Source organism: Nyctibius grandis, chromosome 1 (assembly GCF_013368605.1).
Source record: "Nyctibius grandis isolate bNycGra1 chromosome 1, bNycGra1.pri, whole genome shotgun sequence".
NCBI lineage: Eukaryota > Metazoa > Chordata > Aves > Nyctibiiformes > Nyctibiidae > Nyctibius > Nyctibius grandis.
In genome coordinates, this window is record NC_090658.1 from 103,517,474 (window position 1) to 103,760,453 (window position 242,980).

Consider the following 242,980-nt stretch of genomic DNA (forward strand, 5'->3'; position numbering starts at 1 on the left):
AATTCATGGTCTTTTTGAAAAATACTAATAAAATAAACAAGTGGTACATAAATTCCAATTAAAAAAGCTGAGCAAAAAGATTATAGATTGAATTTAAGTTTCTGATTATGATTTAAACATAAGGCATCCTGAGAAATCTCTCTGTTGTCAATAACAGACAAAATTCTCAAGCTACCCCTTTGTATTTTGTCCAGACCAGATAAGATTCAGTGCTGGACTGATGTCATTTTTTTTTTGATGTAAAATTTCCGTGCTGTTCATATACCATGGTGCCAGACACAGCCAGATTAGTAATAGAAGTAGTGTGTCACTGGAAAGCAGATTCCTGACTCTGGAGTCAGAAAAATAATTTGCTCGTAGCTATGAAGGGGCACATTTCTTCCTATCAGGAAATTTTAGCACAGCCGGATGGATTCACAAAACCTGCTGATCACATGCGGTTCACAGCCCATCTGACACACTCATCTGCCAGCTTGTCTCTCCCACACCGTCCTAGATCACAAAAATCAAAACATAATGGATTTAGTAAACCCATCCTACTTATGCAGCACAACAGAGGAAGATCCTATAGAGGATGGCTAGGCAAGCTATAGGGGACAGGCCATGGTCCCCCCTTCTGGTTGGTTACCCCACCGGAAGGCAGATGCTGGGACCAGGAGCCCAGACCCTGTCAGCAGCCCAGGAGCCACAACACATGGCAGGTCAAGGCAAGGGAATCATTGAAGGCCTGGCCAAAGCTCAAGAAATCAGAGTTTGTCTACAGTAAGCCAAGGTACCTTGCAAAGGGCGAACAGGCAGGAGCAAGTGTTTATAGGTAGGTCAGGAATCACAGCCAAAATAAAGTGAGTTTTGAAGCTGGAAGAGCAGCAAGGCTTAGGGAACTGGCCTGGAGATGAGATCAACAGCAGGACTCAAGTCAGCCCACATGATCCGAGGGTGTCTCCTTCACATAAAAACACCTACCTGCCATCTGCATGCTGACTACAGCAGCATGCAAAAACCGATAGCCAAGAGTCACACCTGGAGGACATCTCTCCCTGAGGCAGGCTGTGACTCCTGACGGGCCGGAAACCAGCTTCTGAAACCATCCACACTTGATGGTTTCCATCTCACGACATCCCAGTACCCAGCATCACACAGAGAGGAAAACACTTATTTGATGAGGTTTTAGGCCCAAATACAAAAATGATCCACTGGAGCAGTGTGATGCATGCATACCTCAAACACTTCAAAAGTAAAAAATATAAATAAGAGAAGAATAGTCATTTCACTTGTTAGAGGATTTACAATTCTATTTGGCCTTAAAGAAGGATTAATTCCTTCATTCCTTTACCTTTTTAATGTCAAAACTGACATGGTGAAAATGTTATTGAATCCTGACAAAAATATTAGAAAAAGAATGAAAAATTAGTAGAATTTTGATAGCAGTTGTGTTTGCTCCCCAACATCACAAGAGACTCAGGAAAGTACCTACAGTGTTAGAAAGATATTTTATGTGAAAAGAATATCATTTTTTTTAGATCTAAGACTTGCAACATCACATAGAAGGAAATAATTTGTGTATGGCAAGGAAGCCTGTGTGGATGACAGAAAAATGTCTTCACACGTATTCCCAGCTAAATTCCAGTCAGAGCACATAAACTTGTAAACCGTGAACAGGGTACAAACAACCAGCCTAGGACTAAAGCGAGGAAAACACTTAAACTAAACTCAGTGCTACAGCTAGGACTTGAGTCCTGTACTCAGATTTGGCGCTTTTTTTTGTTGTTGTTGTGGTGGTGGGTGCACAGTTTGACTGCTCCTCTGTGAAATGGACACCTCGAAGGAGAGCTGTGTAACCCTTTACACTATATTTATGCTACTAAACTGAATCGTCCCAGAAAATATAGCCGAGTACTCAGTTATCTGTGCTGGGAATTGTTGAAACTGGCACAAACCTGGCGTCTGCTCCCACATGATTTCTGGGCTTAATCAGGAATTAGCATGGGCCAAAAATGATGCTCGCTGGGCACGCCAGGTAGCAAAGGAAAGATTTTAATAGTGAATTATTATAAGGTTATTTCAAGTCAGCCAGTCTCAGTGCCAGACAACAGTCTTGAACACATCTAATTTACCAGTATGGACACAGCCTAAGTGTCTGTAAGCTGTTCTGATGTAGAAGTGCAGGAAGCTGTGCTTCCAAATGCACTGGCATTAATAAGTCTGTAATCAAGCAGCCTCCAGTGACTCCAGCATGAGTAGTTTACGGCATTGCCCAGGTGCCTGTCCTCACAGATGAACGTGCCAAAGCAAACCATGACAGGGGTAATAGCCTTTTCAGGACAAAATCATCCAGATCCATTTCAGCTGCCTTCACTCATAAATTAAACTAATCCAGCTAGGTTTAAACTCATCTGGATTAGGAATAACTGAGCCACCATAAGCATTACATTCACTGCAACAGAAAATAAACCCCAGAGGACAGATTCAAAAGGCAGCACAGGGACAGAAGTTTCTGGCTTTGCTAACTACATGAGAGGACACCTACCTGCACTTGAACATGGATCTATCCAATGGCCAGAACAGAGCAGCAATACACCTGTTCATAATTTTAAATAAAAGCCTTTCTTCAGTATAAATAAATAAACCAAAGTAGAGAGTGGAAAAAATGCATGTTCCTGTATTTTTGTGCTGTAGTTGCAGAGTGAGTAAGGTAAGTAGAAGAGAAAGAAGAGCAGAAATTATCAGATAACCTTGGGTAAAGTAAATGACCCACACCTTCCCTTCCAGCTTGATCATATCTAGCAGGAGATTTGAAAAACAACATTTTAATATTTTAGCTAATTAATTATTCAGTCCTTCCCGTGATTCTAGGTATAAGCCAGCAGTAACTGAAAATAACAGAAATCCAAGATACATTAATTATTTTTAAGATATGTATCCAGCCCATCCAGAACAATGAATATAGGAAGCTTTGCAGGTTTTCTTACACTGATTCTATTTCAACACTTCTTGGCACACCCCTGAAAAATAAAATCTCCTGTCATCACAAAATGAGTGTGCAGATCTACTGACCTCATTTAGACTCCTTTTACAAATGCCAGGAGAAAATTAGATGCATCATCTGATTTCTCCAGCATCATTTTAAGTCAGATATTTTCAACCTGTAAAGCTCTAAAAACTTTTCAGTTCAATGTGGAGACCCTTGGCGAGCAAATTTAAGCCTATTCCAACTTGGTTTTCATGACCGTCTTTTTCAGACCCTTTTAGACATAGGCAATTGACCATCAAATTTTAAGTTGCAAATCAGTGCTCAAACAGAAACAAAAATATGTCACCTTTCCATTTTACCGTAAAAGAAAATTGTTCAGGAAGATTACAACTGCCAAAATAGCAGTGACTTTTGTCTCCATGTGATCCATTCTGTTCATTTCTTCACAATGCTTCTGAATGACCAAAAGTTTGAGATGTTTATGTGACATACTATAGATTTATGTCAATGAGGAGCCACGCACAGAAGCAAACTTGAAGGCCACTCCTGTTCACCTTAGGATGGTAGCACCTTAGGGTTTACTCAGCAGAGCTGGGAAGGAAGCATTAGTATTGCCCTTAAGCGTTGTGCTGTTTCAACTTTATGAATCAGAAACTGGATGATATTTCTACAATACAATATGTGTAAGGCATCATTGTTTCATACAACACCCAATCCTACAACCAGTTTCTACGTTGAAAAGTGACTTCCTCTTCTGTTCATCTCTTCTCCGAAGAAATGATCATTCTTTCAGTGGTCTTTAATTCTCCTGGATGTTTTTCATGGCACCAGAAAAATTACTATGCCTCTTTCTGTTCATATATGTGTCCTATCCACTCCTACACAAAACCAAAGGAGGTTTATTTCACAGAACCACAGAAAAGCGATTCTTAAAAGCTGTCTGATCTCCTTTTTTCTCCAAGCCATGGTATTTCATCCAGTTCAGACCATTTCACCCTTCTCAGTCATTCCTGACATGTATCCTCCCAACCGTCCTCTATACAGTGAAATACTACTCCCCTACAAGCGTAGTATATTCTTATGATCCCTTGGACAAGCAGTTCTATGCATGGTCTTCCCCATCATTAACCCAGCCACACTCTGTGTCACTCCTTGGCAGACAGTCGTAACTGACACTGCACCTTCTTCCTACCTGTCATGTTCTTCAAGTTGTTTTCTGTCCCTTGTGTCTTTGTACTGAAGAGTATTGCCGTCATCTTCCACAGCCAGATGTACTCGGTTCACCTCCTACAGGATCCACCCACACTCGTTATGACTTCCTCCAGAGTTCTCTATAAATACAATCCAAAATAAAAAAAAAAAAAACACTGCACATCTACTGCAATATATAATTTGCAAGACAAGGCACGGTAAGAGCATTGTTTTAAATATAGAGCCTGATTTTCTCCTCATCTACAGAATACATTAATCCTGCAGAACAGCAGGCAACACTGTAGGAAATAATGTCGCAATATTGTAGCAGCCACATAGGAAATCACAACGCGGGACCTTACAGGAGGAGGAGGTGATTTTATTTTTAAGTAAAACCAGTTTCATTCATTCATATTCACTGTCTCATATCCACACATTCACAACACCAACATATGTGAGGCCAAGTCATCTGTCCAGCATCCAGGCAAGAGGCCATGTATATGCAGGCGCTGTGTTGAGGAGTCCTTGCAATAACATGGGAGACAAGGGACACTAGCTGTCAAGTCCTTCTCACATCTAGGTTCCTCTTTGTGCTGGTGACTGTGTGCCAGCTTTAGAGATACCTTTTTGTACCTCTAGGAACAGTCAGTTTCTTCATTCCCTTCTCCACCTCCACCAGGATTTGCTCATTGCCCTTTGTCTTCCAGCCCTGCTGGGAACCTGCAGGTAGATGTCTTGCAGGCCATCAATACACACTATTCTCACAGCCCTTCTCCTGACTTTCCCTCAGTGTTCCCACACCCAGACATTCCCAGGCTTAACATTTTTCTCTATAGAACTCTCAATAACACCATCTACACAAGAAAGTTTCCAGGGCTCTGGGTTGCACTACACATTTGGAAGAAGGCTGAGAGTTCAATGAAGGTTATTTCTTCAAAAGAGGGTGCCTAAAATGACTGTTGGGCATGTAAGGTGGTTTGAACACGTACCCAAAGACTGCATTATTTGGGACTCTGTCCTGTGACTTGGATATGCTTATTGCACCAGTGCAAACAGCCCAGAATGAGTAGTAGGAAATGGCAGGAATGCAGATCAAGTTTTTTTCACCTGCTGCTTTCAAGGTTCATTTATATCTCTCAGAGCCTGTGTAAAATCACATCAAGGGCAATGCATTACTTTTAAATGAATCAATTGTTAGGAAGTTTCCAGCTATCGTCATAATTACTTTAGTACTGAATAAGACAAAAACATTCCTACAAAAACACTCTCACGCAATAATTTCCACAGAAGATCACACATGTTTGCAAATAAAAAACTGTTGATAGGAAACAGTTATACTTACAGGTTTCTCTCTGTGCTTACAACATTCGACCTAACACATAGAAATTGTGAACAGAATAGGAAATAGTATTCTGCATTAACCATACAAAACCTAGAAAGAAATGTTAACAGACAACAAATGACTCACTTTATATATTTCTTGCTTGCTCCAGATCCCTTGCATTTCCCCACTCTCAAAACTCAGTGTCTCTGAGTATCAAGCCACATGACACTGCCTAAACACTACCATGGGATGCCTTCCACTCAGTACCTTCTGCTTCTTAACATATAACTTTCTTTTCCAAATATTAACAATAGCCCTTCCATAAAATTGAAGTTTACTTTACTGGGCATTACTTCTCCCATATCTCAGCTCAGATCCTGCTTCTTACAAGAAAAGGCCACAGACAATAACTTTCCCCTTCAGCAACCCACCAAACTCATGTTATGTCTCCAACACTCCAAAAAAAAAGACTTTTCTGCCACAGAGTAGCAGAGCTCAGGCTTCTTCTAACTCCAAGCTACCATGGCTGCATATGGTATCAACACAGAAACAATATTATTAAAAAAAAAATAAATAAATAAAAAAAATTTTTAAAAAATGAGACTATAAGTACTTGTCTGCGTGTCTTTTCAGGTGAATATGATATTAAAACAATACATGGGTGATGTTCACTCACCTTTTCTTTTCTACTCTTTTCTACTCTATTCTATTCTATTCTGTTCTGTTCCTTTTATTTTAGCTTGTCTGTGCAATTTTAAGATCTATTCTTCATTCCACCTACAAAAATTATTCCTTTTCTCCTTTATTTTGTTATTTCCATGTGTCCGGTATTCAAGACTGATTGACTGCAGCTTGTTCACCACCATGAGAACAATTATATTGACAGAAAAGTACATCTGACAAAAAAAAAATATTAATGCTTCTGAAAGTACAGCACTGAGTGCATCAGTACATACCTCAGATTTCTGTGGGTCTGGTGCTGCTAATAATAATAACAATGGAGAGATGTGTGATGCTCCCATCAAAGGGCTTCTCTGGGCTCTAAGACAAACTCACTTGTTCATCTGCTTTTCTAGCATCCTTGCTTTGTCACTCTGAAACAGTAGCCCAGCAGTGAGCTGCCATGGCAATACACATTTTTTTCTGGAAGTAAGTGAAAGATTATGCTCCAGCCCTGAAGGAAACAAAAGGGACTAATCTAAACATGTCAGCATCTCAGTGTATGGCCCGAGGGCAGCCTGCATTCAACCCTCAACATGAATTTCGTGTTGAGACTTGGCAGTGAGAGTGGTTCATAGCACCATGTTGTAGAAAGTCGTGGTGACTTTCAGGCTAGAAGGTGGCCTTTGTCCAAATTCTGATTTCAGATTTTACAAAAAAAAAAGGAATTGTGAAGAAACTTTATTTTTTAAAATGCATAAAAACCACACAGTGGGATCCCTAGAAATTCCTACCAAACAATAAATACCACTATCTGAAGTAGGCATTGTGCTAAAATAGTGTTTCATGTATAAACTGAATTGGCCCACAACAAATTAGCACCATTTCATAAAAATGTCTCATATGCAATATAGAGATATTATTATATAATGGAAAATAATTGACAGAATTTTGAAGTCATCAGGACTTTTTTACAATAAAGTTCTAAGGACTGCATGACTTTTAACGTAACAGCATAATAATTACATTACTTCATAGAATCATAGAATCATAGAATCATAGAATGGTTTGGGTTGAAAGGGACCTTAAAGACCATATAGTTCCAACCCCCTTGCCACAGGCAGGGACACCTTTCCACTAGACCAGGTTGCTCAAAGCCTCATCCAACCTGGCCTGGAACAGTGCCAGGGAGGGGGCATCCACAACTTCTCTGGGCAACCTGTTCCAGTGTCTCACCACCCTCACAGTCAAGAATTTCTTCCTAATACCTCATTTAAATCTACCCTCTTTCAGTTTAAAACTGTTAATCCTTGTCCTATCACTACTTGCCCTTGTAAAAAGCCCCTCTCCTGCTTTCCTGTAGGCCCCCTTTCAGGTACTGAAAGGCTGCTATGAGGTTTCCCTGGAGCCTTCTCTTCTCCAGGCTGAACAGCCTCAACTCTCTCAGCCTGTCTTCATAGGAGAGGTTCTCCAGCCCTCTGATCATCTTAATGGCCCTCCTCTGGACTCACTCCAACAGGTCTATGTCCTTCTTATGTTGGGGCCCCAGAGCTGAATGCAGTACTCCAGGTGGGGTCTCATGAGAGCAGAGTAGAGGGGCAGAATCACCTCCCTGAACCTGCTGGCCATGCTTCTTTTGATGCAGCCCAGGATACAGTTGGCCTTCTGGGCTGCAAGCGCACTTCCAAATACTGCATTTCATAGCTGCATATACATACGTGCACTTATATACATACACATTTGCACTTATGTATGATGTGCTGCAGATTTATACAATAGAAGACATTTTACTCAGAGTTGTGTCAGTTAATCTCATATATTTGATGGCAGCAGATCTGCCGAAGAAGTCATGTCCCCAGATTACAAGCTGAGAACCTGCCCATTGGAAGTGGCTGTGATTAACAACTTGCACTGTGTCAGAGCAGTGGCAGCCAACAATATGTTGCAGCCCAGCTATGCAAAATCAGAAGCTTGTGCACATTGAGGGAGACTAGAAGAAACAGTCCTTCAATCCCCTTTTGAATAAATAACTTATATTATTGCACAGCTAATCATACGCTGCCCTCCAAAAGGAAACATCTGCAATGTTCGTTTTACAAATACTGTGCACATGAAGTTTTCATCTGGTTGATTGGTTTGTGCTTTTTTCACATGTTTCATAACAGTGCAGTAATGGAAATGAAGCCTTTTTTTTTGTTTCTGCATAAAACAGGACTGCAGAACAAGATTACATCTGCCAGAAATGATGTATCTTTGCTTCCATGCAATGCACTGACTGCTTGACAAACAAAAACCATCCTGATAGTGTCACAAGTCCATACAGGTGTGATGGAGTGCTGTTTTCCAAGCAGAGCTCTGATTTATCTCACTGCTATGAAAAAAGCCACCTAGAGCAATGCAATTTCAGGGTGACCACTCATCTGCAGGCACGGAGGAACACAGACCATTCCAGCTGGGAACAATGTAAATGAAATTTCTACATGTGGCAATGCCACTCCTCTGGCTACTGTAGGGCTTGATCCCAGCCTCCCTGCTCACATCCCACTGACTGAAATGGGGATGAGGAAGATCCTGAAGAGAAGATGATTTCACTCTTTATGGACATAGGTGAACCCTTCATCTTTTATATTCTGGATACAAAATTATCATGCAGTCTGAGTAGTTGTGTTTTTCATGTGTACAAACAATAATAAATATTTGTATGGACCTGAAGATGAGCACTTTTAAAGAAAGGTGTTCTGTCAGAGCATCCTTACTATGGACAGGATCCTACTTAAGACGATGAACATTTTAATAACGTCATTCTTAGGGAGAAAATCACTATAGAGCTGACATTACTATGTGGGCCAGCCAGAAACAGGGTTTCAGGGATGAAAAATTCTCTCTTGTATTATTCACTGAGGCAATAAATGTGACAGCAGCGAAAGTCACCTTTTTTGCTGTACACTGCTGGACGAGCTTTGTCAGAACACATGATCAGAAAGATATAACAATTTAGCATCACAAAGATCAGATTAAAAAATATTGCAGTGGATCTGCTCGCATTAGGCTGCTTGCAGTGAAATGGCAGTAACTATAAGAAGGAAATTTCAGAAGCACTGAAGACACTTCAAACTTGACATAGAAATGACTGCAGGATTTTTCCTTCTTCCCTTGAACTCAGTGGACATTAAGGGTGCTCAGTACCTTGTAGGAGCAAATCCTTTCCTTCTTCTGCTTGCCATGCATCTCTGCCTTTCAGATATTCTCTGCTGCCTCTATGGCTTCTCACTGCTACCCCCTTGTTCCTGAAATGTGCTCTGTTTAGATACGTGTTCCAGTGCATGTCATAGGCAGCTCTGCTCACACTCTAGCTATTGGTTTTCTTGTCAAAACATGTACATCTCTCATTTTCTGTTGTTTTTGTCTAAGCACAGCAGTGCTCCTGTGTTCAAGTGCCTAAATATACCCTTTTCTGCAACCATCCCCAGTGCTAGAGCAAACATGTAGCTGTCCTGGTGGAGACAGAGCTAGGGAGCACGGTGCTCCAAACACTTGCTGCTAACTGGACAATTTGCTGCTCTTTTTCAGCCCACCAAAGACCAAGAAGTCCTTGCTTATTGCAGGGGGATTGGACTAGATGACCTTTAAAGGTCCCTTCCAACCCAAACTATTCTGTTATTCTATGATTCAAAGTCAGCACGTGTCCAGGAGGAGGCATTTGTAGGATGATTGCCCAACTCTGTGTCAGTCCTCTTCAATAGAGTTACATGATATGATTAACTATCTCATGTTGTATGATGGGCAGGTCTACTTTTACCCTAGCTTTTGGTTTGTGTATCAAGACACATAGACTTCTCCTTTTTGTGTCTAAATAAAGAATATGGAAAGCAATCCAGAAGTCCATGGCTTAACCTAGCACATTTTATCAACTCATATAGCATTATCAGAGAAACATCATTAAGATATTAAAACCTCTGTGCAATGACATAAAGTTCACAGTGTCAAGAACTCTGCAAGAACATACCGTTTGCTCCAGAGATGCCACTTTGCATTAGGAGACCAAAGTCTCTTAAAACAATTGGCAGCAGGATTATTTTTGGTCTTGAGTAAGGCCACTTGCGTGTCCTCTAAACTAGTAGGGCAAAAATGATCCCGTGTCTCCCTGTGGCACTGGAAATGATGCGGTCTGCTGGAGCGAGTGCAGGGTTGGCAGCAGGGAAGTCCTGAGCTGTAACTAATCTGACACAAGCAACTGATTCATCATGTGGCCTTAGGCAAATCCCTTCACTTCTCTTCTTTCGTTTCCCCATCTGTGAAGTGAGAACAGCAATATGCACTTTGCAGGGATGCCGTGACCGCGGGCTGCAGCGATGTCAGTGCCTCCCAGCCACGCTTTCTAAGGAAACTTTAGCCTGCTCACGCAGAAAGCAAATCCAGTTCATTCCGTTTGTGGAGGCTCAGTGGAGCAAAAACAGAACTGCATAAAGGAAATTACCAAATTAGAAAGTAGAAAGCAGAGCCTGGAAAACAGACGCTGAAAAGTCATTGCATTCAAAGAGGCACTGGCTCCTTTGGGATTTACTGAGCCTCCTCTGGCGGATCATAAATTCTGCTTTTTCTACCCCTGTTTAAAAATTTTGGCAAAGTCCATGAGGTGAATCATTTACCTGAGGTGGAACTTAAAAGCCATTTGATGTGACTGTGATTCTGACAAAAATCAAAAGGGAACTTTTTATGCGGACATTTGAGCCAACATTATCAAATCCATAAACAGTATCAATTTTCTGTGCATGTCATGTTTCTCATCCAACTGGTTCTTACTATCAGCAAGCAACCTTCATTTTTTACAGAGTATGGCAAAATGCAATAGGTATTATCAAGAAAAAAAAAAAACAATTGAGGCAGTCTATCAAAACTTGTCATGTTTTAACTGAGTCTCAACCACAGCAAACAACAAAATGTGCCAGCACCAGCAACTGAAGGAAGATACATTCACAAGATAAAGTTCAGCCTTCTCCATGCTAAAGCACCCACTTGAGCAGATGAAGGGTGTATATGATCATTGCTTGGAGCATGTGGCTGGTGAGGAGGTATTCCTTCAGCTGCAATATTGGGCAGTAATTGGACATGTCTGTCCCATTCTCTGTCCCTACGCGACAGGACACCTGTGCTATGTCTTCTGACTCTACCTTTCTCTGCCAAGTCAATCCTCTCATTCGTTTCCTTAAACACCACCTGTCCATGTTGAGAAATCGTTCTGAAACAGCAACATCAGTGTGTTACACTCTGCTCTGATTAGGGAGCCAGCTGCAAGCATCACAGATCTACGAGCAAGGTGTGCAGCCTGAGCATTGCCACCTATTTTGGCCATTCCCTTGTCTTTAGTGTCCTGATCTTATAAAATTAAAAACTAACAGGCCACTTATTTTTCTGCTGGTTATTGGAGGGGATGCTGAAGTGCATTGTGGTGAATTATTCCAAACAGCTAGTCCACAGTTTATACAGGCACAGGAATTAACCAGGGCAGGAAGATAGATTTTCAGACAAATGTTTTACACATAACCGTGCACTTAATTGAGTGTAATTGTACTGAAACTTCTCTTTGATACAATCTGTTTTCCTCCTTTTTGGGCACTTCTTTAGAGGCTACCTGGATCCCTGTCAATGGCTTAGGAATGATCTTCTGCACTTACCTGACAGATACTGTCATTACTCTCCTGATTCCTATAGAATTATGATAATTACACCTATTAATCTGCCAGTACCTCTACAGCCCATGTTCCTGTCCTCAGTATAATTCATTCCATCTATTTACAGAGTCATAATCTTTTTTTTTTTCCCATAGTTGAGTCACCAGTCCCAACACAGTGACACTCTGGATTTCTTTGAACTCTCTTGCTGACATCTATTCTGTACCCGTTGTATGAATTTCGAGAGGAGGTCTGTTGTGACTTTCTCTGGACATCTACGGAAACCCCTCTGATTCTTCTTTCAACCAACACTGATACATTGGGAGAGCAAGGTCAAGGGCAAGTGTCCCGAATCACACAACTCTCTGACTGGGCATTGCAGCTACCTAACAACATTAGGAGACAATTACCATGCAAAGTAGGGAAATACAATGTGACAGCATGAAGGTTTAACCAGAGACAGAACTATCATCTGCATTACGACATATTGTCCTGCATCACACACTGAGATGTTTGTGTACACGAACCCCTGTCTAGGTTAAATAGTCCTTCTGCTGTAGTTTTGTGCAGAGCAGGAACTCCATGTTATATTGTGACAGGACTAAGACAGTGTGAGGGGAGGAGGCAGCTATTTTCATTCTATTTTATTAGATGCATTAAGTGTAGTTTTTCCCATTCTGTGTCAATAATTTATAGTAATTGTATGCAGTGCCTTCAAGATCCATTTGCAGGATGTTTGGCCCCAGATTGCTACCTTTCAGCTGTACAGCAAATCCTCCTTCGAGTCCTCAATCCTGACTTTCTGTCACAGTTTAAAGCTGGGCTGGCTATTAAACCTGTGGCAGATGCTCTCTGTTAACCCTCCACCCTGCCCCAAAGGGAAAGGGAAAAGGGAGAGAGACTTATGGGTTGGAAAGTTAAAACAGTTTTAATAAACTATAATAATGAAAAAGAGTATAATAATAATAATGGAATAATCAAATATATACAAATATATACAAAACCAAGATCGAGCTCCCCTGAAGTCAGCCACGTCACCCCCGGCACTGCAGGGCAGGCTCCGGGAAGGCCCAAGCTGGGCCCAGCGACGTTCGAGAGCTGGATTCAGGGATGCATGGATCGGGATCGGGGGCAGCGGGAAAATGGACAGAGTACTCTTTGGACACCGGCCACAGCAGAAATAGAGTGAGACCTTCGTGATCCCCCCGCTTTATGCTGAGAGTGACGTGTATGGGATGGAATACCTTCGTTGGTCAATTTTGGGTCACCTGCCCTGTCCGCTCCTCCCTGCAGGTGCAACCCCCCTTCGGCTCTTCACTCGTAAGCAGTGAGGAATTTAGCAGTGACCTTGGTTTCTCTAAGACTAAGTACTGCAAGAGCCTTTCTGCATAACATCCCTACCGGTGCCTCAGTGATAACTATAAACTTTGAGTGTTATCAGTCCTAGAAGCAGACACTGTCTGCAAAACATGCAGTTAGTTTCAGAAAGTGCAGTTACTTAGAAGAGACTTAGCTGAAAGTAAAAATCACTGAAAGGAAAATCGGCCTGGTTTAGGCCAAACCAGGACACTTTCCAATCCCTGCACGGAGGGCTAGGGAGGAACCAGCAGGTCACCAGGACATCAGCCTCAAGGAGGGCCCAGCAGGATTTGGGAGTATCACAGAGGAGGATAAGGGAATCATTGGAGGCCTTTGTGTGCAGCCATTGCAAGCCCAGCAGGCTCAAACCACATGAAGAGCTTCTTCATCTGCAACTAGGGTCTCAGGCAAGCCACTGCGGCACACGAGGCTCTTCTGAAAGGTTAAGCAGAAAGGTTAAGACTTTCATGTCCATGAAAGTGCATGGACCTTGGGAATAATTTCCATCTCTCTCTGCACTTCTGTTCAGCCCCGATACATAATACACCGCTAAAGCCATTGCCAGGCTGGCTCACAGCTCTCTGCCTGTTTTTCCAGTTTCAAAGCATCAACTATCTTGGAAAAATGTGCAGAAGAAGCATTTGACACATATTCAAAAATAAAGAGCCTGAGGAATAAAGGGGTGGGTGTGCAGAGACTACTCACTACAGTCCCTCCTACAAAAATCCTAGGAAACAAAGAAGATTAAGTTGCTGAGCAATTATTTCAAAACTGAGATGCAAAAGGAGATGAGGAAACTGGTGCGTTCATTAAAACTATGCAGGTAGCAGAAGGCTATTGTCAGCACCTTAATCACAATCTCTAGTACAGCAACAAGTAGTGGCTTCATTTTGTCACAAGGACACAGTCAACACCAAGGTGCTGTCGTACCGGCATGAATACTGCAGGATGGATGCTGTGGTTCAGGAGACCATGGTTCCTTCCTAGCTCCCAGAGGAAAGGGATTCACTGCTGGAGTGTATTTCTGCTAAATTGTCACACACACATTGACTGGTGGAAGAGCATTGTGATTTTTACCCATTCCTCTTCCTTTGCCCATTTGCTCCCAAATGATGGGAACAAGCAAAATGTTTTCCCATTTATCCCTGCCTGGCCAGACCCAGTTTCCTAAATAACGCAATATGAGGCCTGCAAGGCATGTAGCCCATACACAAAAAGCCCAGATCTCTGCAATGCCTGAATTGTCTGGTGCTGTTCTGAAAGAAGAGCCTTGCAACTCAGGTATGATGTTGATGAAATATTACCATCGTTCCTCCTGAAAGTGAATCTATTTATCATGATGATGATGGCTTTTATTCCAGAAATTCCAGGTACAAAGTGAAAAATATAATGGTATTAAATATTTTGCAGTAATAAATTAATATAATTACAGATTTAATACTATCTAATAAAATGTTCTTTCTCAGGAGAAAACAGGTATTTTTCTACTCTTTTGATATTCCTGGCAGTTGATAGAAATGCAAAGTTAAACAACAGAACCTTCTTTAATTTCACAGTCTGTGATTCTTTTATAAAACTTTTAAAGATCAATTATGTCCCATCAATGCAGAAGTCAGGCTGAACTAAGTGATTTATGCATAAATAGACTTACACAGTCTGCTACTGTAGAATGAGGAACTCATCTATTAAATGTACATTCAAAGAACTGTTATTTTTGGCTCTGTATTATAATATACCATTACATTAACCTTTCTAATTCTTCATATTTTCTGTTGTGGAGGCATCTTGTTGTACACATAGCTCTGTGTGACTTTCATAAAACTTGTGCAGTTGAATAAAATAGAAATTGAAATCAGAGAACAATTGTTTACTGATGGGCCTGTGCAATATCCCAAACAAAAAATGAAAACAGTGAGTTAATGCTTTTCAAAGCCACCCTCACAGTCAGTTTGTTTAAGACAAAAAAAAAAGGATGGATTTGCTTTCCTTTCCCCTGAAAAACAGAGAAAGTGTTCGCATTTCAGTCGAAGCTGGAAGCACGGTTGGGTGTGACTTTTGAAGAAATGACATTGCAATAGTTTGTTGGGCCTTTCAAATTAAATTGAAGGCTTGCCTAAAAACTGAAGGCACTCTTCCTCATCTGGAGCAGAGGTGAGTACCCACTATCCTGCTAGAGGCACTCAGAGAAGTTTCTGAAAACCCATTCTCCCACTCAGAGAAGCTGGAAATACCAAGCAGCCAACATCTGGTGGCAGAGCTTGTGGGCTCTGGAGAGAGCTGGAGAGAATTGTGTCTGCCTTATTTTTAGGTCTACAGTCCATAGTAATCAGTAATTTTATCACCAGGTACCTCTCAATGCTGTTGGAGGAGGGGGAGAGTGGGGAGGAGCAGGGAGCCCTTCTGCATCTGGCATTTCCCTCCTGCTGCAGGGCAGCTGCCAAGCTCTCATGCTGCAAAGGTGAGGTCAGGAGAAGAGCTAAGGGGCAGGATACATCCTCACGTGTGGCATGGCAGAGCCCTGTCCCAGTACAACAAAGGCTGTTTGTTGTCTATTCAAAGAAGCCACAAACTGTCAGAGCAAGATGCTGGTGTACTTTGTGAGTTTGAAAAAAGGTCTACAAAGCCAGCATCTAACGAGAGATCTTCAGAAGTATTTTTGGGCTAGCTTATAAAGTATACCTGCATACTAGTGAAAATGCAGACTTATGAATAGTTTTATTTCACATTTTTAACTGAAGAATTAGAATTATATTCATGGTGGTTCTTTAATCAGGTAAGTGTGTTGATTTTGCTGTTGAAGAGTCCTGCAAGTCCAAACTCAAAACAGCGCTCAATCTAAATGCTAACATAACAAAGAAAATCTATTGCAGTGAAGAAACAGGCAATACCTATTCAGCTGATATCTAACAGAGCAAAGCTTCAACATTTGGAAATCCTTTTTATATTCTGAAGTCTATGATCCAGTGGAGTAAACGAGTTGAGGTGCATCTTTAAAATCTCCCTTTAAAGTAAACGATCAAAGCACATTGCAGCAATATAAATCTTATTGCACACCTAAACTTATTACTTAAAAGAAGCAGTTACAACAAACTCATACCCAACAAAACCTCCCTAAAAAAAACAAGAAAGTGTAGGTGTTTTTCTGACAGCATTAGGATGAGCATGGGGGAGAGCATGAGAGAACCTGGAAAATATGTTTCTCTTTGGGCCTCATTTATTGTTATTTGTCTACTGGCAGTGCGGTTGAGTCCCTCAGCACTGCAGGAAAGAGACCCTCCAGGCTGCTTCGCGCTGTGCCGGTGGATGGTGGATGGATCCCACTGTTCTCAGTCCAGCTCAGCCACCCGTCCTTTCATAATGCTACTGTGGGTGGGGAGACCAGAATGTGACTATCTCAGTGCATTGCAAGAAGTTATGATCAAAACCAAAAGAAACCCCAACCACAAAGACTTAGAGCCCTCTGTCCGTCAGTCACCAGCTCTTAGGAGAAGAATAAAGAATTGGAACCTCTTTCGTATAAGATCAGTATTTTTTTGAAAACTCTCATCATAAGAACACAGTCTTTTATCAGAGGCGTTTCCTCTGCTATGTCTTCACATGCTCTGAGCACTAGGTACTTACAGAATTTCATGTTTTATTGATCAGCCCATACTTAAGTTTAGCTAATGGATGGTACCAGTTATTCAACCAGTTGGTAGAGGAGAGATTTTAAATCATGCTGAAACATAAATATGACTCACAAGACCATACTCTTTCTAGACTTTATGCAAGTGCTAGAGCATTGTAACCTACAGTTCAAACATAGAAAATCTTTTGAAAAACAAAGCAGAATGGCTCTGACTCCATATTGCTCTGCATCCTGTAATCTTTTACATATGTACAAAATGTAATGCAGACAAATGAAAGCACTGTTTTTCATCCACTTTCCAGCCACACCATGTGAGGTACCTATCCAGGCAGATCACTTAGGAGCACATATAACTTTCAGCATGCAAGCAATGTAATGCTACTTCAACACCAACAGGGTAACAACAGCTCCTTTGTTGGATTGGGGCCTAAATAACCACTTGCCATACAAGACAAAGACAGTATTTTCTATTAGATGACAATTTTAACCTCTTCTTTAAGTAAACAGAGCGCAAACTGAAGGTTCAGTCTAGCTGGCAGGAAAGCTCATTTCATTAGTAACGGGAATTTAACCTGTAGGAAACGGGGGGAGGCAAATTAATATCGAACATGCCTATCTGAACACATGGTCACAGCACTTGGAGAGGCATCTCACTTAGAGGTCCCTGGTGACAATGAGCAAGGTTTTATTAATTTCCTTTGAAGACCAGCTATGCTGAGCTTCTTCCTGAGCTGTTCCTCCCACAATTTTGTGCTGCTGCAGTTTTGCTTGCCTTCGCAAAGAAGAAGAGCACCAGCATCTCCTGTGGCTTAGGAAGAACTGTAAAAACCCTGATTTGAAAGGACCTCTGGGCCTGCCGCCTGGCTGCTTCAGGCAGCAAAGGATTTGCATGCTGTTGAATTATGGTCTTCTGTGGCTGAAGGGAGCAGCAAGAGAATGCCACGCTCACTGGCTGATAGTGCAGCTGCTGAAGCATCTTTTTACAGTTTTTAAACATCAGCTCTCTCTCCTGTAGTAGCTGTGTTGCACAAACAGCACATGCAGTGCCCTAGCTTTCAAAGTAGCATCCAACTGCTGAAAACAGCTTAGCCTGATGTCTGGCGGTGTTATTCTAAAAGTATATATAAATGTATATATACTCCTGCATTACAGAATTATGTTATACACACATACAAAAATGTGATCATGCCTTATGTAAGGTAAGCACGTTTACAGGAGGTATCACAACACATATACCTCTCAAGTCATATGGAATCATCCATATCAACATTATATACTATAGAACAGAAATAGTTTTTGTATTCTTTAGATACAAAATATTTACAGTTTTTTATTTTAAAATTATATGTGTCCAGTCTTTAGGAAATGATGCAGGCATGCACACAAATATGACTCCATTTGTATATATCTAAAAGATCACATGTGTATATATACTGTACATGCAAAATCACATGCAGTATATATATGTACATTCTCTGTAAGATGAATGTGTTATTATGTGAGAAGAGAACATAACAGCTTGTTTCCAGGGAAATTACAGCCAAAGTCCTTAAGCACATCTCTCCTCTGCCCACATGAAGAATGTTTGAGGCAGCAAGGGAAAAAAAAATAAGACTATAGTATGATCTCACACTCACGTGCAAGACTATGAAGAAGGCAAGGATATACTTTTTCCTCCAGCTGCCAGTGACTGCTGAGCTCAGATACCGTGAGCCAGCAGACATACCCTCTCATAGAGACAAGACACCACCAAGCTGCTGGTGACTCCCATCTTGCTCCTCAGCAGTCTTCCACCACATTGAAGAACTTGCAGCATTTTGAAGGTAGCAATGAAAATGTTTCAAAAGCAGCAGTAAAGTGGCGGTGAATCTACTTGCTCACCTTTGACAACCTAACACACCACATAGTCATACATACATGCAGGTTATCTACCCTTACATTTATGAATATGTACATACCCAACATAAAGTGGTTCTACAGGAGTTTAGGACAAATGGTTAAAAGCATGCAAAAACATATACACTTCTACACATGCACAGATTACCTAGGACTCTGCTACTCGTGAGCAGAACAAGTGCAAATGAATGGAGAAAACTGCACAAATCTGTCTCTTTTACCTATTTTATTTATTTATAACATTTATGGAGGGGTTTGCAAAGCTAATTCTCAATCGTTACTTGCCATATTACTAGTATGTTTAACATCTTCTGTGTCAAGTAAATGTGTAGCCATTTTCTCTTCTGTAGAGATGGTGCTGATTACATAAAGGAGCAGGTGTATTTCTTGGGTAATGCAGCTGAAACAAAAATATTTTGTCCCAGGGGAAAACAGCCATGATGTATGAAATGTGCTGAGGATACAGGATGCAGTGCTTACTAGGAAAGTCTCAGCAAATTCCCTTGCAAGGTGTGCAACCTCTGTACATCAGGAGCATCACCACCAGGTACCTGAACATGCTGTAATGAAATTATTGCACTGACAATTGCAGACTCTGTTCTTTCAACAGGGAGGCCAACAGCAATTTTCCTTCTCAGCAAGAGAGACTAAGTTCTTTTTCTCTCTCTCCGTCTCACACAAATACACACACACTTTGCATACAACAGTCCTTTATATGCTCTTCTTTCCTTTGGGGACCATAGATGTCCTGACTCTGCAAGCACATGCAGCTGGCCAGGACCCCGTTGTGCAGCTTTGTTACTGTAATGATTATGAACTGTGCCAAAACCTATCGCTTTCTGCTCCTGTGCCAGTACCATCATTTGCTCTAGGTGCTCTTCTCCATGTTTAACCTCGGATTACAGCCCATACCCATCACTGTCTGCCCTGACGTTGTTCTCCTTCTCCATGATCGGTGTTCAGCTCCCCGATCGTACTCACAGCCACCTCCTGCACCTTTCTCCATTTCGGCTTAGCTTAGCTTAGCTTTCCTTTTATCCAGCCAAAATATACCACCTCCAAGCTATATCACACATAGGCAGTCTGTCTTTGGATGAAGTTACCTCGGAGTATTTACTACATAATTTGGTAGCTCACTCCTTAATGGGCTCTAGTCTGGCTGCAGGCAGATCTAGTCAAGGTATGTTAATTAGCAAGCAGTCAGGCCTATGAAATATTGGCCTGGGAATTACCCACTGAAAATTTTCGTCTTACTGAATCGTTTTTGATCCCATCTAAATTGTTTCCCATCAGCCTAGCAAGGTTGTTTCAGAGGTAGTGACAGGTACAGTACAAAGAGGGGGAGCCTCACTAATGAAAAAATCTCCCTTAGAGTAGTATGCAAATGAGATCTGTTTCATCCTTTATAGTCAGCAACTCATAATGCTGTACGGCTTCCCTATTCGTTATAGCAAAGGCTTGTGCTGAATATACACACTGCCCTCTATCTTTGTTGCTTTGTTCCTCAGTAAAATTCATGCTCGGGAAGAACTGAGTAGCCACAGAATCACAGAATCACAGAATGGTTGGGCTTGGAAGGGACCTCTGGAGATCATCTGGTCCAAAGCAGGTTCCCCTAGAGCACGTTGCACAGAATTGTGTCCAGGTGGGTTTTGAATATCTCCAGAGAAGGAGACTCCACAACCTCCCTGGGCAGCCTGTTCCAGTGCTCAGTCACCCTTCAAGTAAAGAACTTTTTCTTCATTTTCAGATGGAACTTCCCATGTTTCAGTTTGTGCCCATTGCCCCTTGTCCTGTCACTGGGCACCACTGAGAAGAGTCTGGCCCCATCCCATTGGCATCCACGCCTAAGGTATTTGTAAGCATTCATAAGAACCCCCCTCAATCTTCTCCAGGCTAAACAGACCCAGATCTCTCAGCCTTTCCTCATAAGGATGCTCCAGCCCCCTAATCATCTTTATAGCCCTCCACTGGACTCTCTCCAGTAGTTCCTTGTCTTTCTTGAACTGGGGAACCCAGAACTGGACACAGTACTCCAGGTGTGACCTCACTAGGGCAGTGTAGAGGGGGAGGATAACCTCCCTTGACCTGCTGGCCACACTCTTCCTAATGCACCCCAGGATACCATTGGCCTTCCTGGCCACAAGGGCATCCTGTTGACTCATGGTGAGCTTGTTGTCCACCAGGACTCCAAGGTCCTTCTCTGCAGAGCTGCTTTCCAGCAGGTCAATCCCCAACCTGTACTGGTGCATGGGGTTATTCCTCCCAAGGTGCAACACTCTACACTTGCCTTTGTTGAACATCATTCAGTTCCTCTCTGCCCAGCCCTCTAGCCTGTCCATGTCACGCTGAATGGCAGCACAGCCTTCTGGTGTATCGGCCACTCCTCCCAGTTTTGTGTCATCAGCAAACTTGCTGAGTGTACATTCTGCCCCTTCATCAAGGTCACCAAGGAATAAGTTAAACAGAACTGGACCCAGTACTGACCCCTGGGGAACACCACTAGCTACAGACCTCCAACTAGACTCAGCACTGCTGATCACAACCCTCTGAGCTCTGCCATTCAGCCAATTCTCAATCCACTTCACTGTCCACTCATCTAACCCAAACTTGTTGAGCTTATCTATGAAGATGTTATGGGAGACAGTGTCAAAAGCCTTGCTGACGTCAAGGTAGACAACATCCACTGCTCTCCCTTCATCTACCCAGCCAGTCATGCTGTCATAGAAGGCTAACAGATTAGTGAAGCATGATTTCACCTTGGTAAATCCATGTTGACTACTCCTGATAATCTTCTTTTCCTCCACATGCTTAGAGATGGCATCCAGCATGAGCTGTTCCATCACCTTTCCAGGGAGGGAGGTGAGGCTGACTGGCCTATAGTTGCCTGGGTCCTCCTTCTTGCCCTTTTTGAAGACTGGAGCAATATTGGCTTTCCTCCAGTTCTCAGGCACCTCTCTTGTTCTCCATGACCTTTAAAAATGATGGAGAGTGGCTTGGCAATAACAACTGCCATCTCCCTCAGCACTCGTGGGTGCATCCCATCGGGGCCCATAGATTTGTGGGTGTTCAGTTTGCCTAAATGATCTCTAACTTGTTCCTCCTTGACCAAGGAAAAGTCTTCCTTTATCCAGACTTTCTCTCTTACCTCCAGGGTCTGCGATTCCTGAGGGCCGTAAAGGCTGAGGCAAAGAAGGCATTCAGTAACTCCACCTTCTCTGTATCCTCCATCACCAGGGCACCCTCCTCATTCAACAGTGGACCCACATTTTCCCTAGTCTTCCTTTTGCTGCTGATATATGTGAAGAAGCCCTTATTCTTGTCCTTGATGTCCCTTTTGAGATTTAAATCCAAGTGGGCCTTAGCCTTCCTCATCACATCCTTGCATACTCTGACAACCTTCCTATTTTCCTCCCAAGTGGCCTGTCCCTTTTTCCCCATTCCTTAAACTTCCTTCTTCCATTTGAGTTTTGTCAGAAGCTCCTTGCTCATCCATGAAGGTCTCCTGGCCCCTTTGCTTGATTTCTTACTCGTAGGCATGCACCAATCTTGAGCTTGAAGGAAGTGATGTTTGAGTCAATATAGTTCACTGTGCGACGCAGCACAGAGGAACAAAGCTCTTGCAGAGCATATAGAGTCACACTGCAGCCTTCTCACTTCACGGAAAAGTTTTCAATTAGCAATAATCGTGCCTTGGATTAACCTCATTTGCTACGATACTGCCACTGTGCAAAGCTTCCGAAAGCCCAAGCCGTTTCCAAACATTGTGCCTTTCCTTGTACACTCTGCTGACAATCTGGAAATTCATAGCAGGGGTTTAGTTCAGAATTGCACAGAAAGGGCAATGGAATATTGCCCTGCTGGGAGAGTTCAGTGTTAGGTGCTGCTCCGGCTTAACAAATTGCAAGAGACCACAGGCTCTTGCCTAATGGAGAACTTCCTCAGTGGATTTTTGATAGATCTTTGATCTGAGGCTTCACAATGTGATACACAGATTGACTGAAAAACACAATGATGTTACTGAAGTTTGAGTGGTGTTTGAGTGGTGCAGAATTGTACTAGCTCCCTTTGTCTCCTGTGTCATTTAATTTTATCTTCTTGAGCCTCTTCCTGACATTTCTGATCATACAGCAGATTTTTGTAAAGGCCGGGGGGGCGGAGGGGGATACAGGACACAGGATTGTTCTCAGCCTTTTGCAAATGCAGTGGCCTACCCTGGTATTTCACTTTTGCAGTGGTGCTTTCCTGGAGTTTTCCTCTATTCTTCCATCACATCTGTACAAGTACATTCAGAGATGAGAATTCAGAAAAAAATAAATATATGAGCACAGACCTTGCAGGAGGTGAGTTTGTCATTATTCTCTTTAATGGCATAGATTTCCTTTTCATTTTCACTGCTGAAGAGAAAAGAAGAACTGTAAATAAGAGAATAATGCTACTGTCACACTGACATACTGTAATGAACAGCACAATACGCCTTGAATGAAAAACACAGGAAAGCAGTTCTGCAAAACTACCATTTCCAGGGTCATAGGTGATGTATTTATGGAGTTTTATCTTTTCCTGGCTTATTGTGTAATGGAATCGTTGAAATGCAGAACCAGAAGGTGCTCAAGGGGTCACATAGGACAGCCCTCAGTGAGACATTTAACTTCCTCCTCCAAGGATGGGGGAGTTTGGCATCACGCTGCACCTCCTCGGGTGTTTGGGGACTGAGACTGCGGATGCAGAAAGCCCAGTTTGTCAGAGCACAGGATGAGCTGCACCTACCCAGTGTGTTCCTTCTGCCCCTACAGCAGCACTAGACCTGTGTGGTAAGGGCAAGCTGAGGAAGACCTTGGCACAGAGCAGACCACTGCTGCACCAGAATAAGTCACCCCAGCACACCCATGAACCTTCTTGGGCAAACCAGAGGCAGACATCAGGCTGAATACCTCTTGTCTACCCTCCCCCTCTTTGTACCAAGACATGGTCCCTGTCTCCAGACCCCACATATACAGCTTGCTTGCTTAACGCAAGACACTCTGTATTGCGCATGTTGCATTCACCCTAGAGACAAAGATTTTCCTAATATCTAAACTAAATCTTCTTTTGATGCAAATTAGACTAATTTATTTTGGTCTCTCAGCAGAAAGTAAACCACAGTATAAACTACTAGATCCAGAGAGACCCTCTTTCATACTGCTCCAAGCTAAAGCCTGACCCTAAGCAATCTGAGACTTATACTTTTTAAACAGGACTGTCATAAACATAATCCAGCAAGAAGGTAAGAATAGAAAGCTTTGCTATTTCTTAACGAGAAAGACACTTGGAAATACCTCTTTTTAGGGTGATGCTGATGTACAAGTGAGTAACATGTAGCAATCCTACATGGTAGGGTCAGAGACAGCCTGAGCAGATGACTTGGAAAACTTGGTCTGGTGATAATCTGTGACAAGAGAAAGTAAGTCTGAACAGAAATATTTCCTGACATGAGTATTTGGAGATATTTGAGTTCAACAGTGACTCAGACCCAAAAGGGATGAAGCTATTAGCACTTATTCAACCAAATTTCATCAAAAACTACCTTTATGAAAAAAGTTTTAATGCTACTTGAGAAAGGGGGCTGGGGGGGGGGGGGGGGGGGGAGGCAGGGGAGTAACCATCAAGATAAGCTAATTAATAGGGTGAAAAACAAAAACAACGAAGGCATTTATTTTGTCATGGCAGCAGAAGCCCAGAGGATTTTGGGAATTCTTCTGGACTTCAGCAGAATACTAGTCACAGTGATTTTGCCCCTCTCCTATCTAGCAATCATATGCTCACATTTTACTTGAGCCTGGTCAAAGTTCTTTAATCCTTCTTATAGAGCAGACTTTACTGAAACAGATTATTGTACAGCAAGGTCTTTGCTATTTCCCTTACTGTATTTATCTCTCCAGAGACTTGTGCAGGAAACCAATCAGAGCATCAGCTTCTTTCCATCCGTGTAGAAACATGAAAAGTTATGAGTTTCACTGCTCAAGACTGCCTTATAGCCCAGTATTTTAAATGAGGCCCTTTGAAAGAGAACTAAACCTCAGTTAATTCCATAAACTTCCTTGAAGAGTATGCATTCTTCTGCAAGTTAAACTTTGTTACAAGACCGAATTTATAGTTAACTATAGTATAAATTTGCAACAGAGGGAAAAAGTAAATGCCATGATGTCATGCTGAAACAGACTTTTATATGAAAGAAAAAAATACATACATGAAATTCTGAAGTACTTGGAGGCAGTGAATCTGAGCATTACTGTCCAGAGAGGGAATTTATGTCATACCGAGATTTATCTGTCCTTATGGGGTCAAAGCTTTTATACTAGTGGCTTAACAGTACGGGTTTAGTTTTCGTGCTCATAAGAGTTTTATGATGCTGCCTTCCTGAACATTTCTTTGCCTATCAAGTATTCACAGACAGAGTAGGAATAGAGATCAATGTATTTTTAACTTGCTTACATGGTACATTTGTTACAGATTATGCCATTTTGAAGACAGACAACAAGCCTCAGAGCATGACTGTGAAGCAGACCTTCGGCCAGACGATGAGTTCTGCCTATAGGAAAAGATGCACAAGAAAACGTACTTAAATGAAGAATCGTTGTATATCAGACATTAAACAACAGACAGAAGGAAATCCATGAGGAGAAACAGCAATGATTTAACTGCACACCAAGAAATGCAAGCTGGGTCTACTCAAAGATCATCTGAGGAGAACCCAAAGAGCTGATACACTAGGCAATCAATATCAGTTTTCCTCAGCTTGTACTTGCCAGTGTGAGTGTAGGTTGCTGGCCGTATTTCTGTAGAATAAGCTCTACAAGTAGTTGGGGTTTTTTTTGTACATATATATTAGTTATCGAAGAAAGACAATGACAGAAAAAAAGAGACCAGCAGCTGAGCAGCAGGAAAGATATTCAAGGTAGTAGGGCAGGCAGGAGCTTGCGGGAGCCAGAAGGGTGCTCTGGGCCATGCTGAGTGTGCAGAACACAAATGAGAAGAGCTTCAAAAGCCTGATCATCACCCAGAAGTCTGAGGTGAGGCAGATATTTTCTGAAGCTACAGCAGCAAACTAAGAGTCTGTGACAGACTAGCTGGGCCTGGAACAGCAGCCTGGCCAGGGCCAAGGAGCTGTGAGATTGTGGCAGGTGCACCCTCCCTGACAACACTAGAAGCTTCTAGACAGTTGAACCACACATGCCCACATGGTCGAGTGCCGACCAGCACGTACACACCTCGGTCGAGGAATAAGGAAGTTAAGGCCCTCAGCCAATGAGGACTAACATGACCACACATCAGATTCAACTAGGGTATAAATGGAGCCCTGCCAGAGGGCAGAATTGAGTCGGTTCTCCTCGGAGCAGCGGGACTGCAGTTGGGGACTCTCCCCTTGGGTCAGGATGCCACCCAAGGAAACTCCTCGAGGTTGAAAGCCCTCATCTTATAGGTGAGTGAGTGTGCATTTTGGCCGTTATTTCTAAAGCTTAAGAATTCTTAAGTCAGTTGTGCAATATTAATTCCTCGTACATCCTGAACCTGTGGTTTACTAATGTTGTCAGTGTTGAATGAGCCTGATAAACCTCATTTCTAGTTGGTTGTCTGTGAAACAGTTTTGATAAGAATAAAGTTTATTTTGAGTTTATCACTTGCCTAATTTGATTTTGTAAGCCTCCTTGACAGAGATGGTCATGGAGAGAATGGGTTTTAACTCTTCTCAATCTTGTAACAGGGATGTGTTTGGACTATTGAAGGTGGGTAAAAGATCATGCTGGTCTTGATTACATCAACTTGAAACACTATCTGCTTCACTGGGTGAAATGGGCTCACGGAGCTTCCAGGTCGCATGGGAACACAGCAACACAGGGAGGTACAAAGGAAATATCGCCACCTTTCCCAGGCAATGCAATTCAAACTGATGTACATCACTCTGAACCCCTCTCCCAAACCATTTGCATTTACAAAATGAGCAACCCACACTTGTAGTTTGTATCTTTATTGCCTGATCTGAACACTGGTTCCTTAATCTCTAATGCTTTTCTTAGGGAGTTTCTAGATATCAATACTGCCATCCTGCAGCTGAGGAAACCGGTACCTGGAAGGCTGTGCAATGTGTTTTAGAAGCAGAAGGCAGACCAAAGTCCAGCTCTCCCTCACAGCAGAGTCAACAGAGCAGCACAATATTTGCAGGTAGCTTTGGTGACAGGAAATTTAACTGACATAAAAATGTAACCGAATGCTGTTAGCTTGTGCGTGCCTGCCAAAACCAAACTTCAGTGTGCTCAGAGGTGTCACACAGCTCATGAACAAGAGGAGTACATCAGCACCACCTCCTGGCAGCTGCCTCACTCCGGACATTTATGAAATAAAGAACAGCAGGAGAAAAAAAATCTGATCTCCCATGGAGAAAAACAGAAAAATCACGCGGTCTATGCACTAACGATAACATTTCCAATTCCTAGAATAGTCTTTTAATACCAGGATATGTCCCTGCTGTTTGGGAGTGATGGTCTAGAAGGCAGGCAATGCCTTGAACGCAGGGCAACATGGTAGCGGGCAGGATGAGACATACACACCAAGACACACATCCTTGACACATAAGGACTAAAGTGAAGTAAGCCTAAAAGCTCTTCCCACATTACGTGTTGTCATCTGAAAATCAAAGCACTCTGAAACTTTAGTGCAATGGCCTGAGAGAAGTTTTGAAACATATATAAGCAGTCTCTGCAGGAAGAAAGTCTGACTACATCCATGTTTTGCCTGGTCCTCAGATCAGTGTAGCCAAGACTGTGGTCTCCTTACAAAAGCCAGAAAAGCAAGGCCAACATTTGTCTGGAACAGAGAGAGGAAAAGCAATTCAAAGATAAGTGCTAGCAGTTTCCTTCAGAAGGTGTTGGAATCTGTACTTGAACATGATGGCCTTGCAAAGGGAAGCATGCTGATTATCAGAACTATGAAAAGGACCAAGACACCTTCCTAAGTCTTTCTTTGCACAATTGACAGTTCAAAATAATGATGTAGGAGGGGAATCACTGAGCATAAAATGCTCCCTGACTCTCAAAACTTACATGGAGAAAAAAGGAAAGAAACTAGTGCAATATCAAAATAAATTATATTATACTTATGCCAGTTTTTCAAGCTGCGAGATTACTCAAACGACTGCTGGTATCCCAGAGGAGGACCAACTGGCAAACTGAACTGCTTGTACCCAGGAGGAGGACCAACTGGCAAGCTGAAACCTGTTTACGTCTGTGGGAAAGATTAAGGTCCTAAAACAGAGGTAAAATAAATATTTTCATTTTAAACTAAACCTAAAAAAATAAATTAAAAAAAAAAAAAGGAATGTGAGAGAAATCCTGACTTCAATGTCTCAGAAAGAAGCTGCAAATGTCAGCGTTTCATGAAAGCTGAATAGTGAACTCTCAGGCTCTGCACAGAGGGCTTCTAATTTGAAGGTTAGAAAATTAATTTTCTCACTCCCAAACTTCAGTGAAAAGGTTCTCAAGAGCCCTCTTCTTTTTGTTGCTTATACAGCTCCCTTCACTTTCTTGTGACCAAATACAACTTCTAATATACTTCACTGGAAGAGGTATTTGCAGGTATTAGTAAGGGCTAAAACTGGTTTTTCCTGATACAGATGCAAGGCCTTTATTTTTATAATGGCTTAATTTATTAGTCATTTTTAAGGGTTATTTTTAAGGATAATTTCTGCTCATTTACTAAAAAAATAGTGTCACGAGTGAATTTGGCTTCTGTGGGAGTACAGAATGACACTCCAAGGACAGACTCAATCCCTCTGCTCTTCAACCTTTTGAAGAGTCACCTGGGCAAATCTCACTGTGGTGCTTCAATAGGAAAGCACGTTAAGTTCCATTAAACCTCGGGAGAAAAACATTTTTCACTGGTTTAAAGATAAATCTCACAAATCCTACTCGAAAAGTTAAGCTAATCAGGGAATAAATTAATATCCAAATCTGCTTGGAATCAGGAGGAGGGAATATTAGTAAGTGAGATGTGTCACAAGTTCATGTCTCACCTACCGCTTCCCAAGCATACTAAATACAGGGTATACCATCTTTACCCAAAAATGAACCGAACAAGTCTGTTTTAGTGGTCAGGAAGAACCACAGGGGGAGGCCACACAGTATATGTACACGAAAACAAGCCAGAGAAGTAGGTCAACCTCTGCTTAAGTACAATATTTTTTTTTCCTTTCCATTAAAGTTTAGTATCTCAAAGCAATATCAAGTCAATTTTCTGACTAGACTTCCAACTCCTATCTCAAGCCCCAGATTTCCTGAATTTTTTATTCTGAACCTTAAAATTAAGGAGGGGGGGATGAATCATTCCCAGAGCTGTCCGTGGTTCCCTCCAACAGAATAAGGACATGGACCTGTTGGAGTGAGTCCAGAGGAGGGCCACGAAGATGATCAGAGGCCTGGAGCATCTCTCCTATGAAGACAGGCTGAGAGAGTTGGAGCTGTTCAGCCTGGAGAAGAGAAGGCTCCAGGGAGACCTCATAGAAGCCTTTCAGTACCTGAAGGAGGCCTACAGGAAAGCAGGAGAGGGGCTTTTTACAAGGGCAAGTAGTGATAGGACAAGGATTAACAGTTTTAAACTGAAAGAGGGTAGATTTAGATTAGATATTAGGAAGAAATTCTTTATTGTGAGGGTAGTGAGACACTGGAACAGGTTGCCCAGAGAAGTTGTAGATGTCCTCCCCCGGCAGTGTTCAAGGCCAGGTTGGATGGAGCTTTGAGCAACCTGGTCTAGTGGAAGGTGTCCCTGCCTGTGGCAGGGGGCGGAGGTTGGAACTAGATGATCTTTAAGGTCCCTTCCAACCCAAACCATTCTATGATTCTATCTCAAGTGTATACGCATTGTTGGTAGCAATGAAGACCATAAGATAGAAAACACTTGTCTTTACCATTTGTACGCAATTTTCTCTCCAATTGCTCAGTGTTTTCAAAAACTGGGAATGCAGTTTTGCTTCAGTCTGTGCAGCGAGCTCTGTGCAAAACCAAAGGTTTTATGAGACAGAGGTGAGGCAACCTTCTTCACTAATACTCTCAAAGTGAACAATCATCTGAAGACACCAAGCACGCCATTGTAGCAGATGCATCTTTTCTATGTGTGTATTTAAACGCATAATAATGTATAGCATATGTTTGAAGAGTGGGACAGTAAGCATTCATGTTCCTACGACAGGGGACAGTTATTCAAGTCTTTTATAAAAAGCAGGAAGCAAGTATTGGCATTATTTATCAGTCCTATAAAGAAGAATAATTGTCACTGTTAAAAGGCCTAAGTAGCTGGAAATGAATTTAGGAGAAACACTAATGAACAAAAGCTCCCGAACACTGTGCTTACACCACATTGGTAAATTATAAATAAACAATTTCTTAATGGCAAACAGATAGATGTAAACATAATAGCTATTTTCTCTTAAAAGGAGCCTAAAGATCTACTGAGAAGTTTGGCTTACTAAAACATACTTATGTTTTGCAACCAAATGAAATAATTCAAGTTAGGAACTTTTAATTAAAAGTGTTTTATAAATTACATTCATTATGTGTATTTGCAGTGATATATTTCTTTGCTCTCTGAAGCAATCTGTTTTCCGTTGTTTCTTTTTTTCCACTTAATAAATTATCCTCTTTTACACAAAATGTTAATGCTAAACTCCTTATTAATAGGATAAATATGGACCTGAGTAGCAACAAATTATGTAGTGTCACTATTAAATGATCTGCCCTTTCCCAGCTTAAGTTCACTGTTCAACACCAAGCCCGACAATGGTTTGGCAGCTTCTTTTTGCAGCACAGCACAAGAAATATTTAAAGCAAAGCTTTCAGGAATTACTCCTTTAGGGTGGTCTAGGACAATCTGAAGTTTCCTGTGACTTATTTCGAAACAGGACCATGAGCACTGCCCCTCGCTGCACTGACCTTCCTCCCACAGTGCTGCAGTAGATTAGGATGCTCAGGAAAGCCAGTGGCAGGGCAGACCAAATCTCTTAGCTGATTTGAACAGTTTGACATTTAAACATATTTAAGGCATGAGCCCCCAAATATATTACGTTTTCTCACAGATTTTGGCTGCTATGCCAGACGCCCCATCCTTACAGAGACCACACAGACAGAGACAGCTCAATGGAAATGGGCAAAGGCTGCTTCCACAGAAGCATTAACAAGCTGCAAAACACATACAAAAAAAAACACCAAGAAAAAATCTTACTGACTTTTTTTTGTTTTTTTTTTCTGTTGAGTACATCGTGGCTCTAGTAATAATTCTAGCCCAGCTGCTAAGTTTCAAATCAGTGTGCTACAAGTGAGATACCTGAGTCTCTGTGTGGGCACCTAAACACAGCTGATTTGGTTTGGTCCTGTGCACAGTGGCTCAGAAAGTCAAGGGAAATAAACTGCTTGCTGGAGGAATGCACTCATCTGTAGTTAGAAACTCTCCTGGATAGTCTATGTGAACTACTGTAGTCCTAAAGGAACTTTTTACCTGAAACTACAATATTAAACAAAAATAAGTTTGATTTTTTCAGCCATCATCTCATGGGCTCTGCCTCATCTTTTATTATGCCACTGATAATTTGACCACACTCTGACACAGGACAGAAACCACCCTTAAGCAACAGCCCAGCACAGCCTTCTCAAGACTAACTCGGGCTTTCATATGTCCTCGGTCCATTGACAGGACTGATCTCAAGCCAGCTGGTGGCAATGTCCATGCATTTCCCCAGTACCATTATCAACCCTTGCACACCTTGTTCCTATTTCTGGGAGCATGACAGGGAAGAGCCTGCAAATAACCACAAGTTAAGCATGCCAAGCAGCCACTTGTTGAAGATTGGGAACAACTTCCACGAGGTTTCCCTCTCCCTGAAGAGCCGCTGGTTTTCCCAAAATGACTGCAGGCAGCCTGCCTGCAGCTATCACATTTTTACACAGCTGATGAGAGCGATCCCTTCCAAACTTGCACCTTCTCCTGCCACTGTTCCTTCCAGCTGTCAGCTGCACATTGCAAAACACAAGAACAAAACCTCAGGACACGGCCTTCAATAGTCTCAGACACTCCCAGCTCTGGGAGCCAGGCAGCAAAGAGAAGACTGCTACCTGATGCAAAAAAACAGGGGACAAGGAGGAAACAATGGAAGGACTAGGCTAGGACAAGAAACAGCTAAAGACCTGGTAAGAAGCCAGGAGAAGCCAATAAGACTGAGATTAGCTGAGAAAGAGGAATGACTTCAGAGGACTGAGGAAGAGACCATAACAGATGTAGTTACAGATCTAGAAGGATCTCTAACCACCAAAGGAACTTCCTCTTTAAAATGCAGAGCATAACTCCAACTTCCTAAACCTCACCACTCCCCTGATATCAGCCATGGGCTGTAAAGTACCTTGGAAAGGGCACTTTTCATTCTCCTTTTCTTCTGGTAAGCACAGGTGATGACAATCTGCTATCAGTTATTCTACTGCTGAAGTGACAAAGATCTGTGCGATAGAAGGCTCCAGTTCTGTCGATCAAAAATTTCTCAAGTGAAATTTCTGGGTTTTTTCAGTTTGACTTCTAAAAACCCAAGAATACCTAGACATTTCTTCTGAAGAATCAGTAAGGCTGCACATTCAAGGATTTAAATGTCAAAAAATGGTAGAATTAAGGTTTTACAGACAGCATCACTTTGTGCAAATTCACTATGATACGGTTAATAACTACAGGGTCATATGACATCATGTTCTTCATAGGCTCTACTACACCATTTAGTGAATAAAATAAATAGTGCTCTCAACTAAATGAACACATTTTGTTTCAATTGTTCCGTGTGACGGCCCAGGCCTTGCATGCTGCAATACTGTTTAACAACAAACACCAAGGGGCTGGGACTCATCTAGGCTTTGATGCACTTGGTGTAGGCATCCATTCTGGAGCTGGCCATCTACCTTCTCTTTAAGGCAATGAAGAGGAAAAAGGCAGTTTTTGAGACCCAATTGAAATGGATACATCCAACTTGGATGTATCCCATCAGGTGCTAAAAAATGATATCTTTACAACCAGTGGCCATCTGAGAAAAGTCAGTAGAAAACCAACATCCAGGAGTTTTGTGACAGTGGACAGGAAAGACTCCCTCCAGGGCAGTATTATTCCCTCACCTAAGAATTTGTCCTTTTCCTTATTTACAGTTCTCTCAGCTTCAGTTTTGACATTTCCTATTTTTAGGTGATTTTTGCAGCTCAGTGACCCTTAGGATGTAGGCTGTGCGTGTGCATAACAAAGTTGTAAGAGTGGAAGATGAAGGCTACTTCACTGTTATTACATGCAAAGGCACTCCTGATTGCTTTAGGACTGCTGCAGCTGACCTCCGGAGGGTCATCAAACAGCCAAAGCTTATTTGCTCTGCATGGACAGCGGAGGTTTTATAGCAATTTCAAATTACTGTCTTCATCCTAACAGAGAAAAAGCAGGCTGGAGAGCTGATCAAATTGTAGCCTGAGAAAACAGGGAGACAGACAAGGCTGTCAAGACAGGGGTCAAGATCTGCAGAAAACCACCTGCTTAATTTCCTTAAGGAAGAGGGAAGTCCACCTCTTGGCAAGACTGTCTTTTTCTGTCCCTGGCCTGTCCCACACCAAAAAAGCAGTCTTTTCCCCCTTTACAGACAGGAGGAGAATACGTAATATATATTTCATTTCCATTAGCACCCTGAAATTCCCTCCTGAAACACCCTGCTCTCTGCCACCCTGCAGGCAGGAGCCCTGGCAAAGGCTGGTCTTTGTGAAGTCTCAGTGTGAACAAATTGTGAAGTGCAGGAAGCATCCAGAAAATGAGAGCTGCCTGGCTTGATAAAGTCTTTTAGCAAAACTCCAGCATCTTCAGACTGAAGATGAGTTCAGATACACACCTCAGCAGAGCCAGCTACATGTGCCTGAAAACAAGGTATGCAAGTGGGCATACCTAGATACGGAAAATGAACTGCCTTAAGAGGAAAATTAATGTAACCACAAAGCTAAGGGGTAGATGTGGTGCTTAGGGACATGGTTTAGTGGTGGACTTGGCAGTGTTAGGTTAACGGTTGGACTTGGTGATCTTAAAGGTCCTTTCCAACCAAAATGATTCTATGATCACCATGTGTTTGTTCATATTTCCAGATGACATTTTTGACAGGAAGCTTAGCCTGGAATGGAAGATATATAAATACATGTTTCATTTGGCAGCGTGACCTAGATAAACAGCATATCACTTTTGTGGATACAGGATTTACAAATGTCTCTGGAGACTAGAAACTCTTGACAGTTCTCAACACTGTAATTTATCTTACTTGCTGGCCTTTTGCATTCATATCACTTCGGTCTCTTGTATGTTAAATAATTCAACCATCTTCTTTTCTGATTGCAAAGAGTTAGGCTTAACTCACATTTTTTTCAGCAGCATGAGCCTGCAGAGTAAAGAAATGGTAACAGCAGGCTCCTGTGTGGTAAGTCACTTTTGTGACAGCGTTTTGCCCTTGCTGTGAGTGTGTGCTACACTAGTGTTTATTTATATTTTATCAAATAAGTCTAAGTGTGAATACCAAAAATAAAAGCACAAATGTTTCTTTTTATGGGGAAAAATAGTGGTTGTCAAATACATGTACTTATTTTTGACGACATGAGTGACTTAACAGCATGTCTGACCTTTACTAAAGAAGGGTATCTGTGCTATTCAAATACTTTTTTCTTTTCTTTTCCTCTAATAAATTAGAGGATGAAAGGGCAGGTATCTCTTCTTGTACAAGAGCTTGATGCAACACAAAAAGAATTCAATCACTAAACATGGACTCATTGATTGTTTTCCCAGGAGAATCTGTACTTGCAGTATGTTTTACATTTGGTGTACATTAGCTCCTGTCAAACAAAATATTCCTCTTAAACACATGGAAGAGTTGTTTTAATTCCCTCCTAAGTAGATTGACTTGAAAGTGCTTGGTGGAGGAGCGCTGGTGACAACTCATCAGCACTAACCACATTTTCAAGATTTCTCTGATTAGCCCTTCAGATCCTTATGAGCTACTCTGGAGTAAATCTGCAGAAAATACAACTGGAAGAGATCCTGAGACTTCCCTCAGCTTGTGCTAAATGTGAGGTCCTCCTGCTCTCACCCCTGCAGGGCAGGAATTGCTGTACACCCACCGGGCAGACTCTCCCTGAAGGCATCGTTCCGACTCACCGAGGAGAGCAGTGGGGCCACCACACTGGACACGATGGTGGCAGACATGGGGCCTGTGCCCCCTTCCTACTCCTCTTGTCCATCCCAGTCACCGGTGGCCACGTGCCACCACTGCCTGCCTGCTACCCATGTTTCTCAATGGCCTTCTCACCTCTCTACACCCTAAGGGAATTTCATGCTCCAAACCAGTACCAGTGGCTGTGTACGCTGGAGTTAAGACCAAACAAGCAATGATCACGTGTGGCCTAATAAATACTTAAGAGTCCATTAGAAGATAATGAAAATTCCTAATGCTGCCCCTACATTTCTAGACAGACTTGATTGCCAACCTATGTAAGGTAACATTTGCATTTTTCAAAAGATGGCTGTTCTAAACATACAGCATACAAAAACATGGCAGAAAGTGTAATTTTTAACTTTTTTACAGGTCAGGGTTTTTTTGCTAGCATGTGTATGTTTGAGATCTAGAGTACAATATATGTTACAGTGTTAAAAGGGCATGTTCATCTTGTGGTTTGGTGAAAGTTCTGCTTGGAGACATACTCAAGGTTTTCTGCCTTTAGCAGCTTTATGCTCTTGTTATCAGCATGTTCATCTTCTCTTGGGGTTTTAGCATTCTGAATGTTCATGGTACGGTGTCTTCAAATCAAAATAATGAGACACAAGCAGGCACTATCTTACATATGTCATTGTCGGTAATTGACAGGGACTGCTTACTTGCAGACCCTCATGGCTATAACCCAGGCAAAGAGCTTAAACTCTATATTGAACCATAACTCTAAATTTAGAACCATTATGGTCCTTTATTAATAATAGCAATACTCAGCACTTGCGTATAGCTGTGCCTTTTATAGGAGAACCTTGAATGTGCAGTGAAAGCACTAAATAAGACACAAAACACCCTTGGGTAGTTCAGAATTATTATTATCCTTTCTTTTTATAAAGGAGCTTCAAGAGGTCTTTTTATTATTTTTTTTTCAATAGCAACCATTACTGCTTCATCTAAATGTTTTCAAGGAAAATCAGGTCTGCCTAGGTAAGTTGTTAGTAGGTTTTGTGGACCACTCTGTTTTTCTCATAAATTTTAAGGCCATGAGGAATGGCTATGATCACCTAGTCTGACCTCATGGATAATACAAGACTCTTCTTTCTGCCTGGAAAATGGATTTTTTTCCGTTCTGTAGAGCAGTATTATATCCGTAACTTTACTACATACATTATACACTCTATAAACATATGCCATACACATAGTCTAAGTAAATCAGTCCTGTTAGAATCAAATCAGAGATTTTGTGACCTGTCAGTGTCTCTTATAAATTCATTTCACAGTTGATCTTCCTCAGCTGAGTACATGTTATTGACAGCACCCACACAGCAGCAAAGTAGTTTAGTGAGAGTGGACTCTATTCATGCACCACCATGGCTAAATACTGCAGAGTTTTGTTGAAATTAGAGTAGCATGAAGCTTGGTGTCTTATTGCCCAGAGTGAATTACGCCCTTACTATGAGCAGAATATTTAGTGTTCAACAATAAAAGATGATAAATGTCTTCAAGGAATATTCTGTAACAATTACCCTGTGCCACTTGCTCCCTATTAGCATAGCAATGAACTACTTTCTTTTGAGATAATGTGAAGGAAAATCTACCACAGAGATATTCTTTCTCTTTTTGTATTTAACTCATTTCAAACATACAAGATGTGAGAACAAAACAGAGTGGGCAAGACAAAGCCATTATGACAATGCATGAGTACATGCATAAATTCACCAGAAAACAATAGGATGGAAAAAAAAACACAGAGATAAACAGCAGAGCTACAAGTACTCTAGAAGTGTGTATATGTACCATAGCAAACTGAAACAGTTTGTCACGGTTTAAAGCTGGGCCAGCTATTAAACCTGTGGCAGATGCTCTCTGTTATCCCCCCCCTCCCCCCAAAGGGAAAGGGAAAAGGGAGAGAGACTTCCGGGTTGGGAAGTTAAAACAGTTTTAATAAACTATAATAATGGAAAAGAGTATAACAACAATAATAGAAATAATCAAATATATACAAATATATATACAAAACCAAGATTGAGCTCCCCTGAAGTCAGCCGTGTCACCACTGGCACTGCAGGGCAGGCTCCGGGAAGGCCCAGGCTGGGCCTAGCGACGGTCGAGAGCTGGATTCAGGGATGCACGGATCGGGATCGGGGGCAGCAGGAAAACAGACGGAGTCCTCCTTGGACACCGGCCATAGCAGAAAGAGAGCGAGACCCTCGTGATCCCCCCGCTTTATACCGAGAATGACGTGTATGGGATGGAATACCCTCGTTGGTCAATTTTGGGTCACCTGCCCTGTCTGCTCCTCCCTGCAGCTGCGACCCCCCTTCGGCTCTTCACTCGTAAGCAGTGAGGAATTCAGCAGTGACCTTGGTTTCTCTGAGAATAAGTACAGCAAGAGCCTTACTGCACAACATCCCTACCGGTGCCTCAGTGATAACTACAAACTTCGAGCGTTATCAGTCCTGGAAGCAGACACTGTCTGCAAACCATGCAGTTAGTTTCAGAAAGTGCAGTTACTTAGAGGAGACTTAGCTGAAAGTAAAAATCACTGAAAGGAAAATCGGCCTGGTTTAGGCCAAACCAGGACACAGTTCTGTTTACTGGTTTGCTTAATGCTATAGAGGAATAATTCTGTTCATACTCTTCGAGGGAGATATGCCATATGTATATCACCAAGCACTGTATTTTCACTGTTCAGAACTGTTTTCTAATAGACATATCAACAGGATTTTTTCTTATTCAAAAACCTTTTCCTGGGAGCCTTTTTGTCCATTGTTGAACTTTTGACTGAAGACATATCAGTGGGAAGATCCACTGTGGACACCAGACTGGGCTTCTAAATGTCTCTCTTTTTAATTGGAACCTGGTGGTTTTTAAAAGCAGCAGTGTAAGCATGATATTCCAGGTCTTGGGAGAATGTACCATCAAACCACTAGCAAATAAAACACAGGAAATGAAAGGAGAAGATATGAAGAAAAGATGGGGGAAAAATGGTTCCTACTCAGAGCACCTCGTCAACAAATAGAAATGCTTGAGCAAGGTTATTGTGCTCAGTAGATATATAACTGGATCATGAGTTGGCAACATCTTTTAAATTTTTGCTAGAAATGGAGCAGTAGTTGTTGTTTATGTGTCCTATCAAGGTCTCACATACAGAGAAAAAAAAATGCATGTCTTGACTATCAATCTGCCTTCCAATAAACGCTGGAACAAGAAAAGAAACACACAGAGGGCATGTGTTAAATCAATACTTTCGATGTCCAGCAGAAGGGAAAGATGTTAAAAATTTTGTTGCTGAACCAGCTGTAATTACGATAACAAAGGAAGGGAGAGGACAGGGAAAAGAGGTACTAAATGAAAAGGACTTAGAAGCTAGTGTTTTAAGAAAAATAATTTAAAAACAAAAAAGGAACTCTGTTAGGCTCATGATGCATCTATATTGCACCGGCAGCCTGAGTACTCGGCATACAGGTCCATGCAAGGAGGCTTGCTCTCACAGAAACATAGTTGTTCCCACAGTAAAATCATCCAGCTGTTACTGAATTCTTCCTGCCCAGTATGTGAAAACGTTCGTTTTGCTGAGATAGTCTAGCACCCCTTCTCAGTCGGCGATGCTAATTGCAGAACTTCTCTGTCCCTCAGGAAGGGGGTAAAAACTGTATTAGAAGACTGCAAGCATTTATGGGATCTCTGAAAGTAGTTAGTACTCGGCCTGGTTTTAATCACACCATCTGCCACCTGAGGAATCATGGGTTAAATATATGTGCTTGACAACTGTGGACAGAAGGGCTCAGGCAACAGGACTTGCAGAATGAAAGGCTAAGACTACAAATTATTCCACTCTGTGAAATCAAAGTCTTGACAGTTGTTTGTCAGAATTGCTGAGTGCCTTTTCTGACAGCTCCTTTTAGAAGAGACTGTCTCTTGAGGGTAATGGAGGTTGCACTAACTTTTGAAGAAGGCAGAAGTCGAGTACATGAATACAAGGGGCTTCTACAGAGGCAGCACTGCAATAAAATTGCCATAAGTGAGCAAAGGAAAGGGGAAAAATCAATTGTACAAAGTATCATGGACTGTGATGCTCCAGTCTCTGTTTAGAAGCATGGGTTTTTTTTCTTTTGATGCATTTTCAGTTAAAATGTCACTGCTTTTTTCTGGTAGAGAAAACACTGTTTTTCATGCTCTTTAGAACATATCTGCCCAAAAAGCAAATAATCTGTAATACAAAACACATGTCTTATTACCTCTGACACACATGCACACACTTACTCTTATACCTAAAGACTTTGTCATTGATTTGTTACTGAGAGCTCCCATGAGGTCAATGAAAGCCTAGAAAATGTGACCATGTGTTTCAGTCTTGCCCTTGGTTGGGTAGTTACTGACACCTTCCTTATCCAAGATTAAACCTTCTTTATCACATTTTATGTTTCAAAGACATAAGTTATTTTAAAGTAATTGACTGAGATACTGATCTGTGCAATTGATAGGTGTGATTTGCATGCACATCTGCTTTGATACTAACTGTTGGCAAGGAAATGCAGTATCTAAACTTCAGCTGCTTTGATCAACCCCATGTTATATTTAATATGCTCACAGTGAGAAATACATGAATAATAAACTAATTTAACCAGAAGGGAGGAAGGGGGGAGGGAAGGAAGGAGGGAAGGAAGGAAAAGATGTTATTATCATCTTTTGGATGATAATAGCAGTGCAACTGCAGCAGTGTTTCCAGATGTATAAGGATGTTTTTAAGACATAATTTTTGGTTTTAGTTAGTTGCTGTTGAAATAGAAGTTAAACCAAAGGAGAAAAAGAAGCCCTCACATATCTATTATTTCACATATGTACACCTTCAACTTAGCCAAAATATATTGCCTGAACTGCATGGCATTAATCCTTTAAGTGTTGCTTGTGTAAGACTCACTCAAGGTGAATTAAATTCAACATTCAGAAAAGTTTCAGGCCGGTCCTACTTTTATCAGTGCAATTCAAACTGGAATGCACCCGGGCCATTCTTAGGACTTTTCTATTGTAAATGAAGCTAAAATCAGCTTTTTGCATAGTCAAACATAACATAATGGTTTATAATAATGGGGAAAAGTCTCTAAATTTCTAGCCAACATCAAGAAACATTAGAATATTTCTTCTACTCCCCCCAATAAAATCCCATATTCTTTTGCAGTAAGTTTTCAGACAGTTTGATCTTTGTGTATTCCAAACCAAATGCTTTCTAGTGATTCTATTTTTAATATCATTTGAGAAAGGACTATAACAGGCACCTAGGTGCCAACAGATTTAAATCCTGTTTTAGCAGGTGCTGCAAAAAATCTCGATCTCTGCCATAAGAATCATAAACTTAAAGAGATAACAGGCAGCCAAGGAAAGCAAGCATGATACAAACAAAAAAGAGAGAGGGCATAGTGAAAGGTTAGAAGTGATTATTTCTTATAACTGCTGGTTGAAATGTAAGGTGTTTACTTTGGCAAACTAAAGCTAAGAAGGGTATGAATATCAGAGGAAAATAGTAAAAAGGCTGTGGGGAGGTATTAAGAAGATTTAGGAAGGAATTGAAAGGTCCAGAAAGGAAATTAAAGGCTCTGAAGATGCCTCTGAAGAAAGAAGAAGGCCTGGGGGACAAGAAAATCTGAGACCTGTTGTTAAAAGCAGCCATAGCCCACGCTTAAGCAGAAGCTGAGAGGGCAGAAGATGGTCTGTGAATGCTGTTGTCAGGTTAATTGCACGTAAACATCTGTGTTACACTGCCCACTCCCTGCTTCTTGAGTCCTTCCACTGGCTTAAAGCATAGATCATAAACCCTTCAGAAAAAAAGAACATCTTTTACATGAAGATTTGGTAATTCCATAGTTAGCAGAATCAGAATAATTTCTGATTCAGATCTCCTGCAACACAAGTACCGTTATTAATCGCAGGAATTGTACAGCCCTCTGCAGTTGTCTTTTACACTGCGTGGTTAATGCAGTGATTTTCCTCCTAGGAAATTCATATTTTTACGTCCACAAAAAGTAACTAAACCCAGCAATCTCTATAAACAGACTGATAAATAGACTATGCAGGAATCCATAGCTCTCTATAATTGGAGACAAACCATTTGTCTAATTGAACATACACTGAAGATAGTTTTCTCGGCAGAGGAGTGTTTTGACTAGCACTTAAGATGTATCAAGGGCTTAAGAAAGGGGAAAGAGAAGAAATGGTTGTGCAGCCTGCTATATTTGGCTGACTTTCTGTTGTTTTAAGAAATGCAGCCCTTGCAAAGCTATTGAGCAGAGCAGGTCAGGGTGTTACCGGCTCATCCTTCCTGACACATTGTGCATTCATACTGTCCATGTTTATTTTACAGACTCAGCCAGAGACACTATACAAGGTAGGAGTGCTAGCTACTTATTTATTGGAAACATGCTTTTAATTGCTGACGTGCTTTCAGTACTGATTATTCTTGTTTCTACCTGTTTCATAAACCCCTTCTACCCAGTAACACATTTCTATGGGTTTTTTTGCCCCTGTATGTTTTGGGTAGTTCTTCAAGGATTTTTTTTTTAACGTTGCTATTTTTGGTCATTCAGAGGAGGCTTTCTCACAATGTTTTGGTATGTTTTCATACAATTTGGGGCGGGAAAGAACAAGATGTGGTCATTTTAAAAAGGTCTCGTTTTCAAATAGGTAATATCAGATGTGAAAACACAACAGAGTTCAGCTGTAAGAATTTTTATATATATTGGTGAATAACAGAAGATACAGAAACACTCAAAATACAGATTTTTAATAATGACGTTCTAGAAAATAGGCGTCCAACCTGAAAGAAACCTTGAGAGACAATATAATCCTTTTCTTACCTTTAAGCAGGATCAAACATACCTACACTATTCCTGGCAGTCAATGGTGAAGAAAACAGACTTTCATAAAATAGATTACTACAATTCAGGAAGCTGTGTGGAGAATTAGAACCAATTTAAATGTTTAAAACAGCTTTTTCTGAATGGCAAGAGTCAGTTTAAGAAAAAGTTCTGTTGTTAGGACATAGTATTCACTAGACATCAGGATGACATGCTTTTACTTTAAATAATAAGTGCTAATTGTGAATTTACTTAACAGATAACAGGCAAAAATATTGCCAATTTATCTTTGCCATATAAAAGTTTTTGTGTTCCCATGGTGACAGAAGTGAGGCTCACTAAAGTCAGTGCAAAACCTCAGTCACCACAATGGTCTCTAGATCCACCTTTAACATGTATGATAAGATAATGTGAAGTGAAAAACTTGAAGATAAACATAATCAAAGCATGACTGAAGAGCTCTGTAGTCATACAGACTTGTTAACCAACTAGAGGTACATGGCATCGATGCTCAGATATAGAGAAATAAATAAAGCCTATCCCATAAGTCAAGTCTGAGGAAGGAATAAACAGGTGGCAATGTAGAAAGATCTATGGAGCTGTTTGTTCTGTTGGTGTTGAGCCAAGTTATGACTATTGGAGCAACATATCTTTCAAGTGACTTTTATACTGCTGGATAATGGACTGATTAAATAGTCTTATAAAACTTTAAAGAATGTAGACATACTATTGCAGATTAACAAAAAAGGTTTGACAAAGCTTCAGAAAAGGGGAAAAAGATCTGAAAAGATACAGAGAACTCTGAGAAGTTACACTTCTCAAGTCATTGGCACCCTCACGGCAAGAGACTTAGTGTCTACACACTGATTGCTTAAAAAGTTGAAAACCCAGAAAGACAAGCTGAAATTCGTCAGGAACCTTCATAAAAGAATGGAGATTTCCAGGCTGCACTATAGGATGTGAGTACGCATTTTTCCAAAATGAAATTACAATATCTTTTCTACTTGAACTTTGAAAAGGTGATATTTAGAGCATATCTCATCTTCTGGGGACCATCACAGTTCCAGACAGCAATGGATTTAGGATTTCATAGCGTCACATCTGTTTTTAGATAAAGCCAGTTAGTCAGCTACCCATCCCAGCTGAATCTTTAACTGCAATAACTTAATGCAAACCAAAAAGTAAACAGTAACAACAAGACAACACTACCCTGAGAGAACAGAAAACGCAGAGCTCCATCCAACAGCAGTTCAGCATTCCCCCATTAAAGTAACTGTAAAATTTATTATTCTTCTCTTAAAAGAAGACATATTGTGAAGTGCCAAACCGAACTAGACAACTGAGCCACGTACAGATTTCCCTTCTGCAAAAAGTTTCATACACCGCTATCTTGTACCTAAGGGAGCACTAGATTATTCTAAACTTAAAGAGAACACAATGCTAGAAGAAGCTGGTGACTAACGAGTAGGTATTTCTTGGCATTATTGTGATTCACAAATTTTGTCCTTAGGTATATAGAAAAAGCTGAATCAACATTAAATATACCCATAGGGGACTGGGTTTTTACACAAAACCAGCACGGACCTGGAAGAGGGGAGAGATTTCTCTACTTAAGACATAAAGGTAGTTGCAAGGGAAAACACCTAAAGAATAATAACAGCTTAAAGGTTTCACTTTTTTTTTTAAATTCACACAGATTTTCAGCTTCTTGAAGAAAAAATAATTTTAAAGCCATTTCTGTGGAACCAGGTGATTGCAGTGTAAAGCTTAAGCCCAGCAGCTTCAACAATTTCCTACCATGTGGCAGGATGAACGCCAAGCTCCTTTTACTAGCATGGAGTTTGAAATTGCATTTAACAATCAGCAGCTTATAAACATATATAAAACAACTACATTTCAACCCAGGCATTGCTTTGAGCTTGGCTATACATACTAACAGAGAGATGATCTTTAGGGAATTTGCTGCACTTGGAAGTCACAGAGGGATTCATTTGGCCCAACATGTTTAATTAGTGCTCGTACAAAAAAAATGAAAGGTACGCTACAGAATTTGGAAAGATGAGATATTCTGATAGTATGGTGGTACTTACACAACCAGATGTTTATGATCAAATTAGAAAAAGGTTATACATCCTGTGGGTATGACTCAAGAGGATCTTGAGATACTCCCAGAGCGAAAAAAACCTGCAGGTTACCTCTTCCCAGCTGACATTTGGCAGCAGACCACATGCACTTCCAGTCATTTGCATTGCAAAGTGAACAACAGGCATATAAATCACCTAAAATCTCAGACGTTCACCTGACAATGCTACAAAGAGTAGATGATTAACAGCACTTAGCTATGACTAAACAAGAAGTGACATCAGGTTTACTCCATGTTTTACAGTTGATATTTCATTTTTGTTTTCATCTCTGCTTTGCTTTTGCATTATACTTTGCTAATTGCTTCAGGAAATGGTAAGAGTTTACAGGCTGCCTGGAAATTGGGATGCTTTAGGAGAATGTACTGAAGCGCATTGATCTGAATGATATTGAATCTATTCTTTCCCGATGGTGCATAGCAAGTGACCTTATCTGATTGCACAAGTCTACTGCTCTTCCATTAATAGTTTACAACACATGGTTCCAGTTTTCAACCATATTAAATATATTATAAATCTTTAACTTGAGAAGCAGCCAGACAACATGCAAGAGTCTGTAATGTTTTGAAACTCCTCTGTTGTTTGAAATTGTTGTTAGCTCCTGAGGATGGGTTTCTCTCTGGGAGGGCAAGGGTTCTCTGTTGGAATATACTATTAGAAAAAGCAGTGACGGATAGACTTCTTAAAAAAAAACACACCCAATAACACCTTTCTGCAAGTCACCATGAATATACGAACACATGCACCCACCAGTAGCCTTTATTGAACACAAATTATCCCCCTAAATATGGCGCAGGCACAGGACACTCTCAGCACCAAGCTTTATCTTTTAGCATTTAGTGAGTGATATCATATCATGATCAGCTGCTTCAGAGAGTATATACAACATTTTAACTAAAAATTACATTACTTCTTTTTTCTTTGTTCCTTAGCCGATGGTCTCAAACCCTTACACAACTTTGTGCTGGACAGAATGCCTATGTATGCTTTGCAATAAGATGTGGAACAGAGACCCAAACTCAGAACAGTCCTCTAGCACTGCAGTTTTGTCTGAGAAATATACGTTTAACGATTTGGTGGGATTTCATCTGTCATATCCATCATTACTGCGTCACTATAACTAACAAGCATTTTCAGAAGATACAATAAACTATGCAGCAAAAGATCTGTTAATTATTTGATGTAAGCGCTGTCCACAGCGTGAGGGGTTTTTTTGCCCTTGCCGTTTCAATCACTGGAAATAGATATGGAAAATTTGTAATTTTAGTTGCTCATTTTGTTTTTGAAGCAGCAAAGTGTCAGCCATCATTAACTACGTGCAATGTACATGAATACAAATGAGACAGGAAAAGTCAAGAAAACCTTCTCTACAGCAGAGTTAACATACAGTGCAGTAGTACAATATCTATATGGACAAGAATAACCAGAATAGTGTCTACCACTTCTTTTCAATGACATAATGTCCAAGTTGTTTAAACATTAAAAAAAAAATCTTTTTCTAATGAAGTTGTAGTGACAACCTCACCTTGTAGCCAGTTTGTAGTTAGCCCAGATGAATATAGATTTGTCTATTTCAGTTCTCCATAGATGAAAATTGATGAGAGGATAGTCATTATTAAAGGAGACATTATGCTGAAGAAAGATGGATTTAGGATTATAATTTTCAGAGAGACTTTATGTTTACCTCACGAAACTTGTGCCTGGAAATGTCCATAAAGCTGTGATTTTTGCTCACGGGTTTGCCAGGTTTAACTTGGGGTGGGCAGGAAGAAGAAAATAAATCCATGGGTTGATTTTTTAGTGCTACAGTTTGAAAACATATTTTGTGGATGTTATGCTTTTTATTTGGCTTTGCACATTTTTTCTGGACCTCCTAGGAATTTTTCTATGGCCTTATTGAACTGAGCCCACACCAGGCAGGACCATAAAGCAGTGTCTGAAGGAATCAGCTATGAAGAATAAGCTAGAGAAGTATATGAAGTACTGATCAACCCAAGAATGAAAAAATAACATTATGTGCAAATTAGAAACGTTCCTGGAAGCATGTTTGCTCTGCAACACTAAAAGCTTAATTTACTTGATGACTTTGATTAAGAACAAGCAGAACTGTTCTCATTTTTAAATACAAAAGATACAACTGCATTGCATTATCTTCCCGTTAGTAACGCTTGCTGAATAATTATATTTTATTATATCTCATTCTTTTAATGTCCTTTTTTTGAGAAATAAAGAGCATGCGTGATTGTAGGCAAGCAGCCACGTCTGCTCTGGTGTATTCCATAAAGAAGCATAATTTATGATCATCATTTATTATTTACCAGATTAGTTACTGGACAGTAAGAGCAGAGCTCCTCATTGTCCTTCCTCAGTGGCAGAGGATGAAGAAAAGAGAAGTGGCAAGTGTTACAACAGCATCACTGAGTGATGCCCTGTCTGCATTGCACGAGACAAACTCCAGTTCCGCCCTGCAGAGCCCACAGTCCAACACCAGAACTCATCTAAAATATTTTTTGTATTTTGCCTGTAATCACACTATTTTTGAGAAATAGGGAGCAGGGAAAGGAGCAAGGAAGAGGTTTCTGTGTGGCATGAGATAAAGATGACTTGGGGTCCACTATACCAGGTCCAGTCAGAAGAGGACACCTCCAACATCGACAGAAATCATTTACAGCTCTCCTTTCCTTCTTCCCTTCCCTCATAAATAAGATAACAGGCACATCATTGCTGGACACTCCCAACCTTCTTGAAAACTGCTGTCATTTCATAGCTAAAGACAGGAATTACATGATGAAATGGGTCATTAAATAAAGCAGCTGCTTTTATTGTAGCACATTAACTTCTGTGTTATTCTGGAAAAAAATGCTTACGCTCGGGCTGAGTGCATGCTCCATTCCTCCAAAGCCAGCCACTGAGCTTAACCCATTTTTCAAGCATTAAGTGAGTCAGATCCACACTATCAGAGGTCACTGACTGCCTCATACATTCATTTGCTATGAAATTATTTTTTTAAGCATCGGAGGCACTTCTTTACAGTAACCCACGCATAGTACATGGCTCCATTTCTTGTAATGTCATATAGCGCTTATGGCATCTGTCAACATCTGTAGCTGCTCCCCGGGTAATCTGGGAGGTGACCCTCAAGGAATAATAGTCCTGCTGAGGGAGCAGGTTCTTAGGTTTGGTGCCTTTGTGTTTTAGGTTTAAGGCAAACATACTCCAGCTGTATCTGTCAGCTGAGTTGATTTTTCCAACACACACATAAACACCTTGTGGGATTCGCAGAGCAGGTGGTGCACATGGGGGTTTGGGAAATGAGACTGGGGCTTTTATTTGCCAGGAGACACAGAAAAGAACTTAAGGAAGGACAACCGATCAGAAGAAAGAAGGTATAAAAGGAAGCAAAGGGAAGGGGCAAAGGGAACACCCTGCAAGTCCACCCCATAGCATGCTCAGGGGTAAAACTAAATCCTTTTAGCTTCTAATCAGACAGATGCTTGGAGATTACCTTTTAGTTTTTGCTTCCAGAAACTGTGTTGATGCTCAGATGAGTATTCACCCATCCAACATGCACTTTTTACATTTCAACTGCTTGTACCAAAAGTAATTTTGATGTCAGATGAGAGTTGCTTAGCATTACTTTATTGGAAGGCGTGGGTTTTTTCCACAATTGCAATTACGTTTTTCCTACCAAAGGAAAAAAAAATGTACCAAAGATAGAAAAAGAGTAACTCCACAGAGGGCTGTGCAGTGGGATTCTTCAGACTACTGTTCTTATTAAAAAGGTTTTTATACTGGCATATCCTCCCCCTTCTTTTTAAGGTTTTTTTTAGTCCACCTGTAGATAATGGTGTCGCAATGGGACTGGCATCCATTGCACCTACTGACTGCAGTAGCAAGTCCCAGATGCACCACAGTTACAAGAAGGATACATTTAAAGATAAAGGTGCAGTGTTTTCATACACCAGAGCTTTGCCCTACAGCCTAGGGTGCTCTCATCAGCTGTTGTCAGGGCCACCTACATGTTTCCTCCTCCCTTGGCACGGACACTACAAACACGAGTTGGAAAAGCCACTGCCAGGTCAGAACATAACTTCCCACAGATACTTCTTGTGCAAGAGAGGTCTGGGTACTGAGACAATGCTTCCCGTGTGAAAGGAAAGAAGATGAAAGGAGAAAAGGATGTGCAGAAACCAGCAGTCTGGCTTCTTTTAAGCATCAGTAAGCCAGGAACAGATTTCCTTCCCATGACAGTAATTTGTTTTTTCACTCTGTCTGTCAGACCCATTTTCTCGCTGCAGCATCACCTCTCACAGCTGCCCAGGCAGCAGGCAGGACGGGATGCCTTGTGCTGCCCATGCTACAAACACGTCTCAGTATTTTCTGCCAACTGCTACAATATCTTCTCTTGCACTAACCTCAGAATCAAATATGCTGTTCAAGGCTGTCCAAGACATCAAAAGCGTATTACATGGGGAGCTTTCTTGTTGCCTCTCAGCCATGCAGGCAAACTGGTCCTATAGGATAGAGGACTGACCAGGGACAGGCCAGGAGGATGGAAAGGGACTGGCGAGCGGATGAAGGGCTGACAGGGCAGCAGCTCTGCTGAGAACTTCCTATGCCCTCAGTGGAGGGATGGAGGACAAGGGAGTCGCAGGGAGAGGTAGGACCACCCAGGGCTGCCCCTCCCACCCACAGCCCAGAAGTCACTGCAGCAGCTCTCCAGGGCTCTGCAAGGGACAGGCCTCAGCAGCAAGGTCATGGGCATATCCCTAATTTCCTAGGCACCTTCTTCCTCTGTCTATGCATGAAACTACACTTCTTGACCTGTTTTGGACCCCTTTTTTGGCTTCAGTGAGTTAATAAGTTCTTCACACAAGGCAGGGTAGGGACGGGAGGGGAGGAGGGACTGCAGTGCTCCTCTGTACACAGGCTGAGCAGCCTTGGCTTACGCAAGTCTGTTCCTCGTGCATCATTTCTCAGCTGAGCTGGCAGTAGTTAAAATCTGTGGGTTGATACTTTTTAAACCCTTCTAACAGAGGGTCAGAGTTCCTGTGCTCATACCCTTCCACAGCAAAATAAATTATTCGTTAACCCTCAAAAAAGTTAAACACCTATTTCTCCCCAATGCCAAAAACTCTAGTGACTAACCAGAACCCGAAGCTTACTCCAACAAGATTTACTAACTGCTACTTTGGACTATCGAAATGTAAATTAAAATCTTTCAGGGCTGCATTCTAGCAATTTAATTTTAGGCTGTGGAGAGCTGTGGAGGAATGCCAGGATACAATCTCCCTCCCCCTGTTGAAAAGCCAGATTAAAATATTGAAGCTGGTTTACAGTCTTCTGTGCTGTCTTTCACCTCGTGCTACCTGTGTCAAACAAATGATGGGGGCAGTCACCAATAAGTCTCAGAAACGTCAGTGAACTTTATATGCAGACTTCATACTTTGTACTGTGTACCAAAAACACTGAAGAGCTGAAGAGAGTCAATGCTTTACACCTGTGAAGCACCAACCATCATACTATCTATCTGCACTGGAGCAAAATGGGTGAAGCTTCCTGCAGAAAGACTATGTGTGTGGGAAGAAAATGTATTTCATCTAAAGCTGCTGAAATTGCCAGACTCAGAGTCTGTGGACTGTGTGGTGGGAATTCAGGTGCTGAGGTAAGTGTTCCTCTGCTAAACACTATGATATGAGATGAGAGAAGTAACACTAAAACTATAGCCAAGTTCTTTCCCATTGTAAATCAGAAAAGAAAAGAGAAAAGTCAGTCTTTTTCCCTCATTGCAATAGAAATGAAGCAAGAGAAGAAGCCTGGAGGGAGCAAATGCTTTTCAGAAGCCATTAGAGTTAAATATAGAAAAATTTCAAAGACCAAATATTCCTCCCCTCTTCTGCCTAACCCACTCTGTTGTCAGTGTGCAGGATCACTTCTATGGAGTCAGAGCAAGTGTGTGGGACAAAAATGTGACCCCATCAGTCTATGGCAGCCCTGCACATCAGGCTGTCCAGGCCCCTTTTCCCAAAATCCCTACCGAGCAAACACTCCCCAAATGCAGCGTTACAAGCGAGAGGCTGCGCCCAGCACACCCAACTCCAGTATCCCACTAGCCTGGAAACATGGGAGACACCATCATTCACTGTTAGCACAGTCTGTGGCAAAACTAACACCTAAGGCTACAAATTAGCCTACATGCTGGTCCACTCTAGAAAAAAACAAGGCAGTCAGCACCTACATGTCTTACTCATTTTTGGGGACCTCACCATCGCCAGTGTGACAGAGACACCAGAGCTCTCTATGACTCCATGCAAGTCGGATTTGCCAGCCACAACCACAAGAAGACTGCACTACGTGAATGCCTTGTACAGTGCCCTGTGCAAATTCCCTCCAGACCAGATTAGCGAATGCCGTAAACAGGCCATAGGTGAGGGGAGAAAGCAAGCTCATATATCCTGACTGTTATTAAAGATATGTATGCTGCCTACATTAGTAAAACTAGAAAAAGGTACTGTATTATGTCCCAAAAAGAAAAAGCTGTTCAACAAAATATTCACTTAACACTACTTACTGTACCAGAGCAATAATCCTTCCTTAAAAATTAGGCCCAGAGACACAGAATTGCTCGGGGGCCTCAGTCTTGTCACTCCTCAAATCCGCTCCATCCCTCCATGACCATGAACTTGCTCTGTTCCCCTCCTCTCTTCGTTGCAAGTCTCTCCTCATTGCTTTTTGGGTCCCAAAGGGAATCACTCAGAGAGAAAGCGCCAAAATCAGCAGCACAACCTATTGCTTTACAAGGACATAGCCATGCAAGGCGAGATTCATTCCTTAACTGTGGCAATAATATGGCAGCCCTTCCACGCTGGTGGCTTTGTTGTTACTGAGGACAGCGGGGCTGAGCCCGTGCCCTGCAGCGTGCTGGCCAACTGGCTTCTCCTGGGACAGCTGGGAGGAATTCTGGGGGGTTTTGAAAACAAGATCATTAGAGGTACGTTTTACCACCGCCACCTTCAACAGCAAAAATAAGTCTGTAATCACAATGAGTCTGTCTGATTATGGGTGTAAATTAAATATGCTGAAAGTAGAGGAAGCAACAAATACTCTGATTTATTGTAACAGGCACTGGTCCCCATTTATAAAAACTTGAATTTGTGCTGTACCGTGGCTCGACAAAAAGCCTCAGTAAGTCATTTGCTATCCAATAGTTACATTGAGTTATCACATGAGCAGCCATTACTCAAGGTGACAGTCTCAACACAACAAGCCCCTGTTGAGAGCACTTGAGTTTATGTCAGCGCGAAACAGATGAACCTAATGGATATCCGCCTGGATAAGCCCAGCATCTGCACATAGCCACAAGCCTGACTGTACACAGTGGGACAAATCGACCGATCAGTGCATCTCTCCAACATTACGCTCTGCACAACAAGATTTACATTTTTCTGCTTTTCTTTAGATCAGCCTGGGATTTTGTCAATTTTTTTTTTTGAGGGGGTGGGAAGTAAAAATAAACCCTAATTAACAGCCACCAGTCACATCTGGCAACAGTTTAGCATTGGGGGGGCCAATAACCTTTCAAAAGCTTCGTTTTGATTTTCTCCATCAGACCCGATCTGCCTGGCACACTGGGGCATGAGATACTCAAAGGCCTGGCTATGCAGCCTGTTTTGAGGAAAAAAAGGGGCTTTGCCCAGTTCCGATGCAGGTTAGACCAATCTTAGAGGCTATTCTAACCCAAAATTTGTAATCTTCTTTAGCTAATTCCGTAAGCTTACCTGTTTTATCAAAGACCTTGAAAGGCAAGTTTTCTAAAGCTGCTCGCTGAGAAAGGACGGCCCTAGGACGGCTGGTGAAAGAGTCTGGGGCACAAGTTGTTTTCTCCTCCCTCCTTCCATTTTCAGGTGATGACGTGGGATGGAATGGTAGGATTCTCTCTATTAATGCCTGGCTAAGAGACTGGTGCTACAGGCAGGGCTTTGGGTTCTTTGATAATGGCTGGTTTTACAAGACACCAGGCGTGACAGTAATACATGGGAAAGGTTTATGTCGTAGGGGCAAAAGGGTTCTGGGACAGGAATTAGCAGGGCTCATTCGGAGAGCTTTAAACCAGATTCGAAGGGGGATGGGGTAGTAGCTGGGCTTGCACCACTGGGGCAACGTTCTAGTGTTGAGGTAGACCAGGAGGCCTCCCATCCCCCTGGGGTGAAATCGGTGTGCTCAGCTCGCTCCCTGAAATGCCTGTACACCAATGCACACAGCATGGGGAATAAACAGGAGGAGTTGGAAATCCGTGTTCGGTCGGGGGGCTATGATTTAGTGGCAATCACAGACACTTGGTGGGACGCCTCGCATGACTGGAATGTGGTCATGGATGGCTATGTCTTGTTCAGGAAAGACAGGCCACTAAGGAGAGGTGGTGGAGTTGCTCTTTATGTGAGTGGGCAGCTAGAATGTATTGAGTTCTGTCCAGGGGCGGATCAGGAGCGAGTTGAGAGTTTGTGGGTGCGAATTAAGGGGCAGGCTGGCAGGGGTGATACTGTTGTGGGTGTCTATTACAGGCCACCGGATCAGGATGAGGAGGGTGATGAGGCCTTCTACAGGCAGCTGAGAGCAGTCTCGCAATTACAGGGTCTGGTTGTTGTGGGGGATTTCAACTACCCTGATATTTGCTGGGAGGCCTTCTCAGCCAGCCATCCTCAGTCCAGGAGGTTCCTCCAGTGCATTGATGATAACTTTCTGATGCAAATGGTGGATGAGCCAACTAGGAGAGGAGCGCTGCTGGATCTTATCCTCACTAACAAGGAGGGTCTGGTTGAAGAGGTGAAGGTTGAGGGCAGCCTTGGTTGTAGCGACCATGAGATGGTAGAGTTCAGGAACTCATGTGGCAGGAACAGAATAGCTAGCAGAATCACAACCCTGGACTTCAGGGGGGCCGACTTTGGCCTTTTCAAGCAATTGCTAGGGGAAATCCCATGGGACAGGGTACTAGAACGTAAGGGGGCCCAAGATAGTTGGTTAGCATTCAAGGAATGCTTTTTCCGAGCTCAAGATCAGAGCATCCCAGCAGGTAGGAAGTCAAGGAAGGGTACCAGGAGACCTGCATGGTTAAACAGGGAACTGCTGGGCAAACTCAAGTGGAAGAAGAGGGTGTACAGATCATGGAAGGGGGGGCTGGCCACTTGGGAGGAATATAAGTCTGTTGTCAGAGGATGTAGGGAGGCAATTAGGAAAGCTAAGGCCTCCTTGGAATTAAACCTTGCAAGAGAGGTCAAGGACAACAGAAAGGGCTTCTTCAAATACATTGCAGGTAAAGCCAACACTAGAGGCAATGTAGGCCCACTGATGAATGAGGTGGGGGCCCAGGAGACAGAGGATAAAAAGAAGGCGGAGTTACTGAATGCCTTCTTTGCCTCTGTCTATACTGCTGGAGGCTGTCCTGAGGAGCCCCGGACCTCTGTGGCCACAGAAGAAGTCAGGATAGAGGAGGAATCTGTCTTGGTAGATGAGGGCTGGGTCAGGGACCAATTAAACAACCTGGACATCCATAAATCCATGGGCCCTGATGGGATGCACCCGCGGGTGCTGAGGGAGCTGGCGGAAGTCATTGCTAGGCCACTCTCCATCATCTTTGCTAAGTCGTGGGCAACGGGAGAGGTGCCTGAGGACTGGAGGAAAGCGAATGTCACTCCAGTCTTCAAAAAGGGCAAGAAGGAGGACCCGGGGAACTATAGACCAGTCAGCCTCACCTCCATCCCCGGAAAGGTGATGGAACAACTTGTTCTTGATGCTGTCTCTAGGCACATCAAGGATAGGGGGATCATTAGGGGCACTCAACATGGATTCACCAAGGGGAAGTCATGCTCAACCAACTTGATAGCCTTTTATGAGGACATAACCCGGTGGATAGATGATGGTAAAGCTGTGGATGTGGTCTATCTCGATTTCAGTAAAGCGTTTGACACGGTCTCCCACAGCATCCTTGCAGCTAAACTGAGGAAGTGTGGTCTGGATGATCAGGTAGTGAGGTGGATTGTGAACTGGCTGAAGGAAAGAAGCCAGAGAGTGGTGGTGTCCTGGTTTGGCCTAAACCAGGCCGATTTTCCTTTCAGTGATTTTTACTTTCAGCTAAGTCTCCTCTAAGTAACTGCACTTTCTGAAACTAACTGCATGTTTTTGCAGACAGTGTCTGCTTCCAGGACTGATAACGCTCGAAGTTTGTAGTTATCACTGAGGCACCGGTAGGGATGTTGTGCAGAAAGGCTCTGGCTGTACTTATTCTTGAGAGAAACCAAGGTCACTGCTGAATTCCTCATTGCTTACGAGTGAAGAGCCGAAGGGGGGTCGCAGCTGCAGTGGGGAGCAGACAGGGCAGGTGACCCAAAATTGACCAACGGGGGTATTCCATCCCATACACGTCATTCTCGGTATAAAGTGGGGGAATCACGAGGGTCTCGCTCTCTTTCTGCTATGGCCGGTGTCCAGGGAGGACTCCGTCTGTTTTCCTGCTGCCCCCGATCCCGATCCGTGCGTTCCTGAATCCAGCTCTCGACCATCGCTAGGCCCAGGCTGGGCCTTCCCGGAGCTTGCCCTGCAGTGCCGGTGGTGACGTGGCTGACTTCAGGGGAGCTCAATCTTGGTTTTGTATATATATTTGTATATATTTGATTATTTTTATTATTATTATTATACTTTTTTTTTTTTTTCATTATTATAGTTTATTAAAACTGTTTTAATTTTCCAACCCAGAAGTCTCTCTCCCTTTTCCCTTTCCCTTTCCCTCTGGGGTGAGGGGGGGGATAACAGAGGGCATCTGCCGCAGGTTTAATCGCCAGCCCAGCTTTAAACCGTGACAGGTGGTCAATGGGACGGAGTCCAGTTGGAGGCCTGTGTCTAGCGGAGTCCCTCAAGGGTCGGTACTGGGACCAGTACTATTCAATATATTCATTAATGACTTGGATGAGGGATTAGAGTGCGCTGTCAGCAAGTTCGCTGATGACACACAACTGGGAGGAGTGGCTGACACACCGGAAGGCTGCGCAGCCATTCAGAGAGACCTGGACAGGCTGGAGAGTTGGGCGGGGAGAAATTTAATGAAATATAATAAGGGCAAGTGTAGAGTCCTGCATCTGGGCAAGAGTAACCCCATGTATGAGTACAAGTTGGGGGCAGACCTGTTGGAGAGCAGCGTAGGGGAAAGGGACCTGGGGGTCCTGGTGGACAACAGGATGACCATGAGCCAGCAGTGTGCCCTTGTGGCCAAGAAGGCCAATGGCATCCTGGGGTGTATTAGAAGGGGTGTGGTCAGCAGGTCGAGAGAGGTTCTCCTCCCCCTCTACTCTGCCCTGGTGAGGCCGCATCTGGAGTATTGTGTCCAGTTCTGGGCCCCTCAGTTCAAGAAGGACAGGGAACTGCTAGAGAGAGTCCAGCGCAGAGCCACGAAGATGATTAAGGGAGTGGAACATCTCCCTTATGAGGAGAGGCTGAGGGAGCTGGGTCTCTTTAGCTTGGAGAAGAGGAGACTGAGGGGTGACCTCATTAATGTTTATAAATATGTAAAGGGCAAGTGTCAAGAGGATGGAGCCAGGCTCTTCTCAGTGACATCCCTTGACAGGACAAGGGGCAATGGGTGCAAGCTGGAACACAGGAGGTTCCACATAAATATGAGGAAAAACTTCTTTACAGTGAGGGTGACCGAACACTGGAACAGGCTGCCCAGAGAGCTTGTGGAGTCTCCTTCTCTGGAGACCTTCAAAACCCGCCTGGACGCGTTCCTGTGTGATATGGTCTAGGCAATCCTGCTCCGGCAGGGGGATTGGACTAGATGATCTTTCGAGGTCCCTTCCAATCCCTAACATTCTGTGATTCTGTGATTCTGTGATTCTGTGAAAGGTCAGGATTTCCTCTGTGCTTCTCTCTTGGTTAGGAGATATTTCTTTACTGCAAGCAGACATCGCTATTTCTGAGCTGATCCCAAATTACTGTCGTTAAAATCGCTGGCTGAGCCTCATGGTGCAAAGAGAAGATTCATTCCCTAACCAAGAATAGTAGAGAACAAATAAAATGCACACCAGTTATTTTTCTACTACCAAAGTTACTTCATTGTCATTTTCTAATACACAGTTCTCTAAACTACGTACAGAAATTTCCTCTGTCTTCTAAAAAAAGTAATGAAAGTCAATGTCTGAAAGCAGAGTATTTATCTTCTGACATTTTTTAGCGCAGTTTTAGGCTTTTATATCTTCACTGCATATTAGAAGGAGGGAAAAAACCCAATAAGTAGCTAGTGAGATTGATTTCTGCAGCTGTTATTTAATCTCTGGGGGATTTTTCAGCACTTAATACAACATAGCCAGTATGGAACAGTCACATTTTGTGTTCATTCATCTGATTAAGGAGAGAAAGTCCCTTCCTAGTGCCAGGCATTCAGTGGGGGATTAGCCAAATTACCACGGTCTGAGTCACCAGGCCCAGAACCGCCCTCCATCCATCTCTGCACAGCCCCTCAAGCAGGGAGACACGTGGCATGGCCCTGCACCACGGCACAGCCCTGCACCACGGCACCGCCAGCCTCCACGGTGCCACCACTCCCAGATCAGGGTCTGGCCAGGGCCAGCCCCGGCCACTGCCAGCTCCCAGGACCCCATGGCAAGCTCTGCTCCTCAGAGCCAGGAGGCAGCAAGAGGCTGAGAAAGGCCTCCTCGCCACAGGCACCAGGGAAACGTCGCCACAGACAAGCCAGAGGAAAATTACATCTATCTGGAGCCATTTATTTGGAGCTTTGTTTAAAAGGAACATGAGGCAGGTGGAGAAAGAATAAATCCACAGTAGGAATGGAACTGGGATAATAAAGATGACAATGCTGAACTCTGTTCTTCAGGGACATTAGTATTCTTATCTAACAATATGTCCCTTTAGTGATAATACACTGGAAACAATTCAAAATCATATTAATATGAATAAGGGGTAGCTGTTACCAGAGCTCAGTTTAAATGACAAGGCTCTCTATTAACATGAATTCATTAGTATCCTCTTCCCTGGATGTGTATATATAATTTGCAACTAAATTATTGGGGGGGTTATGCTATACATGACCTGGACCTGAAGCTGCAGTACTTTTACCCCCAGAGAACCAGGGGTGGGAGGGGTGAGGAGCAGACTCTCTTCTGAGCCATTGACAAACACCACGGTACAGCAGCTTCAGTACTTGATTAGGCAAAACCTCCTTTAAGAGGCAACAGTCATTTGCAGAGAGAGTAAAGAGCAAGAGATCAGAGCTCCACTGTGCGGCACAGCCATGAGAAATTACGCCATGTCTCTCTGTCCAAAGATGGAGAACGTCGGTTATGGAAACCACAGCAAAATCAGTCCGGTTGTCCTCCATCCATCACAACGTCTGCAGCTTCCTTCTCAACACAGGCAAGGTGATGATAAATACAGCATGAGCATATTACACTGTGTCTTTTTCCTGAGCTGCAAATAAAGCTGCCTGCAGGATCTGCCTCCCAAGGAGCAAATGCCAAGGAGAAATCCAGGGAAAACAAAGGGAGCTGGTTAATGGAGTGATGCCCACGTCCCTCAACAGACAGGATGCTACAGAATGGAGCATGCAGACCCAATCTGGCACTGTTTACAAACACGATGCAACTGGCATCGTTTCAATATCACCGTAACAGGTGAGCACACATACAGGCTGGGGAGGAAATAGCATTTTTATTGACTGACAGATTGCAGCACTACGTTACTTTGAACATCCCATTAAAACTGGAATGAGCCCTGCCTAAAATATGGCACTGTGTAAAGGTTAGTGGTACAGTGGTCATTTTATCAAGGTTAAGGCTACCCTGTAAAGCTTGCTGGAACAGCTATGTTGGTTATGAATGTTAAATAAATAAATAAACGCAAATCTATCTCAAAGACAGCTTAACTCTGCCAGGGGAACCCCTGGAGTTGGTACAGATAGGCTTTTATCAGCTTAGATGAGCTGTTTCAGGAAATAGCGTAACAAAAGCAGCATCTATATCTGCTTCTTTACTGCAGGGCTCAGCAGACACACAATGACAGCACAGCTGCTGCAGCAGCACTGCTTCCAGAATAAATCACCCCTGACACAAGCTGTATCCATGTGTGTATGTACGTATAGATAATGTGTACATGTCTGTATGTACATATCCTGACTCTCAAGTTCCGGCTCCAGCCGTGGACATGGTCTTCAACCGCTTCTGGGGCACGCGCAGTCCCCAGCAGCTCCTCACAGTGGTGACAGTCACTCCACTGCCCACTGCCACCTCCCTTCACTCTGCACTTCTGGCCTGCCTAAAACCAGATCGATAAAGTACAAAACAGACAAAAAGTTATTATGCACGTAAAAATATGACACTTCAGCACTTAAGATTTTATGGGGATCTGAATTACATCTCTGCTAATTACACGTCTAGTTTTCCTCACTCTGACAACTTCATGACTGGTGTTTGTTTGCCCCTGATGTCTGCATTGAGCTTCCATCTCTTCAGCAACCAGTGTTCAAGTACTCATCGAATATCATTACTCATCAAATACAATATAGAGTAACTCTTCTGTGTTGGGCTGAAGAATGCCCCATTAAAGACTGTATCACTTAAAGACCTTCGAGGGATATTGTAGAATAGCCAAATAGGTCTGGATGGGATGACAATCCTGTCTTGCAAAAATTTTTTCTAATGTTTTTGTTGGCTTTTTTTTCCCCTTGCATCCTGATGAAAATATATTTAATAAAAAATAACTAGAGGTCATATATTTCTCGAAACTGACTGCTATGTCAATCAGAATATGTATCCCAAATGAGAAAGATGCTAATTAAATCCCCCCTCTGCCTCTTTCAGACCAGGAACTTCCCTTCAAAAACCTATTCCCTTTGAGAAACACATCTCATAAATAAGTAAAAAAAAAAAATCAGCAGCCTCTTTAACTTACCTTCAACATAAAAATTCTGCTCTGGGCTATTAGACAAGGAGGGAAATGATGGCAACTCACATTTAGGTTAGAAACACGTTATCTTTAAAATAATCTTTCACTGAAAGCAGAGACAGCCCTGAGTGCATGCAGAGCCAACCACTTCATCACCTGCGTGCACTCATGCCTGTGCAGAGGAGGATGTCCTAAAACCTGCCCATTCCTGTCCCCCAAGCAGCAGCACAAGAATGAAGCTCTTAGGCTTTCTCAAGCCTCGACCTCCCCTCCCATGCCACTTGCACCTTCCCTGAAGTCAGGATCTGCCCATTCCTCTCCAGAACAATGCTCAGGTCAGCTTCTGGTGTGGAGTAGCTCTGAGCCAGCGCTGGGGTTACGTTGGCTCAGTCATCCTAACTGGCCAGGCGGATATCGAATCTCCCAAGGAGCTTCACTGAAACAGTAATTAATGAGAAACTTTAAACGTTTCTCCTACTTTTTATGTTAGTAGCGTGTATGTGAGCCCCGCGTACACTGAAGAGTGATGAGGAAACATCTGCAGAGTATTTGCACGTATGTCACTCCGCCTTTTTAGACACCACAAGCTACCAGCTCTAGCAACAGCTTTACAATCACCCCCAGGTTCATATATCTGAGGGCCTATATAACTCTCAGTATCCCTTAAATTTTGTCTTACATGTGGACAGACCCAGCACAGCGGTTCTTTAACTGACTATGTGTTACACAGAGACATATCCACTCCTTGGATGGAGCACAGTTGGGAAGCAAATATATTAGCACTAATAGTGACACTGCTCATGAAGACGGACAGAGAACACCAATGTTTAGATGACTAACAAAAACATATTCACTACACATGGACATCCTTGCTCGGTTATAGCCAGTCGTTTCCCAAGCACTCCTGAGCTTGAGGCTTTGATAGAATATGGACGAGTGGAGAGAGATTGGCAAGTAACCCACTGTCTGGGAAGCTGCTCTCTGTTAAGCAGAAGGTACTAGTATTTCTTACAGGAGAGAGAAATGCTTTCTTGGTTCCTCCTTTGACACAGCTAGGTCTGGTGGGAGAAACCAGCAGAAGAAGGACCCAGGTGTTACACTGTGCTGCACAGCTCACATTCCATTTGTGGTCATTGTTGCTGGTGGTTTTCAGAGGCCTGCTCGTTCTTGCAGAAATAGGCTGCTCCCATTAAAAAGAAACCATCCAATGCATAGAACAGATGGAAAGCATGAAATCATGCATGGAAAAGTGGGGGAGGATTACCAAAAGGCTTTGGTGGAGGCTTTTCAGTTATTAATTTCTTCCAAAATCTGAAGAAAAGTTAGCCTATAATATTTCTGCAGTCGCTACAGCCAGCTCACGTTCTTAAAATTCCTGGAAATTATAATTTTCAAAATGGTGTTTAAAGGCCTCACTGGATTCCAGGCTTTGTTTAATCATGAGACAGAATAATTGGTGGATCACAACAGATAAGGCTAGAAGGAGCCAAAACCCACTGAAGTTGGAAGATATCTCGAAAAGCTCCAGTAGGATTTGGTCCAGCTTGTGCCTTGTACTCTAGCCACCCTAAAGGTTGCTACAATTTCTCTTTTTTCACAGTGAGAGACACATGCATTGATAAATGCTGCCTCATTTGAAAGCTGGGTGCTTAGTCCCTGGCTCTAACAACGCTCTGCAGATTGATGACTGATTAACTGACAGGCCTTTTTGGGATACCTAGTGATGAATATCAACAACAAAGTGAAATGTCAGCAAGTGAGTGAAATATATTGCAAGGCTTACATGGATTATGAGAAGCTGTATTATCAAACAAGAGGATGAAGTCAAGGGATAAGCAAGGGTGGAATCAGAGCATGCAGCAGGATAGTGATAACTAAGTCCAGGGAGATAATTTTATAAACATAGATTTAAGGGCTTTACTCCAATTCTCATCTTTTCCGGTATAACCAGTAGGTTTATTCGGAGATCACGTTAGTAATCAACTCAAGTAGAAGTGGCAACGTGAGTAGAAAAGGGGCTGCACAGAGGAATAGTTATGTTGAAGAAAAGCAAAATTACAATTTCCCTGCTGCCTGCTAATGACTTAATGACCTCAAATGGGATCCACAGGGGGCTGGTGAAGGAAGCTGTCTTTTGAAATTCAAGTAGGAGTTTCATATCTGCTATGCTAATTTCCAGACACTAATGTGACCAATTTTATATATAAACAACAATTTCTTCTGTCATTTTGGGCTCAGGCTACGATCCTTTTCAGTAAAAAAAATATCAGCAAGTAAGTAATAGTGTCCCTTAGGCTAAAATTGTGACCCTGGTGTCATCCAGAAAACAAGCCCTGTTAATTGCCCAGCTGCAATGACATGAAAACAAACACATGTGTTTGTGAGCAATCGCTTGTTCTTATGTACCTGTTACTGGGTACATCATACACACCAGCTTACATATATAATGAGGCTAGACAGAAAAGAAAAACTCTGCTTAACAAAATGGTTGATATTTCACCACTGAGTTTTGCCTGTTGTAAGGATGCACTGGAACAACTGTGCATGGCTTTGGGAAGGGACAGGAGAAAAACACGGTGGTGAGATAATTGCTGCAGATATCCAGTGCTAAATCACCATCCCTTGAGATGCCTGATTTCCCAGAAGTTCCCCAGCCACAATACTGTGCGATCAATATTCCATCCTCCACATATAAATGAAATGACTGGCTTCCAGCTTTCAGCCTGTAGACCCCTAAGGAGGCCACAGAGTGATTTTAAGTTGTCCAAGAAAGGGAATTACAAAAGCAAGCTCCTATACTCTACATATGATTGAGTGGGGAGTTTTTTGGTGTCCACAGATTACTAGAAATTGAAATTCTCTAAATGAAGTTTTAAACAGGCTAATGGGAGTGGTAACCACCAAAATCCTGAGGCTTGACCTGCGATCTCATAAAACCAGTGCAAGTGCCACTGCCATCAAGGGCTCCCTTAACCTTTTTGCTGCACACACCAAGCCAGAACCTGAGGAGCCTTTGTAACAGACGTCTCCTTGAAATGTTCGCCAAAAACTTTCATTTCAACAGATGAGAATTTCCCTTCATCAAAAACTTTCCAATCACCCGTAACAAACACAGGCATGCACAGTTTGCACAAAGCACTTCAATCCTTGGGTTTTGTAAGCTTAGAATCAACAATTCAACTGCAAAATTGAAAAAAAGCCTCAGTGTAGTGAGAGATTACAACTGAACATAATGATCATAAATTATTATGAGAATAAATATATATTCTTTTAAAATATATATTCTTTTTAAAGTCTAATTTCACATTTAAGCAATTGTTTCATTATAACAGTGCTTAAATACCTATAATTACATGTTGGTTTCTATTGTTCAGACCATTTTATATGCACAAGTAAGGAAAACACTCAGATACAAATCTCTGCAGTGATTATTTTAAATAGTGCAATTATTTTCTCATTGTAGTCACCGGGGTACAATTCCTGTTAAACTATTCAGCATTCCTTGAGAAAGTTAAGTAAAAATCAATCTGATTTACTTTAAGGTAAGGGCTTCCCAGCTCTGCTCTCTCCCCCTTCTCTGCTCAAATAAATATAAATGTGTATTAGCTAGGGGGATAATCAAACTAGGTTCGATGGGGGAGGGGGATAAGACCAGGGCAGCCACAAATGAACCTAGAGGGGACAGGCCTGCGTCGGGGGCAAGGCCGCTAGCCCAGCTGAAGTGTGTTTACACCAATGCACGCAGTATGGGCAACAAACAGGAAGAGCTAGAAGCCACTGTACAGCAGGAAGGTTATGATGTGGTTGCCATCACAGCAACGTGGTGGGATGATTCTCGTGACTGGAGTGCAGCTATGGATGGCTATAAGCTCTTTAAGAGGGACAGGCGAAGCAGGAGAGGCGGTGGGGTAGCACTGTATGTTAGGGAGTGCTTGGACTGTGTTGAAATTGAGAAAGATGATGAGGATGACAAGGTTGAATGTTTATGGGTGAAGATCAGGGGGAAGGTCGGCAGGGCGGACTTTACGGTGGGAGTCTGTTATAGACCACCCAACCAGGATGAGCAGGCAGACGAGGCGTTTTACAAGCGGCTGTCAGAAGCCGCCCAGTCACCGGCCGTTGTACTTGTGGGCGACTTCAACTTGCCAGATGTCTGCTGGAAATACAACATGGCAGAGAGGAAGCAATCTAGGGGGTTCCTCGAATGTGTGGAGGACAACTTCCTCATGCAAGTGGTAAATGAGCCCACTAGAGGAGGGGCCCTGCTTGACCTGTTGTTTGTGAACAGAGAAGGACTAGTGGGAGATGTGAGGGTTGGTGGCCGTCTTGGGAGTAGCGACCATGAAATGTTAGAGTTTTCGATAGTGGGGGAAGTAAGGAAGGGCAAGAGTAGAACTTCTGCCTTAGATTTCCGGCGGGCTGACTTTAGCCTGTTTAAGAGGCTGGTGGACCGAGTCCCTTGGGAGTCGGTCCTGAAGGGCAAAGGAGTCCAGGAAGGCTGGACATGCTTCAAAAGGGAATTGCTAAATATTCAGGAGCAGGCTGTCCCGGTGTGTAGGAAGAGAAGCCGTCGGGGAAAAAGACTGGCCTGGTTAAACAGAGAACTTAGGCTAGGACTTAAGGAAAAAAAGAGAACCTACTTGCTCTGGAAGAAGGGTCGGGTAACTTGGGAGGTCTATAGGGACGTGGCCAGGTTGTGTAGGGAGAAGATTAGAAGGGCCAAAGCTCAATTAGAGCTTGATTTGGCTGCTACAGTCAAAGATAACAAAAAAAGCTTTTACAAATACACCAACAGCAAAAGGAGGGTCAAGGAGAGCCTCCACCACTTGCTGAATGAGGAGGGTAGTGTAGTGTCAGGGGATGAGGAAAAGGCAGAGGTGCTCAATGCCTTCTTTGCCTCGGTCTTTAATGTCAAGACCGGTTGTCCTCAGGAGACTCGGCCCCCAGAGCCTGAAGTTAGGGATGGGGGGCTGTGTGAACCTCCCGTAATCCAGGAGGAGACGGTTAGTGACCTGCTGTGCCAGTTGGACACACACAAGGCTATGGGCCCGGATGGGATTCACCCCACAGTAATGAAGGAACTGGCAAACGAACTTGCCAAGCCACTCTCTATTATCTACCGGCAGTCCTGGTTAACTGGAGAAGTTCCAGATGACTGGAAATTAGCGAATGTAACGCCCATCTACAAGAAGGGCTGGAAGGACGATCCAGGGAACTATAGGCCTGTCAGCCTGACCTCGGTGCCAGGCAAGGTGATAGAACAGATCATCCTGAGTGCCATTACACGGCACATGCAGGACAATCGGGGCATCGGGGCCAGCCACCATGGATTCATGAAAGGCAGGTCCTGCTTGACCAACCTGGTCTCCTTCTATGACCAAGTGACCCGCTTAGTAGATGAGGGCAGGGCTGTGGATGTAGTCTATCTAGACTTCAGTAAGGCATTCGACACTGTCTCCCACAGCATCCTGCTAGACAAACTGGCTGCCCGGGGCTTGGATGGGTGGACTATTAAATGGGTTAAAAACTGGCTGGATGGCCGAGCTAAACATGAGCCCGCAGTGTGGCCAAGAAGGCCAATGGCATCCTGGCCTCTATTAGGAATAGTGTAGCCAGCCGGTCTAGGGAAGTGATCGTCCCTCTGTACTCGGCACTGGTGAGGCCGCACCTTGAGTACTGTGTCCAGTTCTGGGCCCTGCACTTCAAGAAAGATGTTGAGGTGTTGGAGCGAGTCCAGAGGAGGGCGACCAAGCTGGTGAAGGGTCTGGAGGGTCTGACCTATGAGGAACAGCTGAGGGAGCTGGGGTTGTTTAGCCTGGAGAAGAGGAGGCTCAGGGGTGACCTTATTGCAATCTACAACTACCTGAAGGGAGGTTGTAGTGAAGTGGGAGTTGGCCTCTTCTCCCGGGCAACTAGCGATAGGACAAGAGGACACAGCCTCAAGCTTCTCCAGGGGAGGTTCAGGTTGGCCATTAGGAAGAATTTCTTTTCAGAAAGGGTTATTAGACATTGGAATGGGCTGCCCAGGGAGGTGGTGGAGTCACCATCTCCGGATGTGTTTAAGAAAAGACTGGACATGGCACTTAGTGCCATGGTCTAGTTGACAGGGTGGTGTCAGGGCAATGGTTGGACTCGATGATCGCAGAGGTCTCTTCCAATCTGGTTGATTCTGTGATTCTGTGGTTCTGTAATGAAATTATATTAAATTTGTAATTCAGCCAAGTGTCTGCAAATTCGACTAATTATTTATATTTTGAGTCTTGTTGATGCTGCTGGTATTGAAAAGCTCAACAGCCCATCTCTTTAATGTAAGCAATATCTGAGGCCTTTACACCTCCATTTCATTAAAGTTGAAACATTTTGTGGCCTAGTTAAGTGGTTTACATAGTTTTCTAATTATTTGCTGGAAATTGTGAAAAAAGTTTGGTCTCCTGTAATGCATTTTTTAAAGTAGCACATTTTCCATAGGTGCCGACAGCCTAGTAGACATGCTGTATAAAAAGATTTGAATGTTTGGACCTTATAAAATCATAACTGACTGTGTTTATTTCACAGAATCACAGAATGTTAGGGATTGGGAAGGGACCTCGAAAGATCATCTAGTCCAATCCCCCTGCCGGGGCAGGATTGCCTAGACCATATCACACAGGAACGCGTCCAGGCGGGTTTTGAATGTCTCCAGAGAAGGAGACTCCACAACCTCTCTGGGCAGCCTGTTCCAGTGTTCAGTCACCCTTACAGTAAAGAAGTTTTTCCTCAAATTTAAGTGGAACCTCCTGTGCTCCAGCTTGCACCCATTGCCCCTTGTCCTGTCAAGGGATGTCACTGAGAAGAGCCTGGCTCCATCCTCTTGACACTTGCCCTTTACATATTTATAAACATTAATGAGGTCACCCCTCAGTCTCCTCTTCTCCAAGCTAAAGAGACCCAGCTCCCTCAGCCTCTCCTCATAAGGGAGATGTTCCACTCCCTTAATCATCTTCGTGGCTCTGCGCTGGACTCTCTCTAGCAGTTCCCTGTCCTTCTTGAACTGAGGGGCCCAGAACTGGACACAATACTCCAGATGCGGCCTCACCAGGGCAGAGTAGAGGGGGAGGAGAACCTCTCTCGACCTGCTGACCACACCCCTTCTAATACACCCCAGGATGCCATTGGCCTTCTTGGCCACAAGGGCACACTGCTGGCTCATGGTCATCCTGTTGTCCACTAGGACCCCCAGCTCCCTTTCCCCTACGCTGCTCTCCAACAGCTCTGTCCCCAACTTGTACTGGTACATGGGGTTGTTCTTGCCCAGATGCAGGACTCTACACTTGCCCTTGTTATATTTCATTAAATTTCTCCCCGCCCAACTCTCCAGCCTGTCCAGGTCTCTCTGAATGGCTGCGCAGCCTTCCGGTGTGTCAGCCACTCCTCCCAGTTTTGTGTCATCAGCGAACTTGCTGACAGCGCACTCTAATCCCTCATCCAAGTCATTAATGAATATATTGAATAGAACTGGTCCCAGTACCGACCCTTGCGGAACTCCGCTAGACACAGACCTCCAACTGGACTCTGTCCCGCTGACCACTACTCTCTGGCTTCTTTCCTTCAGCCAGTTTACAATCCACCTCACTACCCGATCATCCAGACCACACTTCCCCAGTTTAGCTGCAAGGATGCTGTGGGAGACCGTGTCAAATGCTTTACTGAAATCGAGATAGACCACATCCACAGCTTTACCATCATCTATCCACCGGGTAACATCCTCATTTCCCATAGGACTTCCCAGAAGAGCTCTCGGTGGAGGTCAGAGAGCAGCGGGTCCCCCCAGACGCTGCACAGCTGGTCCTGTTATAGGAAGCTCTGTGAAAAAAAAAAAACAAAAAACATCATTCTCCCTATTCCAGCAGCAAGAAAGCAATTAGCCTGATGTTAGTAAACCCTGACAGGGATGAGGAAAGCCTGCCCAAAAACAGTAGGGCAATGAACTTCAACCCGTAATATGACAAACACTGGTGCAAATACCTCAAAATCGATTTGAATCCACAAGGATGAGTTCACCACGAAGACCTACCCTCCCACGGTTGCAACATTTATCAGAGGAGTGCAGGTAATGACCTCACTTCTGCTTGGCAGATTACATTCTGCCTCCATGAACTCACCTTTAAAATTTCAAATGGATTGCACATTATTCATTTCCTGTTTCAAAATGTCCATTATTAGCAAAAATGACATTTCGACAGAGAGAGAAATGATTTCAATGTAATCTGCAAATCAATTTGTAATGATTTCAGCAAAGCAATTGGAGGAATTTCTGGACTACAAAGGCTGTGTAGTGTGAGATTTTGTCTTGACTGATAGACCTGTCAGGATTTCCATCCAAAAATACAGCTACCTTTCCCTCCTCTCCATCCCTCCTTTTCATGAGTTATATCTGAAAAGTTTGTTCTTTCCTGTATTTATTATTGGTGCCTTGGCACTTTACCCCATTTTAATCCATTTTAAACCTCCTGTTGTCCCACTGAGCAGAAAAGGTGCCAAGCAGAACTGGAGGCTGAGGGAACTGGGGTGGTTTAGTCTGGAGAAAAGGAGGCTGGGGGGAGACCTTGTCGCTCTCTACAACTACCTGAAAGGAGGTTGTAGTGAGGTGGGTGTCAGTCCCTTCTCCCAGGTAACAAGTGATAGGACAAGAGGAAACGGCCTCAAGCTGTGCCAGGGGAGGTTTAGATTGGATATCAGGAAAAATTTCTTCACTGAAAGTGTTATCAAGCATTGGAACAGGCTGCCCAGGGAAGTGGTGGAGTCACTATCCCTGGAGGTATTTAAAAGATGTGTAGATGTGGTGCTCAGGGACATGGTTTAGTGGTGGACTTGGCAGTGCTAGGTTAATGGTTGGACTCGATGATTCTAAAGGTCCTTTCCAAACAAAACGATTCTATGGAGAAAAAGGACAAACTGATGCCATATCTACAGTGCTCAGGAGCCACCGATGAGAAATGCAAACCCAATTAAACCTTTAAAATGTACGGAGTGCTCGTTGACCAAAGCTGAGTTAGGGTACATCATGCAGTATACAGGATGACAACCAGTCTCAATGTTTCCTAACAAAATAGGCAAAACGAAAGATCACAAATTACAAGCTCTGCCAAAAGGCCCCAGGACATAATTTTCGGAAGCTACATGGTTTGGGGGTGGGTTTTTTAGCTTTTTTTTCCCCTTCTTTCCCTCTAAGTGCACTGAATTCATAGCTGTGTTCCAGTTTCTTTTGAACTATTCATCAGAGACATCATAAATAACCTTGATGCCATCTCATTAAGAATCAGAATTTTTCCAGCCATTAAAAAACTGAATTCCTTTCACATTTGCAGGTTGTGCTGTCTCACTGGCAACTCCCTCTGAAAAGTTCCCTGACATCTCAAGCTTAGTGTAAATAAAATCAAAACCTTAATTCATGCTCTCTCTTCTCCCCCAGTTCTTTGTGAGAAATGTCACATCCACAATGCTGTATGTTTAGCCTCATATCTCAAGGGTCATCTCCAGTTCCCTCTTCCCTCTCTTACAGCCCGTGTCAGTCAAATCTGTTAAGATCTATTATTTTTCTTTTCCTCTTTGGATGCAGTCAGGTTCTGGTTTGATTATTGCACTTTTCCTTCTGGGGCCCTTCTTCACTATAATTTTTTCTAGCCTGTACAAAACCAGTCTTCCTTTCTGCCTTGTAAATCCCGTCAAACCCAGCTGGTAGGTTAGTTTAGTTAAACTGAACTTAGTTTAAAAGTAATTAAATCTTGCACATGTATAAAGAAATGTCTTATGAGAAGCTGGCATCCACACACCAAGCCTAGCTCTTGCTTTGACCTTGCATCCATCTCACTAGGGTAGGAAAGAAATTCATGAAGTACTTAACCAACTTCCAGAGCTTTTGTGTTGGAAACAAATAAACAGAACAGCTGAGCTGGTCAAAAGCATCCAGCTGGGATCCTCTTCCCTCAGCTTCAGACACAGTCATGTCACTGGGAGGGAATGCAAACACAGATTAAACAGAACATTCAAAATAATTAGATACCCACAACACTGCAAATGACTTAAATAGGGGCTTTCACACTCTGAAGGGGTGGGATGGAGCTGTTCATGACAGATTTTTCGTGGCTGCGTCTGAACTGACTATTAAACCGAACAACAGAGCAGAAGAGTGAACTCAAGGCAAGAGCAGCCTGCACCATCCATTCAGTCAGAAGGAAGTTTTCATTTCCTACTCTACGTACACCATGTTGCAGCCCTTACACACAGACAGTACGTGGCCCTCAGGAGTGAAGCAGAGGATACGTTGTCATCGGGGAGTGGGAACAGTTCCAGGTGAGCTGCCAGAAGCACAGGAGATTTGAAGGTAACATCAAATGGCAGATGGAAATCTAGCATCCCCAAATCAACGTGAAATCCAAAACATTACGAATTAGCAAGTAGGAGTGCCCCAAATATCCAGAACTTTTAGCATCACGATGTTAGAGGAGGCCACCTGGAATATTTGTTTCTGTTATAATCCAAAGTTATTGCTCAAGTAAAATATACCTTTACACATTAAGTGCCTGGAAAGAGAACTTCTGTCACTGCTCATTGTCATTGCAGGCAAGCTTGGAGAATCCAGCTGAGATGATCCTCTCAATATGCTACACAAATTGGGAGCTAGAATCCATGTGGTATAGACTGATACAAATGGGCCAGAACTGGATTTAAGGAGGGATGGTTCCCTCTGCCTTGCAGGTGAGGCAGGTAGGCAATTTGCCAAGGATCACCAGGGAAATCTGTGGCCACATCTCAAATTGAACACAAACTCTCCCACAGAATCACAGAATCAACCAGGTTGGAAGAGACCTCTGGGATCATCAAGTCCAACCGTTGCCCTGACACCACCATGTCAACTAGACCATGGCACTAAGTGCCAGGCTCTGCAGCATGGTCTTCGAGTCACAAGAAAGGTGACCTTCAGTGGGTCAGCGCTAACAGCAGCCACGGGGTTGTGCCTAAATCAGCATGAATACGGTATGTTTATTAAGAAGGGAAAATGAATGCATTTCGTCCTCTCTTGTCCCAACATTTCCAGCGTACCCCCACACAAGGGCTTCTCTGCCCACTGCTGGCATGCTCCATTATTCATTCCCATTCCCTCCCCTCCCATGAAGGCATTTCCCTCTCCCTTTGAACAGCCCTGCAAGCAACTCTCCTTTATCTGTAATGATCTCAAGCTCTTCCTAAAATTTGTCACTTCAGATGAAAACCAGGCATATGTCAAAGCATTGTGAAATTAGTGGCTTTCCATACACGACCAAAACCACAAGATTTTCAGCCTCACCCCGGGCTCTGGCAATCAGAGGCTTTATTTTTTTTTTGCTCTTGTTATGCAGAAAATATCATGTAATTCAAGTTTGGGAGGAAATAAGATTGAAACATGACTGCATGTGTCAGAAGCTGTCCCCTGCCCACCACCAGCACGACGTGGGCAGTTGTGCAGCCCTGTCTCCACGGTCAAGCTCATCAAGAGGAGAGCTGTGCATTTTCTCAAAGCATCACGGAGAGGTGAAGAGATTAATGGAGCAGGAAAAGCCAGTGTCAACAGTAAAATCTGTTACAGCAGCTGCACTACTTCAGAGCTTTAGGCAGCAAATTGTGTATTTGCACCCTTCCCCACAACTTCCCAGGGAGAGCGTGTTATTTTAGAGGTATGACCAGAGAAGTCTAGATATAGGCTCAGCCCCACCAAGACTTCACTGCAAAAGGATAGAGGGGGTTGCAATTAGGTTGAAATTCTGGAAATATTTGGCCTTAGGCTCACATCTGGCATTAAACTCTGGCAGTTTCTGGTAAGCAGCCAAGACAATGTTTTTCTCATCCTATCTTAATGGTCTTCCCATCATCTCCCAGTTCACCAAGGTGTCCTGGTTTGGCCTAAACCAGGCCAATTTTCCTTTCAGTGATTTTTGCTTGTTCATTATATGGTGGGGCTTCTTCAGCACGTGTCACCTCCTTTTCCTAGGTGGCATGGTTTTATTTTCGTTTGTCCTGAATGTGTTTTTGGTGTGGTATGTGATTAGATGTCAGTGCAACAACAGGCTTTTGAACAGATTAAACAAGAAATTGTGCATGCAGTAGCCCTTGGGCCAGTCCGTACGGGACAAGATGTTAAAAATGTGCTCTACACCGCAGCTGGGGACAATGGTCCTACCTGGAGCCTCTGGCAGAAAGTGCCAGGGGAGACTCGAGGTCGACCCCTAGGATTTTGGAGTCGAGGATACAAGGGCTCTGAGGCCAATTACACCCCAACTGAAAAAGAGATACTGGCAGCATATGAAGGAGTTAGAGCTGCCTCAGAGGTAATTGGTACTGAAGCACAACTTCTCCTGGCACCCCGATTACCAGTACTAGGCTGGATGTTCAAGGGTAAGGTTCCTACTACTCATCATGCAACTGATGCTACATGGAGTAAATGGATTGCATTAATTACACAGAGGGCTCGAATAGGAAACCCTAATCGCCCAGGAATCTTAGAAGTGATTATGGACTGGCCAGAAGGCAAAGACTTCGGAATGCCACCAGAAAAGGAGGTGACACGTGCTGAAGAAGCCCCACCATATAATGAACTACCAGAGGATGAGAAGCAGTATGTCCTGTTCACCGATGGATCCTGCCGTCTTGTAGGAAAGCATCGGAAGTGGAAAGCTGCTGTATGGAGTCCCATACGACGAATCACAGAAGCCACAGAAGGACAAGGTGAATCAAGTCAATTCGCAGAGGTAAAAGCCATCCAGCTGGCTTTAGACATTCTGAACGAGAAAAGTGGCCAAGGCTGTATCTTTATACTGACTCATGGATGGTGGCAAATGCCTTGTGGGGGTGGTTAAAACAGTGGAAGCAAAGCAACTGGCAGCGTAAAGGTAAACCTATTTGGGCTGTTGAACTGTGGCAAGATATTGCTGCTCGGCTAGAGAAACTAGTCGTGAAGGTACGTCATGTAGATGCTCACGTACCTAAAAGTCGGGCAACTGAGGAACATCAAAACAACCAACAAGCAGATCAGGCTGCTAAAGTGTTCCAAATAAATTTGGACTGGGAACATAAAGGTGAACTATTTTTAGCTCGGTGGGCTCATGACACTTCAGGTCATCAAGGGAGAGACGCAACATACAGATGGGCTCGTGACCGAGGGGTGGACTTAACTATGGACTCTATTGCACAGGTTATCCATGATTGTGAAACATGCGCCGCAATTAAGCAAGCCAAACGGTTAAAACCTTTGTGGTATGGGGGACGGTGGTTGAAATATAAATATGGGGAGGCCTGGCAAATTGACTACATCACACTCCCTCAAACCCGCCAGGGTAAACGTTATGTGCTTACCATGGTGGAGGCGACCACCGGATGGCTGGAAACATACTCTGTGCCCCATGCCACTGCCCGGAACACTATTCTGGGCCTTGAAAAGCAAATTTTGTGGCGACATGGCACACCAGAGAGAATTGAGTCGGACAATGGTACTCATTTCAAAAACAGTCTCATAGATAACTGGGCCAAAGAGCATGGCATCGAATGGGTATATCACATCCCCTATCATGCACCAGCATCTGGGAAAGTTGAACGATATAATGGGCTGTTAAAAACTACCCTGAAAGCAATGGGGGGTGGAACCTTTAAAAACTGGGATAAGCATTTGGCACAAGCTACCTGGCTAGTCAACACCAGAGGATCTATCAACCGAGCTGGCCCTGCTCAGTCAGACCTTTTACATATAGTAGAAGGGGATAAAGTCCCTGTGGTGCATGAAAGGAATCTGTTGGGAAAAACTGTCTGGGTTCTTCCTGCTACGGGCAAAGGTAAACCCATTCATGGGATTGCTTTTGCTCAAGGACCTGGATGTACTTGGTGGGTGATGCTGCAGGATGGTGGAGTCCGATGTGTCCCTGAAGGTGATCTGATCTTGGGTGAGAATACTTAATTCTGAACTGCATGATGTTAATTGCTGCATAATACTAACAGTGTTCATAAGTGTCTTTCAGGTTGAAGCAGTGGTGATGAGACCGGAGCTAGCTGCAAGTGGCGTCCAGTAACCTCCTCGAGACTGACATCTTTAACCTGCAACCCGTGGGCACGAACTGTGACAAAGCTCATACCATCTTTCCTACCCTGGGAGACTCCTAGCCAGATGGAAACCCACAATCCTGAACTAAATGAACTTGATGAACTTTTTTCTTCTGTATAGAGATGAATCATAAACTAATGTTATCTGTATATATTTTAAAATGAAAAGTTAGTGGTGATCTGAGTATGACGTGAATGGTATGGAATAAGGGGTGGAATGTCCTGGTTTGGCCTAAACCAGGCCAATTTTCCTTTCAGTGATTTTTGCTTTCAGCTAAGTCTCCTCTAAGTAACTGCATGTTTGCAGACAGTGTCTGCCTCCAAGACTGATAACGCCCGAAGTTTGTAGTTATCGCTGAGGCACCGGTAGGGATGTTGTGCAGTAAGGCTCTTGCTGTACTTATTCTTAGAGAAACCAAGGTCACTGATGAATTCCTCACTGCTTACAAGTGAAGAGCCGAAGGGGGGTTGCAGCTGCAGTGGGGAGCAGACAGGGCAGGTGACCCAAAATTGACCAACGAGGGTATTCCATTCCACACACGTCATTCTCGGTATAAAGCGGGGGGATCACGAGGGTCGCGCTTTTTTCTGCTATGGCCGGTGTCCAAGGAGGACTCCGTCTGTTTTCCTGCTGCCCCCGATCCCGATCCGTGCGTCCCTGAATACAGCTCTCGACCGTTGCTAGGCCCAGCCTGGGCCTTCCCGGAGCCTGCCCTGCAGTGCCGGTGGTGACGTGGCTGACTTCAGGGGAGCTCAATCTTGGTTTTGTATATATATTTGTATATATTTGATTATTTCTATTATTATTATTATATTTTTTTTTCATTATTATAGTTTATTAAAACTGTTTTAACTTTCCAACCCGGAAGCCTCTCTCCCTTTTCCCTTTCCCTTTCCCTTTGGGGGGAGGGGGGGGGATAACAGAGGGCATCTGCCACAGGTTTAATAACTGGCCCAGCTTTAAACCGTGACACAAGGCAAAACCCTATTCCACCTACTTCTGATGGGACATGAACCTTCTTTTCTTGGCAGGAATACCCACCTAGCCCCCTTCATCATGCAAGCTGAATACTGTGCCTGCTTACACAGCCTGAAGATGTGACTCCGCAAATTTTCATTACTCTCTTTGCAAACCATTCTGTATCTTTTTGTGACAGAGGTAGATAAAACTGTTTTCCCCCTCCAGGACCTAAAGTATTTTCATTTTTAAAATATTGAGTAAAACAAATAAAAAACCATGCTTAGTGACTGCTTTTACCTATACTTATGCTTAAGATATGCCATTTCGTGGTGCATTAATGAGAAATATGTATGTCAGCACACAGAAGTAGTAAGTTTTGCCTGCAGACCGTTGTGACAAAGCATTTATTTCTGACTGTATTCAGCCACCATCTGTGGCTCACCGTGCAACCTGACGGCTGCCACTGGTAGTGTGACTTCCTGAGCAATCCTCATTAGCACAGCTTCTTACCCTATCATTTAGGAAATAGAAATGACTATGGAATAGGTCACAGATGTGCACCTCTTCCTACAACTAAAATTCAAGATATGAGGCAAGAGACAGGACATCTGGCAGTGAACGGTATCTTTTGTATGTTGATCAGCAGTGGAAAGCAAATAAAACATGTTCTGGAAAATACAAAATTAACTTCTTCCTAATTAGGAGAGATTATAAGAATATATGCCTACTCTGAAAAGGAAAAGCAAGTGACTGCACACAAGAGCAGCCCCAGCCAAAGGCAAGGCAGCTCCCCAGCCCAGATGCTGTTCAGCAGGCAGAGGAAGCACTCCCTCTCCCACAAAGGCTGTGGGCTCCTGGATAAGGGAAACACCTTCCCCCCAGTAGGGTCTTCAGGCATTATTTAAGGGAGTAAGGTAAAAAAAAAAATATTTTCCCTTTTTGACTTTCTTGCTTGGTATCTTTTTAGGCTCTTTGATGCTCTGTCCTTGGAACTGAAAGCTCAAAAAGCAACTACAGGAAACTGAATTTTTATTCTCCTGCAGTGTTTTGTAAGGAACAAAAGCATTTGCTTACTGAACTACCTGTGGAGAAACACAAAGCAACACTTCAATCACCCATTCCAAATCAGAAACACAAGGTAAAAGCCAAACAACTGGGAGCATGCTCAAGGATCATAAATGTTGTTATGCAGCTCCATTTGTGTAACAAGCTTCTGTTCCTGAAAGTACTATTAAAAAATAAAAAATTTTAAAAATGCTCTCCTTTAAGGCAAATTACAGAATGGCAGAAAGAAATTAATGAAGTGACCAGAGTACTGTTTGGAGCATGTTTTCACCGCTCATGAAATATATCGAACGTATTCAACTGACAGCTCTGTGAAATAAAAGTTTCTATGGCTAGGAAGAGCTGAACAAGAGACAGAATACGCTTCTTGCTTAGTTCCAGGCGTGTCTCTAACCCTAACGTATTAGGGGAACATATCTAGAGGGGAGAAGATAGTTCAGTCATCATGACAGAAATTAATCAAGTATCCAAGTATCCATTTTGGATATCCAAGTATCCAAAAATTGTTTGTCATAAATGATTAGGTTGCATATAAACCACTAACAGGAACAGGAGTTTTCTTATTCCTTAGTTAATCAAATCTGCCAAGCAAAAGATATTTTTGTTGCTTTGTTTCGCTGTGTAACTTGCATATTACAAATTGCAAGTAGTTGCTTATGATTATAACATAATAATTAAAATATTAAATAGACCAGGTTTATGGCATCGATCCAAAATCCTTTGCTGCAGCACATAAGCTAGTGTATGAAATTTGCTGAAGCGGGAGTTCCGCTCTGGCTGTAAAATCACAAGACTAGAATGCAAAACACAGCGTTCAAATACAAAGGCATTTATGAACCTTAAATACTTGTTGTTTAGAGACTACGGGATCTGTGATGCTCAGAACAAGAGAAAGTGTTTACAAATACATACAATCCTATTCTTTTGTCGATCAGCAATTATAAAAATAGTTTATATTTGGGGCATTTCATCTCATCTTCAAGATCTCATAGAGGACTATGGTGGTAAAATGGTCTTGCTTTGGCTTTCGCAACACTGAAATCAATCAAGTATCTGTATGCAGTCCAAAGGAACGATAAATCGTGTTTGTCACCCCTACAACCAGTTTTCTGAAAACAAAAGATGTAACAATTTACAGAACCTCAGATGCCCTATATTTATCCTTTCTCTGAGAGCTAGAAGTGAAGACAGAATCCACCTCTCCCTCTTTTTTTTTTTTTTTAATAAGCATCTTTTTTAACAGACACCCTTTCTTTTAGTGGTAGATTACTTACTACAGCTGAAGCTTTTGCGTGAGGCAGAAGATGTTTGAAGTGTTTGAAACAGAGCACTCTGAGCCTTGGAGTGGCCTAGATTATACTTCATACAAATGAAATTATATTAATCTCAACTTTCATCATGAAGTATGACAAAGTTTACACTGCCTTGGATTTGTTATTAAAGATTATGAAAAATCCTTCCTATTACATCTGTTTAATATACTACCTCCTTCTACATATATATTCTAGTTACAAGACATGTTTGTTTTCTTTACTTGTAAATATTAGAACAATATGAGAGATTAAATTAGAAAAAATTTGTGCTGTTGCAAACTCTTAGTTACAGAATTACTTGCTTGCACTGCATTGCCTAGATAATTCACTGATCTGTATACCCTAATAAATATTCACACAGGTCAGTCTCAAGCACAGATCCTTACCAGGCAGATGTGTTTGAGGCATCTCAGTTTCCAGAGCCATGAAAACACAAGAGAGTCATTTTCTCTGCATCGTGTCCAGCCACCTTTCGTTATCCCCAGCCGAAATTAACGGGTACTCAACTACAGCCCAGGTAGCTGGCAGCAGCCTCCGTGCAGGTTCGACGTGAGATGTGAACTTGTGCATCTGGGTGTGTAGTGAGACTCATTAGCTGCACTGCAACAGTGCAAGTCTCTGGAGCACCATGACTGAAAACACAACTTGAAGACCAGGGTAGAGATGAACCACACACTAAAAAAGACATAGGATGGAGGAATATCAGAGGCATAGAAGAACATCCATGTGCAGAAATATTAAACACAGGAGGACTCTTCAGTTTAGAAAAGCAATAACCAAAGAAGGGTACAGCTGGGACCTGTTACATTGAGAAGGTGAAAAGAACAGTTAGTTGCTGTTTCTCATCATACGACAATTATATGATCAGGCACCAAGCTTAAAATAACAAAGACGAAGCATGTTTTTCACATAATACATAATCACATCATAGGAACTATTGTTACACAAGCATGCGAGTAAAAAATACAAAGTACTTCAAAAACTGTTTTAAAAATTCATGGACTGCCCAGAGAAGGATCACTGCCTACTTTGTCCTCTACCCTTTCCTGAGCATCTGGCCAGTTACAGCTGCCAGGGATGAAATACAGACTAAGAAGCTATAGGACTCACTCGCTTAGCTTCGTTAGGTAGAAAGCACTCATCTCAATTCAAAATGTTCAGAGAGTTCAAAGCAGCAGCAATAACAATGAAAATTTAAGATTTGCTCATCAGAATAAACAATATACTGAATAGGCAATAAGTATATATCAAGCTTGTTATTGCCATTCCATGCTATGAGAATTAGAGCTGGGATTGAGAGATTGCAAGCAGCTCCACTATTCCTCACCTGAATTACAGAGCTTCTTTCAAACACAAGGTCTTTCAAAACAGAAAGAATTATTACTAATTTGTGTGCATAATATTTACTTATTTTTATTTGGATTGAAACAAGCAAAGAAATCCAGGCTCTAGATGCCCTTGCAATCACTCATAAATGCAATTTAGTACACCAAAACCCAATACATTAAAGTAATCTTTATAAATAATTATGAACTGACACCTGAGAGCTAACATAGCTGAAATAACAAATCAGAAATGTCATCTCACAATGTGCGTTAGCCCAGTGTCACTCAAAGCCAATATATTTTTACTCTTAGCAGATTAGAATAGCCAGCTACTGTGGATTTTTTTCCTTGAACAAGGTAGAGCTGAAAACTCTGCAAAGAGAAACCTGACTCTAAAGCATTTCTTTTGGAGCAATCCATAAACCATCTGCATATGCCACTAATGTTGGACATGGGAGCACGGCTGCTCTGTGTCAAAACGCTCCCATGACAGAAGTGTTTCTTTGGAAAACAAACCATAAAGGTTAATAAAAAGGTCTTTTATAAGCTGACAAAAAGATTACAAAGCTGAATGAAGGAGACTTGGATAAAAACAAAACAAAGACCTGGGCTGTTCTTTCTCCAGAAGTCCGAGGCAAGGGAACAGGTAGAGCTTTCTAGACTCTGAGAAGAGCAGCATGATGAACGGAGGTCTTGTCAGACACCAAAGCATCCTTCTCATGTAGGTATATGTGAAACAGAAGTGCAGTACATGGAGTAATATGTGTGGAAATGATCCTTGGGGGGAAAAAGAAAAAAAGAATTCTCACCTCGTCCTACCTTTTGTTCCACTAGCAGTCAATATTTGCTGCTGGCTGAACATCCTTCTTAGGTAACCATCTTAAACTCCTCCTATCTTCTTTCTTCAAGCAGGTATCACTGAAACTGCACTGTTTTTGCAGATGCAGAAATGTTCATACAGCTTTCCCAGGAAGTGGTTTTTGAACTGCTGTCACTCACAGACCTCTGCATTCAACATAATGAGTGACCAGATCAGCAACAGGGAAAACAGTTACTCTCCTTTAGCCACTGCTTGGACATTGCCAGTTGAAATCAAGTCTATGAAATCATACTGCACACAACAGACTCAAGCTCTTGGATTGCGTTGGTGAAACCTTAAAATGAATGTCCTTAAGGTTGTTACCACCAGCTAGAAAGGTGCAAACGGTTTGCAATTCAGCCCACACACCTGCCTAAAACTCAGAAGCATGCAGCTGGTTTCAAGGAGCAGCTAGGATTCTTGTGTCTTTTGTTATCGCTGCAATGTCACATCAATAATGCAAAATTAAGAGCCAGAAAGTGAGGGCCCCTATTCAACAAAAGCTTCTACAGCGTCAAAGATCCTGAAAAGTTTGGGAACTGCAAGAGAACTCAGACAGTAAGGGAGGCACAGACTTCAGCTCAGGGTTATTTAGCATGTAATTTGATTTCATGTGTTTTTCTGCTTTGTATTCATTGATTTCAAATCCTTCCTCAGTACCCATTTCTGCCACAATAGCTATGGTAAATTGCCAGCTCATATCGGATAGGCAAGTGGCCAGCTGAGACTATGGACATAATTAACGTGTCTATTTTAACAACCCACCTCAAACCTCCAATTTATACAAAAATGCATCTATGTAAAAGCATTTTCTGGTTACAGACCTTTCCATTTTTTTTCATCATCTGCCCCTCATATTTGTTACATTCACTCATCACAACATCTAATTTAAATTGTAAGCTGTTGAGAACAAAAAATACTCTGTCTTGCTATATTCTTGTGCAATGAGACCATGAACGACGAGACCCTGCCAAAATAGCTCCTCTGGAAATTAATACACATAATAATATTATTATAACCTTCCAACCATTTCCTTATATTTAAAAGTATATTTTTCCTGTATTTTTTAAAAGCAGAGCAATGGAAGCTGCTGCCTGATTTGCATTCAAATGTGAATAAGATGCCAATGGCTGCACCACTTTGCACCATGTGCTCCTTACAGCATGCATCTTCCACAGAAAAAAGTGTGTTATAGCAGCAGCAGATTAAATGAATCCAGATAGTTTTCGTCCTTCAGCGAAAGACACCTTGGTTTTGTAACGCTCCAGTCTGTCAATGCTCTAAAGTCACAGGATCGCAAACCGCAGTACACGGCATCTCAGTATAGCGATGGAACTCAGAAATGGAAATTGTGTTGCTCTTTGGGAAAAAATGACTTTTCATACAACATCTATTGACCAAAATGCTGCAACTCTGGTGAGCATTTATCATTTAAGCAACCTTTGGCTTCCCATAGACTGATGAAGGAAGCAGACAGGTCTTCACACGTTCCTGGTGCTTGTTTTCCCTCTTCCCGATTCCCTGAAGACAGGACACAAAATGAGACAATGACAACATGAAGTTAGCCTGAATATTTCCATTCAGCCAAACCTCTTTTGAAGAGCAAACCTGACATCAAAAACCCAGCTAGAGAGGTTTTCCACCAAAACCCTGCTCAGAGAGAGCACACACAGATGGAATGGCCTGCTGTCTGCCAAAGAAAAAAAAGCTCTTGGGGTTGAATCACCCATCCATTAGTAGCTGTGAATAGTAATAGCAGCCTGTGTAATCATGAGCTCTAGGCCCTGAAATGATCACTTCATACTATTTTGCTTATGGGCATGTGACGGACAGATATTGTATGCCTTAAACAACTTGTTTGACAACTCTGTCTGGAGGAGGGTATGTGTACTACAGAGGCCTGCAAGTCTGGCAAGAGATAAGGGTCTTGGGAACAGAACAATACCCCTGCTGTGCCTTAATTGTTGTGATTTACAACTCTGGCTGGAGGAAGAGTTAAGTCCTGCGGAGGCAGGATGGTATCTTTTCCTTGGGGCCAGCCTACATGTGCAACAACTTTGCAAGGCCTCAACCACACTTGTGCAGAAGCGGGGTCATACAGCGGACACCACAACTAGGGGGATCACAACCACCAGACACCCCTTGGGGGACCACCGACTCATTCTGAGAACAATCTAAGACTACAAAGCGCAGGCGTCCCAATTAGCATGAGAAGCGAGCAGAGGAGGGGGAGACAAGAGGGATGTTACCACCCTCTCCTATCTCGCATGCAAATGACCTAAAGTATTTAGACCTTCTCACTTGGGATGCTGGTGCGCGCTCCCGCCCGCCACCTGAGGACCGATCCTGCAAGCGATTTACCGGAGGAGCAACTCTGCAAGCAACCTACCAACTCTACAGACAACTTACATCGCTGGATCCAAGGGTGGTGATCTCTCTTTTCCTCTCTCTCATAGTCTCTATCCTCTTTCTCTTTTCCTTTTCCCTTTTCTCTCAATGCCTTTAGAAACCCAAGACACTTACAACCATGCAACTTTCCCTGTATTAATAAATTGTTCTTAATTTCATACCAGAAATCCGTGTTCGGTCGGGGGGCTATGATCTAGTGGCAATTACAGAGACTTGGTGGGACACCTCGCATGACTGGAATGTGGTCATGGATGGCTATGTCTTGTTCAGGAAAGACAGGCCACTAAGGAGAGGTGGTGGAGTTGCTCTTTATGTGAGTGAGCAGCTAGAATGTATTGAGTTCTGTCCAGGGGCGGATCAGGAGCGAGTTGAGAGTTTGTGGGTGCGAATTAAGGGGCAGGCTGGCAGGGGTGATACTGTTGTGGGTGTCTATTACAGGCCACCGGATCAGGATGAGGAGGGTGATGAGGCCTTCTACAGGCAGCTGAGAGCAGTCTCGCAATTACAGGGTCTGGTTGTCATGGGGGATTTCAACTACCCTGATATTTGCTGGGAGGCCTGCTCAGCCAGCCATCCTCAGTCCAGGAGGTTCCTCCAGTGCATTGATGATAACTTTCTGATGCAAATGGTGGATGAGCCAACTAGGAGAGGAGCGCTGCTGGATCTTATCCTCACTAACAAGGAGTGTCTGGTTGAAGCGGTGAAGGTTGAGGGCAGCCTTGGTTGTAGTGACCATGAGATGGTAGAGTTCAGGATCTCATGTGGCAGGAACAGAATAGCTAGCAGAATCACAACCCTGGACTTCAGGAGGGCCAACTTTGGCCTTTTCAAGCAATTGCTAGGGGAAATCCCATGGGACAGGGTACTAGAAGGTAAGGGGGCTCAAGATAATTGGTTAGCATTCAAGGACTGCTTCTTCCGAGCTCAAGATCAGAGCATCCCAGCAGGTAGGAAGTCAAGGAAGGGTACCAGGAGACCTGCATGGTTAAACAGGGAACTGCTGGGCAAACTCAAGTGGAAGAAGAGGGTGTACAGATCATGGAAGGAGGGGCTGGCCACTTGGGAGGAATATAAGTCTGTTGTCAGAGGATGTAGGGAGGCAACTAGGAAAGCTAAGGCCTCCTTGCAATTAAACCTTGCAAGAGAGGTCAAGGACAACAGAAAGGGCTTCTTCAAATACATTGCAGATAAAACCAACACTAGAGGCAATGTAGGCCCACTGATGAATGAGGTGGGGGCCCTGGAGACAGAGGATAAAAAGAAGGCGGAGTTACTGAATGCCTTCTTTGCCTCTGTCTATACTGCTGGAGGCTGTCCTGAGGAGCCCCGGACCTCTGTGGCCACAGAAGAAGTCAGGATAGAGGAGGAATCTGTCTTGGTAGATGAGGGCTGGGTCAGGGACCAATTAAACAACCTGGACATCCATAAATCCATGGGCCCTGATGGGATGCACCCGCGGGTGCTGAGGGAGCTGGCGGAAGTCATTGCTAGGCCACTCTCCATCATCTTTGCTAAGTCGTGGGCAACGGGAGAGGTGCCTGAGGACTGGAGGAAAGCGAATGTCACTCCAGTCTTCAAAAAGGGCAAGAAGGAGGACCCGGGGAACTATAGACCGGTCAGCCTCACCTCCATCCCTGGAAAGGTGATGGAACAACTTGTCCTTGGTGCTGTCTCTAGGCACATCAAGGATAGGAGGATCATTAGGGGCACTCAGCATGGCTTCACCAAGGGGAAGTCATGCTTAACCAACTTGATAGCCTTTTATGAGGATGTTACCCGGTGGATAGATGATGGTAAAGCTGTGGATGTGGTCTATCTCGATTTCAGTAAAGCGTTTGACACGGTCTCCCACAGCATCCTCGCAGCTAAACTGAGGAAGTGTGGTCTGGATGATCGGGTAGTGAGGTGGATTGTGAACTGGCTGAAGGAAACAAGCCAGAGAGTGGTGGTCAATGGGACAGAGTCCAGTTGGAGGTCTGTGTCTAGCGGAGTCCCTCAAGGGTCGGTACTGGGACCAGTACTATTCAATATATTCATTAATGACTTGGATGAGGGATTAGAGTGCACTGTCAGCAAGTTCGCTGATGACACAAAACTGGGAGGAGTGGCTGACACACCGGAAGGCTGCGCAGCCATTCAGAGAGACCTGGACAGGCTGGAGAGTTGGGCGGGGAGAAATTTAATGAAATATAACAAGGGCAAGTGTAGAGTCCTGCATCTGGGCAAGAACAACCCCAGGTACCAGTACAAGTTGGGGGCAGACCTGTTGGAGACCAGCGTAGGGGAAAGGGACCTGGGGGTCCTAGTGGACAGCAGGATGACCATGAGCCAGCAGTGTGCCCTTGTGGCCAAGAAGGCCAATGGCATCCTGGGGTGTATTAGAAGGAATGTGGTTAGCAGGTCAAGAGAGGTTCTCCTCCCCCTCTACTCTGCCCTGGTGAGGCCGCATCTGGAATATTGTGTCCAGTTCTGGGCCCCTCAGTTCAAGAAGGACAGGGAACTGCTAGAGAGAGTCCAGCGCAGAGCCACGAAGATGATTAAGGGGGTGGAACATCTCCCTTATGAGGAGAGGCTGAGGGAGCTGGGTCTCTTTAGCTTAGAGAAGAGGAGACTGAGGGGTGACCTCATTAATGTTTATAAATATGTAAAGGGCAAGTGTCAAGAGGATGGAGCCAGGCTCTTCTCAGTGACATCCCTTGACAGGACAAGGGGCAATGGGTGCAAGCTGGAACACAGGAGGTTCCACATAAATATGAGGAAAAACTTCTTTACGGTGAGGGTGACTGAACACTGGAACAGGCTGCCCAGAGAGGTTGTGGAGTCTCCTTCTCTGGAGACAAATTAAAATTCTTCAAAAGTACCAAGGAATAGCATGGGGTGGTGACGTTTGCTTGGTTTTAATTAAAATACTTAGACATCTGGATTGAAGGGAATGCCAACAACCTTCAACTTACTGGTAGAGAGAGAGGAAATAAGACACTTCTAGTGTATTCCTACCACTTCATTTTAGTTCTCACAATTAAAAATATTAGTCCCAATCAACTTGATTATCTCCTTGTGTAGCTATATACTGAGCATTCAGTGGCGTGCAAGATCTCTGAGTTATCTAGGCAGCCAGTCAAGGTATCTGCATGGTCCACCTGCCTGGCAGGCCTGAGTTCATAATCCACAGCTGAAAAATGTCAGGAAGACCCAACACTTTAGTCTGCTGTTACGAATTACAGCTCTGTTAAGACATCAGCTGATACCAATTGCAGTATAAATCTTGCTCAGTAAAGTAGAAAGGGCCTATTCACTTCTTTAAAATGTCAGTTTAAAAATGTTTGTTAGAAGTGGTCTTTACTAAAGCTTGGAATGGACTCATTTAGACATTTCTTCCAGGTTTATGAATAAGAGCAGGTCTTAGTAATTAAATATTCTCTACAGTTATGATGATGAAAAAGGTGGCAACTGAATGAATAACACTATATATAGGAGCACTACTTTCTTTTCTGTTTTAAGATGTTGTTCTTGCAGGCTACAGAAACACTCCTCAGGTAATTTTTGTTACAGAAAATGATTTTTGCAGCTGTTACCAATGAGGAAGAATAGTGACTCGGACAGGTTTAGGTCTACTAACAGGAAAGGAAAAAAAATTAACTTCTTGGGAACAAACTTCATCACTAGCAATAAGGTCCAACTTGTTCAAAGATAAGATAGACTACTAACTGGCCTTTTGAGAAACAGGATCTGAACTGAAAGTTTTCGTGGTTGGGTTTAGTGCAAAAAGTTGAGCAGCATTCCTTGAGAACTGGGCTTCGTGTTACTGACGTTCACTTTATAAGTGCTGCCATTAAGCATGGCAGAGACTTTCTGTTTGCATAACACCTCCCACGATACAACTCTGATCCTGAACAGAACGCAATGTTCTTCTGAAAAATAAATATTAAGGTTATGCCATATCTGCTTCTGCCATACTAATGTCCTTTTCCTTATCCCATGTACATGAACCACCTTAATTAAGGTTTATGATTAGGTGACAAAACATCTTCATCTTGGCTGAGAACTTGCATTTCATTGTGGTTATCATTTTTGTTTTGAGGGATACTGAGAGTTCATATATCTTACTGCTTTTTGCAGAGCCTAATCACCAAGTCCTGCTCTCCCTCGACAGATCTATGTCTGTATCACCTTCCTGTCTCCAACTATTGATCTACTTTTCACCTACCCCAACCTACTTCTAAAGCCTTACAGTGCTTCCTCTGTTAACAAGTTACTCTTTAGGTATCTATTCCTATATATTTCCCAGCTACAATTCACTCTTGACATTATTCCAACGATGTTTATACCTGTTTCTGGTATGCATTTGGGAAAACAAGGAAAGCATCTGTAATTGTAATGGGATAGGCTTGCCCAAAAGCTCTGGAATACATCTGCCCTGCCCTAATGGTTTAGGTACATGTAGGGAAGAAACAAAAAGCACAAATGAACTCTTAAGTTTTACATCTTTGAAACAAATCTGAGCCAGGAAACCAGATGATAGAAACCCAGGTAAAATAAATGTACTTGACAGACCAAAAAGTAAACCCAAAAAATTATTGCCCTAGGGCCAAGGTTTTACGCATTTTCCTTCCTTAGTTACAGTGAAAAAAAAATTTCAGGGAAGTAACCCTGGGGTTCTGGAATCCTTTTATTGTATTTAGCACATTAGTAGATTCATGGGAAAATAGGTCTTTCAAATAGTAAAATCTTTGACATATTAAACTTTGTAAATACTTCTATAGTAGAAACTGCAAGAAAATTCACATTTCACAACCATGCGAAAATAACAGCACCATAGAGTAAGCACCTGTATCACAAAGAAGTTGCCCTATCTCACCCTCTAAACGTATTCTTGCTACCGTGCATCTACCAAGGGAATTTCTTGGTCATCCCCACTTACTTTGCTTTGGCTCGCAGGAAAACTGGATTCCTTTTGGAAGAAATACACCCAAAATGTGCACTCTGCAATGCTCCTCTATCTGCTAACAACCGCTCCAGCCATACTGTAAGAATCAAACTAGTCCAAAATAAAACGCCCAAAACATGCACAGAAGGAACGCCATGTGCTCAGCATCAGTTGTGTTGCTCCAGTTGTGTTCATTCCTATCATGCCATGGTACTGGCTACTCTTGTCGTAGCCCTTGCTAGGGCAATGCTCCACTTCTCAGCAGAGCACTTTGTAAGTCACAGACTTGTGAGCTCCTCACCCTTCCTTCTGCAGAACACTCCATAGTGAAGTTCTCTTCTTCATTAGACCCTGAAAGGCTTTGAAGTCAGAGACTGTTTTATTGTGTTTGACACTAGCACTTCAAAAGATTACAAGCTAAGGACTGGCGTTCCTTTAGAAACATCCACCTCTAAATTTAGCTGTGGTACATTTAAGATCAGATGTTGTAAAGAAGAGTACTTCTTACATGAACACCATGGCTGCACAGGGCTATCTTTTGGCAACAGGCACATTTGTGTGCATCCCCTCAGAAATGCAACCAGATATTATCTTAACATCTCCTTTACTGACCAGGAACACCGAAGTGTCTTGCACAGAACAGTTTCAAACTAGATCTTTGTGTGTCTCCCGTTTTTTTTTTCAAGTTGCAAAATATAACAAAAGTTTACTTTAAAGAGCCACTTAGAAGGAGAGCTGATGCTTACAAACAGATCCATTTGCAACGCTTTACTGCAGAATTACATTTTCTTTTCAACTTGTAAAAGAATAGGCTTTGGAGGCTGTTGGTTGGTTTTGCTGTTATTTTTTTACTATTGCATGACCATATCAGTCACTTGGTTTTCAGAATCCTTATCTTCTGACTAAATACAATTTTTAAATAGCATCACTGCAATGCAGGAATTTTTTTCAAATGAATGATTTACATATTCTTACTGATTTTGCCTTTCCAATCTCAAACAGCTCTATAATCAAGGAACAAGTGATTCTCATTGAAATTACAAAGCAGTAAGAGTCTAAAGCTCAAGAAGACAATTCCTCAGTGTCCAACTGCTCAAAAGGAGGATTCTCATTTTGGATTTTAATACACCATCAAATTCAAAATATTCTACTTTCAAAGAAAAATCAAAACAGTCAAAATGTGTGAAATATGAAAATAAATTCCCATTTTCTCCAAATAGCAAAAGCATTAATTTCAATCCTTAGCTACTTATGTGTAACTGTATGCTGCAATCTGTATGTTTTTCTGTTATATATTTTATTATAGTCCACCTGACAGGTAATGAAAGGGAAGAAAAAATAGTTTAAAGCAATTTGTAGTACTATTAATCAAGAGAGGCAAACTCACAACAATGAAGCAAACCAATGAAGGAAAAAGGTCAAAGGCTTGGTCACATACTGTTGCATTTCGGATTAGTATTTTTCATTCAGAGGATTTGTGTGGTTACATCCTCTTTCTTGTAATAGAGACTAATTTTTAAATGTTATGCTTGAATTTATAAAAGTAACTTTATTCTGCCAGTGTACCAATCCAATGTAGAATACATGAACAAGCCGCCCATTCCCAGTATGACAGATTTCAAAGTACACGTAAAGCTCAGAAATGAAGCGCTTAGGAGTTTATTCACACAGCAAGTGACGAGATTTACACGAGTAGGATTAGCGCACAACAGAAATGTTCCTACTGAATCAGAAATTACAATTTGTGGGCTTTTGCTGGAAAACACCACCTGCATTCAGTGCCTTGACCAACTCATTTTTCTCCCAGCTGTCTCACTTAGGAACACAGATCTTATTGCAGGTCTGAAACAGTTTCGCTTCTATTAAAAGGATCCATGATGTCCACTACGGCACCTCCAATTCAAGTATTCAGGAACTCAAAATCAGAGGATAGTTACCACTTGCAAGGACACTTCAAAACCCTAAGGTCAAGTTTCTTAACCAACTAATACAACCAGTGGACTCCCTTCCACACATCAGGTGGGGTGCTGCCAGGAGCTTAACCAATGGGAGAAACCAAGCCCACAGCTGTTCGTAACCTCTTGCTTCTTGGGCCCAGAACAACCACCACCCTGGAGGATCCAGAGTAAAGAGCCTTTACTCAGCATGGATTTCTACAACTCCTTGGAATATGTGATATCCAAAGCAGTAAGGGGTTCGGTAGTTTACACAAAGCAGTCCCTAAATCACTTAAGGAATAATTCAAGGAAGAGAAAAGGTATGGTGAATCCTGGCAGATCCTCTTCTAACAACAAATGACATGTTTTATTTTAAAGCCTGGCGTTGCACTAGCCCTGTGGGAGTTACATGCCCTTAAAGGAACACCCTACATATGAGAAGCCAAAGATTTACAGTTAGCTCAAAATCTTAACAGTAACTAGTCTTTAGCCCAGTCACAACACTAATAGTCTAAATAGTCAATTATTGCAGAGAAAATAAAACCTCCAACACAATACAACTAGCAAATGTTACATACTCACACACTCCCTTGTACCTATCCATTTCTCTAATGTTGCACACACCTTTTCACTGCCCCTGAGGGTCCTGGGATCAACAGCACACGGTCAGAGTCCCATGTTGTTCACCAGGAGTAGCAGGATGCTGATGGTGGGGATTGTTCTTTCTTCCCTCTAGAGTCCACCTAGGGTAATATTACACATTTTCAAAAATGTCTACTCACTGTTCTTTCTTCATTGGTCTGGCAATTCCACACTACAGCCAAATAATTATATATAGTGTGGTTTATTCACTTTGCCTATTTGTTCTTTCTTCCCTTATCCCTAAAAACTTGTTTTGCACAACCCTTTAGGTTGGATTTCTTTAAGGATCAGCACTTGGTCATAGGCGATTTGTTTATAGCCATGAGGCTTCTGGCACCCAAGATCATAGATTGTTTCTACACAAAATAACTACTTCTTACTAGCCATTAGCTACAGAAACACATCAAAATTTTTATAGACATAGGCAGTACACCATGCCTTTGTACAAAGTTAGGCTGTCATTTGTCAGTTGCTGTTATGGCTAAAACAAAGCTTCAGGTAGGGCAAGATAAGCCCAGAAAAATCAAGCTCAGTGAGTCTTCATGCTAAGGCCTTGCAGAGTCAATACAAGTTGCTAGCAATGACAATGCTGTGCTTATGCAGTTACAGGCCTATGCAAGTAGCTAGGTCACTCTCCAGGGAAGCGATAATGTCTTGAAACTCCTTAAGCATTAGACAAAACAAAATTCAGGCTTTCCAAATCCCCAGGAGAATATTCTAACAGTATGATATAAAATACCAGCTCTACTCAGAGCTTCCACCCTCTTCATGGTGGCAGCTGCTCAACTGAATGCCATTTGTGTGTTAGGTGACTTGGGTTTTGGTGGGAATGGGTGGAATTTAGGTGACTCAAAGCTGCATTCAGACAGCTGTTTAGCTTAGCAGGACACAAGAGGCTCCAGCCATGGTCAGACATTGAAGAAACTTAAAAATTAAAAAGGAATAGCTTTTTCAAGATGAATCAGTTGGTGGAGTGTCAGCTTTTTGGATTACCTTCTTACATACAGGTGTCTAAACTCTGCTCATGTTCTATTTCAAGCACCAAAACTAGCTCTCTAAATTTAGTGTCAAGGTACACAAATTAGGAAGCTGATTTCGCTCAGCTCCTCTTGTAGAAAAGAGACAGACAGACTCCTCCAGAGGGTAATTTTGATCATATGAACTCCTACTTAATTACCATCCAAATACAGCTCAAAAGAAAATACCACAAACTTTTATTTTGCAATTTATTTATTAAGAAGAAATATATAAAAGTGACCACAAAATGGAATAAAAATATTTAAACATTTTGAAGAAAAACAAAAAAGGTAAGTCAGACAAAAACCACCTAATAATTGGGAAGGAACTTTCATTTCCCATCCTTCAACTTGCCATATAAAACAGTATTCTAAAGCTGCAAGAATAAGTAGTGGATGCAATTACAGCTTCAGTATCTATCTTCCTTTTCTTCAGCTTATTCAAAGCAGTAAATGCCTGCACCTTCCAAGGCAGTGAAGTGCATATTCCTTAGCATAAGCCACAAATCCAGCTAGAGAAGGGAAAGAAAGGAAAAAAAAACCACACCAAACAAAATAAAACAAAACAAAAAAAACAAATAACATAGCTGCTTAGTCTTCAGTGAAGTATGCCTCCAGTCCCTCCAGTTCTGCATCAGCTGTTGTATTCGAAGAAGTGGGAGTAGAGGTCGAATTCATGCTTTCCTGACTATTACTTTTTTGTTGAGAGTTTCCTGAGTTACTTAGTTCCTTCTTCAGTTCTCTACCGCCACTTAATAGCCTCTGACTCTCTGTAAAATACTGATTAGGATGATTCAAAGAAAACCCAATGTCATCAACCTGCACATAAAAGCAAAGGAACAGTGAGTTACTATATTTATTTCAAAAACTCATCTTTTTCACATTTAAGAATAAATTAATTAGCAATTTAATAAGTTCTGATTTTGTTGAAGAAAAAGGCATTAATTTGTAAATACAATCCCCGTAAATAACAACATGACACAGATTTACTTTCATCACAAAATTTCTTCCTTCACGTTAGAACTAAAATGACTGCTTTGGCATATTCAAACAATATTTCACACTGTCTTTGCTGTCGTAAATAAAAATAATACCCCAAAACATAAGACAATAAATATAAGTAAAATGGCATACCTTTAGGACAATTGAACCTAGACCTTAAAACAGGATTTCCTTACCCAAAAGAGGGACTGAGACAAGTCTAGAGTCCCAATGGAGGTAGAGAACACTCCTACAAGTTCTAATAACTGCACAATATAAATCTAGATCTAAGTATCAGTGTGAAACTGTGAATGGAAACGAGTAACTTCACCTCTTTCCCTGTTTTCTCCAGTAACCACAAATGCAATGTTTACAAGGCAGCAGGCTAAGACAGAAGCCCAATAGATCAAGCTTATTTCTGCTCCACCAGTGCCAACATCAGTATCCTGAAACTAGATGCACAACCAATACCAAAGAACATTTAGTCTTCAGCAGAAAACACAGAAAACTAGCATAAGGTGCAGCACATTTTTATTGCTCCTTTCTACTTCGCAGGCGCATTCTTTCAGCTCCGTAATTATTTGATAAATGAACTTGCAATTAATGCTCATCAAATATTTCAAATCAACAAAGCTTTCAGTGTTAAAAGTAAGCTCTTCTGACATATTCACCACAAACCTCAGTTATAACCTTCGTATCAGGGGCTCAAAATTTGGAATTACTTTAAAAGGTGTTTCCATCTCATATTCAGCCAATCTGCACCTTTTATCTGCCTGTCAGTTCATGTGAATACTAAGAACATTTTAAGAAAAATATTGCTCTTAAAAAACGTTGGAAAACTTCCCAAACATGGGATACAAGAAATGAAGGAAGACAGAGCACATACTGGTAATTTTGTGCTCCCACTATCTTCCCTTTTTCCCAGAAGGGTGGGACCAATTCAAGCATAACAAGCAACTTTGCACACACACAGCGTCTCATGAGGACATACGCTGTGACTGATTTAACATGCCAAAACCCATCAGTTTAAATTTCAGCCACTTGTGAAAAATCATAGAGCAGAGGATCAATGTCCACTCTAAATGGAACCCTGATTAAATGCATTGCCACTGCCTATCTTAGCTCCGTCAGAAAATGAAGACACCTATAACAAAATTCTAATTCAGACATGAAGACGACGTCAGCAACTGTAGTAAGTGACCTTGCCTGAAAAATCTTAAAAATAAGTGACAGGCCTAGCACACTAATTTGGTACTGAAAATAAAAGGCATAAAGGAGGGGAAAAAAAAAAAAAAAAAAAAAAAGAAACCCACAGCCACCACCGAATTTCATTTCAGTCTTATCTGGATGAGTTTCATCCAGCCAGCTTTCATCCGTGCTCCACTTCCCATTATGTGGGAACTAAATTACTTTGTTACACCAAAAAGGCTTACAAAGAAGCGATACAGTGAAAAGCTGGCTTTCCTAGAAGCAGCTCTTAATTTGTTCTGTTTTTTTTTAACTTTAAAATCTCAGTTTTCTTCAGACCAATTTAAGATTCACTTTGTAACTCTTAATTTTATTCTAAACTCCTCAACAAATTGGAATAAGCTGTAGAAGCAGCTCATTATATGAATGGAGCCTACAACCATGTTTTCAGAGGTGATTGACAGTATTTGGCTAAAAGCTATTTACAGGTTGTTAGTTAAAATTGTGAGATGATTCCATGTACCATTTCTCCTTGTCAAACCTGAATGCTACTAAAATAAAACTCTACTGGATGAAGCTTAGACAACTCTATTCTAATTAAAAGAATTCTGCCCATTCGTACTATCACCTTTTGTTGATAGCCTGAAGAGAGAAAGGGGAAGTTTTGCTCATAATCATCCTCTTCATTTGTGATATAGTGATACATAAACAATTCTGTTCAGTGTAATTTTCAACAAAGTTCAGTGAGCATTTCTCTGAATAAAAATATTCTGCTCTGTCTGGAAATACACAAGAAAATTCACCACAAAAAATGGAGGTGAAGCATACACAAATTTCCTGTTTTTTTTTATGTTAGACTGCTCATGTTACTGTATGTAAGTTTTACAATATTTTTAGGTAATATAGATCAAAGCGCATAAATTTTAAAACCTTCCTCATTAACTTAGCTGTAAGTTACCTGAAACTTACTACCAGAAATGGGGAAACTAGATTTCTCTAACAGCTTTATCCATTCACACCTGTAAATCCATCTGGAATCCACTATGCCCAAAGAAAAATGTATTTTCTCTGCAGCAAAAATTTAAGCTTCTAGCATGTACTGACCCAAGTGAAAAGGCCTGTCACTTTGGACAGAAATGTTTATTCCATCTAGTAGGTGATACTAACACAAGGCTTTTTTTAGATTCAACACTTTTTGCACATACTGGCTTTCATAAAAACTCTAGTTTTGTATTTCTGCTATAGCAAATATTGTTTTGAAAAACCTGAAGCAATCATTTTGTAGCTATAGTATCTCTGGGTTTTAATGAAGAACTTTTAAAATGACAGCTGATAATGCTACAGCTGATATTACAGAAAAACTACGTGGAGCAATCATACAGTAAATTATATCAATTAACCACATCTGGTTTTTTTTAAAAAAGTCCAGTGTTCTTGTGATTTGATCACAAAGGACTAAGAAAAAGTGGTTTTGCATATGTTTTTAAATAAACTATTCAAAAGTGATTCTTGTGTACCAGAAAGTTTGCTTGTGTGTCAGATTTCATTTACTTCTTAAAAATACACACGGATTGTAAAATACCAGTACTCAAGAATAAAACACTTAGAGATAAATATTAATATGTAAATAATCAGCCGTTACAGCTGTAACTGTAACAAGTAACTAATACAGCAATATTCATGTAAACAACATTAGCATCATTAGTTCCTCTGGAATATAACTTAGTAACACAGGTATTAGCCAGTTAGTCTTTCTTATTTATTCATAATGCTCAGGCTCATAAAACAGTGGATTTACACACAATCAGATTTTAAAGTACTAATTATTTCTACAGGCACACTGTCACAAGAACATTTATTTAACCTACTAGTAGTTCATAGCTGATATCATTAATCTCTTTCACTTGGCTGCATATACATAGTCAAGATCTCCAAACTGGACTGGAAATACTTTTCTCTATTTTGAGTTGTCAACCAATTCTACCAACTAAAGTAAAATAAAATCTTGCCGCTATTGTGACCATGAAAGGCATTCCTCATTACTGTGACTATTTACTTTGAGTTATGGTAACACTATTTACATTTTCAAGGTGTCTCATTTCCACTGTATGTAAGTTGCCTCGTGTCCTCACTTTAGTGTAAAATAAAAACTTAATCTAAAAGGGATAATCAACATGAAATAACTTATTCTGAACTCAAGTACAAATATTAGAACTCCAAACAGTTATGATACTTTCCATATGGCCTAAAATCCAAACTTGACCATCAAGAAAGATACTTTAATATTTTGGTAGTGTTTGATTGAATGCTTCCTCTAGTTAACATATAAACACAGTTTATTCTCAATTATTATTAAAATATAACAATGTTTGAAAATATCTACCCTACAGGCCATTCAGTCATATTTCTATCAATTCAAAAGACCTTTTTTTCTTTACATATATAGGACAGCTTGTCTTGATCAAATTACAGTGTTATTATTTAGAAAATAACTTCCCCAAACAAGAGTATGCCTTAATATCCCAGAACCTGAAAAATATGGTAAAACCATTCATGCACTATATATAGTGCTTTCCTTTTCCATACTTACTGAAAGACTTAAGAAATTGCATACGTGTACATGAGTATAAGATGCAGTAGAAACTTGAGAGAGGATGATGGAGAGGAAATGCAAAGAGAATCCTAAAGCAGACATATTGTGCAGCTGATCCTGTGAACTTCGAAAAACATCATAATCTTAAACAACTCTCTACTACAAAGTCACTCATAGTAGATCTAACCCACACACGCACTGTAGCTTTCAGGAATTATAGGTAACACTAACAGCTCTGCCCAATGTATATCAAACTATCTTGGTAACATTTTTACATAACTGACGTTGAAATTCTCCATGTGAGCTAGTCCATTATTTCTAGGAAAATTTTATTTAAGATAGTTCACCTATTTGAAGAAACAATAACAATCAATGTCATGCCGATTGATTCGTTAGAGATTTCCTTCACCTAAAAGTTCTGCTAGTGATATACAGAAAAGCAAGGGTTTGTCTGATTAGGTGTCACCAGCTTCAGAAACACATCTTTTGATTACCCCATGGAAAAAAAAGAAGTATTACTAAAGCATATAGTTGTAGGACAGAAAAATCATTCTGAGAAGGCTGGTAACAAGTTTAATAGCTAAACTCTGTCAAAAAAATTGCCCTCGTAAGCATGTGCCATTCGAAGTACAGAAAGTGTCTTTCTGAGCATTCTACTTTCTCTCCCTGAAGTAAAAGACTTACCAACAGCAAAGCAGAAAGATGATTCCTAGTGCAAGCAGCTAAGACAGATATTTATATTACCATAAGACTGAAAATAATAGTGATCTTCTGGAATTTGCCATAGAAGAATGGAAAGACAGCTTTCCTAAAATGCAACAGATCTTGGGGGCTGTGCTGATTTAGTCTTTGGTGAATGTTGATCTTGGGGTCTATAGTCATCTTGGGAAAATATTATTACTACTGACTTAGCCTTACACAGGGCAGGTGTTATCTAAATTTCAAATTGCACATAATTTTGAATTTCCTTCCAGATTATTAGATCTGTTTTATCGTTTTCTAAGACTATAAGACAAAGTGTTCCTCTCAAATTACAGCTGCCAAGATATGGGTTCATAGTATATCTTTGCTATACATTCACACATACGATTGCTGGAAACCTGGGGATACAAATAATTCCATTTAAGTCAAATTTGAAAACCAGTAAGAACAAAAAAGTCCATGGTAAATGTCTGTGGGTGGGTCATCTAATCCTCATCCATATCTTTAAGCAAGGCTGTTCCATCGTCTGCTGTTTGAAAGCGACATTTCCCTTTTTTGAGTTGTGGAGAGAACAAAGGTATAAGAAGGGCTGTGCTTAATTGTTTTTTCTTGATGACAAGGCATCTTGAACCAATGTGAAAGCTGTTTTTTTCAAATCAAGAAAATCACATAGGAGATGGACTGTGGCCATTTGCTCTTTTATAGTTTTGTGGAGAATCTTACTTTAACTTTGCCTATGATTAAGCAAATGGAAAAGCTCTGAGAATGTTCATCTTGATTTAAAAATTAATCCCACATGACTAAAGATGTGAAAAAATACAAAGTGAAAATTAACAACATTAACTATGTATTTGCTGGGAGATTATAGAGTTTTAATTACGCTTTTTAGATCCTTTTTATTTATTTTTTAATGTATATCTCAAAATATCAAACTTGCATAATGGGATAAAAAAACCACAAATTTGCTTAAAAACAGGATATTGAAAAAGTTAAATGGCTTGAAATAGATAGAATTCAACAATATTGACATTTTCAGGAAGAAAGCATAACCTTTTACTACATCTTTTAATGTTCAGGGTATTAAGAACATCAATATATAAATGCAGAAAATTACAAAAGAATATTTGAAATTATTGAAAAGAAAACTAACAAGGCAAGACAGCTAATGATGGATGTGAAAACTGCAAACAGTCTCTGGACTTCATGTACGATTTCCATGGCCTTCCTCAAGACAAAGATGGTGATCATAGTTTAACAAAAATTAGTAGCTACTTACATCATGCGTCAACTCAAAGTACTTCTGACAGGCCAGCTGGTAATGCATGCCCTTCACCAATTCCAGGATCTATAAGGAGGGAGAAAAACATAAAGGATTCAGAAGTGGCACACTTAGATCTTGTTGACACCATGACAAGCTATTTCACAACAGTCTTGTATATACCTTATGGAACTTTGCAGCACAAGACATCTTTGACATCTGTGTATCCTATTAATAACTGACAACATTTCGACATACTATAGTACTTTAAAAATAACCTGGCTACGTTAAAAACAAGAAAAAAACACAGGAAGATATGCCTGGTCCTTAAAATGTAATTTCAATACTCCTAACTTCAAGAATAAGTTGAATCTATATTTTGGTAATATAATTGTGACAGTTATTGTCAAACTATCATACTGCAACATCTCTTCCATAATTGCAGACATAAATCTAGTAATTCAAGTGGCTGAAGCATGAAGCAATCAAGTACACGATCTGTATTTTTATTTTCCATATTACCAGTTCACGCAGATGCAAAATAAAATACTACTCTGCTCCCATCAAGAAAATTTAATGCAAATCCTTTAGACAAGTATCTGTGAGAGGAAAACGCTTTTACCTTCAATCAGATTTGTCCTTTTTGAAATGAAGTTATTTCTAGTCAAGCTCAGCAGAATATGTGAGTGAATAGCCTGTTTTGAACACCTATTAGGAAAATCATGCCACCTTTTGTAAATACAATTTGCTTCCCAATTCTACTTCAGGTAATCTCTCCTGTGCTGCATAAAGTCCCATTCTTATCACCAGAAAGCAATGCTGGTTGAACTTTTTAAAGCTTCATCGCCTCCTCCCTCCTTTATATAATCAAAATGTATGCTCTCTCTGCTTATCAAACACAGAAAATTGCTGGAATTAAGAGATAGCCTCTGTGGAAGGAAAAATACTTTTCAAGAAATGTTAATTTCAAGTCCCTTTCCCAAGGTTGACCTTTGTGTCAAACACAGCAATACACTCCAGCTTAAGTCCCTGCTGTACTCATTATCGGATGCCACCTTGTATTTATTGACAGATGTATAAATAAATTACATTTGCTGAATGGATAAAAACAGCAACACGCTGCCAAGACAGTACTTGGCCACATTGTTCCTCTGTAATAGCCCAACTGATTACATTTCTATCCCCCTTGCCACCTCCTGTTAAATCTTCTGTAAAAGATAAAGGCCAAGGCCAACGAGGCAATGAAGTCTGAAATCTGGCACTACCTGTGTACATATACATTTTGTTTTACCTCCTCCCTCCTTTGAAATTGACTGAAAAAATTAGTGGCACATTAAGTAGTTACGGATTGAAGAAAACTCACCTATTCTAAACACTTCAATTACATATTGCCTTATGTTTTCCTGTTTGTTCCTTACAATAAATCTATACCATGCAAAAGAGCTATCTCTGTTTTTAAGTAAATGCTAACCATGTTTTATGTATGTACTTTTTTAAAAAGTATTTTTCACATAATTTGGAGTAATGATCAGAAGGTCTATATGTCTGTTGGTTAGTTGAAAGAAACACTCATAATGGTTCCGTCGCATTCAGACTTTTCTAACCTGAATTTTCCAGCTGAAGTTAGTCAACTAATTTAATCTAGTTCATAAATACTTGAGGTTTTCTCAAAATTATTCTTTATTTAATCAAGATTACACCTAATATAAATTATATAAATAAAAAATTTTCTAAATTCAGGTGTAAATATCTTTTAAGTCTCAGAACCTCAAGTGAGCAAACAAAAACTTAAGTATGGAGAAATTCTGAGTATAAGCCCCGAAAGTTTAAAAGCATCGAGGTTCTCTTGTAATATAAGAGAACTTTTTGAAAAAGCTGGTCAGTTAAAAGCCTAGTAGTCATTCTGCGATTTGTTTAACTTTTCAATTGCAGACCACAAAGTTATAGCTGCTTTTTATATCAATGATGCTATTATACAACTATCCTGAAAAGCAGAAAAGACAAGGATTATCAAAGCTAGCTTTTGATTTACTAACTCACAATGATTCACAGGATGCGAGATCAAGCTGCTGTTGTCTTCTCTCTGACAGTTCAGTGGAAAAATGGTAACTTCAAGTGACAGACATCAGAAGAGGGATCGCTGACCGACACAGCACAGATGAGAGAGTAAAGGGGCACTTATAAATAAATTCCATTTTTGTAAGAGAGGTTACTCTGAGCAAACTATTCTGAAACCAAGCCCATTTAAGCCCTTGACTCATCCTTGGTAAAATCTTGACCCACTTGTAAGGTGGAGAAAAGGACTTCAATGAATCAATACTGCTGACATATGAAAGCTATAATAGTCTTAAGGGACTTTAAATTCTTAAAGAGCAACCACGTTATTTTGCAGCAGCTTGATCGTTATTACCCAGCTACACCGCATTTTCACCATGGAACTACTGTCCCACTCCCTCTAGACTCTTCTCAGACCTCTCAGAGGCTGCTGTTGGGTCACCATGCATTTTTCTGCTGTACTACTATGAAGACATACACCTTGGAGAACAGTTGTTAGAGGAACCTCTACCAGCATTCTCCAGTGAAGTTTGGTAACTAGATCTTCATGGCACTTCTTTTTCCCTGACATTGATAGAGTGCTCCATAGAACAGAATGCCCACCACAACAGACCAGATAAATACATTTAACAAACTGGATGAAAGTATGTACACGATTGCACTGCTGGTCATCATCTTACTCCTGCTCCTTTACCCTCTCCACCACATCACCTCCCCAGCTTTGATTGGTTGGGCAATTTCAGCCAAATTTGATAGGTAGAGATGACAAAGCTACACAATTCCTACATGTTGATTAGAAGTTGTGGTTGGGTAGAAAAGCCAGACCAACATTTGTGGTTCATTCAGTGAAAAGCAGTTCCAGTTCAGCTCCTACCCATTCTGAGAGGCAGCCAGAAGGCAGCCAAACTAGCACATTCGTAAATTTGAACTGGTCACATCACAGGGGACCAGATTCACCTTCTGCATATATGATGGGGTTCAGAAATAAGAAGCACATTAAACATATCCAAAGAAGAACACGTTGAGTAGATGAACTGGATAGGGAAGAAGCTGCTAAGAAAAGAAATTTTAAAAGTTTAAAAATTGCAATAGAATGGAGTCCAGCTAGAAAGGAGTTCTCTGTGTAAGAGAAACTAACAATCCTCTATTTAAATAACACAAAAGTATAATTCACAATAAGTATTACTTTTCCTTTTACATTTGTGCACATAATGAAAGCAAGCTTGCAGCTGTTTTCCACTAGTGTTACCCAGAAGCAGACCTCCACTCAAAACTACGTTAATTCACAGCAGCAATCTTTTGCCTCTACTTATATTAAGACATGTACAGTAAATTGCTTTACTTTGCAAGTTAAGGTACATACTCAAGGACTCTTTTTGTTAGTTCTTATGTACCTTTTCTTTCACTGCCATCTGCAACTTGCTTTTCTGATGTTGCTTTACTGACTACTAATGAGGTTAAATGATGTTTGGCAGCTGTACACAGCCACCTGCTTTATAGATCCTTGGCATTCAAAGCTAAGATGTTGCACAGCAAGATAGTTTGGGCTCTAATTATCCATTGCTATTTTCACTTACTCAAAGTTAGTTTGTTTTATTTGAAAATTGCAGAATTACCTTATATTTTCAAAATTAAAATCTTTCTACTACAGATTCAGTTAAGTATGACTCATTTCTAACTTTCTTTTTATTTCAAAGGTGACTAAAGATACGATTGGGTGCAACTGCTGGAACGTATCTGAGCAAATTCCAGTTTTCTTCTCTTTCAAGTCAGTTTGTGACCACCTCAGCATTAAGTCCTGCCCCAGGATTCCCCAGTGCCCTCCGCTTCCTGGTCAGTACAGACATCTGTCCTTTTTGCCGATTTTGGATACTTTCTTTATATTTTGAACTTACTTTGAAGGTTTCATGTTTACAATGTGTACATGTACAGTACAATTTTCTCAGATTTAAGCTCTGTTTTCCCTCAGGGACTCACAGGCTAGAAAATCATTGTTACCACCTTGCCAGAGCTCCTGTTCCCTTTATACTCTTTGACTTCTTTGTAGTGAAGAGTACTTGTCGCAGTGCTCAGCATTGCACATGGTAACATATAGGGCACCATCAGACATCAATTTCTCCCCTGCAATTTGCATCACAACTGTCAAACAACAAAACCCACTCGTATTCTAGTATGCTTTATAAAGGTAAAAGGAAGAGGCAGTCATGATCCAGAAGAAGGTATTTTATTAACGTCTCTCAAAAATACCTATATTTTTTCCTCCATTTTTAATGCACAGGTTTTCTAGCCTGAAGTTCTCATCTTATACATGTCAACAAGGAAATTATTAAATACTTAACAAAACAGTTAGTGAATGTCTGAATGAAAAGAATACGTCAATATGTGCCTATATTTGCTGTAGCAACCCCTGGGCTGCAGACAGACATTAATTTAAACTGAGCTAATAATTTTAAAAGGAAACAGCTCCAATGCTAGTTGGTTTTGTTTGTTTCGTTGTGGGCTATTTTTCAAAGGTTTATACAGTCTACAGCTGCAAGTCAATGCTGTGAACATCAAAGGCAGGAAGCGTTAATGCATCTGAGTATCCCTCTTCTCTGATTTCACATAGTTTCAAAATAGCACTATGAAAATGTAAATTTTATGATTACAAAACTTTGTGGCTATTTCTCAGTAACACATTTTCATTTAACTGAAAAATCCTACATGAGTTTACAGCCACCTATTTTAAAAGACAGTCATGCCTGGTTTTAGATACAATAGATAATCCACATTCCTCTGTTGCGAGGAAATGCTGAGTCAAAGCCCGGACTGTTATAAGTAGGAAAGCAAGCAGATGAAATACTTCAAAATTTAAAAAAAAGTTACAAAATAAATAAAATTTAAATAAATAAAACTGAAGTATTTGCTTCATGTACATTCTAAGTTTGCAACATAACAGTTTCAGGAACAATGAGCTGATACATTTCTATTTTATATGTTCGCTCTTTGTTTTCCTGTTTTCTCATCCTGAACTGTGTTTAATCCCTTTTTTTGTGTTCTTTTTTCCTTCTTTCTCTTCTAAGTAAAAATTTAATGAGTAGTTTAATACACCAAAAACTGAAGTTGCTGAATTGTGAAGACACAGCCCCTGATTCTGTCCACCCATTCCCACCATCTGAAAACAAACCTCTTTCCGCTTCACCTTCCCCAAGTAAACCTATAGTTGGATAATTTTTTTAATCTATTATACCATGTAGTCATAAGGCCAGCATAAGGAAAGGACTGGAAACTCAACAGACAGGGATGAACAGAGAGTTGAAATGCCTTCCACATCATTTAGGCTAATTAACTGCTCCTGAAACTAAAGTCTAAGATTTGACTACTGAATTTAAATTCTTCTAAATTGGACACACTGAATTAATGCCATTCATCTCTTTAACAACAGGAAAAAAAATTGCAATATGCTTTTTAACTCTACTTTTCATACTATTTGTTCTGAGAGCTGGCACAGGTTGCCTAGAGAGGCTGTGGAGTCTCTGTCCTTGGAGATATTCAAAACCCATCTGGACATAGTCCTGAGCAATAGGCTCCAGATAACCCTTCTTGAGTAAGGGGGTTGGACAAGATGACTTCCAGAGGCATCTTCCAAACTCAGCTAATTCTGTGATTCAATAATAAACACTACCAATAGCACCTCACTGAGCATTTTAATTACATCCTTTTGGTGGTTAGAATATCAAATCCAAACTTCAAGCAATATATTTTTCACTTCAACTTTTAATAAACAATTTAATCAACAATTTAATGAAACATTTACCTTATATACTTTCAAATGTGTTCTATGTATAATAAAATCCATCCACATGCTCTAAAAGTGTTCTGTATTCTTACAGCCTTTTATTATCAAACAGGTTAGCTGTGCTTCTCACTGAGTTTCTGCATCTTTCAGCATTCTCTCAAGTCTTTTCCTATGTTTTTTTTTGTTTTACTGTCACAAGCCCATCCATCAGTCCAGCAGTTCAACATTCACACTTTTTTTCTTACCAGTACTTATATCAGATTTTTTAACAGTCCACTCTTATTTAATAACATACAGCCTTTTTTACAATCTCACTTGACACTAGCCAGATACACCTTCTGATTTCTAATATTTATTTCACCTTTTCAGCAATAAACTGAAGATTGGGAAAATTTAGTAGTCTGTAACACCGTAACTCAAATCTTTAAAATAATTAGTTTTAAACCATGTCAGAAAAGAAGGCTTAATATTGGCTGGTTAAATTTGTATTTGTACCCATTCAGCTTACGTGCAAAAGTAGTTCTAGTGAAATTAATAAGCATGTTCATACTTGAAGAATAAAACAAACACAAGACAATTAAAAAAGGCAGACATTTTAGCTGAGAAACTATAGAAGTGTAGTGTCAAAATACAAGGTCTAGAGAGTAAGTCAGAGAAACATAATCTCAGACAAAATGAGGGAGACCTACTCCTAACACACAGCTACTATTCTCAAAATAATGGAACGGCTGAACACTGTCTCTTATCAATAAATGTTCCCCATCTACAGAAAAATATGTGGAAACTCTCAGCATTCATATTTACACAAATCTACACCAGACTGCCACAAAGATTTATTTTCACTATGAAGTTTCCTTGAATAACCTTACTTTCAAGACTTTTACACTCTCCACTTTGAAAGAGTTAATAATTTTAAAGCATTTACAGGTTTTGACGTAGTAAAGACAATAACTACCTCAGAGATTTTGGACAGTGAACAAGGAGTCTTAACTCACCACTTGAGAAACTTAAATGATGTACAATTTCTAGATCGAATGTATAATCTTTTTTAAAATTTCTTGGCAGCAAATGTGCAAGGGTACCCTGTTTTAGGATTTTTATTTTAACTAGTTAATTTATTTGGGAAAGAATCCCACCACAAAAATCCACAAAATCTGTCTTCTAAGTAAAAATATGAATTCTGTGAAAAGAGGTAAATTAATAAAGAAGAAGTGGCATACAATATTATCATCAATTAAATATTTATTATAGCCACAAGCCAAAAAAGACAAGACAAAATTAGGATTGCGAAAAGAAATTTTAAGGACCTTTGATGTACCAAGTTTCACTGTAACAATAAAATGGGTATCACATGAGGTTTGTCCATATCAAGAATATCAATTGTTCTTGTATTTTTGTTTCTGTTTTATATATTTCCACAAAAAATACTGACTTAATAAAAGATCTCTTATTTAATTTCTTAACTAATAAAAGATCTCTTATTTAAACAGTACTTGGTCTTATTTAATCAAACCTTACAAAAGCACTACCACGAAGACAACTGATGTTAGGGCAAAATTCTTCAGCTGCAAGGGAAAATATTTTTAGAGCCAGCAATGATCTAAAACTTTTCTAACATTAGATCATCAGAAGGGAGAGTATGGGGGTGGGGGGGTGTTCCACTGTGGTGGGTTGGGTTTTTTTTAATTCAAAATACTAGATTTGTCAGAGAACACTGTCTCAAGTTCAATGACTCAATCAAAATCTTTAGTTTAATCCAATTACGGGAAAAGGCAGTTTTTTATATTAAGAGAATAATTCTACTAGAAAGAACATTCTTTCTTCTGAAGTTATCTACTGCTCATTTACATAAGCATTTTTCCCTAAAGAAAAACCAGGAACTGGAACAAAAGCAAAAAGGATGAGTCTAGATCCTCTGTTTCTCCTGACTGTAGAAACAGAAATTTCTACTACCTTTTGCTTTTGTGATACCAGTGGATTGGGAAAAAGGCAATTTCTCCAAGAAAGCTCTCAGAAACAAATAATAGATATTTTGTAATAAGTCTAATTGAAAGCCTATCATACCTATTTTTATATTTGAGTGTGTAAGCAACACATTACAGTGCAATTTAGTACAGCACCACAACAGATGTATTTATCTTAATGTATGCTTTAATCTTTATATTCTTCAAACTGATTAGCTATTGCCAAACTTGATTCAATAGATTTTACCTGATTAGCAGTATACCAAAGACAGAAATGAAATGTGATCCGAAATATACTATAAATCCAAATACTATACACACTCACTCATTAGAATGAACATATACTATAAATCCAAATACTATACACATTCACTCATTAGATGCTCAGCTAACTATATTACTTCTCCAAGAAGATTTTTAAAACGAACAAAAAAAGCTACTGTCACAAATAAAGAAATAGCCTAACCTAAGGAAAATATGAAATAAATGCAAGTCAAATAATTCACTTATTGGAATAAACATCAAGGTTAATTCTTTCTGCTTCAGGCTATACAACAACTAGGCAAGAGCTAGAAGTCATCTGCTATATTCCCTCAGGAACATGACTTCAGTAGATACAATCTCAGACAAGATACAGCCTCAGAACATCTGGACTGGGATAGCAGGCTGGATCTAGATACTTCACAGCAAGCAGATTCACATATTCAAATGTTTTCATCACTTTTTTCATTACTGACTGTACTACAAAATGACTGCAATGAAAGCAGTCCAATGCTCAAACTGACTACAGAAGTCATGTGAGGTCTGGCAGTATTTGCTCTGCACCATCATCCAAGGTCCAGCTTTCCTTTTTCATACGTAGCCCATGCACAGAGTGCCCTTTGGCAAAGTACTGTGAGGATGGGATTTGTTTCCACCACAGACCAGTCAAGTGCTTTATCTGTGTGGAGAAACTCAGAAACTTCCTGGTCTTGTGAACCTGAAAGGAAGAGGTGTACTCCTTATCTCAAGAGTATGAAGGACAGCCCTAGAAACAGAAGACTGAGAACAGCATTGGAAAACTAACTGTCTCGGGTAAAACTGCAACTAGTCCACATTCTGGCTCATCTAATAGCCATGAGGAACAAGCTTCATAAACAAGAAAAGGGCTTATAGAAAAGACCTGTGAGTACTTTAAAACAACAGGTTAAAATCCCAGTGGGGAACCAATCCATGACCATGTAGCTGAATCCAAAATAAATGTTTGGAAAACTATGCATCATTCACATATAAACGGACAGGTCTGATAAATTACAAATTTTAAGCAGAGAAGACCAGTACTTGAGAAACTAAAGAAAAGCTCCACATTCTTTAAATCCAAGAAATATCCCAAAATAAGCAAGATAAACACACTGAAAAAGATTCAAAAGAACATTAATAGATATATTCTGACAGTGTCAGATTGAAGTATACACCCTTGCTGTTGGGAAAAAAAAAAAAAAAAAAAAAAAATATATGCTTGACCAGAGAAGAATGCAGCTTACCACAGAGAACTAACTATCATCTACACTGGAAAATAGAGTGTCTCAAGGACAACCGAAGCACTTGACGAAAGTCCTAACAATAAATTCCAGGAACAGGCAAAGGCCTCAGGTTCTGCATGGACAGACAGGAAAAGCCCTGGAACCAGAACTGAAAACAAGGTGCAGTACAGGTAATTTGGAAAGAACACATAGAAACAGACAGCATAAACACCAAACACAGCAAGGGAAGAAACTCATCCAAACCAATGGGTTGCTGCTTGCAATTTTTTCTTGAAACAACCAAACCCACCTGAAGCAACTGCCAATCAACTTAATATCAACTAAGACAGTGGCCTGGCTTTCATGACTCCAGGACCTCCTGAGATAACCTGTGAAAGTTTTGGGAGGACTAGGAAAAAGAATCACTTATGTGGTTGCTGATGTACTACAAATCCAAATCTTCTCATAGTCTAAAGCACTGTGAACTCACTTCATGGAAGATAAACCACCACCACTCAGGAGTCTGTATGCCCTTGATGAACACAATATATTCAGGAGTAAGACACGTTTCTTCTGCTGGCAGACAGCCCAAAGATCGTTGAAGAGAAACACAAAGCATCAAAAGAGCATTGTCCTACGACAACCTCCGGGACTCTCATCAGTAAAAAAAAAAAAATCCTCAAGATTAGTTTGCCAGCAGGACCTTGAGGAATATTAAAAAATGTGTGGACAAATGGAAGGAAACATCTTCAAACAGTAACAGTTCTGAGCCAGATCACTGCATATGAACCGGAGATAATAAGAGTTCAACAGACAGCTATGAAAACTAACAGTCCGCCAAACAAGAAACACAAGCCTCCAGGCATTTATTAGCATTATTACTATCTGCTAAGTCTCTGTCAAACTCAGACTTGAACATCTGTTTTCACCCTTGCACAAATTAGGGTTAAGCCACCAGCTCTCTTTCATTTTGGGTACAACATAGCCACCAATGTAAAATCCTTTGTGCATAGCCTGAGCTGCCATGGCTTCTCCAGCCCCTCTGGCAAGGACAGCATCAATCTCCTCATTGATGCTTCTGGAAGACCTGATGAGTTTCCAGTCAACCTCTCTTTCAGAATGAGAATTTAATCTCAGTAGGGAACAGAAATCGTTGAGCTTTCAACCCCTTAAAGTGAACTTCGTAGCTTAGGAAACATTTATTACTGCTCACCTGAAGAAAGAAGCATGGTGTACTCCTCTCGCAAATACCATTTACCCAGAAGAGTGCCCTGGAGTATCTACTTCACCAAAAACAGGACTGTATGGAAGTTTCAACAAGAACAAAACACTTGGTGAGCATGTGAACAGAACTGTAGGTGGGAGCTCTGAAGATCTCGTGACCTTGCACACAGAGTTGCTCCTTGAGACCTAGCATGAAGATGTCTTTTTAAAATCTCATTTGTTTCCATGACAATGGCTACTAACAGATTCGCACATTGTCAGATAAACATGGAAAAATTTTAGGGCAGAAACCACCCACCCAAGAGGTCTCCTGGGTATAGATACAAGTAAATTCTTGAAAAGAAGCATGCCTTATGCTTGTAGCATATAAGGAATCTGCAGCTCTGAACACACTTAGTTTAGGTGAAAAATATATTACTAAATAAGACAAAGATTAATCTCCTAAAATTTAGCCACCACTTTAAGCAAAAACCTACAGTTCATTTTAAGGATTAATATTATCTCAAAATGAAGAGAAATGGTGAATTTAAAAGAAAGGGGATTCTATTGTTCTCTTGCAACTACCATCAGCTGAAGGTCATATTCTTAGAAAGGCAAAAAAGGAAGCAAGTGTCTGCTAGTTCAAAAAAAAAAAATGAACAGCTAAGTTAAGATGTTGCTGAGAGACTGGGTTCTCACAAAGGAAATGCCATAGCTAAACCTTTGGAAAAAAAACAATAAAAGCAAACATTTATGTTTGAAGGTGAAGGATTTCTATGCAGTCAGTTGTTGGCTGAGTCAGTTCAGTAAGTCATAACTTCTCAAGTCCAGTAAATGACTATAAATTACAAGTAAAAATCATCTATTAGGAGGATAGTAACCTTATACACCAAGTAAAAAAGTGGTACCCCAGGCCACAAGTTATGCCCAGGAGAATGTTTCCTGATGCTAATCAAAGACACCCTCTTAAGAAATCACAGAATCACAGAATGTTAGGGATTGGAAGGGACCTCGAAAGATCATCTAGTCCAATCCCCCTGCCGGAGCAGGATTCCCTAGACCATATCACACAGGAACGCGTCCAGGCGGGTTTGGAATGTCTCCAGAGAAGGAGACTCCACAACCTCTCTGGGCAGCCTGTTCCAGTGTTCAGTCACCCTCACCGTAAAGAAGTTTTTCCTCATATTTATGTGGAACCTCCTGTGTTCCAGCTTGCACCCATTGCCCCTTGTCCTGTCAAGGGATGTCACTGAGAAGAGCCTGGCTCCATCCTCATGACACTTGCCCTTTACATATTTATAAACATTAATGAGGTCACCCCTCAGTCTCCTCTTCTCCAAGCTAAAGAGACCCAGCTCCCTCAGCCTCTCCTCATAAGGGAGATGTTCCACTCCCTTAATCATCTTCGTGGCTCTGCGCTGGACTCTCTCTAGCAGTTCCCTGTCCTTCTTGAACTGAGGGGCCCAGAACTGAACAAATATTCCAGATGCGGCCTCACCAGGGCAGAGTAGAGGGGGAGGAGAACCTCTCTTGACCTGCTAACCACACCCCTTCTAATACACCCCAGGATGCCATTGGCCTTCTTGGCCACAAGGGCACACTGCTGGCTCATGGTCATCCTGCTGTCCACTAGGACCCCCAGCTCCCTTTCCCCTACGCTGCTCTCCAACAGGTCTGCCCCCAACTTGTACTGGTACCTGGGGTTGTTCTTGCCCAGATGCAGGACTCTACACTTGCCCTTATTATATTTCATTAAATTACGCCCCGCCCAACTCTCCAGCCTGTCCAGGTCCCTCTGAATGGCTGCACAGCCTTCCGTTGTGTCAGCCACTCCTCCCAGTTTTGTGTCATCAGCGAACTTGCTGACAGTGCACTCTATTCCCTCATCCAAGTCATTAATGAATATATTGAATAGTACTGGTCCCACTACCGACCCTTGAGGGACTCCGCTAGACACAGACCTCCAACTGGACTCTGTCCCATTGACCACCACTCTCTGGCTTCTTTCCTTCAGCCAGTTCACAATCCACCTCACTACCCGATCATCCAGACCACACTTCCTCAGTTTAGCTGCGAGGATGCTGTGGGAGACCGTGTCAAACGCTTTACTGAAATCGAGATAGACCACATCCACAGCTTTACCATCATCTATCCACCGGGTTACGTCCTCATAAAAGGCTATCAAGTTGGTTAAGCATGACTTCCCCTTGGTGAAGCCATGCTGAGTGCCCCTAATGATCCTCCTATCCTTGATGTGTCTAGAGACAGCACCAAGGACAAGTTGTTTCATCACCTTTCCGGGGATGGAGGTGAGGCTGACCGGTCTATAGTTCCCCGGGTCCTCCTTCTTGCCCTTTTTGAAGACTGGAGTGACATTCGCTTTCCTACAGTCCTCAGGTACCTCTCCCGTTGCCCACGACTTAGCAAAGATGATAGAGAGTGGCCTAGCAATGACTTCCGCCAGCTCCCTCAGCACCCGCGGGTGCATCCCATCAGGGCCCATGGATTTATGGACGTCCAGGTTGCTTAATTGGTCCCTGACCCAGCCCTCATCTACCAAGACAGATTCCTCCTCTATCCTGACTTCTTCTGGGGCTGCAGGGGTCCGGGGCTCCTCAGGACAGCCTCCAGCAGTATAGACAGAGGCAAAGAAGGCATTCAGTAACTCCGCCTTCTTTTTATCCTCTGTCTCCAGGGCCCCCACCTCATTCATCAGTGGGCCTACATTGCCTCTAGTGTTGGTTTTATCTGCAATGTATTTGAAGAAGCCCTTTCTGTTGTCCTTGACCTCTCTTGCAAGGTTTAATTCCAAGGAGGCCTTAGCTTTCCTAGTTGCCTCCCTACATCCTCTGACAACAGACTTATATTCCTCCCAAGTGGCCAGCCCCTCCTTCCATGATCTGTACACCCTCTTCTTCCACTTGAGTTTGCCCAGCAGTTCCCTGCTTAACCATGCAGGTCTCCTGGTACCCTTCCTTGACTTCCTGCCTGTTGGGATGCTCTGATCTTGAGCTCGGAAGAAGCAGTCCTTGAATGCTAACCAACTATCTTGGGCCCCCTTACCTTCTAGTACCCTGTCCCATGGGATTTCCCCTAGCAATTGCTTGAAAAGGCCAAAGTTGGCCCTCCTGAAGTCCAGGGTTGTGATTCTGCTAGCTATTCTGGTCCTGCCACATGAGATCCTGAACTCTACCATCTCATGGTCGCTACAACCAAGGCTGCCCTCAACCTTCACCTCTTCAACCAGACCCTCCTTATTAGTGAGGATAAGATCCAGCAGCACTACTCTCCTAGTTGGCTCATCCACCATTTGCATCAGAAAGTTATCATCAATGCACTGGAGGAACCTCCTGGACTGAGGATGGCTGGCTGAGTAGGCCTCCCAGCAAATATCAGGGTAGTTGAAATCCCCCACAACAACCAGACCCTGTAATTGCGAGACTGCTCTCAGCTGCCTGTAGAAGGCCTCATCACCCTCCTCATCCTGATCCGGTGGCCTGTAATAGACACCCACAACAGTATCACCCCTGCCAGCCTGCCCCTTAATTCGCACCCACAAACTCTCAACTCGCTCCTGATCTGCCCCTGGATAGAACTCAATACATTCTAGCTGCTCACTCACATAAAGAGCAACTCCACCACCTCTCCTTAGTGGCCTGTCTTTCCTGAACAGGACATAGCCGTCCATGACCACATTCCAGTCATGCGAGGCGTCCCACCAAGTCTCTGTAATTGCCACTAAATCATAGCTCCCCGACCGAACACGGATTTCCAACTCCTCCTGTTTATTCCCCATGCTGCGTGCATTGGTGTACAGGCATTTCAGGGAGCGAGCTGAGCACACTGATTTCACCCCAGGGGTATGGGGGGCCTCCTGGTCTACCTCAACACTAGAGCGTTGCCCCAGTGGTGCAAGCCCAGCTACTACCCCATCCCCCTTCGAATCTAGTTTAAAGCTCTCCGAATGAGCCCTGCTAATTCCTGTCCCAGAACCCTTTTGCCCCTACGACATAAACCTTTCCCATGTATTACCGTCACGCCTGGTGTCTTATAAAACCAGCCATTATCAAAGAACCCAAAGCCCTGCCTGTAGCACCAGTCTCGTAGCCAGGCATTAATAGAGAGAATCCTACCATTCCATCCCACGTCATCACCTGAAAATGGAAGGAGGGAGGAGAAAACAACTTGTGCCCCAGACTCTTTCACCAACTGTCCTAGGGCCTTGTAGTCTTTCTTCATCCCCCTCAGACTACAGGATGCAGCTTCTTCCCCACCTGTCTGGAAGATCAGCAGGGGGTAGTAGTCTGTGGCCTTCACCAGGTTGGGGAGTTGCCTGGTGATATCCCTGATTCGGGCTCCAGGCAGGCTGCAGACCTCCCTGTGATGGGGGTCAGCTCTGCATATTGGGCCCTCAGATCCCTTTAGGAAGGAGTCTCCAACCACTAAAACTCTTCTCTTCTTCCTTGTGGAGGAGGTAGCTATACACCTGTCAGGTTTTTCTGACTGTGGTGGGACCTCTGATATAGGTTGCCTCTCCACCACATCCCCATTGGACTGGCTGTATTCCACTAGGGCTTCATATCTATTGCTCAGAGGCACCTGTGGAGGCAAAGTAGGCAAGGAGGGCACTCGCCTTTTGCCACAGCCATAGACTTGCCTCCACTCACTCCTCTCCTCTAAGTTATTGTTTTCCACCTGAGAGGGGCAGAGTACAGGGGTCCCTCGATCCTGGAAGCTCTCTGGCAGGTGCTCCCATTTTTGTTGCAGGGAGGGCAAAGCCTGGCTCCACCAGTCTATCTCCATTTCAGCCTCCCGAATGCTCCTAAGCCTTTCTACTTCGGCTTGAAGCCTTTCAACCTGGCTTTGCAGCTGTGCCGCTCGGCCGAGCAGATCATCTACCTGCTCACAGCGCACACAGCCCCCTGACACCACAGAGACGCTGTAGCATTCCCTGCAGCCGGCAACCTGCACCATCGCCTCCTTCCATGGGAACTCTGTCTGGGTTCCCACATTCATTCTGGTCTTCTTCCGCTGGGTAGATACCATTGTTCTTTCACTGAGCTGGGAAATACCTGTTGGTGATACCCCTGGTTCACAGCTCCTTGGCACCTTCCTCGCCTTGTGCACTGGGAGGGAGTCAGTGCCCTCCCCAACGAGCTGCAAACGACTGCAGCCTCTCCTGCCCTGGGACACACCCAGTCACTGCTGACTCACCCAGTCACTGCTGACTCCCCCTCTCCCCTCTGGCCAGGGACTAGTCCCTGCCCTCCAGGAGGCTTTTTATCACCCTATCAATCAATCAATCACTCAATCAACAGGGGGGTGGTGCGTTTAAATCGCTTAAATCGCCCACGGTGCCTCCGGCTACGCCCCCTCCTCTCCTGATTTGTTGCCAGGAACCTCCGGGTCCGGGGTGGGGGGGAAGCAGCTCGGGGCTGCTGCTCCAGGGGGGTCACGAGTACGAAAACCGCCCGGTTACAGCCCGATGCCGCCGTCGCCCCCGCACTAACCTCAAGCAGGAATACTCTATTTTTTAAAGTCAAACATGAGGTAGTTCAATCAGAATTGGGATTTGGATCGCAAATTTGACCACATTCTAGAATTAGAAGGTCTCAGTCCAGTGATGGAATCTTGGGTTTCCACAGTGAAGTAGCCTGATGCTAAAACTCTCTTGGATTTTTTTTTGTGCAGCAGGATCATTCTTGCTGAAGAGAAGTACCAGAGGAAAAGCCTAGAACAGCTTCCCCAGTTAGGGAATCTGACAGCAGTCCCACAACCTGTCCAAACCAGGAACAGAAATACTGGTGCTTCTTGTTAGATTCCAAGCTGGACAGTTCAATTCTGGAGTGCCCCATTCATAAAAGGTGACTTCTAAGATACCATTTCACACTGCTTGCAATCCGTTAAATACATAAGTCTATGTACTCATATATATGCTTGGCTTCAGTAATCAGTGCATTACTTTCACAGGTCTTGTAGTATTTTAGTTTGCCGATACAGAACATGGTAGTGATATTATATCTGCTGTGAACAGGAAGGCTAAAAGGATGAATTGATTCAGGAACGGAAGGCCTGGTGTGTTACCTTTCACCATGATTTCTAGAACGCTGTAATTTTCACTCAACAGGGACTGTAAATCTTGAACTTTCATTTGAATTTCTTAGAGCAACTCCTTAGACACAGAGAGAAGCATGTATCACTACTAACCTGGAAAGCAGAAGCCTACTTACTGAGCCTACATGATCCGACACCTGTTACCACTTCAGCGAGTCTTATAACTCTCTCATTATCACCATCAAGAAGTAAGCTGGGAAACAGTTGAGCAAATAACAGTTGGTTCAAGTTACTTTTGCACAGATTTCATATAGAGGCTTGTAAACATCCAAAACTGAATTTTCAAACCGTCAAGCATGAACTTTCTAGCTAGCTTCAACTGGTATGGTCTGGTTGTAAGTTTTGATAACATTTGGACTAAACAAAAGTTACATGTTCTGATCTTCACATTAGTAAATAGACATGACACAGAACTACCAGTTAGGAACCTGACCACAAGTTTTGCAGATAGACTATTTAGATGAAAAAAAATGGAGGCTTAGGAGCCCAGAAAGATGAGGGTGAAGATCCTGGGAAGTTGAGGATGATCCTGGAGATCAGAGATGAATGCTGGGGAATGCCCTGGGACCACAGCCTGTAATGCCTGAGGCTGTTAACTGCAAGCAGGTGCAAAGTAGGTATTGACATGACTTTCTGCCCCATCCTCCAAGACCAGCAGTGATTCCCTTGCTGATAAGGAAAGTTGAGACCTCATTAAACACACCACCAGGGTGGGGAGCAAGTGAGGATCTGAATGAGACAATCAAGCACAGGTATAGTCCTAATCTCCTTGATTCTCAGAAACAAAACAAAAAAAAAAAACCAAAACAGTATCCAGATCCACTACAAGCTGTCATTTACTGTCTCACCTGTGAGACCATCACACACAGTTGCTGATGATTCAACTACTTTGCACACTATCTTTCATGAAGTGGATGTGAGACTTACATTCATTGCACACAGCTCAGTCCTGGAAAACTGATGTAAAACGCCTGCTCCTTTTGAGTTTGCTGTCCTGTGCACGTGCCCACTTGAGTGTCCCTCAGTCCAGAACACCACATTTATGTCTACCATAAATCTACCATAAACCACTCAGAGAGAACTGAAAAAGCATTGAGGTACATACATTGATCTGGTTTTGACAACACAGAAAGGAATTTTTCACTTTGTGACAACCTGCTTGTATAGAGCACATAGAGCAAGAGAAGACAATAAATGAAGTCACATTTAAGACAGCAAAAGAATTTTGGAACAAAGCAAGGAACAAGTGGAAGAGGCCCTGAGCCCCAGAAAAGACATATCATTTATTAAAATACATAGCTGAAAGGTCAAGCTCTGAATCACTCATTAAAAATAGCAATTTGTCAGGTTGTAAGGAAGCTCTCATTTGATCTGGAGTTAACAGGAGGTCTAACAGACTCAAAGGGTATGGTCTGAGTGAATGTCAATCTTGAGGCCCAGATACTGGAAAAGCAATTCTATCAGAGGCTTTGAAAGACTGACAAACCATCCACCCATAATAACCCTTCACTGAGCTAAAGGAAAAACAACATTTCCGATACTCAGCAATTATCACCAGCATCAGAGAAGACTCTAAAAAGCCACAGTCCGGACTGAAGGATCCTGGACTGTTATTAGTCATGCAAATGTTATTGGATCACACAAATGTAGCAATGAGGAGTGGTAGCAATAAGATCTTTATGAGCCATTGGGGACAGATGTGACCCAATACTTTTCCTCTTCTCCTACTGAATATCTCAAAGACTGCCTGATGTAAAAGATCAATTTCTGAAAATCCAGCCACAGCCAACTTTTTTTTTTTAATTATTATTATTAGTTTTCAGGCAGGGGATGTTTTGTTTTGGGTTTGTTTTCGTTTAACATTAGGAGTGGCCACTGCAGAGCCCTGTAGCCGGACTGCACTTAAACTGACACCACAAAATTCGTGGACAGCACAGTGTCCATTTTCAGGCAAAGCAGACGCTGATGGACACAGTTTCTCTTAGTCCCTTTTTATAAGAAAATTTAAGACTCCTAGTGAATCCCAGTTCTACTTTACAACCAGAAACACGCACACACAAAAACCCCCTAGAACGTAATTCACATCAAGTAAGGAACTATGTTAAATATAAAGATACTGCCCCACTGTGCAAACTCACTGCAGAACCTCTACTAAATCCTACCCACATATAGCAAGGCAGCTAAAACAGTAAATCCTCATCAGCCTTTCCGATGATTAGCAGGATAAAAATCTCAGAGCTGCATCAATTTTTGATGCATACAAAAAGGAAAAAAGCCAAAGAAAAGTATCTCTAGTGCTTGTCAAATATGTGGAAGACAGTGAAATGCTTATTTATATGAACCAGGAGAAAAGAAGGAAAAAAACAAAGAAAAAAACGTTCTGAGGAAAAAGTCTGGGTATTTCAAAAATTTGTCAAGAATGGCTATGAGTAAACGATAAACTGTTCAAAATTATTCTCTTTTGATTTGTATCTTAATTATTCCTTCCAAGGGAGACTACTGTAGGTGGACCTTTCACATACTTTTCTATCTAGTTCAACACACGGTTGATGCCTGACAAGCAATGGTGATACTCTGCACAAACCAAAGACAGCAACTTCAAGCAGGTTCTTCCTATGAACCTAAAGCAGGTTTCAGGCAGTTAATAGACACAACTTTTTGCTGAACTGTCGCAGCTCACCTCTAACCCGTACGTCTTCCTCTAATGAAGATGATGGCATCTTTTTATAGCCTTAACCTCTTGCTAGAGCAAGCAATGGGAGTCACAGTCCTTCAGTTTACATGTCAAAAAGTTCCAATTTCTGCATTGTCCCTACTATATGATAAGTTTTCAATTTATTGTTACCTTTTAAAAAGCTGCTAAAAATCTCTGCTTAATTTCACCAGGCATTTCATGTTTTTCTGTTGTTTAGAGGAAGTTAGCAAAATGGATGATCAAGAATGTATGTTTTTCAGAAGTTTATTACAGAAAACAATTACTTATGTCTACTGACTTCACAGTAGAGGTTTCCACAAGTCACTGCAAGAATAAAAATAAATTCTCTAAAATATTGCCAGATTCATTTAATTTTTTTTTATCACAGTGCAGTAAAACAAAGTAAAACTAAATTCTGCATTGTATCCACTATAGTAATAAACCAACTAGAGACCTAGGCAGGCTGGAGAGTTGGGCGGGGAGAAATTTAATGAAATATAATAAGGGTAAGTGTAGAGTCCTGCATCTGGGCAAGAACAACCCCAGGTACCAGTACAAGTTGGGGACAGACCTGTTGGAGAGCAGCGTAGGGGAAAGAAACCTGGGGGTCCTAGTGGACAGCAGGATGACCATGAGCCAGCAGTGTGCCCTTGTGGCCAAGAAGGCCAATGGCATCCTGGGGTGTATTAGAAGGGGTGTGGTTAGCAGGTCAAGAGAGGTTCTCCTCCCCCTCTACTCTGCCCTGGTGAGGCCGCATCTGGAATATTGTGTCCAGTTCTGGGCCCCTCAGTTCAAGAAGGACAGGGAACTGCTAGAGAGAGTCCAGCACAGAGCCACGAAGATGATTAAGGGAGTGGAACATCTCCCTTATGAGGAGAGGCTGAGGGAGCTGGGTCTCTTTAGCTTGGAGAAGAGGAGACTGAGGGGTGACCTCATTAATGTTTATAAATATGTAAAGGGCAAGTGTCATGAGGATGGAGCCAGGCTCTTCTCAGTGACATCCCTTGACAGGACAAGGGGCAATGGGTGCAAGCTGGAACACAGGAGGTTCCACATAAATATGAGGAAAAACTTCTTTACGGTGAGGGTGACTGAACACTGGAACAGGCTGCCCAGAGAGGTTGTGGAGTCTCCTTCTCTGGAGACATTCCAAACCCGCCTGGACGCGTTCCTGTGTGATATGGTCTAGGTCATCCTGCTCTGGCAGGGGGATTGGACTAGATGATCTTTCGAGGTCCCTTCCAATCCCTAACATTCTGTGATTCTGTGAACTCATAATATTAAACAATAAAAGGTGATGACAATAATCACCACATCAGTGGGGGCACTGGAGCCAGAAAACCAAAATTCTGATTTAAACCTTTTATAAGAAGAAATATTTCACAATATATACTGACAAATTGCACATAGCATTCCTACACAAATAGAAAGTAAAACTGAAAAGCAGGGTGTTATTAATGAAAGTGACAAACAAAATATGCCTTACCTGAGTTATTCCACTGGAAGGGATCTTGTACGACTGCAGCTTCTGCTTCAATAGCTCAGGATCACTGTGGCGGAATGGGCACCCTGACAGTAAAAAACAAGAAAGCTCACAAACAAGGCTGTTTACCCAGGAGTTAGCACAGTAAGGCACTCAAGAGACTAGCTAAGCTGTTCCTAATTGTCTAACAGCTTATTAATAAGAAAGTTAATTGCCCATGTGTACAACCGCTTACTTTTTTCTTTTTTCTTTTTCCTTTTTTTTTTTTTTTTAAATAATTACTCCACTGCATGATTATCAGGGCACCACAGGCTCAAGAGTTAGATAAAATATCCCAACATAAACAGGACACAATTCTCATTCACTGACAGGAAAAGAGATTTAGTTAGTTCCTTACTAACAACGATAGTGCTGATACATTTAATAGCTGTGAAAAAAAACAGGAAAAGACAAGTAATGAGAGCCAACTGGTCTTTAAAGCATAGCCCTTTGTAAATATATCACCTTAGAAATATCTTAGAAAGTTCCACCACCTTAAATAAGAGTGGGGTATTTTTGTCCCAGATTTAGTTTTGAGACACACTGAATGAACAACTTAGTACTAGAATAACAATAGTGAAACCACTGCAGGTTTTCCATGTTTAGTCACATAGAGGTAGGAGGTTTTAAAGTACCCTAGCAAACTTCAGAATTTCAGTACGATTGAACTCATATCTCAAAACACCTCTAATTTGTCACTTTTTAAAGCATCTATACATTTACAGTCTTCTTACACTGCAGGACACAATGTATATAAAACCAGAATCTATCAAGTGCGATCTAAAGAGAACAATGCAAGACTACTGCGGCCTTAAAATTAAATACATAATTTAAGAGACTACAGGAGGGAGTAACTTCTTTAGTCAAGGGTTTCCACTGTTTTTAAACTTTTTTTTTTTAAGGAACTCACCATGATAATCCCCTTGACTTGGTGGATTGGACATGATAATCTTCATGCAGCTATATGGGGTATAATCAGTTCTCCTTCCTTCTTTCCCATAGCTGTGGCGAATGCTGTAAGCATACCCTTTGTCAAACTAAATAAAAACAAAATAATAAATTCTTACATACTGTGCCAGTGATTCTATCTGCTCTGTAAATAGAAATATTGGATAACAAAATGAATCTTCCAAACATATTCAAACTGAGAAAAATAAAAATTGAGTTGCTTGCTGCTAGCATTGATTTTTATATTAAATGGACTTGTACATGCATATATACATGTTTTACAGACACATCACAAGAAAAGGGTGTAACTGCATTGATCTAAAGTCTTTTCAGCTGATGTGGTAATTGCTTTAAAGATAAGATGATTTAAAGATCAAAATTTTGAACTCCACGATGTTAGTAAATGGAGAAAACATAGTAATTGAAAATCTTTTGTAAGTGTCCATAAACTGATTGCTTTATCAAGGCAAAAAAAATAGAAACATAGATTTCTTTACTCAGGTTCACATTCTCGTTCTCTCAGAGCATAATGCTTCACCTATATTTTGTTTCAGCACTGAAGTTCAATTCATTAGATTCTAAAATGGAGTATACTTCGCTTGTACAAAAGAGAAAGTTTTTAGCAAATGTCTTTTGTCTACTGATAGACTACCAACTCCTACAAAACGAAATCGTCTAAAGTACTATAGATGCAAACAAACATTTATCTTGGCAGCCGAGTACAGCACTATCTATATATAATTTTAGATAAGTCCTGTGGAGAACATTCAATGACATTAGTTCATGTTATTTTATGTGGCAATAGGTGGCATAAAATCTGCAATAGAATCAGATAATTTAACATACAAATTCTGTTAAGTTGTGTTAGCTACATAAGACATCAAGGAACATTTGTTCAAATACCATACTTCTAGCATTAAAAAAACCAAATAGGATAAAATAATGAAGCATCATATTTAGCATTACGCATCCTCAGCGTCTCTTCTCCTCAAAAAACTATGACAATACATAAAAGAACAACTGTGCTCTTGCTCAATTCAAAATTTTAGCATTAACATTATGTAAAGTTCTGTGTCTGAATTAAATATAAACACCTCCCAGAGGAGTTTATGTTTCTTTCTCAAAAACCACTTTAAAATAATTTCTTACTCTGATATCTTACTAATACAAGACAACGTAATATACTGAGAAATACTATTCAAGCATACAAGTAGTAACTATACTACTTCAAGGATACTCTCATTTCTACAGATAAAAGTAGTTCCCTGTTTGGCCTGTGGACTTTCAAATAGTAATTCAGAATATTCATATACCTATGAACTACCCTGACCTGCTAAAACATGTCTAAAATAAAATAGAAAAATAAGTATATTTTTCTTCATATAAAACACTTTAATGTTCTTGAAAAATATAAATAATTGTGAATGCATAATAAATGTGCATAAAAATATACACAACCTTTGAGAATAAAATCCTAAATTGCACTCGATTCTAGAAGGCTAAAAAATAAACTTGTCTATCACGGTGCTGGTCATAATCGAGTCGATGTATCAAGAGGAGCAATATTCAGCACTTCCAAAATAAGGCTTAAGACATTCAAAGCTCTGAACAAACATTGACTAATTAATCCTTACTGTGCATTTGACAAAGCGACTTTACTCTATTTTAAAAGATTAAAAAGGGGAGGAAAAAGAAAAGAGAGGGAGAAAACACATAGCATTGTGTTTTCCAGCATAGCCATGGGCAGGATCCAGCACGTAGGAATATTCCTATCCAGTCACCCCTTTTGCCAGGGAGAAAAGAGCTGGTTGGTTGAATAGTAAATGAACGCTAGTTTTGCTCACAACGGACAGTTGGGCTTACCAACTCTACATTAGAAAGAAGAGTAAGACTGTATGAGGATCTGCTATAGGCGTGTGCAGGTACTCAGGAAGGGCCAGGGGAATAGGTACCCTCCCCTTAGCAAGTCAAGCAGCAGCTGCCATCTGAGTCCTGCTGCTCCTCCTGCAGGAGCTGCAAATGATATATTCACTCCTGAAAAACAGCAAACATCACTACAAATATGTGCGTATTTTAATTCCCAGCCTCTGAGTGAACCTGCTAAACAGGAGTCTGTGACCCTATAGCCACCTATTCTTCCATCGAGAAGCTCTGGAACCTTTCCTCCTTCTTGGCAAAAGATAAATGAAAGCATATTTCATTTGCTTAACAAAGGATATTTGCACAAGCAGTTAAATTAGATTGAATTAGGTTTTTTGTAAGGGAAAAGCAAATCTTGAATGCTTCAGGATGTATTGCTTTGTTTGCCAGAAAATTAACACCCCTCCTTAGCAGTTCTGTATACTAAAGTCTTGAGCTGTACTTTTCACATCACTTGCCTTAATGCCCACAGAAATTACTTTTATTACTTAACTCATTATTTTATGCTGAGAAGCAGCTCTTTCAGTAAATAGAAACAACAGCTACACAAGAACACAACATGGCCTTGAGACAGGTTGGATATTTTCTCATTGCTTTCCTGTAACCCTGTTTGGATCTCAGAGTTTTCACAGTGGCAGACAGCAGAGAAGAAAAACGGAACTACATGGTGCAAGTCAGCACACGTGCAGTTGCACGCTTCACTGAGAGTTCTCTCATCCTTGTGATTCAGCATTTCTTATCATTAAGGAAACAGGATTTAGCACGGCTGGTATCCAACAGGCTGTGTGGTCATCCTCAGTGGGAAGAAACCATGAACTGTGGCATTTCATTTCAGAAAACACATCCTACACAACAGCCCTCTCTGGACATTGGGGAATGAACTCAACGATCAGACTCGCTCTTTCCTAATACCATTACTCTAGGTTGTGCACAAAGAAAAATCCCCCTCAGGATCAATCCTTTTTGCCAGCAAAAGCACCAAGGTATAATTAGACGTGTGTGAAATATGCAGAAACAAGAAGGCAGAGCTAGGGAACTGTCCCTTCCTATTTATTGGAAAACCCCAAATTGAAGTGGTAGGATTTTCACAGTTCCTTGAACAAAATAAACAAATTATGTGCAGCAGACATCATGCGTGTAGGTGTTTTCAGGGTCATTCTAATTGCTTATAAATTGCTTGGTTTTAAACTATTTCAGAAAGACAGTTAAAAAAAAATCTGTAAAACTACTATTACAGTATATTCTAACTGCAATCTACTATAAGGTCATCATGGCAAAAAACTGCAAAAGGTCAAAACTCAAATTAAATTATTTGAAAAATCACTTTTTTGGTGATGGTCCTGTAAGAACTTTTGAGGGTTTTATTGAAGCCTTATATGAACTTGCTCAACAATAACGAAGCTGCAGGAGTGTGTACACTTCCCTTGTATCCTGTGTGACAGTTTCCATTGAGACAAAAGAAAGAATACAAAGGCAAAAAATTATTATGTCATAAAAAACTAGGTATGCATACACATCCCACCATAGTCTGTGCTAAATATCAGCGGAAGCTTACTGCCAGAGTTAAAACAAAATAGCAATGTTAAAGCAACTTCATTATACTGTTGAGTATCTACATGTACTAGGATCACCTGCTGTTGGTAATACCTGAGATCAGGGATTCTCTGCAACTTTTAAACGGTATGGCCTACATCTCAATTATCTCTGTTATTTTTCTTCTATTCAGCTCTCTGAGCTTTCAAAAATCTGCAAGGCATTTGTAATTTATGTGCTGAGTGGATGGGCCATGGCTTTGGTGAGGGAGAAAGGGATCAAGAAATATTTCTCATTCAAGCAATGAATTGGTTCACACCAAAGCCAAGAAGCCGAGGCAAAGACAACCCTTTAACATCACCTCTATCAAAAAATCTGTCACTTTGGTGCTGGCACGTGCAAATCTTGGGATTAGCAGCAGTGGGAATTTTTGTTTTAAGAGAGTGCAAGTCAACTGTCTGAGCTTTAACTTGATCCCTGAAGATAGAAAGTTTTTTGAAGACACCTCTTTCCTCCAGGCATGGCCGTAGGACGCACATGATGCCTGGTCCGAAATGCGCAGCTGATGTCAAGTGGGTAGTTTTGAGTTTTTATGCATCAGTAGTTGTTGTAATGAACCAAGGTGTCCCATGTATGGTACTGAATGCACTAATGATGATCGTGGGTATCCTGGAACAGGTGACACTGAGGCTTTCTTAGAGTACTTCTCTCCATAAGAAACTAAACTCTTAGCACTGATTAATGGGACTAAACCAGTAGTCCAAAGCCAGAATCAAGGAGGCTGCAGGATAGTTAACTGGGCATAGGTGAGTGTACTGTAGCAAGGAACTTACATTTTGCGTTTATGTGTTATATTCACATGAGTATCAGACTAATGCAGATTAATTAGCCTTATAACTGTATGTCTAATACATAATGTATTAGACAGTCTTCACTAGAAGACATAAAAGTTATAAAATAAGGTATAAGTTAGGTACAAATAAAAAGGTATAAATAAAAAAAAAGATCTATAAACTATAAATTTGCAACTGGTATAGCCTAATAAAGCAGACTACTATGTTCCAGATAGGAAATTAAGGAAATGCTATTTTCAATAAATTCTGATCACATAAATTCCCACAAGATCTTTGGATATGGAATGAAGATGTACATCAAATGGACCATTTGGCAGGTAGATGCTCTCCTTTGAAGAAAAGCTTTCATTGAACAAAACACGGAAGGATGGCTCATGTATGCCTCATAATTATCAATTTGATTCAACTGAATACAATTTCAAAAGAGAACAATTACAAACACTATTCCCAAGGCATTCCAGCCACTGCAGAACAAGTAACGTGTCATCACTGAGAGTTACTTTGCTTATATCACTTGTCATATTTGCAGATTAGTATCTGGAAATAGAACTAGGTCCTCCATAAATTTTGTTACCAATTCTGATATTCAGCATGCATATTAGGATGGAAAATAATTTGCTGACAGGTCTTCCAAGCCCTGTGTGCTCAGGTTCACACTGCTACAAAACTTTCAGGTTTCAGTTTAACTACTTTTATATACTCCTGTAAGTTTTTATGCATCTATTCCTTACAGAACTGGGAGATTTATTTATTTAAAGTCTAACAGCTAAGCAAAATGACTGCAGTAATTCTGTCTAGCTTCTTGGCTGACCACCAGATTAGCTCCAACTCTGCAAAATTCAAAGAAGTAATGGTTTAACTTTTTTTTTTTAAACAGTCATTGGGTAATTTCCTGTCTAAAATTGTTGAGTCTGTACGGATAACAGCTTCAAATTCATAAATTTATCACACACACTTGTGTATCTTCTGAAATAATTGGTTCACTTTTTCATCTGTTTCCTAGGCAGTCGCTCAAATCATTACTGTTGACACTGCTTAGTTGGCACATGTTTTTTCAAGCAACTTTTTTTTTTTTAAGCTCACTCTTAACCTCAACTTAAGGTTATCTTTTCTCAAGCACGGTTGTCATTTATGAGCACAAATAAATGTTTCTGCATCTGCCAACAACAAAAAGTTTCAATTTATCCTAAATTCTCAACCTGTGGCACAATTTCTGCTTTAAAGGTACAGATTAGAGACATCAGCTAAAATTGAGCTGGGAAATTTTAATATGTCGTTACAGACCAAATCATATCAAGTACAAAAAACCTCTTCCCCTCCTATTTCAGATTTTCCAAACCACATGATGCAAGAATTGCTTTGCCCTGGAGATGGCTACCATCTGATTTCCACCCACCACAAGGAAATCAAAAAAGTTTTGATCAAACTCCTTGTATACTACCCACATGAGTGTAAACTGCGTGGCTGATGAACTAGTTTTTGGGCTACCCCAGACCACTCATGCAAAAATATGATAATGTAGGCTTTTATTTACAGTAGTCTAAGATTGCTTTAATGTAACTGTCTTCTGCCTTAAGACACTGCATCAAATTATCAGCACAACACATCTTAAAGCCATTTCCTATAACAACATAGTTTTTCTTAAGCACACGCTTGGTCATCTATGAAAGATTTTATTAGCTACTTCAAGACATTGCTATATTTCTTTCTGTATCTAAGTTATCAATACTTCTTTTTTCATTCTGTTGATTGTTCCACAGACATTATATTGAAAAAATCCAGATACAGAAGATGCAGTTCAAAACATATGGTTAAAAAAGAGACATTGCAATTCAGATTTGATTGTTTGGAGCAAACAATGAAGGAGTTGCTTTCAAACTGAAGCCTCTGAACAAGAAACCGGCACAGGGAAGAGTGTTCTTTTTTAGACTGTCACTAAAATAAAGTTTCCATGGGTGTAACAGCTTGTGGAGGTCAAAGACAAATGCTACTTTAAAAACTACTTTAAACAACAACTAAGAGCATGTAGAATTGTGACTTCATTTTAATGCTCATCAGTAAGAGTAGAAAAAAAACACTAACTGATTTTTATTATAATACTTGATTCATTTCTACTGGTAAACTGAAATGTCTTTGTGATTACAAAAGTATACAGCAGTCTTTGTTTAAAGATTATTTCTACAGAACATGATCTGATTCCCTTAGCATAATGTCCTACCTTCTTCGCATAATATCACCTATACATAGCATTCTTCTTGGATAAAAAGGTAGTTATATCTGAAAGAAATAAATCCTTTCCATATTGCACTGCACCGATCTCCTAATCTTTATGGGATTACAATGCCCGAGTCATTCCATGTAGTACTCTACCAATTATACTAGTCATTTTCTCTAGTATTCTTAATATTTCCAAAAATAAAAAACTTAGAAAAAGATGAAAATGCAATGTATCTATGAACATCACTGTTTTGATATTCCCAAGAATCATTATTTTTCTTAAATATTTGCTTAACCTACCACAAAATTTTCAGTGAGTAACACTACCAAAAAAAAGAAAAATCTGAGAAAAAGAACAGCCATTTTAAGCCAAAAATCGGTTTGTGGGTGACAATTTCACCCATATCAGAATTCCAGTAACTAATTAATACACAATCTTATTGAAAATATTGAAAGTTTCATGCTGGCAGTTCAGAGTGTTACTGAACACAGAGGTGTAAATTCCTTGTCATTTCAAATTAAACAACCTGACAGAGAAATAGTCATGTTTATGAATTATAATCAAGAATTATTGGGCTCTTCAGCCTGGAGAAGAGAAGGCTCCGGGGAGACCTCATAGCAGCTTTCCAGTATCTGAAGGGGGCCTACAGGAAAGCGGGAGAGGGGCTTTTTACAAGGGCAAGTAGTGACAGGACGAGGGGGAATGGTTTTAAACTGAAAGAGGGTAGATTTAGATTAGATATTAGGAAGAAATTCTTGACTGTGAGGGTGGTGAGACACTGGAACAGGTTGCCCAGAGAAGTTGTAGCTTCCTCCTCCCTGGCAGTGTTTAAGGCCAGGTTGGATGGGGCTTTGAGCAACCTGGTCTAGAGGAAAGGTGTCCCTGCCTGTGGCAGGGGTGTTGGAACTAGATGATCTTTAAGGTCCCTTCCAACCCAAACCATTCTATGATTCTATGAATTACAAGGAAATTGGAAATTATAGCAAGAAAATAAATATTTTAGATGGTGATTAACACCAAACAGGTGATGAGAAGTTCTGTTGCTTTGTTTTTAAATAGAGAAAATATTGTCTTATTTTAGACAAGAATTAAAACAACTGAATTAAAATGGCAATAATTGAAAGCACCATAAGAGAAACCGTGCTTTTTTTAAGCATCTATAAAAATACATTGGTACTGTCATTCAAATAACAAATGAACACTCAATAAACCAGATTACTCTAAACACGTTTTATTTTAAACAGATTTTTGCAGACCATTCTCTACAGTTTTAAGGAAATCTTGTGAAAAGTCTTTCTAATATCAGAGACCAATCTTGAATCCTTTACTAAATATTTACTCCATAACACTCATTTAGGAAGTTTAATATGAGATAAAAAAAAAAATCCAATAATCAATTTCTAAATCAAGGAATCTTATCCAGTTAGGAAAAAAGCCCACACTGCACTTCAGGTACTCCATGAATTACAAGCACACCAATGCTTTTCAGATTTTCCTGCTGATGCTTTTCAATCACTGCTTCTCACATTTCAATATTCAGAGAAGTTAACTGATGTAACTTGGAAGTGTATCTTTCAGCAAAAGGTAAACAGTAAATTAACAGGGCTATTCATTTCATCAGAAGTGGCAGACAGAGAACAACAGTCCCCAAAACATTCAATGGCAAAGGAGAACACAGAAAGCACTATCACTGAGAGAGATGTAAGACTGTTAACAGATTGCAAAGTAGACAGAAATTTGGCATATGGTACAATAAAAACCAACTAAGAAAGTTAAACAGAAGTTGAATAGTAACAAACTGTGTGCATCTATAGGAATAAGATTCAGCTCCAGACATCTCCCATTATTGTCAACGGAGGTCAATGCAATCAGAGGAGCCTGAAGAGTAATTTGATTTACTAACGTAGGCACCTGGAGGCTCATTAAATAAATCATTCTCTAGACACTATTGACTGTATAGGCTAGATCTCTATTGATCTTAATGGCAGCTTAGGATCCCAGTGTAAAGAATATGTACACAAGGAGAAAAGAAATTCAGTAAGTCTGTATCAGAATTGGGAGAAATCCATACTTCTATGTATACCACTGCAGCACGTATTACAGGTTTTCATAGAAGATGGATGAAGACCAGCCAGGGACCCCTCCAAAGTCCAAAAACTAAATTCCTATTGCTTATCCAAGCTCTATCAATACTCTAAACAAGAGTGCTCTCATATGATGATCTATAGTTTCATTTAAGCACAGTGAACATGGAATGCACTTACAGTCTCATGTAGCTCATCATCTATTATACTATAGCATATACTGTAACCTAGATCAGCATGTACAATAAAAACCTAAACATATAGAAATAGGAAAGAAAACTGATGTCAGCATGGAGACATGTTGTCACTTTGTGAAGAATCCTGAAATGCATCCAACTGGACTCTAGTTATGAGACCAACCAGCAATAAAATGCAGGACTGGGACATGAGATTTAGACTGCACACGAGAGGGTTTATTCTCACTAGCCCATCACAACATTTTAAAGCTGTGGATGAGAAGACAGAGGCATTCAGCAGACCAGACCACAACAGGCCAAAGGGGCAGCAAAATGGACTTTGGAAGAGATTTAGAGGAGAGCCACTGCTCTTGGCTCCAGCTCATACCCTAGATATTTGGGATATCTTCTGCTTCATGGAAAACAGTCCAATGTGTTATCATGTCCAATTGTTATCATTTAACTCAACAGTCTGGCATAGCAGGCTCCTTCATTCTAGAAAGAATAATTTTCCTCATAAGGAAGGAGAAAGAGCATACCAGAAAGCAAAGCTATCCAAGCAGTCATACTACAAACTGGAAACTTATCAGGGTATGACAACTCCCAGGTCACTGGGATAGCAGAAGAGAAACTCACAAATGAGAGAAAGTCTGAGGAAAAATTCTCTCAGCCATTCCAGGTAATCAAAATTAGCAGGACCTGCCTCATCTTGAACAGGACTCTTGGCATTAAAACAACAGACATGCATTCAACAACAGTATCAGAAATGAAGTCCAAAGGAACAGTGCATATTGATCTGCTCTTGAAGAGCACTGCTGCTGGCACGGGCTGCAATTCACCGATGGTGTTCCCAATTTCAAAGACAGGATATTGGAATTAATCCAAGGAAATCCGGCTCATTATCCAATATTCCAGTTCTACTTAGTACATCTGCCAGAAAGTGAAAAGATCTGAGCAAGTTCACCACAACAGTTGAAGTTCTCTGTCTATGCATTGTTTCCGAAGAGCAACCATTTCCTGACACGGTGGAAGACGTCATACGCTCACTGAATTGTTTATATTTTACAAGCTGTTTTATAATTTTACAAGCTGCTACGCAGCATTCCCTAAATATGCAATCTTTGAAGCAGAGACTGGAAGGTTTTGCACACCTTTTGGACTACTTAAACCATAGAAGTGTTCTTCCCTTTTAAAACCATGTACCTTGCATAGGGAGTTCACCTGAGCAAGCTCCCCATCTTGACTGATTAGATATTATTGAATTACTTAATTAATTTATAACTGCATCCTCTTGCAAGCACCCTTGTGGTGTAGCAATGTTATTAGGAATCCTATACAGATTGTTATTCCTCAATCTATTCATTGAACAGAATGACATCTGAAGCCAAGTTCAGCATTAGATGACAAAAGGCCCATAAGAAGCAAGGTAAGTTAAAAAAACAAAGGCAGGCCTTCTTTATTGATCATGAGATCCAGTGGTAAATTGCTGTTACCCTCAGGTTATAACAGTCCACCAGCAAAGCAGTCCTCAATTCATTAGAAATCTATGACTGACCCAGTCTAGTCTGTAATGCAATACAGTAAAGTCCAAGACATTCAATTTTACCCAAAGTCTCAGATTTGCAGAAGCAGCAGTATCGCTCTGAGACACTCAGTGACTAGGGCTGGAGAATATCCCTTCAACCAATTCAAGTGACAAAGTTATCAAAATGTGACACAACGGTGTCAAAAAAACCTGCCTTTTACTGAGATATGGTTAAACCTCTTGAACAAGGGTCAGTGTCAGAACAGAAGGATATTAAGTCTCCAATCATGTAATGTCTCAAGACACCAGCAAATCCCCAGTGTAAGTGCAGATAAAAAAGAATACATTAATTTTCTGGATACACTGATCATTGGAAAAAAATCAAATCATTCTTAAAATAAAACTACAAGGAGGCCGAGTAACAAATATGTTTCTTCCAACTGGTAAGTATTCCTTATATCTACTCTTGAAACATGTACACTTAACTTTTTTGATGCAGTCATAAAAGAATGATAAAATCAAGGCAATAATACACAAAATTGTACACGGAGATTTTATGTTTTCCAACCCTTTTGAACATAGAGTAAACTGGATATTAGAACTCTCCAAACAGCACAGTTTGGCTTAAGAATGCTGGCATTCTCTCTGTAAAAACACTGCTGTAAAAACAGATTTTTTTCTTTATTAACAACACAATAAAAGACAAAATTGTATTTTAAGATGATGATCAAAGGGAACAGAAGTACAGAAAAACAGATATTAGCCCTTGCTGTCATAATATGGAGAACTGCTTACATATAAAGACCATTTATATTCTATATTATGCAGAGTGCACTGTAATCAAGATGTATGTGAACTCTAGACTGCAAGTATGACAAGAGTCTTTCTGCATTCAATGACAGAAGAAAGCTTGTTTTAAAACCACAAGACTATTTCATTAATTAAAAGATGACTTGACTGCAGGGAAAATGCAAACAGAAAAATAAAGAATCTCTGCTGCCAGACTGCTCTGAACTGTTGCAGGAGAAGTAACATAGTGACATACACCCCATTCTTTACTGCCTGCTGTAAGGTTCTAAAAACAGGGAAATAAATCTAGCAACAAAACACAAGAAAAAGCCCAACTACTGTAATTCATGTAAAAAAGCAGTATTTCTTCTTTTAAAAAAAAAATTCCTCAGGGTTTCACTGGTATTGCCCCAGTTCTCATGCCCCAAACCCAACTGCATTAAGTAGATGAATGAGAAAAAGAAAAAAAAAATTGGAATTTAAACAACAAAACTTGCCATAAAGACCACTAGCTTCTGCTCCCCCATGTACAGCTGGGGGATGGGGAGGGGGGAAAAAAAAAAAAAAAAAAAAAAAAGGTGTTTGAGGGACATTTTGTTTTTCTCCTTATGTGAGTGGACTTAAGAACGGACATAGGGAACAGGAAAAGCTCACAGCACACGACATTATGCAGAACTCCATTTCACAGCTAAATAGCATTATACATTATATTGTACATGTAGAATATAAAATCAGAACCTAACCTTCTTTCAAGAAGTGGTAACCTCTATAATGTTGAGATACTTAAGCCCTATCATGGTAATTTCCTAAATCAATATATTAGATTTCTGAAACATAAATTGTGCATAGCACAAGTAATGTATAAAAGAGCTGTCCTGTCTTTATTCATGAGATTCAACAGATTTCAAAGACATGCTGCAGAATGTTAAATCAATTCTGAAAGTAAAAATACATTGTTATTTACATCACGCCTATGTGGTATATCAGCAGAGTGCACAAAGCAGTACAACATGCTGCTTTTCTGGATGACTGGATATGAAATATAGCCATGACTTACTGGCTGAATACAGACAGATGGAATATGACAGCTATATGATGTTACAACAATTACATGGACATTATCAAAAGAGAATGCAAAGTATACAGGATTATGGGTTTTGTTTTGGAAGTCAGTTTATACGATTACAGGAAATGGGAACATTTAAAATAATCTTAAAATATTCTGTCAAATAATTATATCAAGATTACTAAACTATTCTATCAAAACTTTTGTGTTCAAAAGCACAGAACACAACTGGAAGAGACCTGCTATGTCATTTAGTTTATCCTGGAAGGTAATAAAAAAGATATGGATTATTAGATTTGCATCTCAAAAACAGCTAACCCATCTTAGAACTTGGGGTAAATAGCCAAAGAGCTTAAATGCATTACTGGTGGTGTGTGTGGCAACTTACAGCAGGTATTTTTTAGCAGGTGGATATAAAGAGAGAGCTGTACGGTTAAGAAGGTATTTGACAGAGCCTGCTAAAGACCATACTGAGAGACACTCAGATACTTCACAATCGCTGAACTTAGAAATTTGGCAACCAGACAGGCAAATCCATCTATTACTTTTCTTAAAATGTCACAGACTGACTGACTTGCTGCTGCTGTGATGGCTAATAAAACAGAAACCTCTTCTGACAAGTACACAGTCTTTCTACAGCGGTAATAAAGTGCAAGTCTGACAAGTGGTTCAAGGCTACAAAAAGAATCTTAGAAAATTAAAGGTCTGGCTTTGACATCCATTTTTACACATACAATTCTAAAAAGATACTACAGTATGAAAAGAAAATGTGTTGCTGGGAATAAAACAAGTCATAAGAGAGCAGATTCTGATCTAAATTAGTTTTAGTACAAGAAAGATATTTATTGCTTTCATTCTTGTCAGTGCAAGAACCTTATCACTAACCTGCTCATACACTAGATTACTAAATAGAGATTTCAATGCCTAATATGTAACAACTATGGAAACTGATCCTTTCTTTTTATGGTAGCTAATACAGTTAAAAAACATAATTAAAATTATGGTAGTACTGTAATTAATGTCCTGGAAGAGAGATTACATAGCTAGAGCTCTTCTCTGTCCCTAAGACATGCCACAGGCTGAAAGATCATCCAAAATTTTCCCTTATAATGTAAGTCAGACGATGAAAACTGAAAATCAAAAGGGCAGATACATTTTTAACAGGTTAAAAGAAAAAGGCTGAACAAATAAAAGTACTTTAAAGTGAATAATCATAGGAAAATGACACTGTAACTTTGGCTTCACAATAAAGACTGGAGAATTCCAGTTTTAACAGAACATAACTGAGAAATCTGGTAGCAACTGAAAAGGGGATTGTGTTTGGAGTGAAAGAGCACACATTTTTATCATAGTATTTATTACTGTGATTCCTAGAATATTTATAGGCCCACACAATAACCTCCAAGTATATCATAGCCTAAAATTATTTTATGTTTTCTAGTGCATAACCATCAGTTCTAGTCTATTTTAATAACACCCATTAAACAAAAATATGGTAAAAAATGTTTTTATACCAGCTCCATTTCACTTAAGAAATACTGCTTTAAGATTTTGAATCTATTACACAAAAATTAGCTTTTTTTTAAATCAACTTTTTTTTAAAAACCAAGTTGCCATAATAAAAACTGTCTTATGAAAAAAAAAAAGTTAAAATATAAAATGACAAATAGTGAAACAGATTCTTGGCAATATTCAGTAAGCTTAGATAACTGTAAAATACACTGATATGCTGATTAGTAATTTAAGGCCTGAGAAAAGAAAATTTCAGAGGGAAATACACAGAAGGATGACTGAGTTTAATATGCATCTACATTAGCTACGGGGCATAATTAAAACGACATCACTCTCTTAAATCTACATAATTTTGTCCCAAAGACCCTTTCTCTTTAGTATCTGTAACTTTACTGATAAACCACTAAGGACCTTGGGTTTAAAAGGTCAGGCAGCATTGTTTTGAAGTAAAATACATCCTTACAAGTAAAAGGGTAAAAAAGTAAGGTTTTGGTTTGGTTTTATTCCTCCTAGTGCTCAGAACTCCAGATGTGGCAGGCAAAATAAAATTCTAATGCATACTGAAAGAAAAGAGTACCAAGAAAAGTTGCAGATTATTCCCCACCAAAAGGTACAGGGAGTTGATGCAGCATCTACCACTGGAGGGAAAAAGCGAATGTGGCTAATTTTGGAAATGCCAGTAACACCATTTATTGATACCAAAAAGTATCATTACTTTGGGGGGAGGCATGGGGGCATCCCTTTACCAGTGAATATTCTACCTGTAAATTTAAATACCATCCAAGTTAACTAGTTGAATTCAATAGCAGAACGTTATGCACCACTTACCATGTATTACTACACTTACCCCAATTTTTTAAATTTCTGAATACAGTCAAACCATGTGCAGGCTATACATACATATATATAGACACATACACACACTATATATATTCATTTATTTATATAAAGTCATAAGTTAACTGTAACTTCTCAGTGATGATTATATACATTGCATATGGGCAGAAATGGTGAAAAAAAAAGATTACTGTGATCTTATTTTGTTGTCACAAGTGGTAGGACATTTCTACCATGTATGACAAAGAACATCTAGTCTTATATTCACAACTGATATCTCATTATCTGACATCTTACATGTCAACTGGAGCTATGATGTGCTTCATTTACCTGCACAATTTGGAAAAAAAAAAGTAAAATCGACTATGAGAGAAAAAGCCACAGAACACGTCTGTCTTCTTTATTAAACGAAGAATATAGAGAGCAGCAATACCTACAAAGTTGCACACATGTGTGTGAGTAAGGTGAACAATGTAGATGTTACTGGTAAATCCCTTTGCAGCAAAGTCTGGATTTCCTATCTGTCAGGAAAGTTGAAATAGTTATCAACTGCTTTGCAAAACTTGTATTATTAATCCTATCGTGCAGTAATGTCCATAAATACAGCATGGCATGTTATTTTAACGACAGCAATGCCATACTACTATTTAACTCTAAGCCCTAATAAAAATCACCATCTGATGCCAACTTTAAACTATTTCGATTTGAGCTCATGATGCTTAATTAAACAGGAAGCAAGCAATTATCTCTAGCTCTAATTAGATGAGCTAATTTTCTGTAGTCTTTCCAGAATCACAGAATCATCTTGGTTGGAAAGGACCTTTAAGATCATCGAGTCCAACCATTAACCTAACACTACCTAGTCAACCACTAAACAATATCCCTAAGCACCACATCTACTCATCTTTTAAATACCTCCAGGGATGGTGACTCCACCACTTCCCTGGGCAGCCTGTTCCAATGCTTGATAACTGAGCTTGAGCTGACAGCGGCAGCAGCAACGACAGCGACTTGAGGTTAGTGCAGGGGCGAGGACGGCATCGGGCTGTAACGGGGCGTTTTTTGTACTCGTGACCCCTGTGGAGCAACAGCCCCCACCTGCTTCAGCCCCGAGCTGCTTCCCCCCCACCCCGGACCCGGAGATTCCCGGCAACGAATGAGAAGAGAAGGGGGCGTAACCAGAGGCACTGCAGGCGATTTAAGCGATTTAAACGCACCACCCCCTGTTGATTGGGTGATTGATTGATTGATCAGGTGATAAAGAGCCTCCTGGAGGGCAGGAACTAGTCCCTGGCCAGAAGGGAGAGGGAGACTCAGCAGTGCCTGTGTGAGTCAGCAGTGACTGGGTGTGTCCCAGGGCAGGAGAGGCTGCAGTCGTTTGCAGCTCGTTGGGGAGGGCACTGACTCCCTCCCAGTGCACAAGGCGAGGAAGGTGCCAAAGAGCTGTGAACCAGGGGTGTCACCAACAGGTATTTCCCAGCTCAGTGAAAGAACAATGGTATCTACCCAGCGGAAGAAGACCAAAATGGATGTGGGAACCCAGACAGAGCTCCCACGGAAGGAGGCAATGGTGCAGGTCGCAGGCTGCAGGGAATGCTACAGCGTCTCTGTGGTGTCAGGGGGCTGTGTGCGCTGTGAGCAGGTAGATATCTGCTCGGCCGAGCGGCACAGCTGCAAAGCCAGGTTGAAAGGCTTCAAGCCGAAGTAGAAAGGCTTAGGAGCATTCGGGAGGCTGAAATGGAGATAGACTGGTGGAGCCAGGCTCTGCCTTCCCTGCAACAAAAATGGGAGCACCTGCCGGAGAGCTCCCAGGATCGAGGGACCCCTGTACTCTGCCCCTCTCAGGTGGAAAACAATAACCTAGAGGAGAGGAGTGAGTGGAGGCAAGTCTATGGCTGTGGCAAAAGGCGAGTGCCCTCCTTGCCTACTTTGCCTCCACAGGTGCCTCTGAGCAATAGATATGAAGTCCTAGTGGAATACAGCCAGTCCAATGGGGATGTGGTGGAGAGGCAACCTATATCAGAGGTCCCACCACAGTCAGAAAAACCTGACAGGTGTATAGCTACCTCCTCCACAAGGAAGAAGAGAAGAGTTTTAGTGGTTGGAGACTCCTTCCTAAAGGGATCTGAGGGCCCAATATGCAGAGCTGACCCCCATCACAGGGAGGTCTGCAGCCTGCCTGGAGCCCGAATCAGGGATATCACCAGGAAACTCCCCAGCCTGGTGAAGGCCACAGACTACTACCCCCTGCTGATCTTCCAGACAGGTGGGGAAGAAGCTGCATCCCCTAGTCTGAGGGGGATGAAGAAAGACCACAAGGCCCTAGGACAGTTGGTGAAAGAGTCTGGGGCACAAATTGTTTTCTCCTCCCTCCTTCCATTTTCAGGCGATGACGTGGGATGGAATGGTAGGATTCTCTCTATTAATGCCTGGCTACGAGACTGGTGCTACAGGCAGGGCTTTGCGTTCTTTGATAATGGCTGGTTTTATAAGACACCAGGCGTGACGGTAATACATGGGAAAGGTTTATGTCGTAGGGGCAAAAGGGTTCTGGGACAGGAATTAGCAGGGCTCATTCGGAGAGCTTTAAACTAGATTCGAAGGGGGATGGGGTAGTAGCTGGGCTTGCACCACTGGGGCAACGCTCTAGTGTTGAGGTAGACCACGAGGCCCCCCATACCCCTGGGGTGAAATCAGTGTGCTCAGCTCGCTCCCTGAAATGCCTGTACACCAATGCACGCAGCATGGGGAATAAACAGGAGGAGTTGGAAATCCGTGTTCGGTCGGGGGCTATGATTTAGTGGCAATTACAGAGACTTGGTGGGACGCCTCACATGACTGGAATGTGGTCATGGATGGCTATGTCCTGTTCAGGAAAGACAGGCCACTAAGGAGAGGTGGTGGAGTTGCTCTTTATGTGAGTGAGCAGCTAGAATGTATTGAGTTCTGTCCAGGGGCGGATCAGGAGCGAGTTGAGAGTTTGTGGGTGCGAATTAAGGGGCAGGCTGGCAGGGGTGATACTGTTGTGGGTGTCTATTACAGGCCACCGGATCAGGATGAGGAGGGTGATGAGGCCTTCTACAGGCAGCTGAGAGCAGTCTCGCAATTACAGGGTCTGGTTGTTGTGGGGGATTTCAACTACCCTGATATTTGCTGGGAAGCCTACTCAGCCAGCCATCCTCAGTCCAGGAGGTTCCTCCAGTGCATTGATGATAACTTTCTGATGCAAATGGTGGATGAGCCAACTAGGAGAGGAGCGCTGCTGGATCTTATCCTTACTAACAAGGAGGGTCTGGTTGAAGAGGTGAAGGTTGAGGGCAGCCTTGGTTGGAGCGACCATGAGATAGTAGAGTTCAGGATCTCATGCAGCAGGACCAGAATAGCTAGCAGAATCACAACCCTGCACTTCAGGAGGGCCAACTTTGGCCTTTTCAAGCAATTGCTAGGGGAAATCCCATGGGACAGGGTACTAGAACGTAAGGGGGCCCAAGATAATTGGTTAGCATTCAAGGACTGCTTCTTCCGAGCTCAAGATCAGAGCATCCCAGCAGGTAGGAAGTCAAGGAAGGGTACCAGGAGACCTGCATGGTTAAACAGGGAACTGCTGGGCAAACTCAAGTGGAAGAAGAGGGTGTACAGATCATGGAAGGAGGGGCTGGCCACTTGGGAGGAATATAAGTCTGTTGTCAGAGGATGTAGGGAGGCAACTAGGAAAGCTAAGGCCTCCTTGGAATTAAACCTTGCAAGAGAGGTCAAGGACAACAGAAAGGGCTTCTTCAAATACATTGCAGGTAAAGCCAACACTAGAGGCAATGTAGGCCCACTGATGAATGAGGTGGGGGCCCTGGAGACAGAGGATAAAAAGAAGGCGGAGTTACTGAATGCCTTCTTTGCCTCTGTCTATACTGCTAGAGGCTGTCCTGAGGAGCCCCGGACCCCTGCGGCCCCAGAAGAAGTCAGGATAGAGGAGGAATCTGTCTTGGTAGATGAGGGCTGGGTCAGGGACCAATTAAGCAACCTGGACGTCCATAAATCCATGGGCCCTGATGGGATGCACCCGCGGGTGCTGAGGGAGCTGGCGGAAGTCATTGCTAGGCCACTCTCTATCATCTTTGCTAAGTCGTGGGCAACGGGAGAGGTGCCTGAGGACTGGAGGAAAGCGAATGTCACTCCAGTCTTCAAAAAGGGCAAGAAGGAGAACCCGGGGAACTATAGACCGGTCAGCCTCACCTCCATCCCCGGAAAGGTGATGGAACAACTTGTCCTTGGTGCTGTCTCTAGACACATCAAGGATAGGGGGATCATTAGGGGCACTCAGCATGGCTTCACCAAGGGGAAGTCATGCTCAACCAACTTGATAGCCTTTTATGAGGACATAACCCGGTGGATAGATGATGGTAAAGCTGTGGATGTGGTCTATCTCAATTTCAGTAAAGCGTTTGACACGGTCTCCCACAGCATCCTCGCAGCTAAACTGAGGAAGTGTGGTCTGGATGATCGGGTAGTGAGGTGGATTGTGAACTGGCTGAAGGAAAGAAGCCAGAGAGTGGTGGTCAATGGGACAGAGTCCAGTTGGAGGTCTGTGTCTAGCGGAGTCCCTCAAGGGTCGGTACTGGGACCAGTACTATTCAATATATTCATTAATGACTTGGATGAGGGAATAGAGTGCACTGTCAGCAAGTTCGCTGATGACACAAAACTGGGAGGAGTGGCTGACACACCGGAAGGCTGCGCAGCCATTCAGAGAGACCTGGACAGGCTGGAGAGTTGGGCGGGGAGAAATTTAATGAAATATAATAAGGGCAAGTGTAGAGTCCTGCATCTGGGCAAGAACAACCCCAGGTACCAGTACAAGTTGGGGGCAGACCTGTTGGAGAGCAGCGTAGGGGAAAGGGAGCTGGGGGTCCTAGTGGACAACAGGATGACCATGAGCCAGCAGTGTGCCCTTGTGGCCAAGAAGGCCAATGGCATCCTGGGGTGTATTAGAAGGGGTGTGGTTAGCAGGTCAAGAGAGGTTCTCCTACCCCTCTACTCTGCCCTGGTGAGGCCGCATCTGGAATATTGTGTCCAGTTCTGGGCCCCTCAGTTCAAGAAGGACAGGGAACTGCTAGAGAGAGTCCAGCGCAGAGCCACGAAGATGATTAAGGGGGTGGAACATCTCCCTTATGAGGAGAGGCTGAGGGAGCTGGGTCTCTTTAGCTTAGAGAAGAAGAGACTGAGGGGTGACCTCATTAATGTTTATAAATATGTAAAGGGCAAGTGTCATGAGGATGGAGCCAGGCTCTTCTCAGTGACATCCCTTGACAGGACAAGGGGCAATGGGTGCAAGCTGGAACACAGGAGGTTCCACATAAATATGAGGAAAAACTTCTTTACGGTGAGGGTGACTGAACACTGGAACAGGCTGCCCAGAGAGGTTGTGGAGTCTCCTTCTCTGGAGACATTCAAAACCCGCCTGGACGCGTTCCTGTGTGATATGATCTAGGGAATCCTGCTCCGGCAGGGGGATTGGACTAGATGATCTTTCGAGGTCCCTTCCAATCCCTAACATTCTGTGATTCTGTGATAACATTTTCCGTGAAGAAATTTTTCCTTATATTCAACCTAAACCTCCCCTGGTGCAACTTGAGGCCATTTCCTCTCATTCTGTCTCTTGTTATGTGTGAGAAGAGACCAACACCCTCCTCGTTACAACCTCCTTTCAGATAGTTGTAGAGAGCGATAAGGTCTTCCCTTGGCCTCCTTTTCTCCAGGCTAAACAATCCCAGTTCCCTCAGCTGCTCCTCATAATACTTGCCCTCTAGACCCTTCACCAGCTTCTTTGCCATTCTTTGGACTCACCCCAGAACCTCAATGTCTTTCTTGTAGTGAGGGGCCCAAAACTAAACACAGTATTCGAGGTGTGGCCTCACACAGAATGATTGTGTCCACAACACTAAACAGAAGTAATGCTGACAAAGCTGACAGTGACTTCCCTCTAGCCACAGGCCAGGGTTATATGTTTACAAGCATTGCTAATATTCTCTACATTTGATACAGTCAGTGAGGAATCTTATTGCAGCTCCTTCCTATAACTTAGCAGAATTTAACAGGACTCTGCAAGAAGTTATTCACATTTGATCATAGAATCATAGATAGAATCATAGAATAATTTTGGTTGGAAAAGACCTTTAAGATCATCGAGTCCAACTGTAAACCTAACACTGACAAGTCCACCACTAAACCAGGTCCCTAAGCACCATACTTCTTGGAATACAATCAAATGCAACCCCTGCGAGTGTGCTTTCTCAGTCCTCTCACTTCCAGAATCCATTACAGATCTCTTTCCTACCGCTTTGGTCAATAGGTATACAAAACAAATTGAAGAAATCAAACCACGCAGATCAGTATGTTAGCAATATGCTGACAGTACTCATCTGAGTGTTTCAAAATTCTGAAGTGCTCTACAAGAGAAGGCAACAGAATGCTAGCAAGCATAAATGAATGCACTCAGGATACGAAGGACACGAAAGACAAATTCCCATCTATAAAACACAACTTTAATTTAAAAATTATAATATATGATAGCAAGAATCTTGCATAGACTTAACATACATACTGCAATACACTTAATGTCAAAAATAACCCAATTTTAAAGGCAATTGAATCTTATTTCCATTCAGCTAAAGAAGATATTATGATTACTTGGACTGAACTCTGTGGCCAGACCAGAAAAGTTTTGCAAGAAATTTCTAGATTTCACACTCAGCTCTAACCATTCATATGGAACCAAATAGGGAAGAATAATAGCTGTCCACATCATGAACTCCTCAGGAATTTCAGTTATTTGAGTCCAACTCCTCACTGCTTCTTATTAGCAAATTACCGCAGCCAAAAGAAATAAAATAAAATCTTTTTCCAGCTAGAACTAACAAGAAAGCTGTACTAATTCAGCTTGACTCACATGCAACAACAGCAATCCATGCATTTACAGCTTCAAGTCATGCTTTTAATGCTCATGCCTAGTTGTATAAATTCTGACTATAAAACAAATTCACTCAAAACACCTCTTCTGCATATTATTAGAATATAAAACAAACCCCAGACTATCCTCTTCAGACAAGATCGCACCAGCTAATCAATCTCAGCAGCCATCTCTCTTCACATGAATATCACCTTCAACAACAGTTATGTCCCATTTGAACAGTGCACCTGTTAACCTCCAGGCTTCAATTTATACACAAAAAAAATATTAAGGATATGAAAGGAGTAGATCTCCTGATGATTGATTCACTGCCATAAAGCTGATTTCTCCAAAGTAACACAACTAACATGAGTTCAGACCATGGACATTTTTAACTTGGTGTTCAGCGTATCACTGGGGCAAAGGCTGCTCAGCTCCTAACAACCGGCATCTTGGTTGAGTCACTTCAGAGTTTTGCACAAATACTCTGATATCATAGACCCGGCTGTTCAGAGGAATGCCACAAAGGACTATACAAATTAAAAAAAAAAAAACAAACCCAAACCAAACCCCAAACCAAGACCACACAAAAGAACTTGGGAATAGTGAAATCTGAAAGTCCTTTTCTTTAGCCTTTGGGGTTGAAATTCAAATTAAATATTAATTTTTACTTCAAGCCTACATGCCTAGAATGCACTTGGACTACCTACTGTCTTGAAACTCCCATAACAATTGCACATTACTCTTTTTTTTTCTTCAAACTTGCATTTAAAGAAAAGGTTTAACGTAAATTCAATAGTAAGTTTGGGAATCAAAATGAGTCATGTAAATGAAAATGCATTTTCGTGTTTCTTCTGACAATTAAATCACTTTTAGCCTGCTATTAAAGCAATTTCAAGAGCTAACTTTGTTTGTAGAATACAAAAAAACATTTGGAAACATATCATATCAAAAACTTTCTTTGTGCTCAGTTATACTAGGTAAGCATAGCCACTCAACACATAATAATGTTATGAATAGAATGTCATTTTGTCAATACAGAATAAAAATGATTCACTCAAAATCTTTAAAATTCCCTTGTTCTACCTCACTACAACTACAGTATGAAATTATAATTTCCAAATAATGAAAGAGAAATACAGATAGTAAGTGCTTCTACTGAAGCTAATTTTTACAGTCACTGGTGGAAGGAAAAAAGAATTCTATTTCATTTTATGATAAGTTTAACACAAAAATACAATTTAATCAAGAACTTGACTATCTAGTCCCCTGATAACCAATGAAAGCAAAGGCAATATGCTTAACTGTATTAACAGTTTGTTACCATGACATACTCTTCCACTTAACAGAATTCAGGGGGATAAGATTTTACAGGTAATATATGCTGCACTTTTATTACATTTTTTTATATCCTAGAAGAGAGCAAACATTTTCTTAAAGTTCTATTGTAACCTTTATACATCTCAGGAGAATTCAAGCCTGGCCACCTATTTGCATTACAGTACTACTGATGTACAATTAAAAAAAGATCAGATTTTAATCTGTATAGAGGAATTTCAATTATATTTATATCCTTATCTCATCTGTTAGATGTTAAATATTGTGGCTTGCTGTTCAACATGTCACTCTAGGCTGCAGATTTGTAAACTTTAAATAATTCAAGAACAAAAGTAGCAAATTACATTCAATACAAGAATTATAATTTAAAATGTGACAGGATAAAGATCCTTTTCGAATTTACGAATCAAAATACATTCCCAAAACAGCAGGCACAATTACACAATATAAAGGGGGCAAGTAAAAAAAGAATCTAGCTGCAAATCAACCCCCAAATCTCAAACAAATGAGAATGTAAAATACCAAAACCAAATGTAACCAACTGACTGATAAAGAAAATATTCCTGGGGATTTAAGGAATGGAGGTTGTTTTAAAGAACCACCACATCATCCATGCATTATAAATTGCACTGGGGATATTTATGCGTGCTTAAAAGCACTGCCCTGCAGATTATCAAGTGCCTATTTCCATTTTCATTTAAATACATGCAGTTTTTTAATAATATAATTGTAATCTAATTTTAATCTATATGCTATATTTATTTATTCCTTATGATCTTGTCTCCCTCTAGTGGCTGGCCCTCACAAAAATGTACCAGTACTCAGACCTGTATGCAGAATCACAGAATAATTCAGGTTAGAAAGGACCTCAGGGGTCTCTACTCCAAGCTCCCCCTCATGGAATTTCAGGTTGGCCCTCGTAGAAACATTCACTACCAGCTGTTTGCAGTCAAGGTAAAGCCTCACTCCTGAATCCAGATTCAAGGACCTCCCAAGATCAGCTGGAAAAGAAATGCAACAGCCAGGAAAATCAAATCCCTTGAACAATCTCATTGGGATGCATCTTCTTCCCAAAGTTTCAACACTTCTTAACAGAGTAGGAGACATATTCTTTGCATACTGATGCAGTATATGGCTGGCAAGTTGTCTGTCCTCAGTTTCATACATGATCATCATGTGTGGAAGAAACATCTAGAATATATTAATAGCCAACTGAAGCTCAAAAGCTTCACTGTGAAGGTTTTGCTTCTTCACCAATCACAGACCCTGAGCAAGGTTAAGTCTGAGTAAACTTTCCTCTTCCTTCTTCCAGGAAAACATCTGTCATAAGGGCCTTCACTAGTGGGAAGGGATCACAGAACAGACTCACAGAACAGAATCAATCAGGTTGGAAGAGACCTCTGCGATCATCGAGTCCAACCGTTGCCCTGACACCATGTCAACTAGACCATGGCACTAAGTGCCATGTCCAGTCTTTTCTTAAACACATCCAGAGATGGTGACTCCATCACCTCCCTGGGCAGCCCATTCCAATGTCTAATAACCCTTTCTGTAAAGAAATTCTTCCTGATGTCCAACCTGAACCTCCCCTGGCGAAGCTTGAGGCTGTGCCCTTTTGTCCTATCGCTAGTTGCCCGGGAGAAGAGGCCAACTCCCACTTCACTACAACCTCCCTTCAGGTAGTTGTAGACTGCAATAAGGTCACCTCTGAGCCTCCTCTTCTCCAGGCTAAACAACCCCAGCTCACTCAGCCGTTCCTTGTAGGTCAGACCCTCCAGACCCTTCACCAGCTTGCTCGCCCTCCTCTGGACTCGCTCCAACACCTCAACATCTTTCTTGAAGTGCGGGGCCCAGAACTGAACACAATACTGAAGATGTGGCCTCACCAGTGCAGAGTACAGAGACAGAGGGACGATCACTTCCCTAGACCGGCTGGCTACACTATTCCTAATAGAGGCCAGGTTGCCATTGGCCTTCTTGGCCACCTGGGCACACTGCTGGCTCATGTTTAGCCGGCTGTCGATCAGCACCCCCAGGTCTCTTTCCACCGGGCCGCTTTCTAACCACTCTTCCCCCAGCCTGTAACGCTGCATGGGGTTGTTGTGGCCGAAGTGTAAGACCCGGCACTTGTTCTTGTTGAACCCCATGTCGTTGGTCTCGGCCCATCTATCTAACCTGTCCAGATCCCTCTGTAGGGCCTTCCTACCCTCCAGCAGATCGACACTCCCACACAGCTTGGTGTCATCTGCAAATTTGCTGAGGGTGCACTCAATCCCTACGTCTAGATCATCTATAAATATATTGAACAGCACGGGCCCCAGAACTGAGCCCTGGGGAACACCGCTAGTGTCCGGCTGCCAGTTGGACTGGATGAAGGGTCATACCTCAGACGGGAACCTCTGACAACTAGAAAACAACCTGCTCATTGCCGCTTGTGATTAACTGCTACAGAAAACCACAAGCCATATGAAACTGCAGTAAGATGATGGGGACAATTAAGTTGGGAAGAATAAGAGGCTTCAGTAGCCTGAAGGCCACCACATACTCGAGGAAAGAGTCTGTGAACACAGAGGCTAAAGAGCTATGTCTCATTCTCAATAAGAAGTCAGAAGGACAAGAAAGCTGTCCTGTCATCATGATAATTTTGTAAAAACAGTAATGCTTAAGTTTTGGAGATTTGTTAAACAAACAAACATACGAACAAACCCTTGCACGATTTTCAGATGCACTTCACAGAATCACAGAATCACAGAATGTTAGGGATTGGAAGGGACCTCGAAAGATCATCTAGTCCAATCCCCCTGCCGGAGCAGGATTGCCTAGACCATATCACACAGGAACGCGTCCAGGCGGGTTTTGAAGGTCTCCAGAGAAGGAGACTCCACAACCTCTCTGGGCAGCCTGTTCCAGTGCTCGGTCACCCTCACCGTAAAGAAGTTTTTCCTCATATTTAAGTGGAACCTCCTGTGTTCCAGCTTGCACCCATTGCCCCTTGTCCTGTCAAGGGATGTCACTGACAAGAGCCTGGCTCCATCCTCATGACACTTGCCCTTTACATATTTAAAAACATTAATGAGGTCACCCCTCAGTCTCCTCTTCTCTAAGCTAAAGAGACCCAGCTCCCTCAGCCTCTCCTCGTAAGGGAGATGTTCCACTCCCTTAATCATCTTCGTGGCTCTGCGCTGCACTCTCTCTAGCAGTTCCCTGTCCTTCTTGAACTGAGGGGCCCAGAACTGGACACAATATTCCAGATGCGGCCTCACCAGGGCAGAGTAGAGGGGAAGGAGAACCTCTCTTGACCTGCTAACCACACCCCTTCTAATACATCCCAGGATGCCATTGGCCTTCTTGGCCACAAGGGCACACTGCTGGCTCATGGTCATCCTGTTGTCCACTAGGACCCCCAGCTCCCTTTCCCCTACGCTGCTCTCCAACAGGTCTGCCCCCAACTTGTACTGGTACATGGCGTTGTTCTTGCCCAGATGCAGGACTCTACACTTGCCCTTATTATATTTCATTAAATTACGCCCCGCCCAACTCTCCAGCCTGTCCACGTCTCTCTGAATGGCTGCGCAGCCTTCCGGTGTGTCAGCCACTCCTCCCAGTTTTGTGTCATCAGCGAACTTGCTGACAGTGCACTCTAATCCCTCATCCAAGTCATTAATGAATATATTGAATAGAACTGGTCCCAGTACCGACCCTTGAGGGACTCCGCTAGACACAGACCTCCAACTGGACTCTGTCCCATTGACCACCACTCTCTGGCTTCTTTCCTTCAGCCAGTTCACAATCCACCTCACTACCCGATCATCCAGACCACACTTCCTCAGTTTAGCTGCGAGGATGCTGTGGGAGACCGTGTCAAACGCTTTACTGAAATCGAGATAGACCACATCCACAGCTTTACCATCATCTATCCACCGGGTTATGTCCTCATAAAAGGCTATCAAGTTGGTTGAGCATGACTTCCCCTTGGTGAAGCCATGCTGAGTGCCCCTAATGATCCCCCTATCCTTGATGTGCCTAGAGACAGCACCAAGAACAAGTTGTTCCATCACCTTTCCGGGGATGGAGGTGAGGCTGACTGGTCTATAGTTACCCGGGTTCTCCTTCTTGCCCTTTTTGAAGACTGGAGTGACATTCGCTTTCCTCCAGTCCTCAGGCACCTCTCCCGTTGCCCACAACTTAGCAAAGATGATGGAGAGTGGCCTAGCAATGACTTCTGCCAGCTCCCTCAGCACCCGCGGGTGCATCCCATCAGGGCCCATGCAACAACAACAAAAAACAGTGCAATATCAAAGTAAATACTTTTCAACATAGAAGTGCACAACTAGCAACTGTCTCTCCTGTATAAAGTGGTATATAATCAGAGTACTAAAAGCGAGCATTTTGTACCACCGTGCAAATACTGCTAAGAAAAAGAATATATACCTTTATTTTTTTTGCTACAATTATATATGTAGCAAAAGAAAGCAGAAAGTGATGGGTTGCCTTAAAGTAATCCATTTGTATCAAAACCTCGATTCCAGGTCATTAGCTAAAGAAGTAACTGAATAATGCCTTAAAAAAATTGATCCAGCTTTCATTCTTTCCTTTGTTCTAAACAACGCATCATCCTTAAGTCTCTGATTTCACATTCACAAACTCATCATACAAATAGATCTGAAAACAGTAACAGACAAGTAATGACCTCTGCTATAAGAGGATTTTATTTTCAACTACCAGAGCATTTTTACAACGGTACTGTAATTATTTAATTCATCTTGATTCATCTTACTCCTTTCTTGTTTCAAGTATTTTAAAAGCATACTGGTGTTACTTTCCTCTTTTTTGGGGCAGGGGGAGTTATTTTTTAAGCAACAAGAACAGGATGTGAAAGAATCTATGGGAACTAATATCTGTTCAGAGTAAGATTACTTTTTACAGAAAAAAAAAAAAAAAAAAAAAAGCCTTAAAATAACACTCAGGTTATGAAGCGAACTGGCATAACCATTCAGCCAGAAGTAACACATCTACCATGATTTGACAGTTGATCCTATCATCTGAACAACAATAATAAACCTTAGTCTTTAGCAAGTATCATGCATGCATCTTCACAATGCTCTGGTAAGACAAAACAGTGTAATTATCTCCACTCTACAGGAAAGGAACAATGGCATGAGTGTCAGAAAACAAAATTGTCAAAAGAAGAAAGCACCAATAAGAATTGTATTAATCTTCATTTTTTCAGGACATTAAACATTATATGACATTTTACTGTGGAAAAACACAGGCTGACTTCAGTTACAGGTGTGAAAAATCAGCTTTTTTTTTTCCCCAGTCTGAAGTTGGTTATCTAGAACTTGAGAAGCATGAAAATTACATGGAAGTAGCAGCCTGCTTGTGGAAAATGCAGTAACTACAACCCTTTGCTTCATTCACAATATGCTTTCTAACTTTCAAAGCTCAACAAAGGATCAAAAGATTTCACTTATTTCTAGGGCCTATCAAGAGAGATGCATAGCAGAAAGTCATAACCCTGAGACTGAAAACACGATCCAAGATGCATACATGTCCTCATACATGTGCGTACACCTAGGGTCAAAGTACAAGTAGGTGGAATCAGACCTGCTCACACAATATTTTTTTTAAACAGAAATCATAAATGTATATATTTACACTGTTATTGTTTCTGATAGGTTGTTTTTATTCTTTGAATTTCCTTTAAGCACAGGAAATCGCAGCTGAAAAGTCTGTATTTTCCGGAATTTGACTAGTAATTAATTGGCATTCAACTGCAAAATTTAGATTATTATCTCCCTTCAAATCCTTTCTTGAAACCTTTGTAAAGGAATGCATTTTGGATTTCTTTTTTAACAAAATACATATCTCCTCTTAAATCATATCCTATTTAAGGAGCTAGACTCACAGAGGTTTAGGTACTCATTCAAATCACAACTTCAAATCCCTTTCCCATTCCCAGAAAATCTGCACATCGTTGATCTATCTTCCACGACTTGAAAGAGACATATGTACAGTAATTCATTGTAGCCAGCATTATTTTTAGCCCCGTATCTTGTATAAATAGCCATGTCCCAAAGAACCTAAGCTAACAAAACATTGTCTACCTAACACTGCAAAACACTTCACAGTACTCTGGAAAACTGAGATCTCACAATATTAAATGCAAAGTATTACTGTCCAAGCAAAACTGGCACAAGGTCTGAAACATCTGCTCTAACGCATACCACAGGCCAGGCAGAGACAGATGAGAGAGGAAGCCTCCTTGATTCAAGGAGGCTGTTCAAGGTAAGGAGCAGGTGACAAATCTCCAAAAATTAGCATACATTTTTCATTCTCTCAAAGAGACAGCACATGTGTGTTACACTTTCCTCACTCACGATACTGTCAAAAATATTGGGCCAATGACTAATATGGCAATAATACCGCCCATTGCACTGAACCGCATTTTATCACTATTTCCTTGATTATTCTGTTTTACCTCCAGTTTCTTCTTTTATTCTTAGACTGTATATGTGCTAATTACCTACTTTAACAAGCATCCATTCAAATATGTAGCATAATGCACACATTAACTACACCCTCACATTCACATATTTAGATATTTTTCCTTTGTTGAATTACCTTGTCTGCATCCACTTTTCCTCTGATGAATTCTTTCTTCCAAAATTCCAGTGCCTGTTCGAGAGTCAGGCCGATGCCTTTTAAGAACAGTCCGTATTGCATACGGCCACCGTGACGGAGATGATGGTTATCACGTAGGGCTTTGTGCAACTGGCGCATGCAAAGAGGGAATGATTTCACAGAAAGCTGTCAAGAGAAAAATTTGTGTTTAAGGCATACTGATCATTTAATTTGTAGGATATATGCTTATTGTGATAATTAATTAGCTCCACTTGAAAATGTCAATGGCTGGAAGAAACAATAGGCGTGTGCAGAGTGCCTTGGGGCTGGTGATAACACAAGTGTGTCTGTCAGCCACCAAATCCAATAACCATCTCAGGAAAAAAAATCCAAAGGACAGAGTAATACAGGTGGTAGTATCAGACTATCTTCAGCTACAAAGTAACACAGGTCTAATTGCTGTCAGGAAAAATATATCCACACTTCGATTACAATGTTTCTTGCTTCTTCCTTATTTTAGCTTCTGGAATGGCAAGGTGACCTTTGTTAAGAGTTTTTGGGAGTTGGGGGAAGGGATGGGTTTTTTAAACATCTTTGAAAAAACGCAAGCAGGAGTAAAATCCATTGCAACTGACCTGCAGGCTTTTTCCCTGAAGAATGCTATTTCTCATAAAGCAAGATCTCAGAGAAAAAAAATGTAACATTCAAGTTACTGGGGCTTTGCATTTTTATTTTTAACATCTAAGTCATGCCATGGAATTCTCTACCAAAGGAACACTGTCATGGTTAAGATGGACACTGAAAACAAACGATTTCTGAAGTTCAGATAAAGGAGTTGTAATGTGTTTTTAGTTGTCTCTGCACCATTGATGTGGGTTTACAATCCATTTTATTTACTTCCTTGTTTTGAAAAACCCTTGTGTAAGTCAAAAGTCCAAAAAAGAGCATTGAAAAGACTAATATTGCAACACAATAATCATAAACTAAACATCATGAATTTCAAAATTGTTAAATAAGAAATTTTTGTTAAACTGTTTATAATTATGTCAGGTATTTGTGAAAGTACACAAAATTAAGCAGCAAATTGAGCAATTCATTATAGTTCCAGTCTAAAACACGATTAGATGCATTTTCAGTTAGTTCTGCTCCATTTTAAACCTTATCACAATTTCATTCAAGTAGTTCTCAAGAGTTACAGAGCAAATATGAGTGAAAAAAAGATAAAGGCTTTATATGTTGTCTGTATATAGAGTACTTGAATTTAAAAAGTTACATATCAACATACAATGTAACTCAATAAAAACAGAGGACTTACAGCATCAATCTGTTCTAGAGAAATTTTTCCAGTGTTCTTTTGCACGCTGTAATCTGGACCAACATAAGAATGGCTGAAAAACAAAGCAAAGAGTACAGCATAGTTTAAAACTGTTCAAAACAATTTTTTTTTAAGTTTACAAATTTAGAAAGAAATTATTTTCCCAATTAAGGCCTGCAAACATTTTATATAAGGCAAAACCAAGAAAACAGTATTGGACAGTTATGTAAGTAATTAAGATTTATAAAACCAAGATTAGAGTCAACATGGTAAAGAAACCCTCCCTCCCTTTATCTGAAAGGAGTGGTGAGCGGTCAGAATTCAGATCACAGGATCATGCTACGTTGAGGTTGAGAGAGACCTTTGAAGATCATCTCGTCCTACCCCCTGCTTGAAACAGAGTTAACTACAGCAAGTTGCTTAGCACCTCATCAGGCTAGGCGTTGAGCATCTCCCAGGACAGAGACTCAATAATGTCTGAGCAACCTCTTCCAGTGTTTGACCACCCTGGCAGTAAAATAGTGTTTTCTTATGTTTAAGTGGAATTTCCTGTAGATCAGTTTGTGCCCATCGCCTCCTGGACTATCACTGGGTACCACTGAGAAGAGTCTCACTCTGTCTTCTTTACTCCTCCGTATCAAACACCTATTTATATGTGCTGGCAAGATTCACACACACGCTCCTGAAATTTATCTCCTCCAGGCTGAACAACCTCAGCTCCCTTAGCCTCTCCTCCTATGTACTGGGGAGCCCAGGACTGGACACAGCCCTCCAGATGTGGTCTTACCAGTTGTGGTTTAACCCAGCAGGCAGCTAAACACCACACAGCCGTTTGCTCACTTCCTCCCACAGTGGGATGGGGGAGAGAATTCAGAGAAAAAAAAGGTAAAACTTGTGGGTTGAGATAAAAGACAGTTTAACAGGACAGAAAAGGAAGATATAATAATAATAATAGATTATATAAAGCAAGTGATGCACAATGCAATTGCTCACTACATGCTGACTGATGCCCAGCCCATGCCCAAGCAGGAATTGCTGCCTCTCGGCCAACTCCCCCCAGTTTACATGCTAAGGACGATGTCACATGGTATGGAATATCCCTTTGGCTAGTCTGGGTCAGTTGTCCTAGCTGTGCCACCTCCCACCTTCTTGTGCACCTCCAGCCTTCTTGCTGGCAAGGCACAAGAAGCTGAAAAGTCCTTGACTTGATGCTTAGGATGAATTAAAACATCAGTGTGTTATCAACATTATTCTCATACTAATTCTAAAACCAGTACTATACCAACTACTAGGAAGAAAACTAACTCCATCCAGCTGAAACCATGACCCTAGTGCTGAGCAGAGGGGAAAGATCACCTCCCTCGACCTGCTGGGAGTACTCGTCCTAATGCTGCCCATTAGCTTTCTTTGCTTCAAAGGTACACTGGTGGCTCATAGTCAGCTTGTTGTCCACCAGGATCCCAGGGTCCTCTTCTGCAACCCTGTTTCACAGCTGTTCAGCCCTCAGCCTATACTGGTACATGGCATTATTCCTCCCCAGATACAGAGCTTGGTATTTCCCTTTGTTGAACTTCATAGGGTTCCCGTCAGCCCATTTCTCCAGCCTGTCCGAGTCTACCTGAAAGGTAGCACACATCTGGTGTAAATCATTCCTCCCAGTTTTGTATCATCTGAGACATGCTGAGTTTGCACTCTGCTCCATCACCTAGGACATTAAAGAAGCAGCTAAACAATATCGGACCCAGTATCGATCCCTGAGGTACTCCACTAGTGATTGACCTCCAGCTGGTCTTAATGCCTCTGATCACAAACCTTTGAGCACAGCACTTCAGCCAGTTTTTAGTCCATCTCACTGTCCATTTACCTAGCCCATAATTCACCAGTTGTTGATGAGGATGTTACAAGAGAGAGTGTCAAAACAGTCACTCACACAGTCACTCACACAGTGACTGTGTGAGTCAGCAGTGACTGGGTGTGTCCCAGGGCAGGAGAGGCTGCAGTCGTTTGCAGCTCGTTGGGGAGGGCACTGACTCCCTCCCAGTGCACAAGGCGAGGAAGGTGCCAAAGAGCTGTGAACCAGGGGTGTCACCAACAGGTATTTCCCAGCTCAGTGAAAGAACAATGGTATCTACCCGGCGGAAGAAGACCAAAATGGATGTGGGAACCCAGACAGAGTTCCCACAGAAGGAGGCAATGGTGCAGGTCGCAGGCTGCAGGGAATGCTACAGCGTCTCTGTGGTGTCAGGGGGCTGCGTGCGCTGTGAGCAGGTAGATGATCTGCTCGGCCGAGCGGCATAGCTGCAAAGCCAGGTTGAAAGGCTTCAAGCCGAAGTAGAAAGGCTTAGGAGCATTCGGGAGGCTGAAATGGAGATAGACTGGTGGAGCCAGGCTCTGCCTTCCCTGCAACAAAAATGGGAGCACCTGCCGGAGAGCTCCCAGGATCGAGGGACCCCTGTACTCTGCCCCTCTCAGGTGGAAAACAATAACCTAGAGGAGAGGAGTGAGTGGAGGCAAGTCTATGGCTGTGGCAAAAGGCGAGTGCCCTCCTTGCCTACTTTGCCTCCACAGGTGCCTCTGAGCAATAGATATGAAGTCCTAGTGGAATACAGCCAGTCCAATGGGGATGTGGTGGAGAGGCAACCTATATCAGAGGTCCCACCACAGTCAGAAAAATCTGACAGGTGTATAGCTACCTCCTCCACAAGGAAGAAGAGAAGAGTTTTAGTGGTTGGAGACTCCTTCCTAAAGGGATCTGAGGGCCCAATATGCAGAGCTGACCCCCATCACAGAGAGGTCTGCAGCCTGCCTGGAGCCCGAATCAGGGATATCACCAGGCAACTCCCCAACCTGGTGAAGGCCACAGACTACTACCCCCTGCTGATCTTCCAGACAGGTGGGGAAGAAGCTGCATCCCCTAGTCTGAGGGGGTTGAAGAAAAGACTACAAGGCCCTAGGACAGTTGGTGAAAGAGTCTGGGGCACAAGTTGTTTTCTCCTCCCTCCTTCCATTTTCAGGCGATGACGTGGGATGGAATAGTAGGATTCTCTCTATTAATGCCTGGCTACGAGACTGGTGCTACAGGCAGGGCTTTGCGTTCTTTGATAATGGCTGGTTTTATAAGACACCAGGCGTGACGGTAATACATGGGAAAGGTTTATGTCGTAGGGGCAAAAGGGTTCTGGGACAGGAATTAGCAGGGCTCATTCGGAGAGCTTTAAACTAGATTCGAAGGGGGATGGGGTAGTAGCTGGGCTTGCACCACTGGGGCAACGCTCTAGTGTTGAGGTAGACCACGAGGCCCCCCATACCCCTGGGGTGAAATCAGTGTGCTCAGCTCGCTCCCTGAAATGCCTGTACACCAATGCACGCAGCATGGGGAATAAACAGGAGGAGTTGGAAATCCGTGTTCGGTTGGGGGGCTATGATTTAGTGGCAATCACAGAGACTTGGTGGGACGCCTCGCATGACTGGAATGTGGTCATGGATGGCTATGTCCTGTTCAGGAAAGACAGGCCACTAAGAAGAGGTGGTGGAGTTGCTCTTTATGTGAGTGAGCAGCTAGAATGTATTGAGTTCTGTCCAGGGGCGGATCAGGAGCGAGTTGAGAGTTTGTGGGTGCGAATTAAGGGGCAGGCTGGCAGGGGTGATACTGTTGTGGGTGTCTATTACAGGCCACCGGATCAGGATGAGGAGGGTGATGAGGCCTTCTACAGGCAGCTGAGAGCAGTCTCGCAATTACAGGGTCTGGTTGTTGTGGGGGATTTCAACTACCCTGATATTTGCTGGGAGGCCTACTCAGCCAGCCATCCTCAGTCCAGGAGGTTCCTCCAGTGCACTGATGATAACTTTCTGATGCAAATGGTGGATGAGCCAACTAGGAGAGGAGCGCTGCTGGATCTTATCCTTACTAATAAGGAGGGTCTGGTTGAAGAGGTGAAGGTTGAGGGCAGCCTTGGTTGGAGCGACCATGAGATAGTAGAGTTCAGGATCTCATGCAGCAGGACCAGAATAGCTAGCAGAATCACAACCCTGCACTTCAGGAGGGCCAACTTTGGCCTTTTCAAGCAATTGCTAAGGGAAATCCCATGGGACAGGGTACTAGAAGGTAAGGGGGCCCAAGATAATTGGTTAGCATTCAAGGACTGCTTCTTCCGAGCTCAAGATCAGAGCATCCCAGCAGGTAGGAAGTCAAGGAAGGGTACCAGGAGACCTGCATGGTTAAGCAGGAAACTGCTGGGCAAACTCAAGTGGAAGAAGAGGGTGTACAGATCATGGAAGGAGGGGCTGGCCACTTGGGAGGAATATAAGTCTGTTGTCAGAGGATGTAGGGAGGCAACTAGGAAAGCTAAGGCCTCCTTGCAATTAAACCTTGCAAGAGAGGTCAAGGACAACAGAAAGGGCTTCTTCAAATACATTGCAGGTAAAGCCAACACTAGAGGCAATGTAGGCCCACTGATGAATGAGGTGGGGGCCCTGGAGACAGAGGATAAAAAGAAGGCGGAGTTACTGAATGCCTTCTTTGCCTCTGTCTATACTGCTAGAGGCTGTCCTGAGGAGCCCCGGACCCCTGCGGCCTCAGAAGAAGTCAGGATAGAGGAGGAATCTGTCTTGGTAGATGAGGGCTGGGTCAGGGACCAATTAAGCAATCTGGACGTCCATAAATCCATGGGCCCTGATGGGATGCACCCGCGGGTGCTGAGGGAGCTGGCGGAAGTCATTGCTAGGCCACTCTCCATCATCTTTACTAAGTTGTGGGCAACGGGAGAGGTGCCTGAGGACTGGAGGAAAGCGAATGTCACTCCAGTCTTCAAAAAGGGCAAGAAGGAGAACCCGGGGAACTATAGACCGGTCAGCCTCACCTCCATCCCCGGAAAGGTGATGGAACAACTTGTCCTTGGTGCTGTCTCTAGGCACATCAAGGATAGGGGGATCATTAGGGGCACTCAGCATGGCTTCACCAAGGGGAAGTCATGCTTAACCAACTTGATAGCCTTTTATGAGGACATAACCCGGTGGATAGATGATGGTAAAGCTGTGGATGTGGTCTATCTCGATTTCAGTAAAGCGTTTGACACGGTCTCCCACATCATCATCGCAGCTAAACTGAGGAAGTGTGGTCTGGATGATCGGGTAGTGAGGTGGATTGTGAACTGGCTGAAGGAAAGAAGCCAGAGAGTGATGGTCAATGGGACAGAGTCCAGTTGGAGGTCTGTGTTTAGTGGAGTCCCTCAAGGGTCGGTAGTGGGACCAGTACTATTCAATATATTCATTAATGACTTGGATGAGGGAATAGAGTGCACTGTCAGCAAGTTCGCTGATGACACAAAACTGGGAGGAGTGGCTGACACACCGGAAGGCTGCGCAGCCATTCAGAGAGACCTGGACAGGCTGGAGAGTTGGGCGGGGAGAAATTTAATGAAATATAAGAAGGGCAAGTGTAGAGTCCTGCATCTGGGCAAGAACAACCCCAGGTACCAGTACAAGTTGGGGGCAGACCTGTTGGAGAGCAGCGTAGGGGAAAGGGAGCTGGGGGTCCTAGTGGACAACAGGATGACCATGAGCCGGCAGTGTGCCCTTGTGGCCAAGAAGGCCAATGGCATCCTGGGATGTATTAGAAGGGGTGTGGTTAGCAGGTCACGAGAGGTTCTCCTTCCCCTCTACTCTGCCCTGGTGAGGCCGCATCTGGAATATTGTGTCCAGTTCTGGGCCCCTCAGTTCAAGAAGGACAGGGAACTGCTAGAGAGAGTCCAGCGCAGAGCCACGAAGATGATTAAGGGGGTGGAACATCTCCCTTATGAGGAGAGGCTGAGGGAGCTGGGTCTCTTTAGCTTAGAGAAGAGGAGACTTGAGGGGTGACCTCATTAATGTTTATAAATATGTAAAGGGCAAGTGTCATGAGGATGGAGCCAGGCTCTTCTCAGTGACATCCCTTGACAGGACAAGGGGCAATGGGTGCAAGCTGGAACACAGGAGGTTCCACATAAATATGAGGAAAAACTTCTTTACGGTGAGGGTGACTGAACACTGGAACAGGCTGCCCAGAGAGGTTGTGGAGTCTCCTTCTCTGGAGACATTCAAAACCCGCCTGGACGCGTTCCTGTGTGATATGGTCTAGGCAATCCTGCTCCGGCAGGGGGATTGGACTAGATGATCTTTCGAGGTCCCTTCCAATCCCTAACATTCTGTGATTCTGTGATTCTGTGAAAAACCTTGCTGAAGTCAAGTTAAACAACATCAACTGCTTTCCTCCCCATCTATTGAGCCTTCTATGATAAAATGACCAGCTATGAGGTTAGTCAAGCATAATTTCCCATTCACAAATCCATGCTGACCACTCACAATCACCATCTTGTCCTTCATATTGGGAACTGAGATGAGGCTGACCAGCCTATAGTTCCAGGGATCCTTCTCCTTACTCTTTGTGAAGGCAGGGTTCACTTCTGCTTTCTTCTAGTAATCAGGAACCTCTTCTACTTTGCTACTTGTGTAGCATTTTAAAAAACCAACCAAACAAAAAAAACCGTGATATATCACTATGAACATCTACCATGGGGGAAAAGTAAAAACTCAAAAACTGCTTAAGTGTATCAATAAAAAGCTGGGAAGGCTTTTACTGCAGTACTGACATACAAACACATGTTAACTCCTGACAGTAGCTGTCGAGCCAAAATAGCACAGGACTTTGCATGTGCTGCCTCCTCTTTCATTCATACTGCAACAAAGCTACTTCTGACACCTGAGCTAAGTTCAGGTTACCATACATTACAGCAGAGGCAGTCACATAGACATTGTCACCAAAGTAATTTCAAATCAAATACAAGCATCTAATGCCCAGCTTTTACTTTTAAATATATAGACTTCTTGAATGAGGATATATACAGGGCTGCAGAATTGACCAAAAGAAATGCTTACAGCAGAACCCAACCAAATTCAAGAGTTGACAGTACAGCAAGCAATAAAGCAAACAGGGGCTTTGGATACAGCACATTGGTCCAAAAATCAGGCTGCAAAGTCTGGGTAAAAACAAATTTCTTTGTGAAAGAGGGATTTTGCAACTAACTTACAAAGATCATTTCTTAAATCTTTTGAAGGCATATGGAGGTTAACTCCAGAGAAAAGGGGTTTAGCTAAATGATGATACTAGGTGCTACAGATTATTTTGTGACATTTCAATACTGTAAAGTGTGAAAAGCATAGAGCTAAGAGTTGATTTTATACAGTACCAATAGTTTAATTATACATGCATTCATTTGTTCTTTAGTCTTATTTCTGGCACACAGTGGAGCACTAGGCAAGCTTTCTGTACTCAATAGATTTTTTTTTCATTACACAACATCGGATAAACAATTAAACGTATTTGAGCTGTATGTGTCTATTACTACTGATTCTACTAAAGAAGTTTCTAGATTTTCTTGTAGAAACAGATCTGCATCACATCACTTAGGCAAACTACAAATAAAACAGAAATCACAGCCCCAAAAATACTACAATTGAAGCACAGAACAACAGAAAACAGCTGTTGCTTAGGCAATTTCTTTCTTTTTTTTTTTTTTGTAAAACAACAAATTAGGAAAATGGTCAGTTATCACATCCCAGGATGAGTGCTGGTAACTTCTTAAACTGCTCTATCATAATCACTTCATATCATCTGCTTGTATGCTATAGCATTTATTAGAATCATACCAATATTGAAAAATATTGCTAAGCTAAAGAAAACCACTTCTTCCTAGCACCCACAGAAACAATTGGCCTGAGAAGAGGAGGTCCAAAGAGGAGACACAAAAGTTTCCCTATACAATAAGTGAACAAAAGATTTCAGAATTCACTGCTAAAAAGAGGACATACTCTCTAAATCTTGCTGACCATTATGTCTGGACTTGGCAGAAAATTTTACTGCAAGGACAGAAAACTTAATGCTGGGGTGGGGGGAGAAATTCTCTTTTTCTGACTCTGAAAAGCTCAAATATTCTCAGCATGGTAAGCAAACATGAGAAGTTTTTCATAAATGTTTCCTTATTTTTACATTAAAAAGTAGCACATGACCTTTGCAAGGTCAAAGTTTCTTGATACCTGACACCACTCACCAAAAAGCTGAACCCTACAAACTGCCTTCAAAGGTGGTGCTCTGAAAAACGGTATGTTTTATCCATCCAGAATATGTGGTAGATTGGAGCCGGGCATGAAGAGGCCAGCACTAGTCGTGTGGCATTTGGCAGCTAAGATGTTGGATTCCTGTCTGAAGGAGCTCAAGGGACGAGAGCTTTTGGGTTTGCAATTTTAGGTGTCAGGTCTTCTGATTTTCTACAGTGCAGATTCCCCAGGTCCCTTGATTTCATCACAAGAAAATCACACTGCTTTCTCCACAGATTGCCATTGTTTTCTCTACAATTCTATTTAAAAATCTCAACAACCTTGCAAAAAAAAAAAAAAAGTCCATTTAAAAAATGGGCATGGATTAAAATATCTATGCAGATAAAATCCACAGTAAAATGACCTTTTCTGAGGACTAGCTCATTTAAAAGTCACAAGCAGATATGAATAGCTGCCAAAAAATGTGTGGGGTATTAGCAACCAAACAATGCTCTGTAACCTTCAATTGTATGCTCTTTTCACACGTTTCCATCTAAGCTTTTTCTTCCCTGACAAAGCTCTACTGACATACACCAAAAAAAAAAAATACCGCTGTAAGAATTCACACAATGAAGGTAGAGGAAAGCCTACAGCTAATACTCTCCTTTCTTATGAGCCAGATGAAGCAAAAACGAATCACAGATTCACAGAAATAAATAACAGAGAAGAAATATTTGGTCATCTGTCTGTTCACTGCCAGAGCTTCTTTTTCAAGTTGTAAGGTTTGATGTATTTTGTCTATTTTAAAGGAACTTCCAAAAAGGCAACTTGCAAGTATTTGTGTAGTTTTTTTCAACTGGTGACGAAATGTACAAGGAAGAGCCCCTCCATTTTCACAAAAGCAAAATGGAAGTAACTTACGAGTCATTAACCTAACCATACACACCCAAGTTAACATAAGACTGTGCAAAAAATACCTTTTTGCATAAATGTAAGATACAGTACCCCTGTTAAAGGAGCTGGTGTTAAACCAGCTTGTTTTGCAGCCTTTCCTTTCCCATATTTAAAAAAAAAGCACAGAGAGGATTGTGATTGCTGTGATACTGAAGGCTGTTCCACTTACATAGATGCATAGCATACATCAAAAGAAATTTCAAATTTCTCAGTAATTACACCTAGAGAGCATGATTTATAAAAAGCTAATCTAATTGCTCTTTAGCTTCAAATGGAGAAAGGCCTCAGTATTTTTGAACCTATTTTCTAAAATCCCAGTGAGATGTATGATGATAAAAACATGGAAGGTTATTGGCATTGAGAAGTATCCCCTAACCAGCTATGTAACAGTTACACTGCAATATTTATTTCATTCATTGCTCTTAAACAAAGTTCAATCATATGTAAATAAGCAGAGATCCAATGAAAGCTATTTTTCCTACTCTGATTTACACTAAAAGCAATAAAACATGAAACTGTTCCTACGTAATAAAAATTACGAGAATTTTTTTTTTTAAATCAAAATAAAATGCCAGATTTTGGGTACAGATATCTCAAGCAGTAGAGCACCATAGGAAATAAAGAGCATGATAACTAGATCTGCATCCTCATTCTGGTGCAGTGCTGTCATGATGGAGCCGCAGCGCTTCCATTTCTCATTCGTCCAACATCATTTCAGTGATTTTAATGCAAAGCTGTATGTGTTCAAAACCAGAGCTTTCATTACTGACATTCAATATTTAAGTAAATTTCTACCCTTAGAGATATTAAAAATTCAACCGAATAAAATACCTGAGCAACCCAATCTAAACAGATCTGCACTGAGCAGGGGCTAGATTAAATGATCTCCAGAGGTTCACTCCAAGCTAAATTATTGATTCTAAGGCCAATGCACCCCCCTCTAATTTGGAATCTGTTTTGTTCATAAAGAAGCTTAAGAACTTTGCACTTACAATAAAAAAAAGTTTTTATAAAAGCTACAAATATTTTCCTGTTACTTAGAAACAACACCAGCTCTGTAAATGGTGTTTCATGTCATTTTCAAAACTTTTGTTAAGTTGAAAGGATATGTTCAAGGGGTTTTTTTTTTCCAGTCAAAGTCAATCACACAGATGAGGTGTCTGAAAAAAAACTGTAGCTAAAACATTCTACTAATACAATTATTTTAATCTGTATGAAAGAATATACTCATGCTTTCAGTTTATGCTACCTGAGACGATTAAGCAGTGGCTGTAGTCTCTCATCAGACTGTATGGAAGGCAGTGATCGTGCTGTCAGCTAGAAGAAAACAGAAGTTCAATTAATAAAATATTAGCTTCAAAAAAACGTATAGCACAGCACAGGAATGATGTAACAAATCATCCTGCATTGCTACAACTTTACACAACATTCAACAACACGTACTTTCTCTTATTAAAAATAACTAAGCACAACCTTCCAGAATCTGAAGTTAGCAGAAATATTTAAGGTTAACGAAGTCAAACAGTGAAAAATAATTTTTCTAAAATTACAATGTTATTTGACTCAAATAGCGAGACATCATTGAAAGTGGTATACTTTTTTCCAAACATATTTGAACTAGAAGTCATATTCTACCTGGACAGCCTTCTAGTAGTCGTATAATGTAAATATAGTCCATTAAGCCAGATTATATACAATTTACATTTGTATTGAAAAATTTACATAATATTTATCACTTTATGACTTTTATATAGACATGCCTCTGTGTACACAGGTTTTTTTAAATGGGCATAACCTGTATTTTGTAATTTGACTGTTCTAAACTAAATAGATACTTTTTTCACCTAACTGTTTCATATGACTAGTTAAAATAAACATAGTCTATAAATCAACAAGTACATGTCTTGCTATTGTGGAATACTAGTTCATTGGTGTATTAAGTAAAATAATTGGAAATATATATATATCAAATGTGCTTAATATCAGTATATAGGTGTCTACCTTCACCTACAGTGTAGCTTCACCTTGCTGGCTCCAATACACAAGTAAAGTCAAGCACTGAAGTAGGACTAACTAGCAGGCTGCAACTTCTATTTACAACCCACAAATAAATATACCATGGAAAAAGCTGCGCTCAGTGTTTGGGTACAGGGGGTTTATTTGTAACTCTAAGAAACTCCATGCAAACTCCATCGGCTCACAGACCATGTGAATATGAAGGAGTTTAGTATTTTCCTGAAAGATCACCCATTCATCACATCCATTTCATAACATTTCCTGCTAGGCAGAAGTCAGACTGGGGTCAAAATTTAAACTCGTGCTTCAAGCTGGAAATATCAACCACCAGCTAAAAGAGAGAAGGTTCAAAACAGCTGTCCGTCAAGTCAAAGCTGAGGCTACTGAACACAAGGACAGCAGGGAAGCAGGAACGGGCCATTTCAGCTGTTAAGCCAGTCCTGCCTGCAGCAATCACCGCTTCAAAACGCAGCTCTTCTCAGGCGCGGGTAACCCAAGTGTACTCATCCGATCCGACTGCTGCAGTAAACATAACTCAGGCAGTCTCAGCGATCCATTCATCTTTCTTTAAAAAAAAAAAGGCTAGTATCTTGGCAATTAAAGCATTACCCACATGCCCTTATTTTATGGAGCTAGATTGAGATGCATACAGTATACTAAAAATTCATTAAGCTCTGTATTTATTCAGAAGTTTCTTTTGATAAAAAACTAATTTTCTTACCACTGAGTATTAAAGGCCAATACATGCTCTATATTCATGTCCTCTATAAAGTACCCCTCTAATTTTGTTTTAAATACAATCAGAAAACCAGAAATTATTTCTGAAGAGAACCTGGAAGCCCTCTAAATACCAGCCAAGCTATTCCACTTGCCTAAAATCAGAACAGAACCTGAAATACCATCTGCTTCTCTTTCTATTAATAGCTTAAATGATACAGAAAACAATATTTGTGTGCACATTCACATACATACGCATACTTTTACATGAGACAAGCATACACTGTTTCTCTCTATACAGTACTTTAAATATTACATTTAATCAGAAAAAAAAATTTTTTTCCTCATAAACAATGCATTTATGACAAGTTGATGTTTATGAAAGTTAAACTGGACAGTGGTGTAAGAAGCAAGAAACAGTAAAATTGACAAAGTTCAGTAGTATTTTAATGCAATCATGAAGAAGAGCAAGAAGCTGAGTTCTTTTTTTCCGTTACGCTCTTCCCAACAATCACATCTCTAGTGTTCACTATGCTGCACTTGTGGCAAGTAAACAGGACATTTTCATATGGCATGAAGAAGGTAACAATCTGAGTGTTATAGAAATTTTCACATAATTAATGTAAAAGTTCTTATGAGTTAGGGAGACAAGGATCAATAGGGGTGAAATAGAATGAAGAATAGAATAATTAATATAAGTCTATCTGAATAAACACAGGTGGGCTTTCACAATCCATGAATATTGTTCTCAAAGCTCCTTGTGTAATCCTGACCTATGACTGAACAAATCATCAATCAAAGCTTAATGAGCAGCTAAGCAGGAGTAGGCCTAGAAGTATTACCTTCTGATGATTTTAGTAAAGGGGATGTATGGTTAACCTTTTCTTTACCTTAAAAGAAATATAGGATACTTAGAAATAAACATTAATAGAAATAAAGTTCTAAATAGACTTTAGCTATTTTAGGTTAATACTTAGGAGACGCTGGCAGTGGAAACCAGACGCTGGTCAACCCGAATCAAGATGGGACACTGATCACAGCAAGAACATTAAGGACGGGGTGTCGACTGCAGTCGGAGCGGAACCAGAACATAAAGATCAGCGTACCGATGGAAAAGAATGGACTTTTGTGGACTCTTGATGAAGGAAGAAAGAGGAACTGAAATAGTTAGTGGATTATTAATAGAAGCTCATGAAAAATTTATTGTATCATTGATTATTAGTTTCTATATAAACCAACAGTGAATTTGAATCAGGTACCATTCACTGCGGTGGTGGTCCAACTCTGAGTTGTTTAATAAAACCAGCAAACCTAGAGACCCGGACTCTGCCAATTTTCTTTAACACTGAGAACACAGAAAGCATGCAATGATTGGAAAACTACATGAACATTAGAATTATTTAAGATCTGGTAGTGATCCTTCAAGTAATAATGAAGGTAAAAGCATAACAACTTATAGGTTGATATCTAAGAACTGGTCTGTTTTTCTTCCCCCCATCCAAACACAAGACCAGCATATGAAATTGCAAGTTATCGAAGATTTACTATAAACCTTAAAAAGTTATCTTGACACAAAGCCTGAAGTTGAGTAGCAGCTCCACATGCTATCAGGAAGGCAATGACATTTTTATACGTGGCATTTAAGAATAAGATTATCATGGCTCAATTAACTTGTCTCAATTTTTTAAGGAGTGTGTGAATTTCTTGATTTTGAGGTTATCATGTGAAAGCTATTTGCTCTGTAAGTGTTTTTCTGTGGAAAAAAAAAAAAAAAGATAATTTTTATTTTCACAAAGAGTTTACTTTCTAAATGAGATGCCCTAATTACCTGTATTGCACAAGAAAATTTTAATACTTTGTCAGACCATTTGATGAATACATTTATTTAAAAACCAGCACATTAAGTTGGATGCCATTGAGAAAAATTACGTGGAAGGCTTAGGAGGAAAGCACAGAGAGAAAGGTTTTGTGGCAAAGGTTACTTTTAGCTGAGGCAGGCTACTGAGTTACTCTAGGCTTTTTCTACAGTTTACCAAGAAAAAAAAAGTTCCTTTAGGACAGTGCATTAGAGAACCTAAAATGTAAATTATTACCAAGAGTATTTCCTTATCAACTGCTAAGCACTCCTAGAACAACAAGGAGTGTCTGAAGGCACGCTGTCCACATGCACATCCTCTGCCTGTGATTTGCCTCTACAGTATTTGTCAAGCTCAACTTTTTTTTTTTTTTAATATCCTAGAACTACCTGTGCTGGCATTCATGCTATTTCTTTCATATTTTAAAGAACACTGTACAAGCAGGCTTAGCGTGCTTTTGCATCCTCAGTTCTTTTAAAACCCAGACAGGCAGGATTACATCATATGGGACTGGTATTTAAAAGGGAGGGTGACTGCACTGTGAATATGTCTAGGGACAGGGTGTCTCAAAGAATGCTCATTGCTTGGAAGCTTACCTTACTTTTTCCCCCAAGAAATTCTTCCTTCATAGCTCCAAGCTTTATAACAAGATTTACTTGAAGGAGGCTTGCAGAGACTTTGAACAGAGGACTCCTCTATCAAGTGTTAAACGCACCTCTGAAATACACAGTACTTTTAAAGGTGAGCCTACAGGTCCCAACAGGCACTCTGCAGTTCTTGGAAATACAGGCACTTCCCTAGAGGGGCTACCTAAATTATTTAACTTGTATCTCTACTGGCATTTCCAGAACAAACATCACCTCCATACATGCTCCGCTACTCAGTGTAACAAGGTCTAGATTAAGACCAGGCATAGATTTGGGAGCCTTCTGTAGCATAGATGAAAAGATTTTCCTAGAAGGTTTTTCTCTGTTTATTTCTGCTACGATAGTTACACCACTAACAAAGGGTGGGAAGGAAACGCTCTAATCCAAATGCAAAGACAAAATAAGGTTAAAGTAAGGACTGATCAAGGCAGCCCATAAAAACTAAAGAAAAGGCTTTAACAAAAACACCCAAAATCAACCAACAGAAAAAAGCTAGTTACCTTTGCCATCTGCAAAAGTCTACCATCACCTGTGACCATACAACGTCATGCTTGGCAATGTAACTGAGGGGCAGTTTTCCCAACGTAGCCATTGTTCAGGGCCTGGATGGGCATCGGCCTGCTGGTGGTGAGCATCACTTGGGTTTTTTTCCTTCCCCCCCTGCTTCGCTAATAAACTGTCTTTACCTCAATCCACAAGTCTTCTTATTTTTGCCTGTCCTGAATCTCTCCTCCAGCCCTCAGGGAAGAATGGTGGAGGACTTTCCTGCCAGCCAGGGTCAATCCACCACATACAGATATAAACTCATTTCACACCAATAAGAAGCTGATAAATTTGAGCTTAAGCATAGATTTCACAGTATTTTGAAAGCTTAGTTGTCTATCTTACAGGAATCCAAAAAGAGCTGCTACTGGTTTGTACAAAATCTACTGAAGGTGGTTCTGTACCACCTTTTACACTCAACAGCAAGTCTTCCCTATTAACAGAGGCAAATTAAAAAAAAAAAAAAGAAGAAAAATTATATTCCAAACTTGGGTGAGATTACATGTGTTTAACTAGAAACTAAGATAACAAAGGGTTCAAATCTGCTATAAATGAAGACTTTTATATCCCTTTAAAAAACAGAAAGTTGATCCCATCTAGACAGAAAAAAATTGAACTTCAACCCCCCACTCCTAACTGCTTCCCCAGTAATCTAGAGACCTGACCTGAAGAAGCCACCTCCAAAAGTAACAAGTATAGTCACCATATCCATTTGAAATGGTACTAACAAATTATATTTTTTCTAATTACCAAATTTAATATACTAATTTAGAGCACATTTTTTACACCCTCACGAAAAGGTCAAAGGAAAATATAGGAAGACTTTGTGCTTACAACATGTAGTATTACACATTAGCTAATTTTTTCCCTGCAATTGCATGTCCCTACAATTTTCCTGTACAACCATTTTAACACTTCACTACTCCATTACTGGGCTTCAACTTTTAAGTTGGAGAGATCACATCCAGGTTAATTGTTTTTCCATCTTATTTTTAATTGCCCTAATTAAACAAATCGGTACCAAAACTAATTTTAAATGCTACTGGGGACAACATTGACAGGATAATTATATGGTCTTTAATACTATCCACAAATGTTTTATACCATTAGTATAACAGTTTCTAAGCCTTGGTGAAAACCAGTCAACAAAGGTTCATAAGACCTGTTCTTCACCCACAGAAATTTAAAAACAAAAATGAAGTAGACTTGAAGCAATTATACTATTAGCAATAGCAAGAAACAACAGGACACTGCGACAACAAATCTCACAGATGAAAAAAGCAGAAGAGTATGGAAAGTGTATACCTTATAAAATTTCATTGCTCAATTCCAAATCTTTGCATCTTTGTAGCAGCAGTAACAAAACCAGTAGATTAAGCAGAGTAAAAACCTCCATGACAAGTGTATTGTATGCTGATTTTAAGAATTTAGAAATAACACTTCTATATTCCATGCTCTAACTCTTCAACTAAATATCATTAATGTATTAGTGAAAAACACCTCCAGCAAATTTCTGTTACAGTGATTTTGATACAGCATAGAATAACGGAAGTTCTTGGGCTTTTGTTAAATTTCAATTAGATAACTAGCAAGCAAATTTTAGAAAGTAATAAGAACACAGAAATTAGAAATAAGAGTATGAGAAGGGAAACAAAACCCTACCTGTTCTGAATCTTACACCACAGGTTACAGACAACATTTTTACGAGGATTAAATTTACACTGTGAAGGCTTTTGCGTCTTCCCATTATATGTACCGATGAACAGAAAAATGAAAGATTAGGTAGCTAAAAGGTTAAGTATAGAAAGGAAATTTCTATTTAGCAAGCAAAGAAACAAACCATGGATTAGCGTATTCTTTTACTGTATTCTGTACTCTTTAGTCCATTCTCCCAACAACTATTTGTTCCTGTGATGCACTTCAATGCCTTTAGCACTACAGGCAACCCGCTCCTGCAGTTCTGTTTCCCAGTTGTTAAAATAAGAAAGCTGAGAGCATAAAGAAAACCAAAATTAGTTTGGACATCAGCGCTTCAATTTCGGCCTTCCAAGTGAAAGCTTCAGATTGTTCTTTATTGCTTTAATTCAATGTAACAAATATTTTTATGAAGAGAGGAAAGTAGCATTGCCTGGGTAACATCAACAATTCGACATATTCAGAATGAACACATCACTAAAATGCTTCCTTAATAATGCTGTATGGATTTAAAAAAAAAAAAAAAAAAGAAAAAGAAAAAAACCAATTTAGGTCAGACTTTAAATTATTATGGTTAGGACTTTAAAAGTTTAAAGAGAATCTATTTCAGTCTCTCATTGCTGCCTAAGGAATAAGCCATAAACTTACATGTTTTGTATTTAATTTGTTTTCTAACATGCCACTTCACAGAATGTGACCTTCTTGTTAAAGTGTCTTAATTGTGACCTTTGCTTTTTGTTAGCTTATCTTAAAAACCTTTAAAAAAGTTTCCTATTCACTGCTGCCCTGAAACATTTAGTTAGATAATTCTTTTCTGTCTGCTCTGAAAAGGACACAACACATACACGATAGTTCAGAAAAGCATTAGTTATTAGCCCAAAGGGTTACAGTGGCCTGGTCTGTTGTCTAAAAGAAAACAAAAAAGGCACAAAAGTTTAGATTGTTTGCTAGAACTGGTTTTGATTAGTATGAACCACAGTATTACAAACTCATTGCCAAAGTTATACATGGGAGATTTTCTGAGTGAGGCTGGAGCAAACAGGGAAAAAGATATTAAACTTGTGGGCTATTTCTAAACAACCCGTAAAGGACATTTTAAAAGAAAAAAAAACCTGTTATCCAGAAGCCTTAAACGTACCAGTAACTTACACCTCTACTGGATTTTCTCTCAGAGGTTTGCAAAACAAAATAAAGTGGAAACCTTGATGCTAACATAAACTTGACAACTTACTTTGTGTAGACAATTGCAAATATACCATAGCTTAATCAGTGTTAACAAGTGAGTAGAAAATTAATTACATGAACTACACAAAAATAAGAGAAACATGGTTCTGTGGATGTAAACTTGACAGGAGCCTTCTCAAGGTGACATTATGCCACCATGTTTCTGTAAGGTCATGTTAAGATTACCTTAATTCTAACAGTAAAAGGTGCTAACACTGCATCCTGCTGAAAGTTTTAATAAAACAGTGACTTTTTGCAGGAATGTTTCTGTGATCCGTCAGAAACAAACTTAGCTTAGATCTGAGCTAAAGCAGGATCTGACCTGGTGACCAGTAAGACAGAGGAAGGGGAAATTCCTTTCACTTGTGGTACACATACAAACCACAGCTTTTCCTGAAATTCTTCAAACCTGCTGTTAAAGGTCTGGGTATGAACAATTCATCTCCATCAAAGACTAAATAACAAGCCTGTTTTCAGGAATTTAAAATCTATTTATCTAACAAACAAACTTTGGCAGAAAACAGAGGTGGTACTAACTGCATTGCTCCTCAAACCATTCAATTCTGAGATGATGATTAACACTCATTATGCTGTACATCTATTAGAAACAGAATGTCTTCCTCCTTACACTTCTGACTACAGTCTATTTGTTCCTGTTAAATGCATCACCCAGCTGAGTACAAGCCTGCATAGTGAAGTGCAAGAGGGAGACAAGGTAAAAGATAAATGGAAACAAAACTATGAGTAAAATATAAAATTTAGTAGTACCTGCAGCAGTAACACATCCAAAGTAACTGTATGCAATTAGAAATAACCTTTTGTGGAATTACATGAAATTGTGTTTTACTCTGGTAATCCAACACTACTTTACCCATACACATCTTTCTCTTGAATTTTTTAAAAGAGAGACTACATTTAGGGATACCTATTTAACATTACTAGGCACTACACTTGTTTCAACTCCTTAATACTAGACAAGCTTTATTCAAAGATGCGCTTGGCCAGTAATGTTTTAAGCTGTTTTCCAGGTGTAACCACTCTCACAGAGTATCAGCTTTTATGTAACCAAAACCAGACATACACTTTTTTTTTTATTGACAGCACAATAGCCATGACATATCTGAGAGTTAGAAATACAGATCCCAGCTTTCCCTCCTCACTGGGGATAACTGAAAAATGAGAGAGGACAGCAAGATGTTTTCTGTTAAAGCTTTTTACCTTAACTCAGTTTTTTTTCTCCTTATTCCTAGTCTATCTAGACTAGCTATCCTTCTGGAGCCTCTCCTTGACCAAGAGAAAAAACAATCTCCAAGAGATGCTATAAAAGCATTTGGGAGGCTTTCCTCCCCTCACCCCCATTTTAAGATACAGAACAGGTTAAAAATAACGCTATAGAAACAACTCAGTTTTACTTAAGGGCTGTGTCATAACCTTCACTATATTATTATAGATACACTACACACATGAAAGTACTCTTTACGTATTTATAGTATTTAGGATCAACATGAACCATGCACATACCCAGCATGATTACAGCAAATAACAGGCCTTTAAGTCTCAGGTCCCCTTATACTGCACCCAACTACAAGCATTTCTCAATGCATATAATCAAGCCCATGCTTTTATTTAAAAATGGAGACTCTACTATATATTGACATCTTATTTCAAACATAAATCGCTCAGGTAAAATCTTTTTTCCCACTGCAATCTGATTGTCTTCAGAGACGAAGACTTGTTTCAATGTACCTTTTATTCCAGAATAAATACTAAATGGCAGAAGTAAAAGTCACGAAAGGCTTCTTAATACATTTCTCTCTGATTAGAAGCATTGTTGATGAGTAGGATTTCTAAAACTTTAAAACCATCTTGTTTTCAAAAAAACCCTGAATTTTAGCCAGCAATTCCCTAAGAAAGTTTTATTAAAGGATATGAACAACTCTCCAGTAAGGCAGACTATTTTCCTATCTTGCATTTTAATGCACCAGGCACCAAAATAATTGCCTTAAATTAAATTTAAAATATAACGTCTAGAAAAGTTTTATACTTCTGAGCAAGTCTTAATATTGTTTTCTTTTGCTTTTTTTTTATTTTAAGATATTTCAGAATTATAACCTTACGTGGTCCTCAAAACTGTACGATTTTGCAGCCAGCATTAGAAGTCATGAGATGCAGATATTGCCAGAAACCAATAATTCAATTTAATTATATTTCAGAGAAACACCTTCAACATCCAACTAAGCTGCAGGCTGCCTCATACCAACAAAAACTGATTGATTTTGAAACACCAGCTATCTTGCTAATGTTCTAACAAAATGTCACAATGCAAATGCTATGCAGCTGGGGAACCTGAAATAAGAGAACAGTGTTTGCATGCCAGTATGATGCTGTGCCTAGACAGTTGACATTTTAGCACTGATCAATTTTTTTTCAAAAAAAGTTGGGTTTTAACCTTTCACAGTATGTTACAAACCTCAACTGTTGTACAAAATTAATAAGTAATTTTTGCCAAGGCTTTTTTCAGCTATTAAAAGTTATTTCAGCAGCACTTACACTGAAATAAGCTCAATAAAAACAAAGCAAACAATTAATTTTACTTTTATTCCATGTTAAGTGTTCACGCACAATCTATATGAACAGAGCTAACATTTTTCAAAACTAACAAAACTGTTTAAGCGAAAAGGTTTTTGACATTACCAAACTTTTTTGTAATGGGCCAATATAACTTATTACATAAAGCATTTAGATTATTTTCATACAACACCACCAAATGTATGGAAGAAAGGAAATAAATAATACAGATTGGCATTACTGGGCTCTTAGTATAAATGTAACAACTCAGTGATATTTTCAAAGGACAGGAAAAAATTTCCCTCATGAATCTCTAGTGGTTGATGTAAGTGTCAACACAAGGCTGAAGTTGGTTTTGTGGGGGTTTTTTGTTGGTTTTGTTTTTCTAATTAAACTCCTCATTGCTCTCTCTCTCCCACACACCCCCATTCACAATAAAACAAATCAGCCCAAAGAAAAATCACAGAGAATGCAAAGTTGCCTTTTATGTCTTATGGAAAGCAAATCAAAGACAACAGCTAACTCATGACTTAGTGAAATAAAAAAATTCAAGTTATAGTCTTAGCACTGTAATTTTCTTTTTTTAGACTCTAAAGGGGAGAGCACAACAGTTATCATCAATGTTGCTTAAATGCTATATCTAACAATTTAACAGCTATATATAAATATAAATTGCATTATAAAATATCTATTATAAATTATATATATTTTTATATATATACATATCAAATTAATGCATACTTATATTTAGTCAGTTAAGTCAAGGTGCCAAAGGACAAACCTTCCATGGCAGAAGAAATAAACTGACAGGTGTGAAGAACTTCCTTGCTAGCATGTCCTAGATATCTACCTAATACTTTAAGAACTTTGAAGAAACCGAATTCCATTAATTTCAGCTCAGCATTTGTCAAATGCATTCAGAATAATAACTAAAGTTTTTCTGAGGCATTTGCTTCTGAAAGCAATTGAGTTCTTTTTTCCATTTGGAAACGTCTAGCTTTCATGTTCATGTTGAGGTATAAATAACAACTGGGTTGAAGATTAATATTTAGTCTTTAAAGCAAAATTTTTCAATAATTAAACCTTGTTTAGTTGGTAAGTGAAATGTTGCTGGGTTTTGCATCATTATTACTTGTAGATATACTCATTTCACTTGCATGTTAGGGTGAAAGTATATAAATGAACTCATCTCTTGTATTTTTTTGCATTCTAACATTAAGCTAAAGTTGACAGTTACCAAGATGCTCATTCAATACTTTTTCCCCAAAAACAGATTAATTCTATCTTTCTTACAACAGTGTATAGTGTCTTTCAGGCTTTAATTATATGTAGATTGAAGTAGCCACTTAGAAAGCTACCTTGTCAGCAAAATCCAAATCTTCTGTTAAATAATACTGCTTCCCACAATTGTAAAGGTTCTTCAGTGATTTTATCAACTGTTTCACCACTGACTTGCCCTTTACTGATAGCTTTCTCAACTTTTAATTTAGTCCTCAGTCTTTTTTGGATCTAGTTCCAGATACCTAGTAATTTGAAAACTAAGTATTGTATTGGAACACTTGGAACACAGCAAGCCTGGAAAATGAAATAATTTATTTCACTACCAACTTCTGATACATGCAAATATTTCTGCACCTCTTCAATACTGCTTACTGTTCTTTGGCTGCATGCAAATCTTTTGTTTCTTTTTCTGGCGTTATTTATGAACAGAAGCTTCTTGGTTTTGCTGTCTTTCTCCCAGGTTCACAAACTATCAATTTCAGTACTCCAAGGCAACCTGGAATCTGTTCTTCAGTTCAACTATATGTTGCTGCTTTAATTAACTTCCATCAAAAGAGCGTTATTGGAAGGAGAGAATGTCAATTAGATGGCAGAGATTTTCCCAAGGTTTTAATGTTATGATTTTTAAGTGTTCCCTCCTCTTTCCTTCATTCATGAGAAGGAAATTATGAAAACCAACATCTCTGCATAATTACGTAGAAGTTACTAGCCAATACCACACAAGAAGCAATTAGCTAGAAAGCATGAAAGATTCATTATTGCTTCATTAAGCACCCTCAAAGTCACTGTCAGAAACCATGGTAGGTTTTTCCCATCACAAACTTCATCAGTCTAGCACTAATGATGTGCTCCAAAACTGCTTTAAGAACAATCATAACCATGCTAACAAAACTTCTCCAATGCTGAAGACAATATGCAGTCAAAAAGAGCATCTATACACCCATCCAATCCACTTGATTAAAATCTCATTTTCCATAGTCATCATTACTACTACAGGACTTCATCTATTGTTCTACAATGTAGACCATCTTAAAAATCTTGAGTTAAAAAGCTGTTATGTAGTTATTAACCTTGACAAACCTTATCACTAAAGCCCTAAGCCATTCACAGGGCACTACAGAAAACAAATACATCTGCCACCATACAAAAATCAGTTACTATAAATCAGTTTTATTATAGAACTTCAGAGAAGGTATTTCATTTTCTTAGCAGGGTTTTATTACTAGGAATCAATTATTCAGTCCAGTTCTGGGCTTCCCAGGAGAAGAGAGAGATATGGACATACTGGAGAGAGACCAGCATAGGGCCACAAAGACAATTAAGGGTCTGGAGCATCTCTCATATAAGGAAAGGCTGAGACAGCTGGGACTGTTCAGCCTGGAGAAGGTTCAGGGGGGGAACTTACCAATGCATATAAATATCTGAAGGGAGGGTGCAAAGAGGACAAAGCCAGGCTCTTTTCAGAGGTGCCCAGTGACAGGACCAGAGGCAATGGGCACAAACTGAAACACAGAATGTTCCATCTGAACATCAGAAAACACCTTTTTGCTGTGAGAGTGACTGAGCACCGGCACAGGTTGCCCAGAGAGGTTGTGGAGTCTCCATCCTTGGAGATATTCAAAACCTGCCTGGATAGCCCTGGGCAACCAGCTCTAGATCTGGGAAGCTGGACCAGATGATCTCCAGAGGTCCCTTACAACCTCAGCCATTTTGTGACTCTGTGAAAAACCACAGGAGATCAGACAAGTTCCACCAATCTTCTCATCTCAACTGCCCCAACTATCAAAGACAGTGAAAAAGAATCACGGTGGTTTAAATCCAAATACACAATACGTAATACAGGCCTCCAGCACCAAATATTTCTGAACAACTACTAGCATTCCTGTTTTCTGTACGAGAACTTCCATTCTCTAAGCATCCTCAAAAGTCCACGTTTTCATCTGCAGTGTAGTGAAATTTTCAAAATTACTAGTGATTAGCAATTAGACGCAAATTCTAAGAGTGTTAAATCCTTTTCCAGGAGTTATACAGACGAAACGAAGTGATTTTTTAGAAACGAGATCATTTTACTCTTAGATTGCTTTCAGAGAAAAATAATTAACAAAAATCTTGAAAACACTTGTTAGGGACCAGGACTACTTACCACAGTCAACACTGCCCAAGGCTATGTTCCTATTCAGTCTTTAAACATGAGGGTAAAGACATTCACATCTAAGGAAAAAGTATCCCATTGCAAAGCACTTTCTCTGTTTAATGAGCTTGTCAAATCTTCATGTACTGATGTTTCTTCCTTGAGAATCATAGAATCGTTTTGGTTGGAAAGGATCTTTAAGATGATTACGTCCAACTGCTAACCCAGCACTGCCAAGTCCACCACTAAACCACATCCCTAAGCACCACATCTACTCATCTTTTAAATAGCTCCAGGGATGGTGACTCCACCACTTCCCTGGGCAGCCTGTTCCACTGCTTGATAACCCTTTCGGTGAATAAATTTTTCCTGATATCCAATCTAAACCTCCCCTGGCACAACCTGAGGCTACTTCCTCTTATCCTATCACTTGTTACCTGGGAGAAGAGACCAACACCCACCTCTCTACAACCCCAGTTCCCTCAGCCACTCCTCATAAGACTTCTTCTCCAGACCCTTCACCAGCTTCGTTGCCCTTCCTTGGACTCACTCCAGCACCTCAATGTCTTTCCTGTAGTGAGGGGCCCAAAACTGAACACAGTATTCGAGGTGCGGCCTCACCAGTGCCGAGTACAGGGGGATGATCACTTCCCTAGTCCTGCTGGCCACACTATTTCTGATACAAAAAGTTACTACACAAAGACAGTTACTATAGAACTTCAAATAAATTTAAGTAACCCTTAAGAATTCCATACTTGATCTTTAGTAACAACATAGAAAAGATTTTATTACAACAGTCTGTGTGATGCCAACCTCTACTTTCAAACCTCAAAGAAAGGCATTTGAATTTCAGTGTCTTATTCTCTCAATATGTGATACTGCTTGGAAACAATTGTTTTGTTGCTAAAACTTAGAAAACATCCATTTTCTAAAAGTAAAAAGGTATTTGGAATACTTCTGCTCAGTTATGCTTATTTTACAATACTGATTTTTTTTTTTGAGAAGCAAAAATCAAATCTTGCCAACCTTTGAAAGTTTTAAGCCCTAGCCTCTCATATGTTTCAAGTACCAGTGATTATATTCTTATCTTTAGTGAATAGAGCTAAAAATATGACAGGCGCTCACATTTCATGCTCCTAAAAACCAGCATTAATCTGAGCCTACTTATCATCAATTTCAAATATTTTACTTAATATCAACTCTCAATTGCCAGCAACAGCAATGACATTTCCTAAATATGAGTAAGAGTTAATGTTTAAATATTTTCTTTCCAAAACGGAGAAGGACATTCGCATTAGGGAAAACCACTAGCAACTCCAACAACATGCAATTTTTTTATTCCCTTTTTTAAAGTGTTCATTATTTAAGTTTGCAATTATTACAAATATTTTACTTCTGAATAAAAATACACTCTGACATAAGAACACTACCCCCAGGACTCAAGTTCATGAAGCAGAAAACCAAGCCTTAAAAAAAACTACTTAATTATAAAACATAATACTGTTGCCTTAGAACTTAACTATGGCAGTGGGACTTCCATTTGCCCTCCTTTTAAGGCCTGTGGCTTGGTGCTTTTAAGTAAAAGCAGAAGTGCACACAGCAAGCTGCTACAGTGAAGCCAAAGCAGGTGGGCTTCAAGGCTCAGGGATGTTCTTGCCAGGCCACTGCCACCCCCCGACCCTAGCCCCAGCCAGTAGCAAGGCTAGCCATGTACCCCTCATACACACACAGAGTACAGCCACCGCTGGCCACCAGAAGAACAACACAAACACAAGAACAGGCACCACCCACACACAAACAGCACATGCACAAACAAACTCTACAAATGGTCTGATCTGTTCATACCTGTTGGCTGATCTCATGCATATGAGCCTCTCATAGCTGGCCACAAAGTGCGGTTTCCCCAGAGGCTGCCTCTCAAAGTCCTGACTCTGCTTCTGGAAGTTGGCTTGGACATCAGCCCCTCCAGCTGCTAACTCCCAAACCCTCTGCTCTCTTCAGTATCCTGCCTCTAGACCTATGAACTCTCTGGCTTTCAGACCTCTGAAGCGACCCACCAGCTACTCTAGATTGACATTCACTAGCACCACATACACAGAGAACAGAGAGAACTCTCAACCAGGAAAATAATTAGGAATAGTGTTTAATAAGATAGATTTTCTTAGTAAGTTATTACTGCAGTGATAAGGGACTGCATACAAGCCTAATGATCAGCAGATTTCTCACACTCCCTTTTCCTCGCTTTGGCTCTCCCCCATGACAATCCATAATAACTTTTACACAATCACAGTAAAGAATTTCTTCCTAATATCTAATCTAAATATATCCTTTCAGTTTAAAACCATTCCCCCTCATCCTGTTACTACATGCCCTGTATGCCCCCTTCAGGTACTGGAAGGCTGCTATGAGGTCTTCCCGGAGCCTTCTCTTCTCCAGGCTGAAGAGCCTCAACTCTCTCAGCCTGTCTTCATAGGAGAGGTGCTCCAGCCCTCTCATCATCTTTGTGGCCCTCCTCTGGACTTGTTCCAACAGCTCCACATCCTTCTTATGTTGGGGCCCCAGAGCTGGATGCAGTACTCCAGGTGGGGTCTCACAAGAGCAGAGTAGAGGGACAGAATCACCTCCCTTGACCTGCTGGCCACACTGCTTTTGATGCAGCCCAGGACACGGTTGGCCTTCTGGGATGCGAGCGCACGTTGCCGGCTCATGTTGAGCTCCTCATCACCCTCCCCAAGCACTCGTCTTTGAACAGATCCAGTAGCCATTTCCTAAAGCAAGACCAACATATTGAAAGGCAAAACGTGCGATTAAATATCCTTTGTATTCTTTGTATTATTTTAGCATTCTTCAAACCATTGAGAACAATGAAAATATACAAGGGGCACTGGCCAAGTGCCTGATGGCAACAGAGAGCAGTTCACCGCCCTGGGGCAGAGGAATACAGGATGTAATTAGTATCAGCAGAGGATCAGAGGCTGCAATTACTAACTGAAGTGTTTATATTAGCCAAGGAACTCCTGCTGCTAGCATCAAATCTGTTTCGCCATGGCAGCCGAGTAATTGTAAAGCCCTAAGGATTTAAGCTGCTCACAACTACTTGTAGCATGCTCTCATGACAGAAAATAACCTGTGTAGAGGAAGACTACATAAAGTACATAAAAAAGCTACTTTCTACATAGGTCAGCAAAGCCATTGCTAAATATAGTATAAAAAAATAAGGTCTATATACAGGTTAGGATCCTCTGACTAGACACTAATATGAATCAGTCTTGTTCTGGGTAATCAACACAGCAATAGCAAATAATAACAAATAATCACTTGTCAATGAGAGTCAATTTACTAATTCTTTTGCAGATTGGTTTGGCATAACACTCGGATACCAAAAAGGCTCCAGTAATCTTCTCACTAAACTGTGACCAGATGTGTTGAGTGACACTTTTTTTTTTTTAAATACTCATTAAATACTTCCTTGTTTCCTGAAACACACTGATGACAAGTCCTACTAAGCATACTTCCTATGACACTCAACATATTCCATCATCCCTATGACCATAAAAACCATGACTCCAAACCTGCACAGCTCTTAAACTTTAATTTCACTTTTTACAACATTTTCTCTAATGGTTACTGAAAGTCATGTGAAATGCCACTCTCCATTATGCATAAGAAAACTAGCTTCTTTTCACACTAACTTGTGACTTCATTAAAACTAAGTCTGTACAGAATATTCAAGCAGGAGAAAAATCATCTGGGACAAGGACTTAGGATAAGGTTACTGAGGTTGGGAAAATAAAATTGTTTTCAAGTATGTACAAGAGACAATGGAAGAGATTAGGAGAAAACAGAAAATAGCTCCAATAAAATGTCAAAGCAATCACAGTCACCCCACAGCCCACATACAACATTGTTTTAGGAAGCAAGGATTAATGGGAAATTATTTGTCTAAAAGATTATCTCTGCTCTTTAAGGTCAAGTCAATAAGTCAAAATGGAAGGGCGTATGCAACAAAACGCTAGCTTCTTTTTTTTTATTTCAAACTTTCTGCACCTAATGCCTTTAATAACTGACAGATGGAAACAACTGTATATTGTCCGAGCCTGCTTGGAAGTATCACTCAGAAAATAAGACTTTGACTGCATTTGTCCAGCTCTAACTCATTAGATGATTCTAATATACAGTGGGAAAATGAGGAAAGCACAGGTAATTCTTATGGGGATAAGCTTGCCCAAAAGACTACATTTGCCTTGCTTTAATGGTTTGGGTATGCACAGGACACAAAAAAAGAAGCATGGATGAACTCTTAACAGCTTTACATTCTTTCAACACACTTGGGTCAGAAAGCCAAAAGCTCATAGCACCTCAGGTAACAACAGCAAGTAGACTTAAGATATGGAGAAGGTCAAAGAGATAACATCACCAACCAGGCCACTGACAACTTATGCCAAGTGTCTAAATTAGAAAGTAATAAATAAGTGAAAAATAATAGCCCTTGTTAAGAGGAGGTGACACATCCATGAGCATCCAACACTGTAAAAGGCTGACCCACTATGCACGGAAGCCAGGCCACCAGCCAAAACCTGAACCCCTTGACCAGCTGGAGTGCCCTGTTCACAGTCCATGGCACCAGTCACAGCTTGACAAGAGAAGACAATTTGTTTGATGTGACTCTCTATTCTTCACAGAATGTGTGAGCGGGTCATAAAATAGAAACCCTGAAACAGTTTGGGGGGTGGACCCTGGCTAAGGGCCAAACTCCCACCCAGCCATTCACATACTCCCCCTCCCCAACAGGAGGGTAGGAGAAAATAGAACAAAAAGCTCATGGGTCACTCACCAATTACCACCACAGGCAAAACAGATGCAACTTGGGGAAAAGCGATTTAATGTTTTGAGAATTAAAATAGATCTGGATGGTGAGAAACAAAGACAAAAATCAAAACACCACCTTCCCGCAACTCCCCTCTTCTTCCCAGGCTCAACCTCACTCCCGTATTCCCAATTTCTTTACCCAACCCTGCCAAGTGGTGCAGGGTGGATGGGAAATGAAGAAAGTAAAATAAAACACTGCACACTGATTTTGATTAAGAAATTGCAATGTTTTTAACTATGTGCTCAAAGGCATATTAACGGTCATGCAGGTTTTTCTTTTTACTATTTTACCAATTAATTTATTTTTTACTATATTCTTCAATGAAATAACCTATATATAAATACAAAGTACAAAAAACTTACTACCACTGAAGCAGTACTATTCAAGATGGGCAGCTTCTTTTCTATCATCTAGCAAGAGGCAATTTTCTGCTATGTAAGGCCCAATACCTTCTCTTTTCAAAAAGAGGCACTCCAGCTCCATCCCTGCCATCCACTGCTATTTCAGTTGTTCTTCACTGAATGTCACATCTGTAAAGTACCCCACATGAAAAAGGTAATGTACACATTGACTGCATACCTGCACAATCACCGGTTACTAGCAACTTAGTTTGTCTGAGACAGTTTGAAACTTGGACAAAGACAAGGATTACATCTTCACCAACCACATTTAGGAGATCATAGTGGAGCAAGCAATGTGAAAGCATGCATCCTGTAGGTGGTATAAATGCACCTCCTTTCCTGAACCACTAGCAGAAACACAGACCAGATCATCTCCCCAAATTTAAGTTGTGAATATGAAAGTTCAGTTCCCACAAGTCCAGGGTGAACTAACCTCCTGCTGTATTTTCTGCTGGATCAAGATCTTTCAAGAACAATGTCACTGCGGTAATACAACTGGATAGCAAGACATGCCAACCTTGCACCAAAAAACAAAGAGATCAAAACCAACAGAACATGCAAGGAAAGTCATAGAACTCCATCAGGACTACTGGGTAGAAACAGACAGGTGACAAAATACAAGTTATACTAGGTAATCAGTCAAGTCTAGAGACAACAAAATTTAAAAAAAAAGATTTATATTTTATGAAGAATATCTTAACTCAAATATTACATTTCAAAAAACTAGTAAGTGATCAGGTAAGACACCTCAGGGTCTTTTAGAATTAAAATACAGCAAAGATGTTTAAAATAGCATGTTTAATTTTTGCATGTTACCAAATACTCAGAAACAAGCATCTGCCAGTTCCCCCATCCGTTTTCAATAAAAATGCAACTGTTTTTTACATAGTCCTAATGGTTAATCAAGTACACTTAAGAAACCACCTCCCTCACAAAAAAAAAACAAACAAACAAACAAAAAACCCTCACCCAAAACCAAAAGAAAAGCGCATTACATGACAGCCTATTAAGCTCAAAAGAAGCTGGAATCTCTATCAAAACCCCATGAACTGTAGGTTGTTTGATATATTTTGTTTGTGTTTTTAATCTTCCTTATGTGTTCCAGAGAATTTTTAATGATGTAGTTGATATAAAGAAGACTCGATAAGTCCTCACTTTTTTGAGAAAAGTACTCAGGACTGATAGGTAACTTGAAAAGGTATAATGAGCAAACAGAAATGTAAACCATTCTCACCATTCACTTTGCCCATTAGTAAGGCAAATCTTGTTTTAGGAATGACACATTCAGAACTTCACTGTTCAAACACTAAATGAATCTGCCTCCTCTACAATGACTCTCTGAGCACAGCAGTGACACATATCCTCAACTTTAATTAAATTAATAGTAAATTCAGTGACTACACTGACAGGTCTGTTTCATTTTCCTAAATTAACATATTCTATTGATTCAAGTTTTAGATAATAAAAAAAATGTCTGAACATACTCATTTAAAATATATATAATCTATAGTCCTCTTTTAGTTAGTGATCGCAAGCATTTAAACGTAGTGTAAGGTACATCAAAAAATAGTGCTTAACTTTTTTTGTAAGCTAAAAAAAGTATTTTATTGGGACTAGCTTGCTAAATTTAGAATACCTTCACTTTAACTCATACAATGCAGTTCTAGGGTTGATTTAGAATTCCTTTGTATGCCAAAGACCTTTCACTTCATCTTGCAGATAAATCAAATTTATCTTTCTAATAACAAATAATTAAGTAAGCACACCTGACACTGCCTTTCTTCAATAAGGACTTGCAGTTTCATGGGTCTATGGTCAGCAAGAGGGATGAAAAAATCCTTTCAAGTGCTCAAAGTATGTTCAGATACCTGTTTTTTTAGAAACAGGTACTTGTTTCTAAATAGCTGCCCCCTGTGGGGCCTTCTAATCTGATGCTGCATAACTGGATCATAATAGAGTTGATTAAACTATATTTTCAATTCAATGCAGTACACAAGTATATACAGTACACTGCTATTCTGACTCAAACTTCACAAATAACGCTTATAAATGCAAGAAGCTAACTGAAAAATACAGGAAAGACAACTTTTATCACTAAGGTACCACTAACATCTTATGGTTTGGATTTCCAAGTCAGACCTCTGCTGCTGAGGAAGTACAACTTCTCTTATTACTTTTATTACTTTGAGAAAGAGCATTGCAAACTGCAGGAGGAAACTTTGTTACAGGTGGAAAACAACAAAACTGAGCTATAGAAGTGCTGCTTACAGAAAAATTATGTCAGAAAATGTGTCAAATATTTTTCAAGGCTATTTTATTGATTTATCTTGCCACAAGAGCAGACAACTGCAGAAGCAGATAAACACATTCCAAATTGATGTATTTTGTTACTCATATATATTGGGTTTACGTGGCCAGGTTTTGGTAGCAAGGGGGCTACAGGGGTGGCTTCTGGGAGAAGCTGCTAGAAGTTTCCCCCATGTCCGATAGAGCCAGTGCCAGCCGGCTCCAAGATGGACCTGCCACTGGGCAAGGCTGAGCCCATCAGCAACAGTGGTAGTGCCTCTGTGATAACATAGTTAAGAAGGGGGGAAAAAAAATCTGCACAAGAGCAATTGCAGCCAGAGAGAGGAGTGAGAATATGTGAGAGAAGCAACTCTGCAGACACCAAGGTCAGTGAAGAAGGAGGGGGAGGAGGTGCTCCAGGCGCCAGAGCAGAGATTCCCCTGCAGCCCGTGGTGAAGACAATGGTGAGGCAGGCTGTCCCCCTGCAGCCCATGGAGGTCTGCGGTGGAGCAGACGTCCACCTGCAGCCCGTGAAAGACCCCACACTGGAGCAGGTGGATACGCCTGAAGGAGGCTGTGACCCCATGGGAAGCCTGTGCTGGAGCAGGCTCTTCATTGGTTTACCAGCTAGAACATCAGCAGTTACAGGGTTTCAGCCCATTCCTGATGTGTGAGACAACCTGAATTTATATTGCCATTTAAATCAGGTAGACCTGAGCTGAATTAGAAGCAAATCTGAACTATGTTTGCACTATATTCAAGTACACATGCAGTAAAGCCATAATATGTAGAATAATGTTCAGAACGTGCTTGCCTCCGTGTGTGCTAGACATGCACAGCCTTCACTAGAGATACCACCGCAAATCCCAAGGATAAAATCATTACGTTAGCATGGAACTGCATGTTACTACTTTCATCCACCTCTCAGAGTTATCAGTCACAGCATGACATAACACTGATATGGAGCTGAAGGTAACAGAGCCACATGTAGCTAATTCTGTTGCCTCTGCAGTAAGCTGCACAGTTACCACCTAAGCACTACTTCTTTTTTTAAGGCTGTGGCTCTACCAAGAGTAAGCAGTGTAGTTCATTTAGTTAGTTATTTATTTTTATTGTAGACCTCTGTAATAGAATCGTGTTTTGTTTTTTTAAGCTTGCTGTAGAATTGGATTTGTTGACAGGCAGGGAACACACAACATAACATGACAGATCGGACAATGAACAGAATTAAAATAGAACACAAGTCTGTGGGAAATAAGGTTGTAATATTAACACTTTATTTAAAGGCATGTAAACTGCCTTAGCTAAGCTGATTCCAAATCTTACTGTTGGCCCAATGAAAGAAAAAAGATCTGGTTCCACTAATAGGTCTAGAGAAGGTGATAGAATATTTAGAACACTAGACAGCTTAGTTAGAGATGCAGGACCTCAAACTCTTACTGAAGCAATGACTTGGAAAACTGAGGATGAGGAAGGCCACTGCAGGAAGTAATCTGGCACCTCGGATTTTCTCCTGTGCCTGCTGCTGAGAAGACATGGAAGCTACATGAAGCGATTGAACAAGTGAAGGTTAATAGAAAAAGCCAAATAAATGAAAATCAAGTTAATTCAAGTAAAACTTCTAGCATTGCTCCTGAGTACTATGTAGAGATAGTTAAGTCATATTCTTGCATGTGTGTCCAAGTATCAGAGCAAGGAATGGTGACCATATCAGTATGCAATCATTCTGAACACCGAAACATATGGTTGCGTACAAGTATGTACATCCATACTGAATACCAAATCAGTAAATTTCTTTCTCCCTTCAATGAAAACACAGAGCTAGAAGCTATCTCAAGCTCTTACAAAACTTCCCAGTTGCCAGCATGACCCAGTATGATGTAGTTAAAATTGAAGACCTTTTGCAAACTCTACGTGTAAGATCCTTTCCTCCTTCCCCCATGATGGGTTGAAGATAGGGGTCTGCGGAAGTCAGGTCAGTGAAAAAAAAACAAAACTGAATGGCTCAGAACTGGGGGTATGAATGTTACATCCTCTCCTTGAAAAGTTTTAGACATAACCTTGTGATATTACCTAAACCTGAAATACGTCTTTTCTATAAGAAACCTGACATGCAATTTAACAGCTGTGCTGACAAAAATGAAAATCTGGGACTGGAACAGTACTACTGTGACTCCAGAGCACCAGGAATAGTCTGTGCTCTTCATATAATATCGAATGCAGGACATCCCTCTAAATATCTAACTGGTAAAATGGTATCTGCAGAGATCCAATAAGCTACATTTGCAGGAAAAAAAAAAAAAAAAAAAAAATCAAACACACACACAGATCTTAAACCATTCAAAGAATATCTAGAATACTAGTCAGATTAAGGTTAGGTGTAATGAATATAACTGCGTCAAGGCCAAGAACAAAACTCTGAACACAGGATGACCCTTACAGCCAGATGTCCACTGATGATGATGCATCTGCAGTATTTTGGGTTATAGAAGACTTGAGGGAACCTGGAAGGATGCTGAAGGAAAATGCCCAAGTAATAATCTTAGAAAGCTGAAAAGACATGAAAACAGAAGCAGAGTTTTCCAAATGGATGAGTAGCTAATTGATTAATAACACAGTTTTCTGGTTTATGTATAAGTCAAAATAGCGTTATTTTCCAAGATCAGCATTAGTTGGTAAAAAAATATTCCGAGAGAAAGTATCACTGATCTTCTCAAGATGATACAAATCTTTTAATGTAGATTATTAAAAAAAGGAACAAGAAGTGCCCGTTTAATAAGAGTACAATGACACCAGGAACAAAATTAACTGAGACACGAAGGAGAGAAAACAAGAACAGGAATTTCCCATAAAAATCAATGCTAAGCAGTCTCGACAATAATTAAGAGAAAAATATAATTGCTCATTTATGGTCAAATACTCAATTTAGTTGATGCTAAACCTTATGGAATGAAGCCTAGTGACTCAAAGATTAACCTACATAGTCATAAAATTACAGACAAAACATAGTATTACCTCAGACACCGAAAACTTCGAATGCACTAGGTGACATCTGCTACACCAGATTAAAAAAACAGAGCGAGCTACACATCACAAATACATAGAAGCCTAGTATCTGTGAATGACATATGCATGCAGATTCATGAGGCTACGGTTAAGACATCATCAGAATTTTTACATGTTGATCATTTCTTAACTTTTGCTTATCAGTTTATACTGAAAGATACAGGGAAATTAATAGCAGAACTAAAAATTATTGACATTTAGTGAAATGCTTATTTCCATTTGGTGTATACCAAGAGAATAAAATCAACCTCATTTACATACTTTCCGCATTAGACCAAATACAACACATTTTGCTTTAGAATTAAGAACTCAACTCCATGTCCTCATCTCCTTCTTAAAGGAATACCACTGCTCCACAGCAAGTCCGCATTTCAGGCACGCTTTACCTGCGTTACCTCCTTCAGCACTCTTGCGGTGCCCTCTGATGGCCAAGGCCAGAAGGTGCAGCTATAACCCCTTGGGCCAATTAAGCAACGGGACACACACATGGTAAGCATGAGTCAGGCAAGAACCATAAGAAAAATGCATTAACAATTTGATTTTAAGCGAGACTAGAGGCAACAGCAAGCCAGAATTTTCTCCCAAACCTCACCCCATTAACTCTGTGCTAACCAGAACTAAAACTGCCACCTTGGCTTACCAAGAGTCAGCTTATAAAACATGAGATTGATAAAGTTGCTCCAAACTCCACACTCAGTAGACAAAAAGTCCGATTAGACTGCATGAGATGATAAGGTGTGGAGCTGCAGCAAGCTGGAGAGAAGGCTGATACATAGTGTTTAATTTTTAGTATTTTGTCTGGGTTTGTATCTGCTTTTCTGAAAGTGAAAGGTTTCTTGAATTCAAGCCCAACATAGAAAACGATGCTTTCACAGAGCTCGCTTATAAAAAGCTGAATAAAGACTTCAGGAGGAAAAAAAAAAATAGAAAAATATTTTAAAAGCTAGAAAATGTAAGGAAAAAAAGTTGGAGCGATCACTAGTTAGTTGAGAGCATGTTATCATCTTCTATACAAAGTAGTAAATTTCTATGGTGAACCATAAGTTTTAAAAAAACTGAAACAAACAAACACACACATGACCACACACAAGCAAAAGCCTCTTCTATTCCTTGGAGGTTTCTCTGTGGCTTCTAGACACTGTCACAAAGGCAAAGGAGGTTATGAAAAAGGTAAGGAAAGAAAATTGATTTCTTTTTTGCAAATATCTCATATCCTTCTACTACTCATAATAGTATTCATGCCTGAAGAACAGCAAAGGCTTCCACCTGAAAGAAGTGCTCACAATGACCCTCATACAGCTTCTGCATGGACACGCTAGCAATGCTGGCAGAGCACCCTGCGCAGGGAAGGCCGGGAGATTTCATTCTCCCTCACTCTGCAGCTACTTTTTAATCCCTCAGCAGTAAAGCACAGGTTTATCTTCGTGCATTGTCTGATAGATACTCCTTTGCATCAGTTGAATTGAGGTATCTCCATATTCACTCATGAAACAAACCAGCTCTTTAACCAGGTACTAGGCTGTGGACTTCACAAGAATTACCATTATCTTTGAACCATAATAAATTCCCCAAAGTCACAGATCTAACACAGTGCTGGTTTCCAAACATGCAGCTCGGAAGAATTTTTTATTATTGCCTCTCTAATTATTACTTCAGTCATCCCTCTGCTTTCATTGCAGGCTCTACCAGCATTATCCTACGCCACAAGAAAAATATATAGATGGACAGAAGTGCCTAATAGTTTTCCACTAGGAAATGTACTGATAATTAAAATCAAGGGTTACTCCTCAGCCTAAATTTAGGCAAATGCACATCCATCAGATGATCCACAACACTCCCCTCTTTATTCCTCCCAAAATAGCTTCAGATCAAAAGTCCAACTGGTCTTACTATTTAAAACTTGTTACTCTAAAATGGGCTAGTTGTACTATGAGCGATTAAGTACTGTAAGGGTAGAAAGAGAAAGTACCTACAAATATTAAGATGTCTCCTCTCCAATGCCCTTTGTTTCTTATACAGGACCATCAGAGAACATACCAAATTTAAAAGCAGATTAACCCCAGGATTTTCATTTGTTCAGTAAAAACAATCTAGAGAAACAATTTCAGTAAAGACTAGAAGCACATTTCAAAAGAAATAGTGTAATTTGCCTTTGAAATTCTACTTATTAAGGTATCTAAGACGGCAAAATGTTATGTGACAGATAAGAGACTGATTTTACATCTAAATATATCCTAAACTAATTCATAGCTCTTATTCTTTAGACTACACCCTCTGTTACATTTCTTTTACTTATTCGTTCATGCAATAAGAGATAGCATCAACTTTTGTCGAGAAATAGGTATTTGCTTTGTCACTGAAGGGTGTTATGCAGCTAGAGTCCTACAATAGTGCCTGGGAGACTCAACTCTTCCAAAAATTACTTTAAAAGCTTGTCATTTGGAATAAGAACCGATTAATAATGTTATTCATTCACTTTGACAACTGTTGGGATTCTTCCCACTTGTTAAAGAAGTAATTCAACACTTTCATGCACTCCAAAGAGGATTCTTGTGATTCACAGTTCAGTTTTAAAGGGCGAGTGGGGAGGTGTTGGGATTTCCATATTTTTAAATTTATTTTTATTGTCCATACATCACAAGAATGGAGTAGAAAGAAACACAAATCCTTCAGGATTAACAAAGCTGGTAACAGGAAAACCTTCACCTCATTTTGGCAGCATCACTTGGAAAGCAACAGGGAAAACTCATGGGGTTTTCTATTACTTAAGAAGCTCTAAACACTACATCCAAATTTAATCCATTTCTTTCATATGTATATATATAAACAAAGGCTATAGTCATTAATAAACCATGTCATTTTGCTTAACTCGTGACAGATGATAATAAAACCTTTGCTTCCTGATATTTGTTCAAGACTACAGATTATTTAAATTAAACATCAATCCTTACAAACAGAAAAATACTAGTATTTACATAAAAAGGAATCTGTTTGCATAAATACAGAAAAAAAATGTATAGCTAAAAGGATCTTTCACAAGCTACATGTAAATTGAAACTGCATATCTTCATTGGTCTGTTTTTCCCTAATACTTCATCTTATTTTCTGCCTTTCTACAACTCAGGCACTTAACTGCCAATTCAGTGTCTGAGTGTCACATACAAGCTTTTACAAAATTTCACTTATGCCTGGAGACTTTCCTGTGCCCCTGGATGCTGAATAAATCCATCATCACCTTTCAGAATCCATTTTTACTACAAAACATCTACATTACAGTACTTTCATGCCTCCTCCCTCAGACAGATGAGGCATCATCAGATAGATGAGATGATACAAAATATTACTTATATACTTACACTTGACATGCTACAAAATGTACATAACCCATGTAGAATCTGTGGAAAACCTCTCCTGGTTTTCTATTTCACAGTAATAGAAGATCCAAGAAATAACAAAAACCAGCCCAGGTAAGGCCATACAGACATTCCTACTAATGTAGAGACCATTGCTACTAGACCACCACCTCCTTATGTACCTCAAGAGAAAAGAAAGCCACTTCAGGCAAAGAAATTTCAGTTCACAGCAACGTCAAAGTGCTCCACATGAAGCTACTGTCATCTTTTAGGACTCCAGTGCTTGTAAGTCCAGGCTGGCTTGAAACACTGACAGATTAAGGTAGACCTGTAAAGGTGGAGCACAGCAGCATGGAGGCCTCTCTTAACAAAGCTAACTCAGTAATGTTGCACACCCAACTTTTGATTCATACCTTGCTTCAGGCTGAGCAGACCACATGAGGTAACTGGATATGCAGATACAACATAGTATACATCTCATGGCAATGCCAGGCTAGACTCCTCAATAAGGAATGGAAAATTAACTAGAAAGTGAGCCAGGCAGGGTACTCCAACAGGCCCAATACCATTAGAGCCAAGTTTAACTACCCTCTCCACTTCCTCTCTAGCATAAATACACAGATTAGCAATTAATTGCAGAAAAAATACATTAACATTTATTTGAGAAATTGCAGTAAAATGGAAAGTCATACTATCAGACCACACAGAAATCAGCTGCAGTAACAGTGACTAGCATTTCTAAAAATAGTCATTTCATCTGTATTTAAAATAGTTTAAAAATAAATATTCAATAAGTTCAAAAAGCGTATTACTACAGTTTTTCTTAAAAGAGTTCAAAACACTCGAGTTGTGTAATCAGTAAAATTAATGGGTTTTTTAAATTAGTTCTACAGCAGAATTTCTTCTAAACACATCTTGGCAAAGGCATTTCTGAGATGAGACTTGTTCATACTTTATTCTTACACTTGCTGCTTAAAGAAGTGCTCCAACCTCTAGAAAGATTCTACACATTAATTAACCAAGTGTCATCTGATATGACTATCAGTTGCTCAATTTATTCATGTGTGACTTTGAGCTACTGACAGTTGTTTCCCATTTTTCCTTCTGATTGAAAAAAGGATTTAAGAGTTAGTCCTTCCCCAATAGTCAGCTGATCTTTATCATTAGTAGAAATGGCAAAAACATGTTAACATCACATATGCAATGTGCATTCACTGGCTTAAGATATCGTAAAACTTTACTCAGGAGACTGGCCACTCTCCATATTTCACGGAGAAATGTATGAAGAAAAAAAAATCACGTAATTGGAAAGGTAGTCATCACAATTGTTAGTGATTCAACGTACTTCTTTTTGCCTACTCCATAAACTTGCATTAAACATTCTAAAACACATCCTCTTCCTATCCTTCTATATTCCATAGTTTTCACAGCCTTTTTTGCTGTTGATCCAAATTGTTAATTCAAACTGTAATCATAACTTAAGGTACTACACCTTAATTGAGGACTCAAAATAACTTGCATGACTCCAGCTCTTTCTTGAATGCTTAATCTGACACTCACTGCTGTACCCGTTGCTTTCAATGGCTACAAAACCTACTGATTTCATTGTGACTACGCACAATAGCAAGTCCTACAAGCATCTGTATTTGGAATGCTATAAAATATTTATTGTTTATAAACAAGGGGCAACTTTTTTGATATCTGTAGAGTAGGTTTATAAAAATGCCCAATACGCTAGCCAGAATTTAACATCTAACCAAGGATCATGAAAAGCAAGGGTTACAGATAACAGAGATAATAAAAAAAAAATCACCACGGTGAATGCAGGTGCATTTACACTTGCACTGTTTGTGATTTTTCTGTCGTATAGAATTTTAGGATTATATTGCAAAGTTTTCAAAAAGTTTCTCTCCCCTTTACTTCCAAAACAGCTTTTAGAAAGGGAGCAAAGCAAGAAAAGAATCACTTTGAAATGCAAATGCAAGGCAGGCACTCTAAAGTGCAATGAAGAAATTGGGAGGGGAACCCCCAAACCCCTCACCTTTCTTTTGACACACGAGGCTTGAGATTAGCAGAAAGGATGAGTTGGAGCAAGAAAAATTCCAATTTTAAGAACTGGACAAGAGCATGTACTCCACAGAGCTTTCAAACAGAAGAAATTTTAATTCGTCTAACAAAAGTGCTGAAAGAGTTACCAGAGCGATTAGACAAAGAGCCAAGCAATAACAAGCGTATTATATTCTACGGGATTTGCAAATTTAGCATAAATATTTGCAAAGTTTACATCATAAACAATTTGAAAGTTAGGACAAAAGTGGCATGCTTTTTAGAAATGCTATAAAAATGTACTTGTCAGGATTCAACCATGTTTCTTCAAAAGTGTCAGTGAGGCAGCAATGTTGCTTTTCAACAATCATGAATTTAAGAATCCATTTATTAAGCCTAGTGAATAACTGTTGTGTTCTAAAAGCAACTACCTCACTTGAAATAATTGGTTTAGACAAAGCACATGTAAGATTTATGCTCCTTACAGAATCCTGCAATGTTGTAGGCAAGAATCAATATATTCATTTCAAGGGAAGTTTATGATTTACTATACATGGTAGTTGTAGGTAAATTGTCTCTCTTGAACCACACATAAAACTAGTAAGTGGCTGAAACTTGAATCTCAATAATGAACCTCTACTAACATACAGACAGGTGAGAAATCTAAGTCCCCACTATCACAGCAGGGATTCAGCTAGCATTATTGAGACATATGACTGAAGTTACCCAGGAAACAATTGCACACATAAATCAGTCTCATTCCACAGCGAAACACTGGAAGGCTGAGAAACACACTAGGTACATCTTCACTGGCAGTTTGGATGGCTCCTTGTCTCACTCTAGTCTTGCTCCATTGGTGATCCACAGTAAGCATCAGCTAGATCACTTATCAGTTAACTTCCAGAAACGTAACTAGTTTTCTCCAAGAAAAAGCCAGAACACAGTTGGCGAAATAATTTGTCATTAATTCCAGTGTAAACCAACTCCAGATAGATACTACTACAGCTATCACTTAGCAATTCTCTGTGAGTCATAGAAAGCCATAAGAAAATAATCAGTAGAAAACTCAAATTTCTAACACAGTGTCATCCTGAAATACCGACTTCTGTTTACTTATCAACTGCATATGCCATTACAGTTCTTTCTTACTGACTATAGTGCATCATTCTCAAATTACTGTTACCAGCACGTTAATAAATTGTTGTCACATTGCATTAAACAGGTACTATAGTAACTGACGCATTTCCGGGTTATCACATCTATCACACAACATAGAAATAAAATTGTACTTCCTGCTAATATATTCTATTCCAATAGTTTTTCTGAAATTTGGGGAACACCTCAATGGTTAAGCAAGCCTTCCATGTGCTTCAAATCCTGTACATCTTGCTTTGTTAGTTTTACTATCATGAAACACCTACGTTGATTTGAAGATGGAAGTATTTCCATACAAATCAAACTGAACAGGACCATGCGAGACCACAGCAATTGTTTATGCTGCAAATTTAGTACTTAACAAAATCTTATACTTTGTAGTAGATGCAAGAAGCAGATAGAAGAAATAGAAAGACAAAATACTGAATACAGTCAAATTTCATTTAGCTTCCTAATGTTATTTGTTATTACTTTATGTTAGCAATCTATGTAGTACCTGAAAGAAACACATGTACTTCAATTAATACAGGAGATAAAACACTGAAGGATGGATTTCAGAAAATAGACAACAATGGGACAATTAAGTGACCACAGCAAAAAGAAGGTCCACAAAGAAAGTCCAGTGAGTTTCCCTGTCTTGCAGGTAACCATTCTGCATACAGGCTTGTGCCCTCTCTGACACACAGACACAAAGTCACTTCTCTTGATTTCGCTTCTCCCTCTCAAAATACCACCATTTTATTCAGTAGACCTGTGCCTTAGACAATGACCTTACAATACAATATTACTGAGAAATGAAGACCAGCTGCTTCTCTGCAAAACTCTCACAGCAAACTTTCACCTGAGAGATTCAGAGGTCAAAGTCACTGTAATCACGTTTTACCCTGCACTGCCAAAGTTATTACCTTACTAACCTTGTATGTGCATATTATAATAAAAATCATCCATTTATGTTACAGTGAATTACTTTAAGTTAACACTGGGAACACAACACCTGAAATTAATTTCAAGTGACAAGACCATCATCCATCATACTTTCTCAACATTAATGCCACTACATAAAGCCTTCTGCTTCACTGCTTGAAAACATAGGTGTTCTAGGAAGAAAATGTTTTGCAGGTGCTGCCATGCATACTGATACTTTTCCCAAATTAGCAGGTTCTTTGCACATATAGCATAAATCAACCAAAATAGCATATTTGACTAATACTTAATTTTAAAAGAGAAATCGTTACAAATGTTAGTAAAGCTAGAAGCAACTTACTTGATCCACCTTTCTAACAATTTTGAAGATTACATCCCAAATAGGGAAAGGAATAAACAAAAAAATACATAAAAATTAGAAAACAACAGTGGGGTCTTCCTTTTGTGCTAAGTCCTCAAAACCCAACTATTTGATTCGTAGACATTTTATCAGACTACACAAGATCATACTGCAAAGTAAAAAAGTGTAGGCATTAAATTAAAAAGAAATACATGCTATCAAGACTGTACACATTAACAATGGAATCTTGATTTCTTACTTGTTATTTTCAGTTACTATTTTAATTTGCAGACAGTTAGATCCTGTAAGATGTTCTGACAAAGTATTTTCACAAAAGCAACTTTTTTCAGTGGAGTTATAATACAAAGACCAGCCAAATTATTACTACAATTCCTAGGCTCAAGATGGGGGGAAAAGGGGCTGGATTTAAATACAAGTATGACAAATCTACTGAAAAAAACACCATTAGACTATGAATGGAAAGCTCAGTTATGCTATTACTGATAATTACAAGTCTTTGTAATATAAACTCTTCAAACCCACAATAAAAGTACTCATGCTACATAGGAACATTTGCACATTCTCAAGCATTCGCATATAGCTTTAAAATGTGATGTTCAACAAGCACTAAAACTTTAGGATATTTTCTGAACCTAACGTTCATTAAGATAAGAACAATGTAACAATTCCATCTAGTTGATGCAAACACCTGACACTAATGGAGGCATTCTGGTCAGAGTCATGTTTTTTAGTATTTATTATCCCCTCCTCTGGAATTTATCCAAGAGCTATTTCAGAGGAGGAGCGCAGGAAACACAGAAGCTAACATGACTGCGTGAGCTGGAACCAGAGTGCTGAACCTCCTTTCCTCCAGTATCCAACCTCAGCAGATCTACAAGCCTAGAGACTGAAAATTAAAAGAACAGCCAAGGTTAACCCACCACAACCTAAGGGCCAAACTCCCACCCAGTTGCTCGCTCACTCCCCCTCCTCAATGGGACAGGGGGGAAATAGGATGAGAAAGCTCGTGGGTCATGATAAAGACAGGGAGATTGCTTACCAGTTACCACTGCAGGCAAAACAGACTCAACTTGGGGAAAATTAATGTAATTTACTGTCAATCAAAATAGACTCAGGTAGTGAGAAAGAGACAAACATTAAAACAACACCTCTTCTCCTCTCTCTCCCAAGCCAAACTTTACTCCCTCACTCCAGACGACTCCACCTCCCCCCGCCCTGAGCAGCGCAGGGCAGAGGCAGCTATCGTCGGTCCATAACAGCTCCTCTCTGCAGCTCTGTCCTGGTTTCATGGGATTTTGTTTCAGTTTGTGGCCAGCCATGATGACTGCTATTCTTGGAATAACCTGCTGCAAGGTCTGTAGCTAAATATACTTTTGTGTGGTTTGTGTTATTGTTGATATTGGTTTCTTTATTTTATTAAGTCTGTCTAATTTCAACCCACGAGTCTCCCTCTTTCCCAATTCCCTTCCTCAGTTGGGGAAGGGACATTGTGTAAGAGAAAAACTGTTATTGTTTAGCCCCGGGTGTGGGCTCAACAAAGACAAGCTCCTACCCACTCCTGTATTTCCCCTGCTCTGGTCTCTCTCCTACGGACTGCAGTCCTTCAGGGATAAAAAAAAAAAAAAAAAATTTGCTTCAGTGCAGGCTCTCCACAGGCTGCCGTTCCTTCAGGAACTCTCCACTTGCTCCAGTGCGAGGTCCTCATAGGTGCCGTGAAGATCTGCTCCAGCATCATGGAGCTCCTCCTCTGACCCTGGTGCTCCCTCTGCTGCTTCTCACTCCTTTTGGTTCTCTCCTCCTCTCTCTGTCAGGTGTTTTGCTCTTTCTCAAATACATTTCCCCCAAGGCACCACCACCGTGGCTGCGGGGCTGAGCTGTGCCCTGCGGTGGGTGGGTTGGAGCCGTCTGGAATCAGCTGTGTCTGGCCCAGGGCAGCCCCGGCCTCTCCTCACAGAGGCCACCTGCACCCCATACACACATTTAGTCAAGACTACTAGTTGAATTTTATTAATAAAAAGAGCATTTTATGTGCTCAACCTAAATCCATAATCTCTATATAAAGGATTTGCTGATCAATCACACAGGAAGAGTATTTGTATCAGACACTAAGTACTAAATGGTACTACGAGAAAAGTAGTTCAAAAAACCTAAATGCATCTTCAGAAATTACATCATTTCTGGGGATTGGACGTTACAGAGAAGCTCACGCTGAATGCTGCAGCACTTCCAGGAGGTGGGAGATGTCGTCCACCCCTATGCCCGCTGCCGTTTAACCACACAGGGCAGGAATCATGGAGGCAAACTGCTGTCCAATGCAAACCCCTGTTCAAACAAGTCAGACAACTGCTAATGTAATATTAAGTCATTTTCTCAATTATTTGAGGACACTGCTGATAAAGGTGAGTCCTAACCAATGATTTGGCAGCCTCTTCTCTCCTTTCCCCCTCTTGTCCCATTTCGGATTTCTCTGGAGCAATCCTCCTTTGTGCAGCACTGAGTATAACATCGCTCTGATATGGGTCTGTGGGTCTGAACTGCCACACTAAGCCAGAACAACTATCCTCAAAAAAGGAGATCCAATAGTACCAATGATTTCACAACCCAAGTTCACTACATGGCTGTAACTGAAATTACCAAAACGCAGCATAGCATTACTGCAGAAATGTTTGTGTATTGGCATAAACACAGTGAGACCCTCATGAATGAAATATAATGCAATTTGAATTAATAAAAGTTTGGTTTAAGTTGTAAAACAATTGTAGAGCTAATAGTACAACATACATGATCTACAGAAAATGTTTAGGCTTTCTACAGTTTAATCATCATTAATGGCACAAAGGAAATTACTTACTATAGAATGTGTCAGGGAATACAGAAAGAAGGTCCTTGCAGTATTGATTTTGCACATAAAATGAACTTCTTCAGTTGTATTTGCAATTGCCAAGAAGGCTTGAATAGTATTAACTACCCCTATTATTGAGCCTCAAGGAATAGCCACATAGTCGAGATGTCAAACTCATTTTTAAAGGATGAAACAAAACATACGACTGCTTCGTGGGCTTGACTAGTAAGCAATTAAAGCACAACTCTGACTAAACTGAATTTGTGCCAGTGTCAACATGAAACTTCTTTTGAAAAAGTCAGTACTATGAATTATTTACTGTTCTTTCAAAGCTCAGTATTAACACATCAATTCACTCTCATTATATTCCTCCTTTCTAACCCCAGCTAAAATCACCCTGTAACATGCAGGACGGTGGTGACACAAGCCTGCAATGCAGTGAGCAATGTAGCAAGGCTAGGCGACCTCCCAAATTATTCAATCCTTTGGAGACCTGGGAAGAGTTGCTTTAGCAGAAGCAGACTCCCATAAAGTGTAACAGCTTCAGATCACCTTGGAAAAGACAGGGCAGGCCTTCATCATGAAATCACTCCTGTGTAGGGATAACCCCTTCCAAAAACCTGCGCATGCGACTGCTTGGAGTAGCACCAAACCACCTCCAAGAGGCAAGACATACATCACAGTACAAATAATCAGTTAACACCACACAAACAGCCCACACATGGAAAATTACGCTGCTTTAACATTGAAGAATTGAACCGCTAATGAGAGCTGTAAGAAAGATTCCTCAAAACTACGTGCATGAAAGACTGTCTTTTCACTATCATCTATATTCAGCGTATTTTGTCCCTTAGAAGCTCATAGCAGACTCTCAAAGCCAGAAGTATTGGCCAAAGTCAAAATACCCCACAGAAGAAACAAGTATTTAGCCTAATGTTATGGCCCTGCGAAGATACAAACCCCTTCTTTAGAAAAAGCATTCAAGCTTAATCTGAATTATTACACCATTAAGATCTTTAATTCTCAAATTCTAATAAAACAAGGATTGTCCGTTAGAAAGTGCCGAGAACAAGGCATAAATAGCCAGATGCTGCAAAAACACTAAAACATACTCCCAAAAGCACGTAAGTAATGCTTACGAAAGTAGTAATGTTATCAAACACATTCATTAAGAGACAAATCAAATAACAAATCAGTGATGCTGTTTAAGGCTCTATTACTTCTTAAGTCCGGCCATGACAGACAAATTCTATGCGAAGTCATGAAGACCTCTGTGCTACCACAGTGCCTGGAATTCAGCACATTTCTCAATTGATTTCTCCTTGGCAGCAGACACATACAAACATCCATGTGCTATGAAAGCACTACCAAGCAACACTAAACCAGCTGTACTTGCAGAACTTAAGCCTAGGCCAAACAGTATTTCAACAACCACTTTTCACAAACAATACTGGAAGTGTGCCACTGTGTTAGAACTTCTATTGAAATGTGCCTCTTCGCTCCCGATATGGCTGAGGAAAAAAGTTACCTTGCTAAAGATTATCCTCCTAATTTGTACGTTGTGGAACAGCAACTGCTACCATCTTTAAATTTTAAAGATTCCTCATGTACAACCCTTTCTTTAAAAGTGTATTCTTATAGTTTCATTGAAATTAATTGATGATTATAGTTCTGTTCCAGTGAAAACTACACTAATTATCCAGCTACCAAGTGTCACACTCCAGTTATGACTTTGTTTGGTATAACAGAGTAATGTTAGATTGACCTCTGTAGAACATTCTGGATTTTTGGCCTTCATTTCCAAAAGACTGAATTTAATAATATTCCTAGCATCTCTCAGCAGTGCACTGTGCTGGCTAAAATTAGCTGAAACAGAATCACAGAACACAGAATCACAGAATCAATCAGGTTGGAAGAGACCTCTGGGATCATCAAGTCCAACCATTGCCCTGACACCACCATGTCAACTAGACCACGGCACTAAGTGCCATGTTCAGTCTTTTCTTAAACACATCCAGAGATGGTGACTCCACCACCTCCCTGGGCAGCCCATTCCAATGTCTAATAACCCTTTCTGAAAAGAAATTCTTCCTGATGTCCAACCTGAACCTCCCCTGGCAAAGCTTGAGGCTGTGTCCTCTTGTCCTATCGCTAGTTGCCTGGGAGAAGAGGCCAACTCCCACTTCACTACAACCTCCTTTCAGGTAGTTGTAGACTGCAATAAGGTCACCTCTGAGCCTCCTCTTCTCCAGGCTAAACAACCCCAGCTCACTCAGCCATTCCTCATAGGTCAGACCCTCCAGACCCTTCACCAGCTTGGTTGCCCGCCTCTGGACTCCCTCCAACACCTCAACATCTTTCTTGAAGTGCGGGGCCCAGAACTGGACACAGTATTCAAGGTGCGGCCTCACCAGTGCCGAGTACAGAGGGACGATCACTTCCCTAGACCGGCTGGCTACACTATTCCTAATAGAGGCCAGGATGCCATTGGCCTTCTTGGCCACCTGGGCACACTGCTGGCTCATGTTTAGCCGGCTGTCAATCAGCACCCCCAGGTCTCTTTCCACCGGGCCGCTTTCTAACCACTCTTCCCCCAGCCTGTAACGCTGCATGGGGTTGTTGTGGCCGAAGTGTAAGACCTGGCACTTGTTCTTGTTGAACCTCATGCCGTTGGTCTCGGCCCATCTATCTAACCTGTCCAGATCCCTCTGTAGGGCCTTCTTACCCTCCAGCAGATCGACACTCCCACACAGCTTGGTGTCATCTGCAAATTTGCTGAGGGTGCACTCAATCCCTACATCTAGATAATCTATGAAGATATCAAACAGCACCGGCCCCAGAACTGAGCCCTGGGGAACACCGCTAGTGACCGGCCGCCAGTTGGACTTTGCCCCATTCACCACCACTCTCTGGGCTCAGCCATCCAGCCAGTTTTTAACCCATCGAAGAGTCCACCCATCCAAGCCCCGGGCAGCCAGTTTGTCTAGGAGGATGCTGTGGGAGACTGAAGAAGGGGAAAACGGGGGGGGCGGCTCACAGGTGCTGGGCGACGGTCCAGAGTAACGACACCATCTCAATGTGAGTATGGAAGTTCTCCGTTTATTCGCTAAGCACGCAGCGGGTATATAGGCTGTAAGCTGAGTGCATGCTAATCACGTGTCCCGATCGCACTTCTGATTGGTCTATAGATTTACATACTCAGAGCCGTGACCGCCCCCCCCCCCACCCCGGATGCAGCAGGCACCGCGGAGCTCCTTGTTTTGCACCGCTCAAGGGGAGTCCAAGGTCGCTAGCTCTGGGCTTAACTCTTGCTCAAAGCCTGGGTTGCTCAGACTGCTCAGTGGAACAAGATCGTGCCCCTTCTCACTTAACCAAGCCTCTACAATTCTCCCTTCTTGTTTGTGAGCAAGCCAGGCCTGATTTACAAGTTTCATTAAAGCTTTCTGCAGGCAAGAAAATAGACATGGTAACACCAATAAGATAACTGCAATCACAAAAACTCCCGTAAGAACCATTTTTACCAGTTCCATCACCCATCCGCCAATTCCTAGGTCTCCAAGCCAGTCATCCAGGAATCCATGGTGTTCACGTAACCGGTTTGTGGATTTTATCAAATCCTGGACCTGCTTATGAATAGACTGAGAAGAATCGTTTAAATCCATACAACACATCCCATCAAAGTCTTGGCACCCATGTCCATGCATAAGCAAAAAAATCTATAGCAGCTCTATTTTGCAAAGTTGCATGCCTAACACTGTCTACATCATTTGCTAAAGCTTCTAATACCCGGGATGTTTTATTGACCCTTTTTCCACTCCGGCAGGCCAACCTTCGTATCTGCGAGATTGCATGTGCCGAAGCAACCCCGGGGGCAAAGATAGATGCGAAGATTGTCTCAGTTTTTGACCATAGTTCTACCTCATCCTCACACTCCTCATCAAATGCGACATGCCCCGTCAGCAATAATTGGCTCATTCACGGGCAGCCATTTACATCTGTCGCGTTTCCTCGCCCCTCCGATTTCTCGGGGAGGTGTGGTTTTACTTATCGGCTCGGCACCCAAAGTGGTCCCTGGTCGGTGGCCACGCACATATATCCCCGTCCATTAAGGATCACTGGCACTGGTCCTTTCCACTCCCCTGTAGCAGGTTCCTGATAAATCACCTGTAACTGAGGTATAATGGTGTTATTATTAAATTTCAACTGCTGGTGATGTACTACAACCAGTGGTTCTTCTCGGTCCCCTGTCAAACACAGAAAATTCAGAGTAAACAACACTTTATGCAACCGCGATGTTGGATCATTATCTACTTCCTTCTGTCTCCTCAAATATTTCTTTAAGGTTCTATGGGTACGTTCGATGATCCCTTGACCTGTCGGGGAGTGTGGTATACCAGTAACATGTTTCACTCCCCAGCGTGTTAAAAATACACAAAACTTTTGGCTGGTGTATGCTGGTCCATTATCTGTTTTGATCTGTTCTCTCCACATCGATAGCAATTTCCTTGAAAGGATTGTCCCGCTCGTGTTGGTCGTCATGTCCCTCTTTGTTGTACCATCGCGGCCAAAGGTTGAACCACTTCCTTAACGGCACTTTGTACGGCAGCAGCAACGGTATTGCTAGCTCTTTGCACATCAGCACGTTCAACTCGCTTCACCATTTCCTCCACCCCTGCACCTTTAGGTAAGCTAGCGAGCAACTGTTTAGTTTGTTTGTTCGCGTTATCAAAAGCCAAAATCTTTAACATCTGCTGCCTGTTATCATCATCAAGATCAGGATGATTCATTACGGCTTCCCATAGTCTATTAATAAAGTTCTCATATTTCTCCGTAGCTCCTTGAACCACCGATCCGAATGACGGGATCGCGGAGCCAGGCAAGGCTTGGAATGCTTCAAATGCAAGCTGTGCAGATTTTTGTAGGACTAATGCCGGTAACTGTAACTGTGCTTGCACCATAGAATAAGCTCCTTGTCCTGTGAGAATGTCCATAGTAATTCCATGTAAAGGATCATTTGGATTGTTCGTTCTTCGCGCAGCTTCATTGGCTGCTCGTTGTGCCCATTCTGAACCCCACAAAAGGAATTGAGTAGGTGTCAGCAACAGTTTCATTAAATTCCGGGAGTCATGCGGGCATAAGAGATCAGCAGAAAAAATCCAGGAGACTATACTCCTCGTAGCGTCTGATTTTACTCCATACTGTGTAACTCCAGCTTTTGCTTGTTGAAGAATTTTCCAATCATGTGGTTCCCAAGTAGCTACTCCATTCTGTTGTAGCACTGGAAAAGCTCCCACTCCACCTAGATCAGCAGCAGCACTCCAGTGTCCTTCTAATATGGCATCACGAATCACCCCACTCCACCTCGGTGCCCAAGGGGCAAGTGGAAGCGGAGCATCCCTGGCGTTGTCTCTGTTTTGTAATCCATGAATGGATGCTCTTGGTTGTAGTTGCTGTACCTTTAAATCCTTTAATTCTCGCAAGACCTGCTGTAAGAGGCCGGTGGGGTCGGCTTCCGGGTTCCCACGTTCAGGTGGGGCAGATGACGTTGATCTTGACGGGCAGGGCGAGGGCAGAAGGGGTGGGTACGCCGGCGGCGCCGAGGGAGGAGGCCGGCTCCCCTCTCCTCCCACCAACCGGGCAGGGTCGGGAGGAGCTGACCACTCCTCCTTCTCCTCCTCCTCTTCCGCCTTCCGCTCCCCTTGCCGCGTGACTAAATTCTTGCTGCACCACTGCTCCCGAGAGGCTGCTGCCTCTACCACCGCACGGGCTTCGGCTACAGACGGTTGTATCGGCGCCGACATGCCCTAAACTGCCGGTAACCCGAAGAAACGAGCCAGAGCCCCAGAAGTTTTTTCCTTTTTAGCGGGGGGGGGTGGACGCCGGTGCCGCCAGCATCTGAGCAGCCGCGCAGGCGACCTCTCTTTCTGCCCTCATAGTTTTTAAAGTCTCTATCACTTTTTGCCAGAGTCCACGCACCTCCTTAATTTCTTTTTCCTCGGGGTCATTCTCAATAGTCTTTTCCCACATAGTGTCTCTCATTTCTCTCTGTTCCTCCACAGAAAATACAAGCGCTGTGTCTTTAAAATGTCCCCAGCGCTGGCCCAACTTTATCAGCGTAATTAGCTGTTTTCCCGCTGTCTCGCTCCCTCTCTTAGAGAGGATACTTGCAAGTAACGCGGATGCAGCCTCTGTCTCCATGGCTGCCCTTTTTTACTCTGGGAGCTGAGTGGCCAACTCATCCAGTGTCTGCTCTGCCTTCTTTGACCCAAGCAGCACCACTCCCAGCCGTCCTTTTCCCAACACCCTCCTGATCGCTGCTTACCACAGTCTCGGAGAGAGCACGCCGAAGGGAACCATCCTCTGCTACCAGTTGAAGAAGGGGAAAATGGGGGGGGCGGCTTGCAGGTGCTGGGCGACGGTCCAGAGTAACGACACCATCTCAATGTGAGTATGGAAGTTCTCCGTTTATTCGCTAAGCACGCAGCGGGTATATAGGCTGTAAGCTGAGTGCATGCTAATCACGTGTCCCGATCGCACTTCTGATTGGTCTATAGATTTACATACTCAGAGCCGTGACTGCCCCCCGCCCCCGGACGCAGCCCTGCCTCCCGTTTAAGCAGGCACCGCGGAGCTCCTTGTTTTGCACCGCTCAAGGGGAGTCCAAGGTCGCTAGCTCTGGGCTTAACTCTTGCTCAAAGCCTGGGTTGCTCAGACTGCTCAGTGGAACAAGATCGTGCCCCTTCTCACTTAACCAAGCCTCTACAGGAGACAGTGTCAAATGCCTTACTGAAGTCTAGATAGACTACATCCACAGCCCTGCCCTCATCTACTAAGCGGGTCACTTGGTCATAGGAGACCAGGTTGGTCAAGCAGGACCTGCCTTTCATGAATCCATGTTGGCTGGCCCCAATGCCCTGATTGTCCTGCATGTGCCGAAACAGCTTATTAAATGTGGTTTCACAAAATAAATTAGTAATCAAAACCCCACAACTTCAATCAGGAGCTTTGGAATAGGACAGAAATCACTAATCTTCCTTTATTCCTTACTCTGAAAATATGGTGAACAAAACATATATATTAAAACTAAAAACTAATGCAAACCTGAAACAGTGCAGTAACTTAAAACATAGCAGTTCTATAGAAGACAGTTTTCCAAGCTCATAAGTGTTAAAATTTCTAAACCATGATTACAGAGGATAACATAACGAAGTAGTTTTTTACTATGAAGCAGCTATTAGCATTAACAAAGTAATCTGGTTAAATGAATTATATACAAGATAGTGTGTGTCCATAAGAAAAAGTTGCAGATTTTTCCTCAAACTGAAAAGTTAGGTAGCCTACTCATTACAGTTCCTACTGTTTTTCAGACTTCTCCTCAGCTACTCACACAACAGGCAAATTCCAGAATTTCATGAAGCTTCTCAAAAGCATTTTAAATAGAGGCAGACAACCTGCATACTTAGCCACATTTCTATAGAATACATTCATTGTTTTTAAGTCCTTTGTGTGTTATCAGCGTTCAGCAAGAACATTACGCATCAACTGAAATACGGATGTCTCTAGTTGCAGTTGTATTAAAGAGTTCTAACGGAAATGTTCACAGAAGAGTATCACCATTTTCACTGCACATTAAACACACAGATTCCAGTTATATTCAAAATTAACGAATTAGAAAATTAGCATACTGGCAGCTTCTTAAAGAAATGCATTTTTACTTCACACTGTTTGTTTACTAAACATTCTTGGTTAACCTTGATATTAATGTGACATAGCAATATGAGGCTTTGAAAACATTTTTTAAAAGCAATCCAAACTGCCTTCATGTTACTCAATGCTGTATTTTCTAGGACTCAAGTTCTGTGCATTATACATGATCACTGACTTTTAAACCCTGTGAGGAGTCTAATACTGTAAAACTAGCAATTCCTAAATTGATCACTGAATTACTAACAGAACAACATTCACATACAGTATTTATCATAGGCATCCTAACTAGATTTGATACCTCAAACATTCGTACAATGAAGATTTTATTTTTGCCTGACATGTTCTGACTTATCCTCATTTCAGTTCTCACCAACAAAAGAAAAAAAACACAAGTCACTATTTGACTTGTTTCAACAAAAAACTGTTGCAAAATGTTGTGGGATAAAAGGTTGATACAAAGAGAAAAAGCAGTTGTGTGTTTGGCACTAACATTTTGAATTAAAAGTCATGTTACTCTCTAGGTGGGAAACAATTTTAAAATTCTCTAGCAGAAATTTCCTTACAATGCACATCACATGCTAAATTCCATTTAAAATTAATGAACTCTCAGCTCATAATTAACTTTTTTTTAGTGCTGTCAGCACTTTTGATAGGGTTTCTGGTATTCTCCAGAGGAAGCACATAAGTTCAAAAATCCAAAAGGCTACTGTCCAAGAGTGTCACTAAACAATGCACCAAAAGTTGTAAAAATCAGACTGTATCAGACTTACCGCCAGTGCTTTAGATAACTTTGCTCTATAGTTATTCGAAACAATTGCATCAATCTCCTTGAGTGGCACATATGCAAAGCCATCTTTAATAAACACTCTCCTGGCTCTAAACAGATCCACAGCATCTGCAAGTCCAACCTGAGGAAGAAGAAAAACTCACACCGTGGAACAGCAAAACAATGCAGTAGCAGTGTTTACAACCCTAAGATTCAAGATGCACCAGTAAAGCTTTAAGTCATCCTCCATCTTTTAACAAAGGTCTATCCAGGCAAAACACAAAAGATTTTGAAATTAAATGTTGACTTTGGAATAGCTGGTCATTATCTTGGCAGAAAAATATTGTTTACTTAGAGAAAGTCATGCAACTAGGCAAAACAAGTGACTTTATAGTTTGCATCTATGATCATTAGCCCAATTATGTAGCTTTGCATCACTGGCTGATTTGACATTTGAAAATGGATTTCTGTTGGCTTTCTGTTTCAGACCCCTTGAAATATTTGATTCATGTAAGCTACGTATAAAAGGTCTTGGAAACAGATCTGGAACCCAACCAGCTTTGCTCCAAAGAAGAATCAGTGGGCTACATTAGATACTTCTTTTCTCCCCCCTTGCTCTCTTGCAAAAAGAATTCCAGACTAATATAATCAGACCAAACCTAGTTTCAGCAACAGGTGTTTGAGAATGTCTCCATTCTGAACGGTCTGTCAGTCAGGCAAGTTAAGTCATTTGTCTGGGAAACATTAAAACTTAAGAACTGTTTTTGTGGCGAAAGACAAGGGACAGTAGAAGAGGACAGAAGACATTAAGAGTAGTTTAAAGCTCCCTTTATTCTCCCAGTCCCTCCCTCTACCCTTATAATGACATGAAGAAGAAGAACTCTCATTAGTCTCAGTTAAGTTAGATACCTTGACTAACTGTTAGCAGTAGTATTATGTAAACTTAAAATTAGTAACTCCAAGTTTAACTGAAAGAGAATGAATGCAAATCTGTGGAACGTAGCAATTTCTACTTACCTTATAGAACATTTGTTCTTTTACTTTAGCCATAGTGATGCCAGGGGTTGATGTAAACAGCTCATTTGTCAACTCATTTTTCAGGTCTTCACTAATCTAAAATTAAGAGCTTGTTTTAAAACTGCTGAAATACTTTAGAATAAGGCTTGGTTTTTTTAAATCAACACGAGCTAAAAGATTACTTGATCTGTAAATATATCATCACTTTAGTTGACAAGTGAAAAAGAATTACATATTCAGCAATCACTAATAATTAAGCAGAAAGCAGCAAAACACTAGTGGTCAATAGTGTTAACCTTCCTTCTGAAGCAGTAGTGCAGCTTTTATAATGTAATAATTTTAAACATTAACACAAGAACTAAAAACCACACTTTTAAAAAGTCAACTTCTTCAAAATAAAACTTGTGACAATCCCTGCTCATATCTGGATTTACTGTATGCATTACAACAAAGCATGATGACTCAGTGGCAAGGACTTAAACAACTTTGTCAGATTTTTAACAAAAACATCGGTTTCAGCTCATTTTTAAATCCAGACTTTTAGAAAAATGACATATCATCTTATATTCATGGATTTATCTCTCTCCTTTTTGTTGAGAAGTGAGAACAATGGTATAGTTATTGTTCTCTAAATGTTGGTGCTTTTCCAGTTCTTGAAACAGGTAAGTTAAGCAGCAATGCTCTAATTTAACAATGTAAAGTATTTAAGCCAAAATTTCTAGCTTGAAGAATAATGGACAATGTTACACTTCCTAATATAAAAATGTAAACTCTGAATATACATAAACAAACATACATTATGCTTTTTGACTACTTAATGATGCACCAAATACAGCAGAAAAGCCACATTTGAAATTAGCATATTGTAATGATTTTACTAGTCAATAAATCATTTTGTGGTTTTATTCAATAGAAAACCATTAACAACAAAATTTGAAATCAAATTGTTCTGCTTTTAAATCAAGATTAAGCTCAGGCTTTAAAACGTGAAAGAAGTAATAAATGAAAAAACCTTAAATCATAAATAATCCACTCTGATAAAACAGATCATACATGCTGCTAATCCAGCAATGCCACCTCATAACTTAACCACATGCAACAACAGTCTTCAATATTTGCACAATATGTTCCTGATAAAGTATAATGAACTACTGGTCCCTGACTGAAAGGGATTACATGTCAAGGAACACAGAATACCTTCCCAAACCATAGATGGATACAGATGTCACCAAAGTATAATGCATTGTGTGACACCGCTCTACATAAACTGGATGTGTGCTCCAATACCTATGGAGAGATGATATAAGGCTGCAGTCCAGACAGCTTTTAGAGACTAGTCAGGAACCAAGCCAAGGCTATCACATGCAATAGATAACCGGACTCTAAACGCAAGATAAAAAAGACACTGAGTTCCTTGCTCTCCATGGAAAGGGATATGCATAAGCAGTTCAGTTTCTTCTCTGAATGAGGCGGAATATCTAATTTGTTGACTAACATTTCTATGCAGTTAAATGGGCACTTAAATAAAACTTTTTTCCTTCTTCCCAGTTGAAAAATTGAGAAAATGAAACAAAACAAAACACTTCTCTTGGAAGTCATAGGAAGGACTTTTCATTTCAAACTTGGAGGAGTAGATCAGCAAATCCCCTCTATGAAACTGATTTGATAGATGCATATGAAACGGCCAAGGCAGCAATGTCTAGAAGGCTTACAGTTACCCTGTCTGCATCTTGATGTAATCTGTAGTACTCTCTCAGGAAAATCAGCTTTAAAAAATAATAATAAAGCTGCCAGCAAGGGAGAAGAATGTAACTTTGGAGACAGAGGAAATACACAGTAGCATTAAATTTCTTCATGTGAAAATCTAAAGCTCAGGGAAAAACAGCCTGTAAGGAAACCACTTTTCTTTAACAAAGTAGCTGTATCAAAACAATTAAATGTGTTTGTGTAAATAATACGAGAAAACATTTTCTATAAAATACTTTCACTAACAATCTTATGCTTGTTAGTCTTTGAAAGATTCCTGCTTTTCAAACGTGGCACCCTGGAACTATACACAAATTTCACACAGTGCTACCAAAACCTTGCTACTCCCTCCAGATAGATTTATACTTATTCAAAGAAGAATGATAAGTCACCACATCAGCCTGCAAGCTTGCCTTTCACCTAATATAGACCAAAGTTTTAATTTTAATTCCAGAATAGTGACTTCCATTTTTCAAACATAACACTTTTATGCTTTCTCAGTAGAAATCACTTAAGAGAGCCCCATCTACTGTGTCATTCCAAACCCTTGGTAAAACTCTTCGAATAAAACCAGTACAACATACTGTATAGCTATAGTGGTTACAATTGCATTATTTCTTCTAGGATATCTCACTAAAAAAAAACATCAAACCAGGCCAAGGATAGGTTTTTTTACAGAAAGCCACTAAAACAGTCCAGTGACTGTTTTACAGATATGCTTAAAATACCAGAGGGAGAATGAAAAGAGGGAAAGGCAAAGGATTCCTTGCTTATTTGTTTTTCAAAACCCAATTAGTTCATTTTCATCAACAAAACCATTTTATTAAGTATTACATTTAATGTCAAGAGTTTTTTATCTTTTAATATACACATAAAATAATTATACTGACTCCAAACACAAGCTGTCTAGGTCTTTCTTTATTAGTAATTTGACCGTATCAACCTTGTACAGATGTAAAGTCACAGTGATTTTAGATTTTCTTGCATCTCACTAGCAAAAAATTTAACACTGTTGAGGTAAAAGCGATCCTGGCGAAATCTCCAGCAACACAGGTTAATGGGCTAAAGATGTGGATAAGATTGTGCATAGTGTTACTGAAAATACAGTTTTATCAGAAATTGTATTTTTTAAACAAACAGATATTATTGCAAACCAATATTTATCATATAAATAAATAATACTTATAAAGCTGTTAAATCATTTACTTCTTATAGCCTCGGGTATCTCATAGGTTAGGCAAACCTGCAGCAGCCCTACAAACACTTTGCTCCTTGCCTTTTCACCAAATTCATATTGTCTTCATTTTTTCAGCTAGCGGAGAGAGAAAGAAGAAACAAGTATATCCCTAGGCCCTAACTACAGCTGGGAGATGACTCCAGAATGCATTTAAAAATAAAACTTGATTCCCTAAAGACTGGAACATTAAAAATAACCTTGCATTGTCATTAAGGATTTTACCATTTTCACATAAAATTGTGTAAAATTGACTGAAGATGTGTCACGGTTTAAGGTTGGGCCGGCTATTAAACCGGTGGCAGACACTCTCTATTAACCCTCCCAATCCCCCTAGAAGGGAAAGGGAAAGGGAAAAGGGAGAGAGACTTATGGGTTGGAAAGCTAAAGCAGTTTTAATGAACTATAATAATGAAAAATAGTATAATAATAATAATGGAAATAATTACATATATACAAATATATACGAAACCAAGATCGAACTCCCCCTGATGTCAGTCACATCACCACCGGCACTGCAGGGCAGGCTCTAGGAAGGCCCAGGCTGGGCCCAGCAATGGATGGGAACTGGATTCAAGGATCCACAGATCGGGATCGGGGGCAGCAGGAAAACGGACAGAGTCCTCTTCGGACACCGGACATAGCACAAGGGGCGAGACCCTCGTGATCCCCTCGCTTTATACCGAGAATGACGTGTATGGGATGGAATGCCTTCGTCGGTCAATTTTGGGTCACCTGCCCTGTCTGCTCCCCGCTGCAGCTGCAACCCCCCTTCGGCTCTTCACTCGTAAGCAGTGAGGAATTTAGCAGTGACCTTGGTTTCTCTGAGAATAAGTACAGCAAGAGCCTTTCTCCATAACATCCCTACCGGTGCCACAGTGATAACTACAAACTTCGAGCGTTATCAGTTCTGGAAGCAGAGACTGTCTGCAAAGCATGCAGTTAGTTTCAGAAAGTGCAGTTACTTAGAAGAGACTTAGCTGAAAGTAAAAATCACTGAAAGGAAAATTGGTCTGGTTTAGGCCAAACCAGGACAAGATGCAATGCAATGAAAATAAGCTCCTTACAGTCTAAACTCAGATTCAAGCTTTCAGTTAGGTCATGCCTGTACCTCTGTATACAGAGCATCATAAAACATGTATCCCAGTTTTTCTTGGTTCATGGAAGCTGGAAAACCCCTTTTTTTTGCCTTTTTTTTTTTTTTAATAAGAACACTACAGCTTGTACATTTCACAGAATCACAGAATGTTAGGGATGGGAAGGGACCTCGAAAGATCATCTAGTCCAATCCCCCTGCCGGGGCAGGATTGCCTAGACCATATCACACAGGAACGCGTCCAGGCGGGTTTTGAATGTCTCCAGAGAAGGAGACTCCACAACCTCTCTGGGCAGCCTGTTCCAGTGTTCGGTCACCCTCACCGTAAAGAAGTTTTTCCTCAAATTTAAGTGGCACCTCCTGTGTTCCAGCTTGCACCCATTGCCCCTTGTCCTGTCAAGGGATGTCACTGAGAAGAGCCTGGCTCCATCCTCACGACACTTGCCCTTTACATATTTATAAACATTAATGAGGTCACCCCTCAGTCTCCTCTTCTCCAAGCTAAAGAGACCCAGCTCCCTCAGCCTCTCCTCATAAGGGAGATGTTCCACTCCCTTAATCATCTTCGTGGCTCTGCGCTGGACTCTCTCTAGCAGTTCCCTGTCCTTCTTGAACTGAGGGGCCCAGAACTGGACACAATATTCCAGATGCGGCCTCACCAGGGCAGAGTAGAGGGGGAGGAGAACCTCTCTCGACCTGCTAACCACACCCCTTCTAATACACCCCAGGATGCCATTGGCCTTCTTGGCCACAAGGGCACACTGCTGGCTCATGGTCATCCTGCTGTCCACTAGGACCCCCAGCTCCCTTTCCCCTACGCTGGTCTCCAACAGCTCTGTCCCCAACTTGTACTGGTACCTGGGGTTGTTCTTGCCCAGATGCAGGACTCTACACTTGCCCTTGTTATATTTCATTAAATTTCTCCCCGCCCAACTCTCCAGCCTGTCCAGGTCTCTCTGAATGGCTGCGCAGCCTTCCGGCGCATCAGCCACTCCTCCCAGTTTTGTGTCATCAGCGAACTTGCTGACAGTGCACTCTAATCCCTCATCCAAGTCATTAATGAATATATTGAATAGTACTGGTCCCAGAACCGACCCTTGCGGGACTCCGCTAGACACAGACCTCCAACTGGACTCTGTCCCATTGACCACCACTCTCTGGCTTCTTTCCTTCAGCCAGTTCACAATCCACCTCACTACCCGATCATCCAGACCACACTTCCTCAGTTTAGCTGCGAGGATGCTGTGGGAGACCGTGTCAAACGCTTTACTGAAATCGAGATAGACCACATCCACAGCATTACCATCATCTATCCACCGGGTTAAATCCTCATAAAAGGCTATCAAGTTGGTTGAGCATGACTTCCCCTTGGTGAAGCCATGCTGAGTGCCCCTAATGATCCCCCTATCCTTGATGCGTCTAGAGACAGCACCAAGAACAAGTTGTTCCATCACCTTTCTGGGGATGGAGGTGAGGCTGACCGGTCTATAGTTCCCCGGGTCCTCCTTCTTGCCCTTTTTGAAGACTGGAGTGACATTCGCTTTCCTCCAGTCCTCAGGCACCTCTCCTCAACTTAGCAAAGATGATGGAGAGTGGCCTAGCAATGACTTCCGCCAGCCCCCTCAGCACCCGCGGGTGCATCCCATCAGGGCCCATGGATTTATGGACATCCAGGTTGCTTAATTGGTCCCTGACCCAGCCCTCATCAACCAAGACAGATTCCTCCTCTATCCTGACTTCTTCTGAGGCCTCAGGGGTCCGGGGCTCCTCAGGACAGCCTCCAGCAGTATAGACAGAGGCAAAGAAGGCATTCAGTAACTCCGCCTTCTTTTTATCCTCTGTCTCCAGGACCCCCACCTCATTCATCAGTGGGCCTACATTGCCTCTAGTGTTGGCTTTACCTGCAATGTATTTGAAGAAGCCCTTTCTGTTGTCCTTGACCTCTCTTGCAAGGTTTAATTCCAAGGAGGCCTTAGCTTTCCTAGTTGCCTCCCTACATCCTCTGACAACAGACTTATATTCCTCCCAAGTGGCCAGCCCCTCCTTCCACGATCTGTACACCCTCTTCTTCCACTTGAGTTTGCCCAGCAGTTCCCTGTTCAACCATGCAGGTCTCCTGGTACCCTTCCTTGACTTCCTACCTGTTGGGATGCTCTGATCTTGAGCTCGGAAGAAGCAGTCCTTGAATGCTAACCAACTATCTTGGGCCCCCTTACCTTCTAGTACCCTGTCCCATGGGATTTCTCCTAGCAATTGCTTGAAAAGGCCAAAGTTGGCCCTCCTGAAGTCCACGGTTGTGATTCTGCTAGCTATTCTGGTCCTGCCACATGAGATCCTGAACTCTACCATCTCATGGTCACTACAACCAAGGCTGCCCTCAACCTTCACCTCTTCAACCAGACCCTCCTTGTTAGTAAGGATAAGATCCAGCAGCGCTCCTCTCCTAGTTGGCTCATCCACCATTTGCATCAGAAAGTTATCATCAATGCACTGGAGGAACCTCCTGGACTGAGGATGGCTGGCTGAGTAGGCCTCCCAGCAAATATCAGGGTAGTTGAAATCCCCCATGACAACCAGGCCCTGTAATTGCGAGACTGCTCTCAGCTGCCTGTAGAAGGCCTCATCACCCTCCTCATCCTGATCCGGTGGCCTGTAATAGACACCCACAACAGTATCACCCCTGCCAGCCTGCCCCTTAATTCGCACCCACAAACTCTCAACTCGCTCCTGATCCGCCCCTGGACAGAAAACGTCTAATTTCACGTCTAAAATTGCACCCACAAGAACACATTCCGGTAATCATTAAAAAAATTAGATACAATTAAATACAGCTTTTAGGATTCTAATCAAGATCGGAAAGATAAACAGACTGCTTAATTTCTGACAGCACTTGATGTTTGCCAGATAAAATACTGTGATGTTCAAAAGATTAAAAAAAAAAAATCAACAGAATTCTTCTGAGGGTGTCATCTGGTGCTCATCTGACTCTTCACACTGAACTGATTCAACTCACCCCACAGAAAACAACTCACTCGTTTTGCCTTGTTAGTTTGTTGCCAGTTTAATAAACTGAACCTGCTTATCACCAAGTCAGTCTTTGCACAAGTAACGAACAATAACACCAGGAAAAGTATCTTCCCTTCTCAGTGACAGTGAGTCACATACTGTAGCTTGAAGCAATTCAACAGTTCATTGTAAGTTTTTGAGACTTAGAAAAATTAGAAAATTCAAGACATAAAAAGGGAAGCATGAAAGTAAAGGAAGGAAGCAAGGATTTAGGACAAGTTGCATTATTTCTCGTTTTCTTGCTTTCTATGTGCAGTTTATTCATTGATTTTTAACCACAGTATTGTCCTGGAAACACAGAGACACAAAGTTAGATTATAAATATTTTAATCTATGTAAGGCTTGGTTAAACAAACACTGGCAGTGAGGCAGTCCAAAAACTTCAAAATAAATTTTATATCCCTACTCTGTTTTAATGAAGAGATAAAGATGCACGCACACATTATATTATTATACACGCGCAACTACTTAATTTTGTTGTTTCTAAGTCTCCTAGTAAGGAAGAGGAACTCAATGCACAAGTCCTTTCCCTTTCCACAACTCAGCTTCAGGTATTTACATGCACACGTCACTGGTGTCCTTAGAAAGTGAACTTTTAAGAAGTTCCTCTTAGTCCCTGAGCAGCTGGTACTTAAATGGCACAACACCCTTCTCAAAAAGTGATGTCATCAGTCTCTCAACGTTGTGTTGTATTGCAATTTTAAGTATGAAACAGACAGAACAATCACTTCCCAGTCAGTCTTCTCCAGTGACACACATCACAGCACAAACTAAGCTAGATCACGAATACAAAAATATTAACCTAGATAGCATTAAATTGAAGAATATAAATTTAAAGTGTATTTAGCCAGTTAATGAATACTAGCTTGATTAGGAAAGGACATCACTCCCGGCTGTCCTACCAACTAAAAGCATGAAGAGCCTCAAATAAAACATTCCAGAGGCTCACAAATCTGTTGTTCACAAATCTGATGACAATGTTTCTTAAGATATATCAACTTCATTTTGGCCGGGCACAAACAAATTAAGAACAACATTGTTTTTCCCTTGGTACTACAACTTACTATTTTAGCTCAAGTTCAGGTTGCTGGCATCCCTAAAAATATAAAGGGCTGCACTTGGAATTATTACGTATTCTTATCCATTGACTGAAATGTTGTTTGGGCTTTTTTTAAAGTCAGGAGTGGGCATAGAAAGGACATTTTACAGATCTTCCTCAACTATGCAGCTAATTCTCAGTTACCATAATCACAGAGAAACTCAGTGACACGGGTCCAGCTTCCTACATTCCTGATGAACATTTCCCTACGTCCATGAAAAGGAAAGCTGAACAAAACAATTACTACAGATTACTCTAGAAATATCGCCACATACATTTTAGAGTCACACATGACTGAAGAGCTGACAGAAGATCCTTACAAGAAATACGGCAACAAGCTTTCTTCTATTTACAAATCAGGATGTTAATGTCTGACTCAATTTCACAGAAACTTGTTAACAAATGTTTCTTTAGATTCAATCACAGGATTAGCAGGGAAGAGTATTTCAGTGCCTGCAGACCATTTTATGAAGCTTACGTCCAAAACAGCAGCTAGTAAATTCTACTTGCCGTGTAATTACATCCTGGACAAACTATCCTATCAGCTTTTAAGCTGCTCTACTAAGAAACAACATAAACATTTCCAAAGTTACTGCATTCACTGCTATGCGAAGAATAAATTCATTTTGGAAACATTCTTAACCTCAACCACTACAAAAGAACTTAACACCTTGATTATCCAAATAATTTATTTTCTTCTTGAATAACACATGGATATCATTTTAAAAAAATACACTATGGATTTCCCAATTTTCTCTTCCCTTATGCCCAAAAAGAATGTCCAAAATATTTATAGAAAAAGAGAGGATACTTCATGACACCATTCTCCTCGTCTATACTAAATTTCTTCCAGGAATCCAAAATTACTGATTGCTAAGAACTGAGGATCTATAAGGCTCCGGTTAGGACTTGCTATTCTTTCATCATTTCCAAGCCATTAGATAAATGGCAGTCAAGTGTGACCTGGTCAACTACTGAGTGCTAAAGCACATTATCACACAAGTAGTGTGGGTACCCTTCCCACCTCATCTATCATAAGCTGAAGAACGTGGTGTAGAAGATACCTATTCTCCACTGCATTTCTGGTACAGCTGCCATTTCAAATTACTTCAGAAATCCAGGGTTACAGCAGAACATCTGCCTCAGGATTCAGCCTGTATTCCAAATGTTGTCTGGTTGTTTTCAGCTAGATTAGGAGGAAGAACGTTTTTATTCATCACCTCATTTTTATTGTAGCCTTTTTTGCAGTTTTTATTTCAAAGCACATAATTTTTTCAAGGAAGAGAACGTACTTCGAATCAGAAAGAGCGTGTGTATCAGTACAGAAGGATTCAACCTTGCAGTAGACTCTAAAGGTCCTATTTAACTCAAATATGAACCGCACAAAGCTGTTTAGTAAGAATCATAGTGCTCTAGTGCACTAAAGGGGGCATAAGTAACTGTATAGTTTGGTTTTTAGTTTGACTTTAGTTTCACAAGTCAATTTTAAGCAATAAAAGCTATCTTCTAAGGGTCCATTTAAATTTCTGCAGACAATCAGCATCTGTTTCTAATCAAACCAAGATGATTACCAAAGTAAAACTTTTAATTAGCATTTCTCATCATTTACAAACTGTTGTTCATTACATTTATGAAGGTGAAAATGGACATCCCTAACAGCTAGACACTCTTCAATCACATTTATTACTTAATTCCACAATTTTATAGAACATCACTAACACTATGTGTGCAAATAAATACATGCAATTAAAATTACTGCAGCAAAATGCTAGTTTCCTCCATGACTAACAAAGTAATGCTTATAGTTCAAGGATCCATTAGAGAAGGGTAAATAAAGACTCCTCTTCATCCATCCTGCCAGTGCACAAAAAAAAGCGCACGTACATGTTCTCCCCTTCTTCCAGCCAACATTCCTCCCTCTTAGATTTGTGTTTATACTCTTTCTGTGAATCAAGCTTTATTTAAAAAGTATGTAAGAGAATACTACAATTCATTTTAAGCCTACATGTTTAATCAAACCTCACCCCATGTACCCATCCCTCACAATGTTAGCTCACAAGAATTCAGGTTGCTTTGCAACCAACCCAATTATTTGGTGTTGCAGCCAGTTAGTAAGACTGCTTTGCAAAAGATCTTATTTTGCAAACAGACCTACCAGCTGGCCTACCAAATCCTTGGACTGCAATACAATGGCCTAAAGAGTACTATGTATCGGTTGAACTGGATTCCCTCGCTGCTAGTATTTCTGAGGAAAGAGGTGTCCCTAGGATTTTCTTCCCCTCATACATAACTACAGTCAACTACAAGAGGTAGTTATAAACCTAGATATCAATGGGGTTTTTTTGTTTTATCTGGAACAAAAAACAATTTTAAAAAAGGAACAGTCAATTCTGTGAGAAAGCCGCCACTTGGTTTCACTTAAATTATCTTCTGAAGTTGAATGATTAAACTGAGAAATTTATTACTTCCTTTGAAATTAAGTACTTTAGGACGAGAGTAACCTGTTATGTTTTTTACAGTGTTGACGGTATACGTTTCACTGTCTTTAACAAAATCTGTCATTTTTTAAAAAAAAAAAAAAACTCTACTCCTAAGCCTTTCCACATACAATTTTGTTTCTATTATGCCTTTAAGCACAGAGCTAAGTGACAGAATATGTATTTTCAGCTTACTTTGGGAATAAGGCACTATTTCCCACTTAGACATGCATCACTTCCGACCTTTGCTGTCACCTGTAAAACAAGCATCATTGATTTTCAACAAAGGGACAAATGTAAGATTCAAGTAGCAGGAAACTAAGATAAAATTCCAAACCATTTCCTTCACAAATGCAAACTGTAGCCTACTTGGACGTAGTTACTTGTTTCAGCTTGGCATAAGTTTCCACACAGTAAAATTAAGGTCTAGACAGTTTCCACTTTTAAGCATTTTTCCCCACCCTGTTTGGGAGAGGAAGAAATATTATTTGATGCCTCTGAAATGCAAAGCCATTAACCCAATCAGAAGAACATTTTGGTTTATACACCTGGTACCAAAATGGATAGTTACAGTCACAGCCTTTTAGTGGCTAGACACGACACTGAGTACTTTCTTTTCCTAGATCTATCCTTACTAAGGACACAAACTAGTCCCATTCTCATTAATTCAAATATGACTTTAGGATCTTCCATACCCAATAATGGCAGTCATAAAACATTTTTTCAAGAAGCTAAACTACAAATATTTATACAACTGCCCCACTACTGAGATAAATGCTTTTGAAGAAAGTGTGATAGTGATATCAGAAAGTCTCTCATAGGAGTGCTCTGATCATAAAAATGGAAATTAAACAAGTTTAATTTCTACTGCTTAAAGCTGTTAAAAAAGCACTTCAACTGCAACATCAAAGAGCTACTGTGGAAAAAAAAATTAACTCTAACACTAATGCATTTTGCTTTTTCCGTTTATTTTGCAGTTCTTACTCCTTCCTCTCAAATGCTGGCAGATGCACTACAGAGCTTTAGCTCCCCCAACTGCCTATTCCCATCTGCTGTTCCTTCCTCATTTCTATAATCCAAAGCATTTTATTAAAATAATGTGCTTTGTAACAGCATTTAAAAAATCAAGATGGTTAATTTTGCAATAACTGGCAGTTACCCCAAAATAAGGCATCTAACCTAGAAGTTACAAAAAAAGTCAAAGTTTTTTTTTTAAATTTCCAGAGGCTTTTCAGAGGTGAAGTTCTAAGATAATTTAAACAGGATTTTTTGTGCTGTGGAAAGGAAATAGCAACACAGGAACATGTATTCAAGATGAAATATACTACACTTTGAAGTTTATTTCATCTGCGCACTGCAGAAAGATAACACAGAAGAGAAGCACTGCAGGAAATCTAAATTCAGTTATATATCATCCTTATACCACAGATAAAGACATGATAATAACTATTAATTTTCATTTCTTGTGGAAGCAACAAAGAGGAAATATGCCTATTTCAAGGAACGAACAGTCTGAAGATAAGATGAAGGAAGGGTCACAGGAAATCAAACAGTCAAGATGATGACCAGAACATCACTGAAAAATAAGTTTAGGATAAAACTTTACATTCTATTCCACTCCACATTCCAGTATATCAAGTTAAATTCCTGGAAAGGTACAGCAACAAATCAAACGATCTGATAGCACTTACAAAAAAAACACAAGAGACAACTAACAGCCCACGTAGATCTGTCAAAAAACAGATTGTGTTAAGCCAATCTCACTGCCTTTATGACAGAGCAACAGACCTCAGGGATAGGGGAAAAAGCAGATGTCATATTGTGTCAAAAGCCCTTAAAGTCACTCTCAGAAGACACTTTCATGAGCAAATCACTGAATCTCCTATAACCTGGGTGCAAAACCAATTGGAAAAAGCCACGCATGGGAGAATTTAACTCAAAAATAAAAGGACGTATTAGGCCAAGTTCCACAGTTATTTAATTTTAAACTAAAATTTTAGTAACTAACCTCCGTATTAAAATAGGAGCAGATTACATATTTAAATGCTATGAGGATGGGGACTTTGCAAGGGCTCTAGAGAATGGGATCAGACAAGAGAATCTGGTCTAAAACTGAAGGCTGTATTTCAGCAGAGATGCTTCAAGGTTTTACATCTGAGCCGGTTTTGTACAAACAGAGGAAGAGCTGACTAACCAGGAGTGCTGAGAAAAGCATTTGTGTGACTTCCCCATCTCTGGCTTGAGAATCACTATACCATGCTATTGAGACGGGAGTAAAAAAAATGAAAATACATGAATTTAATCTCTATGTCATCCTAGAATTGGTAATAGGTTCAGCTGGAATATTCTGACCAGCTGACACTGCACTTAAAAAAAGATGTTGCCGCACTAGAAAACGGCAAAGGACACCCACAGAAATGACAAACCACCACACACAAAGAAAGGCTAAAAGAAGAAACAACAAGAAAGCATAATTAGAGTCATCTTATCTGTAGAAGGCAAATACAAAGAGGAATGGAAAAAAAAAACAAACCCTTTCTCAATTAGTGGATAGAACAAGAAGAAATAGACTTACGTTACTGGAAGGTAGTTAGGTTTGACAGTAGGGAAAAAAAGTTTTAATGAAAGTGGCAGAATGATGACCATCACTGTGAGACACGAATATACAGGTGCCAGGGACTCTGCAAGCAAACCTGTGAAGTTTTCATGCACAAGACAAATGAAACAACTGTCATCTTCAAAGTGCTATTGAAAGAGTCAAAGGCAAAAAACAGAAGAAATACATAGCGTTTTGAAAGCAACCACAGAATGTTTTGGTCCACATGAACAGAAAAGAGACTCTCTAACAGTCCCAGAGAGAGACAAAGTCTTACTGGTTAAGATGAACAAGTTTCATGGCAAGTTTTCACAAGAACCATATCAACACAAGATGTATCACCAACCTACAGAGACCTTCAGCTGCAGGTGCTGAAAGGACAGATCTTTCATTTGATGTCTAAGAACAAGTGGTAGGTCTGGGCCAGTTAAAATTATGCAAGGCAAAGCAGACAAAAGGCTGAAACTCAGATTGAGGGCTTCAAAGGAGATACTTCTGACAGTGCCAAGTAGTAAATGGTGTTCCACGGAAAAGTACAGCTTTGCTACACTAAACATAAGCTAGGAGAACATCCAAAAGAGAAAGTGGGAAAGACAAAACTAATAGAAAACAAAGAGCTAGTAGCAAAAAAAAAAAGGTATTTTTAACTATCAGGTAAGGGTTGAGACCATAGTAACAGTGATATCACACATCCATGTGAAAAAGAAGAAAATCTGAAGAACTGAATCCTATTGCCCTCATCACAGAAACCAAACACAGAAAGGGTAAGTTAAAATAATCAAAATATCCACAGCCATACACAATGAGAGAAGAGAAGCATGATGTGTAGACTAGAAAGCAGTTTCAGTAGGGGAAGAAAAAGCTGTAGCTGAGAAACACCAGAAGGGCCTGAAGTTGAAGTTAGGACAAAGAAAAAGCAAGCATTAAAAATGCTAGACGCAGTTAATTTAGTGATGAAGTATTGAATACAATATTGGCAGGAGAGCTCATTACTTGAAGACAGATCGTGAATTGTTACATTTTCTTCAAAATTTAAATCCTGTCAAAAGAAAGATTATGAACGGCTTAAGGGCATTACCAGTTTCACTGAAGCAGACTATGACATGGAAGAATCTCCCAGAATTTAAGAGCAAAATTAGGCATTGCTTCTTTTGAGATTTGTACACAGGAAGTACAAATGCAAGATGCTGAGATGGGTAAGTTACAGAGGGTTACTTTGTGATAGAAGAAGGAGGACTAGACTGATTTAAGAAACAGGAGAGAATAGCAAAATGAGTATGGCAGACCTACTCCAGCAATTAGAAATTAAAGGTCCCAGAATATGTGGCAGTTGTCTAAAAAGGAATTAGATAAGTGACAGTTCCTGTATGAAAAGTTCTATGAAAAGGCAATGAAGAGGAAAGTTCCGTTCATTGCCATTTTAGGGAACAGAAGGACTGAGCAACAGCTGAAGAAAAAGTCAAATTCATGGAAAGAAGGAAGTGTTAATAATTACAGAAATGAACACGCAAGTTAGATTCACAAGAAATGAAAAGAAAGACAATTTAGACTTCTGCTAGTAGAGTTTCCTTTTAAGGAAACATTACTCCAAATACTAATTTACAGTAACTGGTATGTTAGTCACCAGTCCAGGGGACTCCACTTCTAACCACTGAGCAAAGCTAAGATACCAGTATGACTAGGTAACTTTTGACCCAATTTCTCCTTTAATGCTATAAAGCACAAGTTGGCATATATTAGAAGGAAAAAAAAAAGTGTAAATAAAACTGTAAAGAGAATACTCTCATCACTTTTCAAAAATATCTTAAAACAACTGCTGAAAGAAGCAGAATATATTAGAGGTGCCTCTTTATATTTCAGAAGCATGCAAAAATACAGCCTAAGATCTAGGAGTTACTGTGCAATACAATACACATAGACACAGCCTTGAAGGGCAAGAAAAGATAAGCAGCGTATAGAGTGAAGGAAAGAATAAATTTACTCTATTTTTATGGGTTCAGGTTATCACCATCATCATGATTAACCACTTCCCTAGTGTTAGGACCTGTAAGACCAAATATGTGAACAATAGGAAGCTCAACACCTTAATTCAGGAGTTTCTAGTAACACCAATGACCCAGGTACATTGCAGTCTTCCTCAACCTTACAGACACATTGAAAGCTTTTCAGTAACAACTTGTGGCAGTTGACATAAATATTCTGATTATATCAAAAAGGCTATCAGAACATCAAATCCATAAACTAGGATTTATCTCACACTATGAAGGTCTAAAAGCACAATTATAATAAACACGTGTAAGTATGGTCATTTCTCAAGGGCTTCTGATATGGGCATGCATAACCAGCTACAAGAAAAAGGGAAAAGGACAAGTGAAAAGGTTGGGGTAGGAACAGGGGGACGAGTGTGGGGGTACATACGTAGCAGGGCACGCGGAAAACCACACAGACAACCAATTTCACTGATAAAGTCACATGACAAAACGGGGCTTGGGCATAATGTCAACTGACTCCAAACAGGGCTTGTATCTCAATCTATCAGACATAAAACCAGGCAATCCTAACTTAAACAAAGGAAAACATCAGATACGCACAGCTTGCTGCAAGAAAGAGAAATTACTTTCTAGTTAAAGCCAAGGTGTCACTTACCAATAAAACCATTTACTTTATATAACTCCTTCACATACTGAGGAACTTACTTTGAGATTAAAATATTTTCTTCAATGACTATACTATTTAAAGTATTCACTACATTTCCCTTTAAATATCTTAAAAATCTATATTAGTGGTTTTTACTTCCAGAAACTGTCAGGCATCATTGCTGTAATTACGCATTTATAGTAAGATTTTAATGCTTTCATCTCCTAAATTAATGTAAATCTCAACTGCACACCTGTGTTTGCATATTCTCTTTGATGGGCTCTGTCACCTTAAATGTCAGCACTTACTTCTCTTGAGTGCTGCTTAAGGATTTCCTGTGCTCCCTATGTGACTGACTTTGAACATAAGACTATTTAATGTGTCTTGAGAGCTGAAAATTACATGCCATACATAAAAAGCTTCAGTATTTATCTGGATGATGACAGCACTGTCCCTTAAAATAATTTTTTTCTTTCTTTTGTGTTTTTTTTAGAGTACATGAAGTATAGAATAGACTGAAATCATTCTGAAACACCTTCAGAACCATTCCACGATTCTCCTGTTATTATGATAGAAAACCATTCAACATATCAGGGGTAAATACTCTTAAAGTATAGATTAAAAATAAGCAAGCTCTAGAAACAGGGAACAGATTAGTAAGTATTTCTTGCTCACTAAAAACAAAAGAAAGAAACAATTATACAGCAGAATCTTCTTCTCATATTGAATGCCTCATATTAAATTGCCAAAAAAGGCAATGCAGCAGGATTGTCCTCCTTTCAGGACAAGGAAACATCAAAAGCAGGAAACTTTCACATCCGAACATATTACAGAATCACAGAATCACAGAATGTTAGGGATTGGAAGGGACCTCGAAAGATCATCTAGTCCAATTCCCCTGCCGGAGCAGAATTCCCTAGATCATCACACAGGAACGCGTCCAGGCGGGTTTTGAATGTCTCCAGAGAAGGAGACTCCACAACCTCTCTGGGCAGCCTGTTCCAGTGTTCGGTCACCCTCACCGTAAAGAAGTTTTTCCTCATATTTATGTGGAACCTCCTGTGTTCCAGCTTGCACCCATTGCCCCTTGTCCTGTCAAGGGATGTCACTGAGAAGAGCCTGGCTCCATCCTCAGTTTAGCTGCAAGTATGCTGTGGAAGACAGTGTCAAACGCTTTACTGAAATCGAGATAGACCACATCCACAGCTTTACCATCATCTATCCACCGGGTTAAATCCTCATAAAAGGCTATCAAGTTGGTTGAGCATGACTTTCCCTTGGTGAAGCCATGCTGAGTGCCCCTAATGATCCCCCTATCCTTGATGTGTCTAGAGACAGCACCAAGGACAAGTTGTTCCATCACCTTTCTGGGGATGGAGGTGAGGCTGACCGGTCTATAGTTCCCCGGGTCCTCCTTCTTGCCCTTTTTGAAGACTGGAGTGACATTCGCTTTCCTCCAGTCCTCAGGCACCTCTCCCGTTGCCCACGACTTAGCAAAGATGATGGAGAGTGGCCTAGCAATGACTTCCGCCAGCTCCCTCAGCACCCGCGGGTGCATCCCATCAGGGCCCATGGATTTATGGACGTCCAGGTTGCTTAATTGGTCCCTGACCCAGCCCTCATCTACCAAGACAGATTCCTCCTCTATTCAAAGGCTGATAAACTACATAACGCTTAAGTAACATAAACGTATATGACCAGGTGAAAAAGAAGTGAGTCATGGATCCATGTGTGGTGTTTAAAAACGTCTGAACAGCACAAATCTTAAATAATTTATTTTCTAATGCAATACCAACAGCTTTAAAGCATGTAGAAAATAAATTAGAAAATAAATGATGGAAACGAACTAGTTAAGATGGCTAGTCTCAGACAGTACAAAGTACACCAGTCTGTATTATTTTTGTACTATTTGCAGGCAAAACAGCACTTCATTAAAACACCTTCCCCCCAACCCCGCCCAAAAAAAAGTTGAGGTTTGGTGTTCTGATTAAGAGCCTGACACTCATTACACTACACAGAATGCTTTAACCGAAAGGATTTTTCTTTTGAAAATAGTTTCACTATTGTCCCAAACTCTGGCCAAAAAGCAAAAGCTGAAGCAAGTTATTGTCAGAGATGTTGAATACATCCTCCCAGAAGTCAAGAACATTGAGTTTTCCAAACGGAGAAATAACAATAGTAAAATTTCAAATAATCCTCATCAGTCTCTATTCTCGGGCACAACCTCAGCCCTTGCCACCAGTGACTTGACAACCTCTTCTTATCTAACCTAACGTATCCACACTTAAACGAAAGGAAAAGACCAGTGTCATTTATGTAACTTTTGTCCCCCCTACCATTTAGAACTAACTGGAAAAGTATCAGTTGTCAAAGGCTCCACCAGGGTCCCAATGTCAGGAACAGTCTACACACATCTACATCAGAGTTTAAAATACAAGTGTAAATAATTAAAAAAAATACAGAATTTGCAACAAGGGAAACCCATACATTGATGAGTCTGTCATTTCACATTATGGTACAGTTACAATTAACACCTCGTTATCACAAAAATAAAAAATAAAAAAAAAAACAATTAAAAAAACGACCAAGAATGAGGTCCATCATGCCTGCCTTCTACCCTCTTCCTTTCTTGGCATTTTCTTCAATACCACATGCTCTGCCTCTTGCCCATGCTGTCATAAATTGGTAGGATGATATAAACACTAATATTTCAGAGTACTGTAAAATTTTGAGCACCAAACCAATGTTCCAGTAGGCTGAGCAGTACCAGTCCAGGCATCTTCCACACTTGCCAGAAAACAGATCGGCCAAACCTATTTCTTACAAGTGATTAAAATGTAATCTATCAGGTAGTAGTTCAAAACAGTGTCTCAAATATAAACTCAAAGCAAACTTCCATTTTTTTTCAGAAAGTCCAGGTTCCAGAGGCTTCTCAGAAATACGAAAGATGGACAAACTTAATCCAGTGACAGCTTTGTAAAAACATTTCAAGGAAGAACTTACCTAAGCTTCAAACTTTCGTAATTTATACTAAATGTAGAGAAGCTTATTTTCACAAACGTTGTAAAAATTTTGAATTACCATAATCCTGTTCATGTTCAAACACAAATTCATTACACTGAAGTCATCATCTTTAATCTGAATACTTTGAACAGTTTATAGCCTTCCTTTTGCAAGTAAAGGGCATCTTTATAATCAGGTAAAACGCCCCAAAGCAAGTATTTACTTATTTTAATAAATCCTTTCCTATGTATTTCGCTCCATCAACACTATAAATGTCAGTCATAGGACATAAGAAATCCTATTATAAAAGTTAAAACATTCATTTTCATTAAATTTCATTTCTATTTTTAGTTTTAGAAAGCTCTTGCTTTGATTAAAATTCTCTTTAATCATGAGATCAGAACTGCTATCACTTCAAACCCTCAGCAGTTGATTGTCACATAAAAAATTCAAGAAGTCTGATATTTTTTTCTTCTAGTTGTTAACAACTTCATTCTTTCCAAAAAGTTGCTAAATAAGATCTTTGGTGCTAAAGTCTTCAAGTAAGATCTTAACAGCTGCCTAAATATTATCCCTAAGTGGGATTGAAGACTTCTTGATTCTACAAAGCAATAATTCTCAATCCATAATTCACAAAATCTCAGGAATTAGTCTGCAAAACCCCTGCAAAAAATTATATGAATACGTGTCTCACTTTCTCATGCATGTAAGCAAACATGAAAAGGAGAGAAGTGACAGTTACTGAATTCTTAATGTTAGGTTCACTTTGTTGGTGCTGCAAATAAAGACAACTGTAACAAAACTGTACAAGACGATCCACTTATTCCTCCTCCCCACAAAAAAATTGACCAGTTCTTTTATTCAATACTGAGAACCACTTCTTACGGTGGTTCTTAGAATCGTTAACTGGAGATATAGCTACGTCAGAGTACATCGATGTCTGAACTTCAGCAGCTCTGGCCTATCTCAGATTACAATTCTGAAATGCAGAACCATTATCTAGAAAATGCAAGGCATCTGTCTTCTCTTTAAAGAACTTTAACTTTCTTAGGATATCTTAAGCAATTAAAATCCCATAGTAGAATTTCCATCCGTTTACCAATATAGAAACCGAATTGTAATATCAGAACTTAATTCCTTTTCCCGAAGACTATCCCCTTTTCTAACAGGTGGAGCACAAAGCTTGGTTGCAATCATTTCATGCACAACAAGGCATGACAACATTGTAACTCCTAACAGAGAAGTATGAAGAGGATAGTTCATCTTCATTTTCTTTTTAAAGCCTTTTACAAATACAACATTGAGAAAAAGAATACTGCTTTTACAGTGGCCTTACTTTTTAGTGCACAGAGTACATAGCACCACAGAGTTTAGACCTGTTTCAGATACATATAGAATTCCTTAGTAATATTAAAATGTTTTATATATGATACCACAAGGAGGGATTAGTTTTGCTTAAATCCCCACCGGAATTGGAAGAGAGGGGAAACACAGAAGCAGGGAAGTAGATTTTCAATGAAATGATGCTTTGTTGCCTCAACAGGCGTAAGAAAGCAATACCTTCTTAATCATTTTGACATATTGAAGGCACATTCAACAGCACAGAACCAAGCCACGCTCCCAGCTATTTACAGCAACCTGTGAACATTAATTTATTCTCACAAGCCTGAATGCTGAAACTCTGACAGGACAATAGGAGACTCAGGAATAAGCAATGGAAATACAGCTCCACAAACACACAGTTTGCTGCAAGTCTGTTGAACCAAAGAATTACATTTCTAATGGTCTCTTGAAGACCCAGGAAAGCCCACGTGTTACTGTTTAGCTAGACAAATCCATTCTCAACACTGCACAAGCCATCTTTCATCATCAACATGCACTGGTGCCAGATCTTTCAATCCAGCAACATATAACGCGTGTCAGCCACATATTTTAGAGTATTCTTCTAATTAAGCAGTATTTTAAGAGAAAGTTTTTTTCAGCAGAGTGATGATGGTACATTAATTTTTATTAATTTAAGTTTACTCTGAGAGCTACAGGCAAAGCTGGAGCTTTCAAACAAAATAGTTCATAGCTACAATGCAAAATTCTGTTGAAATCATCAATGCAGAAACTGCAACAGACATTTTCCTTTAATCCACTCAGACAAACATAGCAGTATATAACAGCAGGAACTCTTTTGTAATATCCCTAAAGCATCTCAAAAACAACAGTTGTTTGTCTACACAGATTTGGTATTTTCAAGGTTTTTCATAAGCTGGTAAAGAACTAGAATGAGTGTAAGTCAAAAGGGAAAAAAAGCTTTGAATCGAAGATCTAATTAGAAAGCAACAACTGTGGAACAAGAGCATTTACAGAATTTTGGACACAACTTATATTCTGCATTCTCCATAGCATGTACTTCATGGGGCAAAATCAAATGGTCTATTAAACAAAGAGAGTATAATTTACACGTATGTGCATGTATAAAGTCTACGTAACAATAAAACTGTCATTTAGTTGTACGTCTTTTTTTTTTAAATTATATCCTTCAACACAGTAGGCAATTTTTAACTACACTATCCAATACCAGCTTTTTTTTTTTTAAGCTAAATCATAGTCTTGGTTACACATCTACAGCTCCAATAACTCACACAATATGGACAAACAAGCAGAATTGAAATGATTTTTAGCATGTACAAACATACAACCATGTGTCAGAAATATACTTGCAAAGCAGAAGCCTATTATTTTAATGTTAATTAATTTTAATAATTATTTTAATTATTTTAAGTGACAACTACACAAAAAGTTACGTTCTTGAGCAATCCATAGAGGATTTTCATACTTTGATTATTAAATTTTAGTTATGTCCTCAACAACTATCTTAAGTATTCCTTTAATGCATGTCTTGTTAATTTTCACACAGTTTTCCAGTTGTCAGTATTCATGAAACAGTATGATGTACAAAGTCCCCAGGTCACTGTGGTTTGCTTTGTTAGCTATAGCAAGAAGCCAACATCTTAAAAGTAGTTCACAGGTTGCAAAGGTTCTAGAGCAAAGTTTATTTATAAAGACATATGTTGACCAAAACTATTTTCCAACCCGAGTCAGCAATCTGATGAGAATGGATTGCACACACGCTTCAGGTTAGAATCAAACATAGCCATTGTTTTCTTATCACTGAAACCTTTAAGGTGAATTATCACACAATTCATGACTTACATGTAAAAGAAAGCAAGGTAATTCTGACTTGAGTGTTATCTGCCCTGATGGAGAGATGACACATAGAAATGCTATATCTGAAGAACACAGACTAGATCTAACCTGTCCAGAATCTTGATTCAAAAATACTTATCAGCTTTCGGAAACATTGTTAATTTACCTTTGTAACTACACATTTTTTCAGTTAAGTGTTGGTTGACCGAAGCAGACTGAGCTTCTCTTGTTGCAGAACAAAATTATGTCACTTAATCTTCGTTTCAGTGGCATGCACACTATTCTCCAAGTTCAGAAATTCTGTGTGGTTGGTTTTTTAGAGCCATAACTGCACTTTTTATTTTTTAATCAGAAGTACTAAAACTATCTTAATGAGAATTTTAGAAAACAACAGGCACATGCAACATAACATAAATACAGAAAGTAACATACTTACAGCTTCAAATGATAAGTTAACATGTTCCAGGAATTTGTGTCTTAAACCGTCAGTTAGTTCATTGAAGCGGTACCGCAAGAGATCCATTTCTTGTTGAAGAAACCAACGCCTAAGATCCTCACTGCAAAGAAATAATCAAAAAAACCCATAATACGTTTTCTGATTATGCATTCCCTCTTTCTTCATAAACTAGATGTCAAACCTAGTGAACATAGCATTGAATGTAACGCTGACTTTGGCATGAGACCCACAATCTGAGGAGCTTGGAAGAGAAGGCAGGAAACCTTGAGGAAGGAGCACTAAATCAGAAAAGACTTGTGAAGACAAAATACACAAAGAAGCATGACTGCAGATGTTTTGGAAGAACAGAGGTAGCCCATCTCAACACTAAAAATTGCTCTGTAGGTATCAAAGCTGTTAGCCTCTTTTAAATAGTACTCACCATTTCTTACTTGTTTTAGATAAGAATAACCAACTGCAGATAACTTCCTCCAGTATTTAAAGGACAGCTTTTTTCTTCAACATGGCACAATATTTCTTCATTGTACAATTAACATCACAATTAACCTGATGAGGCAAATACATTATGAAGCCTACTTCTTTTAATTCTCACTTTTGGGGTATCGCCAGCTGAAGGTACATGCACACTTCTCGGATACTGTAACAACAGTGCTCTATGCTACACAACAAACAGCCTGGAAGCAGGCAAAAGGAAAATATATGACAATGAACTTGGGCGAGGGACACAAACAGAACATCTAACGCTTGACAAAAGAGCAAAAGGGGTTTAGTAACTGCAGGTGAGCAAGAAGAATAAACAAGAACACAGGGACAGGATCAGTGGACAGCACAAAACAACACTGAAGCCAGTCCCCAAGTACTCTAAGGACTCATATTACTCTTGACATCCCAGCACTCAAGATTCACAGGCATCAGCACACTACTGAAAGCTCTAGCAAGAAGGTACCAGAATACTAGTGACAAAAGCCACCCTGTATATACACACACAGAATGCAGATGATACCGTATCCTCGCTATTGGAGGGCATTCTTTTACAGTGTCCTCCGAGAGCTACACTATGGGCTACTGCCATGACAATTCACAGAGCACAGAAATACTGCAGTCTTACATGTTCTCCTTACAATATTTAAGCACCATGGAACCAGTGAATTACAACGGAGCTGTTGTGGTTTTGTGGACAAAACCTCTGCTTGAAACATGGCTTGGAGAAAAGTAATTATTATTCAATTTATAATTCCAGATGGAAAGGCTCTGTTGAGGTGCTTTGTAAAGTATAACCCTGTGCACAGTTTCAGTGCTTGGGATGTATTAATAATCTGTGCAACTTAAAATGGAAGTTAATGCCTTTATGACTGATCTTCTGCAGTTCTTCTGTGATCATCTGGGACAGTAACAAAATCCTAGGATGTGAAAATTTTACTCTTTTCCTAATTCATCAGCTTTACACTGTATTTGTGCTCCTAAGCAAAAAAAAAATTAAAAAAAAATTTTTAAAAAATCAAGCATATATAGTTCCTTTGGAGGCCAGCCAGTCTCTTATTCTTCCTTTCCTTCAGGAGAGTAGATCAAAGGCTGTAATCCCACCTACCCACTTAAGTTACCAAAACAAGAAAATATTACTGTTATCTCTAATACAATATACACACCTACCCGGATTCTTCCTACAGTTGACAAACTAGCTGATGAGCTGGCTTATATTACTGTATATCTCCAGCATATACTTTAAAACTGACTTTCCTAGGAACATCATCATTAGGGCATTATTTATGTTCATTTTTTTCCTTATGTCTTCAGAAAATTTTACATCATTTCTAAGCCCAAATCACATCTTATACTCATTATTAACATTTAAAAAAAAATTGTACACTCTCATTCCAGACACATATTAGTAATAATACTTATTATCAAAACCACAAGCTTAACTGAAAAGCAATGTCACTGTCACTAGGCAACTAACCAAGCTGCTGCTGAAGATGAGACAGTTGCAGGTAGTTGAAGCGTAGATGTTAGGAACGTCTCCTCGTTTTTTGCCACTTAACTTTTTTGTGTGCAAAACACTCAACAGTTTAAATCAGATCAGTAGATTCCCGAGTAGAAAAATAATATGAAAGAATGGGCTCTTTCATATCAGCGAACAGCGCTCAGGGCCAGGGGGGAATCCTCTTCACCCCCTAAGGAGTGATAGGAAAGACCAGCATATTTGTTATGAAGGATCGACATAGAAGTACTTTAGAAAGACATGAAAATGCTCCTAAATCTGGAATCTAAGACTAGTAGCTCACATTCCACAACTAAATATGAGACTTCAGTTACCAGCAACTTAATGTTAACTTGTGAAAAGCCTGGGCATGGGCCAGAGCTCTGTTTTACTAGGGAACCAACACCGGAAGATTCCTCAGAGTTTATGTTTCAAAAGACAGCAAGGGGAACATGGGTACAGAAAGCACACAAAAGTAAATGCTAGTCAACCTAAGAGGCAGCAATTTCAGCACACAAGTCTAATTTATCATATAGAAAAAAAATGGCAGGAAGTAGAGAAAAGGTCTTGCTAAGTTTGATAAAGAACTTATGTCTTTGTTATGTGACACAGACAACAAAAATTTAAAAAGCACAAAAGTATGTTTGAAAGTTTCCTGAATAGAAAAGAACATTTTGCTGCCAGAGAGGAGGCAAGATTTATTTCTTCCATCTTAAGTAAAGTGAAGATTATGCTCTTGTGACTTCCAAGATTATTCATCACTAATCTGATAAAGTGAAGAGAGATGCCAGAGACAGAAGCAGAAATGTATGGTCATGGCCAACATGCAAGTAAAATTCTCTTTAGAGCTGTGCTTGCCATGAAAGTGAATAAAACAAGATTATTCTATTTCCTGGTCTTGACAGATATAGTGACATTACAAGAGATGTGAAAGAAGGGTATGGATGAGACCGTTCACTCAAGACTGTATATACCATATCTTAGCAACGTTATATAGGAATAAGCTTTAAAGTTTTGTATTTCAGAAGGCAGAAGAAGGACAGTTGAGAGATGACGACTACATTACAAATTTAACTGACCACAATGGTGGAGCTGGCCTCTTCAGATCATGTGAAAACCAAACCAAAACAATCCACTTTATAAGTGAGGACCGACGCAGATTAGAAAAAAAAGTTGATGTAAACTCGTACCCCTGGGTGGCACTGTTGGCCAACTGGAAACTTAAAAAGGCGGTGTCGCAGGAAAACAGGCCTGTAAAAACACAACTGCCTGGCAGGACACAGCGAACTGAATTCAACCTAGTTTGTAGTTATGTCTATTTAAGTACACTTTTTCAAACACTCCTACCTTAATAACCCTCATCAATTAACCTAATGATCTGTGCCAAGCTTATTTGTCTGACCTAATATGATAAACACTTAGAGAACAGTATATTCTATCTGCCTCCCAGTTTTATCTTTTGGGGAACCTGCCAGTTTTAGAGCATGAAAATATCTCATCCCTGAAATAGCCGCTTTTCAAGAGAGAACGGAGAATGCTGAATACACGGTCACCTCACAGTGCCTAAGATGCTATTTTCCATTTTGTGAGTAAGCACTAAGTCCACCTTTTCAAACAAACAAAAAAAAGCTAGTTTAAGTGCAAACTGACTATCAAGCTGCTTTATTGAAACACTGCACCAAACTATCCGTGTATAAACAGGAACACAAAAATACATTTCCAAGTAGTTTAAAAAGAGTGCCCTGGAGCCCCATTCAAGGCCCCTCCTCCCTAAGAAGGGGTCTTTCTGCTTAGACTACAAAGCCAGGCTTTTTTCCTGCTGATTCTGTCACCCAAAATAGCTTGTATTCATTTATGCACAGTGGTTCACCTTCAACAAGCTGCCCACCTCTGCCCTGCCTATAGTCTTATTCTTAAGATACTTCCCTGAAACACAGGGTTTGAACCATGTCTCCCATTTATTTCCTAAGCAAGCACTGCAGTCAAACAAGCACTCATACAAAAGATGAGGATCTTCTTTTAAAAAGATAGCTCGCAGAGAAAAAGAAAGCAGTCCAATTATCTGCATCTATCACTAATTCCAGGAGATTCCAGAGCTGTTACAGAGATGCAGAGCAGGGGGGTAAAGGTATCACATCAGTGACAAAAGCAAACGTTTAGCCAAGTCCCTGCTTGTTTATTTCTGACTGAGGCAGCCTTTCACTCAGCATGCTGGCCACTGTCATTCACATATGCCTTCCTCCCTTCTCAGCAGTGGACAAAGCTTAGTGAATTCCACTCCTCAATCAAATAGCTCACCTTTAGGCTTTTGCTACATGGCTTGTACTGCCTTCTGTGAATCTGACCCAAACTCATTTCTCCTGAAGCCACAAACCAACCAAAAACAGATGCCTCGAATACCAGATCAGACTCTTGCCACCAGACAATTCTACCTTCCAGAACAGCAGAACTTTCTTCAAATGTGTCACTACCAACACCCTCAAAGTGTCTCATCTCCCACAGAAAAGCAAGGGTCCCACCTAAATAATAACTAAATGCTTAAAGTTTTACAAGAGAGAATAATGGAAACCAAACTGACTATTCAAAATGCCACTAGCTGCATAATAAGAAACATTAAGTTTTCAGGGGCTTTTTAGTTCTAGGCTACTTAAGGATACTACCTTTTATGGGTTTTTGATAGAAACTTACAATATAGGTAAAGCAAGATATTTTCTTGTAAAAAACAGCAGGACCAGTATGACTAAGGGAATTTATAAAAATAAACACAACAAATATAAGCACTGGTGTCTTCCTTTGGCCTGCACCTGGGGCTAAACAATAACAGTTTTTCTCTCACCCAATGTCCCTTCCCCAACCAAGGAAGGGAATCAGGAAAAAGAGAGAGACTCCTGGGTTAAAGTTGAACAGATTTAATAAAATCAAGAAACCAATATCAGCAATAACACAAAACACACAAAATTATGCTTAGCTACAGAGTTGCAGCAGGTTGTTCCAGGAATGCCAATTGTTGGGACCGAGAAAAAGGGAGGAGAGCAAAAAGGGCCCCACCTCTCCCCAGCAAGCCCTCCCTTTTATAGTGAACTTAATGTTAATGATACAAAATACACCTAGGGGCCAGCCTGAGTCAGCTGCCCTGGATTTAACTGCTAAGGGCCTTGATCACCATGGCTGGCCACAAACTGAAACAAAAATCCCAATGAAACCAGGACAACTAGAAAGAAACCAATATTACATTTGTTATTCATAATCACAAATAATACATGTACAATAGAGAAGGGTAAAAGGAATTTCAGTTGTAATTCTGTTATTTAAATTGCTCTCTTCTTTCAGGGTTTTAAACTACACTATCACTGTCATCACAGTGAAGGCTGCTATTGATCTTCACATCCACAAACTGTTCCTCATTGTACATGCATCACAGATCTAGCTGGTTCATAGATCACATACATCAACAAACTGTCTTCAGAACAGCCCAGATGTCTTTTGAAAGGGCAACATGATGGCATGTGAATAATCCAGAAGATTTCAGGGTCTTTAAAGTCACCCAGGGCCTGTCATGGCAAGGTTTCCTCCATCTAGAAGCTTTTGAAGCCTCTGCTACTTCCTATTCTGATCATATGGTCTGTAGCAGGCACCTACCACATTGTTAGCCACCCTGGTCTCTTCTCCAACACTTGCACCAAAACTCTCAACTGTCTTATGACCCATTCCAAGGAAAAGCCCCATCCATTCCAGCTCCATATCTTGGCTTAGAGCACAATCCCACCTACTCACCTTCCTGGCCTGTTTTTGCTTACAAATCTGTATCCACCCGTAACAACACCTCAGTCATGTCAGCTGTCACGGTATCATAATATGTATTCTACCACACTCACATAATTTAAACAAACTATATTGCAACTTAAAGAGCAATTGAATTAACAATTCAAAACAGTACAGACTGTATTTGCCAGTTTTAATTCTAAAAAAGGACTGCAATGGGCAAGGAGTCAGGAGTTCACAGTGATGCATAACAAAGCTGCTAACAGACATAAAGCACTGACAACCTCTATAGTTTCATCCAAAAACTACAGCTGAAGCAAAAGGAATGCACCTGACAGGACCAACTTTGTGCTTGAGATTTTACACACCAAAAAAACTGCAGTGCAACCATCCACGGCAATGTATTTGGAAGAAAAGCAGAGTCGGTAGAGCAAACTTCACACTCAGATGGTATTTTTAGTTCACCAGAAACAAGGCTCTCTCTTTAGACAATAATATAAAGCCTATTTACATAGTCAGGTCTTTGGTCAGCAATCAACAGTTTAAGCATATGCAGCAGTTAAGTTAATTTAAATTAAATTATCAATCACTGTGAATGCCTGACAAACACTTAATACTGGTGTGCTTTAATCTTAAAAAAGATGTCAAAAGGCAGAGACTCAAATCAACGTTCCGTGCATAAGACCCAAAAGTTTATACTTTTTTTTAATTATTACAAAATCTCAATATCAATTTTGATCACGAGTATCCCTTTTCATCACAGCTGAAATCAGGTTCCTAGCAAAACACCCTCTGAGCCTACCTTTCTATTTAGTAGCCACGCAACTCTAAAATACCTGTAAAGTCTCTAGTAAAGCGATGTAGCATCTGTATACTTTTAAAATTAATAATAAGAGTACAGCATAATGCAAAAAGTACTTACGACTGACAGTAAGCAAGGCGTAGTATGAAATGAGAGATATGGTCTTTTCTTCTTGCCTCATAATCATCCTCAGCCAAAGCCTACAGAATATATTATTACTATTTCAGAGAAATAATCTCTCCCAGATTAAAAATCCACAATTAATTTATCGTTGCTGTTCAACAGTGTATTAATACTACTCATCTTTAAGACAACAAATGCAAGACTATTAAAGAAGGGGGTTGTCCTAAAGAAAGAAACCTATATTCTCAGAGAAAAACTAAATCTCTGACAAAATGACAGAATTTAAGTTTTAGGAATAGTATTTCATCACCTCTACTTTTATTCAGAATTCTTGAATGGTGTAAAGAAAATAAAGTGCAAGAGAGTTCCCTTTTTTGATTTTTACTTACTTTGTAGGGAAACTTAAGTCTCCGGAGCTCAGCCTCCAACTTAGTTTTGTAGGAATCACTCCCTCTTAGAGAGCTCACACCAAGGTTTTCAACTACTTTGAGCACTAGGGAAAAAAAGAAAAAGTCTATGTTAGAGACAGCATATTGAAAAGAAATCTAGCTGTATCATGTCTTGGGAAATGGACAAACGGGGTTAGGCCACAGGAATGGCTTTTAGTGGTATGAGGAGTAAAGGGGTAAGAAATATGGAGCATAAGGTGTGGCCCACAAGTCCTGAACAGCTCGCCCAACTCTGGGATCCATACAGTTAACAAGCAAGGGAGACAGCCTGCTCTGATGGATCAGTCCCTGAACAGTTTCCACTGTAATGACAGAAACCTTGGATTGAGTTGTTTCCAGGTGCTCAGGGGAACCGTTGCTCCCAGACACAACAACCTGAATCGCTGTACAGAGAGACATCGAATATGTTGCAACACCTAGAAAGTGAAACACGCTCATAAAAAAACACCAGTGTAAACCAAAACTGTACAGCCCTGACTGCTCTACATCAAACACTCATCGTGAAATCAGTCGCAGCTCTCTGAAATACCTAAAGGAACATGTTTTCCTTTAAATGGGGTTCATTTCAGCACGAGCAGGCAGCCAGTTCACGTTAATAACTGGCAAAGAGAGCATCTAAGCCCGTCAAAAATACACACAGCCACGACAGGAAGAATCAACAGCCCCGAGGCGGGTGGCGCGGGGCCGGGAACGCTACTCACGCTTCAGGCGGTCGATGGCAAAGCTCTCAAACTCCACCAGAGAGATGTTTTCCGTGGGGGGCTCCAGGTAGAACTGCAGGCTGTGAGGGTACAGCTCCCGCCGGTCCCCCGCCAGCCGCGCCTGCTTCAGCCTCGCTCGGCTGCTGAACTCCATCTCCCCCGCCGGCGGGCCTGGGGGCGACACGGCCACTCAGCCACGGGGGAGGCAGCACCAGGGGGAACGGGGGGGGATGGAAGGAGGGAGGGGGAAGGCCGCCGCCTGCCCTCGGGTCGCATAGGGCCCGCCCGCCACCGAGCCGCCCCGGGGCTGCCCCCGGCCCCCTCCCGTGGTGACCAACCCCCTCGTTCCCATGGCAACTCCCCCCGCCCGCCGCCCTAACGCAGACGCCCCCACCTGCTGCCGCGCGCCGGCCGAGCGCCCCAGCTTCCCGCGCACACCCAGCCCCGCCCACTTCCGCCCCCGCCTCTCCGCCCCCGCCGCTCCGCCGCGCCTCACGCCCAGCCCCGCCCACCCGGGCCTCGCCTCCCGCGCGGCAATTGGCTGGCGACAGCGGAGCGTGGGGAGGGCCGCGGGGAGGTGCCCGCAGGCGGCGTGGTGGCACGGCGGCACGGCGGGCACGGCGGCATGGCGGCGGGTGGGAAACAGGAAGCTCCGTGGTGCCTGGCCCGTCTTACCCACATACCTACACTGACCGAAGGGGTCTTTCTGTCTGATGCTGAGTGCACCCTCAGCAACTTTGGTGATGACACAAAACTGGGAGGTGTGGCCAATACACCCTAAGGCTGTGCTGCCATTCAGCGTGACCTGGACAAGCTGGAGAGCTGGGCAGAGAGGAACCTCATGAAGTTCAGCAAAGGCAAGTGTAGGGTCCTGCACCTAGGGAGGAATAACCCCAGGCACCAGTATGGGTTGGAGGTTGACCTGCTAGAAAGCAGCTTCACAGAGAAGGACCTGGGAGTCCTGGTGGACAACAAGCTCACCATGAGCCAGCAATGTGCCCTTGTGGCCAGGAAGGCCAATGATATCCTGGGGTGCATTAGGAAGAGTGTGGCCAGCAGGTCGAGGGAGGTTATCCTCCCCCTCTACACTGCCCTAGTGAGGCCACACCTGGGGTACTGTGTCCAGTTCTGGGCCCCCCAGTTCAAGAAATACAAGGAGCTACGGGAGAGAGTCCAGTGGAGGACTACGAAGATGATCAGAGGACTGGAGCATCTTTCTTAATAGGAAGAAAGGAGCTGAGGGAGCTGGGTCTGTTTAGCCTGGAGAAGAGAAGACTGAGAGGGGATCTTATCAATACTTACAAATACCTTAGGGGTGGATGCCAATGGGATGAGGCCAGACCCTTCTCAGTGGTGCCCAGTGGCAGGACAAGGGGCAATGGGCACAAACTGAAACATGGGAAGTTCCATCTCAGTATGAGGAAAAACTTATTTACTTTGAGGGTGACAGAGCACTGGAACAGGCTGTCCAGGGAGATTGTGGAGTCTCCTTCTCTGGAGATACTCAAAACCCGCCTGGACACAACCCTGTGCAACATGCTTGGGGGGAACCTGCTTTGGCAGGGGGATGGACTAGATGATCTCCAGAGGTCTCTTCCAACCCCAACCATTCTGTGATTCTGTGATTTTCTGTCAGTGCGTGATATGCTGTGACAAACTTTGTCAGTTTGTCATTTTCCTGACTGAAGATGTTTAAAAATATTTGCCACCAAATGAAACAAATACCCTTCGTCTTTTCTTCCCCCTAACCTTTGATGTAATGGGAGGTCAATGGATGGCTGTGGGTGTCTGGGGTGGCGGTCACTCCTACCACCACCTGCTTGCCCGCAGGCATTTTCAGTGTTCACGGTACCCCATATTGAATGTCACTGTCGGCAAATGGCTACTGGGGGCTGAAGCAGGGTCATGAGCCACCCCCCACGGCAGCAGAGCTGTGCCAGGCCAAGTCCATCAGTAGCACCAGGCCTCAGCCAGCATCAGGTGGCCCACCATTGCGGAGAGCCCGGCCGTGCAGCTGCGGTGCATGAACCCCACATGGCCGAGGCACTGCGGTGCTGTCTCCTAAGGGTCTGCCCCAGGTGCCCTCCCACGGCACCCAGCGTTTCCCGTGCCCTTCTTGCCAACGTGGCGGAAGGTGACAGCGATTCCTGGCCTCTCTGTTTTACCACAACGTGGCACTTGATGCAGTTGATGATTAATTTTTTTACCAATCCCTGAGGCACAACTGTTTTCTTTACCAGTTTTACACCTGAATTTAATTTCTCCAGAATATACAGTTTCCCTGTTTTCGCTAATGCTTTGTTGTCCTGCTACCCTACCAAAGGCAGTGAGAAAGATCACGGTTTAAAGCTGGGCTGGCGATTAAACCTGCGGCAGATGCCCTCTGTTATCCCCCCCCTCCCCCCAGAGGGAAAGGGAAAGGGAAAAGGGAGAGAGCTGGATTCAGGAACGCACGGATCGGGGGCAGCAGGAAAACAGACGGAGTCCTCCTTGGACACCGGCCATAGCAGAAAGAGAGCGAGAGACCCTCGTGATCCCCCTGCTTTATACTGAGAATGACGTGTATGGGATGGAATACCCTCGTTGGTCAATTTTGGGACTTGTAGATCATCCCGGCATCGTTCGGATGGCGTGATCTCAAATGTGTACAGCTGTTGTGGAGTTGGTGCTGGATTCCAGACCTTCGATATGTAGCTTTCTCTCTTTCTTTAACAAGCCACCACTAGTCTGTTTTTAAGTTGTTTTTTGTTTTTTTCCATCAAGAAAACTATAACTTTACTAAATTTTTCTTTATTTGCATTCATTTGTTGTTACAGAAAGTACAGTTACTTAGAGGAGACTTAGCTGAAAGTAAAAATCACTGAAAGGGAAATCGGCCTGGTTTAGGCCACCGACATCAAACATCTTGAAGTAGAGATCCTTGAAGGTGAAGTGAGTCTCCACGATGCCCGTAGTTTTAACCCTGGTTCACAGACACATCCATCATCCTCTTCCTGAACAAGAAAGACCTGTTTGAGGAAAAGATTAAGAAAAGCCCACTAACGATCTGCTATCCCGAGTACACAGGCTCCAACACGTACGAGGAAGCAGCCGCCTACATCCAGTGTCAGTTTGAAGATCTGAACTGGAGGAAAGACACCAAGGAGATCTACACGCACTTCACCTGCGCCACCGACACCAAAAACATGCAGTTAGTTTCAGAAAGTGCAGTTACTTAGAGGAGACTTAGCTGAAAGTAAAAATCACTGAAAGGGAAATCGGCCTGGTTTAGGCCAAACCAGGACATTCTGATGTGGGAAAACCCACTCCAGTTACCCTTCAAAACAAGGTGGCCACGTTCAAATTGCCGATGGAGAATACTCCTATGCTCGTGCTAATTCTCAAACCGTGAAGCATGCTCCTTGGTCTGGGCCAAACCTCTGCCAAGGGACCATTTGTACAGTTTAACAGGACAGAAAATCAAGTTTCACTCTCCAGGGCTGCTCTGTAGTTTTCCAGGATAAAAACATTCTATCACTATCTTTTTATACATATATATTTTTAAAAATATATTTAACCCAAAGCAACTTTATATCTTTATATATATATAAAGCAACTTTAACCCAAAGCAACTTTTTTTTGAATAGCAAGCGCTCATCCCTGCAGTTTCTTCCCTTCTCCAGGTGGCTGCTCACGAGTTGCTCAGGAGTAGGAGTGAATCCACCAAAATCCACCTCGTAGCTGCAAGAAGGCAGAGCTTTTGCCTTTGACCAGTGTGTTAATACCCAAGGGATCTTACTGAGACTGGCAGTGCAGCCTCCAGGGCAGGCCAAGGAGTAAGATAGGAGCTCACATATTTGCTTTGAGTGCTGTACCCGGCCTGGACCGGAGGGGGAGAAGTGTGACAATGCTGAGGAACACCCTGCAGAAACTAGCAATGCTTTTCATTTTAATTTAATTTCAAATAATGTTTTAGGGTTTGGCACGTAAGCAGTACCACACTTTCCAAAACCATGGTATGAAGTTTGCTGTCCATCACCATTTCTTCTACTGAACCACGTCCTGCTGATTTTTCACAAGCCAGCAGTTACATCTGCATCTGCCATTTTCCTTTTTTTTTTTGTTTTACTACTAATTTTTTTCCTCTGATGCTGAATACTGATCCTCAAATTGTCTGTAATTAGGTGAAGACCTACCCTGATTTTTTATAATTTCAGTTAACTATTTACACTAACATTATTGCAAAAAGTCATATGATTACTTCAGCAGAAATTAAGCAAAATTACAGAATCACAGAATCACAGAATGTTAGGGATTGGAAGGGACCTCGAAAGATCATCTAGTCCAATCCCCCTGACGGGGCAGGATTACCTAGACCATATCACACAGGAAGGCGTCCAGGCGGGTTTTGAATGTCTCCAGAGAAGGAGACTCCACAACCTCTCTGGGCAGCCTGTTCCAGTGTTCGGTCACCCTCACCGTAAAGAAGTTTTTCCTCATATTTATGTGGAACCTCCTGTGTTCCAGCTTGCACCTATTGCCCCTTGTCCTGTCAAGGGATGTCACTGAGAAGAGCCTGGCTCCATCCTCACGACACTTGCCCTTTACATATTTATAAACATTAATGAGGTCACCCCTCAGTCTCCTCTTCTCTAAGCTAAAGAGACCCAGCTCCCTCAGCCCCTCCTCATAAGGGAGATGTTCCACCCCCTTAATCATCTTCGTGGCTCTGCGCTGGACTCTCTCTAGCAGTTCCCTGTCCTTCTTGAACTGAGGGGCCCAGAACTGGACACAATACTCCAGATGCGGCCTCACCAGGGCAGAGTAGAGGGGGAGGAGAACCTCTCTCGACCTGCTAACCACACCCCTTCTAATACACCCCAGGATGCCATTGGCCTTCTTGGCCACAAGGGCACACTGCTGGCTCATGGTCATCCTGCTGTCCACTAGGACCCCCAGCTCCCTTTCCCCTACGCTGGTCTCCAACAGGTCTGTCCCCAGCTTGTACTGGTACATGGGGTTGTTCTTGCCCAGATGCAGGACTCTACACTTGCCCTTGTTATATTTCATTAAATTTCTCCCCGCCCAACTCTCCAGCCTGTCCAGGTCTCTCTGAATGGCTGCGCAGCCTTCCGGCGCATCAGCCACTCCTCCCAGTTTTGTGTCATCAGCGAACTTGCTGACAGTGCACTCTATTCCCTCATCCAAGTCATTAATGAATATATTGAATAGAACTGGTCCCACTACCGACCCTTGAGGGACTCCGCTAGACACAGACCTCCAACTGGACTCTGTCCCATTGACCACCACTCTCTGGCTTGTTTCCTTCAGCCAGTTCACAATCCACCTCACTACCCGATAATCCAGACCACACTTCCTCAGTTTAGCTGCGTGGATGCTGTGGGAGACCGTGTCAAACGCTTTACTGAAATCGAGATAGACCACATCCACAGCTTTACCATCATCTATCCACCGGGTTACGTCCTCGCAAAAAGGCTATCAAGTTGGTTAAGCATGACTTTCCCTTGGTGAAGCCATGCTGAGTGCCCCTAATGATCCCCCTATCCTTGATGTGCCTAGAGACAGCACCAAGGACAAGTTGTTCCATCACCTTTCCGGGGATGGAGGTGAGGCTGACCGGTCTATAGTTCCCCGGGTCCTCCTTCTTGCCCTTTTTGAAGACTGGAGTGACATTCGCTTTCCTCCAGTCCTCAGGCACCTCTCCCGTTGCCCACGACTTAGCAAAGATGATGGAGAGTGGCCTAGCAATGACTTCCGCCAGCTCCCTCAGCACCCGCGGGTGCATCCCATCAGGGCCCAAGGATTTATGGACGTCCAGATTGCTTAATTGGTCCCTGACCCAGCCCTCATCTACCAAGACAGATTCCTCCTCTATCCTGACTTCTTCTGGGGCCTCAGGGGTCCGGGGCTCCTCAGGACAGCCTCCAGCAGTATAGACAGAGGCAAAGAAGGCATTCAGTAACTCCGCCTTCTTTTTATCCTCTGTCTCCAGGGCCCCCACCTCATTCATCAGTGGGCCTACATTGCCTCTAGTGTTGGCTTTACCTGCAATGTATTTGAAGAAGCCCTTTCTGTTGTCCTTGACCTCTCTTGCAAGGTTTAATTCCAAGGAGGCCTTAGCTTTCCTAGTTGCCTCCCTACATCCTCTGACAACAGACTTATATTCCTCCCAAGTGGCCAGCCCCTCCTTCCATGATCTGTACACCCTCTTCTTCCACTTGAGTTTGCCCAGCAGTTCCCTGTTCAACCATGCAGGTCTCCTGGTACCCTTCCTTGACTTCCTACTTGTTGGGATGCTCTGATCTTGAGCTCGGAAGAAGCAGTCCTTGAATGCTAACCAACTATCTTGGGCCCCCTTACCTTCTAGTACCCTGTCCCATGGGATTTCTCCTAGCAATTGCTTGAAGAGGCCAAAGTTGGCCCTCCTGAAGTTCAGGGTTGTGATTCTGCTAGCTATTCTGTTCCTGCCACATGAGATCCTGAACTCTACCATCTCATGGTCGCTACAACCAAGGCTGCCCTCAACCTTCACCTCTTCAACCAGACCCTCCTTGTTAGTAAGGATAAGATCCAGCAGCACTACTCTCCTAGTTGGCTCATCCACCATTTGCATCAGAAAGTTATCATCAATGCACTGGAGGAACCTCCTGGACTGAGGATGGCTGGCTGAGTAGGCCTCCCAGCAAATATCAGGGTAGTTGAAATCCCCCATGACAACCAGGCCCTGTAATTGCGAGACTGCTCTCAGCTGCCTGTAGAAGGCCTCATCACCCTCCTCATCCTGATCCGGTGGCCTGTAATAGACACCCACAACAGTATCACCCCTGCCAGCCTGCCCCTTAATTCGCACCCACAAACTCTCAACTCGCTCCTGATCCGCCCCTGGATAGAACTCAATACATTCTAGCTGCTCACTCACATAAAGAGCAACTCCACCACCTCTCCTTAGTGGCCTGTCTTTCCTGAACAGGACATAGCCATCCATGACCACATTCCAGTCATGCGAGGCGTCCCACCAAGTCTCTGTAATTGCCACTAGATCATAGGCCCCCGACCGAACACGGATTTCCAACTCCTCCTGTTTATTCCCCATGCTGCGTGCATTGGTGTACAGGCATTTCAGGGAACAAGCTGAGTACACCGATTTCACCCTAGGGGGATGGGAGGCCTCGTGGTCTACCTCAGCACTAGAGCGTTGCCCCAGTGGTGCAAGCCCAGCTACTACCCCATCCCCCTTCGAATCTAGTTTAAAGCTCTCCGAATGAGCCCTGCTAATTCCTGTCCCAGAACCCTTTTGCCCCTACGACATAAACCTGTCCCATGTATTACCGTCACGCCTGGTGTCTTATAAAACCAGCCATTATCAAAGAACGCAAAGCCCTGCCTGTAGCACCAGTCTCGTAGCCAGGCATTAATAGAGAGAATCCTACTATTCCATCCCACGTCATCACCTGAAAATGGAAGGAGGGAGGAGAAAACAACTTGTGCCCCAGACTCTTTCACCAACCGTCCTAGGGCCTTGTAGTCTTTCTTCATCCCCCTCAGACTACAGGTGCAGCTTCTTCCCCACCTGTCTGGAAGATCAGCAGGGGGTAGTAGTCTGTGGCCTTCACCAGGTTGGGGAGTTCCCTGGTGATATCCCTGATTCGGGCTCCAGGCAGGCTGCAGACCTCCCTGTGATGGGGGTCAGCTCTGCATATTGGGCCCTCAGATCCCTTTAGGAAGGAGTCTCCAACCACTAAAACTCTTCTCTTCTTCCTTGTGGAGGAGGTAGCTATACGCCTGTCAGGTTTTTCTGACTGTGGTGGGACCTCTGATATAGGTTGCCTCTCCACCACATCCCCATTGGACTGGCTGTATTCCACTAGGGCTTCATATCTATTGCTCAGAGGCACCTGTGGAGGCAAGGTAGGCAAGGAGGGCACTCGCCTTTTGCCACAGCCATAGACTTGCCTCCACTCACTCCTCTCCTCTAGGTTATTGTTCTCCACCTGAGAGGGGCAGAGTACAGGGGTCCCTCGATCCTGGGAGCTCTCCGGCAGGTGCTCCCATTTTTGTTGCAGGGAAGGCAGAGCCTGGCTCCACCAGTCTATCTCCATTTCAGCCTCCCGAATGCTCCTAAGCCTTTCTACTTCAGCTTGAAGCCTTTCAACCTGGCTTTGCAGCTGTGCCGCTCAGTCGAGCGGATCATCTACCTGCTCACAGCACACACAGCCCCCTGACACCACAGAGATGCTGAAGCATTCCCTGCAGTCTGCGACCTGCACCATTGCCTCCTTCCATGGGAGCTCTGTCTGGGTTCCCACATCCATTTTGGTCTTCTTCCGCCGGGTGGAGACCATTGTTCTTTCACTGAGCTGGGAAATACCTGTTGGTGACACCCCTGGTTCACAGCTCCTTGGCACCTTCCTTGCCTTGTGCACTGGGAGGGAGTCAGCGCCCTCCCCCAACGAGCTGCAAACAGCTGTGGCCTCCCCTGCCCTGGGACACACCCAGTCACTGCTGAGTCTCTCCCCTCTGGCCAGGGACTAGTCCCTGTCCTCCAGGAGGCTCTTTATCACCCAATCAACAGGGGGTGGTGCGTGTAAATCGCCCGCGGTGCCTCCAGCTATGCCCCCTCCTCTCCTGATTCGTTGCCGGGAACCTCTGGGTCTGGGGTGGGGGGGGAACCAGGGGAAGCAGCTCGGGGCTGATGCTCGGGGCGGGGGGTTCGGGGGGGGGGGCCCAGAGTACGAAAACCGCCGGTTAAGCCCGATGTCGCCCTCACCCCCGCACTAACCTCAAGTCGCTGTCTCCGCTCTCAGCGGCAGATGTTAATAAAATTAACATCTATATTACTAGACTCAAATAAATGCAGATTACAAGGGGTTTGTCAGCCCTTTCACACAAAAATAATTTTCTTGGGAAAACAGACAAAGAAGTGAAAAGATATCACCTTGGGGGAAAACTCCCCAAATTTTGTAACCCAAACTTTCTTACTGATGCCTGTATTGAAAACTATAGATGGTAATATTTTCCACAGTAGCATTTTGGTTACTTTTTTCTATGTATATTTTCATCACTTCTACAGTAACATTACCACTAGGGTCTGATTTTTTAAGTGTTCTTAAGATTCTCTTAAGAATACTTAAATGTTGCAACAACCCACCTCACAAATGTTTTACAACATCCATATGGACAGCTGTCAAACTGTCCCCATCATCCCATCCAAACACAGTCCAATTCAGCATACCCCAAACTGTTCTGCTACTTAATTAACAAACCCCAAAATCCTTATTTGCATTAAATATATATCATTGCACAGTTTTTACTCCCACTGTTGTTCTACTAACCTGGCAGAGCCCAGTT

At 41.2% G+C, this 242,980-nt stretch overlaps 1 protein-coding gene and 1 non-coding gene across 2 annotated transcripts; both read right to left on the reverse strand.

Annotated features, from left to right (window-relative positions):
• Positions 1-22,361: 22,361 nt before the first annotated feature.
• On the reverse strand, positions 22,362-22,438 carry LOC137672733 (U4 spliceosomal RNA). The gene has a single exon (XR_011049623.1). It is a non-coding gene; the product is annotated as a U4 spliceosomal RNA (small nuclear RNA).
• Positions 22,439-89,776: 67,338 nt separating this feature from the next.
• Positions 89,777-234,058, reverse strand: PRIM2 (DNA primase subunit 2). The gene is made up of 14 exons (XM_068408980.1): positions 234,027-234,058; positions 233,633-233,803; positions 232,872-232,975; positions 232,480-232,559; positions 225,797-225,917; positions 203,209-203,304; positions 202,196-202,333; positions 158,986-159,053; positions 148,713-148,785; positions 147,398-147,583; positions 117,941-118,067; positions 116,995-117,077; positions 96,216-96,284; positions 89,777-90,294 (listed from the first exon to the last, which is right to left on the reverse strand). The coding sequence occupies exons 2-14, from the start codon at positions 233,784-233,786 to the stop codon at positions 90,067-90,069; spliced, it is 1,527 nt and encodes a 508-aa protein (XP_068265081.1). The 5' UTR covers positions 233,787-233,803; positions 234,027-234,058; the 3' UTR covers positions 89,777-90,066.
• Between the last annotated feature and the right edge of the window lie 8,922 nt (positions 234,059-242,980).

What these genes read in the sequence shown, in the direction of transcription:
- PRIM2 (XM_068408980.1), bottom strand. Translation starts at nt 233,786, where the DNA reads ATGGAGTTCAGCAGCCGAGCGAGGCTGAAGCAGGCGCGGCTGGCGGGG. An exon ending in GACTTAAGTTTCCCTACAAA is followed by an intron (nt 232,560 to 232,871) that starts GTAAGTAAAAAT and finishes TATATTCTGTAG; the next exon opens with GCTTTGGCTGAGGATGATTA. An exon ending in AGTTATCTAAAGCACTGGCG is followed by an intron (nt 159,054 to 202,195) that starts GTAAGTCTGATA and finishes GTTTTCTTCTAG; the next exon opens with CTGACAGCACGATCACTGCC.